The 241,588-nt window shown below is 39.2% G+C and overlaps 6 protein-coding genes across 8 annotated transcripts; 3 read left to right on the forward strand and 3 right to left on the reverse strand.

Annotated features, from left to right (window-relative positions):
- Positions 1 to 3,820: 3,820 nt before the first annotated feature.
- Positions 3,821 to 19,190, reverse strand: SCARB2 (scavenger receptor class B member 2). Its single transcript, XM_053461664.1, has 12 exons — positions 18,740 to 19,190; positions 14,434 to 14,591; positions 13,248 to 13,395; positions 11,979 to 12,170; positions 11,579 to 11,670; positions 10,911 to 11,030; positions 9,910 to 10,088; positions 9,557 to 9,675; positions 6,413 to 6,486; positions 5,526 to 5,577; positions 4,811 to 4,969; positions 3,821 to 3,886 (listed from the first exon to the last, which is right to left on the reverse strand). The coding sequence occupies exons 1-12, from the start codon at positions 18,854 to 18,856 to the stop codon at positions 3,845 to 3,847; spliced, it is 1,452 nt and encodes a 483-aa protein (XP_053317639.1). The 5' UTR covers positions 18,857 to 19,190; the 3' UTR covers positions 3,821 to 3,844.
- Positions 19,191 to 21,229: 2,039 nt separating this feature from the next.
- On the forward strand, positions 21,230 to 30,322 carry FAM47E (family with sequence similarity 47 member E). Its single transcript, XM_053461665.1, has 9 exons — positions 21,230 to 21,273; positions 21,435 to 21,481; positions 22,389 to 22,764; positions 23,912 to 24,084; positions 24,469 to 24,640; positions 25,794 to 26,003; positions 28,073 to 28,231; positions 28,997 to 29,074; positions 29,931 to 30,322. Exons 2-9 carry the CDS (start codon positions 21,444 to 21,446, stop codon positions 30,072 to 30,074), a joined length of 1,350 nt encoding a protein of 449 aa, XP_053317640.1. The 5' UTR covers positions 21,230 to 21,273; positions 21,435 to 21,443; the 3' UTR covers positions 30,075 to 30,322.
- Positions 30,323 to 32,328: 2,006 nt separating this feature from the next.
- On the forward strand, positions 32,329 to 37,461 carry STBD1 (starch binding domain 1). Of its 2 annotated transcripts, XM_053461662.1 has the most exons (3): positions 32,329 to 32,650; positions 32,705 to 33,289; positions 36,311 to 37,461. In XM_053461662.1, exons 1-3 carry the CDS (start codon positions 32,386 to 32,388, stop codon positions 37,111 to 37,113), a joined length of 1,653 nt encoding a protein of 550 aa, XP_053317637.1. In that variant the 5' UTR covers positions 32,329 to 32,385; the 3' UTR covers positions 37,114 to 37,461. The 2 variants fall into 2 exon arrangements, with proteins under 2 accessions (XP_053317637.1, XP_053317636.1); XM_053461661.1 differs by having other exon boundaries at positions 32,329 to 33,289.
- Positions 37,462 to 40,726: 3,265 nt separating this feature from the next.
- CCDC158 (coiled-coil domain containing 158) lies at positions 40,727 to 65,515 on the reverse strand. The gene is made up of 22 exons (XM_053461747.1): positions 65,487 to 65,515; positions 64,602 to 64,738; positions 64,034 to 64,278; positions 63,289 to 63,398; positions 62,424 to 62,739; positions 61,296 to 61,369; positions 58,980 to 59,090; positions 58,139 to 58,220; positions 56,423 to 56,533; positions 53,104 to 53,289; positions 52,314 to 52,787; positions 51,502 to 51,649; positions 50,683 to 50,835; positions 49,659 to 49,771; positions 48,906 to 49,064; positions 48,297 to 48,389; positions 47,183 to 47,323; positions 45,885 to 46,030; positions 44,588 to 44,655; positions 44,083 to 44,268; positions 42,433 to 42,534; positions 40,727 to 40,894 (listed from the first exon to the last, which is right to left on the reverse strand). The coding sequence occupies exons 1-22, from the start codon at positions 65,513 to 65,515 to the stop codon at positions 40,821 to 40,823; spliced, it is 3,258 nt and encodes a 1,085-aa protein (XP_053317722.1). The 3' UTR covers positions 40,727 to 40,820.
- A 9,751-nt stretch (positions 65,516 to 75,266) lies between these two features.
- On the forward strand, positions 75,267 to 205,640 carry SHROOM3 (shroom family member 3). 2 transcript variants are annotated; one of them, XM_053461658.1, is made up of 12 exons: positions 75,267 to 76,073; positions 102,216 to 102,370; positions 138,513 to 138,587; positions 180,696 to 180,821; positions 182,825 to 182,956; positions 191,340 to 194,538; positions 198,836 to 198,900; positions 199,725 to 200,591; positions 200,908 to 201,399; positions 203,238 to 203,385; positions 204,403 to 204,675; positions 204,970 to 205,640. In XM_053461658.1, exons 1-12 carry the CDS (start codon positions 75,939 to 75,941, stop codon positions 205,312 to 205,314), a joined length of 6,012 nt encoding a protein of 2,003 aa, XP_053317633.1. In that variant the 5' UTR covers positions 75,267 to 75,938; the 3' UTR covers positions 205,315 to 205,640. The 2 variants fall into 2 exon arrangements, with proteins under 2 accessions (XP_053317633.1, XP_053317634.1); XM_053461659.1 differs by lacking the exons at positions 75,267 to 76,073; positions 102,216 to 102,370 and adding an exon at positions 114,514 to 114,685.
- Positions 205,641 to 232,177: 26,537 nt separating this feature from the next.
- Positions 232,178 to 236,487, reverse strand: SOWAHB (sosondowah ankyrin repeat domain family member B). Its single transcript, XM_053461660.1, has one exon. It carries the CDS (start codon positions 236,324 to 236,326, stop codon positions 233,924 to 233,926), a length of 2,403 nt encoding a protein of 800 aa, XP_053317635.1. The 5' UTR covers positions 236,327 to 236,487; the 3' UTR covers positions 232,178 to 233,923.
- Positions 236,488 to 241,588: the final 5,101 nt, after the last annotated feature.

Consider the following 241,588-nt stretch of genomic DNA (forward strand, 5'->3'; position numbering starts at 1 on the left):
GTAAAAATTAAATAGTTCTATTTATTCTAGGGATCCACCGAAACGAAAATTCTGGACCGAAAAGGAAAATTCAGGATTCATTTAGCTGAAGCCAAAACCGAAAATGACCCCCCCCAACTTTAAAAAAATAAATAAATAACCACACTTTTAACTAAAATTAACACACCAAAATTGTACAAAAAAATCAACAATGTTAATATATATATGATTGTTAACAGCAATCTCAGGCATACCCAGATTTCAGCATGTACTGGTTACCTGGGCATGATAGGAGTGTGATTGCTGTTAACAATCATATATAAATTAATGTATTTTTTGGGGCCAATTTTGGTGTGTTACTTACTTTTAATAAAAGTGTGGTTAACACACCAAAATTGGACAAAAACTTCAATAACAATATTAATATTTATATAATATACCGTATTTGCTCGATTATAAGACGACCCCGATTATAAGACGACCCCCCAAAATCAAAATATTAATTTAGGAAAAAAACAAAAAGCCTGAATATAAGACTACCCTATAGGGAAAAAGTTTTACCAGTAAATATTAATGTAAATTATTTTCATGTTTAATAAAAGCTATGATTGAGAAAAATATATTTTTTAAATTTCCTTTTATTTGCCAACCTGCCCCCCCCAGTTATGCCACTCTGCCCCCAGAAATGCTTTATACCCCCCTATTTGCCACTCTGCCCCATGATATGCCTTATACCCCTGTATGCCACTCTGGCATATAGGGAGTTAAAAGGCATATCATGGGGCTGAGTGGCATATAGGGGGGTATAAAGCATTTCTGGAGGTATATAGGCATATCATGGGGCTGAGTGGCATATAGGGGGTTAAAATGCATTTCTGGAGGTCCAGAAATGCATTTTAACCCCCTATATGCCACTCAGCCCCATGATATGCCTTTTAACCCAGCATGTACTGGCTGCCTTGGCTTGATAGGAGTGTGATTGCTGTTAGCAGTTTGATATATATATATATATCAAACCGCTAACAGCAATCACACTCCTATCAAGCCAAGGCAGCCAGTACATGCTGGAACCTGGGGATGATAGCAGTGGGATTACAGCCTCCATATGCCATGCTACAACCCCCACCCCCCTTACACATCCATGCTATCACACACACACTCACACTCATTCACAAACATTTAAATACTCATTCATTCCCTTAATCACACACACTTCACACATACTCAAAAACCCTCCCCCACCCCCTCACCTGAACTGCAGATCTCCCACTCGCAGACTTCTGCAGGGGACCGGCTGTAGCAACTTCTCTGGCCCCGCCCTCAGAGGAGGGAGGGGGGAGATAGAGTTCTGTGAGGACGCTGCAAGCTTCCTGCCCTGCTTCTAACAGAAGAGACGCTGCTCGCGACCGGTAAGCAGCATGGCGCCAGCATTTTTTTGGGGTCTGATTAGAAGACGACCCCGATTATAAGACGAGGGGTATTTTTCAGAGCATTTGCTCTGGAAAAAACCTCGTCTTATAATCGAGCAAATACGGTATATATATATATATATATATATATACACACACACAATTGTTCACAGCAATCACACTCCTATCATGCCCAGGCTAAATGTTATCTGCCCTTACTTAGAGAGTATCCAAGATAAGAAGGCGGCTGTTTGTTGTGGTTGCATTAATTTTGCTCTAATTTAAGTAATTGTACCTTGCAATTATTTTTTTCAACTCACATGATGAAATATGATATGGCCCTCGAGCCACAGAAGCAGCAATAGAGAGAACGAAAATAAAGGAATGGTTATGCGGCACCTGCCATTAAATATCCACTAAGGTGCAACTTAGATTATTGTGTTAATATTGCCCCTAAATTCTAACCTTAAAAGGAAACGATCAGCAATAGGCACTGACTTCCTGTAACATTAAACGTTAGGTATTAAAGTCTAGGCATTTATCACCAGCAGCTCTGACTCAAAGTTGATGAGGACACCATGAGATAATACCTAACCCAGCATTTATAAGAGAAACACTTTGGGTTTGGTAAACAAGCAAACCTTTATTTTGTATTATTTTCCATTTATTATTATATTATATATATTATTAGAAATCAGGTTGACATTGCATTTATAAAAATACATTAAGGGGTCTGTAAGAGGTAAAAACAAAGCTTACCATATCGACAGGCACACTGCATTATGAAGAATTGTTAAGTTAAGGAAGAGTTGTCAGGAGAGTTATAGTTCAGCTCCTTAACTTCACTATACATTGTGAAGAGCCAACCCACAGAGCTTCTTCTGCAGGAAGAGCTTGGCTGCCCGTATAATGTATAATTAAGTCAGTGAGAATTATTTAAAGCCTCCCACCCACTGGATTATACATGATACAAGGTCAGCTCAGTCCTTCTTGCTAGATAAATTTGCTAAGATTGGCCCTTAATAATGAATTGTGAATTGAGAGATTAATCACAACTTTCCTGTAGCGAATCAATCCCAACAAGCAGTGAATTACAAAATTACAGTTTTCCCTCAATTTTATTTGATAGATGTAAATCTATGACAAGACCAATGACTGTCTTTACAACATGAAAAACGAGCAGATTACCTTATTTGCCATCAAAATCGATTTTTATCACTTTTCTGGATTTAAAGATATTTATTCAAGCAAATATACTGATGCACATTTTTTTTTATTTGGTGAAAAGGCCACAGTGAAGACGTATTCTCAAAGATTAGGCTTTTTGCTGAGTGGTTTCTTTGCACTCATTACTCCCTTTCTTCAGTGGTTCCCCTTCTTGGAGAGAGGGCAAGAATCAGCCCTCTCCTTGGCCTTTTGGGAAGAAAATACATAGAAGTGTAGCCCCAGAAGTGAACCCAGTGATCTACTTTGTCTCCTCCTGAGCACCTTGTTTCACTCCACTTCTCCACGACATATGGAACCACTTGCACCTTGGGCTCCAATACAAAAAAGGTAATAAAGAAACCAAATTCCCAACCGTCATGCAGCCAGTTATCTTTGTAAAATGTTTATTTGGTGCTACATAAGTGTCAGATGTATACATCCTTCTAATTAAAATAGAATGGTAGTCAATTAAAGTTTGTGTGACTGTAACGACTACCAATGCCATTAGCCAGTTGACTGTCACCATAAGCACAGAATCATCTGTGTACTGTTACCTGAAAATAAAATAATGCCCCTGGGTACTTACGGTATCTAAAGAAATATTGACATTGTATTAACATTTGTCTCTAAGTAGTAAACTCTCCATGCACTATAGAGAACCCAAATATTGACGCCTCTGGTCACTCCAGTTGTGTCCTATAGCAGTTTAAGAGTCATCTATGGTAGTTTGTCTCTGGTACACATCAAAAGCTGGCTTAGGTCAAGGAATACAGCGGCATATAGTGTAAGTTGCATCTAGTATTGTAAGCATCTTAGCCAAAACACCCTTCTGATAAAAATTATAATAGCTGCAACTAAAATAGTTTTTAAGGAAAACTGAAACCCTAATCCCTTCAATTCTTGATATGATATTATTTAATATGTAAGTGCAAAAATGCAAATCTGTTCATTTACACAAAAACTATAAGTCAAAGAACAAATTGAGAAAGTATGCTGTACACCAAACCCTCAGTGGGTCAATTAGTGGTTTTATACTCATTGATGTTTGTTTTAGATGTTACATTCTAAGGGTAAGGAGAAAGTATTACAAACAAATAAGTAGTTACTGAAATATGAATCTGAACGGACTCCAAGGACTCAATGTGCATAAAATGTGTGCTGTTAACTCCAAAAAAGTCCGTCCATTGTATTTTGTAGTATGGGCAGGTTCTGATTACTTTGCATAGTTAATCCAGTCTGCAGAAAATGGTTTAGGATGTTCTTATTAGAGGACCTCTTTCTTCTTCTGTGCCCTGAGCCACAAAAAAAAAAAACAACAAACAATAATTAGGTTAGTGTTATCACATCTTAATAAATGCTTTATGCTTCCTGAATTAGAGAGACGAAGGGAGATAGAAGGGATAGAGAGAGAACAAGCTGATGAAAAGGGGAGAACAAGACAGATAGAGAGGAGGAGGGAGTGATGGGGAAGCAGTGGAAGGAGAGAGTGAGGGTAAGCAGAGAGAAAGTGGGGAGGAATAACTAGGAGAAAAATAGAGGCAAGAGAATAGGGGAGAGGAGAGAAAGGTAGGGAGAAAATAGGAAAATATATGTTTGGCCACATGATTTCATATACAACCATATCTGAGTACTCTTAGGGTTTCACTCTGAATCTTAGGGCAAACAGATTATCAGGGCTACTCAGGCTACAGCTGACTTTGCTCAGTGGTGGAAAAACCTGCACTAAATGAGTTCACCATAGTAATCCCTGCTTCAACACTGCTTGAACACTGACCATTTCATCACCACCATTAGCGAGTCACAACAACATAATCATTGTTAGACTGCTAACGAGACAATCCAGCCATCTTCAAAAGCTGTGGGAGTCTATTCAGACCACCGTGCTCATGTGTGCCCAATCATGGAAGCGCTTCCCTGCCATTGATTGGCTGCTTCAAAACAGCCAATCAGGGCCACAAATCATCAGGCCTGCAGCTTCTACCTTCGGTAAGTGCTTTATTTTTTATTTATTTTTTTACTTTAACATGCATTGCTCTTTAAACTGCACTTTTAAATGGTAAATATCTGAGTCAATATGTTTGTATTTTATATTTATAACTAAGGTGTCATCCGTGTATCACCGTGCCCTACAAACAAGCAATTGACTTATAGCACACTAAATCTGGGTAATCTAGTGTACTAAGAAGAGTCCTAAATTATATAATAATGATACTCACCTCCTCCCTAGATTTGTTTTGGCGGCATACCAACACAATGAATATTATGCCAGCTAAAATTCCTAATGCCATGATCATGAAGGGGATGTTGGATACCACTCTGGCGTTTAAAAGAATCATATTGAGTTTTTCGGCAGATTTATCATCGATGAGGACACTCTGTAGAGATGGAAACAAGAAACAGAAACATATCGGCGTTAGCTAAGTGGACGTGATAGATTTGGGACTACCACACAACAAGGAACTAATTACTAATTACCCGCACCCACCGCAAGTAATAGACTTGTGCATTCCGATCTGTACGAACTTCAATTTAAACCAATATTGCCTAATTTGTGCATTCATGCAAATATCTGTTCCCCAATGAAAAAAATTAGTAACATTATAGCATTGTTCGTTGATTTGCCTATTTTGGTGCCTCCCTCTTCCCAACCTTAATTTAATCACTCAGATTTTGACACATATTTTCTTGGATGTTATCCAACAGTCAATTACTGCTTGTTACATATCATGATCATATCATATCAATAAAACGTAGCAAGCGTTGGAATGCGAGTCCAAAAGGGCCAGGGCTGGAGTCGGGATATGACCTCACTCATTTATTATGCTGTAAACTGTAAAGTACTAAGTACATCAGCGGGCAGTTTGTAAAAACATGCATGCATTTGTATTTCTGTATTATAGGGTTAAAGCCCTTTTTTTAGATTATTCTTACCTCATTAAGATGCATCACAGGGAAGAACAATGTTTGTATGTTTTGTGTAACACTGTAAAAAATAATACAATTTGTTATTCTTTAAATTCTTTGTGTTGGCATACATTCCTTTTTTTATCTTTAACCCCTTAAAGGTGGAGTTTTTATTTATTTAGCTTGCAGATGAAAGCATTTTCGCTGGGCCTTTGTTTAACTCTAATTTCCATTGTTCTCATTTAACGTAACATAAATTGTTCGAGTCTTTCTTCGAAGATGCCAAAAAAAGGAAAAGAACATCTGTACGAATTGCAAAGAGACCTCTGAGGTCCCAAAAGCTTATGTAATTCTAGATCTTTTTTTTTTCCTATGCTAACCTTATATAAGAGTATCACTTTTAACTAATGACTACGACTATTTTCCTTACACATTGAACGCAAATAAACAAGAAAAGCTGGAGAACCAATGCATGGGAAGAATGATGGCCGATGACCACCTTTATGCATCTCCATGCAAATAAAAAAGGATGAAATACTAGATGGCACCCAACTATTCTATGCATTAAAGTGTACGTCGTGGCTGGAGTGTACCTTTAAGAGTTAAACAAAATACCTTACTAGGCACGGCGAGCAAGGATGCCTACAACTGTACAACCCTTTACGCTACAGGAGAGTCTTCAGAAAAACAGAAAAGCTTTGCCTGTTCCCCGATGAGCTAGTCTCAGACACACTTGCAGTTTGGGTACAAAAATAACTATGATTTTTCTACAGTTCACATAAAGTGCCGTGATCTGAGGCGGAAATCTGTGCTGTCCAGGGTCTCAGAGCTATGGAACGCAAAGTACACAACTAGCACAACATAGGTTACTGGTCAGCTGATTGCTTTATGTTACGTGTATTTGCCATACTTACCGATATCCTTCAATCTGTCGAACATAGGCATTGACTTGAATTCTCTTAGCTGCTTGAATTAAAATTCCAGTGAGCTAAACATAAAACGAGACAATTACAATCTGAACCATTTACCGCAAAGTCAAAATACCATATCAATCAAGATACTTTTAATAATGGTTGATACAATTTGTACTCAGTTTTATCATCTGAGATTCCTTGGTATAATATTTTTCTCTTTGAGGTGCTGTATGAGGTGCTGTATATAAGTTAGCACTGGCTAAATCCTGGTTTTCTCTCTTTTTGTTCCAATAAGATTCCCCTGGAGGCTGCCATTGTTGTCAGTATTGTGATTTTTTGTGACTTCTCATGCTCAAACAACACACTGAGCAGATTCTTCATGACAAATCCAGTGAAGTCCTTTCCTCCACTGACCTTTATTATTCAGAGTGTCAGAGTGGGTGATTCAGTCTGAGTCATTCCATTGCTTATCACACGGTAGCATGATGAGAAGTCAGTGTATTGGTCTAGTAGATTGGGCTCAAATAATATAGCTAGAACTCATAAAATCGAGTGATCTGCAGCTTCCTGAAACCCTGATATCACGCACTTACCTGATGAGGCATTTTGAGTGCTGCTGTATTTTATTGACCCAACGGCAGTCAATGGTAAGAGTTTTGTTTTTGTTTTCAGGTTGACTATAGTCAGTAGCGTACCTAGCGGGGAGTGGGGGCGCTCCGCCCCGGGTGTCTCTCATCAGGGGGGTGCCACGGGCTAGGGTGACCACATTTCCCTGATTGCCCGGATCCCCGGCAGCCTCGTCATTTATTTATTTTTTTTTATGCGGAGTAGAGAGAGAGTCTCCTTCGCGAGGCTTCTAACTCCGTCGCGGTGCCGGCATGTCATGCTGAGCGCCAAAATATGATGTCATATTTCGGCGCTCAGCAGTGAGGCAGCGCAGCGGCAGAGCAGGAAGCAGCGGCAGAGCAGGAAGACTGAGGCGTCGTGCTCCCACCGCAATGGTAAGTTCAAAACCTTTAACTACAAAGGGGGAGCGGGGTAGATAGTGAGAAGGGAGGGGGGTAGATAGTGAGAAGGGAGGGGGAGGGGGTAGATAGTGTGAAGGGAGGGGGGTAGATAGTGTGAAGGGAGGGGGGTAGATCGTGAGAAGGGAGGGGGGTAGATAGTGAGAAGGGAGGGGTAGATAGTGTGAAGGGAGGGGGGTAGATGGTGTGAAGGGAGGGGGTAGATAGTGTGAAGGGAGGGGGGTAGATAGTGTGAAGGGAGGGGGGTAGATAGTGTGAAGGGAGGGGGGTAGTGTGAAGGGAGGGGGGTAGATAGTGTGAAGGGAGGGGGGTAAATAGTGGGAAGGGAGGGGGTAAATAGTGGGAAGGGAGGGGGGTAAATAGTGGGAAGGGAGGGGGGTAAATAGTGTAAAGGGAGGGCGGTAAATAGTGTAAAGGGAGGGGGGTAAATAGTGTAAAGGGAGGAGGGTAGAGAGTGTAAAGGGAGGGCGGTAAATAGTGTAAAGGGAGGGGGGTAGAGCGTGTAAAGGGAAGGGGGGGTAGATAGTGTGAAGGGAGGGGGGCTAGACAGTGTGAAGGGAGGGGGGTAGACAGTGTGAAGGGAGGGGGGTAGACAGTGTGAAGGGAGGGGGGTAAATAGTGTGAAGGGACGGGGTAAATAGTGTGAAGGGAGGGGGTAAATAGTGTGAAGGGAGGGGGTAAATAGTGTGAAGGGAGGGGGTAAATAGTGTAAAGGGAGGGGGGTAGATAGTGAGAATGAGTGAGAGAATGAATGAATGTGTGGATGAATTGTCTGAATGAGGGAGATAATTAATGAGTTTGTGGGAATGCATTAATGAATGTGTAAATTTGTGTGAATGGGTGAGAGAATAAATGATTGTGTGAATTAATTATGTGAATGAAAGTGTGAATTAGTGAGTGACTGTTAAAGTGTTTGTGTATGTGATAGCTGTATATAGATGCTTGGCACAAGCAGGGTGTTTGAGCCTTGGGGACCAAGATGACACAGGCAGGGGTTTATGGGACAAAGATGGCACAGGCCGGGCTGTTTGGGGACAAAGTTGACTCATGCTGTTTGGGGACAAAGATGGTAAATCCTATGTGTGTAATCTGGGTGCTGGTCAGGTTCTATGTGGGCAGTGTGGACACCAGGACTGGCTTTGGGTTGTGCAAACTATTATCTATGACTGTAGTTTTATCTCTTGCTATGTTTCCATACATTATTATTGTATAGATGCAAATACAGGATTTGTATGTCTGATTCTATGCCTCCAGTGCACATGTGACATGCTAACAGCAATCACACTCCTATCATGCCAAGTCAGCTAGTATATGCTGGAATCTGGGTATGTCTGGGGATGATAGGAGTGTGATTGCTGTTAACAATCATATATATATTAATATTGTTATTGATTTTTTTTTTCTATTTTGCTGTGTTACTTACTTTAAATAAAAGTGTGAGATTATTTTTATGATGGGGGGGTCATATTCGGTTTCGGACAGGTAAATGCTGCATTTTCGGTTTCAGTCCAGAAGTTTTGTTTCGGTGCATCCCCAAGCCAGACAATGAAGTGGTAGGCCTACACCACATCAATGTTTGGCTTAGTATATAGTGATAGGAGTTATGCTGCACTATTATCAATGTCTGGCTCAATGTATAGTGATAAGGATTACGCTGTACCACCGTCAATGTCTGCCTCCGTATATAGTGGTAGGTGTTATGCTGTACCACGTCAATGTCTGCCTCAGTATATAATGATAACAGTAATGCTGTACCACCTTCAATGTCTATGCCAGTATATAACAATAGAAGCTATGCAGTTTTAAAGTGTTTTGGGGGGAGGGGGCACATACAGGATCCGCCCCAAGTGCCAAATACTCTAGGTACGCCCCTGACTATAGTATTAGGGATTCATTAATTCAAATTTAGGTTTTAGCTCTGAAAAAAGAAAATTCGACCCTGCAACAGGGCTATTGGGAAGCACTCATGCTGAATCTGAAGTTGAGTGCCTGTGGCTGGAAGAGCACTGACAAACTTGTCTCCCAACCTTCTCCATCAAACGCTTCCGTGTCTCTGTCTTCTTTTAAGACAAGAAGCAGAGCTGTCGGAAAGGACTATTGAATGACCAGATCATCTTACCGGATTGATATCTAGGAAAGTTTCATGGTCCTCTTTCTTGGGATTCATACCATCTATGCTGTTAATTAGACTTTCGTCGGCCTGGTAAAAATGAGGAGATGACAGAATGATTGGGGCACCTGTCAAAAAGAAGTTAGACTGTCATTAAATGTTTCCATCTTAGACCCCTCTAATATATGCTTCTTGAAGATAAGGGACACATAATAGCCGTTGACATATAAAGATTGAAATACATAACATCTTTAAAAAAGGAAACACCAGCTTAATAAAGGTATTCTTTATGATCAAAGCTATATAATATTGTGTGTTACCACCCTGATAAATATATACACTTCTATTAAGGCATTACATACCTCCTTTGCATTTGCTGACGTTTAATAGGCCAGAGGGAAGACAGTTTCCAGCCGGCACACAGAACCCTGCATTCTCAGGGTTGACAGACACATTGGCAAATGTCTTAGAAGATGGAGCAAATCGAAACACGGGGATTTTATTCACTTTTTCAGTACGTTCATAAACTGTCTCCAAGGATCTGGAAAAGAGACCCATCCAACCATATAATATTATATAATATAAAACTAATAGCTGTATCTAACCATCGTGGATGTATTTTTTTTTGTTTTGTTTTTGTTTTACCTCTTATTCTTTTGTACATATGTTTTACATTTTTGGGAATATCTTGTTGCCACCCACATCATATTTTAAAGTAATATCGTTACCAGAGCCGGCCTTAGGTGTTCTGGCGCCCTGTGCGGACTACTTCTCTGGCGCCCCCCCATCCCAAAAAAAGAAAGGAAAAAAATCTTGTCACAAAACTTCTTCTCACTATGTATCCCCTCTCCCCCTTTATCACAATCTACCACCTCTGCCCCATTCTCACTGCCTTCCCCCCTCTGCCCCTTCTCACTGCCTTCCCCCCTCTGCCCCTTCTCACTGCCTCCCCCCATCTGCCCCTTCTCACTGCCTCCCCCCTCTGCCCCTTCTCACTGCCTTCCCCCACCCTCTGCCCCTTCTTACTGCCTTCCCCTCCCTACTTCTCATTATCCTTACTTACCTTGTTGAGTCCTGCGGTGGGAGCGGGAGGCGTCCGTCTTCCCCCTCTGCTGTGGTGCACGCTTCACAGCTGAGCGCCGGAACATGACATCATATTTTGGTGCTCAGCATGAAACGCCGGCACTGTGACAGAGTCACGGAGAGTGAGGGGCGCCGAGCGGTTGCTGAAAACTTCACGAGCGACCGTTCGGCGCCCCTGCCCGGGACTTAAATTAAAACATTGTTTTTTTTTGTTGTTTTAACTTTATTTAACATCCTCCATGTTGGCTTAAAGTGCGATGAGTGGAAAGCTTCTTATTACCTGCATAAGTCTGATGAAAATATGAAAATGCTGTCGTCTTGGCTTATCAATGGGTGGAAAGAGGTTCCATCCGTACCATTAATCATATTACACGTGTCTGATGTCCACCAGTCAAGTGATCTGGTAAAGAAGTAGAGAAATCAAACTTCAATAACATGGTATCTATTAGCACAGAGGCCGCAATAGAAAACAACATAAGCACGGCAGATACACGCAGTGTACACAGGTTATCTTGTTTGCATATGCAAACTTTATACTGTACATAGCGTTCACTATAACACACAAAGACTTGGATGTATTGGTGCACTGATAAAATACATAGTATGATGCTTACCACCACAAGTACACGCTTACCATGGCTTGATATTTTATAACAAGAAGAATTTTATACGAGATTAATCTATAACCTCTCTGTATTGAACCCTTATCTTAGAAGATGTTCTCTATTTTTTTTGCATTTTTAAGGGGGCAAGTATAGCCAAATGTCCATCTCCCCCCTCCTTCTTCTTTAATACGCACATTATCTTTATTTGTTGCCAAATTTTCCACCTGCCATTGCTTTTGTGCAATTTCTTATGAATCATTTGCATTATGATCCACGGTATACAGTATAGACACCATTTGTTTCTTGGATAGGTATATGTTTGATACAAAGAAAAAATAATTACTTTTGTCCTTTCCATTCTGCTATCTGGCTAAATTCCATATAGTCAGTTGATCCAGTGAGAAATACATATTCACCATCATCTGTTGTGTTCATCTGAAAAACACGTACAAAAACATACAACTATGCAATAATGAATTTATATTATGCATGAAGATGTTTTTTCTAGTATGCTTAGGTTTGTTTATAAATTTAAATGAAAACATTTGCAATCCTGAAAGACTATTTACATATATATATATATATATATATATATATATATATATATATACACACACACACATACATACACACACTATACCACTATACCACTATACACACTATACCGTAAAAGGTATCCCGAGAACTTGCATCAACATTCTGAAACACTTTTTAATTAGAATGTGTAGATATTGCCATCTTACCTCATAGAACAGGCCAAAATCGGGACTAATGCTATGATTGAACACATGAACTTTCGAAAGAAGAGGATCTCTGTAGCCCCACAACAACTCGTGTACGGAACGGGTGACAAACATTCCTTCATTGTAGGTTTTTAGTACTCCTTCAACAACCGGCTTTAAGACTTTATTGTCTTTGGTCATTTCTAGTATCGTCTGATGTTAAGCCAGTTTGAATAATGGAAATGGAAGAATAAAAAAAACATAAGAGAAAGCGATGTTAATTATATAGAAAAATCTCTTACTTCGAATTTTTTAATTCAGTGAACACAATACCTTATGGAAAGAGACTACAATAACATAAACATTTTGTACATAAAGATATACGGAAACTGTATAAAAACATACCTTTGTCTTGACTTAGACATATTAGCTTTTTTGTTTTATTACCCTTTAGCTACCTATTCCTAACCTACCATCCACTTTAATATGCCACAGACAAGTACCAACGGACATTGGTCATTTGGATAATCCAGGGAAGGGTTACTGTACGGTAGTAGAAAACTATTGAGTATTTTCTCTGGTACACATTGTTTTAAAAAAGCTTTTATGTTTTTGCTAAAAAATATAAAAAAAAAGAAAATAAAAAATGATCTGATAAAGTGATCTACAGCTACTTAAAAGTGAGACAGTCTTTAAAGAATACTCATGTTTCAGAAGATACAGCTTTGATGGGATTTGACTAACAAAATGGGCAGACTAGATGGGCCAAATTGGTCCTTATCTTCTGTCAAATTCTAAAAGTTTAAAAAATTCAAAAGTTTCTATGTTTAATAGGACTGTCTTGATCCTGATGAGGTACACTTTTTAAAACAATGGTGGGAGAAGAAGAACAGTAAACACTGCTACCTCAGACCATCCTAAAGAGACATGTGTATTGTTTTTGGGTGGCTCTAAAACAGGAGCTTTTGAAGGCACAATATCACTAAAAGAATGAAGTATTGAAATGTACTTCCTTGTTTATTTGGTTTTACAAAGTTAAATTTTTATGTATTCACACAAATTATATTTTATGCACATATGTACACTTTGGGATATTTAGGGTAATCGCAAAGAAGGCTAGGTACTCCCCATGGTGCTGTAGGGACTCCAGTTCCAATGCTACTTGTCCATTGCTAGACACAATGCTTCATATAGAGTAAAAAGGTGCAACACATCAATGCACCTTAAAAAACATCAGGAATGCATGTACCCATAGTTTTAAAAGGTAGAATGGCCACTAATCACACTTACCACAACCGGAATATTCACTGTTCTGATCAAGTCTTCATGAGGATCTGACACAGATTTATCAGGCTCAAACACATAGGTTTTTGGAGTAGTTGCAGATACAGCGGTGCCATTATCAAGAAATGAAACATTTTCTCTAGGTCGATATTCCCTAATAAAAAAATGACAAAATAAATGAGTGCATGTCAGATATCTATATCTTATGTTATCAGAATAGAACGTCTTGAGTATACTCTTGAACCAAATTTTATTAGATTCTCAAGTACCTGCAGGTTTTCAAGATGTTCTTGAATAAACTCTAAGGGCTCTCAAAAGAAACGTCAGGAACCCAACACTTCCGGGAAGGGGTAATCAGATGTGGCCTATTCATTAAAGATGGAGTTGGCAAGCAATGAATTAAACTACACACAAACATACCCCATGTTCTAAAAACATTGGGTCCGCATACTGTGCTGAGCACAGTGTAAGCTGTATTACTATGCAACTGGAGGACATAGAGAAGTCTACAGTAGAGGAACCTAGAATACAATTATATTCTCCAAGTATTAAGTACTATCGGTAACACCAGTGCGTCTATCTTATTGATAGGCCTCAGAACACATTTTTTTAAATTATATAATTATGTAAAATAATCATAATGTAGGTAAAAATGACTAATGTCCACAGGTATGGCAGCTTTTTTAGAGCACCTATGTTCTATGGCTCCCATCACCATTCTAGCTAACATTAAAATGAGTAGTCCACAAAACCTCAGCTCTTTTTTACATTAAGAAAACCGAAACATGTATTTATATAAGTGCATTTGGCGGGATGTGTTTACTTTTTTAATTATTTTATGGGGTTTACAGCAGGAGGAGGACATCACAATGATTGATCCTTGCATGTTAGCAGGGACCAGACATTTCACTCAACAATTCATTCAGAATTGTCATCCATCTGAAACATTTCTTTTTTATTTTTTGTCTTTTTCAGTTTTAAATGCAATTATAAAAAAAACCACAAGTGCCCAGTGAAACCTCCAAAATCTGTGTTTAAATGAATGTGTCATCTTATTGAAAATGCCAGTATTTTGATTAACCCCTTAAGGACAATGGGCAGTCCCTAATCCCATTGAAAACAATGCATTTTGTCATTAAGGGGTTAAAATACATAGCCTGGTTCTACGGTAAGGCTGGCCGCATAACCTTACCTGTAAGTATACGGGCCGATTTCCTGTACAATTGGTTTCTCCCCGGACAGTATCTCCAGTGGGTTAGTGACGTTAAAAAAGTAGAATTGCATGTAAATTGGAGGTGGTGGGTTTATCCAGTCCTCATAGACTTCAGTTCCATTCTTTAGTACTGTGGCCTAAAAGAAAACGTTCATATGAAATACTGCGTGAAGTGAACATGACCAGTAAACTATATAATTGCCAGTAAAATTCTGCATGTTTATATATATATATATATATATATATATATTTTATTTTATTTATTTTCTTCCTTTTGTATCTTTTATTCATATACCACTAAAATTGTAAAACTAGACTAAATGGATTATGCTAAATTTAATACTTTTATGACTAAATGCCACAAGAACCATTATTTCTGTTTATTGCTCAACGCCTTAAGAGAAAACAATGATTTAATTATGTCCAATTTTGTCTCGCTCACGTGAAATAAAAGCAGTCACTGATAGATTACTCCCACATCAACTTCAGTAAAAACACAAGTATGTATGAGCAAAGAGCGTTTTAAAGTTTTAGATCATTAAACTATAAAAGTGGAAGCCTTCCCCCAAAAACAAACAACCCTCCCTATAATAATCTTAAGGAGTCACTAACGCAACACACAAGAAACCCAAAGGGCAGTTCACAGCCAACTGATTCAGAATACTTATGGGTGTCATGCCTGTTTGCTCTGCATTTTTACAAGATACGATATAGAGAACTATGCACCTGCTAGTTGGGAAGATCATCAGTTTACATTTAAAGAGCTTTGCTATATAACCTATTTCTCAGACACTCCCGCACCCATTAAAACTGTCACAAGAATTCTCTGAACCGCAGACACAAAAGGACAATAAAGTGAAAAATCGTATATTAGGTACATATTACACCTAAATCTTTGTTGAAATCATCGCATTGTTCCCATGACCTCATAGTTCCATAACTACCGGTATTTTATTATAAAGGTATGTATATTAATGTGCATGAAAAATTTATCATACTATTCGAGCTCAAATTGTTCAAGGGATGCGAAAGACTTGTTGAAACTATATCAATCAATAGGATCAAAAAAGCAACTGTCCAGACTATACACCACTTCTGCTTTATTTATATGAATTAATGAAGAAAAGCCTTATTATTTTATTACACCAAATGCAGTGATAGTAATTGTTTGCAATAGAATGGCTCAGTCTTATTCACAAAGACAGACCTATGACTCATTAAAGTCTATTAAGGAAAGGACTTTGCATTGGCATAAACTGCCAGCTCAGTGCGGCGGTAGAGAAGAGAACGCCAGCCAAAATATCACATGACAGTCTCCATGTATGCAGATAGAGAAGTTCATTAAGTCAACATGAAATAAAACTAAGCTGTGTTTGAGGCTAAACTCCATTACTGTATGCAGCCCTTCTGAATTCGAAGCTCTGTCCCATTTAATCACGTCCATTTTTTTTGTCAGGAACATTTAATTGTCATGTGACATAAAACCAGGAGCTTCTAGGTTGTTGCCATAGCAAAAGAAACAGCTTCTTAAAATTCCCTGTGCCGTTTTTATGTTGTAAAACGCTATGGTCTGTTTGCTGTACACTGTTAAATGAACGCTTTGTATGGAATACTGAACGACAATACTGAATATTTGTTAGTAGAGTTGGTGTAACATTATTCTTTTCCAAGATTAGGGAGGGAAAAAAAAGAAACCTGATTTCAAGCAGCGTATGGCTGTCAGTTTGTTTCAGAATATTGGACTGCCCAGTTCAAAACTAGAACCTACTTAGATATAGGTTATGGGCTGTTACTCATAGATTTCTATATCCTTTGATGTAACGCAGATTATTCAAATGAATCAACCCTTATACTGCTAAAGGAATGATTTTCATCAGTTTCCTGATCTGTATAAGTTTCTGTGTCAGCTTATGTCTGGCTACGTCCTTTCACCCCATTCCAGCAAACTTGATACTGCAATTTCCTCAACCAACTCTGCCATCTGTCTTCTTCCTGAAAATAATGGTTTAGTACCCTTCTTCTCTATTTCCTTCTGCCTCTGCCAATCCTCAGCCATAAGCGGAGATCAAAACAAGACGTAGGGAACTTTGAGCCCCCGCCATAATACAAACATGCCACCCAACATGTAAAAGCTTTGAAGAAGCCAAAGCCTGAGCAATCAAGTTATGGTTTACAACCTTAGTAAAAACCTTAGTAAAGTAAAATAAATATAGTCAGCTGCTACATCAAATGCTTCCCTCATAGGCTTCTACGAAACTAATTGCTTTTATAGGTTTATATTAATGTAGGTAAAACATAGCAAAATAAAAATGTGACCCAGAAAACCTTTATTGATAGGGAGACCATCTAACAGTCCTCAGTTTTCCTTAAATGTGAATCTTCCCAGAAAGTTGTATAGGTTGGTAAGTGTTTTCTTCCAGAAGAATGGAACGTAGGATATGCTGATGTACATGAACAAAAAAAAAATGGGGAAGAAGTAAAATTAGAGCCACTTCTTTTTGACCAGACTTCGAGCCAGTCTTAGGGGAAGCTCTTCTACATATGAGAAGATGTTGCAGGTCACTTAGGCCTTGACTCACATTTTCGCAAATCTCTCGGTAGTTTCACTTCTCCATGGCCATTATTCACATGTGAAAAAAATGGTACCATTTTCTGGAGGGCTGATTTTGGGAGTTTATAGTATGTACAAAAAAATCCCCCTTACACGGTTATCTCTCTGGTGAATTTAAGGCACATGTAAATAAAAACTGTATTACAAGCAGGCCTGGACTGACCATCTGGCACATGCCAGCGACTAGATATGCCTGGCTTCATGCTATGTTAGCACACAGCTGCGCATATCCAGATGCGCTTCTGTTATCAGGTGGCCACTTGAAATGTCAATGTTGCCCTGTTATCGCCAGTCTGGCCCCGATTACAAGCATCCTTCCTGGTACTGTCCAATGTCCATATTCCCTCCCTCCAATGCCAACATTCCCTCATCAGTTTCCCTTAATGTTAATGGTGCATATTTTTCCCCGTCCCCTCACGCTCGTTGCCTTGGTGTCACCCTTGACTCTGACCTCTCAGTCACCACCTACACTCAGTCTGTCTCAAAAGCAGTGCCCTCTCCATCTCAACAACATTGCCCTGGTTGCCCCTTCCTTACACAAGATGCCACTAAGGCTCTTGTCCATACCCTCATTATCTTCCGCCTTGACTATTGTAACTCTGTCTTGGCTGGTCTCCACAATGAACACTGTTGCCAGACTTACCTTCCTCCCCCATTGCTTTACTAACACATCTCCCCTCTGCCAGCCTCTTCAATAATTTTACTTTCAAAGCCCTTCATAGAGGTTCCCCTACTCACATCTCCTTGCTCATCTCTAAATACACTCCTAACGGTATCTCCGCTCATCCAATGATCTCCTTCTGTCCTCTCCTCTGATTTCTAGCTTCTCAAGGGCTGTCCCTATCCTCTGGAATGCCCTCCCTTGGCATACCTGTCTTTCCCCGTTCATTCGTTCAAAAAATCCCTCAGGACCCACTTCTTTAAGGACGCCTACAACCTTACACGTTAACGCCTATCCTAGCCCCTTTCCTACAATACTTATACTAGCATGGCCGGTCCATCCTTAACAGTAGTACTTTTACTTCTTGTATAAAACACCCTAACTCCCTCTAGATTGTAAGCTCCTTTGAGCAGAGCGCTCCTCACCTGTTGTTTCTGTAAGTCAAATTGATATGTTATATACTACATGTTATGTCCGGTCTACCCACTGTACAGTGCTATATAAAAATAATAAGAAGAATATCGTCCAAACCCTTGCCAGAAATAATTCTTTAACCATGTAAAATGCTATCTGGCAGGGATATGTTGTTGCTCTAAAAACTGAAAAACTAAACTTTCAAAGTTTCTGTATATATAGAAAGATAGATCAAGGCTTATGTGCTTAAATATATATAAATATTTTGTATAACTGCAACCGCACCTGTAAAATATAGATGGATACTTATTAACAAATATAGATTTTACCTTGTTATAGAAGTAATATAACGTGAAAAGGGTATGCGTCATGATACAATACATAAAACACATACATATAGATCACACACAACCTGCAATGTATACAAAGATACTTTTCTTTCCTATACTAGGTACAATGCTGCTACCATAAAAGCTTCTCGGATTCACTCATTATAGTGATTTTCCATAGGTCCATGTAAGTAAAGAGTCGTATATCCCCATCTATTTGTGTAGCTTTTGCATATTATGCACACACGGTACGCAGACACATCATCTCACCTGTTTCACCCTTCGCTCTACAGTATCCATGAAGGTGTGAGATATCAGCAGGGCTATGCTGACTATGAGTAGTAGAAGGGACAAGGTGCCAGCCGTATATATGACCCACCTCGCCATGCTGCTGGCACACCCAGGAGATCGCAGCCTGCAGCCAGACAATGGACACAGTCACCCAGATGAGCAGATCCAGCCCAGTGACAGGCTGTGTGATCCAAAACAAAGATCCACACCCTACTGTACAAGCTGACACAGGCAGATCACAAGCACCACCCTGCTACTTCTTCATGCACAGCTTCTCTGGAGACCAAATGATCTCTAATGTATCCCTAATAAAGTGCTGTGCCTTCCCTCTGCTGTGCCCCCTCCCTACAATGCTGGGGGTTGCTGCCAGGAGGCAGTACACAAGCGATCCTTTTAGCACAGTGTGTGCAGGCTGAAGGGCACATCCACCAGAGTCCACGTTCCGCCCTCCCCCCCTTTCTTATTGCGCAATCACTAAATTGCAGCCTTCGTTTCGATTCTGCCTGGGAGCCACTGGCCCTGTTTTGTTTAGCTCTCCATGCACGTCGCAGGGCAGTGACGATTGCACGTGTGACTCGAGACCAAGTCAGATTGGGCTCCCATCGTCGAGCAGTTGGCACCGATCCAACTACGCAATTACCACTGTTTGTATATAAAACACAACAGAGGAAAAGTTACAGTGCTGCAAAAACATGTTTTTATTGGTAAAAAGCCAAGTGCCTCCTTCACACAGGGGTGTTTGGGAACTATATATGCTGCATAGAGGCAATAACAACTATAGCTCTCCTAAAGAAGGCAGTGTGTTGATGCTACAATCTGGTGCTTTGGGGTCTACACTGGAGGTGCAGATCCCTTACTAGAAGCCAGACACCCTGTCCCAGGAAACTGTTTTACTCCCTGTAAGCAAATGGACAAGCAGAATGTGGTGGGTTTCCAGAATGTATCTGACATACTCTCCCCAGTGTCCAAGTCTTGGATAAAAGTAGTGAGCCCCCATTTATATGATACTATGATCAGCATTTAGAATCCCCCTCTATCTACCCTCAACTCTCCTGATTTCTGGACCAGGTAAAATGCTTTTTATGTATAAAGAGAAACTTTGGTACCTAACCCCAGTGTTGTTGGGTTTTTCCGTCACATTAAAGAAAAATAACATTAATATATATATATATTGATGTCATTGATCTAATATTAAATAATTAAAATATGTTCCTTGTATTTGATGTTATATATAATGAAGTCATTAAAATATGTAATGCACACCTTTGATGTCAGATAATGAAGTCATTAAAATATGACAATGCTTGCATTTAAGGCTATCAATGTTATAATTAAATAATTAAAATATGTAAACCTTGCATTTGATGTCATTGATATATTATTAAAGGATAGCAACCTGTGAAATAAGTTGCTTGGGACATATTTTTTTTCTTCTTATTGCTTTACATTTTATTTATTTATTTATAGTGAGATAGAATGAAAAATAATAATATAAAATTGACAATAACATTGACACACATTAGGAAGATGAGGGTCCTGCATCTGTTGCAGGAGTCAATAACTCCATATTGTAATTTACGGCATGTTGGTCCACTCATATTTTAGCATAATAGTTGGACTATTTTCTTCCCCACTCATGAAAGGAAAGGATATTCTGCTTTACTTAAGTAAATGAAAACAGTAGGCCTAGATAATACAAGAGGCAATGTTTGCATGCAAAAAGCGGACACATCCATGTGCCAGAATATATATATATATATATATATATATATATATATATATATATAGCATCAAAAAGTGCTCTCTCTGCTCATCAGAGTTTGTAGGGTGCATACAAGTCAACATTTCAAATAATCAAAGATCTCATGGGAGGCATTGATTTGGAGGTTATATGATACACTTGTGCACTTTACCAATGCTCTGCTCCAAGAACTACAGACCCCAAGGAGAAAAAGTGGTTCAAGGGGATATTAATGTCACTTGATCCCTCCCAACATTCCAAATGGCTCATAAGTGATTCTTCTGTTTTAAGGTTAGTGGAGTGTTAGTGTGACTTTGTGACCTACTGTCCATTATGGAATCTAGTAAGGAGCTCAGGAGACTAATGTATGCCATTGAATTCGATTTATACCCACTACAATGAATTGTAGCGCTGTACAAAACTACGATACAATCACACACCCAACCAATAGTCAGAGCACCTAGTGACGTGCGACGTTTTGGGGTCGGAGGGAGAGGGACAGTGAGGTTTAGGTCCCAAACAGAAACAATTGAGAGAAAGCCTAAGAACAAAGTAACTCATTTATCTAGCCGAAGACCGGCACCTGCAGCAGCTCGGCCGAGTAACAATTCAAATTCCCTGTCTAATGATGAACACCCAGATGTCGAATTCTGCGATCATCACGCTTTGCAAAGGCGGTCGCATTAACATGACGTCAAGCGTTTTTGGTTGCTAGGGAGGTTAAACGTTGCTACGGAACGTATACACAGGCGAAAGGGAGTGCTCACGCAGGGTGGATTTTGATAGGACTGTGTTTTTTTAATCCCCATAGCTTTATTAATAATTTAACAATACAGGGGTGTGGGAGAACCCCTATTATACCTTTATGTATGTCAATTTGTTTTCTTTGCATGCAGTCATACATGTGTATTAACTATGTCCCTCTGTCTTTAGATCTGTGCAATGCCAGGCTTATCTGATTCACACCCTCGCCATCCTTGGTAAGTTTATTAGTAGAACAAATGCAAGGATTTCTTTGAATTGTTTATTTAATGTATGGCTTTGTTGTGCTATCAACTCAAACTTTACTCCATGGGTATAGCAAATTGAGTGGGACCTGACTTTAACCAATATATTGTAAGTAAACATATATTATGTATAATAAAAAAAATGATTGCGATGAAAATCCTGGGGGAAATGGTCTTATCACCATAGCAACAAAAAATGAGGGGTATTTGCTCAAATGACCAAAATAGAGATCCCTCTTGATTGTGAATAACGGTCAACTAACAAATAAAATGAAATAGACCAAACAATAGTTTATTATAGCATACATAAAGAAAAAAGAATTATATAAAAGTATGAGAGCCAGGAGGACTCAGTATTCCACCCACAATAAAACCAATAAAATACATCTCTGGAAGTAAAATATAGAAAAACAGGGGAAATAAATAATTGCACTTAATAAATAGAACTATAATTCACTTTTAATAATAGCAGTCTGTAAAGGAACCAGCATAATTAAACAGCTGTGGTAGCAAAGATCAAATGTGAACTATAGCAACCAATGGGATGGTTCTGCTGATTGCACGGTTTCTATAGTTGCCATGGTAACAGGACTAGCTTTTAAACTTTATATAAATTTCACTTTATATATGTTTTATACGCAACTATATACAAACGTGACAAGCAATTCATAGAAATACTACTGATAATGGGTATAGTTATGTCCATATATCATTTAGTGTCCTAACTCCTTTGTTTCCCATGCTCCCCCATTCCCTCTCTTTTTCGTATTCATTCTATCACCAATCCACATGTATTTTATTTTTTATGCACGCCAGGGCTGGTATTACCCTAATCAAATATATTTTCCAATGTTAGCTTGTCTTGCTTATTTTGTTTCAGGTACAAGGAACGACTCTGTAAAAAGTATCTTAATGACTCTGCGCGTAAAGCAAACCTTTCCGGGGCCCTGAACAGCCGTCAATGGACCTTCTTGCCAAAAGGGGTTGATGATTTCCGTGATGGCTATCCCTCTTTTTCCGAGTGCACCCTCATCCCATCTAGCAAAGGACCAGCTCCAGTTTTGCATAGTACAAATTATGAGAGTGATCCAACTAAGAATAAACCAATCAAGAGATTTACCAAAGAGCAGGCCTGCTTTTCCAAACTTCTTCCATTGCAGCAAGCACGCAGGGAGTACATAGCCCAGATTGAGTATGGCCTCACGCAGCACCCGCTTGCTCTGTATCCTCATCTGGAGGAGGGTCTTCCACCCAAAGTAAGACTGGGGTGTTTCTTGTAGAAAAAAGAATCAAAGAAAAAGTTTGGTAGCACTGATTATGAGTGCACTTGATATGCAGAATAGCCAAAATTGACATGTCAGTATTTTATGTGTCTACCCAGTGTCTTGGTAAACCAACTTTGTAATGGGATGTGGCGTGTTGGGCATGTACATGCAACTGTTGTATTGCTAAAAGTTCAAGTTGGGCTCAATTTGCCCAATAATTGTATTTAACATTTTCTTAATTATCCATTCTTTGTTAGTTATATGCAATTTTGAGTTTTAAAAAACTTGCAGTAGTTCTTCATTCATGACTAACACAAAAGCCAAAAAGTTATTTGCCCTTGCCTTTGTCTTATGTTATAGTATAGCCTTATGCATATCCATTCGTGATTTAATTCCTATGATTTATTAACTTCTCCTACTCTTAGTGGAAGGATTGTCCTAGCTCTCTTTTTGAACTGTAAACACCACCATGAAGTCCACCATATCCATTTCTCTTAAGGGCTGTGCTTAGTATTGAGTACCAAGAGGAATGATCTGTGTTGCATCTTGGAAGAGGCTATAGTTCCCCAGAATCCACGGCAAGCCCAATGGGATTCTATTTTATTTATAAAGTAATTTAAAATGACCTTGACTGTATATACAAAATACTTTATGTTTTTGACTTTATTGTTTATGTGCAGTAACTAATTTATCTCTAGGTCTATTGAAATGATCTATAAATAATAGGGGAGTTGGGTACTGTCTTTAATGGAAACTCAACGGGAACCAAGCACAGATATTTGGATATGCGCCAAATTCATGCTTTGTTTCAACTTGTAAGAGTACCATTTAATTGTTTGGCTATGAACAGTCCATAAACACTACAATATTGAGCCTTTACACTATTGAATTGCTATACTGGAGAAATGATGTGCTTTTGTGACGTAGAAAAGTTAACTCATGCAGCCCTAAGTACCTATCGCCCTCAACGTGTTAAATAAGCCAATCACAATTCATGGATAAGTTAGAAAGTTAGCAAATTGTTGATTATACAGATAGCTCTCGTAAGGATGTCATTGTTTTTTTTTTTCTGATATCATCCATCCACTCTTGGAAAGTACTGTCTAAATTCTGTTTTATGTTATTTTGTATTTTAAAGTTGTTTGAAGAAATTGTGGACATCCTCGACCCAGAGATGAGATTGAAAAGTGCATCAGGATCATATAAAGCGGAGGACGAGGAGCCAGAAGAGGAGCACAGCACTCCACAAAAGGAACAGCAGGAGGTGCTGAGTGTAAAGTCAAGGGAGGCAAGCAGCAGGCATTCAGCTATGTATGTCTGTTTTAGGCCTTGTTTTCTTATTGGCTTGCCTAAGTGCGGTAATTATACTGGAGACTAACAGTGAGGCCTTTTAGATTGTGTGAAGAGCAGCTCTTAATGGTAGTCACAAAGAAGATTCAGATCATCACAGATCATTTGGATGCAGAATAAGAGATCAATAGCAACAGGGTATATTATCTAGCATTCCATTTTTTGTATTATATAAACCACGTAAATATTTCCATTTACATGTAAAAGTAAAAACAGAATCAGTGGAGTGAATGAAGAGTTTATTCGCTGGATTAGGATAAAGCTTAGAAAACCATTTCATTTTATTCCTCTTTGAAGAAAAAAAACAGTTAAAGAACATGCCCTTCTTTTATATGTCCGTTACAGAAGTGAACAGTCCAGGCAGTCCAGGCAAAAAAATCCCTACACATGGCTTTCAAAAAAAGAGGAATCGGAGAAAAACGAGAAGAAAGTCAAAATAAATCGCAGCTTGACTCCTGCAGTAGATGAAAATGTGAAACAAGTGACTAAGGAGTTCTGCGACTGGATGTCTTCTTTGGTAAGTTGCACTAAGCTGCTTAGTTTGCTGTCTTTGGACACAATGTGTCTATCCGTGACATATTATTATCCTTCATGTATGTAATACAAATAGATTATGCAGTGTTATACATAAATATGACATATTTAAACATAGATGTTATTGAGGGGAGGGCACATAGCTTGCAGGCTACTGGTTGGTCTCTGTCTTGCTGAGGGCAAGGGTTGTTTATGTAGCAGAAGAGTACAATGTTTAAAATATGGCTTTACTAATGAATGCCACACGCTTTCCATTTTGTTCACTAATCATAAGTGCTTTCATTAAATGTAAAGTCGGAGACTCCTGATCTAAACATATATGAAGTTTTACCAGGGTTCCTCGGTCTTCAAGGGATGTTACCATGACTTCTCTAATTAGCATCTCATTTACTGTGTGTATGATTGACAAATGTATCTTGCCAACATCATGCAAAGAGAATGGAGGAACCAGGGGAAGGAAAGCATGCATCACATGATGTGACATGGATCATGTACTACCTCCTGGGTGACTTAATGTGCATGTATGTAGGGTTCGTAATCACCGGGTCCTTGGGCTGAGTACATGAATGTAGTGGTATCCACCTGTTTACACTCTTCTTACAAATTCAGAAGGAATATTAAGATAAGATGTTGCAAGCTCATGGAGTTATGATATACAAGAACCACTGTGTTGGCAATTAACTATAAATAATGTTTTCACAACACAGCTCACATTGCATTTTTTTAGATTGTAGACGCTGGCTGTTTTGGTCTTGGGTGAAATATATAAATAAAAGATATGTATGCCACACCCAAACTGACCATATTGATCAGAAAATATGTTTGAGATATATACAGTCATGTGAAAAAGGATAGCACACCCTCCTTGAATTCTATGGTTTTCCATATGAGGACATAATAACTATAACATAGACAATGACAACAACAGGTGAACAGCAACACGTTACATATTACACTGTGTCATAATTTATTCAAGAAAAATAAAGCCAAAATGGAGAAGCCATATGTAGAAAACTAAGTACACCCTTACTGCTTCAGTTTCAAATAGGGTGTACTTTCTTTTTCACATGATTGTACACAGTATATTCCAAGCAATGATATGTGATTTTTATAGTCTGCGTTTGCCCTGCTTACAGGGAGGTGAGCAGTGTAATGTTACTGAATCCACCATCTCCAGCCTGTTTGCCAGTGGCTATGATACCAAGCCAGCCCTCAGTGTCCCGATCCATGTGGTGGAGCTAAACAATGTTCCAGCAGAGCTGAGAATGTCTGCGGGTCTCGCATCGCAACAGAACACGTTGAAGAGTTCTCAGTCTACGCATTTCAAACTTCAACACCAATCTCACGTAAGTTGTATGGGTTCATCATGCTGCTGTTTTCTCAGCAGGATCATAACAGAGTCTAATAGGTTTCTTAGCCTTTTATTGATACCAATATATTTATTTAAGCCTTTCATCAATGCCTAATATAAACATTTTATTTCTGAGTTACTGCTGGGTGTTAAAACTGGTAGGAGACAGGGATGTCCCTTAATCTTTCTTGTCCCCAACTTTCATGGAAATCCTACTATTAAAGTTTTATTTGTGGGATGGGCAAGTAGTTTAAACTGAGCTGATATATTTTCCATATGTTTACGCTTTTCGTAACAGACTTTTCATTATTAGCAGGATCTTTTATAAAAGTGACTCTTCCGCACATAATTCTATACCAGCTCAGAGACCTTTGCCCCATAACAAGTGCGATGGTGGCAAAGTGCAGATGGCTGCTTTCCATCTTGTTTGGGCCAACAGGAGAATTAAGCTTCACCCTTTCTCGTGCACATATCATTTTGCAGAATTTTGCCAGCTACATTTTTACTGTTATAGTAAAGAGATACAATTGCTCATGATAGTACAACTTCAACTTCAGTATCTCTTATTATTATTATTATTATCTTTTATTTATATAGCACCAACAGTTTACTCAGTGCTTAATACAATACACATATTCAAGGGATATGACAAGACGAGAATTGACAGACTAAGACAAACCGATACATTAGGTGGAGAGAGCCCTGCTCGCAAGCTTACAATCTCTTGATAACACTTTATGACTTAGCACGTACACTGGCTCCAAATCTTTAATGTTATTATAAATTGCCCGAACCTACAAACAGTAATAAAGGTGCTTTCTGACACAAGGCCAGTTCCTGGATATCACAGTTGAGCTGTTTCCCATGTGATGCCAAAAAACTGGACAGGAGCTCAGGTGGTCTCACTAAAAACGCTTACATTATTCTCCAGGAATAAAAAAATAAAAAACCAGTACATATCAAGAAAGTGGCTTCGATGTCTCAGACATGCTGACTGCCGCTTACCGAGGCACCTAGTCATTGGTCATTTCGCTTGTGTACATGTTTATTTTCAAGAACTCTCTACTAGTCTATCGAATTGTGATCAAAAGACAGGCTTGAATAGATCCATACTAATTACGGGTGTAAAAATGAGCATGCTCTTTGGGCATCACTTATAACACATCCTTGTTGCCACTGGTGAACCAAAAGGAATTAAGAAATGACTCAAAACAACATTTCATTAAATTGACGTGTATTTTTGCAAAATAAGCACATATTTTAGAATGATGTAGCTCCTGTGCCTAGAGTAATGTGAGGAGGGGTGGGGTGTACCGAGGAACTTAACAATTTGTTTAATTAAGAAAGGCTCAGCCCACCACACAGGATAATGGGAATTAATGCTCTTATTTTTAGAAGATTTTATTTCCATGTGTCTGTACGTAGCTTGGTATCCATATTGTGTTTTTGGTCATAGCAGATGCTTTCTATGTGTATGTTGTGTTTGATTTTTCCCTGTGTTTCTTACAAGAAATAGTAATTAAAGTCAATCTCACGTTTCTCAAATCTTACATTTTAGAGATCTAGCCCTATGCCTTCTACTCTTTAACCCCTTTTATACTCACCCTTCAGCATATTGTCTTTTACCCTCCCAAGTACTGTGAGTTCCTCTCTTCTCTTCATTTCACTTTAATCACACCCCCAGCTCCACTGCTTCAATACCACTTGTAACATCATCTGTCTTCTCTCCCTTAACCTACATCATTCTCTGACCCCCATCACTCTTTCCCTCAATTGTATCACACCTCCTGCCCAAACCCATGACTCTATAACTCACATCGAACCTACTTTACCTCCTTCCCCATTCAACCCCAGCATGAGATTTCCCCTTTGAGACGTTGTTCCACCAGAGACCCACTGGCCCTTAATCCACTTGTGCAAGTCCAAATATTATAGGTGCCGTGCTATTTACTGTGACACAGTAGCATGTATCGTGAATATGTACATAGTGATTTTGCAGACACAAACACTAATGTGTTTATTTCCATTTTGTAGACAACCAGTATCTCCTATTTTCTTTCACAGGAGTCCACATACTGCCCTAGTTGGGTGAAATCCAGATACGGCGCTTGGTACCTTGATCCCAAAACCTGGAAAAAAATGAAAATAAATGAACCACTAAAGGATCCAAAGGCTGAAGAGGTGGACCAAAACACAGATTCAAAAGCATGGTTAAGCCAAGAGGTATGGTATATACAGTGAGAAATGACCATTGGTGATCACAAGTTTGGTTCCATGTATTATACTTGTTGGGGCACAATACCTACACAACTGACCTGTAGATAACAGTTTATAGTATTCAACAACCACATGGAGTAATACAGTGTGTTTATTGTTGTCGGATGGACTTTTAGAGTTGATCTGTGTCCATGATAGTTATATTTTTGGTATTCCAGTTACTTCCTGAAAGAAGGCAGTTGTGCCACCTCCCCATCCTATGAAACATTGAGATGGTCCAGTATAATGCAGACCCTGGGCCATAGATGTAGAGTCTGACTTTGTATCGGGATATAAATGATAGCACAGTTCTGTATCCTGATACCTGATGTATCCTGATACCTGACCTAAGTGTATTTATTAATCATATATTTAATGCATATCATATTATGCTGTAAGCCAAGAATTGTGTAACGTAATATGTGGGACTGGAAAATTCTGAATGAAGTTTAGAATCCTTACAGGATGTTTTAGGTCAGGTAATATGTTACCGACGTACATCACCAGAGGGGGCTATGACTCAACATTTTAATACAGCAAAACGTGGGAAAGTGTCACTTAATCTTCCATTTATGTGAGCATTTTGACTCATTTTTTGGCTTATGGCATACCCGAACGCTGGGAGAAGGAGATATAGAACATGTTTTGTAACTTTGATAATGATGCCCAACATGTTATGAAGTTAAAAATGCAAAAAACTAGCATTGCCGATCATGTTGTTCAATATTTTAGGATGAAGATTTGTCACAACTCCACGGAGCTTTAGCATTTAATGAGTTCATAGAAAAGAAAGGCTACCGGAAACCCGAGGTGAGCCCAGCGTCATCGATCACTTTTCAGTATGGTGACACAGTGATAATACATTTGCTTAACTGGCCAGATTTTCTTCAGATCTAGTAAGTGTTTTTTTATCAGGAAGGCTGCTTGTTATGTTACCAGATACATATAATCCAGACATCTTCACGTTTATCCCCAAAGACAGTGCAGGATGTGTGTAATTGAGTACTCATTGTATGTTACACACTGCGTGGCTCTACATGGTCAGAAGGATGTGGAGTCCTGCTCATCAAACATCTCATTACCAAATCTATGAAGTCTTCACTCTTCTAGACAGGGTTTTTAACTAGATGTTGGAATATTGGTGCAGGAATATGCATCCGTTCTGTCTCGAGCATTGTGAGAGCAGTAACAGCTGATGGCCGATTAGGCCTGGCTTGCAGTTGGTGTTTTCATTCTCCCCATGCTCTGTGCTGGCAAGTCATGGTTATGGTTGCCTGAATTTACACTCCTATGAGGATGGGGGTAGTTGAGATTAGAAGGATTGTCTATATAGTTTTGGTCATATATTGTAAATGGCACCTGTAAAAAAAAAAAAAAAATGGCCATTTTTTGTGGATGTTGAAATGAAGTGGGTTGGTTTGGGCTAACGTACCCATTGACAGCCCTTCTGTGTGTATTTTACAGGGGTATTGGATTGGTATGTTTATCATCTTTTAGCATTAGTGACTTCGCAATAATGTGTTTGCTTCCCGTCTGATACCACCAATTATTGTTGTTATATTTATATAGCGCCAGCATATTCTGTAGCGCTGTACAATGAGTTAAAAGAGTGTTTATGCTGTGTTAATCAATGTTTGTGCTATGTGCGTAATGTTTGTTATTTCAGTTTCTCATGAGAATATTTCCCAAAAATGACGCCGGTGGATCAGAAAATGTGGTTACGAGGGAATCCAGAACAGGCTCTTCTACAAGAAACACCTGGCACCGTTCTAGCTCTGCATCCACCCATGAAGATAGTATAATAAACTAACAATGCTAAGTTGACACTAAATAAATAATAAATAATAATAAATTGATATTCGCATTCAGACATGTTCAAAGTAATTACAGATAGCTCACAGATAATTCATATTGTCTATGCATGGATTAGTAGAGGTATCTACTAAATTCCAAATCAGTTATGACTTAGTTCATCTGGAGCAAAATGTATGGTCAAACTTAGTGTCTGTCGAGCAGAGAACCAATTGACGTTAATGTGGAACTGGGGAAAAAATGCAAGAATACAGGCTCTTTGGCCTCCATGAACAAATCCCTAGGTGAAACATTTTCGTAACTCTACAACTACTAGAAATCAAATGATTCCCATAAGCATAGTGAAAAGACCCCAGTGTGGTGATAACTCCCAATATTCTAGATATATGTGAAATCTTTTTGTTAACACACCATATATTACAAGGTATTTAGGTTCCTCTTCCTCCCGGACCGACCGCTTATTCAACTGCTCATCAATTCTTTGTAATGTGTTCTATAACTGTGCAGGATATTGTGTAAAAATCCGAATTACCCCTAAAAGGAACTTAGTTTCATAAGCTGAATTGTTTTATTACAAATATCTGAAAAACGTCATATGATGCATTAAAAGATATGTCAACGTATGGATAGTTTTTTATGTTGATTTTTGTGACAGCTCCACTTTAAAGGTACGTGTACAATCTTGCTTGGCTTTTGCACTCATTAAACAAAGTAAATTTGTTTTAGCAGCCAATTTAAAAGTCCCCCAACTCACTTGTAAAGGTAGCCAAGACCTCTGAAAGAAAATGAACCCTTCAACAAAACAGGTGTGTTTTCAGCCCAAGCAATGAATTTTAATGCTATTTTGTTCTTTTTAAAACAAAAAAAAAAGACATACCTATAATTTAACAGTCCTGATGGACTGGTGCCAGATGGCCAGTCTGGACGTGGTTGGGAAACCGCATTGAGACATCACAGGAACAAGGGCTATAAGTAAATGATTCCCAAAGGCGAAACATATTTTTTGGAGTTACCTTGTCTATCCATAGATACATTTTAGACCGGTAGCCCGTTTGTTAAACCAGCCCTGCATGCACAATTCTGTTTTTAAAGCTGGCAGTACTCCCCGTGCCTTGGTCTGGGAGTTTTTCGATGCATACTGGAAATGTTTGTCTATTTGTTGCAGATATTACAGAGACAACATGGAGCAGGTGTTGGTTAGCAATTTCCCCAGCTTAGATATATCATTATTTCCTTGTTTGCATTTTTTAGAACTATATTTTAGATATTTAGACATCTCAGTAGGTTCATGCAATTGGCTGAAAGAAAAATCTTTATTCTGTATTTATGGACATGCTGCCTCCAACAAACTTGGGAAGCTTTTGTCTTCGGCTACCCAGAGTCCCCCCTTGCAGGATCCTTGATGTTGGTGAATGGTCCCGCTGATGCTATTTTTAATGGGGGAGTGGGGCGTGCTGCAACGCCATCCTAGTGACCCCGCGTTTCCCCTTAGTGAACCAAAGAAGCAGAGCTTCACCTGGAGTCTCTGAGCAAAAGCCTTAGGTATGGCCTGCAAGCAACCCACCAATCATTTGTAACCAACACAGCTTTTAAAGGGACACGTTGATTGGCAGTGTCTATCATGCAAGTAGATGGGTTCAGCAGAATGTATCTCCTGCATAGAAAAGAGCTGAGAGACATTGTAATAATGGATTAGATTACTAATATAGTCACCTGCCCTGATCCCTCTTCTCTTCTACTCACTTCACCCTTGCAAGGCTTCTGTAACTAAATAATGATGAGGAATAATTGCTGCTTTCCTTAGATTTTGTGATCACTACATCCAGTTATGATCTGGAAGGGGAAGCAAAATACCTTCCATCTTCAGTGACCATCTTCCATAAATTGTTATGAATGGTCTTTCTACCCACTCATAGCAAGCTTCAGACACATACCTAATGTTTATTTCTGCAAATGCCATCACATAACTTTTAGTACCAATATTGATCTAAAAATCACACGTTTTGCACTGGGATACAGATTTGTAACAACACCCTGCTCATGTTGTATATGAATGAGAAAGATCTTGCACAAGGGCTTGTCTTCCGTAATGTAGAAGAATGAAAGTCATTGTGTGACCTCGATCTCTTGAGCTGAGGTGTAGCTGCCCTGCAGGAGAGATCAGTGTCAGTATCATGATTCGATCCAGTGAGGGATCTGTGGATGGGAGGAGTCGGGTTCGTGTACAGCAGCAGCTGATCCTGAAAGATAAAGAGGAGGGGAGTGGAGAGCGCTTGTTTGCTGCGTGCATGCTGTAGGGTGGAACGGGGATGGTGCAAGCGGCCAGGAGTCCACAGCCTCCCAGTCCTGCAGGAGGAAATCAGGGTTCTGCAACTAGAAGCATCAAGAGCATGTGGGCTGCACTAGTGCTGGGGATCCTCACCGCGATCTTCGCCTGGCTCTGGTTTGGCAGAGTAGAGGAGGAAAAGCGCTCCGATGGCCCTGAAAAGCAGCAAACACCTGTTGGAGAGGAAGAGCAGAGAGAGACTGCAGAGGAGACATGTGCATGCAGCAATGTGGATCCCCACCCTAAAGGTGTGGAGCTGGAGGAACCCACTCCACAACCCACGGTGGAGTCTCAGCCTAAAGGTGCAAAGATCAGTGCGGAGGAACCCAACATACGTCTGACTGTGGAGCCTCAGCAAAAGGGTTCAGAAAGTAGACCAGACAAACCAAGCACACAGCCCATTGCAGACCATCAGGAGGATGGTAAGTGTAACGGGCTGGGAGAACCAGGTACACTCGCACACCCCGAGCTTCAGCTGGAGGAACCCATTGTAACTCAAAGTTTGGAAGCTCCTGAGGAGGGGCGTGTGGAGGAACCAAGCGGACCTCTTGGTGTAGAACCTCAGCAGGAGGAACCCAGCACACAGGAGAGTGCAGCAAGAAGACTGGAAGAATCCAGCACAAAATTCAACCATGATCGGGAAGGTGCAAGAAGCAGGTTAGAGGAGCCCAATACACCTTTACCCCTGACCCAAGATGCTTCTCTGTACCATTTGGAGGAACCCATTATATCTCAAGACGTAGAGCCTCAGCAGGAGGGTGTAGGGGACGTTGTGGAGGAACCTAAACCATCTCTTCACGTGGAAAAAAGGAATGAAGCACCAGAGGAAGGAGACCATAAAGTTGGCTCACACCCAGAAGATATTCAGGGAGAGAGCAATGGAGCAGGTGAGCTGAATCACTGCACAGTGCCCTTTCTCCTATTTCATGGCTAGGAGTCAGCCCTTGGAGGGTGTGATCTCTTGCAGAAGTATATTATTTATATCCACATGTTATAATATGCAGGTTTATGCATTTACTGTGTACTGCATTAATAGATACCAGAGTCAATCAGCTTGATGGTTGCTGATACTTGGCATTGGAGGTTGGACATCTCCTGGTAAAATGCCAAACCCTCCTATCTGATTTGGGAGCCTTGATTAAACATACCTTCCATTAATGATTTGCAACACTCTAACTGGGAGTAAAAAACACTGATGGGTAAACAAATGGATGGAAGAAGTTAACCATTTAAAGTGGTCAGAAATTGGCCAGGTTCATGCTTTTATAGTGTTTTATGAGCTGGTTTAACCCTTTTGAGTGACAAGACCTAATTTAGTCTATTATTACCAATTTGTCAGAATAGCTTTATGCGGTTTGCATTATTTTATCTAAAGTGAAATGCATATAAACTGATTGCATAAGTGATCAATTCAGTTAACAAGTATATGACATCAGGTGGTATCAGCCAGAAGACCAAATCTTACATATGATATTTTTGCATGGTGTCCATATAAATATGGTTTATTTCCATGTAATATAGTATTGAATGTGGATAGGATTACATACATAGGGCCCCTAGCATTGACAGTTCTTAGCATCCTTGTGTGCTAAACGCCTAAGGCATGGTTACCAAGCCATAAATCCCATGAAGTTCTGGCTGAGCATGATGAGATTAGCAATTCTTAGCCTCTGGAGTGCCAACGATTGCTTGTTACCATCGTGCCAGCTAGGCTGCATTTTTTGTAAGCCCAGTCAGCTGAGCGTGATGGGAGTTGCTGTGCTCAGTGGGTGCAGTGAAGGTATGGCCCAGGAGCTATGTGGGGTAACAACTACTGTCTTGCAGAATTTTTTATCATGATGGGAATTGTATTTAGCTGATTATTTTCTGACACCTGATCATAGATAATAAACAAATGTTTGGGGAATTGTGTGAAATCATGGACAATGGGGTTTATTCACTCATACATTGCCAGGAGAGTTTCTAACTCCCTCACCTAGCTATTTACCAAGGGAATTTCCATTAGGAAGGGCTGAGTAGACCCTGTATACTGCATTATTTAATATAGCAGGAGACCTTGAAGGTCACTAGGGTTCGCCTTCATGATGAACAGTGGAGCCAGAGAGTTAAAACTACAACTCAGGCAAACCCTCCCTTGAATGAATAGCCCCCAATGTCCAAAGTGTCATCTGCTCCAGATATTGAGATGCATTTCTCCCTGGAGATGCCTGTGAAGTTATTCTGAGCATCAGATATCAGATCTGACCGATTTTTATAGGTTTTTATTTTCTTTTTCAATCTTAAAATCCTGCCTCTGCTGTAATGCTAAAACATTCAAACGTTGCAAAACATCTCAAATACTGCTTTTAGCAGTTCTGTACATTTTAAATAAAAATTATGAAGCCATGTTTAGAGATTAAACCTGTAAAGGTGATCAAGAGAAACCCCCATACCTGTGCAAAGCTTTCCAACCCCATACACCCCAAAAACCAAGAGAGAAAATATAGGAAAACTTAAAAATGCCATAAAAGTAGTAAAGAATTGAAGCTGGGGATAGCTTGGATAAGGGGTTATATCGGTCCCAAGAATGAGTGTTGTCACAGTATAGATCCATTGCGTAACATCTGTTCTACTTTTAAATATCATCCTCTTTGTAGAACGAGCTGCACTGTGCTATTCAAATCCATTTGGTTGGAATCATTAGTCTTTCGTAATCCCTTTGCCCCAGTTCTAAATTTAGTTTTGTTCTGATTATAAAATGTTGAGATTAGTTGCTAGGCTATCATTTTTAGTGAACGTACCAATTTCTAATTCACCATGTGGAGTATTCAATTGGTAATGAAGAAAACAATTCTAACCAATGTAATATTTGAATCTGCATGTTAAAAATAAACCTTGCAATATGATACGGAGTTATTAAATTGTAGCTCCCTTTGGGAAAAATATTAAATATTACATTATAATTACCAGTATATTCTTGGTATTTTTTTTTTTTTTTCCAATAAATTTTATTTTATCTGGAGACTTTGGAGGCTGCTATTGTTGTCAGTCATGTGATATTTTAGGTGACTTTCCCTGCACAACCACCACACGGAGCTGACTTATGGCAGTGCTAGTGAAGTCTGGTCCTCCATAGACTTTCATTAATCAGAGTGACTGGCTGGGTGATTAAGACTGAGCCACAAGGCTGTCTCAAAATATTATCATACAAAAACTAGTAGACCTAGATTTTTGGAAGGTCTAATTTCTCGATGTTGCCATATGAACGGCTCTGCAGAGCTGTTTGGTTTGATAGCAGTAGAGCTTATGGTATGCAACTCTGTTTGACATGCCAGTGGGTCGTTGGCAATTGGAGGATGTGGCAGAAAGGCACTACAGCATTAAAATGCCAAAATATGCATGGTACTTGTGATTAGCTCGTCAACCTTCACTCCCACTCATCTACCTCTGTGCTAATGTTGTCAGATCCATCTCAACTGTAGAAGGTCCAGCTTTTAAGATATAATCTTAAAGTAATGAAGTAAACTTCTACATAACATTTGGGGATACTCTGCATTGTATGACAGAACAGAAAGTGTTATGGTTGTAAAGCATTGACCGTACCAATAGCAGTGTATCGTTCTTCCGTAGGTTTGGTTGTAGGCTTTCTCACTTGAAGACTTGCATGGATGTTTTACCTTGGAATGGTCTGATATGAAGTATGTGTTTGCCACTCTAAGACATAGGATTGCTGTCTAAATTGACTTTACAAGCAGGATGCTTACCTTCTTGTAAGCATTCTGTGTAAGACACTGTGGAAATGTTCTTTCCTGAGAACGTGGCTACTCTTCGTAGTATGGTCTAATTAGCATTATTGGTGTGTTTTGTGTATGATGAGAACTTACTTTTAAATGTGTGTTCCTACTAATTTTCTTACTTTTCTTTACTAGGCCAAATCGTTGAGATTAACCAGACATTGTCACACAAGGAAGATGAGGAACATAAAGACCAAGTAGGACAAGAACCAATTGCTGATGTAACAAATACATCTTTCCCTGAAAGCCAAATTCAGAATGTTTCTCCACGGAGATTGAATGCATTATGTGAAAACGGTCTTGAGCTTACAAATGAGGTACAACTTTGTGAACAAAAAGGATTTGAAGGAATTAAAAGTGAAGTCTTAACCAACAGTATACCAGTAATAAGCACTTCTACTGCTTTGGGGGTTGAGGACTTTCACCTTGAAACCAGTGACTCAAGTAAAAGTTCTGAAGGACTAACAATAATTCAGGAAACTGATGCTGATGACTTCAGGAAAAACCTAGATGTTCCAGAGGTGGACAAACATATGTCTCTTCCTTTGTCGTTTAATGGTGAGGAATCACACAATGTCTCACAATGTCCTGAAGCTGACAACACAAAAGTGAAGAAGATTGCAGCGGTGCAGCCCATGCCCCAGAATGTTAATGTTTGCTTTAAAGTGCACTATATCACCTCTATCTCACAGCAAATTGCAGTCACCGGTGATCACGAGGAGCTTGGCTGCTGGAAGGTTTACATCCCTCTGACATCGGACAAAGATGGCTTCTGGACACATTCTGTCCTACTGCCTATAGACTCCAGTGTTGAGTGGAAGTTCGTTGTGGTGGAAAATGGGAAAATAAAACGCTGGGAGGAGTGCAGTAACAGAAGACTGAAAACTGGACATGATGATGTTAATGCTCACCAATGGTGGGGGGTTATCTCTAACTGACCTCCCTGACACCCTGTGTTACCAATGTAACTTTGTTCTTTTGCTGACAGACACTTTGATGGTAAAAATCACAGTTTAAACATGAACCGCTCTTAAACAGCATGCCAATCAAGGGCAATGCCAGTTAATTATTTGCCAGGGCCAGGCAGGCTATTTGAAGTTTGTTTACACATGAATGAATATACCTTTTAGCCCTGTATTGTGAAAGTTATATTTTAGCTCGGGGGCAGTGCTCATTTTTGAAAGGTGTGGTTTTGCTATGCATGAAATAAAAAGCAGTTGGACACTTTTGAATATGTGCAATATCATACTTAATAACTTTATTAAATCAGCTTGTTATGCCAATATTATGCATGAAACGGATTGCAGTGTAACTTGTGACATAATATATAAATGCAATTTTTAAACACTAGATGTTAAATGTTTTTGTTTTCTGTATTTTCTCTGTGCAAGTCTATCTGGAACTTGGTCTTAATGATAGACCCACCTATGCTACTTATGGCACAGACACTTAGATGGGGGAGGGGGGGTGGGACTTGAGGGGCCACTAGACTGGACTGAATTTTTGATTGTCCCTGGTTTATGAATGAAGTGCGTCTGTTTTGTTTCTGCTATGCTAAAGGCAGAGGTGGTTTAGTTTTTTTTCTGTTGCTGATCATCGTATCCTGCAAATAAAAATGTTTTCCAAAGAAATATTTTATATTTTTGAACCTTTTAATATCTGTGTCTTAAAGCAGATCCAACGTTCTGTCATAATATAGATTTTGGAAAGAACGATACGCTAAACATAAGGAGTGACATTTTCAAATCCAAATCGCTGCATATATACAAATTACCTTATGTGTATACTACTGGAGACACAGCCGTGTTGACCATCAGGGTTTGGATGTATGTCCCATTATGAGGTTTACTCACTAAGGCAGGACGGTTGATCTGGCCCTTCAAAATGAATAGTTCAGTCAATGAGGGACTTTGAGGTTTTTAAATATGCTTTTTCCAGGGCAGTCGAAACGACTCTTATCGCTTAATCGCACTAGGGTTTGCCCACCAAGATGTGTGAAGTCAGGCAGTTGAAATTCGGTAAGTTAATGTTCTTTCATGTGTTCTGCCGGCCTCTGCACGAGTGGAGGTGGAAGAGGGGAAATACCATCAGGAGAGGAAACGTGTTAATATGCTGTTTTTGTCATTAATACCTGTAAACCAAATATCTCTAAATTGGACTGCTTGACACCCAACACCTAAAATATAGGTAGGTTTGGTGTGAGTTTAGTTAAGATAAAGGCCGTGTCATCTCCCCTTTACCATCTATAGGAATGTAGAAACGGTTGGTAATAATGCCTTTGCCTTTCAACAGCGATTCCCTTTCACCCAACGGTTGCATTCACTTTAGTGACATCCTTTCTGTGTCCTCTGCATGGAGCTCAGTTGCTATTATGTATTTTTTTTTTTTTTTTTTACCTAAAATTAACACTGCTATTAGAGGCTTGTGCATGGAGACATACATTTTTAGAAATATTGCTTTTCTTGTATCCATTACATAAATCTAAACGTGACAATATAGTTGGAACATGTACAAAAGTCAATTTTTCTTTTCTTGTTACTATACTATACTTTAGGTCAGATTAAGCTACATTTTGATCTCCAATATCCATACTGTTTTTTCAAATTATTTTTCTTTTATTTGGGCCTTAAAAAAACCAAAACAAAACTGAGTGCCTCCTTTATAATCCTGCTTGGTTGCTACTCCTGTGTGAGGTGTCACCTGACTTGTAAATGCACTGCCTTGGGTAAAGTTATCATTTGCAAATTATTCTGCTTGGCTATGCAGTTACTGCAGAATTACTGCATTTGCTTGATTATAGGACAACCCAAATATAAGATGACCCCCCCACACACACACCAAATTTTAATATTTAGGGGGGGAAAGGCCTGAATATAAGACTACCGTATGGGAAAGTATTACTAGTAAATATTAATTCATGTAAACTTTTTTCATATTTAATAAAAACTATGATTGAGAAAAATGCATTTCTTGTTTCTTCCTTTTATTTGACAACCTGCCCCCCTGATATGCCACTTTGCCCTGGGCTTCAGACTCCCTGGTGTCCAGTGGGGTCACTGCTACTTCTATGACTGAGCACAGGAAGGTCATGTCACGCTGGCGCTCAGTCATAGAAGCCCTGGCAGAAGTGTCTGGCAGTAGCGGAGGTTGCCAGAGAGGAGGATCCAGGTTCCCTCCTGCGCTTCTACTCAGACCTCTATTTGAGGTTGGATTATACAATGACCTTGAATATAGGACGAAGGTTGTATTTCAGAGTACTAAGGAAGATTCTCCCAAGGGGAGTTAATTCTACCAAGTAGGACAATGTTGTGTGTCACTCTGGTTGTAAATAGGGACTCATGCTCTGTACTCGAGTAGTGAAATTAGAGTACACTAACTTGAGGGTCAGACCTAACTGCATTCATTTTCTAATATTCATGCGTCTATCTTGGTACAGTATGCATGGCTTGGTAAATCTCGAATTTTGACCTACAAAAGGAAACAGACTTTCCCTTGGTTATAAACATGATCCATATCTAATGAATGCTGGGAAATGTAACAAAACTAAATCCTTATGGGACATTTCAGAATAGAAAATAGGTTGCCTGACGTATTTCGTTAATCATTTAATGATATACATATAAAACCATTTTATTTTGACACAAAATACATATTTCAAGCAGCATTACATTAAATTGTGCAGTTTTGTGACTGTAGGAAAATTTTCTCTTGCCTTTAAATAATAAAAACGCTATACATCTTAAATATGAACTGCTATTCCGTGTAAGCTAAAGTGCCATAAGCATTTGTGCTCACACGATGGCTTGCAAAATAACTCCGATACGTTAACAATTATCTCTACACGTTGGAATTCCATTCCTTGTACCTCAATACTAAAAATCCACTGTAAGAGGATATTGGTTATTTTGGAGAAAAGAACCCAGCAAGAAGGGCTGAGGCTGGGTTGGTGCACAAACCATATGGAGTGTTTTGCACAAGACTGATGTCTGTGAAGAAAGAAGCAAAATGTATCATCTGAAAGAATATCTGGGATTTTCCAGAAACAATAAGAATGCCTCGACTGCAAGGTGGGGAAGAGGTTTTCTGGGAGTGAGACCAAGACGCAGCCTATGCCTTGGCCTCAAAATTCCCAATCCACAGAACCTTAGTATCTTGTCAAAATTGAGGATAAATATATGGAGGAAATGTTCAGGCAAATACATGATGAGCATTTGCAACTAAAATCCGAAGCTAGGGAGAAAGTTAACTTTCGCTGGGACAATGAGGCCGTGCAAAAAGTGTGTGTCCTAAAGTGGCCTAGTCAAATACAAGTCTTGACCGTTCTAGGTTCGTCATACCCTTTGAACGTATGTACTGTAAGAAGCGCTGCATAAATCGTTGGCGTAATATAAATAAAACATAATAATACAGAACGTTCATTTATAATTCAGTAACATAGGAGAATTAGTAAGGGTTCTGAATACTTCTCTAAGGCCTTGTATCTTTGCACAGAGCCCAAGCTCGCTCCACTCTTGTAAGGATCTCAGTAGAAGGCTGTAGTAACACGTTTTTCTCCTTGTATTTTTGCCTACGAGGACAGTTCTAGGGTTTGGATTCTTCCACTCTGCCACATTTAAAACTGGGACTGATTTAGACTGCCGTTTCTTTACTTTTTCAGGTTTTTTATCAGTTTAACGTTTGACATTCTTTTCTCCTGACTTCTCACAGCCGATGACATTTCTGGGGAAAAAGATATCAAATTATCGAGAGTCTGTCACGGACAGCTGGCTTTTCAAGGACCTGTTGCCTGAATAAAATCTGTGTCTTAAGTATATTAAGAGCGTAATTGGTTTATAACGTAATGCCACTAAGTGATCTTAAAGAGTGACATGACCCGGGTCATCATGCCAGTTACAATTACGACCCCACATTTCTAAGAATCTTGTCGTAAATGTTTTGAAGGAACATTAGAGCAGAGCTTGCAACCTCAATATTATTTGCTGGTTTTAAAAAGCAACCAAGATCTATGCAAGACACAACATTTTTAGTGCATTAAAGAGCAAACCTTGAATTATAGGTACTTTATAAATCTAGCAAGAAAAGTCCAGTAGACTTCATCAATAAAGGAATTAAGTAAAACCACGGGTGATAAGTATGCTAATAATGAGAAATCATCATTTGTTGAATCAAGGGAGCAATTGAAATCTCGGGAGATAGAGGAATCCCACTGTGCTTATCTAGACTGTTGGTAGGTAGAGATAATTCTGTCAAGTAACTCTGCTGATGTTACCATTCATGGGATTAGAAACATAGAATGTGTCTAGTCTGCCCAATTTCCAAATACTTTCCTTAGTCCCTGGCCTTATCTTATATCTATGTTAGCCTTATGCCTTTCCCATGCTTGCTTAAACTCCTTCACTGTATTAATCTCTACAACTTCTGCTGGAAGTTTAGTCTATGCATCCAGAGCCGGCCTTAGGGGTGTGCGACCTGTGCGGCTGCACAGGGCGCCATGGCAACAGGGGCGCCTGCCTGGGACTTAAATTAAAACATCGTTGTTTTTTTTACTTTATGGAGGATGTTAAATAAAGTTAAAACAACAAAAAAAAACCCAACGTTTTAATTTAAGTCCTGGGCAGGGGCAGGGTCGCTCTTGAAGTTTTCAGCAACCGCTCGCCGCCCCTCACTCTCCGTGACCCCGTCGCGGTGCCGCCGTTTCATGCTGAGCACCGAAATATGATGTCATATTCCGGCGCTCAGCTGTGAAGCGCGCACCGCGGCGGGGGGGGAAGACGGAGGCCTCCCGCTCCCACCGCAGGACTCAACAAGGTAAGTAAGGATAATGAGAAGTAGGGAGAGGGGGTAGATAGTGAGAAGGGGCAGAGGGGGGGAGGCAGTGAGAAGGGGCAGAGGGGGAGGGGAAGGCAGTGAGAAGGGGCAGAGGTGGTAGATAGTGATAAAGGGGGAGAGGGGATAGATAGTGAGAAAGGGGAGTTTTGTTACAAGATTTTTTTACTTTCTTTTTTTGGGACGGGGGGGCGCCAGAACACCTAAGGCCAGCTCTGTATGCATCCACTACCCTCTCAGTAAAGTAATATTTTCACATGCATGAGCGTGACATGTCAGATGAGCATGGCTCTAGGGAACATTAAGAACAAAAACATAATGACAGACAGGTTTCTTTTACCTCTCTTTACATGGCACAGAACGTATCTGGGGATATTTGAAGAGGCACCTAGGTGGAAAAGCACCCCGTAAGGAATACAAAGCCACATTACCTCTATTTTTCAGTTGTAAACCTTCAGCCATGGTTTGCAAGTTATCCAATCTGCTTTGCAGTTTTTGACAAACGTCTGTAGTGAGTCCTATAGATGTTTCATCTACAAAGTAATCAAGGAGGTAGACATCTTGAACTTAAAGACAATAATTGTCTACTCTAAATTAGTATACTCTTACGACTCTTGATTTTATGGCACATGGTCATATTGATATTAAACACATACTGACTTTGACACTATGTATACACACATACACACACTGCTCAGCATCCAGTGCACCCGCCTCAGCACCCCTGTAGCCAAGCAGGGGGCAGCATCCCAGGCTCCAGAAAGTGATTTATAGTCACCATGACGACCTTGGTGCACAGGGTTTGTCAAGCCCCCCGGCTTATACTGAATAAATAGGAATGGTTTCAGAAACATACCTACTTGGCTTGTAAAGGTGCATTACAGTTGATCAAAGACATAGAAAAATTGCTACAACCCCTTGCATCCTAAAGTGTAAAATAACCTCCATCATTATTCAGAAAGTACTACAAAAAATTGAATTCATTTGTCAGCAAATGAAAAATATTATGGTCTTTGCCTGTGGTTTTTGGTTATTAAAAAGGTGGGTTAACAGAATTAATACCACTGCTAGTTACTGTTCACCGACTGCTACTTGATGATGGCAGATGATGGCAGGATACGACATTATGAAGCAGTCACAAATTTCAAATACATTTTAGAGTTTTATTTTTTTTTTACATTTTGTCCACTACATGTTAAAAATACTTTTGGATCCCGCTATTTTTAAATAATCCAATTGCACATCGAATATGACTTCTACGAATACTAATAATGTTTGCTTATTTATTCTAATATATTGATTCTTCTTTTCGCTTTAGAAAAACATGTTACAGGTGTGAATAATTTTCTTTATATGTGCCATTGGGGACATTTACTTATATGGGTTCCTGGAGGGCATTGTTTTCCTGTGTGCCGGCTCAATCATTCACACCATCATAATTTTATCTCTTAATAAGTATCTATCTGCAGCTTCAAAGTGCCAGACACTATAAAGGTATATAAAAATCTATATTAAAAAGATAAATAAAAAAATCCCCACCATTTGGAAATAAAGGAAAATACATTATGCCATTTGAGCCTCTAATTCCTTAAGTTAAAGTGTTCATTGTACAGTTTGTGTCAACATAGGGCAGGTATATTTACCTTCCTAACACACACTTACATATACTAACTCTTACACTAACACACAGACACTTACTCACTCATGCTAATGCACACTCCCTCTCACACACACATTCATGCTAACACACACACATTCATGCTAACACACATTCATGCTAACACACATTCACTCTTAACATATACACACACACACACACACACACATTCTCCCTCCCTAACTACCTTACTTTCTAACTCTCTTACTCCTTCTCTTACTCGCTTCCTTACCCCCTGCTTTGCCAGGAGACTTCTTTCTAGCTGCCCACACACACTTTTACCGCAAGGTCACTAAACGTTGTGTTACATGACCCTGCCGTTTTCCAGCCTCTACATGTAGGGAGAAGAATTGCATTTGCCCCAGGGTCAGAATGCCCCTGATTAAGTTATGAATTCAGACTAGTGATATTAATAAAAACATACCATGAGTGGAGTCCTCTGGAGATATATCCTTAGACAGTGGCCTCCTAGCCAGGGAGCTGAGGACTTCATAGACATCTGCTTGTGCCGTAAGAAGAGAGTGCACTGGGGATCTAGCTCCAGATCTCTGATCTTTAAAGCATTTCTTTGGCGATGAGGTATAGCATGGCGTAGCCAAAAATGGTGTTTCTATCAGAGAAGACAAAACCAAAAGAAATGTGGTAAGGAGTTTTGATTATACTGTATATATTTAAAGGTACCACTCTACCACCTTTCCACCTTCTCAGTAATGCTAGAATCTGTTCTGGATGTAGAAAACCACAGGGAACATGCAATAGTGCAGCAAAAACTAAACAGCAGACAGGTACAGCAATCTGAGGCAGGCTATCGGCTATTCAAAAGCCTCCCATTAGGGACAGCCATAAGATATATCAGTTTAAATGTCAACAAAGCATTGTGAGTAAGATTAAGTGGGCTATCAGCATGCAGTACATCTAGTCAAACTCACCAGTGTGTGCAAAGGAGAAAGTTGGGTCTTTATCTTGAAGATCAACAGTGTGCAACGTTAATGGCTCCCTGTAATAAGAATAAAACACACACACACACATATATATATATATATATATATATATATATATATATATATATATATATATATATATACATAGAAACATTTGATGGCAAATACGTCCAGTCAGCCAATCTAGTCTGCCCATTTTCCTGATGTTCTGATGACTCAGACCTTAATCAGTCCTTGGTGTTGTTTTAGATTCAGGATAGCTTTGTGCCTGTCCCCTGTATATTTGAAGTCTCTCACTGTATTAGCCTCTACCACTTCTGTGGCTATTTATCTACCACTCTTTCAGTAATGAACATTTTATCAGCTTCTGACCCACAAGTTTTAGATTATGACCTCTTGTTTTCAACTTTTCTCATCAATTAATTTTTCAACCTGTAGTTTTGTGGTTTGCGTTCATACAAGAAAAATTACTTTCAAATTGTGGCAATAATCTGATGAACACATTTAGGCACATCAAGTAGTACATAAAATATAGAGATGTACTGCATGCATTCTATATACAAGACTAATAAAAAAAAATACAAAATAAAAACATCACTGTTTCCATGTATAATTTATTTTCATACACACAAAATATGCTTACTTAAAAAAATTCTATTTTTCCTGTATAAAAAAAGAGTCTCACAATAAATGTTGTATTCACTGCATTTGGTTCTCCAAGAAAGAAATGGGGCCTATTCATTAAAGGCAGAGTTAACAGGAGAATTTACAGAACAGCCCTTTATTATACATTATGAAGGGTAAAGCGCAGTTAGCTTCTGCTGCAGGAATAGCTTGGCCGGCCCAGTATAATGTCACTTCACGCACCAAATTATGTCTTATGCAGGGTCGGACTGGAAAACTGAAAGTGTGGGACCTTAAAAATGAATAGTGAAGTGAGGAAGTTAGAACGCCAACTACCCCAATAAGAGTTTAGTTCTAATCATCACTGACTGATGTGGTGTAAGTATTCATTTATAAAATAGGTTTTTAGGGTTATATCTCTGAATATACTATGAAATATATTGTAATCAATATATTACAGTAAGTAAGAACCTTATCACTTAATAGTAGACAATAGCACTTTGCATGCTTTTATTATGAATTATGATAGTCAATTTATTTAATCTCAATCTTTCTGCCATAAACTATATCTCATGCCACATTAAGAAGTAAATGAAGGTTAAGATGAGATGACCCACAAGACAAAGCATCAACCATTGTTCAGAATACATACTATACTTACATGGTCACGTGTTGGTGATCTGACATATCCGCTCTGCTCTTACTCCGATGCACAGCTGAATCTCTGAAATCCATTGGATGCAATTTGTCAAAAATGTTTATTACATCCCGGGTGGGCTTCTCTGTTGTAAGAGTCTTGGCAGATTGCTGAAATATAATAAGCACCAACATGGTTATTATTCCAGATTCTTCTCAAAAACACGTTAAGACACAGTTGTATGATAAAGAAAGTACACCCTCTTTGAATTCTATGGTTTTACATATCAGGACATAACCACCTCTGCTTAGCAGGTCTAAAAATGAGTTAAATAAAACCTCAGGTGAACAACAACACATGACATATTACAACGTGTCATGATTTATTCAACAAAAATAAAGCCAAAATGGAGAAGCCATGTGTGAAAAGCTAAGTACATCCTTACTGCTTCCATAGGAATTAAGATGCTAAGTAGTAGACAGGTGCTGCTAATCAAATGCCCTTGATTAATTGATCATCAGCAAGTCTGACCGCCTCTATAAAAGCCAAAGTTTTAGCTGATTTGCTGGTCTGGAGCATTCAGGTGTGTGTTAACACAATTCCAAGGAGGAAATACATCAGCAATGATCTTAGAGAAGCAATTGTTGATGCCCATCAATCTGGGCTAAGGTAATTTCCAAACAATGTATCATTCTACAGTTAGAAATATTATTCCAAATTTGAAAACATTCAACACGGTAGCCAATCTTCCCAGGAGTGGACGTCCCCACAAATTTACCCCAAGGTCAGAGAGCTGTGCATAAACAAATGCTCACAAGCCTCAATCAACTGAACCAAAATTGTGAAAAAGGGTCTCACAACAATGTGAGAGACTAATAAAGTCATAAAGAAAATGATTACTTTAAGTTATTGCTGCTATAGGTCGTTCTACAAGCAATTAAATAGTAAGGTGTACTTATTTTGTCACACATGGCTTCTCCATTTTGGCTTTATTTTTGTTAAATTATGACACGGTGTTATATGTCATGTGTTGTTGTTCATCTAAGGTTATATTTACCTAATTTTTAAACCTGATAAGGAACAGATGATTGTTATTATGTACTGATATGTAAGATAATAGAATTCAAAGAGGGTGGACTTTTTTTCACACAACTGTACATCATTTAATAATATAATATATTAATAATATATGTTCTATTAGGAATTCTCAAGTATGGAAACCTAGTAAACTATACATCCACACAAAAATATGTATAACTGATTATTATTTTTGAGGCAAATGAAAAAGATAGATGACATTGGCATTATGAGGAAATACCCACTTCTGAGTCTTCTGCGTTCGAAGACATTAAGTGTAGTCTGGACTGGTTAATTGGTAAGTCGGTCGGACGCAGACAGGAAACTGGTATATTTGAAGGTTTGACAGACGTAAAAACGGGTGCTGAGGTTGGGACTTTGAGCTCCTTAGAATAATACAAAAATGATACAATAATACAATAATGAAGCAGAGAACTTTCATACTGCAGAAAAATTAGTAACCTAGCCAACATTTATTGGTTGCCTATTAAAGGGGCAGTCCAGCCTTCATATGTACTTACATAACTGAGTGGTCCCTTTAAATTATCGTGGTGTTTCTCTTGAAAATACATGGGGAGATTTTGCAGAAACCCCCATGTGCATTTGCCCCTTTTGAGACATATCCTGTCCCTGTTGCTATTTTCCATTCAGGAAATACTTTACTATGCATTTTTTTTTGTTGAGGCAGTCAGAGAAATGTCCCTTTAAGCAGGCAGCACATTTGTCTGTACTGGTTAAGACACAATCTTTCATTACTATGTATAGAAACCTAATGCTGAGTCAGACCCACAGACATTTTATGGGTAGTTATTAATAGTAGTATCTGCTACTTAAGCAAAGTTAAAACTCCCTGTATTCTCTTTCCAGCCTATATGAACATATTTAGCATAATGTATTTTACTGAATTGATAGTCTATTCACTAATAACATCTACTTATGTTTTGGCATATTTTTTTACTATACTGAGATGAGATGAAACGTTTATCTCTCGACTTCATTATGCGTGATAAATAACCAATACCAGTGAATTCCTCCTATAAGAAGAATTTGCGGACCCTTTATAGTTTAAATAACTGTAGAAATCTGACTGCATTAACTAAGCAGGAGGGAAGGTTTGCTTAACCCATCTTCAGGATTGTGATGGAATCATAAGTAACACATACCCAGTGAGAAAATAGTGACCTCTCCACATAAAAAACAGAACTGTCCATCAATATTGGCAAAATAGGGGGCTGTGACGAGGTTCTTTCTTATGTATGAATTCAAATACATACACAACGAGGGTACTAAAAGCTTAGTTTACCTATATGTCTAAAAAACCTAGGAAATGCTATTCTTACATTTAAACAAGAGTCTCACCTTCAAGTCCAGGGCATGCTGTAACCTTAAGCACATGGATTCTTGCTCCAAACGCTGAATTACTGCTTGACATTCAGACAACTGCACAGACGTCTGCAAAGGCCAGACAACCTCAATCATAAACATGGATGTAACTACCAGAAAATTATGGCCTGGACTGACGTTCCTAGGCAAACACTACAGAAACTACACATGGAAAATACAATGTATTAAATATATGTGAGTGTGGCATGCACTGTAGTTAGAGAGGCACATGTGTAGACATTGAACATACTTATTAGAAATCCCTTTGTATTTTGCAAAACCTCATGAAAATGTTGTTGAGATTCGGGTTCATGTTCTATGTCATCTCCTCCCTGAGAGAACCCCAGAGACACGTCCCAACAATGGGAAATTGTTGAAATTTAGAGAAATCACAAAACTCTGACAAGAAAGTGGACATAATAGTTGACTCACTAAACTAAAGTGGTTAGGAAGCGGTGTGTTTTGGTTGGCCCTTGGCTTTATGTATGGCACTCTTCATGTTACAACATTTGGACGACACTGGTCTAGGTGTCTTTCTAAAGGTCAGGAGTTGGTTCACAATATGCTTGAAAGTTACACCACTACCTTATCCAGAGCAGCCTGCATTTGTGAGGTATGCTCTTTAAGATTATTATTCTCAACGTGTAGTATCTCTAGTTCTTTAGACAGCCTTTGTCTTTCGGCTGTTTCTTGCTCATGCTCCTGCATCAGCTTGTCTTTCTGTTGTTTTAGATGCTGTTTCTCCTGTTAAAAAAACACATTTTAATAATGGCAGTGTTTCTTTTACAAATAAAAGAGGGTCATATACACAGAAAGTGACACTCGGTTTTGTATATCATATAACGCATCTATGTTACCCTGTTACAATAAGTCAGAAAAAGCCAAGACAAGGTTGGACGCAGTGTCTTCCAAACAAATATTCTTTGCGTATCATCTGCAGGTTAAATGTAGACTAGGTAAGCACAAATTTGAATGAGTTTTGCCTTCTCATTTTTATCAAATACAGTCTTTAATTACAATTTCTGAAGATGTAAGGGGAGCAGTTGCCTTCACAGAGCGATTACATTTGTACTTTTCATTTTAGAGTTTACCTCATAGATGCTTTCTCTGACAGAAGTTCCCCTATAAGTACTACAAATACCTGAAAGTTCATACATCCATATTCAATATTTTCTTTGCAATTCACATGTAAGACAAATAATGTGTCCTGCGTTGATAATACTACATACTTCTAAGGTGAATTCTTGTATGATGTGCTAAATTGTTTTATAAAAATAAGACAATAGTTCAATGTTTACTGTTCTGAATACTGAACTTTAATATCATGTCATATTCTACCTTATCTGCATGTGAGAGGGCTTCCTCCAGGAATTGGATCCTGCTCTGCAGAACATCTACTTTCTCCCTCTTGGCAGTTATTTTCTTTTGCATTCTTAATGCAACTTTAATAGCTGAAAAATATACATATACAAATATGTTTTTTTGCTCAGAAAACAACATACATATTTCTAAATGATGAATATATATATGTACACATACACAGTATATATATCTATATCTATATATTAGAAAAAATGCTGTAAAGTAAGAATTGCAAAGCAAGTGAACAGAAGAAAAATCTAAGCCAATATTTGGTATGACCACCCTTTGCCTTAAAAACAGCATCAATTTTTCTAGGTAGACTTTGGAACAAAGTCAGGGATTTTGTAGGCATGCCGTTTGGTGTATGATTAAACACCAAACAGGTGCTAACGATCATCAATTTGATATGTAGGTTGAAACACAACCATTAAATGAAACGGAATAGGCAGTGTAGGGGGAATAGAACTGGATAAAGAACAGCCAAACCAACTAACAAGTTTAATGTCAAAAGTCATACACCATGGCAAGACAGAAATGAAACACAAGACGGTTGCTCCCCGCAATGAAGAGAGAAAGATAGGCAGATACTTGTCCATTTTGCAATACCATTGGGGAGGCATCTGACTGGCCTCAAATTTATTCTTCAGCATAAAAATGACCAGGCACATCCAGCCAGTAATTAAGAAGTATCTTCAGTGTAAAGAAAAACAAAGAGTCCCAGAAGTGATGGTACGGCCCCCACAGACCCCTGATCTCAACATCATCAAGTCTGTCTGGGATTACATGGAGAGAGAGAAGCAATTGGGGCTGCCAAAAATCCACAAAATAACGGTGGTTATTTCTACAAGATATTTCCAACTCACACTTTACAGCATTTTTTCACACTTGCCTAAAATGTTTGCACATGGATGGATGGGTGGATGGATGGGTGGATGGGTGGATGGATGGATAGATAGATAGATAGATAAAATGAAAGATTACAGAGATTATAAAATCTCACCATGACTGTCATTGCCCTCCATGGTCGCCAAAGTATTCTTAGCTTGTTCCAATTCAGTAAGTGCAGTTTTAAGTTGCATTTTAAGCACTGAACTTTGGTTGTCCTGATCATCTTTCTTATTTTGGCAGTTTCTTTTTAATATCTCATAGTTGTCTGCAAAATCAAAAGGAAAGTCTTTCACAGGCAGAAAGGATGGGGTGAAAAACTTTTAAAAGAAAATACCAAGCCGCAGGTCTATATTGAGCATTGCTCAATATATATATATATATATATATATATATATATATATATATATATATATATATATATATATATATATATATATATATATATATATATATATATATATATATATATATATATATATATATATATATATATATGTAAGGTGCCCTTACATATACATCTATACAGCTATTTTCCATAAAAGCAAATTAGTTGTGTTGGGATTGAAACCAAAGTGAAGTTAAAGCTAAGTTTATCTCAGCAAGTGAAACACTAATTTTTTACAGAGTGTACTCTGTTGATTAATCACCAAAAGCACTAATTTTGGCCATTTAGCGCTAAAAACCCATAATACACATGTTCGTAATCTTCCTGTATAACGGACATAAACCTGTTTTCAAATCTTGTTGCCCGGCAAACATTAAAAAACCCAAAGGTTACATTTACTTCTGGCTTGTATGATGATGTACTCAATAATAATAATACTCACAACATCGCTAAGGCTGCATTTCTGATAAGGCATTAAAGATAAGTGAATATGTACTGTAAATACAAGCGGTTAATTGTCACTGACGCTATGACGATGTTCATCACCTGTTAAATTGGCAAATTTACTGCGGACGACCTTTAGATCTGCCTTAAGGTCATCTTTTTCCATCTTTAGTTCACAGGCTTCATTTCTAACATTAATTTTCTCTTGCTCCAGCTCGTGAATTCTTGCTTCTTTCTTTCCAGCCAAGACCTAAAAAAATATAGGTTTGTACAGAAAGCAACATTTATGTAGTGCCATGTTTAGTTTCATTTCATGAAGACATTCTACACAACTTTCAGAAACCTTTAAGTGGGCTAGTATATTCAGAGAACAAGCTGTAGAGTTACAAAAGACCAACGAGGGTCCCCCTTTCACAAGGTGTCTTAAAAGCTCATGAAACTCTACATCTCATTGTGTGAATATTTTTGCAAAGACTTGTTCCTATTAGCAAACAAAATGTATCCAAAAACAAAATCTTCAAAGTTATATTGGCATGGTACACATCCCCGGCATAAAGATGCCCAACTAGACATCAAGACTGCTTTGCCAGAGGATCCTTCAAGCCTTAATGTATTTTAATGGCTTGTAGTATGAGGATGTGAGCTTTGGAATTTTATGAAGCACAACTAGACATCAACATTTTTTTGCACATTTGGGAGCATATTATCTAAAAGACAGTAACGCCAATGTAATTTTCTTTAACTATTTTGTGTTGGCCCTCCTCACTCTTCTAAATCTACCATTGTGCAGCCATGCTTACTATAATAGTTTAGGTTCCTTATGGAATCTGTTCAAATTGCCATCATTACATGACCTTGACCGTCCCACCCTTTGTAGCTTTACATTATAAAAATGCCATTAAATGGTGGCTTACATTCAGTTCCTCTAATTTTGATTTCATATAAGAGACGTCCTGTTGAAGCTGAGACTTCTCAGTTTGCAGAACATTTGCTTTTTCACTCAGCTGATCAATTATTTGAGTCAAGTTTTCCACCTGAACTTCCATGGTTTTGATCAGCTGATCCTTTTCAGTCAAGTGGCTCCTCATCTTCTCCGCGTCCTTGTGAATGTTCTTCAGTTTTTCTGCCTCAGTTCTGCTCTGTTCAGCCTCTTGTTTCTTGGCCTCTACTTGAGAACGCAGCTTCTTCAGTTTATCCCCGGTGTTCCTTAAGGTTTTATCCTTCTCCTCTAGAATTGCTTTTAGTTCTTCGATACGTCCCTCAGACTTTTGCAAGCTCATAGTTCTAGCTGCCAATTCCTGTGCAGTTTTGTCCAGAAGTGCTTTGGTAGACACTAGCTTGTTTGAAGTAAATGCCAGATTTTCCATGTTTTCCTGTATTAGTGCCATCTAAGCCAAATTAAAATAGATCATTGTGATAATCAACATTGGTAGGATACAAATAACAATATGATTGTTAAGAAATCTAATGGCGTAAGGTAAACAAACCATTTGCTTATTTTTATATGGATGCTTACTGTTGGTTTATGGACCAAGAATGATTGCAAGTTTCCTAATGAGATCATAGCACCAGTGTCAGTCTTGTCCATGATCATGTTATACAAAAGTACACCTGTACCTGCCACAGAATGATCCAAACTGCTCAGGTGATCAGACTGCATGAATGTATCCTTCACTATGAATAAGTACTCTTTAGCGGACTAACCTTTTGCTTCAGCTGTTGCTGGCTGCCTTCCGTCAGCTTATTTATGGAGACCTGAAGCCGCTCCACTTCCATGCTGCGCTCTATCAGCTCTCTGCGTAAGTGCTCATTGGTGAGATTCATTGCATTGTTTTGCTCCCAAAGTTTCTTGTTCTGGTGTTTTTCTGAAGCTAGTCGTTTTTCACAAACCTGTGTATCATATGGCAAAAACAGACAGTTGTTAACAAGCCTTTGAAAAACAAATGTACCTCTTGCTCATCTGTCTATGTATAGAAAAACTATTAGTTTATTTATCTTTCAGCGACTTTAGCCAGCATATTAAAAAGGTAGTTTGCAGACTGCTGCCAAGAAATTACAGGCTGTATATGAATTGTTCCATACCAGGACAATCTCAGATGTAGTAAAAAGAATGTATATACACTTAATGCTAAATGTGAAAGTAATTTTTTTTTATGTTATATATTTTTTAATGGCAAGGACTAGATAAAACAGCATTTTCCAGCACGCTTGAAGACATACAAAAACAATGAGATCCGGGTTGGGGGGTACTGGAATTTATTAGGTAGACAAACAGAGTATTCATCTGGGCCACAGTGTCTTTACTGCCGCAGTGTCACATAATACATGTTACGCGACCTTGCGGTAGCAGGTGGAAAGGAGGCCCCCGCAGGCCCCTAGAACCAGCCCCCCCTCAACCAAACTTACTGAGTACCTTAAAATGACATAATTTCCTGGCGATTAGACATAATGTGTAAGGACCTGGATTGAGCAGGGCACTGGCACCGTGTAAATAAATATGTTAGTGTGTATAAGTATGTTCCTGTGTGTGTATGTTAGTATGTGTGTATGTGAAAGTAAGGCTGTTATTCTAAGAATGTTGCTATATGCGTGTGTATGTTAGTATATGTGTGTAAGTATGATCGTATGATACTGTGTTTGTAGGTATGTTACTGTATATGAGTGTATGTCAGTCAGTAGTTTACTCGGATTGTGTAAGTACATATATAAGTTTGTGTGTATGTGTCATCATGTTAGTACGTTAGTATATGTATAAGTATATTACTATGTGGGTGTAAGAGGAGCTTGTGGGAACAATACCTCACGCGCCCCAAGCAACTCTTACACCCACACAGTAATATACTTATACATATACTAACGTACTAATATAATGGGCCCCCTGCTCATGGCATTTTTTGCTACGCCACTGAGTAGAGAGGCAGCAGTGTGTGTGTATATGTGTATGCAAGTGTATTGTACTGTTGTGTTAGAGTCAGTGTGTGTATTTTATAAATAATATACACACTATAATTACTGTATATACACAAAAACTAACAATACACATATCATTTGTGTGTTAGTGTATGTTATTGGATAATGTGAGCATGTATATAAGTGTTGTGTTAGCATATGTGTATGGTGTTGCGTGTGCTACTGTATGGCATTTGCATGTGTGTATATTGTAGTGTATGGTGTTAGCATGTGTGTTTGTTACTGTGAGGTGTTAATGTTTGTAAACATATAATGTTAGTGTGTGTCTGGTACAGTATGGTGTTATAGAGTGTGTAAGTATATGGTGTTAACATGAGTGTTTGTGTATTAGCATATGTGTGTTATCATACATGTTGTGTCAGTGTATGGTGTTGAAGAGCCAGGGGTGAGCCTAGGTAGTTGTAGTGCCTGGGTGTGGAAAAGAAGGAGCAGGGGAAAGAATGTGCATGTGTTTTAGTGTACAGTGAGTGGGTGTTAAAGCGAGTTTGCATGTTAGTATGTATGTATTTATGTGTGTTTGTTATAGGGGGGCTTTGAAGAAATGCTGCACCCAGATGCAAATAACTCTAGGTTTGTCCCTGTTCTCATAAGGTGTGCTTATGAGAGGATCTTAAGGTGAAGTGATGGGTGGCCACTGGGATGGACATGGGCATGCTAAAGGGAGGGGCATGGGGCATTAAGCATGTATTGGGCCCCATGATTTCTAATGGTGGCCCTGTAAATAAATATATGAAATATATACTATGCAAAGATTTGAAGAGACAAGTGTGAAAAAACGCATTTTAGTTTATTTTTATCATTTAACAAAATCCAAAATTAGTGAACAGACAAAAAAACCTTAATCAAATTAATCTTTAATGTGACCACCCATTGCCTTCAAAACAGCATCAATTCTCTGGGTACACTTGCACACAAGTCCAAAACTCTCTGGACAGTAGATGGGTGTACCAGGGTCCCACTGTTTTCTGCCAATGCTGGGATGATGGCACTGCTGGACATATTTTGATTGTGAAGGGAAGTAAGCATGATGTGTCTTATATGCTGCACTAAGTTTTCGTGGCTGACTACTGTGCCTACGGTCCTCAACGTTGCCTGTTTCATTGTGCTTCTTCAAAAAAGTTGGATAGAACATCTTGAAACCCCTGCCATGACATTTCTGTCTGGGAGAGACCTTGCTGATACAATAAAACTACTACCTTGCCATCAGGGCGGGCCCAAGACTTAATGCTGCCTGGGGCGAAGTTTAAAATGACGAGAAGTTGCTCGCACAGCAACACAAAGGGAAGCAGCAGTCTGCAAGTGAGAGATCTGCAGTTCATGTAAGGGGATGGTATATGAATGGGAATGAATGAGTGTGTGATAGCATGGATGTGTAAGTGTGTGGGAGGGTAGCATGGTATAGGGAGCCTGTAATCACGCTCCTATCATGTCCAGGTTCTAGCATGTACTGGCTGCCTGGGCATGATAGGAGTGTGATTGCTGTTAGAATATATATAACAATATATAATATTGTTGTTGACTTGTTCTGTCCAATTTTGGTGTGTTAACCACACTTTTATTAAATATTCAATAACAATTTTAATATATATATATATATATATATATATATATATATATATATTTAAATTGTAAACAACAATCACACTCCTATCATGCCCAGGCAATAAGTACATGCTAAATCACACTCCTATCATGCTAAGTCAGCCAGTACATGCTGGAATCTGGGTATGCCTGGACATGAGAGGAGTGATTGCTGTTAACAATCATATATATATATATATATTAATATTAATATTGTTATTGGATTTGTTTTGGTGTTACTTACTTTTAATAAAAGTTTGTCGGGGGATTTTTAGTCACCCCCCCAAGGGGTCATTTTCGGTTTCAGTTTCAGCCAAGTGAATCCTGAATTTTCGGTTTTGTTGCATCCCTATAACAAAACTCCTGACTCCCAACTATATATATATATATATATAATATGGCACAGGGAAATGTAAGAAACATAGTAAAAGTAGTAAAGCAGAAATATGGATTTTAGAAGATGAAATCGTACACTTAACTGCTGGAGTTGATCCTCTAGCTTTTGATTGCACTGTTCATGTTCATTGCGAGTCTCTTTCAAGGCAGAATCTGATGCCGCCAGCTGCATTTTTAGGTCTTCCACCTGCATCACACACCATTGAAACATGAAAAGGCAGATACAATACACTTATAATACTTTAAAAGTTAGTGGGCGTTATATGGTTGGTGGTTAATCCCGTTTACCAGAAGCCACATTGATCTTTAAATTTGATCCCTAATTATATTTTTATTTTTCTCATGAAAGTTGGATCTGTCAGAGGAAACGTCACAAATCAGGGTAGGGTTGGCTCTGGGCAAACTAGGTGGCTGGCTAATATGGTGAGTTAGACGTGAACACAGCCATAAGACTCTCCCTTAGGTTACCAAGCAAAGCATGCAGGAGGGGATGATGCAGACACAGTTTGCCAAAGTGACTTAGAAACCATTGGGCTGGTTTTGCTTCAAGGGCATTTAACACTCTGTTGTTTGCTGTACTAAGCTCAGGATCAGCAGGGTTACATCATCATTAAACCCTTTCGGCGGTGATATGGGTGATCAATGTGAAACTAGCAGGGGACTGTCCGACTGTCTAAATTAAAGTATAGTATAGATGTATTTTCTTTTGTCTCACAATGCATCCTTTTAAAAGATCATTCAATACTTCTGACAGTGTATCACTTTTTGTATTATTTGTAAATTGGGTAGTAGATAAAATGTACCCTTATCTCAACAGGTCATGGTACTCCCATAAGTACATTTCCACACGGTAAACTGCAAAAACCTCTCAGTATTTCTACATTAGACTAAGTTGATTCAGTATGTCAAAATGATCATGCGGTCACAGAGTTCTTGCTAGTGAAACAGAGAAGAGACTGCAATATCATAGTGAAATGATGTAACGTGAAGTAAATATAGCAGCCACGGTTGGTGACAAGCACATACTACTGCAGAAGTGTGAGCTAGAAAGGTCTGGACTCTTGATCCAATGCCAACAAACAGAAAAGGACACACTGAGTGCCTCTCTGAACTTGGCCATGTTGGGGGACTTAATAATGTCAGCAAAGGTCAACAATTCCTTTCATTCTGAACCTAATGCTGACTCCCATTTCACAATCATAAATTGCAAGAGCAGATGATAGATAGCAACAGGAACATTCTAGAATGAATTATGGAACAACTAGAGGCTGGGGTGAATTCAAACTATTTCCTTCTACTAAAAGGTGAACAGCATAAGTGAAAGCATTTGACGTTGAGTTATGATAAAGAGATCATTACTAATACTTATAATACAGAAAGGCAGGCAGGGCAAGTGACAGGAAGCAATAGTCACGTGGGTTGTCATACTATAACATTACAAGCACTGTCAAGGGCTACAGAAAAGCGAAGCAGTCTGTATCAATTAACCAGAAGCATGTGCAAAGTAACCAGAAATCTTTCCACTATTTTTTTGGTATTTTCAGCAAGTAAATTGTAGGTTCATACAAGCATCTTATAATGCAGCAGAAACATGACCCCATCTCACTCTTATCATTATATATTCATTTTTATAGCACCATCATATTCCACAGTGCTGTACAATAAGTAAAGAGGATGGAACAATCAGTGCACCCCAAAAAATTCTGAAAAACAAAGACATTATTCAGAATTAGTTCACACATGCCACAGAGCGATACCGAGACTCCAAGAGCAGTGTGGTGCTTCTATTTACCTCAAAACCTAACTTGGTTACTGTTGACTCTAGAAGAGTTATCTTCTCCACATAATGAGCACTTTGGTCTTTTGTTTGTTTTCTGTGAGGAAATCAAAAGTTAAATATTAATTGTATAGCCAACATTAATGTCCAAGAAAGATACAAATTAACTTAACATTAAGGCAAATTACTAGCATTAAAAATGTATATGCCCCTGACCAAATCTCCTAAAATTAGGGCTTGGCAATGGAGAACACAGTAAACTGTTGGTTATTGCTATAACTAGTTGGGTTGGTCAGTGCATCAATGCTTTGCTATACACATTGGAACATAAACATAAGACGGGAGTACTGCCTGTGATAGCTCGCCGTGGAGATGACAAGGGTGACTTTCAAAACTGGCAAAGATTAGCCCATGTTGTCCGCACAAACTACTCCAGCATGTGCCACTAGAGGGGACTGACAACATAAAGGACAAAAGTTAAATATATATATAAATAATTAAAATATGGGCAGAGGTATTCATCATTCGTTATGCTTGCTAAACTTTAGCTTGGGTCAGAAAGCTATCTTAGCAAGGTCTGTATGCATGAAAATACATTGGGCTGGAATCAACGTACTTGATGTCTATTTCTTTGATATTGTATATTACTCTAACAAGTCATTCAATAGCTATTCTCTCATAGACTACAAAGAAAAAAAGAGATATGAAGAAACCACTATATAACTGCAACTGTTCGAAATATAAATATCATCTTTCAAAGTTGCATACTTTCTCTGCTTAGTATACCAGTTAGACCAGCTGATGCCCCCTGCTGTTGGTTTGAGTATTTAAAGCTAATGCAAGCTCTTCAACAAACCGTAATTTTTCCATCTGTGTTTGCATTTTCTTGGTATGGTCCTGGGCCGTAGTCACGTCACCAGTCAATACTGCCATCTGCTGCTCATGTTCTTTAACTGCATTATCATACCTAGCAAAAAAATGAGAAGGTCAGAGAACACCTGCCAAATGCAGAAGGTTAAAAGCTCTGCTGATTTACAGAGAGATAATCTATTTGTACCATGCATTAATCAACTTGATGAAAAACCACATGTTCACCTGCAAATATCGATTTTTCTGTGGGTTTAAGTTGCTGAATAACATATATTTATGACAACATATGCACGTTATCCCCAGTAAGACTGTTTAAAAAACAAAACAGCACATATTCTTTCTTTGATGCACACGTGAGTATAACATAACACATGCCTAAGTAGGAAGTCAATGTAAAGCAAGCTGTCATAGAACAGTCCTTTAACTTCAACAAAAAGAAGGACTTAGCTGACAATTTTCCTGCTGTTATGGGCCAAATTAATAATTAATTAAGTTTTTAATCTGAAGCATATGCATAAGAATCGATACATGGAGCAGGAAGCCTAATATGGCTCCTATCCAGGCCCGGACTGGGACAAAAAATAGGCCCGGTCATTTAAGCCTGAGCAGCCCATTTTTATTTTATTTATTGTTAAAGCTCACCCTTCATGTGCCATCTTTGCATTTACTCACTCATTCACACAAATCATTAACATATTCATTAATGCAGTCTCACAAATCATTCAAGCAATTCATCCACACATGAATTCATTGTCATACGCATTCACACAATTCATCCACACATTTATTCATTCATTCTCATACGCATTCAGACAATTCATCCACACATTTATTCATTCATTCTCATACGCACTCACACTACCCCCTCTCCCCATCTGCCCCTTTTCACTATGTACCCCCTTTTCACTATGTACCTCCTCTCACTATCTATCCCCTCTCCCCATTTCTCACTATCTAACCTCCCTCTGCCCCTTCTCACTGCATCCCCCTCCCTCACCCTACTTACCTTGTTGCCGGAGCAAGCAGCAACTGCGACCGGGCCCGCGGCAGGGCCGGATTGACTTAGGGGCTGATGAAGCTGCAGCTCCAGGCCCCTACCTTAAAATAGGCCCAGTCAGGACCGGACTGACTGGGCCTATGCGGCCTCTATGGCCGCATTAACGCAGAGCCCCTTAAGCCCGTCGCAACTGGGTCCGCCACTCTAAGGGGCCGGGAAGCCCCCACCAGGGCCGGCCTTAGGGGTCTGCGGCCGCACAGGGCTTAAATTAAAACATCGGGGTTTTTTTAACTTTATTTAACATCCTCCATGTTAAATAAAGTTAACAAAAACTTTATTTAACATGGAGGGTGTTAAATAAAGTAAAAAAAAAAACAACAAAAAAACCCCCGATGTTTTAATTTAAACCCTGTGCGGCCGCACACCCGTAAGGGCGGGCTTATGGGGCAGGTGCCCCTTATGCCCTGCGTTAATGCGGCCGCATAGGCCCAGTCAGTCCGGTCCTGACTGGGCCTATTTTAAGGTGCCTAAGTCAATCCGGCCCTGCCGCGGCCTGCTCCTATCTACCATTCTATCAGTATTGGGGGGAAAATACGTGCTTGCATTCTGGCAACTGAATCTGAAGTTGCTTTCTCAGACAAAATGGTCATTGTATCCGAAAAAAACAACTCTGAGGTAGAGAATGCTTATATGCAAACCCGGATATTGCCGGGTGAAGCACCGCTTCTCTGGGTCAAGACCTGAATCCTCCAGGTCGCGGGAGCGGGGTCTTGACAAGCCCCACTCCCCGCCCATTTTCCCTTTAAAAGGTGGTGTTTCCCACTGCCGTCAGCGGGACCGCCCCAACATCAGTGGGAACTCCCACTGACGTCAGTGGGACCGCCCCCGGTGTCAGTGGGCAGTCGTGGCCGCATCCCGCACGGGAAGGCTCTGAGTAGCCGGAGACCAGAAGTTCCCAAGTATGCTTATGTGACTTTACATTTTCTAAAAGGTATCAGCTTCATATTTAGTGAAGATCAGATTTTAACTCTGTGATTGAATGAAATGGTACAGATAGGTTAAAGGAACATAAAAAACATATTGAAAGCTTCCCAGATGATTTATGTGCTTAAAACCCCTCAACAAAATACATAGTGCATATCCTGTTTGTATTGTATTGTTTACTTAACAGTTAAATCTTTTGTTTAGATGAATGAAACAGTATTTAGTGAGCTTTGTCATGCCCACATATCTTAATTAGTGTATCTTCTCATCCACTTATGTTATCAGACAGCAAAACACCTTATCAATAAATAAATAGCTTACCTTTCCTTATAGAGATGAAAAAGAGCCTCTTTGTCTTGTAGTTCTTTCATTAGGCTGTTAACCTGCTCTTCGGTCTATTGTATTAGGGAGAAAACATTTTGGTTGATTGATATGAATAATATTCTGCAGTAATACTTTTTTTTATATCAAACTGCATCGGGAAGACTGTAGTTCAGCAGCAGCTAATAAGATTCTTGCTAATGAACATTGCTACCTCTTTATTTCGCCAAAGAGGGAAACCTAATGTTCTGTGGTATAGTTAGATTTGTGCCAGTGGGAAGGTCTTTACAAAGATTTTATATGTGACTTTGTAACATGTTAATGGATTATTTAAATTACCAAGACCAACACAATTTATTTTATAAACCCATTTATACATTTTATTGTGAGGTTTAGGACTACACAATATTGTGAATATGTAAATATAGAGGTGCAGTCAAAGAGTAAAGCAAAGAAACACTTGATGTGTTGAAATGTTGAGGTTCTCTTCCACATTCTCCTCTCTTTGATACATGTGATGTATGTATCAATTTACTTTCATTACTGTATGCTCTTTCAGCGCCATTGTCCTCAATAAATTACTCTTGTGGCGTATATAGTTTCTTTGTTTCTTTACTCTGTTTGCGTGCACCTCTATATTTACATATTTGTATATGCTTATACCTGCTAGCACAGGTTTGAGTGTTGGACCAACTCTTTATACACTCATTCATTGAGTTATTTACTATTTACTGGTGTGCCTCTTGTGAAACACTCACTCCGAGCGCACATTATGAGCTCCTAGAAAGGAGGGACGTCAGAGGAAGAAAGAGGGACGGACATTTGCATGCAGGTACAAGGTTCACAGGGTTTAGCACTAAGGCATGTCGCAAAGGGAGTCTTGTAAGGGCGCACGTAGATATACGGACTCCTGACACAGAACCATGTTGTCATTAGGCTGCAAGGGCATGAGTAATAGAGTAGCTTTTCACTCTGAAACACTCAGACACGATTTGATAATAATTTGGGAAAATTATTCTCTTTCATAAGAGCAATGACTGCCACACGGTTCTCAGATACAGAAATGCCAGAACTGAGTCAAGAAAGAAATGTATGTAAACTTGTTTTTTTCAGGTCACTGCCACTTACTAGATTAAGCTTCCCTTTAAGAAAAGAAGCTTCAGACTCCAGGTCTTGTAGGGCTTTTTGTACAGTTGTTCCCAGCCTGCTGATGTGAACACTTGACGCAGAGTCTGATTCAAACACTTTCCTTCCTGAGCACTCCTCGTAACCTAAAAGGGCTCCTTGGATTTCCTGGAGCACCCCACCATAGTTCTCCACCATCTCCCTGAGAAGTTCACTGTAAACATTTGACTGCTTCAGCATCTCATCCTGAAGCTGGTTGGCTTCTTGAAGCTCCTGAAATTGTTTGCTTACCTCTTCTTGGGCTTTCGGCTCACGCAACCTGAAGACCAAAAAATATATACCCAAATAGAGATTTTAGTAGCACAACTGCATGATTCTACATGTGAAGTTGGAAACATAACTCACACAAAGGAAAACACATGGAGTTGAATCTGTAACCTTGACTAGTCAGTATAACAACCAGAAAAAGATGTGTATAGGGGTGATAGCAATTTTTAAGCAGACTTCAAATAGAAGCAGTATCTGTTTAGCTTGTTGTTTGCATGGTTTCCCTTTAAGATCAGGATTGGGGATTTATACAATTGGGAAATTAGCAGACTTTGGGTACGTCTGCACATCCCTTCACAGGAGATATTAAGCAGTTCTTGTGTTTGTACAAAGCTGAAGTTGATAATGATTAAAGATCAAATATATACATACTGTCTGTAGTTTAAAATCACAATAACACCTCTGATCCTACAAGACACTGCATCGTGTACTATGCAAAGGTGTAAAATATTTTTGAATTGCATTGTTTTAATGTAATAAAGTATAAATAACAATAACTAATTTTATCTGTCATCCTAGAACTTCAGTAGATTTTTCGTACCTCAGGCCCAGCATGCCATCTCTTTCTTTCTCTAGACTCTGGATTTTGGAATTCAGTTCACCGATCGACTGTCTAAGAAGTTGGTTTTGTAGACCACACATGTTAATGCTCTAAGCAAGACAAGAAAACAGTTATGATCAGATAATACATCTAGAGCACACAGCCAAACACACTTTATTGTGAACTAAAATTAATGGCAAACTTTAACAAATTACTTGTCACTTAAATTAATAACCGTAACTAAAAGTGAACAAAAATGGTTCATTAGTATATTGGTTGTACAAAGGTCCTCAATGGGTTTTGGTTTTATTGCATTAGAACACACATATCTAATATGTACTCCTTTTGCACTTGTTGAACTGCATTTCCCATGATACTAGACCACAAAAGAGTTGTCTAGGACTGGTTCTAATTTTACAACATAAACTGAATTTCAATGGTCAAATAAATGTTTACAGACTACAAAAAGTCAAAAGGAGAACTAAAAATACAAAGGCATTGCACAGATCAAAAATTACGTACTTATTAAAAAAATTACTTTTATAAAAGAAGCAATGTAAGAGATTAATTGTATGTTTCTGTCTAGGTGTCTCGGGATTCTATCACTGTGAGTTCTTTAAATCCAGAAACAGCTAGCACACGATGGGGAAGGGGTGCATGCATATAATTTTTTTTCCAAGAAACGTGCCACCACAGCGATTGACAATGATGTCTTACAGGACTCAGATTATTAATCAGTACATACATCTTTTGTTTTTTCCTGTGAATCTTTGCATTGCGACACCTCTTCCACCAGGGATTTGCTGACAGCTTGTCTAACATTTCCTTCTAAACCACACGGCCTCTGGGTGGACTGTGATATGATGCTATTGATAGGGCTTGGACGATCGTCAGGCAAGGAGTGATGTAACGCAAGCGATGTAATGTGGTTATGGTTGGGCAACAAAGGGAACAATGTGCCTTTCCCCACTAGGCTACTGGTAGCACTCACTATTAAAGAGAAAAAGTATGAAAAGAAATAAATCAGTATAAAGGCTAACTATAATACTAAGGAACATCACACAAATATTCAACACTACAACATGTTAGTTCTAAATAATTCTACACTCAAATATAGCAGTTCATTTTACAATGACAAAACTGCATAACTATACAAACAGGTCTTGTATGTAATGAGATTTCATTGAAAGCACTGCCTATTCAATTTTAGAATCTCTCTCACAAAGAAAATAAATGATAAAAAAGTTATGATAAAGGTATAATATATATATATATATATACACACACACACACTAGTACAAAAAATGACATACCTGCAGTTGAAGGGCAGTGATCAGCTGCAGCATTTTCACGGTAAGATGCCGACAGTTTCTTTATTGTGTGTTGAGTCGCTAGCTCCACTTCTCTCTGCAGTTTTTGGATTTCTCTAGTTTGCCCTTCGAACTCGTCTCTGAGGAATTCAATAAACGCATTTGAGGTTATTAGAATATTAGTGCGGGTAACAAGCCATGTATGCATGCTTCACCGGGAATTCAACAGAAAGACTACCGAAAGAATAACCACATAAACAGTTGTGAATTAGATAGTTTAGGTTGGATTAGCACTGTTTTAATGACACACGGAGTAAAAACACTTTCACTATGGGCAAAGTGGCAAATTAGAGAAGTTATAGAATCTTCGAGCGTGGGAGGTTCATTAGCAAAATATGTTTGAAAATAAACTAAGGCTTGACAAATCCCATGAGCCATTAGCCATGGCTCTTAGATTTTTAAATCTGTCTCCTGACTTTTTTGTGGCATTATATATTGATCTTTGAGATCGTATCTGTTTTTGGCTCCTAAAATAAATATCAGGTTGGCTCCCATGTTTGTCCATCTGGCTCCTAATGTATATACAAGTTTGTTGAGTCCCAGTGTTGGGTGTAAGCGGCCTCTTATGTACCCTCCTGATCATTCAATATGGCTTTAAAACACACCGATCAATAAATAAATGAATTAATAAATGGGTACTTTTGTTTGTTTCCACTATTTTCTTTACACTTTCCTAAATTCAGCTAACCATGTTGTGTGTCTGAAAAGAACGCACAGAATCTTCCTGGCTGAGTGAAATTGAGCACCTGTAAGGGATAATGAGGTTTTACACCGGCAATCCCTGAGCCCAGTGCTCATCACTCAGTCTCAAACATTTTTTACACCAACCTTAAAGCCTGGAGGGTCTTGCTTGCCATTGTTCTGAATGAGCTGAAAAAAGGACAGATTTTGGCATGCCGTTAATATTAAGTTTCACTCATCTAATACCCTAAGAGTGCAGTTTTATATACATACACACACGTACACACGCACCTTCCTTGTACTCCTCTTAAATGTGAAAGGGACAGAGCTTTACTAAGCCTTTTACCTTTTTCATTGTTGGGTAACTGGAGGAAAGAGGCATTTAGGTCTTAAAGAGGGGCTGACCTCTTGGTGAATGGTAGACCTGGAAAGTATGCCTTAGAACAAAGTATTGCTCTTTAAACTCCCAGTTCCCAGTAAAGAGAGGGACTGGCCTTCCTAAATAGGCACCCTTGGGAGATATGACTGTGAAGTGTAACAATAAACCTGAAATCTTAGTTAAATTCTACCTTCCCTCCACATCTCAAAGAAACGAATTCCCAGAGGAAGTCGCTGACGCTGCTCCTGTCACGTGACACTGTGTCCAGGAGCTACAGATGCCCGCGGCAGCAACCCAGGCGCCCCCGTGCTGGTACATACCCCCACTTGTACCCGCGCCGCCCTCAGCCCAAATAAGAGGATCCCTGAACATGGCAGCCACTTTATTCACATTACCCAGTCACAATAGCACGGCATCCTCTCAAAGTAAGGAGCTAGCCTTTCCCCGACATAGATACCCCAATTACCTCATCCACTTGCCCGGAGCAACTTGTTGCCTCATCCCATTGCCACTCACACGTATATTACCTGTGCCCTCGACCACTTGCCTCGTTTCCCCGCATGCAGTGGGACGTTTTTCCCCTCCAGTGAATGGTGGCGGGGGACACGCGATATCTCTACCCCCTCTCTCTTTCTTTCTTACCGTTCGTTAGGATGGGAAGCCTCTGTGTTGCCATGGAGACACCTCAAGCTGGCTGCCTCCTGCTTTATCCCGCCCTACCGGCTTTGTTATTGTTTTCTGTTTGTTAAAACGGATTCCTTCTTCTTCTTTTATTTTTTTTTTTTATTTTTAGAAGCGATAAGCGTTTAACATTCGCAGATACTTACCGTGCGATTGTGCTGCTACTTAAGGGTTAAAATCAGTTAAAACAAAAGCATGGTCTATGGCTGTGTAGTAGGGGTAACAGGTGATTGTTGTGATTGCATATTAACATGATCAGAAAAGATAGAACTTAAGAAGGAGCATTTACACGAGACAAGCTAGACTCTGTGTCTAATTCCACAAAGTGTGGTGTCATCTGCTGCACCAACCAGCAAGGGCAATATATTAACCCATTAAGATTAGGCTGTAATTTCATTTTGGACCCTTTTGTGACCAAAGCTTTTTTTCTGCAGTGTTGGTGTTTAGCTGTAATTCTTTTCGCTCTCATTTAGTGTACCCACACTAGATAGCATTATTTAGATAATTTCATCTAATTTACTATAAAAAAAAATATGATGAAAAATTGAAAGAAAGCACTTTTCTTTAAATCTTGTCATTCCTTGCCTGTGTCCTATTTGGGACATCTTTGAAGCCGGCCAATTCTATTCACCCCATCAAACCATGTATTTTTGGAAACTTGACACCCCAGGGTATTTCAAATGCTGATATTTTAACGCTTTCCATGCACTAATTCTACCACCAGCCTTTTATAAAAGTTTGTGGTAGTCATTTTTGTGTGTTTTCCCCCTACACATTGTACTTCTGCGTACAGAGATTCCACACATGTGTAGGTTTGTTGGGTTGTTTGGTGGTTAAAAGGCCACATTTGGGAGGTGTGCATTTTTTAGTTTGGAATTTTGACTCATAATCCTGTGTCCATCTCATATTTGGGACATGTTTGAAGCCAATTGAATTCAATTTACCCATCAAACCATATATTTTTGAAAACATGACACCACATGGTATTTCAAATGCTGGTATTTCAACACAATCTGTAGGGGCTGGGCAATCCCTGTGACCATTTCCGCCCCTTAAAAGCTGTTCTCTCCCTGCACGGCAAGAGGCTGCAGCTTAAATCTCTTGCATGGCTCTCTGCCCAAGCAGCCTTGCTTTTAACACAGGATTGCGTAATGTTTCCCCACTGCATTCCTGCTTTCATTGGTCGGACTGGCCCTTTGTGAGCAATTTTGGACCCGCACAGGGAGGCAGGAAGATAGCAGGGTCATGTTACATAACCCCAGAGTAAATATGAAGCTGCTTACACAGAGTGTGAGCAACAGAGATGTAAGCTGTGGGTCCTTGCTGTGCAGGAAGAGCAGCTCTAAAGTGGAGGATAAAGAGAAAGCTGAGTTTGAGGTAGTGCGAGGGAGAGTGCCAGCCTCCTTCCCACAGACTATGGGCCCTGGTAGAGAGTACCAGAGATTCTAAATATTGTGGAGCTCGGAAACAGATTTGGGGTGCCTGCATATTGGGAGGGGGTTTATGTGTGGTGTTACTCTCCATCGGGTCAGGAGTTACAGGACAGAGAACTCCATGGCCAGCATTTGATTGAACATTCTAAATTGGGAATGTTTACTGGGGCCATATCCTTTACATTTGATGAGCTATTTTAACTTCCTGTAATTCTACCTAGAATTTAAGATTTCATCCACCTCATACTCTTCTTCCCCATTAATAACAGTATTAGTAAGGAGGGGAGAAGGGATTCGATTGTAGGATCGATGAATGAGCTAATGAAAATTTCAGGTATATGACAACAGAATTTAGAATTTTTTCAAAGTGGAGGGGTAGCTTAGGAATGAGGTTTTTAGGAAGCTTGACGGTAATTTAACGTTTTGCATCAAGCTATTCAGCTATTCTTTGCGTCGAACCCTTTCTAATTTTATCACAGATCAATTGATTTCATTTTCCCGAAATCATTTCCTCCACAATGAAGAATAATTTGGCCATATTAATACATTTGCAAAAAACTTCTCATACCCCTGATCTCTAACTAGCATATCTGTACTTTCCTTTATTCTCCTTAGTTCTCCTCTCCTTTGTGCCCTGAAAACAAACGAATGTCCAACAATCCATATCATTTTAGGATGTTGACCTGAAAGAAAATATAATTGGAGTCAATAAAAGGTTAGGTCAGACTCCTACCTTTCAATACTCTGGATTAATTACTGTCTTATCCAAACCTAATCGGGGAGCTTCTGTTGCTGCCCCGATTTGAAAAGAATAAGTTGAATAAATAAACCCAAAGTCTTTTTCAACCTTTTTTAAGAACTTTTCTAAATTGAAAGTTTGTTTAAGGCAAACCAGATTTATGTATTAACCAATTCCCTGGGATCTTAGGATGCAGTACCATAAATAATTTTGCAGCTTTAACAGGACAAACCTGCTCACCATCAACTCTACTCAGCCCTATCCAGTAACCTTTAGCTTTTCTATCTGCTTTTGAAGACTTCAGAAATGGCCTTAGATTTTCACCCCAAACCACATCTTCTAACTGTAAACCTGAACCACCTGACTTGTTAGCTGTTTTAAAAAGACAACATTCAATTTTATTCCAACAAATTCCATCCAGCACCCCTACTAATTTTTGAAGAAATGGGTCTCCTGGTATCCTGCTTATGCCATAACCTTTGAAAACTAATTTGAGCAGAACAACTTAAAGAAGAATGAGAAGTCTACTTAATGCCTGTCTATCCAAGACAGTGAAAAACCTTTACTCATTAGCTCTAAAACAAACTCTAAAGTCCCCTTAATATCACCGTATGCTCTGAAAAATACACTTGTTTTATATTTGAGGTCGTTTTATAATCCGATCTCAAATAGAGGTCTTAGTATAACACTAAGATCCAGATGCCCGCAGCTCTGCAGGGGACCTGGATCCTCCTCTCTGGCCAGTGGACGTCTGCGCGATGCGCTTAGACAACCTCCGCTGCTGCCTGGCACTTCCGGGGCTCCTATTACGGAACGCCGGGCGTGACATGACCTTCCTGCGCCACGTCATAGAAGCCCTGGTGAAGGTGCTGGGCAGCAGCAGAGGTTGTCTGCTTGCATCGCGCAGATGTCCACCAGCTGCCCCCACTACATACCAGAGAGTCTGAAACACAGGGGGCAAGTCTGGGGATGCATTGGTATGTCTGGGGGGAGGGGGTAGATAGGCATATCAGGGGGACAGAGTGGCATATAGGGGGGTATTAGGGATACCTAAGGATAGAGTGGCAAGTCTGGGATCAGATGTGCATAACTTGGGGTCAGGTTGGCAAATAAAAGGAAATAAAAAACAAGAAATGCATTTTTCCTCAATCATAGTTTTTATTAAATATTAAAAAATAATTAACATGTGAATTAATATTTACTACTAAAACTTTTTTCCATAGGGTAGTCCCATATTCAGGCTTTTTCTTTTTTCCTAAATGAATATTCAAATTTTGGGAGGTCGTCTTATAATCAGTCGGTAACATCCAGCTAATCTGTAAAACGTAACCAGAATCTCCATGCTTTCATGGTAATTAAACCATGCTAATCCACCAAAATTTATATATGCTTCCAAAACAACTTCTAGATGCTGAAACAGAACTGAACTTCTTAGTTACCTAAAATACAAAAATCCTGTAACCAATTATTAAAGGATTTAGCTACTGGCCTACCCCTATAATCATCATCCGTATCATGCTTTAATAAAAAATAACAATTCTTTAGATGTAGGAAGCAACAACAAAATATCAACATAATCATCACTCCAAATTTTTCTTTTACATTATTTTACAATTCGGATGAAAACCCAAAGGAGAAATCTCATATGCTAACGATTCTTGTCTACATGACTCATTCACTAACATTTTAGGATTAGAAACATTAACTCCCTTATCCCAGACCTGAGCTGGACTAGGAATTTTTAAATCCTTTAAAATACCCACCAATGAACTCACTATCTCACCTAGTTTACCAATAGTATCCTTATTACATTCACCTGACCCAGATCCAGCTCTGCCTTGATCTTTTAATCCATCTTCTTGAGCTGTATCCTGCATCTGCTCAGAATCATGTACCAGTGGTGTCACAACTGGGTGCGGGGGGTGCAGACCGCACCCGGGTGACACCTTACAAGGGGTGACACAACACCAGGCAGGGAACTCTATGAGAGAACAACGAGGAGGAGGTGGAGGAGGAAAAGTGACAGTGACAAAGGAATGTCAATGTTTTGTTAAGTGTATATTGGTGAGAGTTATGCCGTACTACTATCAGTGCCTGGCTCAGTATGTAGTGATGGGAGATCATAACTCCCATCACTATATACTGAGCCGGTCCTTACATTATATGAATGTATATAGCGCCAGCAGATTACGTAACGCTGGTACAATGAGTCAGTAAAATTAAATGGAGGAAACTTTAAAATGGTTGTAATTCTGCAGTGTTCAAGGCCTTGATAGAGTCATCAAATCACCTGAGGCGGAAGCATGCATAGGGCTGCTACTCATACAGCTTTTCACAGAGAATCTGCACATATCACTACAATCTCCAACATATTTGAAGTGTTTAAGTATACATTAAAAACATGTATACACTTAATAGCTCAGATTTTAGCAGTGTGTGAATAGATTGTACATTATATAAAATAGACACTAGATGGCAGCACTACGTAAGAATACTTTTGGAAACTTTAGAAAATAGGGACATCGGGATGGTGGTCTTGGACACTGGGATTTATATACTAGACAGGGACTGTACCGCCTAAACTAGTACACAAGGGACTTATGGTTATTTGCAAAAAGTCTACATTATGTAAACAAAAAAAAAATACCTACCCGATATCTGGGCTAGGATATTACCCTGGCTAAAATAAATGTGGGAAAATGAATATATAAATATTAATTGTCATATAATACACAGCCTACCAATCCCAACTTCCAAAGTATAAAACTGTCTACCCGATTTCTTTCTCTGCTGAATCAATCAATTTACGATTATTGTCAAATGTAGCCTTGCCAAAATACAAAAGACTAGTTTATTTGATATAAGCAATTACAAAAGGGAAAATAAACTATAAAATCTATAAACATGCTACAACTACCCCTCCCTAAGTATTAACCAATGTTGCAGGAAAAATGTGTCAATTAATTTGTAAACACTATAAAAAAATAAAATCTCTCAAAAATAAAAGGAAATTATCCAACATATAAGTTTTGTTAAATAAGGTAGTCAGACCTTTGTTGACATTTGTTCATCACATGCTGCCTCCCTGTTCTGTCTCTGACCAACACTGGAATATGATGTCAACATCAACAATGTAACATGGAGTTTAATTGCCCAATAGGGCGGTCTGCTATCATCCCCTCAGATCTACAGTTCTAGACAAAATATGCCACTACCTTTCTCCTTCATTCAGATGGTCCAGGCAGCTTAAGGGAGCTTATTGTTCCCTCACGAGTTTTGCCTGCATCAAACCTATTTCATACCCTTTAAATTGTAAGGGTCCGATCTGCTTAATAGCATATTTTTTTTTTTTTAGACCTACTTTGATATACTACACCATAATTCTTTTCTTTCTTTTTTCTCTTCCCTTTATATATGAGCCTTTTGGACACTGTGTGTGGTGTCTTTGTACATATTATTTTTGTGTTGCACATATAATTTACTCACTTATTATTTGGGTGTGCAGACACTTGTGTGGTTTTGATTCTATTTCATACCCTGCCTTTAAGGGCTCTGTTCTTTTCCTAGAAATGTATGAGAGGTCTGGGGTAAGAGACGTTTAAACTTCCCAGATGTGATTACTAGACTTGTGCATTCATATTCGGGAGAACATGAAAACGAACACGAATGTCGCATTTTCGTTGTTGAAACCGAATAATGAATAAACTAATATGGCGGCAGGTAAACGGACAAGAAGATGAAGAAGCACAACACGAAGACTCTTCGTTAATATCTCCTACTTATTTCCCTGGTCCCCCCCATATAAGTCACTGCCTCTTCGCCTACCTTGTCTTTGTAGAAACGCAGGGGTTAAGGGGAACCCTTCATTGGTTCATACCAGAGGAGGCCCATGCTGGTGACCAATAGACTCACTCGTACGGACCTTTAACTCCTGCTGCCGATGACAGAGAAATGGATCCTACCTGCTTCTATCCGCTTATACATAAAATAGACTCCACCATTGTTCACCTGCATCATTTCTTTGGTCCTAAGAAGCTGATATAGCTGAGGTCCCTTTATAAGATCAATATTTTTTCTTAGCCTATCTTTACCAGATAAAACTATATAACTAACAACCTAAGGGAGTTAAAATTACTTTATTTTCTATAATAATGGGCCTCCGTTCACAACACTGTTTTTGCTGTTTGGTTTGGCTTCAGAAGAGTACGGAGGTTTGCCAAAATAGCATTGAAGCCATGTCAACATTGTTTTCAAACCCTTTTTTTTTACTAGAAGTAAAATTTGGACTCCCAGTTTCCAGCATCTGTGTGAAAAACATCACTTATGTTTTTAAATATAAACGCTTATAGTCGTTATAGCAGTTTGTTTTCTTTAAATGTATCCAAGTGAGTGTAGAAAGTGGTCTCCTCTAAGTTATAGAGGTGGAGGAGATCAGGCCTGGACTAGCCATCTGGCACACCAGGCAAAAAAAACTGCTGGTGGGCTGCTCACCGACAGCGCCCCATACACATTCAATCTGTAGCGCCATCAGCAGGTCGGGTGCTGCACATGCGGCCTGTCGTATCTAGCCACCGGCCACCCTTACTTCAGTAAATGGATGCCAGACTTAAAGTGTTGGGGCCACTCTTTATTCCCAGTCTGACCCTGTCAAAGGAGAAAGGAGAAGTCCAACCATCAACCAAAGTTCAATCAATGCAAATTTAAGGCATACATTTTTTGAATTGCCCTGGCCAAAAAATTTCAACTTGCCATCTAGCAATCAAAAAGGTTTGCATTAATAGGTTTTGCAGGATCTGTTTGGACTATTATTATTTCAGAGACAGGTGGGATACCTAATGGACAGTTATATTATTTCTGCTTATATGTATAATGGTCTTTAAAGTAAATGTTGTGACAGTACAGAATATAACTATAATAATTATTATTGATTTATATAGCACCATCACATTCAGCAGCGCTGTACAATAGGTAAACAGGACAAGTACTAACACATGATCATGCTGGCTTACAGAAACAAAAGGCAGAAAGGGCCCTGTTCAAATGAGTTAACAATCTAGAAGCATAATGAAACATTTAAATATATTATGGCTACATTCTCTTGCAGAGATATTATTGCATATAGCATTAACTTAAGTATTTATATTGTTAGATTAGTGTGCCAGATTCAGTAACAATTGTCTAATCCACAGGGCCGGCCCTACCATGGAGCAGAGTGGGGCAATTGCCCCAGGCGGCACTTTTTAAACTTCGCCCCAAGCGGCATTATGTCTTGGGCTGGCCCTGCTAACACGCAGAGATAACATTGTGACATCACAGATCCACTCCCAACTTTCAACTGCAAATAAAAAAAAATAAAAAAAATGCATACACACCTAAATTTATATAAATCATTTTTTAAATGAAAAAAAAATGCTCAGATGAGCACATGTCATTGGGAGTTGTAGTCCACAGAAGCAGGTACACCAGAGGGGATTTTAAGAAAAGATTTCATTTTCATTACCCACACATATCATACATTATTGTTTATATTGCTAATATTTTATAGAATATTCTATAGAATAGGTGTTGAAAAAAATAACTTAATATATATAGTCAGAATATCCCCTGATTACAGTGACCATATTATTCCCTTACCTAGTATTATAGTTAATATTTTAATACATCTGGTTTTGGAGGCAATAAAAGTCCATACTTATAGCGGTAGGAGTACAAAGTATAGACGCACCTTTTTGTATTTTTTTCTCTATTATACTTAATTATTATTTAGTTTTAAGCTACTCACTATGCAACATGATTAGAGATACCCTTGGGATCTCTCTTGTATCTTATGGACCCCCAATAATTATTGGACTTTTTTAAACTTTAAATTTGCATTGCTATTTTTTTTCATAGCATACGGCTGTCCTGAATGTAAGCTAAGACCAAGGACTGATTATGGTCTGCGTTTTTACAACAGGGCTATGTTAGCACAATGGGGGGCCGCATGGTTGTTATCTGCTGTCAAGAGATATCATCTTACATCTAATATGTTGTATGAATGCAAATTAACCAGTGTTAATTTTATTGGCCATTGTGTATTTTCTCAGTTTTAAATCTCAGTATTAAATCTCAGTCAGTATTCTCCACTTTCCTTTTGAAACAGTGTTACAGAATCTACTGCCCCTCACTGAATTTAGTATAAATTAATTCATTAAATATAATGAAAAGCCTCCCCTGGCAAGTGTTTCCTGCAAATAAGGACTGACCGGGCTGTGAATAATGCATAATTTCATCTGCGAGAATCGGTGAGATCACGAAATCTTACTGATTTAACTATGCTTTAGACAGGGCCAGCAAAGCTCTTCCTGCAGCCAAAACTCACTGGGCTTTGACGTTCATAAAGTATAGTGAAGACTGAGATCGGTACCTTCCGAACTTTTGAATGATTTACTCTACTGATTTATGTGATATTGTTTCCAGGACATACTTGAAAACAAGAGAAATCTCAATGTAGTCTTCCTGGTAAAACACTTTCTAAATAAGTAAATACATTTGAAGCGATCACTGGATATTGATCGTAGAACATCTCCGTGATTATCACATAGCCCTGCACTATTTGGGTATTTGCTGAATACCAACAGCGTTTTTTTTATTAATCATTGTGTACACCCCTCTTCCTCCACACTCCTCCCTCCTTCTCTTGAAGCTGTGACAGTCTGATCTGCAAAGGAAACACTGAAGAAAGAGGGATTTACTTTTGAAGTTTTCACATACTCTGCTAGGATCAAATCCACCTGCTTTCTTCGCACATCCCAAAAGATCTCTTTGCCGAGTTTAACAGTGATTTTACGATACATCCCAAGTGTATTCTTGAAATCATGAACTGCACGAAGACGCTGTAGCTCATTCTGAAGGAATCTATGCTGCATGGAAAGGAATCTCATTCTTTGAATGCATTGAACTGAAAAGATAATCTATTGTAATGGTAAGTCTGGGAGCGCTGGAAAAGAAGCAGCATCAATTAATAACAAACACGATTTAACATATATCCCGCTTTACACGCATGTTCTAAAGCTATTGTGCATCTTATATTTTTATGTTTTATCAAGCAAAAAAAAATGCTCTTAGAGATGTATTTCTGGAATTATGGCATTAACTAGAAATCAAAGACTCGTATTAGGATTGCTTGTTCTTAAGGACATGAGAGCCACCCAAAGCCAACTTGTTGAGTGTGAGAATTTGCACTCTGTAAACTCAAGGTGCCTACATACTCGGCAGTGTATCTAATGGGTAGATCTCAAACCTGTTTCTTGTGCCCCTCTTGGGTACTGGTGCTTTGCCTTGGCTTGAAGATTTGGTAACAATGAGGACTCTGTAAGACCAGAAACATGAGCAGCAACCCATCCTCTGCAAAGCCAGTTGTCAAATTCATCTACGTGCCAGCATCCCTACAAGGTGGCGCTCCATGGGGATTCTCTTTGAAAGGAGGACTCGAACACAGGGAGCCCTTAACCATCTCCAAGGTAAACCTGCACATGTTTAGTGTAAACCAGTGTCATTCAGGGAAATGTATCATATGTATGCGGATTTTTTAAAACCAAAAAGACGGGTATTGCCTACTGGTGTGCAAGCTCTCTCAAACTATATCGCCTTACTGCTTCGCCTCCCCAATATGCAAAAAATACATATTGTTAAATGAAGAGGGGGTATCAAGTTCAAAATGATTTTTATAGTAAATATAATTTGTGATCTATAGGTAAAAATGTGTAGTGGTGTCTACGACAAGAGCAATGTAGAAAAAGTGAAAGAATAACTAGAATCCACTAGTTTTCATAATTTTGTAAAATTTTTCCTTTTTATATAATAATAAGCTATACGCATGCAAACATGGCCCTTACTTTACTATTACCCTCTGTGTCATGTTTTCTTTGTCAGTTCGAGTTTGTCATACCCTTCGAGTATGGTTCAAGATGTCATCCAATAAATAATGATAATACTCTCAATCATATATAGATTTCAAATTACCATGTACGCGTTTCCATACTTTGATTGGATTGATTTTGTCCTTGTTGCTAATATTACACTTCACACACCCGTACCTTTATGAGGACACATTTCCATATTTGAATACAATTGCAGTCTGTGGTATCATACTAATTAGCTAGGAGTTCTGAATTCCTTTTAGCAATACTGAATAACCGATACAGAAGCCTCCACATAAATGGGTTTAAGGTTAAATTTCGTAATGTGCTATAACCTTAACAATGCTGCTCTGATGTACATTTAAAGCCACACAAGTCCAAATTATGTTTTATTAGTATTGAATACCTTTAATACTGGGAATGGGAACACCTGAAAACTCTGGGTTTGACCCGGAGTATCTGGGTGAAATACTACTTCTTCAGGTCTGTAGTTCAGTTACCTCTTTCTCTGAGCTGGGGAGCAGCGCTTGGCCATACTCCCCTCCCGCTAAACGTTGCTTGAGGCTACCACTGCCCTCTTCACATAGGCATGGGTAACACAAACATAAAAGTGTGTGGATTGTTATAGCTATGTTTGGTTGTTTGGGTAATAGGTAATGGTCCAAGCCATAGTAATGGCTAGGACAGAGGACGGGGACGCATGAAGGCAATTTCCAAGAAGAGTTGTGTGCTACAACACCTTCAAACAAGTCAAAGATGCAATCTTTTTTTACATCAGTACCAAACTGATCCTCCACCTCAGATTTAAACTGAACCCGCTTTTAGTAATAATTACCCGTTATATAAATGCCAAGAAAATCTTGTCAATACCTCATCTGTGAAACAAAAAAACAACCAAAATTACAAGAACATTCTGAAGCCCTATTTTTGCTTAATATGCCAATATTACCAATGCGTGGTAGCCACAGGTGAGAACATGAATAGTTATTTTCTTTCCAGTTGTGAAAGGACAGTTGATGGTTACACCGTTATTTAATATGGACATACCACCAGAAGCTGTTTAAAATAGTTTACCCAGGTTTATCAAACTCTAGGCTTTCAGAGTTGCAAGCAGGCCAGGATTTTTGGATATCCCAAACTGCCATTCATGCAAGCATACACACAGAATTTCTGGGCCCTTGAGGCTTAGATCATGACCTGGATATACCGTTTCTGTTGTATATATGCTTTATGTTGTTACACAATTTGTAACTGGATTGTTACTTCTGTTACTAGTTGTCTGGTAGGTAGGCTATATTAGACCGTGAGGATCACCATTACTTTTCCCCACATGGATGAATTGTATTATTTAAGTCCACTGTATTTCCTTGAAGATTTGTTCATTTTAATCATACTACTACTAAGATTTCAAAAACAATGAACTTGGCGAAGTAAATGTTGGTTAGGTGTCTGACATGCTGGGTGAAATAAACATTCTTTAGAGCAGTTTCTTAGAAACTGGCAAGTGATCTTGTGGAATGCTGGATGTGGCCTATGGCTGCTTTCCAGAAACAAGCAAAAATAAGTAGGCAGCAAGATATTACTTCCAGAATGTAGTTGTTCTAACAGTGAATATTCAGCAAGGCATCCATATTGGCCGAGATGTGTTTTATTATTTAAAAAGGGAGTGACAAGACAAAGAACAGGCTTTCTATTTGTCTGTCTAAGTAGCCATTTCCCTGTTCCAGAACCTGTGTTCGTCAGAGGCCTTACAAGTGACCTAACTAAAAGACATTAGCAAGAGGTTAAAAGATGCTGTCATGTACTTGACGCTTGTATTAATAGTTGCATTGTGGCATTCCTGGCACTGAATGTACAATTAAGGGGCTTGCTGGCTGGTTAAATTGCTACTGCAGTCAGGATGCTTTTTTTTAAAAAAATGAAAATCATGATTTACATACAATGTGTTTTTTTGTATAATTTGGAAGCTGATTAAGTTTCTACTCCCTTGTCATAGAAGTCTCAGTTGTCCAGAAGAGCTAAGGAGCCAATCACAATGATATTTTGTTATGAATTGCTTATATTTTATATACATACGGTATATACATTTTCCCACCACATCAAAAAGCCTGTGAAAAGTGCAATTAACTATTTATATAGTGACTAATTTGTATAGTGTTTCTTGAAGATATATCTGCGTGGATCATGTAGAGGTGAATTATGAAAAGAGTAGGACTGGATGCTAAAAGGGTGAGGACAACTGCTCCATATTTTGCCAAAATGTTATCTCTTCATGACAAAGGACATACAACGGCATCCTCACAACAATGGTTCTTCATGAGAGAGGACATCTGCTATAACGCTCCTCATTGGTGCTGTGATGGTTCCACTGTTCCCCTTCTGTCAGTGAGAACCAGCATTGCTGGCTTTGACCTGACAGAAATAGTTTAAAGGCTCTTAGTGCAAACACCATCACACCAACTATATTTACTATTCACAACTGACACCGTGAGAAAAATTGGATCGTGTAAAGGAGATCTTGCAGTGCTGTAATCTAATTTCTTCATAATGACATCATCGTTTACAAAGATCACCTTCTTTGGAGGTTTGACTTCCACTGTGACAATCACAATGATAATTACTTTGTCATGTCACCTGGACACACTTCAGGAGTGATTTCCCTTAAAAAGGGTCAGTAAGCTCCTTGGGGAAGTCCTTCATCTCATTTGGCTGTATTTTGACACTATTCTTGTAACTGTGTTTTCCAAAATACTCAGTAGTCCCAATAGACAACTGAATTATACATTGAAAGTTAGAGGGTTAGTCAGCAACACCTTTTAATCCCAACTTCCAATATAAATATTATAATTACTAGGGTAGACACCTTCAAACATAGCAGATTATTCATTGTTAGTAACTAAAAACCAAGCAGCTGTATTATTCGGTAGTATGTTGGTAGCCAGGCTTATGACTGCCCCATTATGTGTTATGCACAGCAGGGAGTGTAAGAGTTTGTCATTCCAGAGTATAATACAATAGAATGTAGTGAATACCATGCTGTCCTCCTACAGAACAGAAGCAAAAAGGCCATGCTTTTTCTGCTTTTCTGCATTTTTCATTTATTGGCTTTGAAAGCGAATTCATTGTGTCCCATGGCTCTCATCTTTTTTTTTATTTTTACTTTACAGTTAACTCCATATGTTGGAGATCCAGTAATGCAGCAGTGGTCACTGGGACAACTCATTATCTAATAGACCAGAGTGTTTGAATTTTATATAGTGCTTGAGTTGGGAAAAAACTCCTGTGTTTTCTTTTTTATTGCATGCTTGTGCCATCGTCCCGTAATCAGCATTGCTTTATGCCTATCCCATGCATGCTTAAATTCCGTCACTGTATGAGCTTCCACCATTTGTGCTGGGAGACTATTCCATTTATCTACCACTCATTAAAGATAAACTTCCATACCTTACATCTAAGCCTCTGACCCTTTAGTTTTAGACCTATTACCTCTTGTTCTAACCACTCTCTTCCATTCAAATAAGATTCCCTCCTGTACTTTGTTAAATCCCTAGGTACTTCAATGTTTGTATTGCATTTCCCCTCTCTCTCTTCTTACCTCTAACTATACATATTAAGATCCCTTAGTCTTTCCTGATCACAATAAGTGATTATGGCAGCCCGCCCCAATCAGAACCAATGTTGAGGTGAAAACACGCAGCCTTATATACAAAACTATATCAGATAAGGAGATAATCCCATCATCCCCCAAAAAATCTTTGCTCAGACAACCCACCGCCATAATCAGGCCACCATGCACTCCCCTGCACAGTCCGCAAAGCAACTGGGCGGAGGCTCCATAGCCGCGGCTGCTAAACCCCGGTCAAGAAAAGGTGCTTAAAGAACAGGGTTCCAAAGGGACTCCCTCTCCCAATCACTCGTCGCCTTAGCACCACTACATGTTGTATATTTGTGCAAAATAGCGCCCCGGTGGAGCCAGGGGCATCCGAGACATTTAGCGTTAAAAAGTCCAGCCGGCACTCTTGTGGATCCTAGCTGACAGTCAGTTCCAGAGAATTACGGCTAAGTCCCAGTCAGGTACAGGGCAAGGGAAATAAGGATCCAATGGGTCCGGGTGATACAAGAGTGTGATTATACTTCTGGGAACAACCGAAACAGGTGAACACAACTGAAGATGGGGTTAAAAGTCCCCTGCAGCCCTAGTTCCGTGACATGCTGCAAACCACTTGACCGCCATTATTTCCGCCCCGGGCAAACCATCCCTGGAACTGATTTTGGTCAGTAATAGATAGTGGAGGTTGAGGCCCCATTGTATTGTTAATCCCTTTACTGACCCTGTTGTCTCTGGGAGGCAGAATAAGGGGGAGCGGTTTGTATCCCAATATCTTGATTTATGTTAATGTGTGCTTTGCTGGCTATATCCAGCCATGTGTGTCTAAAATAAAGTAGTCTTCATTTTGGTTATACCCTACACCGAGCCTCGGGTAGTGACTGGGAAACCGGGGAAAGAGTGTTGTCTCAGTCTAAGGGTGCACAAGTCAGCGAGGTAGTCGGTCGGACTATCCAGCTCCGTGACAGTAACCAACAACAAATCCACATAATTGCTTGTTACCAATGTAGTAAGTGCAGGGCTAAGAACAAGGATTTGTACACATAATCTCAAGCTACTACTTTTAAAAAATATTTCAGTATCTATTTCCTTTCACAACTCCCCAAAGCTAAGCCCTGCCCTAAACCTACACTAGCTATCCCTTTAATGCTATCTTCAGCCCCTACACTCTAGTTTTTAAAATAAGTCTCTCTCTGTGCTCTCCCCCCTAGTCCTCTCTCTACCCGTTCCCCACAGCCTTCTCTGCCCTCCTTGCCTTGTCTCTGCCCCTTCAACTGCTCACTCCATCTGTTTTCTGGTCTCTTCTGTTCTCTCTGTGCAACGGCAGAGAAGAAACTGACAGGAGATATGGGAGGGGGTGGGAAAGCGAGGTAACACAGAGGTAATGAAAAAACCTTTTTCTCCCATTTCACAGCCTTTTGGCTAAGAACGGGTGAGTACCTGTGATTAGAGCTGAAACAACGAATCGATAAAATCGATAATAATCGATAACGGAAATCATCGATAACGATTTCCGTTATCGATTAATCGAGTGATCGATTCGTCGTTGGAGCACTAGGCTCCTTTTACTTACCTCCGCCAGCGTTCCCCGCTTCTGCTCCACGCTCTGCAGTCTCCGCCTTCTTCAAGCTACGTGACGACGGATGTGACGCGCGTCTACTATCAAGTTGGAAGTGGAACAAGTTCGTAGCGGAGGTAAGTACTCTTTATGTCTATTGTCTGTGCGAATGTTTATGTGCGAGACTGGGTGCGCGGCAGAGTGTGTGTGTGTGTGTGTGTGTGTGTGTGCGTGTGTGTGCGTGTGTGCGTGTGTGCGCGCGGCAGAGTGTGTGTGTGGGTGCGCGGCAGAGTGAGTGGGGGGGTGCGCTGCACAGTGAGTGGGGGGGTGCGCTGCACAGTGAGTGGGGGGGTGCGCTGCACAGTGGGGGGGGGTGCGCTGCACAGTGGGGGGTCCGCGGCACAGGGGGTGGGGGGTCCGCGGCACAGGGGGTGGGGGGTCCGCGGCACAGGGGGTGGGGGGGCAGGGGATGCAGGGCAGGATGTGAGTGCAGGGCAGAGTGGGGCCAGGAGACTGGATGCAGGTCAGAGTGGGGGTGGGAGGGCAGGGTGGCAGACTGGGTGCAGAGCAGAGTGGGGGTTGGGATGCAGGGCAGGGTGTGAGACTGGGTGCAGAGTAGAGTGGGGGTGGGGGGGCAGGGCAGGGTGTGAGACTGGGTGCAGAGCAGAGTGGGGATGCAGGGCAGGCTGTGAGACTGGGTGCAGGGCAGGCTGTGAGACTGGGTGCAGGGCAGGGTGTGAGACTGGGTGCAGGGCAGAGTGGGGATGCAGGGCAGGCTGTGAGACTGGGTGCAGGGCAGGCTGTGAGACTGGGTGCAGGGCAGAGTGGGGGTGGGGATGCAGGGCAGAGTGAGGGTGGGGGCACAGTGCAAAGGGGTGGGGGCACAATGCAAAATTCTTTTAAATAAACGAAAAATTTGCATATTGTTTTTTTTATCCGATTAATCGATTAATCGAAAAAATAATCGGCCGATTAATCGATTATTAAAATAATCGTTAGTTGCAGCCCTACCTGTGATAGAGTGAAAGTTTGGTCTTCTGGCCTTAAGGTCAAGGTTTATCAAGACCAAACTACTCTTTTGGAGCCCCTGGTTTTGTCAGCCAGGACACTCAATACATGTAATGTGGTTTGTGTGTGTGTGGGGGGCACTAATCACAAAACAGCTTAGGTTGGTAATCACACCAAGTTGCTCTTGGACCTGTCAACCTGCATATTTTGGAGGTGGTCTGTGCACGGCACAGGACAAGCGCTGGCACAGGACATATTAGAAACAAGAACAAGAGTTGATCCACCAGAGTAAGGAAGGACATTGAGGCACAGGGCAGGGCACAGGCCAGGCACATCCAGCCACAAGATTGATCCCCACCCTCATATTAGAAAAAATACAAATTTATCCACCAGAGTAAGGAAGGGCATTGAGGTACAGAGGCATTGAACAAGCCAGGACAGACCAGGCACTGGCAGACAGACACACCCAGCCATAAGACTGACCCCCCCATATTAGAAAAAATGCGAATTGATTCTCCAGAGTAAAGACAGTGAAAGAGGAGGAGCAGCAGTAGCAACAGGCTTTAGGGAGTTGGCCCATGACATTATTTTCTATGCCCAAATGGATTGTACCTCAAAAGAGAAGCTTTTAATTGAATGAAAGGCAATAAACTGTTTAAGAGGCATTCTGGAGATTATCCTTTTTTAAGAAAGTTTTAAACTGAGAATCATACTATTCCTTTGGGCCATATGTATTATTTATTAGACAGGAAAAGGAATAACATTTTATCAAAACAATGGGGTAGTAATATGTGGAATTATGCAGTTTTTTTATTCACTATCTATATGGTATTTTGTTTATTTACTTTTGTAAATGTTATGCATTAATAGATATGCACCTGTGGAAATAACAGCTGTCCACAAGTGGTTATCTGGCCTCTACATCTGGGCTTTGTGCAAAAACAAGTCAGTTAACACACAATGACTTGTCTGGCACGTCATGGCATTAAAGAAGCTTAGAAAGTGATCTAAGATCACTTTATTCACTTAAACGGTGTTGCTGTAAAACATTCAAAAACACGGAAATCTCAAGCAGGGGACCAATGTGGCCTCTCCCCGGGGTGTCAATGTCCGCCATATATAATATGGCAGTGGAAATCTGATTTAAAAGAGTTAAAGTGGTGTCACTGAAATGCCTCAATAGCAAGGCCTTCGGATACACTGAAAACCCTCCCCAAGACTCACTGTCACCTCTCTGCAGACCAGTCACAAGCGACATTGTGAGATATTTTGCCTCGCGCAAGATGGTGCTGGGCATTAAAAAAAACAAGTTTCCAAGACGGTTAATCCAAGCCCTCCTGAGAACTCTGTACTCCCCTGGCAGGTTGAATACAAGTACAATTAAAGTCAATGGAACCTAGCTTTCTAATCACAATGTGTTAAGATATAAAAAAATAAAAGTAGTAAAATAAGTAAATATAAAATGTGGTACCATTTAAAACAACTATACAGTGATGTCACCATCAGGAGGACCATCTAGTTCCAACAAAATGTAAAAAAAACTCCCAATAATATAAAAAACATGTATCTTCCCAAAAGAGTTCAAATACTCACATTTAAAATTCTCATGGGGCGTCTAGTTTAAAAAACACATGGCTTGATGGGGTAAAACGACTTGGTCGGCTTTAAAGATGTCTCAAATAGGACATGGGTGCAGATGGACCAGATATCAAAATGAAAAGAAAAAATTGCAGACCTCCCAATTGTGGCTTTTTAGTCCCCAAACAAGATATAACTTGTGTGAGTACTTGTTAATCATTTTTGTATTAATAAAATAATTTTAACTACAAAAGTGTAGTAACTTAATAAGTAGTAGTTATATAGCCGCCTGCACATCAATTAGTCAGAGTTCCTATTGACTAATTAAGCCATCAAGCAGTATGCATGAGTTTTCTTGTGATTCTGCTAGAAAATATATTTTTCACTCTTTCTTGAGAGCCATACAGTTGTAATTGTTTAATAGAAACACAGAAACATAGTAGAAACTATAAGATAAGAACCGTTTGGCCCATCCAGTCAGCCCAATTCATCTTTGCAATTCAAATTTGTATTGTGAATTGTGTTTTACAGTTGAAAGAATTCACTTTTGTCCATAAATACATTTTCAATAATTTCCAATTAAACGTTCTTCCAAATTGTGCAATAATTTGATTTTGACTCGATGGGTAAATTGCTCATCAGGTTACTATTATGGGATGATGATTGTAAGCATTTTTCTGATGAAAAGGTTGTGCTTGAAAGATTTAACAATGTCTAAAGTATTTTTTAATTTACTTTTACCTAAACTGAATGGGTATTGAAAGGTGATCGTAAGAGATAAAATCAAAATTGTGAAACGAGGTGGATAACATGAGCGGGATAATTAGAAATGCATGTAGCAAATAGATGGGCCTCTTTTTAATAAAGCTAGGTGAAATGGTATGTGGAACTCCAGTGAAGCTTTGCAGCCACTAACCCTTTCAGTATCTATCTTAGCCCTCTAGTTTGGTAAAGGTGCATCTCAAATCACATTTTCAATTAACAACGCATTCTCTTCCTGAGATTGGCTGCTTAAAATCTACAATGAAACATTATATGTGTATGATCCCATCTCATCTGAAATACCGCTTGGTTATGGAACATTTCATGTAAGTGACAGTTTGTTATGGATGGAGCTTACAATTCTTATCTCACTAGAACACACAAAGCCATCTAGAACAACTTAACTGGTTGAAACTGTAAGCAATGCTATTTTACATCTTCAGTCTGCAGTGTTGAAATTGTCAGTCTGTTATTATGTAGCTGCTTGGAAGGAGAATATTGGATCAAAATATTTTATGATGTGATGGCAATGTTCCTAGTTTAATGAAGACATAATTTAAAATGGGTGCCTTGTGATGACAATACATCCTAGACAACAGATAAATAAAGGCTGCAGGCACTCAAGAGTTCCAACCTCAGGCAGATTAATTGAAGTACAGAACAACGTTTCAACCTCACAATGAGGTCTTTCTCAAGCTCAACTACATCCTAGACAATCCTCAACAAAAATATTACAGAGAACTTTCAAGAAAATCCAAAAATATAGATAAAGACAAGTGAGTAATTGAGTTAAGAGTTAATGAGATGTAGTTGCACTGGGCCCATTTAAGTGAAAGGAAGATGTAATATATTATCCAACCACTTGGGTCATTTTCCACCCACTACCCGTATATTTTAATTTTTTCTGTGGCATTTTGTTAGACCTAAATTAAGAATTAATGGCTTACTAATCACCGCTCGATGGCCCATAAAAAACAAGTATTTCCAACAGGTTTGCACCCTTTTAGTGCCAAATTACAGTTCACCCTCTGCTTTGGATGGACCTCAACTGCCCCCTCCCCATGGTGAATAGTTAAGCTTTTTTTATAACCTGTTCTCCATCCCACAAGACAGGGAAAAAAGGAGGTGGAGAGGCACAGGATGGACAGGGGGTGGCGTACAGGAGCGACACAGTTTCTCCTGGATGGTTGTGAATGGGAGGTACATTTTATTTGAAATTTACCACCATCTCCCTGAGTAGGAGATGAGAATGAGACAGGTATATTAACCCACCTCAGCACAATGGGTATGGGAAGGCCAGATCTATAATTACCCATCATCAGTTAATAGAGGGTGTTGGCGGTGAGCTTATCCTCTTGCCCCAACAACAGAACCAAATATAATTTATAGAATCAATTCAATAAATAGATGGATACAATGATTTGTCTATGTAATAAAATCTGGTGTATATCTGGTGTATTCAGTCATGTGAGTTTTCCTGCTCACTGAAAATTTCCTTGAAACAGAAGATGACAGGACACAGCAGCCACTAAGCCAGAAAGCCTGCCGCCTTTTGAGCTTTGGGATGAGGCATGCCTCAGCTACTGTGTTGGCAATAAAAGACTAAGTACATTTATGATAACCAGAAGTGATGTCTTTAATCCCTTTTTCATAACATGCACATGGCTAGGTCATTTTGTTCTTTTTTTTCCCTTAAATGCCAACAATTTCCTGGACTCTCACTAATTGTCTAAAAGGAATAATTTCCTGCCACAGCCAGGCATACTTTGAAGACAAGAAGATGGTTAACACAGTTGGACAGTCCCAGGGTTGAGTGAGGACAGCTGCATCGTGGACATGTTGCGCTACAGCCTTTCCGTTAAACCAGACATTGCCAACAAGTGAGCCTGGTTATTAGAACAATTGAAACAGGGCTAAGCTGTCCTATGCGTGAGTGTGCTAATGAGGCCTAGATGTAATGCCAAGCCAACAATCTCAAGCTGAATGTGCACATGACTGAATCAAGAATGTGGCAGGCTTTTCATAAATAACAACAAGCTTATATTTTAACATGTGTCTGATTAAGGAATGCCGCACTTGGATTACTCATTCATCACCAAAGTGCTACTGATTTGACAGTGGAAGACTTTTGCAGTGAAGCTATCAGAGCTACACGCAGCTGTAAAAGCTTTTTGGATTTGATCATCTGTAGCCTAATGAATGCTTTAGAAAAGCATTTAAATTGTTCCTTGGTCCATCTATGTTTGCTTGGGGCCTATACTATGGCAGGCATGGCATACTTTAATCTGACTGCCTAAAACATGAGCCACACAATGACCTACCTAATAGCCACAATTAGGATACAGAGTGGAAATCCAGTTGTATTTTTTTATGGCACCCATATAGCCATATGTGAAATTTCACATAAACATAGCATCAGTAAGTGTACAGGGTCTTAAATTTAAAGCAGACAATGAGGGAAGTGTACTTTCGTAAACTGAAACTTGGGCTGATTGTATTCTTTAACAGAAGAATCTTGGGGGGGGGGGGCATATAGGAATATAAGCATTCTCAGAACATTGCCAACCATGTCTTTATTTAGTTAATTGTCTGTTACAGCAAGTGTGTGTGGTGACTAAAAAAGGGTAGTCAGATACAGATTAACCACTTACAATGGACACCCTGGACTTTAGACCCATTAATATTATTATAGTACAGTGAACTCAGTGTCATGTTCAAGAAACCAGTTTGAGATGATGTGAGCTTTGTGACATGGTGCATTATCCCGCTAGAAGTAGCCATCAAAAGTCCTCACAAGCTATATGCCAGCTCTTCTTCTCCCTCAACGTCCTCACAAGCTATATCTGTCGGGAAATGAAGCCATAACCTGCGCTCAGACTCAACATGTTGGGCCTGAGAAAACACAGCCAGCAGCCCCAGCCTAGCAGTCCGTCCAGGGGTAGAGCTGACGTTAGGGACTGCAATATCCTCTGTCACTCCAATGTTTCTACTGGTGCTTCAGTTACCTAGGACCTGGGTGCCAGGGGGCCACTGATGATGCTCTAGTTCTGAATGAAAAGGGGCTATAGTTGCTGTAAAGGGTTCACCAAGAGAGCTGTAGTAACTCCCAGAGATCACCCACATGTATCCTCCTGTTGTCCCCGGAATAACTTCCAGCACCAGCCAGCATGCACACCTTGGAACCCTGCAATGTGTACCCAATAAGTAGACACAACTACCTTGAATTGAGTACAGCGAGAATTAACATTTAATTATTGTAAAACATAGTCTCATATATCCACAGAATTGCATTAACATAGATAAACAGATACAAATATACAACCCAACATTTAATTCTTCTGGCAGCAATCGTATTGATTGGATTGGTTACACAATGGAGTTCCTACCTGTGCTATCTTTATTTGGCCATCTCTGAGTGCCTTGGGGGCCCTGCATAACAGGTCATTCTGTCACAGTTGCCGAATATGCTGCTACTATATTAACCCCTTAAGGACAATGGCCGGTCCCTAAACCCATTGAAAACAATGCATTTTGAGCCCGTACATGTACAGGCTTTGTCATTAAGGGGTTCAAGTTCCAATTCTCAACAAATTTGTTAGACTCATTAACTAAAAAATGCATTATGAAAGGCCTAATTTGTTTCACAAAATTGGTTGAGTTGACCCTGCATAATGCATAAGTATTTCAGTGGGATTTCATTTGAAGCTATTACTGTGCCTTATGCAGGGTGACTTTTGATCTGCTTGAAATATCAGCTTTCTGGGATCCGCTCTTCATAATGCCATGTTGAGTTGCCATTATAAAACACATAATAAACTGTGTTATGATCTGAAACTGTTTAGTGAAAACTTTAGATTTAAGATTTCTACAGTGGTGCTGAAAATGATGGTGCTACTTAAAACAACAAATCATTAAGTGCTGTATTTTTGACAAAGTACATAGCCTTTATTCTTTTGTGTACTTTTCTTTGTGATTTGGCTTTTAGCCCGGGTATCGTTTGCTTACCATGATCCTATGTGTAAAAATAAGGTTTTTCTTCTGACTCAGCAACTGCAAAGCTATTTAGCATTGTTCACTCGATGCTCTCGGGACCTGATCCTTTTATATTTGTAAGTTTACACTTGGTTATGATTTATTTGTCTTATAATCAGGTGGTGGTTTTGGTAAACTGATACTGGCTCATGCTGTGTGAGAACGAGATTAAGATATATGCCCTATATTCAATTAGCATATAGTCCAAGGGAATGAAAACCCAATACTTTTTACAGTCAAGGTGGGTGCTTCATCAGTCCTATATGGTATTGTAAGGGAGCACGCACAGTGCTGGACTTTCACAATGACAGTTAAGACTAATTATATTTGAGCAAACATATGAGCAGGTGCATAACACCTGAAACCAGGTTTATATGGTAAGAGTTGAACATGCCACAGAGATTAAATAAAGTGTAATATAAGGAGAAAAAAAGAACACTATTTACTAAAGGGGAAGGCCCATTTGTTGTATGAATTCAAATTCTACTACATTAATTCTAGAATACTACATATAAAATGAAGTATTGTGAATGCCGCAAATAAAAATATCAACGAAATCAGTATTCAATATTTAAATATAGAAAGTCACGTTAACAAACAGCATGTCGGAGTATTCATTGAAAAGGGACACTTTTCTTGTCATGATCATGAGTTGCCCAAACCACATATTCCCAAGCCAAATTAGTTTTCAGAGCCTTTATAAACAAGAAGGTTTAGTCGTATTTCCCTGCTCAACATCGGGGTCTATGTGCAAAGCCAAGCTTAAAAATGGGTAGGGGTCTCATTCCAGGCGCCTTCTTACCATACCTTAGGACACCCATGGTGCTCCATTATTGTTTAATATGACTATCCTATAATATATTTATATACATGGACCCTGAAAGCAATTATTGAATTAAAAAAGGGTAACTGAACCCAACAATATTATGTGACCTACTTGACTTTGGATTAAACCAGGCAATTGTGTGCCAGCTGTCCTAACAAAACATTACGAAATTAATAAACAAATAAATCAAACAATCTAATATGACTCTAGTTGGCCCATGATACAAAGGACAAATCGGTACGCTTTTGGAGTAATAAGTTAATGACCCAAATTCAGAGCACAAAATCATTTTAATGAGCAGCGTTGCATAGTCAATTGTGCTTGTTTCTTGGGCAAGTCAAGCCGTTATAAGTACAACATGTCCAATGGTTGGCATCACTAGCACACTCTGATTCTAGAAAACATTTTTAATTTCCAGAAAGCTGAGGACATGTTCTACTATTGTGACATCATCACCAAACTGAATGTCCCATTTTCCAGAGGATCATTTCTAGGTTTTCCTAAAAAAAAAAAAACAGCAGAGTGCAGAGAAAGAGTTGGGTGGGTAACAGGAACATAGTGGACAGGGTCAGAAAGAGATAGAAAAGTAAGGATTTAAAGTGAGTAAAGGCAGAGTAATGTGTGGATGAACTTAAACCAATAGTCAGATTAATTAATAATAAAGTATGTAAACAGGTACTTAACAGGACAAAATATTTGCACTGGATCTAAGTCTGCCTTTCAGGGTCCCAATTTCATTAAACGATGTGTTCATATGACATGTTTAGTATAACAATATATAACAATGCATGTCCTCACAACACATGCTATTTTCAATTAAAAATCACTGCTTGTCAAATGACATCAACGCAAACATCCTTGTAAAAATAAGTAATTGAATAATAAAGTTCAACAGAGCTAAAGGAGCCAGATTGCCTTGATAGGAACAGAAACTCATAGAAGGCAAATACAAACTTTATAGATATATTTAAAATCCCTCACACAATTGTTTTGCATACATATGTGGGCAGTGTTATATATATATAATATACAGAAAAGGAAACAATTATTTGATCCCCTGCTGGTTTTGCACGTTTGCCCACTGACAAAGACATGATCAGTCTATAATTTTAATGGTAACTTTATCCGAACAGTGAGAGACAGAATAACAACAAAAAAATCCAGAATAACAAATTTCAAATAAGTTATAAATTGCTTTGCATTTGCAAAACATGACTTTAGTACCCTTGTTGGCAATCACAGAGGTCAGACGTTTCTTGTAGTTGGCCACCAGGTTTGCACACATCTCAGGAGGGATTTTGTCCCGCTCCTCTTTGCAGATCCTCTCCAAGTCATTCAGGCTTTTTCTTTTTTTCCTAAATTAATATTGAAATTTTAGGGGGTCGTCTTATAATTGAGCAAATAGGGTAAATTGTCATTTTTTTCTGAAGGTTTCAAGAAGATTTGCACAAAATTATAGACTAGAATTATTACAAATTAAACAAAATCTGATGTTATTATAGAATTAATAATTATATAATAATCACAGCCAGTGTTTCCATTATTATTGCATGTTAATCTGTATGCTACGTGTGAGAATTACAAATGTAAAATGATATGGGGGTTTTGTTACCATCTTCATTTGTTCTGTTTTCGTGCCAGAACAATATTGAATGTATTATGATTTTGAAATACTCAAAATGACAGCATCATGTTTAGGATCAGCTCTTCCCAACCGATGGCCACTTTGCAGGCGAAAAAGGTAAAGGGTTGTATTGTAAAGTATCTGCAATCCCATTGTCCATTGTCACACTTTGTAACAAGCTTGGGACGTCCTCAATGCCTGGGCTACAAAGAATATGTCGTGCAATGAAAGCAAGTTATTCAAACAATACAACATGAGAAGCGTCAGGCAAGAAAACTCTCCATACAAGAGGCCAGAGACTGAAAAATCTCAAACGACAAACATGCATTGATGAAAAACAAGCCACGAACAACCGCCAAGCCATATAACAGCCTCAGAGAACCGACTATCTGGGCTAAATATTTTTTTCTACATACAAGAAAACATTTTTGTATAAACATGTTTGTATATAAAAGGGTAACCCCCAAAGCTTGAACCATACCTTTAGTTTTTGCTTTTCTTTGTCAATCAGTGTAATTGGTTTTCAGATATTAAATTGTAAAAAATAAAATTAAAAATTCTAATCTAAATTAATTAAATGCACACCAAACAGGTCTAAAGAGGGAAAACGTGTTGTTAAGTTGTCAACTGCTATCTAAATACCTAATAGCAAATTATATCGGATGTCTACTGTGTTCAAATGTGGAATTAGCAATTAGTTATATCCTATTGGCAAGCATTGAAAAGTTGAGCTGTATGTTACACTAGGAGGGAAAGATAGAAAGAACCTTGTCTATGAATAGGATGGGATTGGGCTATTAACATTTCAAAGGCCAACATGTGTGATTAACATTTAGAAATTCTATAGGTAGTACCCGCTAGACAGATGCTTCATTATATCTAGCGATTGTTGGAGAGAATGTGGACAAAAGGAAACCATGGTGATGTCCACACATATCAAAATTTTGGAGTATAATATCCCTACTTCTTTCTTGGTCCTCAAAAACATGTAAGGCTTGACCCGGGTGTAAGCCTGTTCTATGTTTATCTAGATTATTTCCCAAAGAAAGTTACATTTATGAGTTATACAGGATTGCAGGCACTAGGAGGACCACCAGCGTACTTTTCTGCAGCATATTCATGGATTGGAAGAACTGTCCTTAATGCTTAAAACACATTGGAAACACAAATAAATTAGGCATTATTTTTTAAGCATTTTAAACTCTATGAATTGTTGAGGAATGAACGTTTCTCTTCTAACCCTATAAACACAGTGTAAACATATCTCTGTGTGGAACAATACAAGGAATGTTAAATAGCTTGGCCTGGAATCCTAATCTCTTGCTCAGATTATTTTCTTAATTTGAGAAGGGTTTCAGTATTGGAATTCAAAATTGTGATCCTCTGTGCTATGGATGGCAGATAAATAGGACTTAATACAGTAGCTAAAATTGCTAAAATAAAAAAAAACTGCAGGATTGCATAAAAAAAGAGTCAAATATTATTAAAGTCTTTTGGGTCTAGTCATAACAAACTTGAGTGGTTAACTCAACTGAGCAGAGTTGCATGCCCTTACAGGTTAACTCTCGCAAAACAATTTACAGATTCAGTAATCTACAGCACAAGCGATAAAATAAAATGTACGAGTTAAGGGTGAGGGCATACAAGTCCCCCATGTGTGTGCAATGGGTTCGGGGTAGTTAAAGAAACAAGGGGATATTGTCCTATATACTTCCCTGCTAGTGGTAATTGAGATATATTATAAAACCCTGTTGGCGGTAAAAGTAAAAAAGGTACCTGTGGTATCCTTGGCTACGATTTGCAAAGTTATCATTTAACCCCCTCATTCCCATGATGTCTGAGGGTGTGTGGGTAGGACAATATACCTCCAGATTTTCGCTGTTTGCTTATAAAACATTTCTCTCTCTCTCTCTCTCTCTCTATATATATATATACAGTATCTCACAAAAGTGAGTACACCCCTCACATTTCCGTAAATATTTTATTATATCTTTTCATGTGACAACACTGAAGAAATGATGCTCTGCTACAATGTAAAGTAGTGAGTGTACAGCCTATATAACAGTGTCAATTTACTGTCACCTCAAAATAACTCAACACACAGCCATTAATGACTAAACCTTGGCAACAAAAGTGAGTGCACCCCTAAGTGGAAATGTCCAAATTGGGCCTAATTAGCCATTTCCCCTCCCCTGTGTCATGTGACTCGTTAGTGTTACAAGGTCTCAGGTGTGAATGGGGTGCAGGTGTGTTAAATTTGGTGTTATTGCTCTCACACTCTCTCATACTGGTCTCTGGAAGTTCGTCATGGCACCTCATCGCAAAGAACTTTTTGAGGATCTGAAAAAAGAATTGTTGCTCTACATAAAGATGGCCTAGGCTATAGGAAGATTGCCAAGACCCTGAAACTGAGCTGCAGCACGGTGGGCAAGACCATACATTGGTTTCACAGGGCAGGTTCCACTCAGAACACGCCTCGCCATGGTCGACCAGAGAAGCTGAGTGCACCTGCTCAGCGTCATATCAAGAGGTTGTCTTTGGGAAATAGACGTATGAGTGCTGCCAGCATTGCTGCAGAGGTTGAAGGGGTGGGGGGCAGCCTGTCAGACCATATGCTGCGCCCTGTGTCAAATTGGTCTGCATGGCCGTCATCCCAGAAGGAAGGAAGATAAACTTATTTGGTTCAGATGGTGTCAAGCGTGTGTGGTGGCACCCAGGTGAGGAGTACAAAGACAAGTGTGTCTTGCCTACAGTCAAGCATGGCGGTGGGAGTGTCATGGTCTGGGTTTGCATGAGTGCTGCCGGCACTGGGGAGCTACAGTTCATTGAGGGAACCATGAATGCCAACATGTACTGTGACATACTGACGCAGATCATGATCCCCTCCCTTCGGAGATTGGGCCGCATCTGTGGGGCATCCTCAAACGGAAGGTGGGGGAGCTCAAGGTCTCTAACATCCATCAAAGGCCCTGTTTGGCCGAAACGTTACTTTTGTTCGCTCTCGCTTAATAAAGTGTCCTAGAGACTGGAAGCTGTTTGGAGTGCTGGGATTCCTTTTCTTTGTTTGTCTAACATCCATCAAGGCAGAGTGGACAGACGATAGATAGACAGAGAGCAAGGTAGATAGATCAACAGTAAATAAGGGAAGTGTCTTAAAATGATACCAATGGCAGCATTTACACCCTGGCTGGGCTGAAAGATGCCATTTTTAAAAGATACATGAGTACAGAGAGAGAAAGACTTTGTCTTATACAGTATTTAATTAGATATGTTTTTGCAATGCCTGATGCTGGCATATCTGATGGAATGAATATGGCTTTACCAAATCTAATGTGACTATAAATCATCATAATGTTAAATTTGTCTGTTGTGGGCTCCTTCTCTATCGTTGTAATATGCTATTCCCGCCACTAGATGGCAATACCTTACAATGCCTTATGTAAAATGTCATAAATGCAAACAATTTTTACCATAATGCTGTTTTGAGTATAGATTATTGATGGCATATAGTGTATGACTAAGACATGTTAATCACTAATTAATTAATGGTTCTGTGCAAGAAAAGCTGTTGAAAACTGAAGAAGCATATTGTTTTGTGTGCTGTGCAGACAAGGGACAATCATTTTTGTTCATTTCTGGAGGATATGGAGAGCTAATGTGGCATTGGTATTACAGAGTATTATGTGACGTGTGTGAAATAATTCCTGAAACCTTGAATAAAGTCTTGTGGAAGGGAGACTAATTGAGAATGAATTGATGTCAGTAAATGTAATAAAATTTAATGATGTGACGTGATGGACAAAATTCAGATTAATGAGGGATTTGATGTAGTTGATCAAAGGAGTGGAACAAAAGTAGGCAGTGTGCATAACTAGACCCCAGTGTCTGTAACAAGCAGGTTTGCCATTTTTACACATTTTTATGCGGCAGCTGCTCTAGGCCCAGACTTACCTTATGTTTACACAGTAGCCATCTCTTGGGCCTCCATAACAATAACCATAACCTCCTAATGCTTCCCCCCCTCACACCCTGTGTGCTTCCTGCTGTTGAAGACCCCCCAATATATAATTTGCTGTCCCCATGTCAGACTGGTGTTAGTGTGCATGAGTGTGTGTCAGTGTATAGTGTTAGCGTGTACCGGATGGGAGCGCAGAACATGTGAGAAACAAAAATAAATAGAAACACAATCATGTAATATTGCAAAAGATATAAAGTGTGAGTAAAGGTTAAGAATTGCACTCGCAAAGCCTCCATGGTAAATGAGCCCATCAAAATCATGTAGAAAACATCTTCTTTTAATAATTACTATAAAAACATAATGGCATATTTGTTACAAAGCTGAAGTCAAATATACTTTCATATTTCATCAAAAGTATGTTTCTTTTGGGGGTTATTAGTGATAGATAATATACTTAGTAATCACACTTGGGAGTGAAAACTTTAATAATTTGATCTAAAGTAGTTCCCCCTTATTATTTTAATATTCCTGCATTTCTTCTTTTGCTGTTCCTAAAAACATGAACAAATAATGGTGATTGCGCTGAAATAATATATTCATGAGTGTATGTATATGCATGAAGTGCTTTGTTTACATGAACAAGTACAGTAGCATTATGCCTGGAGGTAATTTGCTATGATAATATTTTTCCTACATATGTATTTACATTTTATTCAGTCCTTTCATTATGTTTTTATGCCTCCCAAAAAAGTAACATTATCAGTTTATTCTTGTCAAATTAAGGTGGATCAGTAGATATTACTGAACTTGACCATCGGTTAGGTCTTTCACTTAATGCTTACTGAGCTTGGGTGCACCACATGTAATAATTTATATTAAACTTGTCAGTCAGTGACAAAAATAGAGATTGTGTTTACCTATAAATATAGTATATTGGTAAACTAGAGGTTGGCTAAAACCCCTAGTACAGAAGCTTCATTAACTACATTGTCAAAGGTCCATCTTTAATTCTAAATGTCAATGGTACCTCCTCATAGCTGAATAAAAGCTGATGGTAAGATAAAAAGCTGTGTTTCTTACCATTAAGCTTAGTTTAGTCTATGAATTGACAATGGATATTGCCAATAAAACTCATATTAGAATGCTGTCCATTTATCCACTATGTGACAAAAGTATTGGGACACCTGACCATTACACCAACAGGGACTTTTATGACATTGCATTCTAAATACATAGACATTAACATGTAGTTGCCCCCCCCCCCTTCAGCTATAACAGCTTCCACTCTTCTGGGAAGGCTTTCTATAAGATTTTGGAGTGTTTCTGAGGCAAACATTGCATTGTCCAAAATGTCTTGGTTTGACTCCTTCAGCATAACTTTATGTGAACAGTGTGGGAAGCAAGGTCCATAAAGACATGGTTGGGTTTGTTTGGTGTGGAAGAACTTGACTGGCCCACACAAAGCCCTGACCTCAACCCAGTCAAACACCATTGGAATGAACTGGAATGGAGATTGCGAGCCAGGGCTTCTCGTTCAACATCAGTGCCTGACCTTACAAATTCTCTACTGCATGAATGGGCAAAAGTTTCCACAGAAACACTCCAAAATCTTGTGGAAAGCCTTCACAGAAGAGTGGAAGCTGTTATAGCTGCAAAGGGGGACCAAATACATATTTATAATCCATCTATTTAGAATGCAATGTTATAAAACTCCCTGTTGGTGCAATGGTCAGCTGTCCCAATATTGTTGTCCAAAAAGTGTATATAAACTTATATACAAAAGAGCATCTTACCAAAAGACAAAAAAAAGTATTCTACTTTACATTAAAAATATTATGGGATAGCAGGAAACAGAGCAGAATACCAAAAACAAAACAGAGTGTGTTTGTGGGTCACCTATGCAATATTCTGTATATGAACTCTTTCATTCATATAAAAGAGAATGTCTTTCTCTTCTAGGTACAATTGCCCTCTAGTTTGCATATTTTACAGTATTGTTTTGTCAGTAAATAAAATGATTCCAGATAAAGATTTAATTAAAAATGGAGGTCCCTTTCCTAAATGTTAACATTTGTCCCATTCTCAGCTATTCCTTTAGGGTAAATCAAGGAAGCATTAATTGTCAATTTTTTCATTTAGAGGTCAGGTTAAGAGAATAAAGAATGTTTAATCTTACATATTTACTATGTTGGAGTGTTATTTATATTAGACTCATCTTTCACTGAATAATAATAATACATATGTAAACAAAATACACGATGAGATTCACTGACCTTTATCAGAGGTTGCTAGGGAGGGTGACATTCACCTCCTGCAGAGCTCAGCATGGGTCCACCTGCGAGAACATCTCCCTAAATGCAGGCTACATAGGACAAGATCACCCTGTTGAATGCACTCAACCAGAATCTTGGGAAACAAAGCACTGTTACTTATAGTACTATTCCTTTTCTCAAACTAAATGTAAATGGCTCAAAGCTTGAGAGGGTGGCCCTATTTATATTAATATGCATTAACATGTCCACAGAGTATTTTGCCATCTTCTATCCTGAACAAATAACTTTGCTATGGGGACTGTGTAAGTTAGCTACAACCCTTCATTGTTTATATGGGCTGGTTACAAGGGAGATCCCAACTGGGCCATGGAGCAGTGGCACACTGGGTAGCTGGATGGCCTAATAGGGTCATCTGCCCCAATTTGTGCAGCTGCCGCATCATTGGAAATGCCTTGTATCCTTGTGACAATAATGTTGAGTGTTGAGTGTAGGCTACTTGGGTAGGGCAGGTGGGTGGCCATGCCTCCCAGTGACTTCCAGGACTGGTCCCACCCTTCCCCACATCTTGCCACACTCTCAACACAGGTGTCCCCATTTTAACACCTGAAAAGTTAGACTCAATAGCAGAAACAAAGCAGACCAGACTTTAGGTGTCATGGCTGGAAGTGTTTTAGATCAGTGTAGCAGTAGTACTCCAGTGTGCTTTTCATAGAGATGTGCCCATCTATTTTTTTTCAGTCCATCTATTATGCCTAACCTACCCATGTTTAAATACCCTCACTGTTTTAACTTCTGCTACTTATGCTGGGAGGCTGTTTCACATATCTACACCCTCTAATTTAAGTAAAGCATTGTTTTAAACCCTTGAGAGGCCTCCAGATAATTTTAAAAAAAATTGTTTATTACAATTGACTTGTTACTTCTTCTGGCCGTCGAACCTCCAGTGTTGATGGTCTACTACCACATATGAACCACATGATATTGGATCTTTTGAGAAGTCATGGTAATTCCAACAGGAATCCAGAACTATGGTCCTGTAACGTATCTGTTCCTCTTTCTTCCTCATCGAACACCATAAACAGATGAGTAAAGGAGAGCTTTAGTTTTTTTTGAAACCGACAGTGGTCAATGGCTCTAGAGAGGCTTTCCTTAGCTTTCATTTATATAAAATATAATACTATAAATAAGCAGTAAGACAGTAAAACTTATCTAAATAGCTAACAAAAAGATATATTACAAGTAGTGATGGGGTTACATAGGTTTGCCAATTCCACCCCTACGTGCAAAGCAGAACGAGTGTCGTTGATGTGCCTGGCAGTGAGTTCTCAGCTCTATCAGTGAGACTTGAGTCTATGTGTTCTGTGCAGTTCTCGCTCAGTGTTATGCAATGGAAAAAACACAGTTAGTCACTTGTGACAATGCCTGTACTTGACAGTTACAGATAACCACAGCAGACAAAATAGGAGCAGCGTGCGTGTATTAAGCTCCTGTGTTTGCAGCACCTGTTAATGAAGCTCAGGTGGAATTCATGGAATGAACTGTTTGTGAACAGAGTGACCGCTGAACAAAAGGTTCCCATAAGAAATAAAAAAGGGAGTGTTCTTAGGTATACCAGAAGCTAAAGCATTACATTAATCTTTGTGTAGCAAACGCCGATATCAATATTACACTTATTGTGGATAAATGTGTTGTTTGTTACAATAGAAATGCTTGACAGCGGTTAGTAACACACACACAGAAAAAATGTGTCGCACCTAATGTTTCTTAGAACATAACTACTAGGTTTTTTAACGATTATTGTCACGTCAAAGTAGCTTAGTTAATAGGGATAACTATTTGAATCTGTGTGGTTCCATTATCTAAGGGCATGCAAAATTGGACTGATGATAACTGGTGGCCTTGGCATTTTAGTGCGAATAATGGCTGGATATGTGTGGCCAGGCATATTCAGTCGCTGGCTACACGCTGCAGTACTGGATCCGCTACTTGAGTGGCAGACTGGGTGAGTGTGTGGCACTGTTAACCAGTGGTCCACTGGGCATTTGCCTGTCTGCCAAGTGGCCAGTCAAGGCCTGATGGAATGCATTGATCAGTACTTTCGTTTGAGTCCTTATGTTCGCAACCCTGGGTATACTAAGGAAGATTAGGATGCTCCTTTTTCCCCAAAGTTATAAATTGTAATACAGTATATTTAAATATACTTAAATAAAAGAAAATATTTATCTTTTTTATCATAAAATACAAGACATTGACGAAAATCTGTTCGAATTATGCCCTTTATGTGAAAACCTGGAGGCTGCTATTTTTGTCATTCATGTATTACTGTTTTTACAATAAAATACTTTCCTCCATCGACTTTTATTAGTCAGAATATTTGGCTGAATAATTAAGACTGAGGCATTCTCTTGTTTACCACAAGAGCGTATGATTAAAGTAGTTTGGGCTAAGATAACATAGTGGGAACACACTAGTTGTCGGAAAATATTAAATTGAGCAAAAACTAGAACTTTAAAAAAATACATGAAAACATTGTATCTGATACCAGTAATAAAAAATTATGGATTACTGTTAGTAATGTAAAGATTTCTAACATTGCATTTATGCCTTTTATACTATGACTTTTAACAGTTGCGTTTAAATGTCTCTTTTCACTCCCCAAATATGTACACATTGAGATCCTTTACTCAAAACACTTTGTGTCTTCATTTTGAAGCTCATCTTTGTGGTTAGATTTGTGTTGCATCATAACCACAGTTAATTTTAGAAGCTAATCAAAGCCAGTATCCAAACAATAATGGAATGCTTGCTTATTATTGCTCACCCTAAAAGAACACATAAACAGTAATCAGTTCTGTGCACGGCAAGCACAAGATAAGAAGATTCTGTTACTAGGTTATAGTTTAAACTTTACGATACCATTATAATCATACATGAGAACTGGACCTACTCAATAAAACATGCTGACAAAAGTCTGTAACGCAGGAGTGCCACGGTAAGCGAATCAGCCAATATTTCTGTTTATTAGAATGCTGAAACGAGGCAAGAATTAAGTCTCACACTATGGATGATAGTACCAGTTCTTGCACCCAAAATGTGTTATTATTGCATCTCTACTTTGAGATGGTTTCTCATTTATTCTCCAGGAAATATTAAGAAATGGGGATCGCTGTATGTGGAAATACTGTGTTATTGCACTAAAATTTACCTTTAAGGACAAACTTTAAACCTTCCTTTATCAAGACCAAAGTAATACTTAGAGGAAGGTTGATTGTTTTAAGCATATCATAAAATGCTAAAGAGTCTTGTCTTCCATCCCACTGTCATGCAGGGCCATGTATGTCATTCATGCAGTAAATACTCACTGGTGTTGACTCTTCATAATGTAAGTCAGTAACATAAGCTAAGATATCATAGATAACTAGGATTAGGCCTAGGGTGACAGTATGAAGATAGTACCATTGGGTAAAGAGCTCCATGGATCTCTGCTGCTCAATCAGCTGATTGAGATCTCCATCATAAATGGCCTTTTTACAGTACAGAGGTCTAGTAGCACAGCTTCTCAAGTATCTCTTGATACTTGAGAAAGGAGTGCCATGAATCCTTTTGAGAAGAGCTCTTGTATACTATGTCTAGGATATTATATCTTCTCAGTACAGAGGATACAGAAAGAATGCCATCGGGTAGGTCATAGGGCACTGTTCTGAGTCAAACCTGGTCTATCGCCCAACATAAATACACCAAGTAACATGAAATCTCTCATCTTGCCTACAGATTTAACGACCATCCTCCACCCCTTCTATCTCTTGGGTCTATTTACTAAGGAGTTGAGTAGTTCATTGAGTTAAGGGTTAACTCTGACCTGGCTACTCTAGTTGCATGCCCTTATATGCTAACACTTGCAGATTCGCTAAAATGTAGTTACTATTGCTTGTGTGAGCTGGTTTTAGTGATTTTTTGAGTTGGACTTTTGTGGATTTGCTCCTGTAAGTGCTCATACTTTAGTGAACAGACCTAATGCAGAAGTAACACACTGAATATTTCCCCTTAGCATCTAATCACTAAGACTATAAGTCTATATATATCAGCACAATGATGAGGACTTGTATTTTTCTATGCTAAATATTTGTGTTTAAATTGAGCGTGGTTATGTAACTTACCCCTAGAAATATAGACATCTCAGAACATCTGATCACTTACCCATCACTTCTAAAGAATGGTTGTCTGACAGCAGGGAAATGGAAAAAGTTCAGAATGAAGGGAATACATTTAATGATATACTATCAAAAATATTGTTTTCAAAAAGTTAGATGCAAGTATGGCTGCTTAGAACCAGATACGCTTGATATTCAATTAAAGATCATCTGATAGTTGGATTGCAAGTGGCTAGTGTTCCCGGCTTGGAGCTACTACTTCATTTCTGTCCTGGAAGTCCACTGGTATCAAGCATTGTTGACGTTATTAGACCCCAACAATATAACCCACTTTGTAATATTTTCTTCCTTGTTTCTTTGCTGTAGATTGAAAAAGGAGGAAAGGCAGATGCATTGCAGTCCAAACTTCAGATTGGAGATGAAGTAGTGAAGATCAATGGTGTGGAGCTGAGTGGTTCTAGAAGGGAAGCCATCACACTGGTAAAAAGCTCTTTCAAGGACCTCCAGCTGACTGTACAAAGGTAAGGATGCAATGGACAGCTTGCCATTTTCTTTGTGGCTTTACAGAATACATACATATTATAATCAAAATGCAAAATAAAACCTTGTAAAGTTTGAACTATAAATAATATTTTACAAAATATCAAAAACTGTAGATGTAATTTTTGCTGTTTTGGTCCATCACAGTATAGTTTACATATTATGTTTTCAGTTGCTTACAGCATTTTAGGTTGTAATGACCTCCAAGATTCTTCACGTTTTACTGGTCACTTAGGCATAAACATGTTCTGTGCATAGAACACATCTTCCAGTCTGAACTTGTGTCCAACACCTTTTTATGTAACGTGTTCCTTATCTCAAGTCAAATAGATAAGAATGGTTAGTTGTGTACGTGCTGCTTCCTTGAATTATTATAATAACCAGCTTTCAGCCTGAACAAATTTGCATTGTTATACAGAGAGTTTATGTGTGGACATACCATTTGGTTGGTGACATGGCACTTATAATAAACATAAAATTGTATTTTATTGGTCAGTTCTTTATGTTTATTGAACATCTGCTAAATGTTCCTGCCAGGGCATTAAAGACCTGAGCATATCTGAATGCTTTCATCCTGGCGTGTCACTTTTCAGCGACTCACTCACCTTAAATAATTGCTCAGGTGCACCAAGAATTTGGTTTATGTGTGAAAATGTGAGCTGAACCTATAATTACTTGTATACAGATTTTGTGTAAACTGAAAGAAGAAGAATATTATTGACAGTGGTCTAGGGATGCCTGGTTGTGCTACATTTGTTATAATGTCCAGGACACCACTTGGATGGGAAGGCTGCATGGGACAAATGGTTCTTATCTGTCATTAACAGACAGTGTTTGTTTGTATCTTAATATTTCTTTGTATCTTAATATTTTACACTACTACTACTTCCAGTAGTTAACTAGGGGGTGAGCCTGGGGTTTGTGGTGCATGAGTGCAGTATTTCTTCTTGAACTCTAACACTATACATGTACACACACTGACTAACACTATTCACGTACACACACTGACTAACACTATTCATATACAGTATACATGTACACACACACACTTGGTTACCTTGCTTTCCCCAGTAGTTAACTGACTATGAGTCAAGCTTGGTTCAAGAACCAGTGACTTTTCCTGGTGCAAATAATTTTATTTGTTAAAAGTTTGTCCTTCAAGCAAAAAAAGTAGATATTTTAATGTCATAATATAATTATTATTTTTTTAATGCTTGCCACCAGTGGTGAAATTCAATTTAACACTAGGGGCACTTTCCTTTTAAAAGATCTACTATGTTTTGTTCTTGCCAAAATGTAATGTTCATCAGATCCACCCAACAGCACACAGGTAGAACTGTTTTCTTTGGACTGATATAAACGTTTCATTGTATTTGATACAATTCACTGAACTGTTGCATGTTCGGTATCTTATTTTAATCCGGGGGTAAATGTTTGTTTAGCATATCCCACTTTTTTTTTCTCTCCTCCATAGTAGAACAACACGCCAAATTAGTCAAAAGAACACAGACGGAAGGCTGATTTTTTTTTTTGTTTGCCTTTTTTTTTTCGCGCCTTGTTTGTTTGATTTTAGGATTGTTGGAAAGTTATTCAAACAGCGCTAAATGCATAGTAACTGGTTTGCCCAGTTCTAATTGGACTGTGTGTGTTTACCAGACACCACACTTCCTGGACTATAGTGCCATCTGAAAAGTGAGACTTCGTCAGGCGATATTACATCCACAGCTGCTGAATGTTTATTGTTGGCTGAAGAATAAGAGTCTCTCTAGTGCTTTTGTGCTTGGACAATTGCACAACATTCCATTAGCATTACCTGCGGCACGACCAGAAACGCTGCTGGTTCCGTCTGGTTTCTCTTGGATATCTCATGTAACGAGTGAATAAAAACTGGGATGGGCAAATGCATTCATACATACAGCAAATAGACATAAACTTCCGCCACCCACATCAATGTCTGCATTTTGTTTTAGAATGCATGACGGTCATTGAGTAGCATCAGAAAGTGAAAAATATTTCTTTATGCAATACAATCATGTGCAGTCCTGAAAGAATATCTTTCATATCTTACAGTCAAAGGAAATTGTTTCTAATCTCCTTTTGTATATGTATAATTATACTGACGTAATGTATATACAGTCCCTTCCATCTTAGTTTGCGAGTTGGTATACCTTTTATCGAGACTCGAGTTAAAGTTGAGTGCTTCAGGTTGGTGTTTAAAATTAGCGAGTTTAGTGGATTTGTGACTTGAAGCATTTTGTCCAATTAATGCAAATGACTTTAAAAAAAACTCTGCTCAAATGCCAAGTAGCAAGGAGTTGACCCAAAAATGTATTTTGTTCTTCTGAACAGTAACCTGTTTACATATGTACAGGTATGTAGCTTACATATGTACAGGTATGTAGTTTACTGCAGTATTCCTTTGGACGTATGTTAAATATTTTAAAATAGGCTTGACATCCCTTTTGTCTGTCTCTCGTGCGTGTGGGACGGAGAAGACATAATATTATGTTCGCATGTCTCTTAAAACAGCATGATTTTTGCTTTAGTTCCTAGGTTTTAGCCACATTATAATTAGACAGCCATAATTTACTGCTGTATCAAGTAAGTAGAGCTTTAATAGATTGTAGATAATTACATGAGCTAAACCAAGCTAGGGATGGCACAAAGCCCCACTGAGTTAATGAGTCTCACTTGCAAATATTGGTTAAATTCTCTTTACTTGGTCATCGTCATCATAGTTGTTCTGATACAAAAAAAACATGCTTACATATTAGTTTTAAACAGGCCATTTTCATATTGTTTTTCCATATAATATATAATATGGATATGATAGTGTTGTATTAGGAAAGGTGTAGAGATGATGTAGGGTTCACAAATTCCTACTCCTGACCCACCAACTTTTCTAGATCTTCTATATGACTGTCTTTGTTGACCTAACATTGTGACACCTTTATTTTTTGATTATTTCATAATCCTCATGTGTTTTAATATGTCAATAATATTGTACCCATGTAACTCTGTTTTTGTTATTGAAGCATGATGAATAAGGAATTTCATAATCCTCATGTGTGTTAATGGGTCAGTCATAATGTACCTTTGTCCATTAGGCAGACTGGGCAAATGGTTAGTGGGCTGGTGCCTGACAGCGCTATAAACCCACCTCCATTAAATTAGATACCCGTTCAAATCCTTTATCCTATAACCCCATGCAGCAAAAGTGTTCACTGGTATATAAAAGTGTAGTTGGATTTATCAGCAACTGGCCTTAAAGTACTAGAGTCTGATTTCTAGTTCAAGGGTGGTTGATTTACTGTTATTGAATACTTACCTGTGTCTAAGTGGCAGAACGCTCCTTGTAATAATCTGAGAAAGTTACTGAGCAAAGAGCAATCACAATGGATTATCTTTCCCAATATAAACGAGTTGTTATTTTCCAGTTTTAAACATGACCTTAGCACACAAATGGCCTTGATGATGTCAGAAATGCTTATATTTTGACAGATTTTGCAGAAACTCGTAAAACCATTTGACCCAGGAACAAAGAACCTTAATCTGTTACAGGGGGACTTCAGAACAGGAGAGGTCATTTTTATCCTAATTAGATTGTATAGTTGTTTGGCCGAAAATCATTTTGACAAATAGTCAATAGATGCAAACTTAAATTTAAAAAGAAATATTTTTAGATTATGTTAAACAGTAATTGCGGCAATTATAAGTGTTTGGGAGATATTTAGTGTTCGGCAGATATTTAGTTTAATGTTAACTGCATCTGTAACTTGGGAGTGGCACAGCCGGCATTACCTAATTCATTTCCTGTCCTGAATTTGAATTTCCCTCCCCTCTTCGTAACTATCATTAAGAATATGATCAGCAATGTAACAAAAGGGGAGAGATAAGGTAGTAGGGACAAATAATAATAATTATTATTATTATATAAGCTGTGGTTCAGCATCAGCTGGAATGTAGACCTACCTGTTGGTTAAGCTATACATAGATCATAGCAAGTCCAATTACTCATTATTTTTGATCATGACTAAGCAGGTTATGTGAAATACTGAAGAACACAATTACCTTATTACCTTAACAAAATGTATGTGCTGTTTACAATCGTGATGCACATATGTACTAGGTATCAATGAGAGCTGCCAACCTTGGACTTGTTAAATAATAAGAGTGCCAATTACAAACACAAAGCCTTAATCATGGTTTGGTTATTTTCAGTTATTTCCCCCCGCACTGTCTTTACTGGAGCAGAGTCATGACTCAGACTGAAAACAATGAGGATGTAAATTTCAGAAAAAAAAGACCATTTTCCATAGAAGTCACTGCATTAAAGTAAAATGCTAAAAACTATGCTATAAACCATGATATACTTTTAACCGAAAAGTGCAGGTAGTGTTATTAGACATTGTAGTGGTTACCCTGGAATATACGGGATAATTCCAATATGAGACCCGAGTCCTACTATTCCGGGTTGTGTCCTTCAAGGAAAGAATGCCAAACAAGTAATGACCTATCTCACAAATTGATGCACCTCATCTGGGCAGGTCAAGTAAAGTAAAACCAAAGTGTGTTGCTAAACTAGACCATTAACACATATTTTGAGATCTCATAGCTGTCTGATTTCTTGCAGGGTTCACAATTGATGAAATAAATCTATAATACATATTGTATTCGATAACATTCAGCTCTAACCGCAGTGTAGGGTTTACTTGTAATGAGTCTTTGGTATCATCATCCCATGTTATTAATAATGACAATGCAAGCTTCTTGTATTTGGTTGACTCTACCTTTTAAATAGTCCCTGTGTGGAGCAGGGAAGGATAAGATTATGCAATGATAGCTTTATAAATAAATGAATTACTGACTTAAAGAATGAGGAAGTTTATGGTGACAGTTAATTAGTTGGAAAACAGGCAAGTATTCTGCTCTGAAAATACATTTCAAGTTACACAACACATTTGCAAACAACACATAATTATTTACGGTAATTGTATAAAGGATGATGTGATATACTGAGAAATATGCTCAGAATTTAAACAGTGGAATTTTGGAAATCAAATTATCTGTGTATACGTGATATTAGTTCTCATCCAACATTCCGTGGAAGTCACATCACCCTCATTTAGTTTCTATGTAGAAAGGGATTTTCCAGTGAAATACACAGGTAGGAGAAAGGAGTATGTGGGGTTAAATATAAATTATAAAGGGGGGCAAGAGTATGACTTGAATATTTATTTCATTTATTTCATTTTTGATATCCAAAATAAGCTTTTTTTAATCTGATAGTAATCTTGGTTGAATTCACTTTTTGCGTTGTTTTGTTATTAAATGAGAGCTACATATGTTTAATAAAATATTTTACGGAAGGAGGGAAAAATCTATTCACCAGAATTGGTGTTAACAATTTAACTTAAGCATTTTATTAGTGCAGGTCCAGACTGGCCATTGCTCCTGATTGGTCGGTGACCAACAGTTCTTCAAATGTAACTTTTCCTGCACCTGCGCTTATTCAAGAGAAGGCCGCATTCTGCAAAAGTCTGCATATTATTTCTATGAAACTAACCTTAAAGTGCTGGAGACAATTTTAAAGTGCTAGTTTATATATATTTATAAATTAATTTTATACATGTATATATGATCCAATTTCAATTTTTTTTCTGAATGTTTTGTGTTGGATAAGATACATATAGACCTTCTCTTGGAGAGGACTGGTTTCTGGAATCCTGCAAGCTGATCACTGAAAGCCAACAATCTTTGTTGGTCACCACTGGTATAATAGGAGAGTAGCTTCAGCATTGAGGTCTTATAATAGGAGAGTGTGCTTGTGTTTATTCAGCAGATTAGCATATACAAAGTAGGTGACTTCACTTTCTGGGAAAAGCCTCGTTAAACGATGTTCCTGAGTATATTTGCTAAATGCCGTTTAAATAACTCAGGAAGACTTGTTATTATATTATTGTTTTATTTGGTTTGGGATTTCTTGAGCATCTTACTTAGGTTTTTTAGTCCTGTCGATCATTTCTATGGCACTGACATCACATTGCCATGTGATACCATAAATCAGAATCTGGTTGAGGGCATGCATGAAGACTTCTATCTCAATATGCAAGCAAAAAAAAAAAAAATACATTAACGCCAATAAGGATATGTCTAGGACTAAAAAATGTGCACAGGGGCAATGTTTGTCGCTTTTTCAGACATCCCAACCTGAAAAAATTCCTTTCAGGGAGTTGGCTTCAGCGGCCCGCCTACCAAGAAAACTGATAGGTTAGTTAGCACAAAGAGAGACCAATCAGAACATGCCACAGAGGAGGACCAAAGCACAGGCACGCCTGAGCACAGATTCTTTTTTGAGTGCGAGCGCTCACTTTATTTCTGGGATGTGTGTTTTAGTTTGCAGGCATCTGGGAGCCTCTATTAAAATGAGGGAGACTCCCAGAACTTCCGGGAGAGTTGGGATGTCTGCTTTTTGATTCCTTACCTATGGACTACCTCATTTGCATATATCTGCACTTTCAGATACAGCCACTGAGCACAGGATAGCCTTGGGTGCGCATGAGCTGAGTGTTCCACCTACAGATGGTTTTGAATGTACCTATTATATACAAAACATACTGTGAGACAGCACAGAAAACTTAGTATATACAGGCTTAACTTTAATGTGTAGTCAATAACAAAGACAGCATATATATAAACTTCAAAAACAATATGCAGTGAAGGAGCAGCTTCTTCCCTAGAAGGGCATGTAAAACTATCTATCTATCTATCTGTCTATCTATCTATTATCTATCTATCTATCTATCTATCTATCTATCTATCTATCTATCTATCTATCTATCAATCAATCTATCATTTATCTAAAGCTTCCCTCCTGGGGGTGTTCTAAGCCAATGTCTAGGCTTCTCTATGGAAAATGAAGTCTTGACTGCTTATCGAGAAAATATGTCATTAAGTCTCTGTAAACTTCTTTTACTTTCAACAGTTTATTCAGATTAGAAAGACGTTCTCCTGACATAAACAGCCCTTTAATTCTGGATTTTGATTGAAACTTTTGATCCCTAATAGTGTTGCTAATTATTTTGTATGAAAGCGTCATATACATAAGAAAACGTGTAGAGATTAAATGAAATTGCGTATATTGTTAGATCTGGACTCCCCTCTTGCAGGCATGTAAGCTTTATGTCTTTTTTAGCTGTACTTAGATATTATGCCTTTTAATGGGAAAATCGGGTTGTCTTTGTGTATAACAAACCTTCAGGCTCAGCGTTACGCGGACTTAGCAATGTTTAACATTGCCTCCCTGAACTACATTTACGGCTAAAAATAAACCTATTTGCACAGACCATTAAACCGGAATGGTCGTCCAAGTATTAAACTGTTTACAGAAGTCTTACATTCAGTCCTTTCATAACAAAAGCAATTAGCAGGAGTGAGTCACACACTTTGTGGGATCAAGATTCAGGAACTTCCAGCACGTCAGTACTCACGCCGGTCTCTAAGCACCTGTATGTTCAACTCCAACTGCAGGCTAATGTGGAAAGGCAGTGTTTTACTAGTTATTAGACTGCACTTTTTTCGCAATTTGCTTCTACTAGTGTTACCGTTTGGTTATGAATTTAAAGGGGAACCATCACAGCTTTTAGGATAACTAAATTCATCTGTCAACCAAACGGCCTATAGCCTAAGTGTGTTTTTTTTGTTTTTCAATTAGTACAAGAAATTTGATTTAAGAGTAAGAAAATATTTTACCTCATGAAAACTGAATTCTTTGGCCAAATATGGCAAATCTACCATAATAATGTACTGCCCGGGGGGCTTTACGCCTTTCCTTATCCTGCCCTCAAAAAGGGAATAGTCCAGCTTAAGAAAATAAGAGAAATTATTTGAGGAGGATTGTTAATGCATATTTGTGTTAGTGTTACTCCAGGTCATGAATATCTATATCCCTCTCAACTATATTATAGATTCTACTCATGTAAAGAGGATCTTAGTACTCGCATTGTGGTGGAGTAATCTAAAGACAGATGGAACCAGTTAGCCTTTTCATGCCAATATGAGCATGTCTAAAAACACACCTGCTTTGAATCCACAAAAGTATAAACTTAAGGATATTGGAATAACTGATGTACCTTGTTTCCTTATCCGCATGTCTATGCCTAGATTCCTAGAATGTTCATCTGGGGTACCAAAATTAATAGAGGGGCAACTTGTGGCTCTTGGATGGGTCGGTGTACACAACTGTGAGCAGTTTTTTTTATTCACCATACTGAATCTGTGGCTCTATAAATCGTAGGTTGCCAATATATATATAAAAGAAATGTTAACAGGAACTTAACATTCAGCTGTCTGATGTCTAATGACGTTGCATGTTGTGACTTTCTTGACTTTGAAAACTGAAATGTGACTTCAGCACTTGTGAGTTGAGTAGATGTATACAGGCCTTTATTTTAACTCTTCCAGAAATGCTTTGATAAACAAGTGTAAATGCCCATAACTGCAAGCTAATACTAGGAGTTACAGTTCAGTTACAACAGTAGGAAGTATGTATAACATAAACGTCTTGTTTCACACTCATAGATGATATCTGAAGACGCATTTTACCGTATGTTTATGTCTGAGATGACAGTGAACTGGACAAATCATTCTCAGATGTCACTCATATGATTCAATTTGTATATCTTTGCATCTCTACAAGGGGAAGTGGCCTTCCCGGCAAATGCATAGAAAAAAAGTCATGCTATTGAGTGAAGCTGGTTTTTCTGGATGCTGACAGTCTTGACCATGCTACAATACTCTTTGTTGTCCCTTGCTGCACTGGACTAGTACTCATGGTCACCCCCACACATACGTGGCATATCTTGTCTCATACCTCAAAGACAATCTTTCATTTATACATTTCGTTATAAGGATTTATTAGACGTTACATCAACATGTATATTTTTTCTTTCTAGAAAATACTTGTTCATCTATATAGAGTATAACTCATGACAGGAAGAACTTTAACCCTTAGATACGGTATTGATTTATGGAGGATTACAAAACACTACCAATTACCTAGATCCCAACAGAAACAGAATACGCCAGTCTGTGAAATAAGTTGATGAGGATTTCATTCCATTTTCTAAATGTTTTCATTTGTTAAGCCATTTAAACACATCTCAAGTATAAGATATATAATAAATCCTATACGTTCTTTGGCAAGCAATTTATCACGCTCTGTTTTCCCCCCAACTTTTATGAGGTTCCCTGAAGCACTGGCTAGTATGTTAATACAGTTGCGTGTGGGCCCCCCGATAAGAATTGTCTTGCATTGAAATAATTTCTCTATCTCTACATTCCTCCTTTTGTCTGGCGCATGCCATCAAAGTCTCTCATTCTGCAGGGCGCTGCCTAGCAATGTGCATTCATGTTCATGTGAATTCAACTTTAACACTGCCCCTGAGATGATTTTCTTTTTTTAATTTTGATTTGTTGTGACAAGATTACAGACATTCACTTTTGTACTAGTCATGCTCATTACAGAAGACAATAGAGCGCGATTTAGTCTGATGATGCATTGCTGATATTTGAGCTAGGATTTATACTGATGCTAATGTTAAACAAACCTATCTTCTTTATGTTGCAGTTTCCAATGACACCGCCATAAAGTATTTTATGTAATATATGTTGTCGGTTAATCTATATATAGATATAAATGATATAGATGTTTATATATAGACATGCACACAAAGCTACATTGATTGTGAGTATTTTTTTTTCCCATGATGCAAATGTGTCTGGGACTTGGTCAATGAATACAATGCAAAGCTTAAAGCGTATCTGTCACTTTCCCAAATCCTACAGTTCACAGATTTGCACACTAAATAAATCAATGTACCTATAATTCCAGATTAAAGCAATATATACTTATTAAAAACCTTACACGTATACCATGTGGTAAAGTATCTTACATTCTGGTTCTCAGAGTCTGCATGATTATTCCTTCCATGAGGGCTAGACTGACCATCTGGGCTGCTAGCCAACATTATCTCGTATTTTTCCGGTCTGCTGCTCAGCAGCCAGCAGCTGGATATGCCGACCACACTCTCCTCGAGCAGTAAAATGTAGCATACGGCTGTCCATATCCACCTGTTGGCCGCACTGACATAATGCCACTTGAATTTACGGACACCAAGGTAATTGCAACATGGTTAACAATTACCACCACATTTGCCACGCCCGACCTTACTGGCGTGGAAACAAACAGTCGGCCGCCAGACATAAAGTGCCAGGGACCCCCGACCATTGCCAGTTTGGCCCTGCCTTCCATTATCTCCCAGCTTTTATCGCTGATTGGTTCAGGCATTGGAACAGTGAGCGAGGAGTAGAGAAAGTATCTGCGTGTCCGTGAACATGCTATTTCCTCTTATGGAGAAGTAAGGTAGGTTTTGAAAATTCAAATGTGTCAGATATAAAACTTGGCAAGGCTTAATCACTTGAGCTATGCTAACTCACAGCCAGAAAGAAAATAAGAAAGAATCTAAAAGGGTAGTCCAAAAAAATCAGGGAACCACCAACAACGTCAAGAAGAGTTTGTGGCCAAAGGTTGGTCAGTGAAGAAAAATAATGTGAAGGAAGAGTCCACTGGTGCATTTAGTGCAATTATTAGCTCCATCACAGTGTGTGCAATATGTACCCCTCATCAAAACACACCTATAGAAACAAATAATTTCAGCCTACCTAGTCTGCCCATTTTTTTTCCTGATGTAAAAACTCAGGCCTTAATCAGTCCTTGGTATTATCTTAGATTCAGCAAAACTTTACGCCTGTCCCATGTGTATTTTATTGTTTAACCTGTTACATTCACCTTTCCTTTTTGCCTCCATGAAATGTAAAGAGCACATCTGCAGAAAAAAAGCCTTTAACCACACCTGGGCCATTGTAAAACCAAAGAAGAACAGTGAGTCCTCCATCTTCTTCTTCCTCTAGGGCCACACTCCCCACAGTTTGCTGGATCTTTTTGTGTACCTTGAAAGAGGGGAACCATTGAAGTCTTCAAGGCGATGTAGGAACCAATAGGTCAACCCACATACCCCACCAAAAAAAGAGTTTCTTCAAGGATGCAGCTCCACTGTGGCATTTTCAGAGTGTGTAGTTCCTGAATAAATAAAATCAATCCAAATACACAAAGTGCATTGTGCAGGATACAAATATGCCATTATGGCCCCATAGGCAGGATTGATGTGAGAAAAAAAGTGCAGGGGAAGGGTGCGTGTACTTATGTGCACCCAAAACATCATATGTGATGAGGACCCAGATAAACCTAAGATGGAGGCTCTATAGAAACACTTTGAGCTTCCCTGCATTCTCAATGTATAAATAGCAGAACAGCACTCCAATATTTCTGGTGCTTGAACTGGCCTCCACCATGGCTCGATAAAGACCATAAGGTCGAAATATTCTTGTTTAAAGACAGACATGTAAATCTGAGAATGGCTGTATACGTTCATTAAGCTTTTTAAGACCAGGCAAAATAAAATACAATATGCTAAGAGAGAGGCCTACTTTTGTTACAAAATGAAATGAATGACATGGTTGTGTATTATTATTTATAAAACTTTTTATGGTTTCAGGGGTCCCCATGAACTATGTTTTAGGGGGCTTTGTTAGTAATAGAAGTGATAAGAACAATAATTATGGAAGTATAACTAAAAAGGTGTCTCACTCTCCATCTGCTTATAGAGGAGCAGTACCATTGACAGTTACATGTCACTTTATTTTCCTTTATCCGCCATCTCTCTTCTTGCAGTTAGATTAGGGAGCTGTGGCAAACACTGTTAAATGACTTGGTTTCTTAGTGGCATGGTAGCACTAGGGATTTAAACACAAGAGTGGGTACTATAGAAACAGGAGCAGAGGAGCCCTTCGGTTGAATGTGTCACGTCTGCCACTAGGTTGTCCTAGAGTCCCAGGGTGATTAAAAAACAAATCATTAGAGGCTGTGAATTCTTTCTGTCAGAGTTCTTCCCCTTACGTCATGGTTCCTGCTCAGCCAGGTCAGGTTTAATAAGGATTGGCTGGTAGCTAAGCAGTAATTTGAACTGCCTTTTGTACTCTCGTGATCCTGCCTTGCCTGTGCGAGTGGCTCGCTGCTCAAGGTGCTGTGGTGCTAGACACCTGCTTCTGTGTTATTGTGCCTTTGCGATTAGCAGCTGTTTGTCTCCTGGGGTTGTATATCTGGCTGTGGAGAGCCGGTCTACCTTGACACAGGAAATGTATTGGACACCAGGAGATATCTAAAGGCTACATGTAAGGTAAAACATCACATTTCTGTTAAGGTTAGATCTGCATGCAGCCAGGTGTATAATCAGTGCTAGGCTCTGCCACATATAATGGATTGAGAGCATACAGTGTAATCTGCGATGTATCTGAGTAAGTGTGCTTGAGAGATTTACAAGCCAGTGTGTGAACTTTATGGACCGGATCTGCTGCACTTAGGGGTATGCGCATTACCTGCAACTTTACCTGTTCTTCATGAATGCCCACCTGACCTAATACACTGAAGGGACATCCCCTTATCTCTGTTTAATGGAGACAATACCAATATTTATACAACCTGATAATATGTATATCAGAATAATGAATTCATTGTAAATGCATCCTAGTCTGTATGTAATATAGAAATAACATTTTTTGCTAGCACATAATGTTATATACCATTTATAGGCTGATTCAAGCAATCAGGCTATTATAATTAATTTGTTTAATCTTGGCTTGTCTGTTTGTCTAGCGGTGGAGGGGTACATGGTTTGCATTGTAATCATGTGCGGAACACACACCTAAATCGATGATACATACAATCTGTGTGGTTTTAGTTGGGATGTGGGACATAACCTTAATAGCCGAATTTGATCCTCGAGTAAAGTTATACAAAATTATTATGTAATATAATAATTTATATTATTATAATTATAATAACGTAAGCTAAAAGGTGAAGGTGCGCTCACAACGAATCAATGTTTTTTTTTTAAAAAAAAAACATTGTCCGAACTGTGAGTTGGTTAAGTGAGCTGAACACCCTATGCTATAATAGATTACGGTATTCTTGAGGATCAGGACTGAGGGAGTGTTAATCAAGTGAAAAAAGAAAACTTGGTGATGACGAGGCTGCCCTGGTACTTTAAGGCCAGTGGTCATCTGATGACCCGGCCAGGCATATCCAGCTAATGGCAGCACACTTCAGCACCCGATCTGCCGCTGGAGTGAGTATGTGACCCTGTCGGCCACCGGGCAGTTGTCTGATGTGCCAGACGGCTGGTCTAGTCTTGAAGCTTAGGGTTAATTGGGGCATTACAGAATGTTTCCTGTGCCAAGTAAGAATATGCGTGTGTACGGTAGTAATGTTGTGTTTCAAGCCCAGATCTTGCATGAGTCCAGCAATGACACTGTACATGACATTGCATATGTGTCCTGCCTTAAAAAAACTTGTATTTTCTTTAATAACAGAATAGCATCAGAAAAAAGTCAGTTTCTTTGTAGTTAATATTTTGTAATGTATGTCTAGTAATGAAAAAAAGAATGTAAGAAAATATTTTAAAAGCTCAGTTTATTTTTACCTAAATAATTTGCAGGAGAATAAATCACTAATGAAGATTTGCCACAATAAAAAAATATAATTGATAGTTAATTTCTTTGCGTGTTGAGCACTTGTTAACTTTTAACAGCATCCTTATGACATTGCAGTCCTGTAAGGAGGTTCTGAGAACCTATGTTTTTATTAGAGCACTTAAGCAGCAAATGCATTGATTCCTTGTGTTATTTTTCGATGGCAGGCGTACCCCACTTGTAGCCTAGTTTTTAGCTTCTAAAGGCCTGGCCAGCCAAATAATGTATCCTCTTTTAATTCTTTCTGCGTGTCACGGCCTCTGCATCACTCAGGAGTGTCTCTGTTTTTCTAATTATTACTAGGCTGGTAATTGCAATGGATTTGGGCACTGCCCCTCTAAAAGCAACAATATTATGTGTTTTTAGCATTCATTCTTGCTTATCGTATCGTGAGGTTGCTAGTTTTCACTTGCCTTTCCCTTAAAGCACTTTAATTACGAAGCTCCATGTACCCTTTATGATTTGAAGCATCATTGTTCTGCAATAAAAACAATGCATAATATTTTATCTCTTAATTACACAGAACATAAAATGCAGACAATTTTTTTCTAGGTCTGGCAGTAATTATGGGGCTTTTTTAAATACAGTTTTTAAGATTCACTCCTTATGAAAATATTTTACAAACTGTATCAAAGAAGTCAGAGATTATGAGATTATTATACCAGTGGTTTGAGGTGGGAAAGTCAGCACCAGGAGAGCCAGATTTGCCCTTTTTATACCTAACAACATATTCACCTGGTCACAAATTAAGGACCCATAAAATCAAACAGAGTATGAGTTTCAGTTGGGGGTCAAACTCTTCCACTACTCCAGATCTCAGCGGTCTATTGGTGACAAATTCCATGGTTGAGTGTGTTCCATTATGGCTATTGGTATGCATTTGGTGATTGATGCTCACCTTTATATACATAGATTATAATCATAAAGCCTAGTTTTTCCATCTCTCATGACCCCTGTATGAGGGCTGTAGGATTTGAGGAGCCCTATGTTAAAAAAAAATATAGGAAACGTAACATAAGAGACACAATATGCTCTATGTAGCTTATTTTACATTGTGCCCTAATATAATAAAGAATTAAATGTTTGCCCCACCCCGATACTCTGATTTTGTAATGGGGCCCTTAGCAGATGTTTATTCCACTGATGTGGTAGAACCTCCTATGATTAATACCAAGGCTGGACATTCCAGGCTCTGACAACCCAGGCCATGAAATTAGGCGTTATAGACAAAAGATATGACATCACAGATATCTGTAATATTTGTTGGTTTGAAACATGTATCCAGTCCTATGCGAGCAGGAGGAAAGTCGCCTAAATACAATTTAGATTCCAGACATTAAAAAAAAGCAAAGACTGCCATTAATACTGATTTCCTATAAAAACTATGTTTAAGTATTTGCCATTTTACCTGAAATACTGCTAAGCAATGAAGTCTGGATCTGGATCAGATTATATCCATTTATCATCATCTGTTACCTCTTCTCCTTTTGTACTAGTTTGTTATTGTGTGTGATCTTAATTTACTCCTCGGATTGTAACAGTGCTACGGCACCTACTTGCGCTGTATAGCTAAATGTAATGTAACCAAAGGGCTATTACTGAAGGATACCTTCCATCTGTCTCATGCCATTTACTTCCATCTTCCTTGTAACATCACAAATCAGAATTCATAAACTAGTTTCACGAAATAAGACTTCTTAATCGCGAAGGAGTAAGTCACTTGTAAAATTGTTTTCATTTTTGCGTGTCCTAGTCACCGACTAAACTGATCGTCAACATTGTTTATCAAAGGTAGGGAATCCTGTGGCAAACATGAGAACATTACACTTTGATTACCGTTGAAAACACTTTATTATCTGCACTTTCCCTGCGTAAAGTCCTTCGTAACTATTTTCCAGCGCACCTTTTTTTCCTGACTTTGTGAAAGAACCAAGTATCTTAAGTGATTGACCTTTGCCTCTCATATCTATATGTTCTTACACCTGCACAGCCTATGCTCTTTACAATTACTGTTTATCTTAGAAGAGCGGCCAGACATTGACATTTATAAAGATCCTGTAAAGTGCAGGATGTAATGGACTGTCGACAGACTCGAGTTCATATCTCCACCTTTGGAAACCACAAACCGTTTAAGCGCCTGTGATTTCCCGATAGAGATTTTCATGCTTGACGTATCTGTATAAACTAGCGCCTGTACCACCCTTTATCGGCTTTACCAGCCCTGGCTACAGCTTATCTTTGCAAAAGGGAAAGTAATGCAGTTTTAGTTGCTCTGACTTTAAGACTATATAATATCTCTTTGTGACATAGCTCAGACAGATACCTCCGACTAAACATTAGCTGTTCTTATCTTTGTGTTCCATGATATTTTAAAGAGACACACCTATTGATAATAGCAGCAAGTGAACCATTAGCTCAACTCCTGCTCAGTGCTGTACAGGGCTTGGCCCATTATATATTTTAAGCCCTTTCAATAAATGAAATATTTTTTATGTATTTTAGAAAATAAAATATACTTACCACTGTATGGTTGTTTGAATTTAGTGATCTTCAAACTTTTGCTCCCGTGATCCAGTGAAATTACATATTCCCCTATTTGAGTGTATTTTGGTGATGTTTGGCTCATGGGGCAAGCCCAGTCAAGTGGCAATGCAATATCAATGCACCTAACACATATATATGGATCTGGAAGATAGTAGCCAACTCAGTAATGGAAACTAAAGTGTTAAATGCTATTGTAGGAAATATACAGTGAACTTACCTTTACTATAGCAAATCCAAATATAACCAGCAACGAGTAGCTCGCGGGATTGTAAAGTAAAGTTTCTCTGATTTGTTTAATTTATTTTTCTTATTAATAATAATAATTTAATCCCCCTTCGGTTTACTTTAACTCTTTACAACACCGTACTAAGAATACTCTCAGGTCCCTCCTCTTTGCTGAAATCAACACACAATCCTGGTTCACAAGTTTAATGTGAACAGCTTTATGTATATTTCTAGAAAAGCTGCACTAGTTTCTTTGGGTTGGTTTGGTATTTTCCCTGAAAACCGTCAGTATTAATTCTACTTAAATGGCAACTACTTGTTGCTATGTTAAGTCTTCTTTTTTTGTATAAAGATACCACATAAAAGCATCTTAAGTAATCTTTACAGTGACACTTTACGATAATAAAGGTTAGCTGCATTTTGATCTCCAAAAACATGAATTATTGTTATCCTATTTTCTTCTTCCCAGTGTCTTTTGGATGCGAGTATTTAGCGTACACTTTGTACTGTATCTCTGGGGGGGTCACTGCCCTAGGTCTGGCCCAGCCACCTCCAGGACTTTCCTCAGTCTTTGTTCTCCATCTCTGAAGGACATGCCGGGGAAGAGTGCTATGGAGGCTGTGCCACTTAGTGCAAATCTCCCCAACTGGTTCATTGAGCAGGCAGCGCACCAGGGAGCTGATACCCAATGGTGTAGTTTGGCCCCTATAAAATATCAGGGGGCTTCCACTCGACCCGACCCATCCTAGAATACACAGAATATGCCACTGCATCTGTAAAATTACTTTTCAGGGCCACATAATGTTAGCAATGCCGAAAGCATCAGCACTGTTGACCTTATAAATATCCTGTCTGTATTGTACAATATATCTCAGGTAACATCTTAGACTGAAAAATCGTAAATATACATTACAAATACATTCAGGAAACTGTTCCATTCTTTCTGTATTGAAGGTTTCAGACAGGGTTAAGATAGCTGGTCCTATTCTTCATGTTCACATGGCCCTTGGGGACAAACCTAAGGATCTATCATGTTTTGCTACTGCTAAAATAACAATAATAAGAAATTATTTTTCCCGTTTTCTACTTTTTTGGTAAGACCAGTTATTTAAAATAAAATCCAGTGATCCAAGGGTATTATTCAATTACACTTTTTGGAATACCATGAACTCAAATAATTTTAATGGTGTTAAAAGCAAAATCACAAACTTATTTTTATCCTGAAGAGGTTGTCAGGAGACTATTACAAGGACGAATATAGGGACAAGTACATCTCATCATCCTATTTATCTACTTTTGTGATACCCAGGCTTCTGATGTTTATCCTTTAGGAACTATTAAGCAGAAGCCAACGTGTTTGGTTTTACTCTGTAAAGAACATATTTACCTCTTGAATATTAACCTCTTCATGACCAATGATGCACCAGGTATGTCATGAAAAGATGTCCCCAGAGGACCAACGGTGTACCTGGCATGTCATTGCTAAAAAAAACCAAAAAACTTGTAAGCACGGCTTTTGTCTCTCCTCTCTGCCTTTCTCTGTCTCATGAGCTGGAGAGAGAAAGAGTCCAGTAAGAAACGACAATTCTTTGGGTCCCAAGACCCAGGTAAAAATATATTTTTTATATTTTTTTACCATACCCCAAGAGGTTCATTTTTTATATGTGCTTTAAACGGTATATTGGGTACCTAGTGTTGTGGGAATTAGTGGGGGAATTAGTTAGATATGGTTAGGGTTTGGTAGGGATTAAAAGAAAAACCTATTTAGAAAATTATATAGAAATATAGGGTGGTTAACAGATATATTTATGGTATTATGTATAGATATAGCTGCAAAACTGTGAATAAATGTGTTATTTTTTTTAACTCCAATTTTCAAAAATGTTATTAAAAAATTAATTCCTTCCATATATGAATATGGTTTAAAGAATAGCCAAAGATGTCCTGAAAGAAATTCTTTATGTTGGCACACTAAATGAGAGCACGGTTGAAGAAGGGCATAGCAAAAACATACAAATTGCTCTGGTGCTATAGAGTAAAAAAAAGCCCTGGTCCTTAAGGGTAGAAAAACGTGGCCATGGAAATACATGTATAGAGAGTATACATCAGGGAGGACGGACAGCTTTCAACCTGAGGGTGCAGTTTATCAAAGTGGCCCACTAATATATCGGCCCAAAACATATGTGGCAGACAGGACACTCAGCATAAGCTGTCCAACCCTGCCCAAGTCATATTCACCAAATGAGGCTCCTTATAATATACTTAAGAAAGGATTCTATGCAGTGCAGTATAGTGATGTAAATGTTGTTTAAAGCATTTCTTCTCCTTCGTGCCTAGACAGTCCAGTCAATTGTTAAATGCCCCAGGGGACATCGGGACTGTTTTTCCAAGTGGAAAAGACATGGAGGCTGGCATGCTTTAAAAGATATATTTTCGCTCTGAATCTGGCCCTGTGGATATATGTTGGACTGCTGGTATCATGAAAAAAAAAAAAAAGAGAACAGCTTCTGGCAGTGGTCCAAAACCAACAAATCAAAACAGCTTAGGGGCAATTTCCCTCTTGCCCTCCCTTGTCAGCTATTCATTACTATAAATGGAACAAATACTTGAAAGAACTGTGTGAATTGGCCAAGTTCTTCTTGTAAATAAAATCTGTATGTAAATGCGTTAAGATTCTAGAATTTATTGATTAACAATATTTTACTTTATGTTAATTTATGTTAACTTAGTCAAGGCCAAGTCAGTATTTAAGGATAAGAAGAAAACGAATACCACTGGTTCTTACAAAGACAAAACCCTAGACAGTTCTAGGTCATTGTTAATTATGTATCATTAAAAAACAACAACAAAAAACATTCCCATTGGTTTTCCAACGGTGGGAATGTTCACTTCATTAATACAGGGTTATCATATGTGTCAGTTAAAAAATGGTCCATTGTGTCTCACTGTAAGAATTTTTAAAAAAAAAAGAGTTCAGTGAAGTCTTCCTCGTGGTCACGCATGTGAACAAACTTAAAGTAAATTCATATTTTAAACACCCTTGATAAGTACTACTTAAGGGGCAATGTGGATGCTTTGTATGAATTCTATGTTATTGAGACATGCTGTGTTTCACAATCTTCACCATTATAAGGGTTATACTTTAAATGGCAAACGTAATTAAATCCCTGATTTTCATTTTCTCCGCCAGGTATTTTACCAGCAAGAATCTTTTTTAAATTTTACATGGAAACTGTAATTTTTATTCAAAAGCATTCAGTAAGAGGTTTGCCAGTCCGGGCCTCAATTGAGATTTTACATTACATTAACTGAATAAGAAATGTAGTTCAGATATTGTTAATTTTGTAAATGATGATTGTAGCTGGAAACGGATGATTTTAAAGGAATGTTTTCATAAGCGTACATAGGCCTTTTAACAGCAACCATCACTCCACGTTATGACTTTGCATCACATTTATATGGGTGCCCCCCTTTTACCCCCCCTAATTGACTCATTGGACCTTAAGCAAATGCTTAAGCTGCCTATATAAACGTGTCACCCTGCTCCCAATCTTATTTTGGAGGTGAAACCTATAGTGAATCTTCCTTCTGCCACTTATCCTATAATTGCAGAATAGTTCTGTAACAGTGGAAGCCACCTGGATGACAGGATTAGAGAGGAAAGCCTGTTCTCAATATTGTCTTGGGACCAGGCAAAGACAAAGTATTTGAAGAATGTTAATGGAATGCTTCAGTGGAGAACTTCAGAGCCCAAGACAATCGGCAGCCTTCTTTGACACCCTTTGTAAACCATGGAATTCCATGGCAACGGGATCTCAAGAATGACTTTTCATTAATAATGTAAAAAAGTATTCTTATGAATTGTTATATTGCAGCTACCTTGTACAAAACAAAAAGCAATACAGATACTACTATTACGTCCTTATTTGTGAAATTTGGTAGGGTAATTCAAACTCTTTCTTTTTCAGATCAGTTGGAGCCTTTGTTCCAAGCTCTTTTTTGTAAATACTCTTTCATATTAAAGCTAATTGAAAATATGTCTCATTTTGTAAGTATATTAAATGTCGCTTGGGTATTATTTTGGCTTCTTAGCTATTGTATGGGAAGACGCAAGAAAATGTAAACTAATGGTATAAGACATCATACCATTTCACCACATATTCATTTGAGTTTTAATATATATATACACATCTTTTTTTAGATTTATTCCTGAAGCTTTTGAACTGCTCATATATTAGTCTTGAGTCTTTTTTTTATATGTTGAACAGATGACGTGAATCAACTTCTATTATCTGTTTTCTCGCAGGGCAAACTCTATTTTATTAGTGACCAGGGCAATGTTAGTAAGTGGGTGCATCCTACAGGTGGTAAATAGTTTGCCTAGAGAACATGGAACTCCAAGGCTGGGCATGGTCTCTAGGACATTTTCTTCTACCTGCCATAAGGTAACACTATAGGCAGCTATTCTAATAGTTTTATTTATGCCATGCTCATTTTCTTTTGTTTTCTGTTTAAAAGTAATGATTACTCTACAAAAAAAAATCAAATAATATTTTTCCAAAAAAGCTATTTTATTGAACAAATATATAAATTCTACATATAGTACATATACCTGTTTTGTATTTTTATATTGTTTTATGATGTGCATAAGGTTCTCCTGAAAAATACGCAAGTAACACAATTATAGGGATTTAGTGGGGAAAAATGGGGAAAATTGAAAATGTCAGTAGCATAACTAAATCATTTTAAAAGTTCAAGAATGTTAGTCTAATCTTCGGGCCAGGAAATCCATATGACAACAGTTAATGATCATTTGCATTGCTCCCAGTGTTCCCACAGAAGAATGAAGAGGCCGTTGTAATTGTCACCGGCAGCCTATAGCTATCATATTAACCAAGTAATTTAGTCAGCTATCGGCTTCCTGAGAACTTCATGCCCCTGTCAATTTTTTTGCCTGGAGCTAGAGAAATAAACTGTCGGAGCATATACGTATTAGGGGTATCATTTGACAAGCACAAGGGGTCTAGTCAAGGAAGGAAGGAAGGAGCTCATTGTTTAGGGTGGTGCCAATGAGTTACAGATTGCCCACCCCTTGCCCTGAGGGTAGAGGTAAAATTCCCGGGCTTGGCTGTAGACTCATTGAAAAGGAGGATTCAAAATACAAAAGATCTTAGCGATAATTGAGAAATCATTGGCTATATTGGAATGCTTTGTATAGAGGTACACTAATTCCATTAACCTATTCCTGTCATTTTGCTGCGGGTGATACTAGTTGTAGACCATATTGAGTCATATTTTATAGAAACAACATATATTGTGATCACTGTGAGATTATGACATCAGCTTGGGTGAGCAATATATTCCTGTCCATTGTGCAAGCACATCACTTCATTGTCGTAGATTAAGGTCTAAGACAGACCCCAACCTTTTTGGCACCAGGGAACGGTTTTGTGGAAGACAATTTTTCCTCGGACCGCAGGCGAGGTGTTTTGGGTTTGATTCAAGTGCATTATATTTATTGTGCATTTTACTTCTATTATTAATAAATTTAAAATATAATTAAATATATTTGCAACTTCTCTTGTTGTCTTTCCATCCATAAAAAGCACATAAAATTGTGCCACTCTACCCCCCAGATATGCTTTATGCCCCCAGATATGACACTCTGCTCCCCTGATATGACACTCTGCCTCCTGATATGCTTTATGCCCCCAGATATGCTTTATGTTCCCCTGATATGATACTCTTCCCCAGGGCCGGACTGGGACTGAAAAGCAGCCCTGGAAAAATTTGGAGACCAGCCCCATATAGTTTATCTCACGGTGAAGCTCTTATACCCACACACACCCCTTATACACACCCGAGTCACACTATGTGCCATTCTTTTTATCTCATTATTTGTATTAAAATGCCAGAAAGCAAAAGTGTTAAAAGGCCCTAATAAATGAAATACATTACACATAATGGGATCAAAACATTTACTACGGCGAACATTTTTAGATGAAAGAGTTCCATTTTATTCAGTGGAACAAAACACTGATCACATTATTCTTCACGATATTCTGGTAAGAAACTTTTATTTCTTTATTAATTCATGTAGACTATTTTTTTCCATATTTAATAAAAGCTATGATTCAGACATGTTTGGTTTTTATTTCCTTTCATTTGACAACCTACCCCCGAGTTATGCACCTCTGCCCCCAGGCTTGCCACTCTGCCCCCTGATATGCCTTCTAACCCCCTATATGCCACTCTGCCTCCAGAAATGCCTTATACCCCCTATATGCCACTCTGTCCCATGATATGCCTTCTAACCCCCATATGCCACTCTGCCATATAGGGGATTAAAAGGCATATCATGGGACAGAGTGGCATATAGTGGGTATAAGGCATTCCTGGAGGCAGAGTGGCATGAAGGGGGTTAAAAGGCATATCATGGGGCACTCTGCCTCCAGAAAAGCCTTATGCCCCCCTATATGCCACTCTGCCTCCCTGATATGCCTCAACCCTCCTATATGCCCCTCTGCCCCGTGATATGCCTTTTAACCCCCGTTATGCCACTCTGCCTCCAGATATGCTGTTGACCCCCTATATGTCACTCTGCATCCAGAAATGCCTTATACCCCTATATGCCACTCTGGCATATAGGGGGTTAAAAGGCATATCATGGGACAGAGTGGCATATAGGGGGTATAAGGCATTTCTGGAGGCAGAGTGGCATGAAGGGGGTTAAAAGGCATATCATGGGGCACTCTGCCTCCAGAAAAGCCTTATGCCCCCCTATATGCCACTCTGCCTCCCTGATATGCCTCAACCCTCCTATATGCCCCTCTGCCCCGTGATATGCCTTTTAACCCCCTTTTTGCCACTCCACCTCCAGATATGCCTTTTGACCCCCTATATGTCACTCTGCATCCAGAAATGCCTTATACCCCTATATGCCACTCTGTCCCATGATATGCCTTCTAACCCCCTATATGCCACTCTGCCATATAGGGGGTTAAAAGGCATATCATGGGACAGAGTGGCATATAGGGGGGTATAAGGCATTTCTGGAGGCAGAGTGGCATAAAGGGGGTTAAAAGGCATATCATGGGCCACTCTGCCTACAGAAAAGCCTTATGCCCCCTATATGCCACTCTGCCTCCCCAATATGATTTATACCCTCCTATATGCCCCTCTGCCCCATGACATCCCTTTGAACTCCCGTTATGCCACTCTGCCTCCAGATATGCTGTTGACCCCCTATATGTCACTCTGCATCCAGAAATGCCTTATACCCCTATATGCCACTCTGGCATATAGGGGGTTAAAAGGCATATCATGGGACAGAGTGGCATATAGGGGGTATAAGGCATTTCTGGAGGCAGAGTGGCATGAAGGGGGTTAAAAGGCATATCATGGGGCACTCTGCCTCCAGAAAAGCCTTATGCCCCCCTATATGCCACTCTGCCTCCCTGATATGCCTCAACCCTCCTATATGCCCCTCTGCCCCGTGATATGCCTTTTAACCCCCTTTTTGCCACTCCACCTCCAGATATGCCTTTTGACCCCCTATATGTCACTCTGCATCCAGAAATGCCTTATACCCCTATATGCCACTCTGTCCCATGATATGCCTTCTAACCCCCTATATGCCACTCTGCCATATAGGGGGTTAAAAGGCATATCATGGCACAGAGTGGCATATAGGGGGGTATAAGGCATTTCTGGAGGCAGAGTGGCATAAAGGGGGTTAAAAGGCATATCATGGGCCACTCTGCCTACAGAAAAGCCTTATGCCCCCTATATGCCACTCTGCCTCCCCAATATGATTTATACCCTCCTATATGCCCCTCTGCCCCATGACATCCCTTTTAACTCCCGTTATGCCACTCTGCCTCCAGATATGCTGTTGACCCCCTATATGTCACTCTGCATCCAGAAATGCCTTATACCCCTATATGCCACTCTGGCATATAGGGGGTTAAAAGGCATATCATGGGACAGAGTGGCATATAGGGGGTATAAGGCATTTCTGGAGGCAGAGTGGCATGAAGGGGGTTAAAAGGCATATCATGGGGCACTCTGCCTCCAGAAAAGCCTTATGCCCCCTATATGCCACCCTGCCTCCCCGATATGCTTTATACCCACCTATATGCTCCTCTGCCCCATGATATACCTTTTAACCCCCTTTATGCCACTCTGCCTCCAGATATGCCTTTTGACCCCCTATATGTCACTCTGCATCCAGAAATGCCTTATACCCCTATATGCAACTCTGGCATATAGGGGGTTAAAAGGCATATCATGGGACAGAGTGGCATATAGGGGGGTGTAAGGCATTTCTGGAGGCAGAGTGGCATATAGGGGGACACACTTACATACACACACATGCCGATTTTTTTTGTTTTTAACAAATACAAAAAACATTATACAGTACAAAAAATACATTATTTTACTCACCTTCTACTTCTCTTGACTTCCTGGTAGCTGCACACCGTTCTCCTCTATGCTGACAGCCAGGATGCCACTGACCTGACATCCGGTGCTGCAGCAGTGCGAGGGGGCGGAGCTTCCACCTCACGCGGCTCCCATCACTATGCAGCCATAAGACTGCCGAGAATGTAATCTAAACGGCCGGTGCGTGCTGATGCCGCCGGCCGGAGGAGCTACTTTAACACTTTTTTTTATTTATTTATGTGGTAAGCTGGATCGGCTTGCCATATAAAGTAAAAAAAAAGTATTAAAGCAGAGGCGGCCGGCGGCATCAGCACGCATCGGCCGTTCAGATTACATTCCCAGCAATCTGATGGCCGCATAGTGATGGGAGCAGCGTGAGGGGTGAAAGGTCAGTGCGAGGGGGCGGAGCTTTCACCCCTCACACTGCTCCCATCACTAGACGGCCATCGCACACGGCCGCTGGGTGCTGATGCCGGCCGGGCGGCCTGCCGCATTAGCACCCAGCGGCTGCTTTGATTAGTTTTCGGGCAGCCTGGGGGGCAGCTCAGCGGCTGTCTTCATGGCCACCCAGCCCACGGACCTTCCGGCCCACCGGGAAATTTCCCGGTATCCCGGTGGGCCAGTCCGGCCCTGCTCTTCCCCTTGATATGCTTTATGCCCCCCAGGTATGCCACTCTGCTCCCATGATATGACACTCTGCCTTATGATATGCTTTATGCCCTCCTGATATAGGGTGACCACATTTTTTTTCTGTCACTATGAATACTATGAACCAGATGAGATTACACACACAGGTGTGTGTGTGTATATATATATATATATATATATATATTTCCAGAGAAATGATACACAGCCCATTCATTCCCTCCCACGTGAGGGCCAGATCTTCTAGGGCCCCCTGGAAATTATCAAATAATAAATAAAAAATAAAATAAAACTTACTTCAGCTTGTGTAGCAGGATCAGTACTTCTTCCTAAAAGATCAGAACTTCACAAGGAGAAAAACAAAATAAAATGCTTAGTGAAGTATTATCGGTATCAGCAATAAGTATATATATATATATATATATATATATATATGTGATAGATATAGTGCATTCACTCTTTTATGAGCAGTATACCGCTCACTATATTCAGTGCTTTTAATTGGACCTCTCAGGTTTCAAGTATGAGATTGTCATATTCCTCCAGTCTTCATTCTCAATACTTTTTCAATGAAGCTTTTTGCCACTGGGATTTTGCCACTCCCTAATCCTAGTGGCTTTTTGCCACTGGGATTAGGGAGACAGTATTCTTCTACATTTACTTGAGGCAGGGGTGACCCTAGTGTTACTTATCTCCTTATCTCATTTGGGAGGCCGCCTCCACATGGATACTATGTTTCCATAATTCCACCCATATTACCATGTTCATTATACACGCTTCTGCCTTAGATTCCTAGTTCCAAGACTGGCCCCATTTCCAATCCTTTCTGCTACATTCAAAGACTTTTAGGCTCTCGTATTTTTTAAGCTAACCCAGTAGTTTTTAAGGTTCTTTAATCATAGCTTTTTATGTGCATTTCCTTCCGGAGAAGTGATCTTTCTGCACTGTATGAAGCTATATGCTGGTATTAAGCTTCAGAAGGCACTCCACGGATGGAATGTGTTGGTCTGTACTGAAAGAGGCACTGCTCTGAGAGTATTCTTATTCTTACACTATTAAATGATTAAAACATATTGTTTAGTAAATAATAGTTTTAGTACTAAGTGGACCCTTAAAATTTGACTCATATGAAACTCAATTGTGCTCACCTACTTTTTTCCCAACAGCAACTTGCCTGTTCTCTACAGATACATTAGTATAGAATTGTAGATGTTTATTGTAGTTTACCAACAGATGGTGATTGGATGTGCTCTTGTATCAGACCATTTAGGTCAACATTACTAAGGATTTTTGGGTTGTGTTTGGGTTTTTTTTTACAGCTTACTCATGCTGCCCTACCATTGACCTCAGTATCTGGTCTGAGGTCACCACCTTATCCTAGGGTGAGATGTAGTTCAGGGCATGCACCATGTCACGTGTAAGTCTTTGTGCTGCAGTAGCCACTAATTATACCAAACTACTTTATGAGTTGAGTTACTCTCTGATCTACTAAGGACTGACTTGCGGCCACCCAAACGCATTCTCACTTCCCTAAGTGACCTGTAGTTGAACTGTAGACAGCAGAGGTAAAAAGTAGATTTAGCTGACATTACCATTGAATTGTCAACAATACATTATATGGTCCACCAATATGCTGGGGAAAGGGGAAATAAATATCAGAATGGATGCACTACATCTAGTGAATAAAGCAAGGACGCCACCTATTCACAGTGCTAAATGTAATTCAGATTTAAAAAATATGGGGCAGACCATTGGCAGACCTAAATTAGAACACAAATTTGACTCATGCTTTTGCTTGCCATGCCATAAAGTGCATTCTCACATGTACAAATAGAACGCAGTCCTATTTTTATGTCAGCTTCCCTTGCTCCTATTTTTCAGATCTATCCCATGTTCTCTGTTTCATCAGGTTCTACCAGCGACATATTTATGTTTAATGCTGGTTTTAATGCTGGCTTGGTCCAGGGCATCTCCCTCAGTTGCCCACTCTGCAGATGCCAGCCTTACTGCTAAGCACCAGGACATGATGTCATTTACCCTTCACTCAGTGACATATCCCGGCCTAGGCTGACTAGGCCTAAGGTATCAGGTATATGTCATACCTTGCTGCATTGTGCCTTAAAGGTGACCAGCACCTTGAAAAGCATTCAGGAACACACCTGCCTCTACCTATTAATGATATGTAGTGCCGGGAAACCTCATGTTTTGGAGGCTGCGTCAACTAAGTGGAAGTTGGGCTGTTCCTCTCCTGGATCTGCCTTCCTAGGTTGGCCAGAAAATGCCTTTGGGTAGCACTGTTGATTGAGTAAGCTAAGCTATGATTTGGCTGCTGGCCTGTGTATTTCTATGTACTTTGGAGATGCAGAGACAAATGGCACTTACAAACAAGTAAGTAGGTTATATCATATGAGCTACTTGGATGGCATTATGTATAAGGATATGGTACCCGGTTTGGAATAATGATTGAAATAATTTAACCAATATGTTTCCAAATATATTGTCAGTTAATACATTATGGTGGTGCAAGTTGGTACAGCCCTTACAAATATAGGAGTGTATGGATGACTAAGTTGTGTTGACTTCTGTATATACATGGTGAAGCTGTTAATGTTTGTGATATGTGCTGTGTGTGTATTCTGTGCCTATTCCTCCTTTAATGTTTAAATTATATGATAAGATTGATTGTGGTTAGTATTTTTAAACAGTTGAATTGCCTTGAAATGTGTGTGTGGCAAAGAGCGATTTTTGAAGTCTCTGATGCAATTTGTGATTTTGTGATGAAGCCAAACATTGGCAGATTTGTTAATGTTTACAGTATCCACAATGATATGAGACAAAGAAAGGCCTTAGATGTCGATTTGTTCTAAGCTTAGAACTCAGATGGCATAGTTATTGTCTGTGAAAGTTTGACTTGAACAGTGGTTACGAGAACATTGACTTGTGTCTAAGACCTTTTCTGTACTGGGATAAGAGCCTCTTTGTTGGGCAGTTCTTTTGGGTTAATGGGGTACAGCTATAGTAAGGGATACAGAAAAAAAAGAAGGAAAAATTCCAAATAAAACATAATTATGGTGTTAGTAAGTAAAGAAACTAGCACATGAAAGTAGTTCTTCTGTGTTTTGGGACATGCTGGATCTCTCCGTATTGTTTCCCTCACAAGCTCCATCTAATAGCCGAGCTTGAGAGTCCTATCACGGGAACTGAAGAGCACCCTCTGTATGGGCTCTTTTCACGAGGCAGCCCATGATATCTCTTTGTTAAATTCACCTTTTATGTGAATGAGTGAGCAACAGTGCAAAGGTTCGTGGGAGAAGTTATAGACTATTTCATGGCTGGTTCAATTATAAACTGAGATTTTCTTATAGAGTGAGAAAATGCTTGCCTGCCAAAAAAATGTATTTTTTTTTTAAATTGTTGATTAAAAACATTATTCATTTGGAACTAATGGGTCCCATGATGTAACGTGAACCCGATACGCTCCTGTCTCCTCGTGCCGGTTCAAAATAGTTTAGAAAGGGTCCAGGTTGAAAGGGCCCCTTTCTAAATAATTTTGAAGTGGTACGAGGAGACAGGAACAAAAGGCAGGGGTCGCACCGGGCCCCCTAGAGGCACGGACCCCGTGCTGCGCCCCCTGTAATTATGCTACTGCGGCTTCCTTTTAGAAGAGCACTGAAGGTATCCACATACTTGTCCACATATAAAAGCTAGGTGCTGATCATCCTGTGGGCACCTACTTTTTGTGACTAGTTCCTTGATTTTATATTAAACCCTGCTTTCAGAAAATTGCTAGAAGTACTATGTTGCTTTTGGTGCTTTCTCATACCTCAGCATTACCATGCAATTGGTGCTTCTCCAAGCATAATGAGCAACACCATCGGCTACATTAGAGCCCCTAGTATTAAAAATGTAAATAAAATCTTAGCCAATCTGGATTAATAATGGTTTTTGAACCCCAATGTTCAGTTCTTTAATATGAAACAAAGAAAACATTGAATGGTTAAAAAGTGTCCACGAAGGCCACGATGTATAACTGGATTTCTATTTCTTCATCTTCTGGGGCTGCACTCCAGGGATATGGGATATGTGATCCCTTTCCTTCCCTTCCCGGCCTGAAAGAAGATCATAAACATTTATATTTTCTGATCACAATTGCCGTGTGTGCACTATTAAAAGAAAAATGTGCAATAGTGAGAGCAAAAAATAAAACATAAATAGTGTACTGGTAATTTCAGGCCCCAAACCAAAGGCTGGCATAGCAGCCTGGTCCACAACACACAAGCCAAAAGGTTGATTAAAAACGAATCTAGTGTAAAGGGTCACAAGTGAAAACCTTCATGTATGTGTACAAAAAACACTTAAAATAATGCACCATTTGTAATACACACCTAGAATTATGATCGTGTTTTTTATTCTTGAAATAAAATCTTTTATTTAGACGATAAAACATCAAAAACAATTGCATGATCAACGAGACAAACTACTTGCATACGTTATTTAGTACCGAGAAGCAGCGCAGGGCAATTTATTTACAGTACAAACTCCCATTTTACGTTGAACACAGGAATACAGTAATAACAGAGATGTACATTTTTAGACAAAGGGCATCAGGAATCACTTGACATGTTCGAAACAGACCTGGGGAAATGGGGTGGTGGTGTGACCAGGATGGGTATGGTGTGTCGGCTTGGGACAAAGTGATGTAGAATCAGCTTATCCGGAATGATCTAATTGAACCCCAGCATCAAGTATTGTATTCATGCAGTTGAGTGGTCCTATGCAAAGCAAACAAGTGGTCCATACGTGGGCCAGCCCTTTGCTCTTTAGGATGGCCCTGAGGAGGGGAAGGTTTTAAACAAATATCTCTCTTGTAGGCTAGATAACTATATTGGATGGGCAGATTATTTATTTCTCAGTAAGCACAAACTCAATTTTGTTTTGTACCAAAAGGAAATTTAACACAAGCTATTTATTGTTTATGCTTAACTGAGATTTTAAATGCTGTACAACTCTGCTTTCTTGTTGCTTTCTTGTAAGGAGTAATGACTAAATTGTTGCCATTTTTGTTCACCTGCATTCTTAATCTTTTGTTTGTACCGTTACCCACAAACAATATTTTTCTACATATTCTTGGATTAGTTTGGTAAACTCTTTACTGTCTCTTTCAGGGTACTTTGAGGGTCAAAGGTTTTTCTGGTTCTATAGGAATTTTTTTGAACAAAGGGTGTTCTGCATCGGGCAACTCGAATAGTTCAAAGGCATAGGTACCTAAACCATTTTGAAACACACATGTTGAAATGCTTGGGTCATAGGAGAACATGCTTGGTTAATTGTTATATCAGCTTACAGAACAGAGTAGAGGCATTACATTTTAGTAATAAGGGATAATAATGTTGAGAGGCCAACTCTCAAACTCAAACTGTGAGAGAAAGGTCTACCCTTTGCTCACACATCAACTAATGATAATAGAGCTTGTCACAGCAATATAATCTTCAGTTGAACCAAACATGTCATTCTCTGTTACCCATCACAACTACACCCTATAATTGTGATGAGCCCCTTCTCCCATCTGGACCAACCATTTCTAATTGAGGGGTAGGGCTGTGAGGGAGTATATTTGGGAAGTTCTCATTCAGGCTCAGACTGGCCATCTGTCATACCAGGCAAATGCCGTCAGTGCCCCATACTCACCCAATTGGCAGATTCAGTGGCAGAACGGGGGCTGCAGTGTGCAGCCAGGGGCTGGATATGCTCAGCTGCACACTACCCAAGCAATGTGAGGATAGGCATATCTAGCCCTCGAACGCATTTATGTCATCAGGTGGTCTCTGCATGTTTTATATGTATACACGATAAAAGGGGCCATCTGGTCTTACCGTTCATACAATTGTTCGTGAAAAAGAAAAGGCAGTGCTTGTTTTATCTACAAACAGGTCACCAGTCTTTATTCTAAGGAAAAGAACTGAATACCATTAAATAAATGCACAAAATTATTGAATCAATTATGTCTGGTCAAAGCCTTAATGGAGCATTAATTAATGGAAAAAATGTAGACTGGTGTTTCCATTTATTCCTGCTTATAAAAAAGACATGCGTTTCGCTATCTAGCTGTTAGCTTTCTCAGTCCTTTTACACCATGCCAAAATGTTGAAATTTGATATTAGAAATACGGTACTACTTTCTCTTGTCTTTTTGGCCTTTCTGTTGATTTTTTATTTGGACAATCCACCATGGAAAGATTCCAGTATTTTTTCAGCCAGATTATATTTCTTTTCCTGTCACAATACCACTTAGACCCCTATCAAATACTGTAAGAAATGCAAACAGGATGCTTTATCAGCTAGACAGTATCACACTTCTCTTCAAGGTTACATACATGCCAAAAAACATTCCCCATTTATTCTTGCCTCATATACTGTGTATATAATATAATATATATATATATATATATATATATATATATATATATATATATATATAGAATAGATAATTCCATCAGACCAAACTAAGGAAGTACAGAAGTTTTCACAGAGAATAAATAAATATATTCTATGAAAAGTTCTGTACTTCCTTAGTTCACTTTTGTCTGATAGATTTATCTATTTGCTGGTATCTTGTGAGTTGTTACTTATGGTTTCCCACGTTTTCAGTGATATGGCTCGTCCAGAACCAAAAATATTAACCATGAGATGATTGTATAGACCTCCCCTCCTAGTTTGCATATCACTGTACTTTACATGATAATGTTGTTCAATGAAATACTTCACAATGTTACCAAATTATCCTTTATACTGGTGGCATTAGATATCTACTAATATACATTTGTTGCGCAACAGATAACAATCCGGTTGGTGCTAAACTACAACCATAAATCTCAGAGTCATCAGATTTCCTTCTCCCAGAAGTGTACCGGGTGTTTTTTTCTGAAATCTTTGGGTGTTTTGGTCGGTTCCCCCGAATGGAGACTCCAGACACTGAGCCTCTGCATCAGCCTGCTGCTCATCCTCTTCATCTGGCATTCAGTAGTAGTATGCACAGTATATTTAGTAAGGAATCACCCAGTAGGGGTCACATGATATCACGTGATCCCAGAGTACTAGCGCTCATACCACATGCAGCATGTGTGCGTCTCTGCACATGCACAGGTTAGCATTTCTATTAACAACATTGTAAGATATACTCTTTTTTGGACAACTTTTTGAAATATGTAGTCATAGAATATTCATCAGTATGAATTAAGAGCATAAACCCAACATCCTTTGCTGTGTAGTTGGTAATTGATACAAAATATCCAATTGGACATTAAGAAAATTGTGGAGCATATGATTGTTTTAGTAATGTTTTTAAGGGTTGTTATATTGTGCTGTGCCTACTGTATGCTTTTTCCTGTAGCCATGTTTCAAGAAGGGTAGACTAGATGTAATTAAACCTAGAAGCCCAATGTATTGTCTTTTACATCATGAAGTGAAGAAGGGTAAATGTGCTTTCTAAGGCTACAGGGAATCACCAGGCCTTCTTCTTCTGGGGCCACATTCTCTAAAGGCACATGGAGCCCTTTCCTTCTCTCCTTGGCAAAAAGACCAAGGGAGAGCAGGATTTTCATGGTCCTCCTCCAAAAGTTGAGTCACAAAAGTGTTCAAGACAAAGTGGGAACCAAAAGGCAACTGACTCCATTATGACATTTTCAGTGCAATAAAATTGGGTACTCGCATACCCCCACACATAAGCACCACAGCAATGAGCACCCAGGTGGACCTGGGGCTTCTTTGCTTGGAGTTCTTTGAATCCTCAGCCCTAGGGCCAGAAGATGAAGGTACTCACAGGTACTCATTGGATCAAGGTACTCACAGGTGCCTTTCCCACAGGTACTTATTGGGCAGTTGATTATTTTCTTTCGTCACAATCTATGTTTGATAGGCGGAAAAGATACTGGGGTTAAGAGATCTGCTATATATTGAAATGGAGTTTATTATGTATGTATTCTATTATTATTATTGACTATTATTAGAACATACTTTTCCTAATGGATAGCTGTGCCAGCAAGTGTTTTCCTCCTATGCTTGTGTGACAAAACATGCCGCTTTGTTTTACACTCCAGAGCTATGAAACATTGCTATTATTTTATATTGAAAAAAGACACAGGCTTGGAGAATCACCATAAAGAAATGGGACTAAACCAGGACTAAAAAAATCAAAATATATATTGTTCTGTATCTGGGCTTTTTGTTTAAGCAAAAAATATTTGAATTGGCTTCAAGCTAAAATTAACCCCTTTATACCCAGACCCACACCGACCCTAAAAACCCCTGTGTTTGTGTGTGGGGGGGGTTTCAACAATAACTCTTTCATGTCAAGAACGAAACAAGCAACTTGGTGTAACTTGCTCGGTCAGCTTTTATAATACTACAATCCACTAAATGTGCTTACCAAGATAAATGTGAAAATATGGAAGTATGTATTATGAGTAAAAAAATGACAAAGCAAATATTGTTTTTTCACATAACTGTAGTTACCAAGAACCTCTCTCTCTTTGCTATTCTGCTTGTAGCAATATTATTTGTTGGACTTTTACTTGTTTATCCTAAAGTCTGTTTTAGCTATCAGACTCACACACCACACGTTATCTCGTCTAATCGCTGAACTGTGTTATGTGACATATTCTGTAGGTGGTAAATCTGAAACATTTTTTTTTTTTTAGTTTCAGCCATGGGAGATAGCCGCACCTTATTATTCTTGTGTTTGCGAAACCCGTGGCAAGCAATGCTCAGGATAACAGCTCGCTCAACTAGCCTTATATAATGTCATGTAATATTGAATGACAGGTCTATCTCATAAAGCAGTTATTCCCAGGTTGGTTCTAAGTAACCCATTACCATAGTTTAGTTATTACCGCACTGCGTTTCAATAGAGATATCCGAAAAACTTGGACTGATGGTGTGCCTGGACTATTTTGCTGGACCCACTGGCAAACAGTATCATGGAAATAATACATAATTTATCAGATATAGTAAATCAACCCTTTTTTATTTAAAAAAGTTATGGACAAATTACAAAATACAATAAAGAGTTTCATATTTGGTTTTACGGTCAGAGCACATTTTTGGTCTATTTGTATCACTTAGTTATTTGGGGAGCAGTAATTAAAATATAAATACTGAATGACGCACTTTACCATAGTGGAATGTGTATGTTTGTCACTTACCCTGTAGCTGGGCTTTAAAACTTGTTTTGGGACATGTCTTAATCTAGAAACTGAACTTCACACTTTTCTTGGTATTGATAAATGTGTTACTAGTATGAGATGTCGATCATCAGAGCTACATAGATACAGCGATGTAATTATGTTGAGTGCTGATGTCATACTCCTTTGCTTCACTCAGATGGACACACAGAATTGAGCACAACATGCTAGGCTAGACACAGTCCTCCATAGTGTGAATGAGCTAGTTGGGGATATCAGAGATTTCTCTGCCTATTGAGCAGTGGCACACCGGGAGCCCGTTAGGCTATTGTCTTCTGGACTGGCCAACAACCTAGTCAGCGTAGACTAGGATATGCCATAGAGTCTACCAATTTAAATGACTTTAGAACTTAAAATATTGAAGGTGAAGCTTAAGGTGAATTAAGTGAGGGAACCAGGTGATGAAGGGGCCTTGGTAGATGGAAATGCTTTAAGTAGCAGGCACGTTGACAGCTTGTTTGGGCAAAATGTGATGTAATAAAACTACATAGTTAGTGATCCTTTGTCACTTTTACACATATACTGGGGATCGTCAGTTGCCATTCCTCGTTTTACGTTGTTTCTTAACTCCTAACACCAAGGTTGCTACTTAAAAAATGTTCAGTCAAATATACCGTAATTCATAGGGCATATGTATAATTACATGGTGATTATATTGACCTTTGCTGATTGCTCAAAGTTTGGAATGTGTTGGTGTCTATGAAGTCACATAATGTTTACTTTGTATCTGTGTACTTAGAGCTGGCTAAACCCATGTTTGTGTATTAGTGCTAATCCTTCCAAGAGTATTGCGTGCCAAGTTATGTGTGGCTAGAAAAATCAATAAATAATTCCTTAGAGAATCATCCTATTATTTTTCTGTATCCAAGGATGATATAACGCTTTGTGCCATTTCATAATGACTTGGAACTAATGTACATGTTTCAAGGTATTCGAAGAGCATTTTAAAAAGACAATTAGAGGGATTAGTGGTTCAGTTTGCCTCTGGGCATACAAATGTTTTTGGTAAAAATGAGCGTGCTAACCAATCCACTTTACTATAGCTGAATAAAAGTTCATTTTCATCTTGTCCTTCCAGAATTTCTAGATGACTGAGATAATGACCCAAAAGTTATATCCAGCCAGCTCATTCTCCTATGCCTTACTTTCATCATCTGACAAGCACCACATGCAGTATTGCTACACTGCAAATCAATAACGAAGTCATCAAGCGGGGCTAAATTAGTCAAAAAGCATTGCTTCACTGTTTTTGGGTTCCAAAGAGTTGGGCAGTGCATGATTGCACTGTACTGCCATGTGGGGAACTAAAACAAAATAAAAATCTTACTGGTTCATAACTGGTGTATTAGTTTCATAATTTTAATGTTTTCTTTTGTCCACAGGGCAACTGGCTTACACAAAAACATTTCTGTGGAAGAAAACATACCTGTGCTTGGCTCCCCAGGATCCCCAAAACAGTAAGTGATGACACCCTTTAGAGAAGATCATGACACAAATTATTTTTTCTTTTAGTTTGACTTTTAGAAGGACACTTCATTTTTTTTATATTGCTGACCAGACCAGGTGAAGTTCTGCCCTGTAGGTTGTAGAACTAAGTAATTGGTTCTCTTCCAGGAAGTTTTCTGTAACACACACTGCGGAGTTGCACAAGCTGGTCAACAATACAAAAAACGATGTGCACTGTGCAGGCATGTCCAGACCTTTGGGGTCTCCCTAGCCCGACCTAAAGCAACACTCCCAGCTGCCCCCCCCTCTGTGATCGGCCTTTCCATCAATAAAGACAGGGTTGGATGAGTTTGGTGTGGAATAATCTGACTGGCCCACACAGAACTCAGACTCATTTACCCATACGCATTCATGTTCACACACACTTACACATCTAGACTCACACACATACACATCAATGCTTACCCACACATACAAACCCATGCTCAGCTATACATACACATCCATGTTTACACACACATACACATCCATGCGTACCCACACATACAAACCCATGCTCAGCTACACATACACATCCATGTTTACACACACATACACATCCATGCTTAAACACCAACATGCACACATGCATGCTCATACACACTTAGACATACAAATCTATGCTCATACACACTTATACATACACACCATACGGACATATTTACACACACACAGGTGCATACATACAGGCTCAAACACTTATACACTCTTACTCTAACATACATACTGTCATACATGCATACTTCCTCCCTTACTAAAACCCTTACCTCAACCACAGCTTTCCTTCGGCAGTGAGCAGTCTCGTGGCGTCACGTAACCTTGCTTTATGTTGGACCGGCCCTTTGTGAACAATTTTTGACTGGCCTAGGAACAGCCCACCCATGTGTGGCAGTGTAGCACACAGGGCCGGCCCAAGACTTAATGCCGCCTGGGGCGAAGTTTAAAACTTCGCCGACGCCATTATCTGCCCTTACCTCTCCCCTCCCCCGTTTAAAAGTACTTACGTTTAAACAGCCCTGCGGCGAGTCTCCCTGCTCTGCCACAGTGCCCGCTTGTAATGCCGAGCGCCGGAAATTGACGCCACTTCCGGCGCTCAGCATTACAAGCCGGCACCGAGACCGAACAGGGAGACTCGCCGCGGAGGAGAGAGAGAGAGGGACGCCGAGCGGGTAAGCGAAAACCACTCGGCGCTCCTCTCTCTCCTCCGCTTAAAAAAAAAAAAGTGCCGCCCCTTCAAAAGTGCCACCTGGGGCAATTGCCCCAGTCGGTTCCATTGTAGGGCCGGCCCTGGTAGCACATCCCTGATGAGTGGCACCTGGGGTGGACCCCCCCCCCTAAGTACTCCACTGGGCAATTGTAAATTATCATTGTGGTTAACAATGCCTGCTCTTACCAGGAAAACCTAACACATTGCATTGCTTTTATAAGATATTTATTGTCATGTTTTCTGTTAGGCTGTTCTTGACCTTTACAAACATTTTGGACTTTTTACAGTAGATAAATGTCCTGGTCATTAGACCATATGGGCAGTTAGTAATATGGGAGTGATGAGTACAAATATGTATATTTATAGTAATGACTCAACAACTGGGTGAGCTTTCAGTTAAGATACTAAATATAATTCTATATTACATATTTCTGAGCTCACAACAATTCAGGGAGTGTAGAACATATTATACCTGGGGGTAAAAAAAATAGCTCATAATATGATAAAGAAAAAAAGAAGAAACTGAAACCTTTGAGATTTTAGGGAGGTAGGTGTATAGTAGGTATTAAGAATGATAAACATAGGAAGTATGAGATTATAGGTGAGAGAGAGTACCTTAGTTAACATGTGTTCAGGTAGAAGTGAAGAAGAAAATAATTGCCCCATACATTTACTGTGTTCCTTTTTATTGTGTAAAGGTTCAACTGGGGGTAAAAAGCAAATAGTAAGGATCTGTCTTTGATTAACATTAGAACACGCCATTTATGCCACTATACAGAAACATGGTGCAGATTCATTATGTTTTCCCAGCAGCCCAGGACTTCAAGGTGCTTTGCTAGTGCTGCATCATTGCGTGTTCCATATACTACCGTAGAACTCTGCTGACTGCACATAATGTCGGCCTTTAACCCAATGGTTACACAAACTACGGGCTACAGCCCACATGGTCCCTACATTTTCAAGGGGGTATGTAACAAGACTGGTGACAAAGTGAAATAACGCTTAATGGCTGCACTAATCTGAACCTTTAAAATTATCATAGACATTGTAAATCCAGCAAGTCATCATTTCTGCCATGTAAATAAAAAATATCTTTTCAAGTTGTATGGGTTGGTTTTACTTAACCATTACATTTATATTCAAGGTACATGTGAGGTTTAAAAATCCTCACGTTTCATCATTGCCACCTGTTACTACAATCTGGCTAATTCTCAAAGGTGCTTAAGCAGTTAATTTAAAAGAGAAATGTGGATGACTGGTAGTGTCATAGATCAGTCTAGATTTGCACAAGGCTAGGAAATGGAGAGCCAACTGTATTCCTTTTAATGACATGATTTATTGTCACGTGGCCATGCCTAATTCTCAAAATGGCAAATATAACTGAGGCATAACCAGGCAAGATGTTGTATGGAAAGTGTGCAGAGTTGAAATCCTTACTTAATGACAGATAAAGGACAACATTGTTTGTTCTTTAGTCTGCTGGATTTATCTTTCTTGTCACAGTCTACTGGCAAATGGAAATTTCCTGCTATATATAGAACCACAGCTGCCAAATTTTCACATGTAAATGATTACTAATATTTTGAAATGAACCAGTGTTGCAAGGGTTAATGCATGGCTGTCATCATCTATTCTTCCAGTCTATGTGAATGTTTGTTTTTTTAACTCTAAAGGGTTTATTTTTTGTAAAATCACCTTTTTTTCCAAGGGAAATTTGTAATTTGTAATCCCGCTATGTCCAAAAAATCATGGTATACCATGGCATATGATGTGTTTCATGGCAAATACCTAAATGTCTGTAGTTTTCTTTTTATCTGCACTGGCTATGTATAGTTTTATAGGTAAAACTGTGATTTTTTTTCTAAACTGTTCCATTGACGTACCTTGCACGTCTTGCACTTAAATGATCTTAGAAAGCGATCATTGAAAGAAGGCATGACTTTCAAATATGGCGGCGCTCTCCTGCTGGAAAGAGTTGCTGGTGTTGCTGAAATGCCTTGATCTTGTGGCATTCAGCAACACCAAAAAAATAAAAATGGGTGCTGTGTAAAAAAGTTCCAAGACCCTCCTGAGACTTCTGCAGGCTGATAATTGGTACTGCGATTAGCAATTCAGGGCAATGGAGCCCTGTAAACATAGTATATTAAAATATTTAAAATATTAAAAATGTAAAAATGAATAAATAAAAATGTCATACAATTTTAAAATAATAGACTCCAGTGATGTCACTATTACATCATAAGGGTAACCATTCAGTTGCAAAAAATGTAAAAAATAATAATAGTATTATAATAATAATAATAAAAATAATTTACATAATTATAATGTAAAAAATTTTCTATAAATGGGTACACAAATACCTCTCGCTAGAAATATACATAAAAAAGCAAAAAAAACAACAACATAGAAACACTGGGTATTTCTAAACTCAGGACAAATATTAAAATCTATGTATTGTTTTTTTTCATTAGCTTTTGTAGATGAGTAAAAGGTTTTTCAAATAAAAGTCATATTTGTTTTTCAATTTTACACATTTTATTATTTTGTATAATACTTTATATGATCAAAATAATGGTATCTAAAGACAGCCCATCTTGTCCTGAAAAAAAAAAACCAATATATAATTTGTGTGGGTACAGTAAGTGAAAACTAAACACAAGCACCGAAGAATTGTTTAAACCATTGTCACGAAGGGTAAAAAATTTGGGAAATAGTCCAGTCACGAATTTGATTCTAAATAAAAAAAAACTCTACTTGTCCTGAATTTTTTTTTTTCATAATTTGTGTAAACTAAATGGTAGGGGGAGAGGGAATTATGCTTAAAAACAAAATAGCAAAAGTGCTAAAAAAAACCTCTTTAGTCCTTAAGTGTAAAAAAGGAAACAATAGCCTTTGACCTCAGCTTTTATACCTCAACGCTTAAGCTAATGATTGTGCAAACTTTAATGGACAAACAGCTAATGGACCTCCATTGTACGAGGCTCCTCAGACTCATTCTATTGAGTTAGGTCCCATTGGGTAACTGATCCGAGCGGGATATATGTGAAGGCTGATGTATATTAGCCTGTAGTTGTGGGAGGGGCTATGGTTATTTAACCAACGCCTCTCCCTTCCACAGCTACGTTACAGCTCCTAACGTTGCCCTCCTTTGCCCCCCCCTATTCATTTCCTTCCTTTTATTTCCTCTTTTCTCCTCTATCCTTTCTTTCATTTCTATTTACGGGGTGGCCCTCTATAGGCCTACCTGGTACGTTGGTCATGGCACACCTCAGACCGAATGGACCCTCTCTGGGTCTTTGGTTCTCCGTTCCACTAATCCTATTCGTTTGCCCCTCACACAATTATGGCTAGGTCTTGAGTTGCACCTTACCATCCATAAGGAAGCTAAGACTGTAACAGGGCTCTATGATTTGCTCCCTTTGTATTCCCTTACATTTACCTTCCTGACTGCATAGACAAATAGCATGTTACCTACTACAGAATAGTGTATCAGCTTTACAAATACGGTAGTATCAGGATCGGCCCTACCGTATGGAGACACTAGGCAGCTACCTAAGTCATGGAGCTGTGATGTTCTTTCCTGTTGCCTCCAGGATGGGGATTCTATGAGTATAACGCACTAGAAATATCTGGGCATCCTAAGGCCGTTGCTGGATATTATAACGCCTTCCTTGTTGGCATAAAGTATTATTTGAGTAAACACATGTATTGTTTTCCCAAACTGCCAATTAAAAACAGTCGTGAAATGCTCGTTATCCAGCAGCTGTTAACTGACAAGACCTATATCAACATTTGCTTTGATGGGTGATGATGATACCCTGTTATCAGGTTTCAATATGCATTCTTTCACTTGGATTCCAGTTACAGGATGTAGTGTTTACCCTGCAAAGCCTCCGTATCCGCAGCTAAATACACATTTATTTCAGTGAAAGTTGTGACAAATTGACTGATTTATGTAGCGTGAGGCCGGTTAAACCTTATAGGTGTGGCTGGGAACAAAACCTTTAACTGAGCTGCAAATTGCCTACTGAACTTTAACCCATAGCAGTACTTACGTTTTCCAAGATATTGGATAAAGCGGAATAATATTTGGTTTGCTTTTATTATTAAATCTCATATAGATCCCTTATTTTATATTTAAGATGACCAGATTTACAAAATAAAACCTAGGTACATTCCTCTATGTAGGTAAAATGAAATGATATTTTATTTTGCTTTTATTATTACACCTCATATATTTTACTTATTTTATATTGAAAATGAATAGATTTACAAAATAAAATCCAGGTACAGAAAAAAAATTATATACCGGTAATATTTTATTTTGATTTTATTACTATAACTCATGTATATTATTTATTCTATATTTAGGATGACCAGATTTAAAAAATAAAATCCAGGTACATTCTTCTATATGGGTATATTTGTAAGTCAATCATAGTGCCAACAATTACCAGTACATACATTCATAGGGTATAACATCAACTAGATGGACCGATACATTTGGCAAGAAGGGTCCTGCTCGCAAGTTTAGGAATAAGCATTTTTAGATAAGACCAATAACTTAGTCTTTATAGCAGGAAAAAGGAGCCGACTTGACGGGTCTAATTGTTCTTATCTGCTGTCAAATTTGATGTTTCTGTTTAACACTCCCTCTTGCTTATAAAGAAAATGATGTCACAGATCTCACTTAGTGAGATCACTTCAGTATTTAAGGGTGCTCTTTAATAAGATAAACTGGATGGTGATTTCTTAGTCCCTTGACGGTGTTAAATACCATAGAGATTCAATGGGACATTTCCAGGAGAAATATTAATGAAACTATCTGGTCACTCTAATTTCCACTTAATTCATGTCCATTTTTTTTACGTTCAGGAAAGAGTTAAGGAAAGTATGTTTTCTACCACTACCCCTATTTCCCTATGTCCTAGCAACTGCCTCCTAGTTGCTTATAAATTCATCATCCTAGGCAGCGCTTACTTGTACTGATCAGCAATATCGAAAATGTATATTCGTCCTGGCCAAAAGTGGCCAATTTCGTCTATTATCACTTTGAGTAATTTTGAATATTTCTTCAATTTTTTTTTTTACCCATGAACTTTTAATAGCGCTGTTCCGCTTGGTCTTTATATGGCAACACAATACCAGTACCTGCTTGTGTGTTACTTAAAAAGTCATGCCTAGAAACAAAATGAACAAGACAAAAGCTGACGTGATTAAAGAACGACCTTGGCATTTATCAGTACTAGAAATGTTTATTCTAATAAAAAGTATGAAATTTAGCAGACTCGGTGCCTATGAGCTGCTAGAGGTACAGTATTTGGAACTTAGATCTTATTCCCATGAATCTAACAAATCCGTTCTTTTCTATTTTTAAGCCAAAGCTATTTATTTTATATAAAATTGAAAGATAACAAAGATTTGTTATAAACAACATTTTTGAGATCAGCTGTCTGGCACATGTTTTCCGCGTAAGGAAAATCTAGACACTGAAAGTATAATTTCTTGATAAATGTTAGATGTACGTGAGACGTTCTGTAGTTGAAATGTCTGGAGCAGATGGAATCTACACTCTAATTGCGGGTTATAAACACGGCCTTCCAGCAGTTTATATGTGGTTTTGCAAATGGAGCTGCAGTATTTATATGCGTGTAAGTGCTCAGCCTCATGCATGCGCGCACAGACACATTATTATTGTTAAGGTTTGACATATAGACCTTACTTTACATTATTATTTGGTGAGTAATTTACCTGGGAGTTGTTATTATATGCAGTCGTTGGCAACTGAAATCATTTTTTTACTTAACTACTACGTTGCTGAATGCTATGTACATTTACAGCTTGCATAAAACCAGACTCTCCTATCGCATTTCAAAACCAGTTATAAGCCAGGCAAGGTATGAAAGTATATAAAATGAGCAGCCATTTTGAAAAATGAAGCCGGGTGCATGCTCAAGGCAGAAGGGGCATGTAAAGTTGGTGTAGAGTTTTAATTTAAAAAATCCTCTTAAAAATGTGTATATATATATATATATATATATAAGGGGTAGTAGAAGTATTATTAAACACTCATCTACACACACCAGACAAGCCAGAAGGCGTGCTTTTCCCTCGGAAATCTCATGGTGCTTTCACAACCACAAGGGATTCTGGGTAGGCACATGCAAACAAGGTTAACAATTATCACCTTTGCCTCTATATCCACTATATATATATAGTGGATATAGAGGCAAAGGTGATAATTGTTAACACGTTGTGAGACCTCATACCACATAGACCACATAGTGTCATGTCACTAACACGCCATCTCTTTCTCTATTGGCAAGTGTGTGGTTTTCGTTGTGATTGAACCATTTTTAACAATTTTTAACACATTCTGTCCCAGAATGGTTCTTTATTCATGGCTTATTGTATAAGCCATGCGTTATACAAGCTCTTCTTGCAGCAGAGCTGGTTCTTCAAACTGTCTTTCGTCTTTACAGCAGGAGTAATGTGCCAACTAGACGGACCAAATGGTTCTTATCCTCCATCAAATTCTATGTTCCTGTATTAAAAACTGGTTACTTTAGACTGCAAATCTCCTGTCACCCACAACTTTAATAAATAAACCCCATTACCTTTAATGGTTAGACAAGCTTTGCCCTAAACAAACCTTGGGTGGGCTGCAGATCTTGAACCTGCAGTACATTACATATTGTTGGAAAGGCCTTTTTTTTTCCTCTGGATATTGAAGTTACAATTAAAGTGTCTTCAAGCGTTGCATCTGTTTGCAAAAATGCTGGCTGTCGGGGATGCCGTGCCCCCCAGTCCTGTATGTATGTACAGGATGATCTGAGATCTCCCACCGATTCATTCTTCTGCAGAAGAGTCAAGTTTTTTTGTGTAACCAGGCCATTGTTCCGCTTTCTTCTGTGTGCTGTATGCCTGGAGCAGTCAGCTGCCCTTGGTCTTGTAGCTTTGACACTGAGTCGTTGTTGTCTGCATGAGACAGTACATTAGGGCTCTCTCCTAGCTTACCCTTGTGCCAGATCCGCTCCCATAACTTCATTCTTGGAAAGTTTCTGAGTCTCTAGGGAGATAAAAAAAAAACGTCTGCAACATTTGCTCTTGTCTAAGCAATTTCACAAGGCATTCAGTCTTGCTTTTGTTAATTCTGTTACTAAAGGTGCACAGGGGGGCATGAGAACTTTCACAAATAGCCCCTATAAATGTAACATCAAAATTGTCTCTGTAGTGGCACGGTGAGCATGCAAAGTTTGTTTGCTTGCTTATTTTATTCAGCCTTATTTACTGTAATTTATTATGTTCAGTGCATTAACTACCCAAATAATTAAGCGGTTTTGTGCATCCGTTGGCTAATCTTCCTGTCTCCCTATAGATAACACTAGATCAACCATTAAAAACCATACATGTAGGTTTTTTTTTATTAAACATTTTTGGGGTGCGTCTCCATTACGAATATTCATAGCTAACTGGGCTGACTAGTAACACCACTATTCTAGATTTGCACTAGAAACATTATTTTTGGGACTAACTGCCATAAAATATAGAAACTGTGCCCATGTAGTCTGACCTTTTAGAAGAGACAGAACGTCGTAGGGACCCTTATGCCTCAGTCGTTATTTCCCTGCCAAATGTCCATTTTTTCTAGTAGCTTGGAGTGTTTAAAGAGTATGAGCTTATTCACTAAAGGGATGGTTGGCAGAATAGTTTGCAGAGTTGAGGTTTCCACCCTCTCACTTCACTATTCATTATGAGGAATCATTGGAGTGTTATAGTCCACCTAGGGGATTCAGGGGGATAACTTGTGAGGCTGTAGGAGACACTAGACTGTCCCTTTAACGAACAATTTCTTTCAAATACATAAACACAATATATAGATTTATACTCTATAAACCTGTAATCAGCTCTGTTTAAAAAAGTTTAATAAGTTTAGTGGAGTCTAAATACCGTATTTATCGGCGTATAACACGCACTGGTGTATAACACGCACCCCCATTTTTGAACAAAAAAACTGAACAAAAAAACTTCAGCAGAATCACTGCTATCTGGGAAACCACACACACACAGTAAGACACACACACAGTAAGACACACACACAGTAAGACACACACACAGTAAGACACACTCACACTCAGACACACACAAACTCAGACACACACACAGTAAGACACACACACACTCAGACACACACACACAGTAAGACACACACACACAGTAAGACACACACACACTGACACACACACACACACTAAGACATACACACACACTAAGACATACACACACACTAAGACACAGACACAAACACAAACACAAACAGACTCAGAGACACACACAAACACACTCAGACACACACACTCAGACACACACTCAGACACACACACTCAGACACACACACCCTAACCCCCCTTCTCAGGATCTCCCCTCTCTCTCCCTAACCCCACCCCGGTCACTTACCTTCAACTCCTGTGTTGGAAGCGTGAGGCGTTTGTCTCGGGTGCCGGCACTTCACTGCTGAGCGCCGGCACCCGAGACAAACGCCTCACGCTTCCAACACAGGAGTTGAAGCGCTGAGGCAGGCGGCTGAGGCTGAGGCAGGCGGCGGCGGCTGAGGCTGAGGCAGGCGGCGGTGGCTGAGGCTGAGGCAGGCGGCAGGCGGCGGCGGCTGAGGCAGGCGGCGGGCGGCGGCGGCGGCTGAGGCTGAGGCAGGCGGCGGCGGCTGAGGCTGAGGCAGGCGGCAGGCGGCGGCTGAGGCAGGCGGCAGCGGCTGAGGCTGAGGCAGGCGGCAGCGGCTGAGGCTGAGGCAGGCGGCAGGCGGCTGAGGCAGGCGGCGGCGGCAGCCGCCAGCAGAGGAGTCCTGGATTTCTGTCAGTCAGGGGGGCCCGAGAGTTGCCGAGCGGTCGTCTTCAGCAACCGCTCGGCACCCCTTGGGCCCCCCCTGACTGGCAGAACTCCAGGGCCCGGTCGCAGTTGCGACCCCGGTAGTTCCGCCACTGGCTCTAGGATTTATCGGCGTATAACACGCAGGTAGGATTTCAGCTTCAAATTTTAGTTAAAAAAGTGCGTGTTATACGCCGATAAATACGGTAAGTCTTAAAATTTACTAAGAAATTGTTTCCAGAATCTTACAGTTCAAATACTAATATTTAAAGTATCTCTATGTATAAACATCATCCTGTCTAGAGTACACTTTAAGTTTTTCAACAGAATGTCAGAACATAGAGGGGGTGGAATGCTGCAGCCCTGCAGCTACAGTTTCTCCCTAAGATAAGTGCTTTATTTTTTTTACAATTTGAACAATGCATATGGAAGCACGTACAGTACAAGGTACTTTCATATGCACCCTGGGAAACTGGAGCATCCCATTAAGATACCTTTCTCCATGTTTTACATATAAGATAGGGTTTTAATGCATATATCTGCTTTAAGGCTTTTATAGCTGACTGGAACCCTCATTTACTAATGTAGAATGGCCAAAATCCTTCCTAGAAATTATAAAATGTACAATTTTGCCTCATTCAGAATTTTTTTAGAACGCTTAACTCTCACGAGACTCAAAAAGGAGGCACTGATAGATTGTTGGCTTCCAGTGTTTCAGGGGGAAGAATAAAATGCTGGATCTGCATGTTCTATTTGCTTGGCCGGCTAAATAACTCAACGTTTTCTCTAATTGGAGAAGCACTTTAATGATAGAGGTTTGTATTTTAATGATAAGGAAACTCTGCCTTTTTTTGGTGTCACTCAGTGCTTTCATCTGACATTTTATGGGAACCGTTAGGCTCTTTCCCACATTCTCAAACAATTACTATAAAAGCCTAAACCTCTCTTTGGGTCTGGATTATGGGATTCACGATGCTTGTTTCTAAGCATCTAATATTATTGCATTATTGCTTTAATGGCTCGAGGATGCTCTGTACCATCATAAAACAGTAATCCTCAAACCCCATAATTTTGATATATAAAGATATATTTTGGTGGTGGACAGGATGGATTGCATTCCTTTATGAAGAAATCGACTACTTTATTTGCCATGGATACCAAGCAGTTGAAACCAAAACATATGATATCCTGTGCTAATTGCTAACTTCCCTATAACCATCCTCTCAGCCTCAAGGGACGTTGATTTCCCTGTCCAGTTTAGACCGCATTGGCTATAGTCTTTGGGCATGTAACTATTGTAGCTGAGGATGATGGAAGATCATCCAAAGATACCATTTCAGCTGTTGGAGTCAATGCAGAATAATTTAATAATAGTACAAATAATATGAAAAATATCATCATAGCATGCTACGACCACGGTCAAAGGGAAGGTTCCATTAGAGATGCCACCTTGAAAAAAGCTTGTGTTATGTCTCTGAAGAAACAGCTTATAGATGCAAACTAAGGGCTAAAAAAGAAGTTCACTGAAGCTGAAGAAACATCACATTTGGTGAGAAAATATCTCTCACATAACAGGTTATTCTGCCTCATTAAGTTAACAAAAAAACAACAACATTGCCCTAACCTCAAATCCTGAGGGGAAACATAAAAGCAACAATTTACTGTCCGATGAAAAAACAACCCGTCACAAATGCGAGTACACTAAATTAAATTTATTAGTGGTTGAAGTAAAACACAGCTTCCCTTGTAGGCTTTAGTCTCCAGCCGGGTGCTGGGTCTCTATCCAGTAGTTGTAGGAGGCTCTGTGAACCTCTTACATCTGAAAGCCTCTAAGTGATCGCTGTAATCTCTTTGTGTTTCTTTTGGCATTTTGTCACCTATACACCCTGGTAACACACGGCTATCAGCAAAGTAACCCAAAAGGGTGGCTAGTTTTTTGTTTTTCACATTTAATGCGTCATACTGTGAGTGGGATCACGGATTGTGGTAACAAAATAGAACTTGTTTTACCAAAGCAAGAATTAAAAAAAAAAGATATATTAAGCAACATGATGGATAGTCTTTAATAAATAAAAATCCAGTATGACTAAATGACAGAGTCAGGACTAAACAACTACTCTCAATACAGCTGCTTTTATCTCAGCTCCTTTGCTCATTAAAGTAGTTAATTGGTCCCATCAGAATAACCAATTCCCTCATCAGTTATATACAGGTAATCTTAGTCTAATAGTTAAAAACAAAAATGCAACCCATCTTTGATGTATTATGTTTTAGGACTGGTCACAGTGATAGAAAAGAGCAACTTTGATAAAAGCAGTCACCATAGAAACCAATGGAGTGCTCCTTCTGGTTGGCCAAATTTTACCCAGTTGTACCAGAATTGCCCTATAAATGGACGCTTCTTGTTAACCATGTAGGGTGAAATCAGATTTTAACAACATTCATGTTTAGGAGTTATCTTCTCTGTAATCACTTCTGGTCAATACCCAAATCAATGCACAAAGTGAATTTACCAGAGAATAGAAATAATAAGAAGTATATTAACAGTTAATGCAGTTTTTTTCCTGGCAAGGACCGGTTCACAGTCAAGTTTAAAAAGACTCGGAATGGCATACTCATTGCCAGCTCTTTTAAAAGCCTTGGCAAAAATGGCATACCCTGGAACCTTAAGAGACAGGATCGTCAATGATATAATTTACTGGTAGTACATTTGCTTTTAGAAAATCCCAGAAGAAATTGTAGAGAAAGACAGGAGCTGACAGCTTTTTTTTTCATCTGTCCTATTTTTTTGTTCAGCTTCACTGAATTATCTCTGTGAACCATAGAAAGAACCTATTAGGGTATCTGCCAGTGTCCTTCCATCCAGCGGTTGTTTCTGTGACAAATCCAAATTGGGATCTGTATAGAAAAAGCAGTCTTAGATACCACAAATGGTTGTAAAGAGTGTGAGAATCTTTTGCAACTCCTGCAATGGGTTCTTGTGAACGTAACCTGAGGTGACTTAAGTCCTTTTCACAACTTTCCCTTGGATAGCAAGTTTATGACTTCTTTAGCTGCCTTTCCTTGAGTTGCCAGGTCTTCATAGGACCTATCCAAACAATTATCATTAAACTGCTGGTTTTAGTGTTATCCCCAAACAAGCCTGTCTTACCCAATCAGTGGTATTGAAGGCTAGGCTTTGGGCAGCAACATCAAAGTCTCTAAAGGCCACCTCCATGTGCCAAAATGCTGATATGGCATTCTGTAGAAGGCCAGATGATGTCATGTCCAACTCTTAGAGAGCTGTGTCTGAGGAGGACAAACCATCACGCTACAGTATATGATAGGGGAGGGGAATGCTGCTAACGCCTTATGTGGGATCTGGAGATGGCACTTACATGATCAAAACAGATTAAGCATAGGTTCCCTCATCCACTGCCTCTCATATCATGCTGGAATGTTTTGGATAAAGGAGGAACTGTGTGTAAAGAAATGATTACTTACACTTTTGGGTAAGGACACTGAAACTGACACACCATGAGTCCTTATTTACATAGCCTAGAATCTTGGCAAGGTTTGGGGGATTTTAAAAGTAAACAGGCGTATAGATAAATCAGTTCATATTCCAAACATTAACATCTTCAAACACACAGGTGGTTATATATATATATATATATATATATATATATACACATACCGTATTGGCTAGAATATAGGCCACACCCTTAAAGTTTGGTGCTATTTTAAAGAAAAAAATATTTTAAAAAAAAATACACATTAGTGGACTGGTAATACACACACGCACACATATATATATATATTTTGGTGCAAAGTAGTAAAAGTGGAGAATTGCATCCTGCATTGTTTTCTGACATAATACTCCAAGTTTCAAATTGGTTGACATTTGAGATGTTTTGCCTTTAAAGTGTATTGTTACATAATTAGGAGGCTGCACTGCATTTTTATGCGAAGCCTCCTTACAGCAAACCCTAAATTAGATTCTCTTATCAGCATCTCTGCAATTGAACCTGAATAATCCCTAATTGGTAGCCTGTGCTAGTGGTGAACTATCTGTAGGGTAATTTAATAAGTGGATTTGTAGGGAAAGAGTATCACGTAACAATACTTGATGATACCTAATTAAACAATCTGGTAACTGTATAAATGCTCTTGTTAGATTTTAGAACAGCACTACATGTTTACTGCTTTTCTTTGAGTAACAGATTTTATGTAGGATATATGTTGTTTCTGTGTGGTCCTAGAAACCACTTGAAGTTGTTGTCTAGTCCTAATAGGGATCATATAAGTAAATGTCCACCTTATTGTTTGCTTGTATCAAAACTGTTGATTTGATCTTCACAGTATACAGTTGTGTTCTGTGCACCCTAGAAAAAGCCAAAGTGTATGGAGCAATTTTAAGAAGATCTTAAAAGGACACTCCAGTCATACATGAATATTGAATATGATATTTTAATATATATATATATATATATATATAAAATAAAGCAAGCTTCAAACATGTATTTTATTTAACTGATTGAGTATAGGTATGCAGGTTTGCTGTATTTGTCCCAATACGAATAACAGCTGTTTCCAGCTATTGGATTAGTAATAGGTGTGAGCACTAGATATTGATAAATGCGGAATTTCTGATGTAAACCAGAACTGATTAATATTCCTTTCTGTTGGCAAGAAAAAAACATTTGCAGAAGATGCCAAACCCACAGCTCTCTGCACACCATCATGTAGACTGACAAATGTCAGATGATAAGCATCATGAATGATGAGAAGACTGATGCAATCCCTGGGTAAGAGGGCAGAGGTCAGACGTGTTAATTGTCCTTTGTTATTCACATTGATTACAGTGCTTTTCTGTATTAAAATGCAAAGGCTTTTAGACATTGAACCTGAGATACTGGTTAAAAGTTTTAATACAGTCACACCTGGCCAGTGGACTATATGGAAATATGGGCCATGTTTGCAAAATGGTCAAATTAGAGCAATTATCCAGAACACTCCGTCAGTTTCCATAGCCATTGCTCAATGTTTAGAATTTTCCTCCAAAATTGCTTTTTATACATATAATGTGTGGCACTGCCAGTAAAATATGGCCTTAGTGCTTCCAAACTTCAAAGGGTACTGTGGCCATCACAACTTTTAGTAACTTAATTCACATATTAAAACTAGCTTTAAGATGTACATTTTGTTTTTCATTCTGTGTCATTTTTAGATTTTTGGGCACTGTCCCGCTTTTGTGATCAGTAGGATATCATGGGCGACCTTGAAAAGATCCTCTGATCTACCCTGACCAGCCCAGGGAGCTGTAAAATCAATGGAACAACGTCACAGACCTCCATTGAAGCTCTCACATGGCCTCCTTGAGATGCCCTAAAGCTGAGGGCCGTGAAGTGGCTCTTCAGGTATGGTGGGTAGCAGCGGGACTGACCAAGAACAGTGCCCCCAACCACTCCCTCTATGACTAAAGGCACACCTTTTAATGTCTATGGAGGAGGTGCTGGCTCATCATAAGTGGGCTGGTAGGGAAGATCATTCAGCCTGATCACGGGAAAAGGACAATCTACCCCCACTTTTGCAGCAGGTGGACAGCCATCCTTCCCTGGACCTGCCGCCCAAAGATACATCAGTGGAGGGGTGGTCCTGCTCCACCCCTCCCACCAGTCAGCAACAATCAGCATTTTAACAATGGGGGAGGAATAATCACAAATACATATGTAATTAAATTGTAATCTACATTGTAAACACCTTTACATAGGTTTATTTAGTGTATATATGTATTTAGGACTTGTGGAATGTGACAACATTTGGTTTTCATTAAAGTAAATAAAATTACAGGTAGGGAAAACATTCAACGCACACAAATCGTTGTATGTTGATGAAAATGTCATCCAGGTAATGATCAACAGAAGTGCTAATACACAAGAGGAATTTCTGGCGGCTCTTTATTGCACGCACCAGTAAGCAACAGTATAACCAAGTATTAGGCAGCTCTGGAAAATTACTAACATCACTGTTGTTGCGCTCACGTAAATTCACCTTTGCCAACAAAACAGATCATAATCATCATAAAAGGTTGTAATGAATGCTCTCATAGAACTTCGTGAAAATAAATGGCATCTTTTGGACATAGTATATCAAGGGTGTTAGCTGCAGACATTGTGGGTGGATGTTTCTCCAGTGTTTGTTATCCGATATCTCTACCAGATTCTGAATATGGAAATTTAAAAAGCATACAAATTTAGTCTGTCTATCAGGGCGAGGTGGATAGGTGCATGCGGCAAGCATTGCTAGGTTGTCAAGTACACAAATGCTATAACAAATGCGTTCCTATTAAAAAAATGTAAAAGGGACACTCCAGCTGCCAAATGCACATTAATGTATATGATAGCTGTATAGATGTGCTATCCCCCCTCCCCCACTACAATCCAATTTTGCTTGTAAGCAAATTATTGGACCATAGAGGAGGTGGGGAGCTGCAGCTTCTCCATTACTTAAAAAAAATACATTTCAAAGTACTTTATTATGCATTCAACTCTGGTGAGGCTCCCAGTAACATTAAACTGCTCCTCAAAGCCAACATATTTTATATTAAAATGTATAACAAAGTTCTTTTCAGCGGACATGTTCAGGAATGTGTCTTCCCAACTATTAGATCACCACCTGTTTCGCTCTTTCCAGAGGCTGGCTGACAATCATGGGAGTTGTCATTCATTAACACATGAAGAGCTTCCTGTTAGCTACAACTGTCCTGATCTGTGAACATAAAATTGCTAGCTAATAGATTTCTTGCTATTTTTCTTTGTAATCCTGCTATATATTGTGCACGTGAAATGGTAGCCAAAGCATTGAGTGTGCATGTGAAAAACCCATAGCTACCACCAGCCTAGAATTTGCCAGGACAGTCCTGGCTAACGTCATGGCTGTGAGCTTTCCCAGAAACTGTCCCGTAATCTAAGTCGTGTCGTGTGACGTGTGTGTGGGATTGCATGCGCTGGAGTGTCCCAGTGTCAGCTTGGTATGTATACGTGCTACAGAGTGATGGATATCCGTGGTTTTCTTAACATGTATATTAAAGTCAAAGTCCCTGCTTCAAACTTTGGTCACTGAGTTGGAGTCCTTCTAGCTCATAGCTTGTTGCGAATGGTTGCAATAGATATGAGGCTGGTGTAACTAACGTTATATTTGCAGTGGACTCTGTAATGCAGAATATTTTAATGGTCTCAGGCTGTACATTTGCTAGCAGGTTCCTCTCTACCTTATGCATCGATTCGTCTCGATTTTATCCTGTACTGTAATGACGCTTTCTTATCATTATAAATGAATGATAATATTAATTTCTTAGTTCTTTTCCCTGTAAAGAATTCCATGTATCAGCCAGGTCAGAGGAGGAGAACCATGAGTGTTTTCTTAAAAAAGTCCAGGATGTAGGAAGTCCTTAGTACCACTTATACCAAAGTCTCCTTGATGCTACTCCCCCAGTTAAACATCCCCTGTAATTTGATCTGTTTGACATGTAGATGTTTGAGTTCATTTTCTCTCGCAAATCTCCAATCTTTTGATAGATGTGAACTTTTTACCCTGTGGCTCGGTCTCCATAACATCTGCTTCAGACGACCGCATAGCTACAGATATACAGTAGATAATCCTATCTGCTGGGTATTAAGAAGTCTTTTCTAGCAGTTTCAATGCAGTAGGCACAGTTCTTGCCCTGGATGAAAATCTTGTATACGATAAGGAGAGTAGAAGGGGGGGAGGGAAACCCCTGACTTTTGAGTGCCAGAATCCATTTTCAAACTTTACAAGGACCTTCATCTCCATTGTAATGCAAATGAAGGCCTCTGAGACTTGCAGCCAATGAGGGCCGGCTGCCTTGTGGGATTACCTGGTTTTGGTAGAGTGATGTGGAAGCGGGGGGAGGAGGAGGACAGATCATTCACTTGTGACAATGTGCTGTGTTTTTACTGACTTGCAGTTACAAATGTAGGCTAGGGAACGGTCCTTCGCCACAAGTGCTTCTGAGATCCATGTTCGGAGCTGCCGTAGGCTTCCTCCAGCTAGCCCATGTCGTAGACGGCTTTGGGAAGCAGGGGGCTGCGACGTGGTTGCACCAAGCTGTGTTCGAAAAAAAGGGCTGTCCGTGGACTCTTATTATTTCAGAATCGGAGGCTTTCAATGCTGTATTCCGGCTGGCAGGCTACCCCCTGCGCACTGCCTGCTGCCACTCTCTTCCCTTAAAGTGACTTAACGTGTAGACCCTTTTGAATGGAATCCAGTGCCCCGTGGAACTTAGAAATATTCATACTCATCCAGAGCAAGCGTAGGAATGGTAAGCTTTCTTCCTTTGTTTTTTTTTGGACAACTGACCTTTTAATGTAATCTTCACTAGCAGCCCTTTCTTTTTTTGTGAGGGGGCGTTGCGTGATTTCTGATGACTAATTGCAAGATGTATAATAGAGTTAGTAGGGTAACATCTGTTTGTGAGCAAGGCTTATGCGTTTTCAGAGGAAAATCACATTGCGTGAACCCAATGATTAAATGACTTCTCTATTTCTGATTCAAATGAGAATGAGTAATATGTTTTTTTGTTCTCTAAGCGCTTATAAGTTTGCACTGAAAAAGAAGAAAACAAATCTTAGGCCGTATTTGTAAGAGAAAGTTACACCTGTTGGTGTGAATTGAATTCCAGTTTTATTTAGGTCACAGTTTTTATATTTTAGATGGCAATACATAATGTTGTATCATCTGTTTGTTTTGGTAAGTTTAATGAGAAGGGGTTCCTAGTTTGTCCTCTGCATTTTATCTAAGCCACAGTAAAATCTGTTAATGTGTGAGGTTCCTGCATGTATTGGCATTCTACAGAATGCTTTCCAGAAACCAAACGCTCTGCGACACGGGAGCTTCAGCATGTAGATGTCAGTCTTCTCCTGAGTAGCTTTATCCGAAAAGACACTATCCTCGAGACAGGCCAGAGACATAGCTTATGCAAAGGTTGTCCGTAGCCCTACAGAACTCCATTAGTTTTACTTTTTTATGTTTTAAGTATTATTCTGGGGTCTTTTCTTGGATACCCCAAAATGTCAATTACTGTATGAGGTGACCCATCAGATTATGAATCCACAAAATTAAAAAAGAAATAAAACCCCAAAAACTTTAATAATAAATGTATCTAGAGTCTTAGGGTCCAAACTGACCTTAAGGGTAACCAATAAGTGATGTAAAGGCATATTTGGGTATAAATGGCAGTCACTTGGCAAGCTTGGAAGGTGACATCCCATAAAGATGGTAGATACAGTTCTGGATAAAGCCTAGGTTTATTTTCAACACATTTAGGGTATTTGAAATTGAGTATATGCACCATGGTAATACATTTCCATAGTTATCTGTATGCCCTGAAGACAGATGTTCATGAGAGAGTGGTTAAGGTCTACCTAAGCAAGAAAATGTCATTCATTGCTATGGCGATGATGAGCTCTTCCTTATGCATAAACCCCAAAGTATTAGAGTTGCCATGGTTTAAACGGCCCTGTGCAGCATAGATAGAGAATCACCGCTGATCGTTGTGTTTTAACGATTTTACTACACATGAAATGGTTAAATAATTACAGTCCGCAGCCAGTCTGGCCGATGCCCACTAATCCTGCCGTTTTATGTAATCAGTGAATCCTCTCGATGTGAACAACCTCGTACTCTTCTGAATCACATAATTAAAAAACAATTATATCCTGTCCTAGAGGAAATAATTACGGCTTATTTTTATGCCTTCCTTCATCTACGCAGGCTAGGAAAAGAACCATTTAAACTGGAGGAGAAAGCAGGGATGAAGCTCACTTCCTGATGAGTTTAAGTGCCCTAGTCTAAATCGTATATTTTTCTAAATGTTTAATCAGTTTAAACCATCATAATGTCAGGCTTGAACTAGGTTTGTAGCAATCAAATAATTATAAATAAGCCTTTTGCTGTTGTGCCTCATACGGGATGTGTGTTACCATCCAGCATTCCGTTCTCTTGACTTAGAGGTTATTATTGAAGCGGGTGGTTGTATAAATGGAGGCCATTGGATTTTAGCATAGCCGTAACTTCCATGGGGCGCAGGTGTAGATGCCTTAGGCGTGTGATTGAGCTGCCTGGTGGCAACACCTCTGTGTCCCTTCCAGCTCCAGAAATGGATGAGACAGCAGAATCTCTGACACTTTCCAGACATCATGAGTCCTAGTTACTGCTCTGGTTGGATCTCAGATGTTTTCCATGCCCGCATTCTTCCTAGAAACGCAGATGATGCCTTTTCTTACCTTAGTGTTGCGAGACAAGAACATTCTTGGAAGTCAGACGTATTAAGCAGGATATCTTCATGTTAAACCATATTATAAAACAAAATTGTGGTCTGAGCCATCCAGATCGAGACAATGTACACCCTACTGCTTTAGATAAGCAGATGTGTATAACTTGGTTATTATATGTGAATTTTACGTTTCAAAAAGCATCATAAAGAAAGAAAGGCTAAATACACAAACCAGTACAAATAAATATACTTTTTTAAAGGCAGCTTCTTGTAAGCCATCTCTACCCAGCTAGCCAGCAAGTATTCAGTCTCACACTGTACACAGGGTTAATGGTACGTAACAATCCAGCTGCCGGCTTTGTAATACTCAAGGCGTTTGTCGTAGGGAGGTCACTTTATCAGTTTATTTTTTTTAAGGCTTTCATACAAGAGGTTTTAAGCCTTTCAATGTAGAAAATCCCCCGTGATGCAGCACAGATCACACTGTACATGCTGCAAAAAGGAATTTCATTTCCCTGCACACAGAATGCAGACCAATGTTTGGACAGAATTAGATTTTTAAAGATGTTATCAGATCCCCATTGTATTGTTTTTTTTTTCTTAGAAATGTTCCATAAATTACTGTTAAAGAGGTGCAATTTGGCCTACGTAATCCACAAGATTAAGCGCGTCTCCAAATATATATACCCATATGACAGGCTTATCTATAAACCACTTTTCTGGGGCAAAGATGTAAAAGTAGAACATTCCGTTGGTTGCTATGGTGATTGCACTACTTTGCATAAGAATAACTCCTTATACAGCAGAGGTATTGATATTCTAAAAATATGAGCTAAGGTCAGACATGTAATCTTATGTAATGGTAGCAAACAATATATAACTAATTCATATCAGAATTGTACATTTCTAAACATTATATATATATATATATAAACCAAGAAGTTAAACGCATGCTTGTATTTTCTTCCTGACTTGGGAGTCACGTGGGTGCGTTTCATTTTCTAAATATTGGCTAAACAGCACCCGGGCATGTGGATTGTTTTGTATTAATGGACTTGTGTGTGTATATATATATATATATATATATATATATATATATATATACTGTTTATTATTCTAATACTTAGAATTAGCTATATATAATAGATTGTAAACTCACAAGAGCAGGGCCCTCTTCTTCTTCTGTACTAGTATGTCTTAACATGTGGTAATGTTTTGTCACTTTTGTAAATTGTTATCTTTAATGTTACGACATTCAGGCTTATGCAGGGATTTACAACTCCAGGTCTATAAACGGGCCAGGAACCCAACATATCCTTGTCTGAAAACTAACACTTTTTTAACTGAGATGCCTGTGCTGAAACAAGGATATCCAAAAACCGTGACCTGTTTGCAGCCCTCAAGTTGTGCACCACCACTAAACCCTGGAGCAGATTAAGCCCCAAATGTCAGGGATGGAGAAATCCTAGAAGCCAGGTAGCTGCGGACTCCAAAATTGTACTGCTGAAGCCCAAATGTTTGTGTTACTTTATACTGATTTCTATGGAAATATATTTTCCTGTCTGCTAAAAAAAACGCCCCCTGAAGTTGTCTGGCTCCTAACTCTTAGATATATTTGTCTAGCCTTGACAAAAATGGCCCTACATATTCCCTGCTGGTCTATTGAATATCCACTGTCCTGGGGAAACACGGATAATGCGGACAATGCAAGTTTTCAGTTGTTTCGATGTTTGTTTTCTACTCTTGACAAGGAGTTTTAGGATCCAAGTTGCCTAGTGAAGAAAATTCATTTTTCTGAGGTTACAAAGTTAGTGATGGCAACAGACAAAAAGCCAGAGCTACATATTTAGGTCTATACTTGTTTCCAGTGGAGGTCAGACTTACTGGCATGCACCCAAAAGTACATTTTTATTTATATTAATCAAGTTATAAAGATGTCTGCATTCTTTGCTTTGCTCAGGACAATATTGAGGTGTATTGAAGACTTTGCCTCAATTCTAGAAACAAGGATGCTGTTTGGCTATAGTATACAGGTACAACAACTACAAATGGATTTACCAAGTAGGCTTGTAAGGAATGTACTACTTAGTGGGTTTTCAGACACTGTTCAGAACAGCCTCTGCAAATTCTTGAAATACCAAAGGGAAAGGCGGAAGGAGAATACGTTGATAATTTATAGTTTTGTGCTTTGTATGCCACAACATTTGACAGCATCCTGTAAATCTAACTATTGTGACCCAAGATCCTCTGCTAAGTTACCCATGTGGATGGCGGCATGCGGACAAAAGGACCCGCATTCTTCCTCCCTCCCAAAGAGAAGCAGTGCAGTATGAGAAGGAAGCCACTTTAAATACGGGTGCGGATGTGCCCTCTTCTCTTTTATTCAAAGAGTTACCTTTCCATTCCTTTTTTTTGTATAAATCTCTATAACGGACTTGATCCAAATGAGACTCTTTTAGAACCCACATTGTTGTATTAAGTTAATGGTTGACCATCAGTTAAATTTACTCTATCCATTAAATAAAGAGTCCTTAAAAGGACAGTTTAATGCCACCGACAGCCCCACTAAAGGAGAATGCATAGTAAAGTACTCCATGAGTACATAAATGTGCATTCTTCAAAATAAAAAAAAGTTTACTTGCTTGTTATACATGCGCACAGGGGGCTGAATAGAACCCCACCTGCTGCTTTTGTCAAGCCAGCACTGGAGCTGGGCCCAAAATAGCTGAGGGGTGGGCAAAGGGGCAAATGTGTTCTGGAGATATAGCAGCATTTTCCACGAACATTTAAATAGACCACAACTCATTAAAGTAACATACAATTTTTCTTGTAAATATACTCTTTGGTTTAAAGATGCACAGGTCCACATGAAATGTGAACCACATTACCTTCTAAGTCTAAAGCAGAATCAGATATAGTTCATTAACATCACCCTGATATGGTGAGTATTCATTCATCAGCTGTGGAGCCATCATGACCATTTCGTAGTATGAAGGCACAAGATGTAGAATTATAGAATATTTGTCTAGCAGGACCCCATACGTCCTGATTATCAGTAAACCTCTGTCATTAACTGAAGTATGAGATGTCAAATAAGTACATTACATTCTTTATTATTCTTTTTAGCATTTTGCTATTAATTAGGCTACAATGATATATCGTTTCCTGATTATCTCAATTAAACATTCATTATAAATTTCATTAAATCTCGAAGATACATTTTATTTGATTGTGTAACAATTGTTTTTAACCCTTTCCTAGTTTTACAATGCAACACAGGCTGCATAAGGGGTTAAGTGGTGTACTCGCAAACTAAAATGCCCAATAAACAGACCTGAGAACAGCTGTGTTCCTTCTTGAAATGGTTTCTATGATGTTCTAAATGAGCACATTTACAGTGTCATATAAAATAAACTGCTGCTTTATAATCCCGTCCCTCTGTTTACTTGTTTCTGTGGCTCCTTTATACTTGTATTGCGGCTTGTTTGTAAGGACTTTATATTTTTACTGCCTTTCGAGTGCCCTGACAGCTAGCTTTTGGTCATCATCTGAGGTTGCCCTTTGCACAAATATTCTGACTTTCAGGACTTTCGTGTTATCTGATGCTCTACAACCTGAAGAATCCAGACAATTAGCGTTTAAACAAGCATGTGTCAGAATTAAGTATTTGATCTGCTAATAAATAAGCAATCCAGTTTTTTACAAAAATATTTGCCTAAACCCTCTATTTTCACTTAAGTAAAATAAGAAAACCATTTTCTTCTCAAAAACGATTAGGTTTTATAGACATAAAACACTTATATGGCATTGCTACACTTTCCTAGCAGCGTACATCTGTAAAACCGATTTGTGCTTTTAATTCATCAAATTCACTGCGAATTAGAAGCCTGCTTTTTTTGCATAGTTCAATCAGGGAAGCAATTTTCAAGAACCCTCACAAATTTTTGTACGCATTATTTAGGGCTAATCAAGCCCTTCTTGCTGGATTGGCTCTTTATAATGCATCGTATTAACAGGGAGTTGAAGCGTTTAACACTCTGGCAAACTTTTTACATGCATATTAAGTGTAAAAAGCTTTTCATACCAGAAGAACCTCCTATTTGGCCAGTTTTGCGGGCTTTTTCTTGATACAGTAAAAGTAACTTACTTGCTACATGAGGCTCTGCTAGATTGTATGGAAAGTTTGAACGATACAGCGATGGAATTTAAGCCTATATAGATTAGGCATAAGGTTATCTTGTATATAATACTAGACCAAGGACCAAGAAGTTTTTACAGTAAGAATATATGGGAAGACTAGATGGGCCGAATCATTCCTGTCTGCCACATTATTCTATTTTTCAATATTTTTGGAAAGTATATAAAGCCTTCTTCAGCAAACCAGCAAATTCCGTTGTATTATAAAATGCGGTTTCGGTCTCAGTAGATTTATTTAACATTTTTTTTAAAAAAACACTCATAAAAAGCCAGGGTTACAAAATCACAAGAAGTTCATTGAATGAACTTGGCCAGTGAGGGCAACTGGCTCAAAGAACTCACACTTACTTCCAGTGTATTAGTGACCCCATAATGGCTAGGTTAAATGTTTGGCCTAAGGCTTACATGCTGACATCTGCAAACTGTATAAAATGTCCCTTAAAACACTCAACACTATGAAATATATTTTGGTAAATCATTTTGTTCTATTTAAGTATGTTACTTCAAAACAGATTTGCTAAAAACAAATGCTTCGCCTTGTTCAATATAGACACAGTTCTATCAGATGGTAGTTACGACTATGGACCTTCAAACTATCCACAAAAGCCCAATGATTTCCAAATGTTGCATTGGTAAATGTTACCTACATTATTGAGCTGCCATGATTTTAATAAGATTACAGCAGTTATGCCTGGAATTTAAATTATTCGCTTTCAGTCTTAATTTGCTGAGAAAGCTCAACAAGAAAATTTTACAGAGAAACGCATGGATGTCAGTCAACTGTTACCCATAGGAGATATGGTTAACAGTCAACTGACATCCATGCTGTTCTCTGTAGAATACCCTCCTTATCTGTTGCTTCTGTAAGTCAGATTGTTTTCTTATATAGTTTTTGTTATGTCCTGTCTACCCATTGTACAGCGCTGCGGAATATGTTGGTGCAAAACTTCACGAGTGACCACTGGACGCCCCTACCCGGGATCGTATTTTTTGTTTGTTGTAACTTTTTTAACATCCTCCATGTTAAATAAAGTTAAAAAAAAACTTTATTTAATATGGAGGATGTTAAATAAAGTTTAAAAAACAAAACAAAAAACGATGCTTTAATTTAACCCCTTCGTGACAAAGGCTGATTTTACTTTTTGTACCCTTCGTGACAATGGCCGTTTTAACATTTCTGCGCTGCTTGTGTTTAGCTGTAATTTTCTTCTTTCCCGTTTACTGAACCCACACACATTAGATATTGTTTTTTTCAGGACAAGAAGGGCTTTCTTTAGATGACATTGTTTTGATTGTATCATATTATTTACTACTAAAAAAAGTATAAAATATGGTGAAAAATTTAGAAAAAAATGACTGTTTCTAACTTTTAGTTGAAAAATCTTTTACTCATCTATAAAAGGTAATAAAAAAACCTGCTAAATAGATTCTACTATTTGTCCTGAGTTTAGAAATACCCAATGTTTTTATGTTTTTTTGCTTTTTTCTACCCATTATGGGGCAATAAGTACAGGTAGCGTTTTGCTATTTCAAAGCCATTTTTTCCAAATCTGGTAATTCTTCCCCCCATGTGCCATTTCGGGTATCTTTGAACCCGGCCAATGCAATTTACCCCATCAAGTCATATATTTTTGAAAACTAGACAGCCCAGGGTATTTTAAATGCTGGTATTTTAACTCTTTCCATGCACCATATCTACCACCAGTCTTTGTCAAACTTTGTGGTAGTCATTTTTTTGCATTTGTTTTGTCACACACATTTTATTTCAGGTATGAATTAAAATGTGCTCGTTTATGTCACTATCACAAAACACCCCAATATGTGTTCAGCAACATCTCCTGAGCGCAGCGATACCCCACATGAATGATTTTGCCTGGCTGTTTAGGGGCAAAAGGGCCACATTTGGGGCATGCGCATTTTTCAATGTTGAACTTTGGCATTTGGGGATCCACTGCCCATGCCCTATTTGGTACATCTTTGAGCCGGGCCATTTCAGTGTGCCCAATAAACCCATATATTTTTGAAAACTAGACACCCCAGGGTATTTCAAATGCTAGTATTTTAACTCTTTCCATGCACCATATCTACCACCAGTCTTTGTCAAACTTTGTGGTAGTCATTTTTTTGCATTTGGTTTTCCACACACATTTTACTTCAGGTATGAATTAAAATGTTCTCGTTTATGTCACTATGACAAAACACCCCAATATGTGTTCAGCAACATCTCCTGAGTACAGCGATACCTCACATGAATGATTTTGCCTGGCTGTTTGGGGCCAAAAGGGCCACATTTGGGGCATGCGCATTTTTCAATGTTGAACTTTGGCATTTGGGGATCCACTGCCCATGCCCTATTTGGTACATCTTTGAGCCGGGCCATTTCAGTGTGCCCAACAAAACCATATATTTTTCAAAACTAGACACCCCAGTGTATTTTAAATGCTGGTATTTTAACTCTTTGCATGCACACATTTTACCACCAGCATTTTTTCAAAGTTTGCAGTAGTATTTTTGTGTGTGTATTTTTCCCACACACACCTACTTTATGTATGAATTTACAGCTCCTGGTATATGCCGCTATCACACGACACCCCATAATGTGTTCAGCAACATCTCCTGAGTGCAGTGGTACCCCACATGCATGGGTGTGTCATTTTTGTGGGAACTAAAAGGCCACATTTGGTACGTGTGCATTTTTTTAAATTGGAAATTAGATGTGTGGCCATCCTCCCCCCCCCGTGTTAATTGGGACATTGTTGAATCCGGCCAATTCAATTTACCCCATCAAATCATACCTTTTTTAAAAGTAGACACCCCACGGGCATTTAATATGCCAGTATTTTAACTCTTTCCATGCGAGAATTGTTTTAAGCTAATATGCTAATTTTAGGACTTGCTCACAAAAATATATTTTATATATATATATATTTAATTTTTTTGTCTTTTTTTAAATTTTTTTTTAACATTTTTTTTCAACTTGGAGGTTCCCCTGATAGTGACATCAGTGGGAAATGATTTTTACATTTTACTATTTTTTTCTAATTATTATTAATTTTATTTTATTTTTTAATTTATTTTTACTAATCACACTGTGATTAGAAAGCTGGGCTCCATTGACTTGCATGGTGAATGCAGTACCTGTATTCAACCTGCAAGTGGAGCCAAAGTTCTCTAGATGGTCTGGACCATCTAGCGAAATTTTAAAATTTGTTGGTTCCTATTACAGGGCAGCGGCCATCTTACTTGATGGCGAAGATCATCGGCAGCTGCGGCTGTGACCGCTCTCCGGAGCGGTCACAGCCCATCGAAAGGTAAGTGTTTGGTGTCGTTGGATGCCTCCTGATCGAGGCATTCCAGCGACACCATTTAAGTTTAGGAGGTGATCGTCGATCGCCTCCTAAACGCTATTAAAACGGGCGTCCGCCGCCATACAAAGTATGGCGGATGCTGACGCCCCGTGGAGGGGCCAGAGATGGCCCCTTCGTTCCGATCGCGGCGTTGCTGAATGTCTCGAGGTCGAGGCATTCAGCAACGTTTTTTGGGTGCAGAAAGCGAAAACAGATCGCTTTCTGCACCCGTTTAAAGACGTGCCGGTCCTGGCACGTCAATTGTCGTAAAGCACATGCTTTTCCGTGTCGTGCCAGGACCGGCAATTGTCGTTAAGGGGTTAAGTCCCGTGCAGGCGCCCCTGTTGCCATGGCGCCCTGTGCGGCCACACAGGTTGCACACCCCTAATGCGGGCCCTGATGACAGCCACCTGACAGAAGTGGTAGAGACTGATACAGTGAGGGAATTTAAAAATGCATTGGATAGACACAAAGCTATCCTGAATTTATGGTGAGTCTTTACATCAGGAAAAACAGACAAACTAAATAGGTCAATGATCTACCATCCATTTCTTGTTATATTTTTATATATATATATATATATATATATATATATATATATGTAATAATATGTTGTAATCGATACAGATTTTTTCTTGGAGATTGTTAACTGGCTATTATGTCGAGTTTAATTACTAGTATATGTTGTATTTACAAAATTATATTTAATACAGCAAATATTTTTATTTTTGATTTTAGCTTACCTATGCCTTCTTTAATTTTTTAATGACGTGTTAAAGAAAGAGAAGTAAGACGGTGCCCACAATAGGTGTTTGGCAATAGATTAACAGCTATTGAGTAATGGCTCATTTGAACATCTCTATGTATTATAGAAATGTGCTTATTCCAGTACATTTGCTAACAAACTTCTTTAATTCTTTATGAGAATTCAAGCTGTGTGTGGTCTCCACGGCATTTGTATGTTACAGTCAATGCAAGTTGTCAGAGGACCGTCACATCGTGTAGTTTAACTGCTTTTAATTTCCTCTGCGTGCAGCTATTATTCTGATTGTATGTTAATAATGTGGAACAGCCACAGCTTTGTCTGAATCTGTGGGAGGAATATTAGCTGATATCTAGACTTTTTTTTACCATAGGAATGTTGCATTGTGTTTTTAAATTTGTTTTCTAGAGCATATACATCCTTCTGACAACATAGTACATTAAAGACTGTAAAATAAAATAATAATAATAATAAAAAAAGAAAAAAAAAATATATATATATAATTACTGCATTCCTCAAAATGGTTACAAGTGCCAAAAGGACCCAAGTGGGCCCCAAACCTTGGGAGCACAAAGATAAGAGGCTTTGTGTTTCATGGTTGTACACCCTTGTCATTTTCTTGTTCCCAAACATACTTCCTAAACAGTGGATGTTGGATATACGTAAGGTAATATAAACTGTGACTGTCTTTTTCACTTGAAATAATAGTTTTATATAAAAAAATGGGGGGAAAATGCTTTACAAAGTGTTATACAAATGCTAGCAAGCTATGATAGGAAAGTCAGTCGACAAAGGTCATTGATCAGATCAGACATGTTTTATATTGGGGATTAAGTATGAAAACTATCCAATGCTCTCCGATATTTCAAGGTCAGATAAGTGACCCCCACTAATTTTTTAATTTGATTTAGTAAGGAAGAGTAGAACTGAAATAGGCGTAAGGAAGGGTGAGATTGCATTGGTTGCCCTGGTGGTTGTCACAATGTATGGTATAGTAGAGTGGCTGTGATTTGCATGTTCTTGCTTTAAGATGTTGTTGATGAGCGTAGCACTGGAAAACCATGGTAAAGTGCAAAGAATAACAAAGAAAATTATTTTTTTGCACAGCCATAAATGGTTTTATTTGTTTTGCCATCCATATAGAAAACCACTTGAAACAATGCTTTTCATGCGAGCTTTAGACAGAACGAATTGATTTGCCGGACACTGTTGCTAATGACATTGTCATGGCAATCTTAATGCATGAATTGAATTCAAATAACGGCCATCCAGTTTCCATACATTTCAGACAATTGGTTTAGAGTCACAGTTTGTCTACCTACTTTTACTATTAATGAAATAAAACATACTTTTGGAAGACTGTTCTGTGTACTGTAGCGTAACTGTGTATATGCCTTAATGGGGGTATTATCATGCAGATCGGTGTCTTGGAGTCTATTCAAATTAGCTATGAAATACCCCCTAAAATGATTAACATTCCAGAGGTACTCACGTTCATGCTTAAAGGGACAGTCTTCTTGTAGGAGAAACTACATCTGGGACCCTGGTGACTCTGGTGTAACTGAAAAAGTCATTTTTAGTTTCTATACCCCTTATCAAGTTTTTTGCATGTTGGGTTTTCAACTCAGAACAAGTAATAAAACTTCAGAGATCCTCATTACTAGTGGGTTGCCATGTGTAGTGTTTATCTACGTCTCTGTATCCTTTTTAATATAGCAACAATAGAAAAATATGTTGTGCGCACCAAACGTTCAACGAAAAGGCCAAATACGCAAGAAAAATATATGAGTGGATCAGGCCATAAGACCTAAGGCTGGACTGGTGATGATGAGGTGGTCCTGACACTTTTAAGGCCAGCCGCCAGTCGAACTGAGGCCGGCTACAGGATATGTGCGGCTTCACTGTATATTTTTTTGCTCCCCTGGCATGCAGCTTGGCATATGCATCTTGCGGCAACACACACCTACAGATTATAGATAACCAAGCAAAAATGCCCAACATTTTGACTCTGAATAGATGTTCATCAGGATACAATAAACAAAGCTTGAATGTGCACATAGTTGCATGTTTTAATAAAATTTAGTATGGCCGCTATTACTACTTATAATGTTACGTTCTGCCAACCTGAATCCCTGCTAGCATTTGTATACTTTTTTAGCTCAAAAATGAATAGCTGTATTCGTAAGATTAACCTATACCTCCAGAAACTTCACTTTGCGAAAATAAATATGAAAGTGGAAAACTTAAAAAAACTTTTTTTTATTCTACTCATACTTCATAATTTAACCAGGTTATTCCTTTCTCTCTTTTTTGCTGTTCACATATCAGTTGGTTGCAAACATGTGTAGGAATATGTTTCAGCCACATTGTTATACATTGTCTGCCAATTAATATCCCATGACCTGTCCCAGTTTAGGTCTGTTGCATTTCAGTCTCACCAGGGCCTATCTGACAGCACTCATTTAGGAACTTGTCACAGATTTGCAAACAGCATATTCTGACAGGACCGCTGCCAAGTAAGATTTGTTAAGAGGCGGCTTGCATGTTAGCTGGGGTGTGAAAATAAAGAAAGAGACAACACGCAGACTGACCTTCTGTGAAAAAGTAAAAGCGCATGAATGAGATGCATTTACTGGATTCAGTTTGGCGCCCTTTTGGTTAGTGTGCGTTCCATTTGATTTGAATGTTTGAGGTAAAGTATTTTGAGGTTTAAAATAAAAATAATAAAAAATGCCCCAGAATTGCTTTAAAAACATGTATTTTAAACCTGGATCTATGTGTGTGTGAATCATGTAGCTTTCAAATTGTGCACATATTAAGAGAAACCATGCTTTATCTCTATATTTGTAGGTCACCCATAACATTTGTTATATCACACTTTATATAACTATATATAACTGTGTTGTGAACAGTATGTGTAATATAAGGTCATAGGCAACTTTAATGTAATCATGTCTCTGGCAGTCGGTAATATGGATACATTTTGACGATTTCAGAATTGCAGGTTTGTTTGTTGTGTTAAGACATTGAGGTTCTGTCAGGCTCTTAAAGGACAGTTGGACTTCCCATATTAATCATCAAATTATTTGGTGCACTGTGTTTGAGACTGTAACATACTTTTATATAAGCACAAGGTATACAATATTATATGTTTATGTAATGGAAACTAGGAGTCTGTTATTGCTGGTATCCCTGACAAGGTCCTCCAGGAACTGCCTTCTGGAACTCCTTGTAGCCACAATTTGGCACTGAGACAAACTAACTGATGAACAGTGAGTATACAGAGAAAAAAGCCAGTGGATGGGTTAATAAACACCTCCTAGGATGGGCAAAAGGTGCCTACAATCAAAAACTGAGAGAAGATATTACGACAAATGGCGACCATTATTTATTCTACAGGATGTGGCTGTCCAATGCTGATCCCCAGCTAGACATATAAATTCCTACTCCCATTACAAATTTCTTGTTCTGTCATGGTTCATTTTGTATATCTTTATACATATGAAGACATGAAGTTTCTGTGGCAGGATTCAGTTTACAGTGCAGCAAGTTCAACTACAAGGGGATATGGCACTTGTCTTTCACGTCAACGACTGTTCAAGGTTGCCACTTCAGATAGAGCAAAAGCACCTGACAGACATGCAAAAATCCTGCAGTCAAATCATATTTTTTCCAGACATGTAGTAAAACCTCAGACAACCAATTCAACAACAGCAACAGAAAGCTTGGCGTCATCTGTTTGTCTATGGCTCATGGTTAATGATGTATTGTGCTTTATTTCATGTCATTTACACCTTTAAAATTAAAATCAGATTTATTTACAAAGGCAACTTGGCATTTCTTGATAAATTACCAGTTGCATAATATGACTCATTTTCTGCTTATGCTTTTTCTGTTATGCTTTACACAGTTCATAGTTTAACAAATTGTATTACTATACATCTACATACATTGTTTGTTTTCATTAGTATGGTCACATTTGAGTTCTGCGTGCATCTCATTGTCACATTGTTGCGACAGCATTCATGTGATGTACAAAACTGTATGGCTTTTATATGTGAGAACTTAGCACACAAGTATTAAAAGCGCCAAAGGCAGAGTCCAGGAGGTTTATAATGCAGAAAGTAGTCTAAAAAGTCAAACACATTACCGAATATAGTATGAGCCCGAAATCTTAACTAAAAATGAGATCTCTTGACTGTTTCTGCACAATTCAGCACACTTCTCTTTTTAGGTGAGACTCATTTTGTACACTTTTGTACGTAACCCCCATTTTTGGTCATTGTATAGTGATTGTCATATTGCTAGTGTGACAGAGAACCGTACTCCCTCTGAGTGGCTCCACTGTAGAGATCTTCCTTGCTGCTGACAGCTGAATTGCTCACAGGATTAACCCTTTATAATCACCCAAGCACTAATAGAGACTTAGTGTAGGGTACAAACAGAACTAGGTTAAGAACAGCACAAATATTTATACACAAACATAATCAGATAAGGAGTATAATTCCATCAACCACCAGGCAGCCCAGCACCTCCATACAGTTGTATGGCCAGCAGTGAGCACTCGGTAAAGAGTCACTATTTCGGGGTGGTCCCAAGGGATCGGTACCGATGGAGAGCTCAGGGTCCAAAGTTAGTATGTTCCAAAAATCGACTTGATCCGTCGTTGAGACCCTGAGTGACAGAGCGGGGAACATCTCAAGGGATAGTCTGTATGATAGCTAAGTTAGCGTCCCAGAGCCGCGGCTGGGTAAACCCTGGTTCTAAGGATGGGTAATAAAACCAGGTTTTCCAAATGAGCTCCCTCTCCATAATCACCTCTGACCCGCCACGAATACAGTATAACCCCAAAACAGCAACTTTCTGTAGTCTGTAGTGACTTAGTTCCAAATTTTGGCATCGCCTCTCTTCCTAGCCGCCGAACAGTTCCATGGATTTACGCCTAGATCCCGGTCAGGCGAATGGAGCATTTACGGCCATCTAGAGCCACCATAGCCAGCTAGTCCATGGAAGTCTGGTTAGGGCAGACCAGACTGGATTTTCGGTCATCTTGTGCCCCCAATAAGAGGTCACTGGGCAGGCAGAAGTGGAGTCTCCCCATGAATCCGTCCCAAACTCAAACCTACCCCCATTGTTTTCCTCAATCTTACTCTAAATTGATTTTAAAAGTTGGCAAAGGGGAATCTACATGTAGCGTTTTCCTTAATAAATTAAGCCTTTGGGGCAAATTAAGGATTATGTTCTTACTCTGAACAAAAAAGGCACTACACAAGTTTAGGACAGAACCATGTTTTTCTCCATCTGAAATTAATGGTAATCCCTGCCATTTAGCTGGCAATCATGTACTGAGAAAAAGATTAAAGGCTTGATTGATTGTGTCTTCATATGTGTGTTTATGTATGCGAGGAGAGCGCAATTCAAATGCAAACTAGTTTACAAGCTACACCAGACAGATAACATGCACTATTCAATTCAACATCATGCTTTTTAGAGGCAATTTGAGAACGTCATTCTCTGCCTTCTTGTAGTCATTTGTTCTTTATTAATGTTATAACATTGTATCAGTTTTCTAAGGTGAAAGGCCAACCTAACAGCAGTATTAACTTGAAACCATTTGGGACATTCTGATAATCCCAATGTAAAGCTGTCATCCTTTTGCCTGAAGAATTTGCCTAAGCAGTTCTTTTGCAGAATAATGCATGTACTGCTTATGTATTCCGGATCTCATACGAATCCTCTGCAACTGATGTATTTCTTCAGCAGAGAAGGGTCCTGCCAACCCCATTGTGATAGCTTGCTGAGCAGTCTCAAGTTAGAGCCCAGTGACTGGCTTGGCCTGGCCCCTGGGGAGAGTAGCTTATGAGTTGGAGTCACAGTTAATGCTACTTTTTACTGTTGCAGGAGAGTATGGTTCTGGGGATGAGTGCTGTCTCGTCTCTGGGGATGAGTGCATCTGCCCAACCCACCTATACTTACTGTCAATGGAAAACTGCAGTGCTCAACAAAAAGGGGAAGTGTCAGAACTTTGTTTGGTTGCATAGAATTGCACTCATGTGAATTAACAGTAAGCCGAGGAAGGTACCCGCCAAGGGAATACTGACTTCAGTTGCCAAGTCCAGGGCACTTACATGGCAAAGCTCACTTTAGTTAGTTGGCTTTTTTTGCCAAAGTTGACACTACTGTTTAAGCGACTGTGTAGGTGACCTATGGTGGCTGCCTTAAGAGCTGAGCTGGTGAGGGCTACATCCCCAGGTTCTCTCCTATCTTAACAAGCAGGTGCACAAAGGAGAGGCATTGGAGACATGGTTTGTATATAGATGTAGAGAGACCTTAGTGCCTGTCCTGCTTTTTACCCAACAATTATGTTCTCTGTAGTGACCTTAGTACAACTTTGTTACATCGTTTAGGACCATTTACTGGTTAACTGTTTGCTTTTCACACAACAATTATCCTCATTGTGACCTTAAAGCAACCCTAATGGGTTAAATGTTGGGCGGCTCTGCCGTATAACCTTTCGCAGGTGGCAATGATGTAGATAGTTAAGTAGCTTGAGGGGCCTGCATCCTGTGCCAGTTTCTTTAACCCCTTCGCGACCTTTGCCGGTTCAGGACCGTCATGACAAGAAGGTCACTAAATGACCTTTGACGGTCCTGAACCGTCAAAAAGTTAAATAAGCTTAGAAAGTGATCAAGGATCACTTTCTTCGCTTAAACGGCCTTGCTGCAATGCCTCGATGTCGAGGCATTCAGCAAGGCCGAGATCGGCATCGGGGGCCATGTCTGGCCCCTCCCCGGGGCGTCAACAGCCGCCATACATTGTATGGCGGCGGACGCCCGTTTTAAAAGCGTTTAGGAGGCGATCAACGATCGCCTCCTAAACTTAAATGGTGTCGCTGGAATGCCTCGATCAGGAGGCATCCAGCGACACCAAACACTTACCTTTAGGTGGGCTGTGACCGCTCCGGAGAGTGGTCACAGCCGCAGCTGCCGGTGATCTTCGCCATCAAGTAAGATGGCCGCCGCTCTGTAAAAAAAACAAACAAGAAAAATTTTGCTAGATGGTCTCCAGACCCTCTAGAGAACTGGCTCCACTTGCTGGTTGAATACAGGTACTGCATTCAACCATGCAAGTCAATGGAGTCCAGCTTTCTAATCACTATGTGATTAGTAAAATATTAAAAAAAAAATAAAAAAATGGAAAAAAAAAATATGCTAACATTTAAAAATAATTATGCAGTGATGTCACTAGATGAACCATCCAGTACCAGCAAAATGTGTAAAAAAAATATAAAAAAAGTATTAAAAAAAAAAAAAATAAATAAAGTTCATTATTTTGAGCAAGTGCTAAAATTTCTCAAAAATCTCAAAGAGTTAAAATAAAAGCACTTCAAATACCCAAGGGGTGTCTAATATATAAAAAAAATGGCTGATGGGGTAAATTGGAGTGGCCTAGCTCACAGATAGGGCATAGGTACAGACTGACCAAAATGGAGAAAAAATGCGCACTTCCCAAATGTGGCATTTTAAATCTGAAACAACCCGACAAACCCATGCATGTCGGGTATCACTGCACTCAGGAGATGTTCCTGAACACATATTGGGGGGTTGTTTGACAGTGACATATACCAGAACCTGTATATCTATAACTAAAGTACAATTTGTGTGAAAAAAATTACTATTACAAAGTTTGACAAAGTGTAGTTCTATAATTGGTGCATGGAAAGGGTTAAAATACCAGCATTCGGAATACCCTGGGGTGTCTAGTTTTCCAAAATATATGGTTTGAATAGGTTAAATTGAGTTAACCGGCTTCAAAGATATTCCAAAGAGGAGATGAGGGCAGAATGACCAAATGACCACCTGAATTACGCATGCCCCAAAAGTAGCCTTTTACCAGCCAAACAATCTGACAAACCCATGCATGTGGGGTATCGCTGTACTCAGGAGATGTTCCTGAACACACATTGGGGTGTTGTTTGACAGTGACATATACCAGAACCTGTATATCTATAACTAAAGTACAATTTGTGTGGAAAAAAATTAAAAAAAATTACTATTACAAAGTTTGACAAAGTGTAGTTGTATAATTGGTGCATGGAAAGGGTTAAAATAACAGCATTTGGAATACCCTGGGGTGTCTAGTTTTCAAAAATATATGGTTTGAGGGGGTTAAATTGAGTTAACCGGCTTCAAAGATGTTCCAAAGAGGAGATGGAGGCAGACTGACCAGATTTGTTAAAAAAGATTTGGAAATCATAAAACGCTGCTTGTACTTATTGCCCTATAACGTACAAAAAACAGCAAAAAAACATTAAAACATTGGGTATCTCTAAACTCAGGACAAGTAGTAGAATCTATTTAGCTAGTTTTTTTACTTGCTTTTTTAGGTGAGTAAAAGATTTTTCAAATAAAAGTCATAAAATGTCTTTTTTTTCAATTTTTCACCATGTTTTTTTTATTTTTTTTATAGTAAATAAGATGATACGATCAAAATAATGGTATCTGAAGAAAGCCCATCTTGTCCTGAAAAAAACAATATATAACTTATGTGGGTACACTAAATGGGTGAGGAGAAAATTACACCTGAACACAAGCACCACAAAAGTGTCAAAACAGCCTCGGTCCCACAGGGTAGAAAACGAAAAATGAGCCCGGTCCTTAAGGGGTTAATAAAAGCAGTTTTATATTAAATTAAAAATGTACAAAGGAAATCAATTTCTTAATATTGAAAGTTAACTTTAGGCTGCTAGTAAAAGTCAAATTTTAATGCTGGCATGTCTGCTGCACCAGCAGCGCATTACTGTATCTTAATAACAAACCATTGACCAGACTGAGGTTCTTACATCATTATGTAAGAGGACTTTGAACGGGTAGGGCTGCAGTTACTTCTATCAATGGCAGGAAAACAGGAGACATATATTTCATGTCTACACTAAATGTCTTAAAAACATTTTAAAATAGGCCACACAAACTGTCGGAAAGATAAAAACATAAGTTCAGTAATTAAACTGAAACTACAAAACTATCACCTACCCTTTGATCTACCTGTCAATCTTTATTGAACTTTATATTCAATGCGGTCAGACATGGCAACCCCTAACCGATAGCGCTGTTCCTGTAGGCATACAGAACAAATAGGATGTAGGAAATAATTAACAGTTTCTTGGCTTGACAAAGACTCATTCAAGCCTGCTGGGAACATTGAGATGTGTACTGTAATGAAGGTGCCATAAACCAATTCTTTTCAAGGAACAACACTCAAAGGATGTAGAGATTAAAGAAACTATCAATTCTAAAATTACTACAAAATATAAGAGCAAATTAATAGAATCGATAGCCAGTTGTGTTATACTGGCATTTCCCATTAAAAAATGCTTAGAATATAGCAAATAATACCGTATTGGCTCTGATATAGGCCGCACCCGAATATAGGCCGCACCCTAGTTTGGTGCTTTTTTAAAGAAAAAGTTTTGTAATAGATATGCTGCCACTCTGTCCCCCCCACCCCCGAGATATGCTGCCACTCTGCCCCCCAAGATATGCTGCCACTCTGCCCCCCCGAGATATGCTGCCACTCTGTCCCCCCGATATGCTGCCACTCTGTCCCCCCCCGAGATATGCTGCCACTCTGTCCCCCCCCCACTCGAGATATGCTGCCACTCTGCCCCCCCCCCGACTTACCAGAGCAGACTCCCGGGTGTCTTGCGGGGCCGGAGGGTATTGCGTAGATGTCCCCCGCCGGCCCCGCAAGACACCCGGGAGTTTGCTCTGGTAAGTCTTGGGGGCAGAGGTAAAACGCATCGTGCTGCGGCGATGCGCGTAAACAACCTCTGCTGCCGGCACGTCTGCACAATGTGCTTTAACAATCTCCCGTGCAGGGACTCCCCTCGTGGGAATTCCTGGCAAGGGAGATTGTTAAAGCACATCGTGCAGACGTGCCGGCAGCGGTGGTTTACGTGCATCGCCGCTGATGGTGAACGTCTGCACGATGTGCTTAGACAATCTCCCGTGCCGGCACTCCCCCTGTGGAAAGTGCCGTCAGGGGAGGCTGTCTGAGCGTATCAGAGAGTAGGATACGGGTCCCTTGCACCGCTGTGGGGGATCTGTATCCTAACCCTGCTGCCTGCCCGGCGCCTGGAAATGCATGTCCCGGGCATCGGGCGCTAGACCCCGAATATAGGCCCCACCCCCACTTTAAAGACTTAATGGGGGGGGAGTGCGGCCTATATTCGGGCCAATACGGTAATTAGCCTTGAACCCTGTCTTTAAAATTATGCTTTGTAAAGCCACTGAAAGTGACACCTAGTAGAAAAAGGATGCTCCTTCCAATTTTGCATAGTGACGTCAGTGTATAGCAAAACACATGAATGAGGGCATTTAGCCATCTATCTTTAAGTATAATTTCTATTAAAGATAAATTACAAGTGATAATAAATAAAATAGAAATAATATAATTTTCTAGATCTTGTCTGTGTGGGAGCTGTAGCCTCTTTCTTTCATTTTTTTCTAATCTTTCCTTTCATTCTTTCCTTATTTTCTGGGGCACCCTCATCACAGCAAATGTATTTTCTTCTACCTTAGATTGAGTGAGAGTAAGATATTGTCAACCTGTCTAATAATTTAGTTTTGAAAACAGGATTTGTAGAAATAATTAGTAGGGTGTTTTGGGGGGTTGAATGGTTATATGTCCTTTATCTTCCACCACAAATGTTGAATATAATCTGCAGATGAGAAGACTTGCTGGTGAAAAAAAAAATGAAAATCTCTTCATAAATGATTTAATTTTTTTTTAAAAAATGCAGTTTTTCTACATACATTGAAATACCATTTTAACACCTGCATGGGATTTAAATGCTTTTAAAGATGATTGTGGAATGTAAATCATTTCAAATATCTGGCCTTTGGCTGGTAACTACCGGTAACTTGCAATGTGGCAGCTGATTAAAGTCAATTCTTTGTACAAACTCGGTATTGCCATTGTTTTTTTAAAAAAAACATTTTTAACATATTATACAAAATTATTTAAACAAATTATAACATATCTGTTGTATAAACCCAGCCCCCTCTATGTATAAATTATTGTAAGAAAAAAGAATTTTCTAGATATATCAAATAAACACAACAAAAGGAACTTTCACATCTTCCATACTCAGATTTAGATTAGTCACATATGTCATAATATATCAGCAGTTGAGTTAGCCACGGTTAATATGCCGAAAGGCTCAGGGTCAGCTTGTAAGTACACCAGGTATGCTTATTGTTTGTGTAATGGGATCTAAAATATGTATGTAGAAATTTAAACCAGATGCTGGCAAGAGCCAGGGGTGCTAGAGGTTCGTCATACATGGGAAAGCCAATAAACTAGTCGTTTGCATATATTAGTGGCAGTTTGTTATTATATTGCATGCAACCTTTAACAGATTATTTTGCAATAAGGATTCACGTGTTCCTTATCCTCCCTGCATTCTGATAATTTAAGCGTACCCCCAACATTTCAGCTGACCCAAAAGGAACACTGTTGTTCGGGGTACGTCCTGAGGTAAGAAGGATGGGGATGGAGGCTAGGCCAGAGGTGGACCTTATCTACCTTACCTAAAGAGCAACCTTGTGGTGCTCAGCTTCAGGGTTTCTTTACGGTGGGGTAGCTCAGCAGGGCAGTGCCCCAAAGGTGGGCCTTTCACTTAGAAAATGGGATGTTTTTGGAGGTATGGATTTAAGGCAGGAAATGAATTACTACTAGTATATTTTCCAAACATACATGCAACGTTTGGAAACAAGAGAAAATGCTAAACTCTCTTTAAAAAAAGGAAACTCTTTCACGCTACCAAAAATAGCAACCAAATGAATGGCTAGAGTTAAAATATACGCCGTTTCTATATTATAAAATTTCTTAATGATCCTTTATGCTTATATAGAGCAAAATCCCTTTCAAGAAGAGGCCGATCTTTTGAGAGCGACAGTAAAGTTACTTTACTACCCAGCAATTATTATTATATGATAGGGAACTATATACCGTATTTGCTCGATTATAAGACGAGGTTTTTTCCAGAGCAAATTCTCTGAAAAATACCCCTCGTCTTATAATCAGGGTCGTCTTATAATCAGACCTCAAATAGGTCTGATTATGAGACTAAGATCCAGATCCCCCGCAGCGATGCAGAGGACCTGGATCCTCCTGTGTTAACCCCCCCACACACACACACACTTACCGGTGCTTCTGAGTCCCCGGTGCTTAGTCCGGGCTGCGTGTAGAGCTCTACGCGATACAATCGCGTAGAGCTCTACACGCTTCCCGGACTAAGCACTGGGGACCCCGATGCAGGGGACCTGGATCCTCCTGTGTTAACCCCCGACCCAACTTACCGGTGCATCTGAGTCCCCGGTGCTTAGTCCGGGCTGCGTGTAGAGCTCTACGCGATATAATCGCGTAGAACTCTACACGATACAATCGCGTAGAGCTCTACACGCTGCCCAGACTAAGCACTGGGGACTCAGAAGCACCGGTAAGCTGGAGGAAGGGGGGGGGCATAACACAGGAGGATGCAGGGGACCTGCATCCTCCTGTGTTATGCCCCCTCCAACTTACCGGTGCTTCTGAGTCCCCAGTGCTTAGTCCGGGCAGCGTGTAGAGCTCTACGCGATTCGCGTGGAGCTCTACATGCTGTCCGGACTAAGCACCTGGGGCTTAGATGCAGGGGGCCTGGACCCTCCTGTGTTATGCGCCCCCCCCAACTCAGAAGCACCGGTAAGTTTGGAGGAGGGAGGGGGAGTGTTAAATGGGGGGTGTAAGGCATTTCTGGAGGCAGAGTGCTCTGTGAAATGCCTTTTAACCCCTTTAATGCCACTCTGCCTCCTGAAATGCCTTAAACCTCCCTATATGCCACTCTTCCCCATAATATGCCTTTTAACCCTCTAAGTGCCAGAGTGGCATATAGGGTTAAAAGGCATATCATGGGGCACAGTGGCATATAGGGTTAAAAGGCATATCATGGGGCACTGTGGCATTTAGAGGGTTAAAAGGCATATTATGGGGCACAGTGGCATATAGGGGGTATAAGGCACTTCTGGGGCAGATGTGCATAACTGGGGGGCAGGTTGGAAAATAGAAGGAAATAAAACCAAAATATTTTTCTCAAGCATACCTTTTATTTAAAAAAGTGTTTAAATGAATTAATATTTACTGGTAAAACTTTTTTCCTATAGGGTCGTCTTATATTCAGGCTTTTTCTTTTTTTCCTAAATTAATATTAAGATTTGGGTCGTCTTATAATCAGGGTCTTCTTATAATCGAGCAAATATGGTATATTGATGTTGTTTTTTTTTCCTGTATAGACCGAATGCAGAAAAAAATCTATATTTAGATCTAAAACCTTCAATCAGTGGTAGTCACATGTTTTCTTTTATCTTACAGGAGTTTATTTAATGAGAAGGATCTGGACAAAGCTTTTATTGCTAAATCCATCAACTTTGAAACGGTCACCCATAGCCCATCACCAGCATGTACAGTGCAAGAACCTAAACTGAGAATCAAGAGCAGGTAAGAGTTTTTGGTGAAGGGTGCACATGTTATTATTACATTTCATTTATAGAGTGCCATAATTGGAATGAACAATATACAAATCTAACAATAACTTGTACACATGGGAGATATACTGGTACAGAAGCAGAAGAAAGTCCTGGTCTTGTGAACTTACAATCTATTAGGCTTCCATTGTCAGTTTATAGGGTTTAGAGAAATAAACAAAGCCTATACTAAAAAATAGCTGTCTATAACAGAGATCAGAAAATATATTGAGTTAATTAGTCCATTGTTGCCCTGTGGGAATTTTGAATGCTGCCTTAACCCCTTCGTGACAATGGCTGATTTTATTTTTTGTACCCTTCGTGACAATGGCTGTTTTTTAGCTGTAATTTTCTTCTGATTTACTGAACCCACACAAGTTATATATTCCTTAGATACCATTATTTTGATCGTTTTAAATAATTTAAGATAAAAAAAGTTTTAAAATTGTTTAAAAATGGAAAAAAATTACTTTTTTTAAATTTTACTTGAACACTCTTTTACTCATCTACAAAAGCTAATGAGAAAAACTGCTAAATAGATTCTACTATTTGTCCTAAGTTTGGAAGTAGCATATTGCTATTTCAAAACCATTTGTTTTTCAGATATGGTCATATTGCCCACATGTCCTATTTGGGATGTCTATTAGGCCAGCCACTTCAATTTACCCCATCAAGCCATATATATTTGAAAACTAGACACGCCTGGGTATTTGAAATGGAAGTATTTTAACTCTTTCCATGCAGTCATTCTTTAGTTTTTTTTCACACACACATTTTACTTCAGGTATGAATTTATAGCTCCTGGTATATGTTACTGTCAAAAAACACCCCAATGTCTGTTCAGCAACATCTCCTGAGTACATTGATACATGCATGGGCTTGTCGAGTTATTTGGGAGGTAAAATGCAAAAGTATGGCCTGACTTTTAGGCAAAATTGTGTTTTAATCACCAATTTCACACATTCAACAACATCTTCCATTTACATGCAAAACAGGATACATACACAAGGAAGGGTCTTTCAATACAGCTGGTAGGAGGACCCCAGGATTTTATATTACTGAGTAGAGAGTTAACAGAAAATGTCTAAAGTTTCCATACCAAGAAAATCATCTCATTTTTTACTGTATATAGGAAGGAATTCAATGCCTGCCCAAATATTTCACACACTGTATAGAACAAACTGTCAGCGTATAGATTTCTTATAGTGGATGAAGCACATACCTCTTACTTTGTTTTATTTGAGGGAAATACTTGTTACAATTAGCAGACACGTACAGCTATGGATGTCTAAAATGCAATACAGCTGCCATAACATAGATACTTATGTTATAATAACACTGGCCACCAAAAGCAAACACTAGTAATGCGCTCTTCCAATTATTTTTGGCATCTTTCCTAAAAGATATTGATCTTTCATTTACTGACGTCAAAGTAGAAGCTATTGATCCCATTTGTGAGAAATAGAAAAATAAGTAGTATGGTTGAAAAGAAACATGTTTGGTGAATGTGTTAGAAGTATTTAGGTGTTTTAAGATAGGACACCCTTATCTGATGTTTGGATTTAGATTTGGGACGAACTTGCTGTAGTATTATCTCAGCCATGCTAGATCTTGGTCCATGAAGTAAGCAGATGAGCCAACCCACAGTATGCATAACCTGCAAGGATTGCTTCAAGTAGATCCTGGCCTAATAAGCTATTAATGTAAAATAATCTGGAGGAGCCATTTTACCTGAGCAGTTGATTCCCAAATCTACCTGAGCCGTGTGTGTGGTGGGATGAGGTTTAATTCTACCAAATAATGGCTCCTCAGTTATCCCCTTACTACATAGATATACTACATTTATGTATGTACATAATTCATCAGTCTAATTTGGTTACAGATTGAGTCTAAACTAATTTATTGTTTGGTTTCAATTTATTTCTTAAAAAGTTTAGCTTTTCTAATGTAATTTGTTATTCCTTCATATATTTCTAGGCAAGGTGAGCCAATTCATCGTCCCCACTCTTGGCATTCAACCAAATTACTGGAGTCCCTACCCAATCCCAGCATGATGCAAATATCCCAGGGGACGATAGGATCTCCATGGCACCAAGTCTATCATTCAAGGTGAGATACATTCTGTGTCTTTGCATGGATTAGCATCGCCACCGTTTGGAGCTTCAGAACCTTTACCGCAGTAATTAATCCGGGCAATCGTGCAAATTGGGTAAAATATATAAAATGATGTGCAGTCTGTCTGAGTGCAGGGGATAGGGACATAATTTTACCTTGGAAGCCAAGACATTTTTTGTAAATTTGCAATAGATATATTTAGATCTTACAAACGGCATACTCAGGGAAACCTTTATATAAATCTACAGTATATATTTTTTGCTGGACAAGTAGATACTGAGTTTAAGGAAAACTGTGCATAATATAACATTAAATCTCCCCATATATTGCAACCCCAAAAATAACAGTCACAAAAACTGTTCCGCTTAGATCCAATTATGTGCAGCATGCATCCTAAGTAAAAGCAATCACTTGTTTAACTCTTTAAATTCCCCTCTTACAGATCTGTAGACATGTAACCCAAAAAATAAAATACAATTATTTGAGTATTTTCTCAATTTCAGACTGCTCAGGAATACTTCTGAATATTGCTCCCTGTCATCCACCCATGTATGCTTCCGAGTCCTGTTTGGGACCATTGTTTTACTTTAAAACAGGGATGCAGGGCATTTTCTTTTCATGAGCTTTGTTCTTAGAACATTAAACACCAATGGCTTCCCTTTACTAGAGGCCTGATAATCATCTGTTATACCATTATATCACATTACATTTATTTATATAACACCAACAGATTCGGTAGCGCTGTTACAGTCAGTGGAATAATTTAAAGTCACGCACAAACTAGTACAAAAGGAGAAGAGGACCGTGCTCTCGCAAACTTACAATCTACCCAGACCCTCAAGAGAAACATCCCAAGTGCCTTAGTATAATTAAACTCAATGGACCAGTTCTAAACTTCTATATGTTCTTATCTAAGATAAGTGATGGGTTCTACATCTGTAAGGGGTGTAGCGGCAATCAGGGTGGGAGTTAGATACATGTGGCTCAGCAAGATTTTTATAGCGGGGGAAAGTAGGCAGAGACCAAGCAGGAGTTGATTGAACCTGGGCAGAGAGTAGGCATGGCCATATACTACCCAGAACCCTGAGGTTTACCAGGAAACTCTGGATAAACACAAAACACAGAGTCTAAAAGATCATAATAAATAATCATAGCTAAACAGGATCACTCACCATGACATCCCTGCGGCTTTCATTGCTTTCTTGAATCAATGTAAGCTTGTGAGCAGGTTATGAGGTTCCGTGATAGATCCCTTCACAAATTAACAAAGTCCTGTATAGTTGTATATATTATTTTAATAATATAATATATAATAATATTTTATTCTTACAAATAACTCATATGAAAGCCTATGCTTAAGCATCATGCCTATGAATATATCTGCTACAACTATCTGGACTCTGTTAACAGACTCTGGGTGAAGCTAGGAGTGTCTTCTTTTTTTACAATGTGAAACATCACAGTTACACAAAAAGAGGGGGGGGGTGTTTGCTGCCATGATATTTTGGCTCCAGACCCACAAACCCCTCAATCCATTACGGGATATTTAATGATGTTAAGGTAAGATGTACAATGGTGTGAAAAAAAGTATTTGCCTCTTCTGGATTTATTCTGGTTTTTGCATATGTGTCATGCTTAAATGTTTTAGATCAGAAAACTAATATTATTTTACAAAGATAACCCAAGTAAACACAGTTTTTAAATGGTGATCTCATGTATAGAACAAAACAAAAAGCCCTACCTGGCCTAAGAAAAAGTAATTGCCTCCTTAGTTACTAAATCAACCAGTTAACCAAATGTAATTGATAACCGGGCTTAATTTCACAAGAGATATCCAGGCATGATTACTGCCAGCCCTGTTGAATCTAAACATCAATTAAATATAACCTGTATGCTAATGGGAAGTAGGCTAAAATGTCTCCAAAAAGCAGCACATGATGCCACAATCTAAAGAAATTCAAGAACAGATGAGAAACAAAGACATTGACATCTATCAGCCTGGAAAGGGTTACAAATCCAGCAAACCATGGTGAGAGCCATTATCTACAAATGAAGAAAAAATGGAACAATAGTGATCCTTCCCAGGAGTGGCCAGCCTACCAAAATTCATCCAACAGCGCATCAACGACTCATCCAAGAGCTCACAAAAGAACCAAGAATAACACTGCGGGCCTCACTTACCTCAATTACGGTCAGTGTTCACAATTCCACAATAAGAAAGAGATGTTGCAAAAATGGCATCAATGGGAGAGTTGCTAGGTAAAAAACACTAATGACCAAAAAGAACACAAAGGCTAGTCTGACATTGTCTAAAGAACATCCTGATGACCCCTCAAGACATTTGGGGACTATTCTGTGGACTGATAAGTCAAAAGAGGAACATGGTTCTGTCACATCCAACGTAAAGCACAGCATTCCACAAAGAGAACATTAGACCAGCGGCAGGACAATGATCCAGAACAAAATGAAGGTTTTGGAGTGGCCTAGTCAAAGTCCTGACCTGAATCTGATTAAGATCCTGGGGCATGACCATAAAAAGTCAGTTCATGCTGGAAAACCCACCAATGTGGATTAATTAAAACATTCTGCCAAGAAAAGTGCGCCAAAATTCCTCCACAGTGATGTAAAAGACTCATTGCCAGTTATCACAATTTTGTTATTCCAGATGTTGCCGCCAAGGCTGGCACAATCAGTTATTAGTTTTAGAGGGGCAATTAGTTTTTTTGATTAAATCTTTACCTTTAATAAATGAAATTATCATTTAAAAGCTGTATTTTGCATTTACTCACATTATCTTTCAAATTCGGTAAATTGGTTGATTTAGTAAAAACTTTTGAACAGCATGCATGGTTGTTAACTACCATCAATTTCTATGTAGGTATGATTGTTTAATGGCTCAGGTAAACTTGTAACGGTGGAGCGTGGAAAACGGACATAACTTCACAATAATTGGATAATGCTAATTGTGCCACATTGAGACACCGATCTCAACTTCCATGAAGTACTTAACATTTCCCTTAGTCCTTAAAATAGCAGCAATAATTCCCAAGCATTCCAGACTGCCTTCGCAGAAAATACTTTCCTTCTGCAGCTTCACGCATGACAGTATGACACAACATGGGTGAAAACTGTGGTATAATAAAAAGCAAAGCAGAAATGATGCTGAAAATGTTTCTTTACAACTGAGTGAGCAATGAGGACTGCTCACAGGATGCCGAGATGAATGAGCAATGCCAGAGCCGTTACATCACTTACAATCCCTCAAGGGTGAGGAGTTCAGATTGGGATTTCTAAACATCTCATACGGCTTCTGAATTCAGGGCACATACTACAGTATTTTGCAGGCAGAGAAGAGCCTTCCTTGTGGGTGTCTGTGTCTCTTGCAAGCAGTGCAGGCATGACCTGTTTTCCCGGCTGCGGTGGTCTCGTTAGAAAGGTACATTATTTGATAATAGGCTTGGGCTATGCTGTCATTGTAATTCGAATAAGAGTGATTTTATTGACTCAATTTAGATTTCCTTGGATTTTTTCCTAAGTGCTTGTTATATGGGGCCCGTAACTATTTCCTTATTTGGGCAAACTCTTTTTCTGTTTTATAATTTAATTTACAAAGACCATTATGACTTGCTTTGACTAGGAGGACAGCTTAGTTGTTTGCCATCCACACATGTAGTATGCATGCAGATTTTTGTCTGTAATATCCTCAGTGTAGTGGAACTGTGTTGTAGAGAGGCAGCTGTATGTTTTAGGGGTCTCTAAGCTAAATTATTATTTGGGGCCCTATTCTTAACAAGAAGAACAAGCAGAAATGAAGGAAAGCAATATTTAGTGTCATAGATGTTTGCTCCAAACAGAAATGCATATAATACCTAAATACAGAGTAATGTACGAGTCCCCATTTATTCTCTAAGGGGCCCCTTAAACTAGTGGGGGGCCTTAAGGAGCTGCTTAATCTGTTTGTATAGTAGTGCAATCCCTGTATGGCGGAGATGTATAAACACTATTTGTATTCCTGAACATTAGACCCTTTTTTTTTGTTTCTGACACTACACTTGATTTAGTTAAGCAAAAAAAACCCAAGCAGATTTTTTTTATTTTATTCCTTCCACAAAAAACAGAGCAGAAACTATTAAGAAGCTTTTTTCAATTTCTGTCCGTTGTACAACGTTACGGAGTATGATTGCGCTATTTTAAACAATAATAAAAATACATTTATATCACATAAGTACGTAAGTACGTAAGTGTTCCCAGCAAACATTTTAATTGACTTTTACAAGATGAAAAAAAAATTCAACAGAAGTGGTAACAGCATTTAATGTAGTTATAAAAGTTTGAATATCAGAATAGAAGCAATGTGGAAAAGATTGCTGTTTCCACATTTATAAAAAGTGCAAAAGCTACAAACATCACCGAAAACACAATTCGTAAATCAACTTGTGCCATTTTCCTTATTTTGTCACACTAGATTTTATTTTTGATGTTTCTAGATATACACAGACACAATTTCTTGTGCTTGTGTTGCTTAAGATGTGCCAGGAGGTATTACAGTGGATATAAAAAGTCTACACGCCCCTGATAAAATGCCAGGTTCTTGTGATGTTAAAGAATGAGACAGATAAATCACCTTTAATGTGACCTATAACGTGAACAATTCAATGGCAAAACAAGCTGAAATCTTTGAGGGGGGGGACCCCCAAAACTCACAATAACCTGGTTAGCGTGCAAATCCTTAAACTAATACTTTGTTGTAGCACCTTTTGATTTTATTACAGCAATCAGTCTTTTTGGGTAGGAGTCTATTAGCATGGCACATCTTGACGTGGCAATATTTGCCCACTCTTCTTTGCCAAAGCGCTCCAAAAGGAGAGGACATCTCCTGTGCACAGCCCTCTTCAGATCACCCCACAGATGTTCAATTGGATTCAGGTCTGGACTCTGGCTGGGCCATTCCAAAAGGTTAATCTTCTTCTGGTGAAGCCATGCTTTTGTGGATTTGGATGTGTGCTTTGGGTCGTTGTCGTGCTAAAAGGTGAACTTCCTCTTCATCTTCCGCTTCCTAACGGACGCCTGAAAATGTTTTGCCAAAATTTCCTGGTATTTGGAACTGTTCATAATTCCCTCTACCCTGACTAAGGCCCCTGGTTCCAGCTGAAGAAAAACAGCCCAAAGCATGATGCTGCCACCACCATGCTTCACTGTGGGTATGGCGTTCTTTGGGTGATACCTTTTGTAGTTATGGCCAAAAAGTTCAACCTTGGTTTCATCAGACCATAACACATTTTCCCACGTGCTTTTGGGGGACTTGACGTTTGTTTTTGCAAACTTCAGCCGGGCTTGGATGTTTTTATTTGTAAGAAAAGGCCACCCTACCCCATGGCCCATTCATATGAAGAATACGGGAGATTGTTGTCACATGTAGTACACAGCCAGTACTTGCCAGAAATTCCTGCAGTTCCTTTAATGTTGCAGTAGGCATCTTGTAAGCCACCCTGACCAGTCAATTTTCATCAATTTTGGAGGGATGACCAGTTCTTGGTATTGTCTCTGTTGTGCCATATTTTCTCCACTTGATGATGACGTCTTTACTGTGTTCCGTGGTATATATAATGCTTTGGAAATTATTTTGTACCCTTCTGATATCTTTTAACAATGAGATCCCTCTGATGCTTTTGAAGCTCTTTGCGGACCATGGCTTTTACTCTGAAATGCAACTAAGCAAATGTCAGGTAAATCCTACTAGAACAGCTGAACTTTGTGATTAATCAGAGTCACTTTAAATGATGACAGGTGTGTAATGACTTCTATTTAACATGAGTTTGAAGGTGATTGGTTAATTCTGAACACAGCCCCAGTTATAAGAGGGTGTGCACACTTATGCAACCAGGTTATTGTGAGTTTTTTCCCCCTCAAAGATTTCTATTTGATTTGCAATTGAATTGTTTACATTAAAGGTGGAAAAGGTCTGACATGATTTATTTTTGTCTCACTCTTTAACATCACAAGAACCTGCCATTTTAACAGGGGTGTGTAGACTTTTTATATCCACTGTACATGTACCTTAAATGTGTTAGCTATCTCTCTGGCCGCTATGGTGAATACACTTCTCCTAAGTGTCACAAAGCCCTACCGAGTCCTTTCAAGATCAATAGTGTCCAGCTGAACTCAGTAGAAACACACAATTGTTCAGCTATAGTAAAACAGGGTCAATATGACATGCTGTAACAGCTTTAGTGATTATTTTACAATGAGTAAAAGGCAAAGCCGATTAGAATTGTCATATTTTCCCTGTAAGAGACCCTGCCTTTAGAATATTAGACATCAGTCCTTATGGGTAGTACTACAGACCTAGGTATCTGGTGTATGATACAAAACAGGAATTACATGGTTTTGCACTGTCTGGGCCATATAGAAAAGCAATGTTTTAACTTAAATATTCTGTCCCATACTTTATATTAAAAAGTTACACCATTCTACCCATTTACCCACTGTATTATTCTAGGAATCCTTTTTGTTGCGTTTAAAACCCATCCAAATGCCTTAGGGCAAAGGAAAAACACGACTAAAGGGGAATATATATACAGACTTTGTAACCAAAACTGTGCTTACAGATGGTATATAGCCAAAAAAGGACTAATTAAGGAAACCTTGATAAATGAGAGTGTGATCAAGCAAATTTATCTTGTTGTTCTCTGGATTTATGAGATGCCACAAACTATGTGACTGCCTGGACTGATGAGATGACTGGGGTGCCTCCTAGGCATCCTGGGGCAGACCATGGCTATCCGTTTGTTTGAAGTTCTGCTACAGCAAAATAAAGACTTTATAGTTATAAAGCATATTTAGGAGAGAGACTCCCTTTTCAGTCCTTCGGGCCAATTTTGGTGCATCCTTTTCTGAACTATGGACCTCCTATGTTTTCCTATAATGTTAATACCGGTACATAGTTTTTTTATTCTGCCTGATGTCCATCATTACGATGGCACTCTGCCATCGTTCTGTAAACACAGGCTGGACCGAGTAGAAATTCTGTGGTAGCTGGTTTATATTTCGGGCACTAGGTGAAACTTTTATAAATGATCTCTGTACATAGTTTTCATTTTATTACTTTAGCTCTACTGGAACATATTTTATCGTCTTTATAGAAGTTTTTCATTGTTGACACATCTCTTATTACACCCACTAAAACAGATATACTACACTGGAGTCCATGCTGGAACAAAATCACTGACAATTATTAGAAAAGCAATCCTCCCATATACTGGGAAGTGAATTTAAAAAAAAACAATGTCTCCAATATATATGTTGTTTACCTCATTGTCTTCCACTTAGTTCTATAGAGGAGTTGCTATTCAATGACTTGAATAACATTGAATCCATTCCTCTGTCTTTCAGCCTAAATTAGATGCCATGTAGTCTAAGCATGAAAAATACAATCAAATGGCATTACAACAGACATGTTTATCTGCTTTGCCTTAAAAAAAAGATATTTGTTTCCAAATATTTAGGGAAACAACTAAAATAGCCAAACAAAACAAAAAAGCAACCATTCATAATTCATAGTTACTGTAATTGCGTTTAATTATTTGACTGTGAAAAATGGTGTATAAAATATATCTTCAAAATGTGGTAACTGAAGACTTTAGCCCTAAAACGTTTTAGAAAAACTCTGCATTGTTATACAACAGCTCATAACCTAATAATTTAATAACAATTCTTTGTTACTTTGAATATTTTAAGTGGTATTTTGGCTAGTAAGCACTTGAGATAGGAATGACACCTGCAATAACCGAACAGAACAAAAACTTAATAAGACCTATTAAGAAGTGTCTCTAAAAGATGGTGGACTCATTTTTATAATCTTCATTTTTCTGCACTTCTGTCTTGTCTGTTTAGATTTCTCACTGCAAACAAATGTGTCTAATTCTGCTAGTTTCCAGGAAGAGTGCCAGGAAAAACTTTCAACTCCATAAAAAGAAAAGAAGTAAAACACACGCAAGCTGTATCGTTCACTTAACTCAGGGTTTGCATATTCATCCACATACACACATCATAGTCCTTCTCTTGAATATGTGATTACTTTGATCGATGGTGGATAAACTGGTTGTTTTTCGAAGTCCTACAGGGTTCTGGCTTTTCCGTTTCTTCATGTTGGGGTGATTCCTATAGTTTTGATTAATAGGATGAACACAGCAGCCGCAAGCAATTACTTACACTAATGCAGGAATGACAGCTGGCAGTGAGCAGAGTATGGCCCAAATATGCTTTCTCTTCCGTTCCTCCCATAACCTAAACATTTCATCTGCAAGTTTATTTATAAGTTCAAACAAATGTTCCTTGCAAACAGTAACGCTTTTCTTTGCCTTCCTCATTCTTCCAGCTCTTCCACAAGTGATCTCTCCAGCTACGAACATGGGTACTTAAGACGGAGCCCTGATCAATACAGCTCAAGAGGGAGCATGGAAAGCCTGGATCACACATCACACACGTATCACTCTTACCACTATCTTTCACCAGCAAAGTCCACCAACTGCATTGATCAACTTGCTCATCTCCATAACAAAAGAGACTCTGCCTACAGTTCCTTCTCAACTAACTCCAGCATACCAGAATACCATCCCACCTCGTTCTCCAAGGAAAGGTCCTATTCTATGGAAAGTATGCACTCCCGTAATAACGTACAAGAAGGAATAAAGCATGCAGATATCAGGTATATCAAGACAGTCTACGATGCTCAACGTGGTGTGTCTGAAGAGTACGAGGTGAACTCTTCCTCAGTCAAGAACCGAAACTTTAATAGACTTACTAATTCCAACAGAAACAGTGGTGGCCCACCTGGCAGATTGGAGCAAAGCAGAGTTTTTTCTGAGAGTGATTGCCTGGAAAGGGGGGCACCTATGCCTCCTACACGCAGTGACAGTTATGCAGTAACAAGGCATCATGAAAGGCCCAGCTCTTGGTCAAGCATAGATCAGAACCGATGTTTGAGAACACTCCCCAAAGCAACTGGATCACATCCTGTCAGTGGTACTAGTAATTTGAGTCAGCAGTTGAAGCCAACATTTGGTGATGGGCAGCTGCACACTGTTTTGGAGAAGAGTCCAGAAAGCAGTCCATTGATAAAACCTAAGCAAATCTGTCCACAGGCCCCACAGCCTGGACAGCCAATGCTTCCTACTGGAATCTATCCAGTGCCATCTCCGGAGCCACATTTTGCACACGCACCACTGCCTCCTAAAAACAACTCTGGAAGCCTTTACCCAGCTCTAGCCAAAGAGGGAGCATACAGTTCAACACCTTCAGTCTTTGTAGAAAAACCTGAACCAACCCCACAGTGTGATAACAAGGGAAAGGATTACAAATTTCTCCAAACTAGAACCACTAAGCTTCAACCAACAAACCATACTAATAAAGATAAAGAGAAAAAACAAGAGGGTGCTAGCAATTTTGCTCCATACAAACTGCATTTTTCAATGGGATCTGAAACTTGTACAAGTTGTCCAAAAAGTGAAAAGGACACAAATGTCTCACAAACAAATCACTATGTCTGCAACAGTGACCAGCAGATTAAAGCCGGAGTAAAGATTGCAACAAAAAATCAAACCTCAACTCGTGTTGAAAAGGGGAGAAAGTGTGAAGTGCAGGGATTTCATATCCCTGTAGAAAGTGAGACAGTGGGTTCAATTCAAAATCACCGGGATGAAATTAAAGCCAAACATGAGATTTCACCAACACCAGTCAATACAAAAACATACGGAATACAAAGTGGCACTGATACGCTAGAAGATAAGCGGTGGGGTAACACCTCCACTTCCAACGGCAAAGCTCATGACAAACCTCACCAACAAGACTCTGATCATAGAAATAAATTAGACAGCCCAAGCTTTACAAAATTAATTGATGATATAGACAGTTCAGTGATGCTTTATAACAAAAATGTAAAACCTGAAGAGCCTGTTTCCCCATCTCAAAATAAAATATGTGATTTTACCAGAAGAAGGTTAAGCTCAAGCAGCACCCAAAGCACTCACAGCGTACAGTATGGGAAGGGAGAGGTGAATAAACCCCGGTCTTCAGTGCTAGAAAAAATCTCCATGATAGAACAAAGGGAGCAAGAGAGTCAACGATCTCAAGTCACCGCGGGAAATCATTATACCCACCCGACAGGGCAAGCTAATAGGTCATCAAACAACAGAGGATCTGTAAACAGTATTGAAGAAATACGAAACAGGTTTAATTCCCAGGAACATAATTTGTGTAGCGAGAAGCGTAGGCTGTCAAGTTCCCACAGCACAGAGAAAGATACAGGTGCTCAGCAGTTAAAAAGAGCAGGCAGTGTCTACAGCATGAGAGCAGGAGAATCTCAAAAACAAGTGGTGGCGAGTCAAGTAGACAAAACACAGCAATATAACCATGAACACTATGTCTTGCAAGCAATGCCAGCTGACAATAAAAGAACAGTTGATACCCAAACAATGCCAAATAAAGACGACCACTGGCAAAGTTCTCAGCAAGACACTCTTGGATTTAACAGGTCTTATAGGAACAGCATCAAAGATGCACAATCCAAGGTGCTAGAAGCAACATCTTTTCGACGCAAAGATCTAGAAATCAGCCCACCTCAATATCAGAAACAAGGAAAGAACGTCAAAAGACCTACGTCAGCTGTCCTATATAGCAAGACTTCACCTGTGTCCCCTCATGTGCCAAAAGAAAGGCACAGCATCACTCCAACAGATAGCTGTGCTAAAGTTCAAGATATTCCGAGCCAAGGGGTTTCATACCCAGTAACTCGCATTGGACCCCGGAGACGGTTGACAGCTGAGCAGAAAAAAAGGTCCTACTCTGAGCCAGAAAAGATGAATGAGGTGGGAGCTACTGAGAATGAATCATCACGCAATGTTCAAAAGAAGGGGCAAAATGTCAGCTTCTTGGAGAACACAGTGGCAGACAGGCGCCGAATATTTGAAAGAGATGGTAAGGCTTGTTCCACTGTTAACCTGTCAAAGCCAGAGCTTAAGCAGCTCCAGCAAAATGCTCTTGCAGACTATATAGAGCGCAAGACTGGCCGAAGACCTTCCTCTCAAGAAGGTGGATTATTAAAAGAAAGGTCACAAAGTAGCTATTTCTCGGGGAGCATCATGGATAACCAGAGTATCTCTTCAACATCTAGCATGAACTCTCTACAGGAGCACCTCCCTGGACATGCCTGGGATATTAGGAATACGATTTCTAAAACTGGACGCGTTTCCTCCACTCTTCCACCGGGACTATCAGGGATTTTTGACCTAGACAGCTTTGAGCAAGACACAGACCATCACATAAGCAGGACCCGCAGTAGCTCTTTCGCTCACCACAGGTTACTTGATTACAGGACAAAAACTGAGCCAAGTATGAGCCCCCAGGTGACCAAGCACACAGAATTCACATCATCAACAGCAGTTGATTATAAAAAAAGCATAGGAGAAAGAAAGTCTGGTAAATCCGCATCTGCTGAGGATTTGATTGACACATTACAGCAAACAGTTACCCACCATGTCAGGTCAAGATCATCTCCTGCTGATGACAAGAAAAGCCGGGTAAGTGTAAATACTGCCTTCCAGCATTGTACGTGGACAAAGTAGCTAGAGCTGACACAATTCCAATATGAAAATTATAGTGACCTCAAAAAAACCAAAGTGTTGCATGAAAGAAAAGGCTCTACTGCAAACCTACTGAAAAATACCTAGCCTTTCATTCCGCTGGGTATCTTTTGACACCATAATCTACACAACTCTGTTTACAAATATGTTGTGCTTCACTGTGCATCCTAATTCTTTTTAGAATCTGGTTTTGCTCCTTTGTTACACTAATATTTTTTTCCATATACTACACATAGATATATAGATAGACAGTGGTTTGAAACCGATTGGAACCGAGGAAATTAGAAGACAACATAAGATATTTAATAATGGATAAATTTTTTCTGTGTAATATAAGATGCACATAGCATTTATCAATCAATTAGGCACCTGCAGTAATATATTAAGAAAAAACAATCCATGTATATAAGTATTTTACTAAAACTGTTTCGGGATATCTTAACTGATAAAGGATGTTATGGGAAAGAACATGCAGTCATTTTCAAACATAATTGCTTCTTACAATCCTCTTTAAATGTTCTCAGCTTTTTTAGTACTTTGCCCAAACTGTTTACAGTTGTTAATGGACATTGTGTCATTAGGGTATCACAACTATCACACGCTTACTTTGCTTTGGTTGTGGGAATGTTGCTGAGGATCATCCTGGACTGCTAATAGTCTCATGGGTCAAAGAATAGCATGTCTTTTAACTAGCTCACAGTACAATAAGCTTCTGGCAAAGTCTTTTAGTAGGAAACTTGCTACATTCATATATTCGTATCCTCTCCTGGCTTCCTTATCACCAGAATATCTCTAGAATTAATGTTTCCTAAATTGAATAGCAGCATTGCATTGTTATTGCTATATGGGTATATGATATGACTGTGGTACAAAAAAAACTGAATTTATTTAACTTTTGTTTAGAAAGTGGCTTTATCACCATAGCAGTAAATGGACCACAATGGTAATAAGATTACTTTCCAAACCTCCAAAATCACATCATACACATAGCCCCATGTAACTCATAATGAAATTATCTCTTAAAAAGGCTTGACGATTTTAGAATAGGAAAAAAAAAATCATTTTTCAACAGCTGTCTGTTAAGATTTTGGTACTGTATTAAAATCAATTGGTTACATTTAGATTAACCCCTTTACGGCCTAAGTTGGTTTAGATAAAATAGGATGACATGTTTACATAAAATAAGAAAAATAACTTTGGCAGCGGTGCATTCGGATCTTTATTAATAGTTTATTTTATCCCTCTAAGATGTAGATCACTCTATTCCCTTGCTGACGTCCGTCTTTTCTAGGAGCTCTGTATATATATGCTGGTATGAGTGTATCAGAGTGTTCCACAGAACCCCAGAAGTGTCTCCAACTCTAAAGTATCTTGGTCTTTTGCTTTAAAAGGTATTTAGAAATCATATAAAAATCCCAAAAAAGCCAATTTATTGAATATTACCCATAACATAATAGCATACAACCCCTATGTATTTAAAATAGCTAAAGAGGACAAATATTGTTTTGGGGGTTTTAGGGGTGTGGATAGGGGTTGTGGTTTTATCAAGATAGTTTATGTGACTTTGTTAATTTTGTAATTGAGTAAATGTTTCCATACACATCTTGTGAGTTTTAGGGCTGTAGATTACTGTGATACATTCATACCCAGCAGCTATGTAGGAATATGTTGAAGTCATACTAAAAGTGAGAACAAAATGCAAACTAAAGTGCACCTGTTAATTAAAATGACAGGGCGTCTCGTTATAATGCAAAAAATCACCTATGTATAACTTTGCTATAGATACCTATTTTATAACCTAAACGATTCAGATCTATGCACTTCCTGAATCCTCTCTATATAGCACTGTGTGACAAAATGCAGAGGATTATGAGAGACCGCCTGGTGGGTATATTTTCAGTTTAGGGAATGGCAAACACAAAGTACGTGTTTATTTTAATCAGGGCTGTATTGACCGTCCATAATGCTCAGATAGTAAAACACGGTTTCGCATAAAACTCAAAGAAAGGGCCTACATAAGTGTCTGCTTCCTTTTTAGATAACAGTGTTTAATAGTATGTAATTAGAGATTTGTGATGATAATCAAACTTCCTGTCGGCCTCTTTGATGATTGTTGGCTCAGTGGGAAAAAAAGTCATTGTTGCTTCCAGGCAGTTTTTAGCAGGTTGAATTCAAACCAGGTATCAATGGGCTCAGGCCAAAAGTGAATACCCTTCAGATCTGGATTAACATGTATTAACTCGTGTAACTCTTCTAGGTCAGCTGTTCAGACTATGTCAGGTTTCTTACAACGTCAGGTTCCATGGACAGGTTCTTTGCCATCTGTTCTCTTTTTTAAACTAATTACACTAGCCTTTTTAAACTTATTACATCCTAGAAAGGGTAGCTGCAACTACCTCTAGGACTCAATACTACATCCTTGGTATTTTAAATAAGTAAGGAGATATCCCTACTAATACACAACTATATAGGTTTCTTTTTGATAGCCTGGACTCTTAGCCATTATTGATGACTCTGTGCTGACAGATTTATGGTCGCAGTGTAGCAGGACTTGTTCCAATTACAGAGTTTGGAGCTTCAGCCTCTGTTTGGGCATTCTGTAATGTCAATGCTGGCACCGCCAGAAGCATTGGTCCGTGTGATAGAGACCCTAGGTCAGTACAGTGAAAAAGGCTTAAACAAACATGGTAATAATGGCAAAAGGGGAAGTTCTTGAGAGTACAAAATAGTAATACACATTCTGTATTTTATATATATATATATATTTTTTTTTATATTATTTCTGTATCTACCCTGTACATTATTATTATTAATATTAATGTTATTTATTAGTTATTATATATTATTATATTATATAGTGCCATCAGATTCCACAGGGCTGTACAAAAGGTTAACAGGACATAACAATTACTATATAACATAACAAGATGACATACAGAAACAACAGTGGTCCTGCTTAAAAAAGATTACAATTTATAATGCACTCTATTTGACATTTACTGACCCTTTTACTAACTGATGCCCCGTCATTAATAAAAATACATGCATAAGTTCCCACTGTAGCCATTAAAACTATGACAAATGTCCTTATTAAAATGATACAATAATAGAACCAGGAAGTCATTACATTACATTATATTTAGCAGCAGATTCCATTATATTTAGCACCTACCACTGCAGCAGCTGTCTTCAGACTGCCATCATGAGATATAATATCCCAGCACTCCCCTATAAAGGAGGTGCCAACCTTTACCTTTTCCACTCATAAAGGGCCTTAACAAACTTACAGAGCCATAATTACACTTATTCCAGTGGGCTAGATGGGCCGAATGTTTCTTATCTGCCATAAAGTTCTTTGTTCTGATAAGCAGCACATTCTGCAGCATCTGCTACCACTCAATGAGTTATGTATAGAATACTGCAACACCGTCCAGTAATAATTCTAAAATATAATTAATAATAGTATGTATTATTATTATTATTATTATTATATATTGCTTACCAACAGTGAGTGTTTTCTAGTAAGGAAATGGGGCTATGTTTCAGGAATGGAACTGTTGTACCTTTAAAATATATTTCATTTGCCAATACTTCACATTATGCCTGGTTCAGAAAAACCCATAGAAAAAAGTAGTACATCGGCAATATAAATGATTCATTTCTAGGAATTTTCCAGCTAATGGCAGAGTTTTTTCAATTAGTTACTATCTGCCCTAAGCAGTGTTATTCCCTCCGACAATATCCTGGACCACTTCATTAATTCGCTTTCCGTCCAAACAGAGAAGCAACTTTTACTCACTTCCAGAATAAAAGGAAACAAGGAGTCTCTCGACTGTCATAAGAAAACAACAATAGAAGCAGTTTTTTAATCCACAACTCAGAAATACGTGCCAAATCTTAATAAATAGCTGTGTTTATATGTAAATTGTGTGAAACAAACAACTTTGATATAATCTGCCTATGTGTTAATGTGGAAAGAACCTATGTAAGTCCACATTGGTAACTCCATACCGCCAGGAGGCATTTGCAAAATTTCAGTGAATAGAATACAGACAATCTGGAGCCATTCCGATAGAAGGTGTGATAAATATAAGTCACAGAAGGGTTAAAACATAGGGTAACTGGGTGATGTGTGACTGTACAATGTGGAACAATCCACTTGGGCTTTCCGCAGATCACTGGCATTCCACACTGAAAACAAATATGCTTTACATGGTTATTTCATGTATTTCAGGATCTCATGAGCAGGCAGGACGTCAATGTCAAAAGCACTTCGTATGGTTCTTATCAAGGATTCAGGTATGTTCAGTGCATGTTATTACTTATTATTATTTATTATTAAATAATAATAAGGATTATTTAATTATTTAAGCAGCTGAGCTAAATATTAGCTATTACAAATCAATTTTTTATTTTATTTTTTAAAAAAATCTTACGTGCATCAACACCACCTATAATATATGGGATTTGATTCATAAAGGTGTCTTAATGCAAATATAGTGGTAAAACTAGAGTATACAGTATAACTGCTTGTGGAATCCATCAGTCCTAAAAGTAAATCTGCAAAGAAATAGGCACACAAGCACATAAAAAGTGGTTCATTTATGTGTAAATATTTGTCAGTATTTTGTCCCAAAGTTTTTTTTTAACTACCACATCCAAGGTCATGTTATTGCATTCACTACACGTATGAAGGCTGGTGATTCCATTTTATACGTATCATCATAGACCTTGCAGTGTTTCTAAACTTTAGCTATTACATGTATCATACGCTCCCAGTTTATAAGTAATTCCCACCGTTTCTTTGTTATAACACATTACTGTCCCAATGACCAACTGTGGAAAAGGAGAAAAAGGCAACTGAATTCATTATTCTTTGGCTTGGATAAGTATAGAATAATGTTAGTAAATAGTAATTATTGGGATCCATATAGTGACGCTTGTTAGCTTTTCAAGTTTTCTTTTTGATTATAATACTGAAATTCTGTGATATCTGGCTACTGTCTCATATTTCGTAATTATCACCAAATAATGATTTTTTTGCTGTTTGCTTTAAAAAAAAATGCCTTAAGACTGCAGGGGGACATATTTTTTATAACACCATATTGTGTTGCTTATTTTAGTGTCTTGAAAAGCAGAAGTGGAGTTAAAACGGATAAAGGATCTTTCCGTAGCACTTTAGAGTCTCATCAAGATAATGGTGGTGGCACAGGAGAAAAAAATCTCCCTCCTACAAGCAGTATTGCCATACAGAACACTGCGTATATGAACGCGAAAAACCAGGTTATACCCCAAAGCCTTAAACCAGAGTTTGGAATTCCTAGCCATTTACATGAGTATAAGTCAATAACCGTGCCATTGCCAAGTCAACCAAATCCTTCTAAAACTGTTGAAGTCTCCACCACCCATTGCATACCAGATTTTGCTGAAGAATGCCTCTATAATAGGAAAAGGGTTGTAGATAAAGAAGCATCTCCTATGCACGACCACAAATCATATGAACATTCCACAGAAAAAGTATCCATTAAGAAGGCTACCCCACCACAGAGGCCACCACCCCCCAAAATTAAATGTACCAAATTCACCAGTGAACAACAGTTTCCACAGGAAAAGACTCCTTCTCCAACATTTGGAAATAAACTTTCTCCTAGATGGAATAGCAATTCTATGTGGAGCAGCAGTTCCTCTGAACCAGAGGCCTCTTCTCACTATGGAAAAATATCTCTTCGCATATCCGAATCTTGTCTTCAGTCATCCTCCCCTTTTGTGGGGCAAGATGAAGAAGATGATGAGGTATTCATGAAAGAGCCAGAGGTAGATGCATTTTACAGAGATCCGGCTATTCCTCCATCTCCACCTCATTTTGCACCTCCCACCATAGATGATGCTCTTCTCAACGAAAGCACAAAGCCACAGCCAAATCCTTCTCCTGGGATGTATGAAAGCAAAGACACCTTGTCAAACTCTGTCAAAGATGAGGACAAAGAAAGGTAATCCATTTTTATGTATGTATAATCAAAAGTTCATTGAAATGACTGTACTGTGTACAAAAGCATAACCACAGATGCTTGTTAGTGTTGATACTTGGGGAGAATTATATTTTTAATATCAAGGAATAGTAATCTTGACATGATTTATGTTTTTGCAAATAGATTTTAGTAAATGACTACCAATCCATAGTTTAATGCAATGTATGCACTGGGAATATTGCATTAATGTTCATTCTTACCTTTTTCAAATGTAAACAAAGTCATCCATATAAAGTTAAAATATAAATTCATATTATGAATGCTGTTTCCTTGACAGGTCTTCTGTTGTGATTGAAGAGATGGCTATAGCACCCCAAAGTATGATTACAACTCGTACACCCATTAAAAATTATGAACAACCACTAGAAAGACCTTTCAGTGCGGCACAAGAACCACAACCAACCCCAGACAGTGGGGTAGTAACTCATAACTATGCAGAACATTCTACCCCTCATAAAGACATGGTGTCTAGTGCTTCTCAACGTTTGGAGATGGAGTACCTTCCCTGTGAAAACCGCAGCACCTTAACTTCCTTCCAGACTGATATAATGTCTCCAGAAGATGTCAAGACTCAGGAGTTGGCTAAGGAGATTGTAGACAAAGACAAGTCTCTTGCTGACATTTTGGATCCTGAGTCAAAGATGAAGACCACGATGGACTTAATGAGTGGTCTGTTTACAAAAAGCAGCAGAGAATTGAAGGATAATAACAGGAAGTGGAAAGAAGACAAAAGTGCACAAGACATGGTCGCTTCAGTGGAAAATGGAAAGTAAGTACACACTGATTATACCGATACAGAACAGAATGCCTTCCACCGTAGACATACTTTCACATACACCAAAAAGACAATATTTCTTTAGAAGACATATGAAAAAGTTGTGGTTCTGTTGTTCTTATACACTCCTATTATGGGTGAAATGAAGATGATATCCATAATCTGTTAAATACCGCTAAATTGCACAAAATGTAAAGTTTATTTTAATGTCACAGTGAGGTTATGAGAAGTATTAAGATTATATACATTTCTTGGCAATGTTCAATGTCTTGACAATCACCCAAAGCCAACATTAAAAATGCTTTTTAAAACTCGACTTCGCATTCTAGGAGTGAGCAGTCTGCAGGATGTGTCTCAGCTGTTGGCAAATTACTGTTTCAATGATTCTCAGACATCGGAGTTCACATACAGCCCCAGAGCTACCTATTCTTTACATTAAAACTGCCAAAACCTAATTTGTGCTTAGCTTTTAATAATAGACACATTATGAAATATAATCCACAATTTTATTAAGCCATCTCCTCTCAGTTTTGTTCATATTTCTGATACATTTCATTTATTCCAAGTTAGGGGTACATTGCATCTGGTGTGTACTGTGGACCCCTGCACCCAGACAAAAGGGTTTATTAAGTGTATTTTCCGTGCGGGTTTTGAGGAGAGGTGCAATTTAAAGTTACCAACTACATCAAGCATTGTAAATAATAGCCAACCCTGGCATATTTGCTCTAGTGAGCTTGCCAAACATAATGCACAGTTTATTCCGTGAGTTGTCTTCCCATGGATTGTACTGTGCATGGTACAGGGCTAACGAAACGTTCTCTTGCTGGAGAAGCTTGCTGGAGTAGGCCTTTCATAGCTCATAGCAAATTTAGTAAGTCGAAATTGAATCTGTCCCGTAAGCCCTCCCTGTAATAAACAAACCACAAAGACTGACAAAGCATCACCCTAACCATCTGGACATTGAATATCTTTTTATTTATTTATTTATTTTTTATTCTGACTCAGCATGCTCTTAATCTTTAGCCTAAACGCAGGTTTTTAAAAAATAAATAATTTAATTTTAATAATCCAAAACATTGGTTACATCTTAACAAGCTAACCTTGAGATCCTTCAAAATCCTGGCACAACATTGTTCTACAACATTGTTTGTAGAAATTCTGTAGTTAGAGTTGTCTTGTAATGAGCCACCTATCTTTAAGTACCAAGTTAAGCCAGTATAGACCTGTAAAAAGGAGGAAGTTGAGTATCATCAAATTAATGAAGAACATGACACAGCTCCATTAAATTTACCTTCAAATTCCCTATGCATCCTCAGATTGACAAGTAAAAACACTTAAGGTGTGTGTAATATTATTCTAAATAAATAACCCTTTTAAGAGTTACGATCATTATATAATAAACATACTGTGTATATATATATATATATTTATTTATTTTTTTGTTCTGTCTACCGTATTCAAGATATGAAAGTGTTTTAACTTTAGTTTTATTGTTTTTTTTTCTAAAGACCCCTTTAATTTTGCCCGACATACTTTCCCTTTTGCTTTTTGTCACATGTAGTATGAACCAATAAGGTATTACACTCCACAGATGGTGATAAACACCTAGAATTTAGTAAACTCTTATATTATGATTCGGAGCGTTTTTCTATTACATAACGAACGCTGACCTCAAATCGAAGATTAGGAGCTCCACCTAGTGGCAAATGTATGGTGGAACATTATAAACCAGATTACTAGCTCAGATCTGCTAACTTTAGCGGACATGGAATAGCAAGCACCAAGTACCTTTTTGTTGAATATATTTAAATATGTTTGTATTGGTTACACAGAAAAGAAGAAAGAAAAGAAACCTCAGAAAATACAGACAGAAGCTTTGCATACTATGCCATTTCAGCCCCCAAAGCTGAACTCCTGAAGAAAAGCAAACAGATGCTGGAAGCTGCGGGGACAGAAGATTTTGATGTGAATGAAAAGAAGGTAATGAGCACGTATTACAAGAAACTACCAATCGCTCTTTATCCTTTCTAAATATTAAACCACATTAAACCCCTAATCTAGAACCTGAATTGGTCATATGTTTGGTCATAATGTTACTGATGAAATATACTTTGGGCACGAAAACAGGACCAAGGACTGACTGGGGTTTGAGTCCTTACATCAGAAAAATGGGCAGACTAGATGAGACAAATGGTTTTTATCTGCTGTCAGATTCTACTTTTCTATGCTCTGCTTGTCATGCCTGGGGGCCTACCACGCACAAGGCATCCACAGTATTAATCTCTGTCACATAATGCCCCCTGTGGTGCTATGATTTCATTGGGTTAAAGACCAGAATAAGATGCCTTCTGATGCATTAGTAACAGAACAAGATGGTTACCACAGTCAACCACTCATCTACATGGAAGCACCACTCCAGTTACAGTTAATAATATAGTTATTAGAATTGATGCCCTAGACTAGACACAGCACCCTCACCATCATCTACCTTGACAAGGAGGGTTCCTCTTCTTAGAGCTACAAGGAATCTTTATTCAGAAGAGTATAGGGATATTGGCTTTAAAGAATTAATACAGAGACACAATATATATCGTGGCAGCAATGACATGAAATGTAGCCACATTTTAAAAAATACAAATACAAAAATTACCTGCATACAACTACGAACCCACAAACATATGGTTTAACATGAAGTCTTAGTGCTGTATTTTGTTCATAGCACATAAGCCACAGCAAGCCACCCCATGGAAGGTGAGTCTTACCTGAAATACAGCATTACAAAGATGGCTGGGCTTCCAGACTAATTGTCTATAATAAGTGAGAGGGTAGGCTCAATCTGGCCCTTAATACAGAGGTCAAACTGAAAAGATGGGATAGGCTAGGTGTCAGTGCAACATTTTTCTAAAAAGCACACACGTACAAAGTTGAAACAGGAATAATAAAGTATAGCAATCGATACAAATCACCCATGCAATTGTGTATTTCTTTCCAATGCAGGCAGAGCTGATTACCAGCCTTACGCACAAGCTGGAGGTTCTCCAGGATGCCAAGGAAAGCCTTCAGGTCGACATCAAGCTTAACAACAAGCTCGGAGAAGAGGTGGAGGCACTGATTGAAAGCCTCTGTAAACCCAATGAGTTTGATAAATATAAAATGTTCATAGGAGATCTGGATAAAGTGGTGAATCTGTTGCTGTCACTCTCAGGACGCCTGGCAAGGGTGGAGAATGTACTTAGCAATTTGAGCGAAGATACAGGTGCTGCGGAAATGGTACGTGCAGATAATTCCCTTCACCATATCCAATATTCCATCACCTTTTTTATGTAGGGCGCTCCATGATCCTTTCATTTGTTTTCTGATTTCCTTCATGCAGCAAGAAATGTCCCCTGATATAAAAGATTTATTAAACTTTGCATGAAAGAGCAACTAAAAAGACCACATATTTATTTCTGGAGATAACAATGAGAATTGAAGACATATATTTCTGAGACTACATTTCTACTTTGGCTTCACTTTCCACAATTATATGTACTTTGAGAAAAATTTCTATTTTTGTTCTCACAGAAAATATGGAACGAAAAGAAAAAACAACTCTCTGGTCAACACGAGGATGCCAGGGAACTTAAAGATAATCTTGACCGCCGTGAGAAGTTGGTGATGGACATCTTAGGAAACTACCTCACAGGGGAACAGTTTCAAGAATACCAACATTTCGTCAAAATGAAATCCGCCTTACTGATTGAACAGAGGGAGCTAGATGACAAAATTAAACTCGGACAGGACCAGTTAAGATGCTTGTTGGAAAGTTTGCCTAGTGATTTCCAAATCAGAGGAAAAGTGCCTTCGAAAGAAGTCGCGTCACCTTTGAGACAGATGAATTTACCTCCACCATTAACCTCTTCACTTTAACGTTTCCTGCAGCCACCTGCAGGCAAGAAATAACAAGCACTGATAATTTAAATACATAAATACGTTTTCATAAAAATATTGATTTTAAATAAGATCTCTTGGTGTTTTTTTTTATTATTAATATTTTTTTTTTGCCATGCAATATTTTCACCTTGTAGAGCCAGAGCTATAATTCTTGGAGCTCGAGGTAAGGTTGGATATGTCCTGTGCTGATAAGTATAGGGCTTCTCACCTTGCTGCCCCTGAGACAGCTGCCCTCCTGCCCCGTGGAGACTATAACTCCGTGTAGATCTTTTCTAACGGATCACACACAAAAATAATAAAAACCAAGAATTTGTTCTAACAAAACACAAAATCACTCGAAGGGATCAAACTTGAAACATAGATTTGGGGTCATCCGAGTTGAAAGTTGTTTGTTACCCATGTGAGCTGTGCATGATTTGACACGTGAGTAAATACACTACAGAGCATGTAATACAGAGGATGTGGAGACATCACAAAAACAAGACACCGGTCTGGACTGCAAGAACATTTTATTTTTACTTGGAACACTTGCTCATATTCTTCTCCACTCTTCACCCTTCCAAACTAAGGAACGGAAAGGATCACGGTGCAGTCAGGTTCTCTTGTTAGTCGTGATTCACGGATGCCTTAATAACAGAATTCCTTCTATTTATGAATAAACTCCTCTCGTTTTCGTAAAAGAGAATGACCATTACTTAGCTCTAGAAAAACCTTTTGTACGTTGTAAAAAAATGACCCTCTGCAAATGACTTCTCCAACTTCATGTTTTCAGTTTACATAAAAACAATTTCATCCCTGATTATTTTCATTTGTGGCACTAAGAAAAGGAAACCATGTATGGATGAAGTGCAGACAGCTGCAGAGAGTGCCAATAACCAGTATCTTGTGTTTGGAATGGTTAAAAAAAGTTTTTTTTTAATAATTTATCCTTTTTTTAGTGTTTTTTTTGTTTTGTTTTTATTTTCGTAGTTCCTAAAGCTTATTACTGTCCAGCACAGACAGGCAAAATATGAATGTGTCCTTGTGAAGGAATCACTTTGCTTAGCAAAGCTTCATTTCTGTTTTACGTTGTCCGTTAACTATTTACTTTACACACGTAGCCACAAAGATCTGTACACAAGCTCTGCTGTAAAAGGTGACAAAACACTATAACAGACCGTAAATGAAAAGTACTTCAATGTAATTGGATTTCAGAAAGTCTTGTGTTTATTTTTGTAGATGCAGTGGACACAAATAAAGTAACTTTGGTATGACCTTTTGTATAAGAGGCATTACTTAAATTCACTGGTGTGAACGCTCTTGCTAATTTACTGTTTGTTTCATGAATTGTTTTGTATTGTTTGTTTTTTTGTTGCGAAGAAAGTCCATTCCAGGTATCTTCAAAATTACAAAAAGACGCTGATGTGATGTTGAAGAGCAATTACCAGGATAATGATTGTGGAAAACATACATTGTAGCAACTATTGTACAGCGCTGCGGAATATGATGATGCTATATGAATCAATAAAAAATAACTGAGGAAAATCACACACTAAATGTTATGACACATAACGACTTCTTTTGAGCTCAAGTAATCAAGGCTTGACCTTTTCTATCCGCATGCACCCGCAATAGTTGCATGATTGACACTGTACTATATGACATAAGGGAGTGTACTGGTCAATGGCTTAAGGTTCTTTCCCATCCTGTTACATTTTGCCATTGGGAAAATGGAGTACACAAAAGGGCCGTGTGGGGAAGCCTGCCCATCTGCACACCACTTATATTTATATATCACCATACGGGTACAAGTTATCACTTACACATATCTCAACAGGGGAATCCAATAGGAAAAACCACAGAAATGGTGATACTTTTCCTGTAAAAAGAATAATATATATACCAGCAATGCACTCAAGGAAATAATCCTTGATATAACATTAATCGGTCTAGTATGCTAATCAAACTAACATTAGCTGATCTGTCCTTATATTCTTTCCTCTAAATGTTTAAGCACATAAACAACACAGAAATGTTTAAGATGTTTTTGTTGGTTTCCATAGCAAAAAAAGTTTTGGTTTTGGTTTCTATGGTATTGTTGTCTTTTGTGTCAAATGACAATAAAGTGTTCCTTGCAAAAATTATGAAGAAGGCAAAAAAAAACATGAATTATTTCTGGAAAGGGTTTGGTTATTCATCATTACTGGGAATAGTGTTTCTGATGCTACATGTAGTTTTACAAGGGTTAAAATCCTTTAGGCTTAGAAAAACCATTGGGCAGCAGAACAGCACGACACAGGAGCAGTGGTCCAGTCTTGGATTTCCTATTGGGCCTATAAATTGGGCCCAATAGGATTGGGGCCTATAAAGCTATACTGGCCATACTCCTTCTGGTAATAAGAAAGAAATCATTTAAAAAACGACTTGAATAATTAGCCCTTGAAACTAAAGAATCACTTCCTGGTGTACAGGGTTACCTGGTCCTTTCTGTTTGGTGTCCTGTATGTGTATGGTGTAAGAGCATGTGGGTGTTAGTGATGTCCGGATCATGAACGAATCGTTCATTTGATCCGGTTCTTTTTAGTGATCCGGATGAGTCGGTTCACTAGACTGAACGATTCGTTTGTAGCGGTTCAGTCTGTGAATCATCATGCAGCTGTAACCTGATCCTAGAGCTGTGAGTCATCTGCAGAGCACTCTGGGGTCAGATTACAGCTCATTAATTCTCACAGGAACGATGACTCATAGAGTCAGAGAGTCGTTCAAAGAGTCGAATGATCCGAAGAGTCGAATGAACCGAAGAGTCGAATGAACCGAAGAGTCGAATGAACCGAAGAGTCGAATGAACCGAAGAGTCGAATGATTCGAATCTTACAGGGATCCGGATCTTACAAGGATCCGAATCTTACAGAGATTCGAATCATTCAGAGAATATCACTGATACCATACTTTTATAAATAAATACATTAATAATGTTCACACTGCCCCCAGGATTTAGATTCCCCTGAGTTTGTCCCCCTTTACCTATAACTGCACCTACAGTTAACTTTATTAAATTAATTAAATTAACCCTCAATCATCAGCATAAAATTAACCCTTATACCCCATCAACCATAACTGCCCCTGAAATTAACCGTAAAGATCCCATTAACCATAACGGCCCCTGAAATTAACCCTAAAGACCCCATTAACCACAACGGCCCCTGAAATTAACCCTAAATACTCCATTAACCATAACTGCCCCTAAATTAATTGCATGTACTCCAGATAAATTACCTAATAAATTGGTATGGTTGATGGGGTCTTTAGTGTTAATTTGGGGGCAGTTATGCTTAATGGGGTGTTTAAGGATAATTTAGGGGCAGTTATGCTTAATGGGGTCTTTAGTGTTAATTTAGGGGCAGTTATGCTTAATGAGGTGTTTAGGGTTAATTTGGGGGCAGTTATGCTTAATGGGTCTTTAGTGTTAATTTAGGGGCAGTTATGCTTAATGAGGTGTTTAGGGTTAATTTGGGGGCAGTTATGCTTAATGGGGTTTTTAGTGTTAATTTAGGGGCATTTATGCTTAATGAGGTGTTTAGGGTTAATTGGGGGGGCAGTTATGCTTAATGGGGTGTTTAGGGTTAATTTGGGGGCAGTTATGCTTAATGGGGTCTTAAGTGTTAATTTGGGGGCAGTTATGCTTAAAGGGGTCTTTAGTGTTAATTTGGGGGCAGTTATGCTTAATGGGGTCTTTAGTGTTTATTTGGGGGCAGTTATGCTTAATGGGGTGTTTAGGGTTAATTTGGGGGCAGTTATGCTTAATGGGGTGTTTAGGGTTAATTTGGGGGCAGTTATGCTTAATGGGGTGTTTAGGGTTAATTTGGGGGCAGTTATGCTTAACGGGGTGTTTAGGGTTAATTTAGGGGCAGTTATGCTTAATGGGGTGTTTAGGGTTAATTTGGAGGCAGTTATGGTTAATAGGGTGTTAAGGGTTAATTTTAGGGGCAGTCATGGTTGATGGGGTGTTAAGGGTTAATTTTAGGGCAGTCATGGTTGATGGGGTGTTTAGGGTTAATTTAATGGTGAGGGTTAATTTAATTAATTTAATAAAGTTAGCTTAAGGTGCAGTTGCAGGTAAAGGGGAATGTAAATCCTGGGGCAGTGATTATGAATGTATTATTTATAACAGTATGGTGACATTCTCTGAATGATTACAATGCCAATGAAGGCAGAGAGTCGTTCAAAGATCCGGATCTTACAATGATCCGGATCTTACAATGATCCGGATCTTACAATGATCCGGATCTTACAATGATCCGGATCTTACAATGATCCGGATCTTACAATGATCCGGATCACTGTAAGATTCGGATCCCTGTAAGATCCGAATCTTTGAACGACTCTCTGCCTTCATTGACATCACTGGAGGCAGGGGGGAGGATTCATAATGAAAGGGGCGGGGCCAATCGTTAGTGTGCCTGCACGGAGTTACTGGAAAACAGTAACTCCGTGCAGACACACTGAGTGATCCGAAGATCCGGATCATGAATCGGATCATTTCAGTGAACGAATCGAAATGATCCGATTCACTTTAATGATCCGTACTTCCCATCACTAGTGGGTGTTAGGGTGTGAAATTGTGTGTTATTTTGTGTGTTAGTATGTTCTCAGTGTTTGTCTTGCAACGGTTAAGTGATGTTGTACCTGATGGGGAACCCCTCAAAAGTAAATCATCCTGGGCATGTGTAAAACAATTTAGGATTATATTTATAACAATTATACTGTATTTAAGATTAATGATTTTTACATTATTTAATTATTTATGAACAATCCCTACCATTTCTAAATTCACATCCTCTATTTTACCAGCAGGTGGCACCTATGACATAGAATGTGAAATTAAAACTTGAAAGGAATTGAAAGTATGCTCACCTAATATTTTGAGCCAATTAAAAACCTATCCTAAAAATAACTTCTGCAACAACTTGATTATTAACTAACTCTGGCCTCAATACATGTTTGAAATAAACTACCTTGTGTCTGCAGCTTGCAAACTGTGGTTCTGCCCAGGTGACTCTGTGCTGTTGCAGGAGCAGGCTGGTGCAAGGATTTTTATGCAAAACCTAATTTTGCCTCCTCCTTGGCTCCACCCAACGTATCCCGCCCAGCACCGAGAGGGCATTAATAGAACTTGCCCCAGCACTCATATTGCACACATATGATTTGCCCCAACGCCCAGTTAATACACATACCTGGGCAGGTTACATCCACAGGATTTACCAAGCTCCCAGATTTCACTCACAGTGGCCTCACAGGGCTCCTCTCAGTCTCAGACACAACCTTCATTCATTCTATATCCTTTAGTCCCAAAGCAGTAACAGTATTTATAGACTGTCAAATTACCCACATATATAGTACACTATAATAAAAAAATGCCTGCCCATAAAGATACATGCCTGCAGATACTCACATCCATACAAACGCACAGTCACACTTGCCCTTACACATATCCTGGCGTAGATTTGTCCTTGCATCCACACACTTGCTTGCATTTAGACATACTTGCCCTAACCTACAAACACTTTGAAAACACAAACACACACTCTCTCTCCCCTTACTGGCCATCTCTCCCGTTTCTCATTATCCTCCTTTACCTCTTCCCTTTTTCATTATCTTTCCACTTTCTCTTTATCTCTGCTCCTCCTTCAATTTATCTATTCCGTTTCTACCTATCCCTTCCCTTTCTCTTTATCTCTCTTTTTTCTCTTTACTGCACCCTTTCCTCTTTATTTCTCACCCCTTCTCTTTGATGCCCCCTTCTCATTACCTCTCCGTCTCTTCCTCTTTATCTCACCTTTCTATTTCGCCCCTTTCTCTTTATCTATCCATTTTTTATCTCTCTGTGCTCTCTTTATCTCACTTATATAATTTCTCTTAATCAATTCTCTGCATTTCCTCAGCCTTTTCCCTATCTCTCCCCTTTCTCTTTTTTACCTCTCCCTTTTCTCTTTATCTATCCCGTTCTTCCTATCTCTCCCCATCCTCACTATATCACCCTTTCTCACTATGTCTCCAGTTTCTCATTATCTCCCCCATTTCTCCACATCTCTCCTTTATCTCATCTTTCCTGTATCTCTACCCCTCTTATTTCTCTTTATGTCTCCCCTTTTATGCCTATTTCTCCCCTACTTCATTATCTCTTCTCCTTTTTCAATATTGTTTCCCCTTTTCCTCGTCTATCTTCTTTCTCATTATCCCCTTCTCACTATTTCTCCCGTTTTTCCCCATCTCTCCAACTCATTATCTCTCACCTATATATATATATATATATATATATATATATATATATATATATCGCTCACTTATTTTTTTTTTTACTATTACTCTTTTATACTATCTCTCCCCTGTGGTGGGTGCACGTCTTATTCTCACAGGCCTCTCAGGGCTCCACTACCATGCGCCCAACCTCACTGCTGAGTGCCCAAATAATGTAGCAGGGTGATATAGTCATAATGAAAAAAAAATATTGCAAATATTTGAAAACGATGAAGCAAACTCCTTGCCCACTGTTATCATTGACCAATGTCCAAATGATACAAAAATATGAAACTTCCACAATGCAATGTAAATATCCAAACATACCAGTAGATGGCAGCATTGGGAATCTCTGTCTAGCTAGGTCTCCTTTTCATGTAGTGTATATTGTCTTCCTGATTAAGACTCTTTAGCTTTAATCTTAATTATGAACTTTCTAGTTGAAGTTACTTATTGCAGCCAGGTACATTAAAAACTATAATATTGAATTATAACATTTTAGTCCAGGCACACGAATATGGCCTTAAATAAGTGCATGTACTGTAGTTTTATAGGCATTTAAAGTGATAGATTTTTTCACTGATCTTTGATCACTGCATACCCACATGTGCTTCCTCTTCCTCATAAAACCTTCATACTGACTGATAAATTACTTGCTCCCATTTAGACTACGGGAAATTGTAGTACTACAGAAAAATTCTCAGGGGGGCTAACCCCCAATATCCTGACTTGTTCAAGTTACCTAGGATATCTATGTATTATACATTTTTCTAAGGCATGAATCGATGAATCCATTGCGCAAGTCTGTCCTTTGATTTACATGAATCTCACAACTTTCTCTTGAGCCTCAGGAGGAACCTACCTTTAGCCACCCACAAAAGATTCCAACAAAGACAATGATTTGTGGCAATTGAAGTCACTATTTCTTATTTACAAATTCTTAGTACATTTTCAACTGAGGGTGGTTAATGAGTCAACACTGCATCTAGCGATGTCCAGTAACCAGATCATGCCTGCATTTGGTAGCTGTAACTAGGTCAAAGGTGCAGACTAGAATGTCTTCTGCTCCCATAACCTTTGTTGGCAAAATATGGAGTAGTGAAAGCTGCATTACTGTCACAAAAAGAATGGACTTCATACCCCTCTTGGCTGCCACTAACGTGAGCGACTTCAGAAACCCGGGTAAACATAAAGTCGGTAGTGGTGTCTGATAGATGAACTCCGTCATTCCTGTGAAGGCCTACACCTATTACGCATGTCAGAAGCAGTTGGCCAGCCCCAAAGGAACACACAATTGTTTTGATTGCTCTACTCATTTTGTTTCATAACCCTTGCCATTTTATATGGTAGAATCCTTGCCACACTGCTCTATGGATAATGCCCGATCAGTCTAATCCCACCCCTGGCCACATTTGTAGTAGCTTAAAGGATTTGGCTTGTACTTTCAAAGCTAGGTCTATGGATTTATGAGATAAATCATTTTCCTGGTGTGTAAAACTACAAGGTTGTGCTTACCTATTTCATTTCAGCAAGCCCAACATGCTTAGCTTCCACCTTTTCCCCCCTCTCCCCAAAGCAACATATTTCTATGAGCCTATATGTACATTGTTAGGGGCAAAAAGCTAGGGACCGTGTTCTCAATGACTGCTTCAGCACTTGTAGGCTATCTGACATGCATAACAAGGGTGCCATTTGGAGGAACTGAGGCAGAGCACCTAAATGTCTTTCACTCCCATGCAGTTCTTTGCTGATTTATTCTGTACAGTCATTTGTGTACCTTTGGACATTGTGCATAAATACTTGGTGCTTAACCCAACACCAGCTGCACATTGAATCAATGTGAATTCCCTTTCACAAAAATATACAGTTGTGTGAAAAAGAACATTCTCTGTGAATTCTATGGTTTTACATATCAGGACATAATAACAATCATCTGTTCCTTAGCAGGTCTAAAAAGTATGTTCATATAACCTCAGATGAACAACACACGACATATTACACCATGTCATGATTTATTCAACAAAAATAAAGCTTCCATACACATGGATCTGGACTACTAATTACATCGAGTCTCTGCAAACACCCTCTGCTACAGAAGAGGGATCCTAAGGACAAAATGCCCTCCATCTGTGCTCCCACATCCACCTGTGCAGATAAATACAAAAATTGCACTGCAGCAGATAAGCAGGGAGCTGGGCCCTTTGCTACAAGAGTTTTAGGAACAAATGTCCCGTTCACCCCATTTATAATCTATCCCTGATCATGAAGCAGAGAGAGAGCTTTGGCACTCTATAGCACATCTAAAACATCTGAAAACGGAATTTCACATATTCCGTTACTGACCAATTGCATTAAAAAAACATGACATATGTAAACATACGTAATCATTTAGCTGTATTCAGGAGATGTTGCTAAACACTCATTTGTTTTTTTTTTTGCCAGCAGCTGCACATGCTCTGTGCAAGAAATTCATTTTGCAGCATTCTTTCCTCTTAAATTTTCAAAGGAATTAGTTGTGAAATAGGTGCATGAAAAATGACACAATTACCCTAAAGAACTAACCCTGAGTTGTCCACTTACACTTCTTTCCTTTAATATCTGTAAGCATTATTGTAAGAGCTACCAAATATATATCAGTCTTTTATACCTCTAAGGTACTGCTTTTGTGTCCTTGTCTCCTTTTCCGCAACTCTGCTTCTTCTCTTGCGTCTTCTTGTTCTGCCATCTTCTTTCTTCAATCTTCTTTCTTCATTTACTTCTCTTACTTACACACACTCTCTCTCTCAATGTCTCCCTACATTCACCGCCGCCCTTGTCTCCTTTCTTTTATGTATTCTTCTTTCTTCTTCACATCTCTTCTTCTTTCTTCCTCTCTTCTGTTTTCTTTGTCCACTTCTGTGTGCAACACCTGGATGATTTCTAAGCTCTGTGTACTCTGTGTATATATGTTTAAAGCAGTTTTCCCTGATCATATGTGCTTTCATATTTTTAGTAACAAATATTGTAATTTGTTTTTCACTGTGCATCTTTTACTTTTAGGCCCTCATGGTGAGGAATATTCTTGCAGATCTAAAGACTAGGAACATGTTTCCCATTATAGGATATCACATATAATAACTCAGTGATGTATCCATGCTCTGTACATTCTAACCATTATTTATGATGCTGGACTTGTGAAATGTATGCAAATTTGGGTGTCAGGGAAAATGCATTCATAAAGATAGAGAGGCTTGTGTTTTGAGATCTATATTCAGACATTGTTGTTCCAAAGCTAATTAAATCTATATGAATGACTATATATAACCAAATATTTTTCTGTGTGCCACTAATGTCCAGGAAGGAGTTTTGCATATTTTCTTTAAACAAAATATGACTCATTGGTTATCAGGGAGAACATTTATATTTAGAATAAACACCAATACTCAATTAGGAGGGTGTGTAGTGTGATCCTGGCAGGCGGTAGGCCAATTTATATAGGACACAGTATTATAAATTCTTCTGGACAATGTTTACCACTGCAGTCTCTTTTGTACATCCTTATGAAACACATTTGAATACAAAAGCAAATCAAACATCCTGTGTACTGGGTGTACAGAGGGGTGAATTAACTACAAGGCTACCTAAGATGTAGACTATTGTGCAATGGAATGTTAGTAGCCATAGCATGGCCCATTACCATTAATGGATGAAGCAGAACATGTCCTCCCTGGTGCAACATTTCACACCCCTAATTGGCCTGTTGATGTCAATCAGTACCAGGAAAGACCTCCAATTGAAATCAAGGAAGTTCTTTCTGCACATGCGCATAAGGAGGGGTCTCATGCGCTGCATTGGCTATTTTTAGGACTAATCATTTGTGACATACCTTTCCCAGTTTCCATTTGCCTGCCAACATAGTCTTTTTACATGGGTGATACCATTGATTTTTGTGGCTAGGTGGATAAAAAACTGGCCTGGTAAAGAAACTATAAAGGGGAAAAGATCAGAGATGTTTTTAGGTCACGTCTGTCTATACTTAGGTGGCACCATTAGAGAATAAACTGACCATCCATTTGGTGCTTGCATAACTTGATACATATGTTTTAAGGGCTCCTAAAATGAGGGATGTGATGTATATGGTCAGATGGGTTAACACTGTATGCAGGAAAGGATGTTGTCCTAGAGCTGTATGTCAGTTGAATAAATCATTAGGGCAGTACATAAATATGTATATTCTACTCCTGGTCCTAGTGGGTTAATGTAAACAGTCTTAGGATAAATCTGTATATCTGGTAATTCATGTGTATTTAAAACCTATTAGATTAATCTAAGTCTCTCTCTCTCTAAGTCTCTCTCTATTATCAAATGTGGTTGAAACAATACATTGACCTGTATTATTCTTTACAGCTTATTCATAAGATTCAGTGACAGCGGAGACATTTTGATGGATAACACAGATGGATTATTCAATAGTTGTTTAAATGTTGAAAGGTTCGTTCTGACCCCCGGATAATCAATGTCATCTAACGTTGCCTTTGGTCTCTTGTCCAGGTATCCATAAGATAAGACCTTCTTTTATTGTGATATCTTGGACAATCCTTTGGTGTGAAGGCACACATTTACTCCTACCTATACTGTTCAAAAGGAAGAATTTGTTAATCGAGGTCGTAAAAGTACATCTCATAAATCAACCATCTAGTAAATACATATATAAGGGTAATAAATGCATAGTCAGGGCCAACACTAGGATTTCTAGAAGCCTATGCAAACTGCACATACTCCTGCAGGCAGTTCCCTGATAACATTAAAAAGCAGAGCCTCCTACCAGCTCAGGACTGTAGGGAGCTGCCTAGCTTTCCTAAATGGTAGGAGCATATACATAATACATATAAACATTCACACTAGCACACACACATTTATGTGTACTCACATTAAAATATCCTGACTCTATCTTCACACCTCACCATCACCTTATGGCTGCTCCCGATTGAGTGTTTGTTGGACCACCAGTTGCCCTAAGGGACCCCAAATCATGTTTCTGTGGTTTATATTCCTGTCTTGCAAACTGAAATAGACTAAAATGTCTCCAAAAGCAGCATATGAATCCAAAGACATTCAAGAACAGATGAGAAACAAAGTAAATGACATCTATCAGCCTGGAAAGGGTTACAGAGCCGTTTCTATGGATCAGGGACTCTATCAAGCCACGGTGAGAGCCATTATCTACAAATGGAGAAAACTTGAAACAGTGGTGAACCTTCCCAAGAGTGGCCAGCCTACCAAAGTTCCTCCAAGACCGCATCAAACACTCATCCAGGAGGTCACAAAAGAACCCAGACTAACATGTAAAAACTGCTGGCCTCACATCCCTCAATTAAGGACAGTGTTCACAATTCTTCAAAGAGACTGTGCAAAAATGGCATACGTGGGAGAGTTGCAAGGAGAAAACCACCGCTGACCAGAAATAACACATCTTTTATTTTTCATTGATAAATAAATGATAAATAAATGACAAATCCTGGCATTATATGTATAAAATATAATATTCAGTCCTTCTCCATGGGGCTACATGTGCCTCTCATCTGCCAGTGTCTGCCTACCCAGGCCCAGTGCCCCTACTACTACTGCTGCGGCTCCTATATGACCATCTTTACTCTGGGGGAATTTTTAAAGAAAATAAATCTATTATTTATTATAAATTAAAGGTGAGTCTAGAAGGCGTCAGGGACCTTTCCTATGGGGCCGCCCCACAAATTTCATTTTATTTAAAAAAAGACGTCCAAGCCAAACGTCCGTGAAACTCATGGCCTGGAAACGAATCAATTTTGCTCGCGTGCACAAGTCTAAGCCTCCTCTTATAGATCAATACCCTGTTTCATACATGCCAATATGTCATTGGCCTTTGCAGCCGCTGACTGGCATTGTGCACTGTTGCTAAATCTGTATATTATTCCATGATGTTATTTGGCTCCATCCACACAACTCTACTACAAAAGCATAAGAGGTGAAGTGCTCTTGAATTAACCTGTCCCCCCATTCAAGGTAATTACCGTGTACTCCATTTCAAAATACACCCTTAACTTGTCTGTGATCAGACTGCACAGCAACGGACATATAGCATCAATCAATCATCAGATTACTTGTCATTGGACAAAGAATCTCAAGGTGAAAATCTGATTTATTGACAAAAAATAGATTGAAATTAGTTTTCAAATATTCTCACATCATCCCTGTTTCATATGACAATGACTTATGGGAATGAGCCAAGCTTTGACCGGGAAGGAAGTATCACATTCTTCTTAGTGTCCTTCCAGATGTGCAGTGACCTGCGTACTTGGCAATTTGCATGCCGGACCCACAAAGTGTGCAGGGCTCTGGCTCAACTCGGCTCACCCCTCGTTTTTAATGTCTCCCCCAACATTATTACCTAAGAACATGATGGCAATACCAGAAACAAGCAAAGGTACTAACTGATTTATAGCTTTTCTGATGTTTCTCTACATGTCAGGACTAGCCACCAAAATTCATTTCTGATGTTACCGATGTAGTTCCTGCATGCAAAGTGTAACCTTGTTATTCCAGTTTAACAAATACCTTGGAGAGATTTGATTTGCAATTTTCCCAAAACAAACAACCAAAATATGCAAAACACCTATAAGGCACAGTTTCATTTAGACCTCATGATATGATTCCCACACTTGTGGAACAAAGAACAATAAAAATGTAAGACATAACGGTCTGTTTTGATATTGTTTAATACTTTAAGTGATTTCATTGAATTTAGTAATAAGTACAGAAAGATATAGCTGTTGAAAAGCACAATTAAATATTTAGAATGAGCGGAATGCGGTGAGGAAGCCTGTTTAGTGTACACAAAATGGTACTGACTAGATTCAGGTAGTCAAGTCTGATTTGTATGTAATGCTGTGATGCCTGGTTACCATCAAGCGGAGGCAATGTATAGATACTAAAGGAACAGGCATCAGTGGGTTTTAACAATTTGATAACCTTAACCAGGGGTGGTTGTAGGATTTTTGTAGCCTTAAAGAAAAAAGGTTGAGAATGAATCTAGTTATGCAATATCTATGGTCACATTATTTAAAGAAAAATATATTACAACATATAATTGTATGAGGAACCAGTGACCATACGTGAGAGCAATCCAGGTTTGAGCCAGAGCCTCCGAGAGGAACCTTGCTTTTCTGGGTCACTTTCGTCTTTCACTTGGTGGTAGAGAGGTGTTTGGCCATGCCCAGTCACCACCCACCTTAGCCTATTATCTGCCCAAAGGCTTGCGGGGTTAGCCCTGCTCCTATGTATGGCTAGACATGCCCATTCATGAAGCCACTGCCCCAGAAGAGCGAGAGCTCCAGGTAGTCTACCATGGGGAGGTCCCAGGTATGCCTGTTGCCAGTCTACTTTTTATGATGTAATGGGCCCCCTTAATACAATGGGGACACTAAGCGGCTGCTTAATCTTCTTCTATGGAAGCTCCTCACCCCAGCCTTGAGCATTTACAGTATTCCTGTATGTAGCATGGTCAACACAAGGTACATTTAGCATTTGGTATTTTTCTAGTAAAAATTCACATCACATTAGTGTTTTGGGTTTTTTATTTTAATTTGAAGGGTCTAACTGTCAAAATATATGGAAAATCCAAATCTGCACTTATCTGCATAAAAAGCCATTAGCTTTCTGTCAGCATTTACTTTTCTGCGTGCCATATAATTTCAGAGCTGTACATTTCTAGCTAAATGTTTAAGCTCACTTTAATCTGCGGATGTCAGAACATTCGAACATTTTTTCTGCGTGCTGTACTGCTTCACATTTTTACGATAAAGTACATATCTGGGAAAAAGGTAAACACTGTGGTCACCAGAGTAAAACTTGATGACTTAATGCCCTCATAAATTACCAGATTGTTATTAATTTATGGCATGTTTAACTATAAACCAAGAGAGAAATCCTATGTCCCCACTGTTATTGAGGAAGGCCAGCGGGAAATAAGGATAGTAGGGTAACTTCAGCCATAGGGCATCACTGGATTAGGACTTCAGCACTCTCCCAACGTGTGATCATCATCGATGGAATGTGAAATGCGTCTGCCAGAATAATTCATTGGAGAATTACCGAGCCCCAAATAAATACCTTAATATAGTAGTTTGTTCACCATTGCCCTTGCCTACTTGCAAAACATTATTTGTATTATTTACTAATTAAATTATTTACTGATTGGGCATGTTTGTTATAGATGTCAATGCAGGCAGTACACGCAAGTTAATCAGATCATTGTGAAGAAATTGTAATTTAAGTCGAAATAAATGATATAAATGGGGTTAGGTCACTGATCAAATATCCGGTAAGCAATTGACTTAATATAGATGACCGTGCATATAATGTTTAATAAAATGTATTACTAGATGGTAAACTTGCAAACAGGGCCCTCTTTACCTAATGTCTTAGTCTAGTTTTGTCATACACCTTCCATATGTGTATTGTAAGAAGTGCTGTGTAAATTGTGGGTGTTATATGAATAAAAGATAATAATAATAATAATTATAATAATAATGCCATCTTTAATGTACGGATGTAAGTGTAAATTACTAAAGTGATTACTAAAGTGATTTTGCTTACTCATACTCATACTGATGTATTTACTGGTATATATTTTAAATTTAATAAAATATAAAAGAAAAAAATAATAGTATTATTAAATGTTTTTTTTCATCGTTTGTGATTGGCACTCAAGATCTTATTTGCCAAAAATGTATCACATACAAATCTGGCACTTGAAGGGTTAATGACAAGTTACCAATTCACATGTTCACATTTTGGGGGGATCCAACCGTACACACTGCAAAAACAGAACACCGGCAGAAGTGGTACGTGACCTTTATTTGAGCACAAATTACGGAAAGATTTTGACCTTGCTAATGGCAAAGTTTGAGAGAGGTGGAAACATCGCCTGCCTCTTTAGTGAATACTGGGTTTCTAGAACGTTCCTTGTATCACATGATGGCAAAATCCCTGTCCAAAATAAAGTCAGTAATATACATACATAAATTACATAATCCAGATTTAAAAAGAAATAGATAGGTAAATTGATTAGTAATCCAATCCCTGATAAAGGGATAGGACTTTGGACTGTGTTTAAAAATGAATATGTTAATAAGTACACTAATTATGTATTCCATTTAAAATTAAGCTAAAGGCAGGGTTGATTTTGCCAAGATGACAACATAGTTCATTTTAGAGAAAGCCTGGCCAGTGCTGCAGTTGATAGACGTTATGGTGATCTTTTGCAATCCGGCTAAGTATTTGCTTATGTTTATTAACATGTTCTAGATCATAGTGTATGTCTGACGTCAAAGCCGAAGCCGTAAGACGGAAAGTCATGTCATGTCATGGGAGCTTTCTTATTTGTTTGATGTTCTATTGATATCCAATAGAAATACAATGGTGTTGCTTGTTTGTCCAGTTGATAAGTAAGCACAGTGATAAGTAAGCACAGTGGAAGCACAAACACATCAATTCTTAAGAAACAAAGTCAACCTGTAAACACAGTACAGATAACTTAAAGGCAAAATGCTAGATTATCAGGAGTCAAAAACACTATCATTTCTAATGGCTGCTCCATGCAGTGTCCTGTTTATACAATTAAACTAAACAGATATGTGAGTTAAGTAGGACCGGACTGTCCAAAAACAATGGAGGTCACCATTGTTTGGTAACCATTCTTATTCAAACCCTATGGCAATGCTAATAAAGTCCCCCCCCCCCGACTTTGATTCAAGAGTATTCCTCTGGCTGATTAAGGTTGAGAGTTTCTATTGTTTGCCACAAAGCCATATGCTAATAACATTGTGTAATTGGTAGATTGGGGTAAAATAACAAGCACAGATCATAAACCAAGCATATAGCTGTCAAAAACCATTGTTATGAACCTTAAATGATACACTGTTGAGGAATATGTTAGTGCTTAATAAAGAAACATTATTAATAACATTAAATATGATGTTTTATAGTGCACTGTGTCTTAAAGATGCATAGACGCGTGATCACACAAGAGGTTTTGCCTGGTTTTGCAGCAGGAAGACTACCGCCCCCCTGGACTACCAGCCCCTGGATCCTAGGCTAGGATATGTCTCAGACTCTTAATGCAGTAATTATCAACTGACCATATATGGAGTTTACTTTTTCCATAATATTTGCTTGATATGGGCAATCTAAATATGACCATTACACTATATTAAATAAAAACACAGACATATTGGCATCGAGATAAAAGGCCATAGCAATCACCAAACACTATGGCAATTTATTAACATACAGTAATAGAGTCTATAAAACAATTTATCAAACTTGTTGGCTTGAACGTGCTAAAGTCCCTGATAGTATTAACAGACAAAGACATTGGCACAACATCCCCTTGCACTTGGGTCTATTCACCTATAAGTCAAGTGGCAGACAGTATGTAGGTGGTCCCCCCTTTGCAGCTATAACAGCTTCCAATTTTCTGGGAAGGCTTTCCCCATTCATCCAGTAGAACATTTGTGAGGTCAGGCACTGATGTTGAATGAGAAGGCCTGGCTCGCAATCTCCATTCCGGTTCATCCCAAAGGTGTTTGATGAAGTTGAGGTCAGGGCCCCGTGCGGGCCAATAAAGTTCTTCCACACCAAACTCACCCAACCATGGTGGAATAGAAATGGGCCTTCTTGAAACGGTTACAACAAAGTTGGAAGGATAGCATTGTCCAAAATGTCTTTGTATACTGAAGGGGGCATACTAAGACATTTTGGACAATGCTATGCGCCCAACTATTGATATAACGTTCCCCTTCATTTACTAATAGATACCTTAAATCAATGGGGGGTCCTAAGCAGGGGCAGGCTGACCCTAAGGGCAGATGAATCAACAGAAATCAATGTGATATCAACTTGCATTAAAGGCATACTCCAGCCATCATAAGCACTTTGATGCATATGATGGCTGCATGGTCTCTTTAAAATGTAAGTTCATTGAAGATATATTTCATGAAGGAAATGTTTTTGGCTGGTGCTTTCCTACCACTGATTGGCTGCTTTAAGCTGCAAATTGGTGGCAAGAATCGCTGGACCATGAAGGAGGAGTACAGCTGCAGAGCTATCACAGGTAAGTGCTTTATTTTGTTATTTTTCCTTTCTTTTTGAAGAATGCTAATTTAAGTACTTTTTAGTGGGGGTGTCAGTGGTAAATCATTTAACGACAGACAGCTCATTATACACAAATTGTATCTGAGCTCACATAAGGTTTGGTAACCTAATTTGGCAAAGTTCAAGATGTAGTGGCAGAGCCCTAGGACTGAAACAACTGTATAGATGGAAACCTTCAGTCCCTCTCACTTTTCACTTCACTTTCTAAGCACATGACTGCATTATATATCATTATGTAAGAAGCAGAGTTTTTACGTATTTATGCATGAGCTCACTATGAAATAAGTCGAAATATTATCTGTCATTCCTACCAAACTGATCAAAAACATTAAATTCCACATATTATTGCTGACATTTTATTCTCTAACTGCCACAATATGCACGAGCACCTAGTGCATGGCCTTTGCAATAAGTATCACATGCAATTAACAGAGTTCAGTGGACTTTGATCACTTTGTAAACATTATTACACTTACATTTTTACACTTTTATTGCTGCTGCATATTTTCTTCTTCTATCCAGGAACTGATTGAGATGAATGATAATTCTACAAGTCTGCATACAAAATACTTTAACTTTACTATTTGGTTTGGCAGTAAGCATACCTGGGAAGTGGGAACTTCCCAGCACAGACTACTCAAGCTCTCCTTCTGGTGGTGTGGCTTCTTGAAGGGTCAGAGCTAGCAGTGTGTAGGGTGAGGCCTCCCCAGAAAGCCTTCAGTGGGCGCTGAGAAGGCATGAAGTAGGCCAATAGTGTATCCAGGGACCTGTCGAAGGTCCTGCTGGTCAAACATGGGGACTCCAGGCCAAACATAGAGAGTTTTCAGGTTTGGTGCAAGATTCCCACACAGTCTTCACTGACGTATACTAGGACATGAAGATAAATATTCATGATATGTCCCAGTTAAGAATTTTGGAATGTCAGGGTGAGAAAGTACCGTATATACTGTATAAAATTAAAAACCTATTTTATATTTTATTACCATTTTGGTGCCATGATTTGAAATTTGACTTCCATGGGCTGCAAACATGTTTGTTTCTGGCATCGACAGGGTTTTAGATGTTTCTCTTCAATGTTATCTGCACAGATTCCAAATATCTGACATCATGGGTGCCTCGGAGGACTTAACATTATACATATTTACAAATTCTTACCTTGACATTTCAGAATCAACACCAGAAGTGGTGAATGCAGAATACACATATTCTCTGAGCTTCAAAGAGGCAGTGACCAGCTGCGCCATGCTGCAGACTAGTACTGCTTATTCTTAATCTGGAATCTTGCACTGTTAGCCAGCACAGTTGAGGTACTGATTGTATATCTCTGCTTTGGAATTGAGGTTTTAGGTTACATGTATCACCCTGAGTTTTTTTGATTTCTCTGAGTAAAAAATCACAAATGCTAGTTGAGCATTACTAGAGCTCTAACTGACATTAGTGTTGGCCATCCCTAAATCAAAATAACATATAAATATACTGAATGTTTTTTTATCCTGATGTCAATTACAATGTGGCAAGTGTCTAAACCACAATAATAAAAAATATAGAAATAAATACATTGGACACCTCGGCATCCATGTGTACTGGATAAAGAGGACATCAGTGCTCGGAAGGTAATATAGGATAGAATCTTATGTGATGGGATTGGGAGTTTATCAGTACACTACAAAAAAAAAAGTCATCATACTCACGGGACTCCTGAAGCCACAATTTACTGTCACTAATCCTTTTTAATATAATATGCAGATTAAAATATATTAAATAACAGAAAACCTTTACTTTTCCTCTCACTGATCTATGAGCCTAGAAAGTTTTGGCCTCTGAAGTGACTACAAATTCAGGAGTGCGTTTTATCTCCGGATGAGTAAAAATTAAATAGTTCTATTTATTCCTACAGTAAGTAAAGTGCCAAACACACACCAGGACAGGCTCTGCCACACCGACACCTGAACACACACACCAGGACAGGCTACACCACACAAACACACACACCAAGACAGACTCTGCCACACCGACACCCAAACACACATACCAGGACAGGCTCTGCCACACCGACGCTCAAACACACACACCAGGACAGGCTCTGCCACACTGACACCAAAACACACAGCCAGCACTATGTGCATTCATCTCCCCAGCCTGCCCCTCAGTATTGATTTATGAGAAGAGATGACCCCAGCTTGTCCCCCTTGTGTATTGATGCCTTCAGTCCCTACGTGTATTTGTGCCCTCCAGCCAGCCCCACAATGTGTATTTATACCCCAGCCACTACCCCCTAGTATTGACTTATGTGATTTCCCCGCCAGCCCCCTCTTGTGTATTGTTGCCCCTACTATACTTATGCCACCCAGCCTTTTTTTAGTTACTTTAGTTTTTTCCGAACTGCTCTTTGCTCTCCGTTGAAGTCCGTGTGAGCCCGCCTCACTGAGGCATTAGGCGGCATGGCGTCTACAAGCCAGGCATTCTAACATGCATACATTTGTGATCGCAGATATACGTTTCCTTTAATAGTTGATAGTATTCCCTTTAGATAAAGTGAGCTCAAAAACCTTAGTGGGGGGTCAAATGAGTCACTTTAATGTCAATACCTGGTAAATCACACTACAAGATCTGTATTTCATTCACATCCTGTATAGGCATGACTTGAAAGCATATACGAGCTAACAATTAAAGACCAAGCAGATATAACATGGACATTCTTTGTACAACTGTAACCATTAACAGACAGATAATGCCAAGTTACAAAGAGCATTTAGCTAGAAAATGATAGTTCTTATAGAAAAGCTACAGTATGTAATTCATGCACACAGTCATTACTTGTTATAAACCTGGAGCCATTCATTCTAGCGAGACCAGTAATATAATGCACCTTTCACAAAGAGAGGAATTCTTGTGGCCATTAAAGCTCCATGATCAGGACAAATTTTGTATGAAGGATAAAATTGCATGTGATTACAAAAAGCAGCTGGTGAATGGAAAAATGGAAAACAAAAATAATGTGATACACACACACAACTCACATAACTCACAATAAATAACTCACAATAAAAGTGCATTACATTTTAGATTTTAGCTAAGATAGTCAGAGGAGTACCAAAGAATGGGGCTTTGTGGTGCTAGAGCAGAACTGAATTTGAATCTGGATTTGTGGTTATATGTGTAGAAGATGTGGTATGATATACAAATCATGTCATTTAGGGTGATCTATTTAGGTACGACAGCTTAAAAGTAATTTGCCCAGTATGAAAAAAGGTTACCCATAACCATACTGTCAGGAAACCGGGTCCATACAGATGACTGTAAAGACCCAGAGCGCCCAAAGATGGAGTTCAGGAGGTATTGCGCAGTAGTGGAGATGGCCTGATGCAGGGCGACTGCACTCTCCCAGGTGGGCATCTAGGGTTGAGCAGCCACATACCAGCACCATGACATAGCAGCGGCTGTAGTCCAGAACAGAGCAGAACGAAACTTGGCTGGATGTGGAAATCCGAACAAAACTTGGATCTGGCAAAACAAACAAAACTTGGAGATATCCTGCAGGCACCCTGGCGCAGGCATGAGACATAGCACTGGAATCATGTCAGGATGCTGTAGGCTGGGACCACAGAAGCTGGGCTGGGATCAACAGAAACGTAGCAAGCAAGGAGGACCGAGCAAGGAGCAAGGAGGACAGAGCAAGGAACAGGGAGACTGAGCAAGGAACATAACCATACAAGACATACATGATACAGGGCACAACAAAGGAGAGGGAACAAGGCAAGGAACACAGGGGAAGGGGTGAGGAGCCGAATCCTCGGACGCTTCTCCTTTAAGCAACGATAGGACATCTAAACTGGGACATGGGGAGAGGAGAGAGGTACCGAAATCCTTAGACGATACAGGGAAGGAGGGCAAAGGTACATTAGAGACAGACGCACATGGATACAGGAACTAGCCTAGGACTATGTGATAACAATTGGAGATTCCGTCACATCTTATGGCCATAGTATGCTTAGCGCACCACTACGCCAAAGTACTCCAATGACGGTGGGTCCTAACGCTAAATTCCTGCCTACAGAGGTACTAAACAAACCAAACATGAAACCCAAACACATAGCACTGAGACATACCAGACTGCAGACTGAGACAAACAGAACACACGGGTGGGGCACACCTAATAAAGGAAACAGAGCTGAAGCAAAGAGCAAGTCTGGAATCAAGGGATGGAAGATCAGAACAGAGCATACGGAAATCCAGGAATGGATTAAAGCAAGACAAGAAGGGAAACAAAAGACATGCAGCTCCGCAGCCTGGGTAGAGCGTGACACATACCTTATGTATGCAAAAAGAATACTTGATTTCATTAACTTTAGCAATGAACCCTGACTAATATTATATTCTATTTTCTGTATCAATCAACCTTTACAAAATTATTGTAATTGTACAATGCATATACTGTTATACTAGGAGATGGCTAGGCCTACTTTGCCCAGAGATACAGGAGTGTAGGAATCCTATGCGGATAGGCCGTATCTTGCGCTTCCCGCTAGCCAATCGGGGGGGGGGGGGTAGTTCGACTAGTAGAGGAAGAGGAGGCAGGGCAGAATTCTTATAAGTAAGGCTTTAGGTAGTAGGATGGTGTCCAGTACTGACAGATGTTAGGTAGACTGGTACAGGTAACAGCAGGTGGACAGGTGCTTGCGGACATCAGGTGAACTGTTATTGGCAGCAGTGGCAGGACATGTACTTGTGAACTGGAATGGGCAGTAGTGAGTTCAAAGGTCAATGGTAACCAGCATACAACGGGTTAATGAAATATCAACTGGAGGGCAAACCAAGAAACAAAGTCTAATAACCCCCGGAGGGGATGGGGGGCATGGTAAGGTAAGGGCAGCAGAGGGACCAGAGGTCAGACAAGGACAGGAACAGGTAACGGGCTGGTTCAAGTTCAGGTAGGGTATCAAACGCCATGTTGCAGCTAGAAACTCCAAATTACAACTGAGCAGTAGTATAAATAGTCCAAGTGCAGCCTCACTCCAATCTTATAAATATGCAGGGCATAGCTCCTTTAAGACTCCCTTCTACCCACGCAACCTGCAGCTCAGCTGACGGATGCTTAGAGCAGCAGGTGCTCGGCCACCCACTGACCAGGTAAGTTGGTGTTCTGACATTGGCATTAAAAACTTGGTACTTGTGTATAATAGAAGATGAACAGCTGAACAGTGATGGGTGATGTTCTCCACAATACAACTTAGCAGGTGACAGTATCATAAACAATGATTTTTTTTGCCAAGATACATTAAGAGATTTCTGGCATTGCAAATGGATCTGTAAATTTGCAGCAGCAGCCCTACAGTGTTTTGCATTATCCATGTCATTAATGGTGTGAGTTCCAAAGTAGCACAGAAACCCCAACCCGTGTGGGATCCCCCTAAATCATAGAAGTAATAACCCTCAATGCAGCTTTGTCCAAAAAGCAGAAGTCAATGCAGAAGTATTCACTGGCACCTCATGCAAAGCTATGCATAAAATGCTAGGAATGTCTTGTTTCAGATGATAAAACACCATCAATGTGTTCTCACAGAGGAATGTCTTAGTATTTCACGGCAAACTACCATTACAGCCATGGAGACAAACACGCCTTCATGTTTTTAGGTTTCTGTTAGCAACAAGAATGCAACAATGTACATTACCATTCAAATGTTTGTCGTCACGTCCTTGTTTTTTAAAGAAAAGCAAAAGACATTGTTAATGTTACAAAATGCTATTGTTGCTGGAAACTGCCAATTTTTAATGGAATATCTTCATAGGCGTACAGAGGCCCTTTACCAGCAACCATCGCTCTTGTGTTCCAATGGCACGTTGTGTTAGCTAATCCATGTTTGAGTTTAAACGGCTAATTGATCATTAAAAAAAGTCTTTTGTAAATATGGCAAATGCTCAGTAGGCCATTGGCCTATAGAGCCACATACTTACATTTACTGATGCTCCAGAGAGATATTGGGTGTGTGGTTGCCTGCTGGATACTCACGACTGTGTGCCACAGGAGTCTAACAAGTGCCAAGGCTGCCTTTCTCCCCCATCGCCGGCCCTGTATCAAGCATATTCTTTTGATCCGTACCTACAAATACCTCAAAAATTATTTAAATAGTAAATTATTGCCTCCTGAGCCGGTCTAAAATTCTTCAAACAGGGCTGCTCTGACTTCGACTGTCCCACTTGCGGAGGAGGGAGCACAGTGGGGTCACATAACATCATGTTACAAAGGCTCCAGTCAAGGTTGTGATGATATGGGAGGTGTAATTGATAGATGAAGGAGTGTATTTTAGTGTAAGTGTGTTTTAGAGTTAGTGTGTGTTAGGGTTTACGTAGGTGTAAGTATTAGCATGCGCGCGTGTGTGTTATAATGAGTGTGTGTATAAGTGTGTGTTACAAGCTTTCAATACTATTTAGGCTCTTATTCATGCATATTGCTTAAAGAAGAGACCAAAGTAGTCATGAAAGCTTGCAATCAAATGCAATCTATTTAATCAATCAAGGTATTCACCAAAATAATTATTTCCACCGCTAAAGTATTATTATTATATTCTTTCCACAGTGTTTTACTACGTGTACAGTGAACATTTTAAAACTTATCTTTAGACTCTTTTGTAGGATGCAAGTAGACAACTACAACTATGCCATCCTCCCTGTCTCCATAGAAACAGATTAAAGGAGAGCGCAGGCTGTAATTACACAAAGGTGTGACCATTCTTTGGCTGCTAATTTTAGTATCTGATGTATCTAACTATTTTTTTTATCCGTCATTGAGTCACAAAGTAAGTAGTCAATAGACTGCATAATTAAACAGTGACAAATACATGGACTAATTATTATCAACTGAGCGGCTTGTTTATGGTCTTCTATGGCCATCTAATTATACATGTGGCCACCAATGTAGCTGCAGGGGTAAAAGATCTGTGCGAGTTGATGCACATATCTCTTCTCAAACCCCACGGAGCATCTGACTCGATATCCAGTGCGGGGCAGAAAAGGAGACAGAAGGTAGGGAAGACATTGAGAGTGAGCATGAGAGACAGAGTGAACGAGGGGGATTGAGAGAATGAAAAAGCGTGAGTTAGAATGTAAATTCAACGAAAGCAACAAAAGGCAAACGAAAATTCTGAGCCCTCTCTTTTGTTTTTGTCTGTTTTGACTTCAAGTTCAAAGGCCAAGTCATAAAATTTCTCAGTAAAGTAAATTCCCTATTAGGCTATGTAGAGAAATTCCAAAAGTATCTTAAATGTCAGGATGCTTGGCAACCATTAGACATGTTTCTGTGAATGGACTTCATCTTCTGGATTAGTATACACCTTCAGCACCGAAATGGTTTGGCCTTATGCGTAGTACCACAGTGGCTCTGCACAGTGATGATTTTCCTGTATAGTAAAGGTTTTTGGCCTAACAAATATAATTTAAAGATTATGGTTTCCTGATTTTCCTTGACGTCTACATTTTTTTGCTTTGAAAGTTGTTGACTGCGTTTGCTTTTACCTTCTTTGTGGGAGAAATTGTTTACCATTTTGTATCAAATTATTTTTCACTGTTGCTTTTTGGATACATTTCTCCATTGGGCAGAAACAATCCGTTTCATGCCAAGCATCTCTCTACAGCCATACTCATTTTAAGTAGTTGAAAACAACCCGTACACTCACTTAAACCAAGAGTATAGGATGTCATTTTACAGCCTGGCCTGCTGAGCAGTTGAACAAGTCAAACTGGATCTACCCTAATGAAAAGATGATTCAGAACATGCAGCAACCATAGCACTAGCCACAGGGCAAGGTGGTCCATATCTGAACCCATCTTTAGATTTGGAGAGACGTCCAGGTTATTCCAAAGGGATCGAATACAAACAAGAAGGTATGTGACTAGCTCAATGGCATAAAAATAACCTACCCTACAATGCTGCATTGCCCTGGACCGTCTCAGATTTTAGCTAACTGTTGCCATTACAGAAGTAAAATTTCCATCAGCATACAGATTAACCCCAACAACTAAAGCAGATTAACTGCAAACACAAAGCAAATTTCCAACCAACAACCTCAGGTGCATGTTTTGGGCTTCATGGTCCTCATCGCTGTGGTTTGCTTCCCTCTGGACTCAATGAGCCATCATAATGCCAGGTGGGGCCACCACAGACTTAAAGGCAGAAAAGCCTATTTTAAAAAATCTTCTTTAACCCTTGCAATATTAAAGACACTTGCTGTGTGATGCAGATGTTTGAGCTTTTCTTCTAAAACCAGGTTTCCCTATAATGCATGAAATGCTACACAAGCAGTAACGAGTTAATTTTGAACATCCAAAAAAGTCTAAAAATATAAATAACAGTACCAATTATCATTCAGTGTGAAAAACGTGCATGCGTGATCAAGTAAGATTTTCTGTTTCTGCAGAAGAGGACAACTCAGCTAAATTGATTTCATTGATTTAGAGGGACAAATCACAGTCATATTTTAGGGATAGAATCTTCTATGACCTTATGACACTGACTTATATACTGATTATTTTCCAAAGAAAAAACAAACCATTTTTATGTCAGATTTTCACATATAAAAGCATCAAGCATACTAGACAAAATATAGCACTGTTCATTTAAAGTATACACTTCAAGTAACTAAAGACCTGTATATGTAGCCGCTGAAATGTAAGCATTAGATTGTACCCATACTGGTCTAAAGCAGGCAGTAAGACCTTTTAAAGGGATAGTTTAATGCCCCTGACAGCCTCACCAAACAATAACACATATTAAAGTGGCGTGTGATTACATGTCCCATTTGTTATTTTTTTTTTTTTAATAAAATCACCTACCTTAGGAAAAACCTGTAGCCAATCAGTAGAAGAAAACATCTCCTTTGCACGTAGGTGATGGGGGAGGTCTCCTTACATCCCCCTGTGTTGTGTTTACAGCACAGAAGATGACTGGTGGCATGTCAGGACATGCTTTCAGCCAAAGACATCTCCTCCTCTGAAAATAGCAAGGGGTAGGAAAAGGCAGAATACCCCCATGCATTTGCAAGAGGGTCACCATGTAAACGTTAAGAGACTTCTCAGCTATTAAATGTATTTAAGTGTAAATTATGGATGGAATGTCCCTTTAATAAGAGCCCATCATTTGAGGTAGACTCTCAGCATATACATTCTTTATACAGCTAACGCATCTTCTTCAGATCTTTACAGCAGAGCTTGACAAAATCCAGAACCCGAGGAACTATTGCTACTGTGAGTGTTTCTGCAGACTCCAATCAATTTACAATTGTTTACACAGAGTCTCTGAACAAACTTTACAACGTCTACCTGGCTCCTAAATTCTACAAATGTGTAACCTTTCTTCTAATCTCATCATATTATAATAGCAGAATATTTTTGTTAATTTTTTGTTTCTTTCAAATTCTCGCCGGAGGTTAGGCCACATACATAATGTGGCTGTTGTAGTGCTGAGTTAGCGCAAAATCTGTCTGCTTTATACACTTTAACACCAAGTCAAACAAAACTCATCATTAAAAAAATATATAAATAATCTTTATTCACATTTATTACAATTCAAGTTTTAGCCCATTTCAACCAGTCACACAGTGTGCGAGGAATCTTCTCACTTGATACAAGATGTCTCTGGAACACATCTTGGAAGAGAAATACCTGATTGTCACACTTTAAACATCCAAAAAAGGAAATCAAACCCCAGTGCAAAGACCTTTCTTTTTCTTAGCTGGGTATAAGAAAAATTCATGTAAGTGTGACCATAACGGTCGAGAAAAATAGCTAGAGTTTTGAAGTATTGTTGTGCATTTCCCCATGAAGGTTGTGAATGAGCATTCCTGATTGTGCTGTCACCTAGATTTTTTGTTACTAAAATCGGCCAGTGCATTAGACAAAGTGTGATACACATATAAAAATATAACAAGAGTAGCAGAATTTGGCTGCATAAGCAAAACCATTCTAACACCAGGGGAAAAGAAGATTGTCAATTATTGTCCTCCTCCACAGGAGAATATTTTCATACAATTGATAATCTGCAAAGTCAGAAATGATTACTCACATTTCATTCTCTGATGTGGCTAACTAATACCATTTTCATTCTTGCATTTCTTTTGCACCATAGTGTATCTGTGGGCCATGGTTGTTATTACAATAAGGCTCCATACATTATTGCTGATAAAATAGAAATTCACACTACATAAGCCTTTCAATACCACAGGCTTGTGCTACAGAAATGGGCAACTCATGAGCCATTTAGAAAACATCTCTACTTATGGAACAACATATTTAGTCCATATCTGCGTGCCCTTGACATACACATATATAATGATACAAGGTAGGTAACAGAGAAAGACAGTCTGATGGTCAAGAGGGGATGAAGAAGACCTGAAACCAGAACTGGCACAATGCTTATGAGAACGTGTGTTCTGAAGAATGTGTTAGCTCCTGCCCAGTTTGAGGACCTTGGTCCTGATTGATCTTGTGCGCCAGTTGGCTCACCCACATTGAGGCAGCAGATACCCATAATGCAGCATTCTGAACACAGAATGCGATATGTTATCTCAACAAGAGTACCAGTCTCTTGAAATGAGTGCATCAAGTTAGAATACGGATGGATGTCATTTTAGCTTTAGATCTGTTATATAGTTCTGAGATGTTTCTTTTCATTGTCTTAACACACCTTAGAATGCATTCTCAAGTGAGCTGCTCCCCTGTTTGGTATAGATGTGGTGCATTGCCACGGCATGTTAATGTACATTTCATATCATAGAAGGACCCAAAATGCACACTGGATTTAAAATGGATTATAAAGTGATTGGGAAAAAATGCCAGAAACTCTAACATTATAGCTAAAAGTAAATGATTTGTGACCTACAAAGTGACACAAACCATTAGTCATACTGTAGCAGACACTACAAAATATTGCGATTTGTTAATGTTACTTTATCTAAAAACAAAACCTCTGACTCAATCTGACATTTGTTAAGTGCGTAGTCGGTTAAATACACTTAGAACAGACCCAAGCCACAATCAAACCTGGAAGCACGGTTAAATCCACCGCATTCCCAGTATGTGATCGAGGAATGTGCTACAAAACTCCCTGGCTTCCAACGCATTTACATGGCAGAAACGGTATTTCTCAGTCGCTATAGATTTCTCTTTCCCTCAATGCAGGGAGATTATTAGCTCTCCATTTTTGATGCTGGGGCTTAAGGAAAGCGGCCAGCGAGGTTTTTCGGTTTAGCTGAGCTGATCTATTTGGTGCATTTATACTGTGAGCTATAGGCAAGGCCTGGGCTGGGAATATAGTTTTACCCCTTGGTGCTCCAAGCAGCTGCCAGACCTCTCCAGATGTTGTGCAGCTCAGATATTGCCATGCTCTCTTTCCACTGTTATCTCTCAGCTTTACATTCACTTTGAGCTTTTCCACAAGCATGGTGGCAACTTTATGATGTCCATGGATGGCAGCAATGTGTAAAGCGGTATATCCACAACTTGTCTTTACATTCATATCCAGTTCAATCCCTGCCTTCTTGGCACCTGCTACAACTTTTTGGAACATCTCCATACAACCGTGTTTGGCCAACCAGTGCAGAACAGTGTACCCGGAGATGAAATCCTTCCTTAAAGCCAAATTAGGGTCCATATTGAACAGTCCATAAACTTGAAGCCAGGACCCGGAAGCAGATTTAACAAGCCAATCGTGTTCTAATGGATCTAAAGGTACTAACGAAGATTTATAATTACTATTTTTTTTATGATCGCAATCCTTTTGTCCTTTTGGTACGTGCAGTGTCACCGTGTTTTGGTTGCCAAAAGGGAGCTGGTCATTTACAACAAAACTATTGGATGTAACAGATTTTACAGTTAGGAGTCTGTCGATATCTGGTGGTGGGGCCACCACTGCAATATTGGATGATTTCTTTGATCTAGATGGACGCCGCCTTTTCCTGTATTCTCTGTCAAGTAATTCATCATCCGAAGATGACATATTTTCCCGCAAATGAGCACGGGTTCTATTCCTGGGGACATTGCCAGCCAGCTCAAATAATATAGGTGCTTGATCTGTCAGGAATGATTTGGCAATGTAAGGTGATTTATGGGTCTCAGTTAATACACGAGGTGTCATCGGCTGCACCCTAGCTTTATCTGCGATGCCCAGAGAGTTCTCACGTTGTGGCTTATTGTACTGTTCGATTATACTAAGGACTTTAGTGTTTGAGGGGCAGCTCCTGGAGGTCTCAGATTTTGGTTCAATGAAATGATCATACTTTTCATTGTTTGAGTCACTGGAGATCTCCTCCTCATCCCTGTGCTCTGTGTCACAGTCCCCACCTTCCCCACTGTCACTGCCATCACTGCCACAGCTTTCTTGGTCCACAAAGTCCTCCAAGTCCTGCAAAGAGAGTTGGCATCTGATACTTTTGAAGATGGGCATATCCAGCATCCACATGCCATGCAGTTCATTATAAGGCAGAGGAGGAGAGGGGTCAGGACTTACTGGTTCATACTCTGCCAGCAGCACATCTGGAGGAGGGATATCTGATTCATGTGGAAGCAGCAGGGAGGGGGAAGGGTGATCTGTATTCATGTACCTGGAGGAGGAAAGGACTACAGGCTGCCCCTGATAAAGGCTATCACAGGGTTGCTCTCTATACACATTACTGGGCTGTTCATGTGCAAAGTGCACCTCCTGGGGTAAGCTACCCTTCAGCTGTACACTTAATTGATTACATTCACTGCATGACATACACCCTTGTCTTTGTTCTTGTAGATCCCTGTAAGTTGCACTTACAAAAGCAGGATTAGCTGTGTCTGTCTTGCTCTCCTGTCTCCGGGGGCTCCTTGAGGCTGGAGAAGGCTCGTTGGGCAGGGGCGAGTAGGAAGAGGCGCTGCTGTTGGGTGATGAGATGCTTTTGGGTGGCGGGGATAAGTCCTTCGGCGATCGGGAGCTGGTGGGTGTCAAATCGGGCGTTAAATGTCCCTTAGGAGAAGAGGCATCCCATGCCTTCCCATTCACAGCTCCGGTGATTTCCCGGCTCCCGGGATGCTTGTGTGGAGGGGTCACGTTTATCTGCCGTAAATGTCCAGAGGTCTCGGGGTTCACCTCCCATCCAGCCTGCTGTCCACTGCCCTCCAATTCCGCGGGGTGTCTGTTCCGTCTCTCGCCCACCTGAGGTCCCGTGCATGCCTGCCCTCGCACGGCTGAACTCTCACCCCGATCGGCCCTTGAGCTGTCGCCGACACGACCAGGTTGGTGTCCCAGATCAGGTGGGGTTGGTGGCCGCAGGTCCTCTCCCAACAGATCCTGGTACTTGCTCCTCAGCACCACGTACTTGACACCCCCTTCCTGCTTTACCACCGCCACCGAGTTCACAAAGCGCTTGAACCTCTCTCTGTGCTTCAGCAGCTGCTCTGCAGACACCTGGGGGTCCCTCAAGAAGCCCTTAAAATGCGCCAGCAAGGAGGCATTTGGCACCTTCCCACCACCTTGACATAAAAAGTCCAGCACCTCTTCCTGGCTCAGCGCCTTGGCCATCATCGCACAGACACAAAAGGGTGGTCTCCGTCACAGTCCAAGTTGCGGGCAGAGGTCGGACATGGTGCTCTGATGCTCCCGTCTGGGCGCAGTAACTTTCTGTAGCCTCCCCACCTAAGTTGCACTTAGTCACAGTTTCACCTGCTCTCCCAGCCCCTCCTCTCTCTTCGCTGAAGGGCAGAAAATGGCCCTTTGCCTTTGCTTTCTAAAACACCCATCTCCACCCTCTTTTTTATTCCCTCCAACCCTTACAATGAATAACATTTCCCTCCCTCCCTCCTCCATCCCCGTCTGACTGAGGCGGCATCAGACAATCGCTGCTGTGAGGGAGGCGCGGAGGGAGGAGCGGAGAGCAGGAATGCCACGGCGAGCCCTCGCTGCAAGGTGCACGCAACACAACCTGTACACAACACAACCTGCACATAACACAACACAACCTGTACAGTGTCCACAACCTGTCCACAACACAACATAACCTGCACACAACACAACCTGCAAGGTGCACACAACACAACCTGTACACAACACAACCTGCACACAACACAACCTGCACACAACACAACCTGCACACAACACAACCTGCAAGGGGCACACAACACAACCTGTACACAACACAACCTGCAAGGTGCACACAACACAACCTGTACACAACACAACCTGCAAGGTGCACACAACACAACCTGCACACAACACAACCTGCATAGTGCACACAACATAACCTGTACAGTGCCCACAACACAACCTGCACACAACACAGCCTTCCAGATGCCCACAACAAAAACCTCCAGGTGTCCACAGCACAACTTGTCAGGTGCCCACAGCACAACCTGTCAGGTGCCCACAACACAACCTGCACACAACACAACACAACCTGTACAGTGCCCACAACACAACCTGCACACAACACAACCTGCACACAACACAACCTTCCAGGTGCCCACAACAAAACCCTCCAGGTGTCCACAACACAATCTGCCAGGTGCACACAACACAACCTGCAAGGTGCTCACAACTGCCCACAACACAACCTGCCAGGATGCACACAACCTGCAACTTAATGTTAAGTTCTTGTACATGATAACTCTGAAGCTTCCAGTTACACCTGCGGGCTGACGCCTTCCCAGCAGTCGTCACATTCGTTGAGAAGCGTTTACCATTTCAGGGTAAAGTCAAATTGTTATGGAGATATAAATTAAAAATAAAATGCATTACTTTCAACAGAAAAGTATAAGGCTCTACAATATTCAAATTGCCAAGTGTGTAGAACTCATGTACAAAATGTGTGTCTATATTATTTATCAAATACCCAGGGCTGGTGCAAGGATTTTTGCCACCCTAGGCAAAACATAATTTTGCCGCCCCCTGGCTCCACCCACACAAGCCCCTCCCCATTTGCCACACCCACTTATACAGTATACGGAGCGTAATTACAATAGGGGCGCCACGCAAGCGTGCCGCGGCGCTCCCATAAGGTCCTGCTAACTGGCTGACTCGCTCCCACTCCTCCCCATAGTGACCGCGGGCCGTGGCCACGCTTACTGAACGGCCGCGGCTGCAGCATGCACTGTCTGCTCGGCTGCCTGCCTACCATCAAGTGACCGCGAGCCGTGCTTCTAATGAATGACCGCGGCGGACGCCTCCTTTGCCTATAGGTGGCGCCGGCCCTGCATCTATTTAAACACTACTGGGCGACCGGGCTCTTTTAAGCACCTTTACTCAATGGACCGATGAAAAGGGAGTTCACCGATCTCCCAACTAGCCCATTAACATGAATACGGAGCGTTGCGCTGAGTTAGCCCAGTCCTCCATAGTCACCTTCCGTGACATGCCGGCTTTAAAAGTAAAGAGCCAGGATACCTGTTAGTAAGGACAGCAATTTGGAGGGGGCAGCAGGAGGCACTGGCCTGGGTTAGACTCAGAGCAGCACCAGAGGTAAGCACATAGATAGATAGATAGATAGATAGATAGATAGATAGATAGATAGATAGATAGATAGATAGATGTGGCAATTTTATAAACAGCATGAAGAGGATAATGTAATAATGAACAATATGGTCAGGGCCGGCACTTTTTTTTTTTAAAGCGAAAGAGAGAGAAAGGGGCGCCAAGTGGTTTTCGCTTACCAAGCTGTCAGTACCCGCTCGGCGCCCCTCTCTTCTCTGCGACGAGTCTCCCTGTTCGGTCTCGGTGCCGGTTTGTAATGCTGAGTGCCGAACAGGGAGACTCGCTGCAGGACTGCTGAAAGCAAGGTAAGTACAAGGGGGGGGGTAGATAATGGGGGGGGGGCGGCAGGGACGTAGAGAGAGGAAGGGTAGATAAGGGGGGGGCGGTATTTTAAAATTTGCCCCAGGCGGCATTTTGCCTTGGGCCGGCCCTGAATATGGTGTTTCCCTACTTTTTGCCTTAGTGCCATTAGCATTACATTATCTGAGCCACTAAATGCTTTGTAATAAGTGTTTATAAGTGTGACTTCCTTCTGCCTATTAATACACAATGTCCATGTACTTCTTCACAAGTGCTTCCTGTGAGATACAGCGTGGGGATAGTCAGAATAGTGTGGCTCGGTACTTCTACGTACTGTACAGTAAGTGATACCATGACAGCCCAGCCATTCTGACAGGACAAGCCTTTCATAGTGAATATGTTATATGACATTTTGTATCTCATTTCAATTCACATATTATCCACTATTTAGTAAAGAAACCTATCCGACAGTATTTGGACAATTAGCGATTGCTGACTTCAAAAGCGCTTACTACAATCTTGTACTTTAGTGTGATATATAGTCACTCACTGGCCACTTTATTCGGTACACCTTGCTAGTACCGGCTTGGACCCCCTTTTGCCTTCAGAACTGCTTACATTCTTCGTGGCATACTTTCTAATAGGTGCTGGAAACATTCCTCAGAGATTTTTGTCCATATGGACATGATGGCATCGCAGTTGCTGCAGATTTGTTGGCTGCACATCCCAAAGTTGCTCTATTGGATTGGGATCTGGTGACTGTGGAGGCCATTGGAGTGCAGTGAACTCATTGTCACGTTCAAGAATCCAGTTTGAGATGATGTGAGCTTTGTGACATGGTGCATTACATCCTGCTGGAAGTAGCCATCAGAAATTGGGTACACTGTGGTTATAAAGGGATGGACATGGTCAGCAACAATACTCAGGTAGGCTGTCGCTTTTAAATGATGCTTAATTGGTACTAAGGGGCCCAAAGTGTGCCAAGAAAATGTCCCCCACACCATTACACCACCACCACCAGCCTGAACCGTTGATACAAGGCAGGATGGATCCATGCTTTCATGTTGTTTACGCCAGCATCTGACCCCGCCATCTGAATGTTGCAGCTGGAATCGAAACTCATCAGATCAGGCAACGTTCTTTCAGTCTTCCATTGTCCAATTGTAGCCTCAGTTTCCTGTTCTTAGCTGACAGGAGTGGCAAACCGGTGTGGTCTTCTGCTGCTGTAGCTGCTTCAAGGTTCGACATCTTCTGCTTGAAGGTTTGACGTGTTGTGCATTCAGAGATGGTATTCTGCATACCTTGGTTGTAACAAGTGGTTATTAGAGTTCCTGTTTGTCATCTCAAACCAGTCTGCCCATTCTCCTCTGACATAAAAAGGCATTTTTGTCCACACAACTGTCGCTCACTGGATATTTTCTCTTTTTCAGACCATTCTCTGTAAACCCTAGAGATGGTTGTGCGTGAAAATCCCAGTAGATCAGCAGTTGCTGAAATAGTCAGACCGGCCCATCTGGCACCAACAACCATGACACGTTCAAAGTCACTTAAATCCCCTTTCTACCCCATTCTGATGCAAGGTTTGAACTTCAGCAAGTTGTCTTGACCACTTCTACATGCCTAAATGCATCGAGTTGCTGCCATGTGATTAGCTATTTGTGTTAACAAACAATTGAACAGGTGTTCCTTATTAAAGTGGCCAGTGAGTATAAATATATATATATATATATATATATATATATATATACAGTGGATATAAAAAGTCTACACACCCCTTAAATGCCAGATTCTTGTGATTTTAAGGAATGAGACAAAGATGAGACAAAACAAGCTGAAATCTTTGAGGTGAAAAAAAACTCACAATAACCTGGTTGCATAAGTATGCACACCCTTAAACTAATACTTTGTTGAAGCACCTTTTGATTTTATTACAGCAATCAGTCTTTCGGGGTAGGAGTCTATTAGCATGGCACATCTTGACGTGGCAATATTTGCCCACTCTTCTTTGCAAAAGCGCTCCAAAAGGAGAGGACATCTTCTGTGCACAGCCCTCTTCAGATCACCCCACAGATGTTTAATTGGATTCAGGTCTGGGCTCTGGTTGGGCCATTCCAAAAGGTTAATCTTCTTCTGGTGAAGCCATGCTTTTGTGGATTTGGATGTGTGCTTTGGGTCGTTGTCGTGCTGAAGGTGAACTTCGTCTTCAGCTTCCTAACGGATGCCTGAAGGTTTTGTGCCAAAATCGCCTGGTATTTGGAGCTGTTCATAATTCCCTCCACCCTGACTAAGGCCCCCGGTTCCAGCTGAAGAAAAACAGCCCCAAAGCACGATGCCACCACCATGCTTCACTGTGGGTATGGTGTTCTTTGGGTGACGTGCAGTGTTGTTTTTGCGCCAAATATATCATTTGGAGTCATGGCCAAAAAGTTCAAGCTTGGTTTCATCAGACCATAACACATTTCCCACATACTTTTGGGGGACTTGATGTACGTTTTTGCAGACTTCAGCCGGCCTTGGATGTTGTTTTTCTTTGTAAGAAAAGGCTTCCGTCTTGCCACCCTACCCCATGGCCCATTCATATGAAGAATATGGGAGATTGTTGTCACATGTCGCACACAACCAGTACTTGCCAGAAATTCCTGCAGTTCCTTTAATGTTGCAGTAGGCCTCTTGTAAGCCTCCCTGACCAGTTTTCTTCTCGTCTTTTCTTCAATTTTGGAGGGACATCCAGTTCTTGGTAATGTCTCTGTTGTGCCATATTTTCTCCACTTGATAATGACGTCTTTACTGTGTTCCATGGTATATCTAGTGCTTTGGAAATTCCTTTGTACCCTTCTCCTGACTGATATCTTTCAACAATGACAGGTGTGTAATGACTTCTATTTAACATGAGTTTGAATGTGATGGGTTCATTCTGAACACAGCCCCAGTTATAAGAGGGTGTGCACACTTATGCAACCAGGTTATTGTGAGGTTTTGTTTAATTTTTCCCCCCCTCAAAGATTTCAGCTGGTTTTGCAA

The sequence above is a fragment of the Spea bombifrons genome, chromosome 1, assembly GCF_027358695.1.
Source record: "Spea bombifrons isolate aSpeBom1 chromosome 1, aSpeBom1.2.pri, whole genome shotgun sequence".
NCBI classification, from domain to species: domain Eukaryota; kingdom Metazoa; phylum Chordata; class Amphibia; order Anura; family Pelobatidae; genus Spea; species Spea bombifrons.

Coding starts and splice junctions, on each gene's coding strand:
- SCARB2 (XM_053461664.1), bottom strand. CDS start 18,856: ATGGCGAGGTGGGTCATATATACGGCTGGCACCTTGTCCCTTCTACTA. Junction 14,592..18,739: donor TAGAGCGAAGGGTGAAACAG/GTGAGATGATGT, acceptor GTTTTCTTTTAG/GCCACAGTACTAAAGAATGG. Junction 3,887..4,810: donor AAAACAAATCTAGGGAGGAG/GTGAGTATCATT, acceptor TTTGTGGCTCAG/GGCACAGAAGAAGAAAGAGG.
- FAM47E (XM_053461665.1), top strand. CDS start 21,444: ATGCCAGGCTTATCTGATTCACACCCTCGCCATCCTTG. Junction 24,085..24,468: donor AGCAGCAGGCATTCAGCTAT/GTATGTCTGTTT, acceptor TGTCCGTTACAG/AAGTGAACAGTCCAGGCAGT. Junction 29,075..29,930: donor AAGGCTACCGGAAACCCGAG/GTGAGCCCAGCG, acceptor TTGTTATTTCAG/TTTCTCATGAGAATATTTCC.
- STBD1 (XM_053461661.1), top strand. CDS start 32,386: ATGGTGCAAGCGGCCAGGAGTCCACAGCCTCCCAGTCCTGCAGGAGGA. Junction 33,290..36,310: donor GGGAGAGAGCAATGGAGCAG/GTGAGCTGAATC, acceptor TTTCTTTACTAG/GCCAAATCGTTGAGATTAAC.
- CCDC158 (XM_053461747.1), bottom strand. CDS start 65,515: ATGGCAAGCAAGACCCTCCAGGCTTTAAG. Junction 53,290..56,422: donor ATCAACTCCAGCAGTTAAGT/GTACGATTTCAT, acceptor TATGATACACAG/GTTTGTGAAAAACGACTAGC. Junction 50,836..51,501: donor TAAATTTGCCAATTTAACAG/GTGATGAACATC, acceptor TTGATTTTGCAG/ACAACTATGAGATATTAAAA.
- SHROOM3 (XM_053461658.1), top strand. CDS start 75,939: ATGAGCAGCAACCCATCCTCTGCAAAGCCAGTTGTCAAATTCATCTAC. Junction 138,588..180,695: donor TCCCCAGGATCCCCAAAACA/GTAAGTGATGAC, acceptor TTTATCTTACAG/GAGTTTATTTAATGAGAAGG. Junction 180,822..182,824: donor AAACTGAGAATCAAGAGCAG/GTAAGAGTTTTT, acceptor ATATATTTCTAG/GCAAGGTGAGCCAATTCATC.
- SOWAHB (XM_053461660.1), bottom strand. CDS start 236,326: ATGATGGCCAAGGCGCTGAGCCAGGAAGAGGTGCTGGACTTTTTATGT.